This window comes from Myotis nattereri, assembly GCF_964212035.1.
Source record: "Myotis nattereri genome assembly, chromosome: 6".
NCBI classification, from domain to species: Eukaryota; Metazoa; Chordata; class Mammalia; order Chiroptera; family Vespertilionidae; genus Myotis; species Myotis nattereri.
In genome coordinates this window covers 78469493-78724363 of record NC_138081.1, presented here as the reverse complement: position 1 = coordinate 78724363, position 254871 = coordinate 78469493, and the positions used below count along the sequence as shown (strand labels likewise).

Below are 254871 nucleotides of genomic sequence, written 5' to 3'. Positions count from 1 at the left end.
CAGATGCATTAAAGTGGAAAAAAAGCAACCCTAGAATATTTTGCATTGGTACCTCCTGAGCAAATTCTAGTTTGTTTGGTGCTATATATACATATACTTAAGTACAAAAACAAGGGCAGCCACGGATAAGAAACAAGGATCTCTTGGTTTATCTTTCATTTTTTACTTTTAACAAAGAAATGGGAGCAAGAAATATTTTGTATTTCTCATCTTTATTGAAGAAAACTACAGTGCAAGTGTGATAAGAAGCAGCGACTTATTATACTCTGTCCCTGTAAAGAGGGAGCAATAGAGAGGTGGGCATTCCGCCAAGTAGAAACACACATTCCATCTAAAAGCGTAGTATGATTCAGCTATAGCTGATGCGGACTTTGAGGGACTTTGGCCTAATATAGTCAAATTATCTGCTTTGTTAAGATATAATGGAAATTCAGATTTTTATGTGAAATTTCTCCCTTTTTTCAGTATTCTTAAATTTTGATTAAACATTCTGTGGTCAGATAAAATATGGTTCAACCTCTGTAATAGACAGTAGTGTCAACCATAGAGTTTTAAAGCTGGAGAGGCCCTTATAGATGATCTGATTCTACTTCCTCATTTCACATATTAAAGAAACTGAAACTAAAAGAAAGTTCATCAAAATCACCTAAATGACTATGAGCAGCACAGGTCCAGATGACTGAATTCAGAATCTTGAGTACTTCCTACCATATAATTCATTCAGAAGTATTCATTGAAAACCTGTCCTATGTTGGCTGCTGTTCTGAGAACTGCAGATAACTAAGAGGACTAGGGTATTTTCCCTCAAGGAGTTGAAGGAGTGAGATCCTTCCTAGGACACTGTAAGAGGTGCTATGATGAAGATGTGTACCCAGCACCATGGATCCCAGAGATAAGGATGCCTCACTGTGGAGTCAGGGACCATTTCAAAGGGGGAAGTGTTAACAGAATCTTGACAGATGTCTTAAGAGTTCACCAGGAAGACAAAATGGGAAAGGCAAAAGGAAGAGCACATAAAAATGTATAAAACCATAGACAAGTGCAAACTCTTAAGTATCCTTCCTTCCTACCTAATAATAGACAAACATGGTAATTGACCATACCTTTGCTACACCTCCCATTGGCTAATCAACATGATATGCAAATTAACCACCAACAAAGATGGCAGCTAATTTGCATACTGCAGGCAGGGCGGGACAGCGCAGCCACCAGCACGAGCCACCATCCCGGCCACAGCCTGGCCCCAAAAGCCCCAGAAGCCACCCAGAAGCCGGTGATCAGGGGGAGATGGGGGCCCCCTGCCCAGGCCTGACACCTCTGTTGGAGGCGTCAGGCTTGGGCAAGGGGCCAACCCGGCGATCGGAGGGTGATGGAGGTCGATGCCTCTGGCAAAGGCATCAGGCCTGGGCGGGGGGCAGAGCCAGCAATCGGAGGGGTCTGGGGGTCCCCTGCCCAGGCCTGACGCCTGGGCCAGAGGCGTCAGGCCTTGGGGGTGGGGGGTGGCAGCAAGCTGGCGATTGGTGTGAACTACAGAGGAAACACCTTTTCTGACCGCTCATTGGCTAAGCTCCCTGTATGCCACTGGTAATATCCTTAGTAACTTGGGTAATAAGAATCCAAAAAGGTGATCTAGGGTTTTTCACCACGCTCCTGGCAAAAAAAAAAAACACGAAGGTCCGCTGCTGGAGGGCTAAGAAATGTCATATCCTGCCCTAGCCGGTTTGGCTCAATGGATAATGCCTTGGCCTGCCGATGGCAGGGTCTGAGTTCAATTCTGACCAAGGGGCATGTACCAAGGTTGCAGGCTCCTCCCAGGTCAGGGCTCATGCAGGAGGCAACCAATCAAATTGTTCCTCTCACTTTGATGTTTCTCTCTGTCTTTCCCTTTCTCTTCCACATTCTCTAAAAATCAATGGAAACATATCCTCAGGTGAGGATAAAAATAATAATAAAGAAATTATTATTATATGAAAGACACATCTTGAAAATGCCTAAAGAAAGTTGTCATTTTTTCATGGTGAAGGTAGTGGAGTCCGTGTTGATGAAAAAACCTTGCTGGCTGCAGTGACTGGCAGTGGCTACAGCAGCGGGGTGATGGGGCTGGTGCCTTCCCCTGATCAGCCTGGTCACCTCCCACAAAGGGAGGCCAGACTGCGGCTTAGGCCCTATCCCCAAGGGAAGCAGGAGCGGGCCTAAGCCGTCACTAGGACATCCCCTGAGGACTCCCAATATGTGAGAGGGGCAGGCTGGGCTGAGGGACATGCCCCCCCCCCCCCGCACAAATTTCGTGCACCGGGCCCCTAGTCACTATATAATTTTATTTAGATAAAACCTAATGAGTGTGTTAGAAGGCCATGAGACTGGAAAGGCAAGTGCCATTTATACGATGAAAAGCCCTTTTATCATGTTGAGTATCAAATAGGAGTTAAACTATTAAAGAATTCTAAGCAAGGTGTGTGTGATGTGCTCATAATTCCATGCAATGAAGAAAACTCTGGAGAAGTGGAAGAAATTAAAGGGAAATGACATTGAGATGAGAGAGAGAGAGAAAGAGTGAGAGAGATAACAACTATCATTTAGGAGGCTGTTGCAATAGAATCTCCCCAATATCAGAGATACTTTTTTAAAATATGCTTTTATTGATTTTTGAGAGGAAGGGAGAAGGAGAGATAGAAACATCGGTGGTCCATTGGCTGCTGGGCATGTGACCTGACAGGGAATTAGACTGTGATGCTCAACCACTGAGCAACACCAGCCAAGCCCAACATCAGAGATATTGAGGGACTGACCAAGGCAAATGCATTGGAGAAGAAGAGGTTAGGAATGTTTTGAGAAATATTTTGGAAGACTTGGAAATCAAGTAGATATGGAGATTACTCCTACTCTTGGGGTATGTGAAATTGAGCTGAACATAATGTAGCTGAGATCTAAGTTTGTTAATAAAGTCATTGCAGTTTGCGGATGGAGGTGATGAAATGAGGGAACAAAGTGACAGTAAGTTTAGCATTGAACATGTTATCTTTTAATATTCTGGGAAAGTGATATCCAGTTTGAGATGAGTTCAGTGACCTACAGGTACTTAAAAATGTGAGGCGGAGTTCCGGATAGAGCTGTGGTTGGAGCTATGAGAAGAGATGAGCTCACTAACTCTAAGGATGGAATGTTATGAACTTTCTATGTTTAAGGAGGGCATAGGAAAAACAACCCTGACAAGAAGTAATCAGAGAAACAGGAAATAAACCAGGAAAAGGTAAACTAAAGAATGAAGGAAAACATCTCAAAAAGAGGTAATGATCTATGATATTACATACCACAGTGAGTTCAAGTAAATTAAGAACTGAAACTTGTACATTGGACTTGAGAATTAAGAAGTGGTTGGTGTTATGGACACAGACAATAGGGTAGTGAAGACCTGGGGGTGGAGGTAGGGGTTGGGAGGAGAGGGGAATAATATATGTACATATATATAAAGAAGTGGTTGGTGAATTTAGGAAGAGGCAATCCAATCATTCAAGGAACTATCATGCAAAGAATTTACATCTACAAAAGGTCTGGTGTATTCTCCAAACATCCTTTCATGTTACATTGTTTGAGGGGAAAGCGGGGGAAGAAGCCAGAGCTTCTGTGTGGATTAAATTGGTGTAGAACTGCATGCTGGCACTGCTGTGGCCCACTCAGGGTGCATGATGGAGGCTTTGTAGAAACCCAAACTCATGGAAGAAATGCTTTGAGACCCAGGGGTATTGGAATGTCTCTGGTGGCTGGATCTCCTGCGAACAAATGGCTGAAGTCAGCTGGGATTGAGCAAATGAGGGGGGCGGGGGGGGGGGGTTATAAACTATATGAGAAAGAACAAAAATAGCCAATAATTACGCTTGAAAAGCAAATAAAAGTACACAAAAGCAAAATAAAACAAGACGTTTTATTGTTGCTGTTTTGACCTAGCAAATAAAAAACAAATCTGGATTTAATAAGGAGAGAATCTATTCAGAAGTTATTGTAATGGGGAGAAACCTTTGACCATAAGTTTTGCAGATGTTTCATGATTTAGGCAATAGTATTATATTTATATATTAAAATGTATATATATATATATATATATATATATATATACATATATATATATATATATATATATATATATATATATAGAGAGAGAGAGAGAGAGAGAGAGAGAGAGAGAGAGAGAAAGGAGTAAACAAGACTAGAAAGAATTGGGTGTGAGGACTTGGAATGAATGGACTTGACAAGATCAGAAAATGTTTCACCTTGAGGCCAGTCTAGAGGGGGCGCTGTTGAGGAGGGGCTGGCAGTTTGCTGGCCAGGCTGAGGCTGGACTGAAGTTCAGGCACCTGGGGGGGAAAGGGAGAATCTTAACCAGTTTGGCTAGCAAGCATTTTGTTCTGATTGATCTGTACTGACAGAAGCTTAGTTAATCATTTATGAGGCAAAGAATGGGAATTCGGTCTTGTCCAGCCTTGTCGTAGGTAAGTGAGCAGGAGTGGGGATTTTCAGGGAGAGGGAATTGTGTGAGTCTTATCTAAGTCATATGAGCAAGGGTGGTTGTATACAGTCAGCCCATTTCCCAGAGCGCAAATGTATGAGGATTTCTTTAACTATCACTGTTTTCATGATCACAAGGCTCATATAAGATTCAGCATCACCAGACACCTAAGAGACTGGCAATATGAGAAAGGATGAGAATACACGGTGCTGCCAAGGGTAGGTGTATGGGGAAATGGGCACTGCCTTACGGTGTGGCAGCTCTTCAAACTGACACAGCCTTTCTGCAAACGTTCAAATGTAATGTAAGCTCATCAACCTCATCTTTAGAAATTGATACTGAGAGAATGCTTGGACAAGTGTGCCGGTACAATCTATAGTATGATATTACTTTAAATACCAAACAGTTGGGAACAACATAAATACCTATCATTGAGATCCATTAAGGATATTTGCACACACATAACAATGTGGCATTAGCAAAGATAACGGAGAGTTAGAAGTGGTGTAGTGATTAAGGGTCACTCTCTGGAGTCAGGCCGCTTGGGTTCAAACCCCAGCTTCAGCATTTATTGACATGTAACCTTGGGCAACTCAATCTCTCTGTGTCTCAGTTTTTTTTCACATGGGAAATAGAAATGTATTTACATCACAGGCTTGTTAGAGGGATTACATGAGTTAATACAAGCTAGCATGTAGTGTAACATAAATATAATAGTGTAGTTAGTATTACTAGATTTATATTATTGGCAAAGGTGTCTTCCCTACATTAAATATGAAATCCAGCTACAAAATGAAATATGTGTTATTATACCATTTTTTAATGGCACCAAAAGCAAAGGCAACAAAAGAAAAAACAAACAAGTTGGACCACAAATTAAAAGGCTTCTGTACAGCAACGGAAACCATCCATAAAATGAGCCTGGCTGGTGTGGCTCAGTGGTTGAGCATCCACCCATGAATCAGGAGGCCCTGGTTGACTCAGGGTCAGGGTACATGCCTGAGATCGATCCCCAGTAGTGGGTGTACAGGAGGTCACCAGTCAATGATTCTCTCTCATCATTGATGTTTCTATCTCTTTTCCTCCCTCTCCCTTCCTCTCTAAAATCAATGAAAAAATATTTTAAAATGATGCTCAACATCACTAGTTATAAGGAAAATGAAAATCAAAACCACTTAGAGATATCACCTAACATCTGTTAGAATGGCTAGTATCAAACAGACTGGACATAATTGTTGCTGAAGATATAGACAAAGGGAGTCCTTGTGCACTGTGAGTGGAAATGTAAATTGGTACAGCTGTTACGGCAAATAGTATGGAGGTTCCACAAAAAATTAAAAATAAGACTAGGATCAGTGACGAAACTAAACAAAAACTAAACAAAAATGTATTGTAGAATTCTGTTAGGTAGATTATTATGAAATTATTAATTCGATGATCAGTTGGGATCATAGCTATTTTAGTTGGAAAAACAGCAAATTACTTTTCACAAGACATCTTCCATCACATATATGCAGGATCAGGTAAAAGTATGTTTACAGTTCATATGGAAAAGAATACAATAATCTATACTAATAAAAGGGTAATATGCTAATTAGACGAGGAGACCTTCTGGATGTCCTACCAGACAAAGCCATGGTGGCAGGGCCTAGGCCAGCCGTGGGCAAACTACGGCCCTCTGGCCGGATCCGGCCCGTTTGAAATGAATAAAACTATTGAAAAAAAGACCGTACCCTTTTATGTAATGATGTTTACTTTGAATTTATATTAGTTCACACAAACACTCCATCCATGCTTTTGTTCCGGCCCTCCGGTCCAGTTTAAGAACCCATTGTGACCCTCGAGTCAAAAAGTTTGCCCACCCCTGGCCTAGGCAGAGGCAGTTAGGAGCGATCAGGCCAGGAGGGTAGGGCAGTTGGGAGCGAGCAGGCTGGGGGGGTGGGGGGGCAGTTGGGGGAGGGCAGGACATCCCCTGAAGGGTCGCAGATTGGAAAGGATTCAGGCCGGGCTGAGGAATAAACCCCCCCAACCCATGAATTTCGTGCACCAGGCCACTAGTTAATAAATAATACAAGAATAAACTCTGCTTTTTTGTATTCACAACTGTAAACCTCCTTTTGCCCCACCTTGTATGTAAGACTGCAGGAATTCAAAACGAGCCACCCCAAGATGTGCTTCTGTGGTAGGTGGATTGTTTTGAGCTAAAGGCAATCTAGTTTCAGGCTCAAGAGAAACATCTGCCCCTCCCTTTAACTACCTAAAAGAAGGTGACTTAGGGGCTTTGCCCATAATAAGAGATTATCAGCGATAACTTTTTTGTCCCACCTGTATGACAAGGGCAAGCTTTTATTCACTCAACACCTGCTCTTCTTATCATTCTGCAGTGAAGCCCCCAAGGTGCATTGCCTCATCTCTGGCTCATGATGTCATATATACTGTACCTCAATCTTCCTATCTCTGAACCTCTAGGGCATGTGGGGTCTCTGACTAGCTCATGTGTGTGTGGGGTTCCCATACATATGTATATATTAAATTTGTTTGTTTTCTCTTGCTAATCTGCCTCATGTCTATTTGATTATTAGACCAGACAGAAGAACCTTGAGGGTGGAGGAACGTTTGTTCCTCCCCCACAGGACCACGAAACATTGGGTGGGAGTTATTTGGAGTCAGTGAATGGCATCTTGGGGTCAGTTATTTTACCTGTTACTCCTGTAACACTGTAACCCCTGCAAACTGTATGCACAATGTTAAGTGAAGGCGAAAAGCCCCAGAAACAGCCAAACAATTATAAATCCTCAAGTACACAGCCTTTCTTTTTCTTATATGATTAACAAATGGAGGCTCAGAGAGTTTGGAGATGTGTGCAGGGTCACAGAAATCAGAAACTTGAATCCTATGTGTCCTTACTCTCTTCAGAGTCTCTTTGATGAGAGAACTTTCTACAAGAGATGCCATCAACCTGGCTCTCCCCAAGCTCTTACCCCACCCCCCACCTCCACTCCCTAGGGATGGCCCTCCCTCTTTCTAGAGTTCTTATCTCAGAGCATTGACTTGTCTGCTTGCTTACCCAAAGTAGGATATGAAGCTGTTCAGGCTAGGGACTGCGACTTTCATCACGTTCTTTGCACCTAGCACTTCGCACCTAGCATGGGATGCCTGGCCAGAAGGTGCTTAGCAAGTGTGAAAGGAATGAATGGGTTTTCTGACTCCAAGTTTAGAGCACTTCCCTTTTAATAGTGCTACTTCCCCTGGAGCAGCATTTCTTAAAAAGTCTTCTGTGGAATGCCACAATCATAAGAGGTGCTTGATTTAAAAAGCATATTTCCGATTTCACTCCAGTCCTAGAGATTAGAACTTCCGGGTGTAGGGCCTGGAAACCTTAAACAAGTCCCTCCTGTGATTCTAACAAAGGCAAAAGTTCAGAAACCTTTCTTTGAGTTGTTTTTCTGGAGGGGTGCCTTGGAAGGGAGCAAGTAGATAGTTAACTGGCACGCTTTCAAAGTGTTTGTTGGGAGGCCCTCGCCCTCCCCTCTTTTTGTGTGTGTGGGTAGGGGAGGGGGGGGGGTCATGATTAAACAGTCACTTCTGAGCATTTACCTGTTTAGCTTTTGTGTCTCCTTGTTTGGTCAGCCCAGTATTGTTCAGAGTGACCACTAAGGGGCAGCAGAGTATGGGAAAATAAGAGACTCACAAAGCACAGAGGAGACATTACCTTTGAAATAGTTCAGTAATAAAGATGCTCCAATCCCCTTCCTACCTTTACCTACCATGTAAATGCCTCATTTCATCAATGTCCTCCGCTCCCCTGCAGCCAGATTTACCATTGATAGTTCTGGCCTGAATCAGTATTAATTGTGATGGCTTTAAAATAATGATGTTTTTACCCTGGCAGGTGTGTCTCATGTACTGAAATGTTGCTAGTTTGATCCCCAGTCAGGGCACATGCCCAGGTTGCCTGCTCGATCCCCAGTAGGGGGCACACAGGAAGCAGCTGATGGTTGTTTCTCTCTGGCATTGATGTCTCTCCCTCTCTCTCTCTCTCTCTCTCTCTCTCTCTCTCTCTCTCTCTCTCTCTCCTTCCCTCTCCCTTTCTTTCTAAAAAGCAATAAAAACCTTAAAAAAATAAAATTATGGTGTTTTAGCTCTAGCACTCTCTCAACATGTATCTTTTAGAAATTATTTTACTTTAAGGAAAAACCCTCCTGCATGTGCATATGTATGTACGTATGTTTGTATGTCTCTCTATTTTAGCTCATGGATTCCCATTTTCCCCCAATGGCTTATAAATTTTTACTTTCACTAATTATGTTGGTATTTAAGTTGTCCCATATTTAACCAGTGGGAGCCCATTCATACTGCAACAGTGTCCTTGTGAAATGCTCCAACTTCTTTTTACATTTCTTAGTTTCTGATATAAAAATATTGAAACAGGAATTTTAGGGGAATATAGGCAGGCTTAGGGAATTTTTAGAATTGGGGTCCCATGGAAAAACACAGGGCTGCAGACTGGGAGAAGATATATTTCCATAACACAAGGAAGCCAGGTTCAGTTATATTTCCATAAGACAAGGGAGCAGCAACAGATACATTTCCATAAGACAAGGGAACTGGAAATAGCCAAAAAGGTCTATATATAAAGAAGGAGGAAGATAGCCCAGAGGGAATAGGAGGACAATGAGGGAGGAGAGCCTCAGGAGTCACTATAGTAACCAATTCGAAAGGAAATATTGACCAATCAGAGGGATATCAGAGTACATGAACTGCAGCCTTTATAAACCATGGAAACAGGAAGTCGGTGGGACCCTTTCCCCCTCCCCACATGGAAGTCTGTACTTGTTCTTCAATAAATCTCCACCTTGGCTGTACTACCCTCTGTCTGTGGATTCATTCTTCGACTCTGATGGACAAAGAATCCAGGTTCCAGTCCAAAAATTCCTTTTCAATATGTTTCAGTTTCTTCCTGTGTCTCCTCTGTCCCATTGCTTGACTGAGTCATTTCTTTGAGAAGCCCTAGTTTCATGTACTGGTGAAAGCTATTAAACACCAAATGTGCGTCTCAGGAGTGCGCATTCCTCCTCAAGTATCTTTGCTTCTGGGGTGGGGGTGGGGGGTGGGGGCAGGGGTTGTGTTCAGACACTCTATAGCATTGAAGGCAGCTCTTTTAGGGCCTGAGTATAGAGACCTGAGGAAGCATCACTCTCCCTTAGCACAGCAGCAGCATCACTTGGGCACCAGTGAGGTGGGGAGTGCTGAAGAGACAGCATCTTTTACACAGACACTCAGACTCTCAGTCAAGGTCCCAGCCACGGTGGCAGTGGTGAAATTCCTTCAGCCGCTTGAAAGATGTGGTAGACTTGATTAGGACAGCTGAGGCAGAAGAATTCGGAGGGGTGGGGCGTGTCACATGGTGATTTTATTGGGTAGACTGTCTTGTGAGCACATGGATGCACCCATCCGAGGCCTCCCAAGAGTAACTGGAAGATACTTTGTATGGAAGAGACTTAGATTTATGCGTTCAGGCCAGTGAGGGAATATAAATATAATATAATATAAATATAAACTGGGAAGTAAAAGTAAAGATGGATGAATTCAAAATTCACAGACTGGGGAAGCCTATCCCTAGAGAATACAGGTATATAGATAAAAGGTCCACATACACAGTTGTATGTACATACGTTCTTCTAGGATACTACCCTTTCAACAGAGGCCAGGCTATGAGATAAATGGTAATAAAAATAGTCCAGTCTCTAGCTCAGAGACTAAAATTTAGATGCATGGTTAAATAAAGTAAAAATTAATTATTGCCCTGACCGGTTTGGCTCAGGGGATAGAGCATCGGCCTGCGGACTGAGAGGTCCCAGGCTCGATTCCGGTCAAGGGCATGTACCTCCCAGTAGGAGGTGTGCAGGAGGCAGCTGATCGATGTTTCTCTCTCATTGATGTTTCTAACTCTCTATCCCTCTCCCTTCCTCTCTGTAAAAAAAAAATCAATAAAATATATTTTAAAAATTAATTATTCAATATTGTTTGGTCTCTAGTTGCACCTTGGATGACTTAGCATAAATCCATTCCTTCCAGAGACATGACTAATCTACATACACCCCTCCAGATCATCCCAGGTGTTGCCTACTCCTCGGTGAAAGGTTTCAAACCATACTGTTTTGCATTTTAAGGATGGGAAGGTGAGTGACTAGGTGAGTCGCTGCTTATTTTAATCAATCTTACTGATTTTAGACATCTAAAACTGTCTATTAGCCCAGAAAACACTTACACACCAATTATATTGTATCACTTTGATGAGATTAGTTCTCCAAATCATCTCCAGCTGTCTAAACTATGAATGGCGATAAAAGTAAAAAACAAAACAAAACACAAACTCTGGGAATATAAGCAATGAAAGAAATATATTCAGCAAGTAAGTTTAGCAAGCTATTATAAGTAAATGTTTCTTCAGCCTTCACACTCTATACTATAGGGATTTTTGAGGTTACAATTTGAAGGAGATGCAATTTACTTCTTCTTGGAAAAAAAAGCGAAGAATAGTTTAATTATTGTGAAGTGGTTGCTCAGGGGAGATAACTTAGTAAATAAAACTCAGCTATTGGTCCCCTAATTATTTCTCAACTCAGGTGGCTATAGGTGAGATTTCAAAAGTAAACACAATGAAGGGATTTTCTAATGATTAGCAAGTTACATTCTATAAAATATATGATAATATATAACATTGGACTAAGTATACTGCCAGCCAATTATTTAGTAGTAAATTTGACTATAAGTTTAATGGCATTCTGCAACAAGTTTCCACTCTAAATATATTAAAAATTTGGGAATAAGTGCTTTTTGGAAAGACTAAGAGGTTATAGTTAATATGCAAAAGAAAAAAAAAAGGTAGAAAAGTTCCTAACTTTCATTTTAACTATATTTTTTTCTTTGCCACAGTGTTTCAAGTTGTCATCTCCTTGTTTTAAATTGCTGAAACAGAAAATCTGAGAACTTTGAAATAACTCCCATGAGAAGGCATGGTGAACAACTTCTCCCACGCTGAAGCAGTGGAACTCTGCTACGAGCATGTGAACGGCTCCTGTGTTAAGACGCCTTACTCGCCAGGACCTCGAGCCATTCTGTACGCCTTCCTTGGTTTGGGGGCTGTGCTGGCCGTGTTTGGGAACTTACTGGTCATTACCGCTATCCTGCACTTCAAACAGCTGCACACACCTACCAACTTTCTGATTGCATCCCTGGCCTGTGCTGACCTCCTGGTGGGAGTGACGGTGATGCCCTTCAGCACAGTGAGGTCTGTGGAGAGCTGCTGGTACTTTGGGGAGAGTTACTGTAGATTTCATACATGCTTCGATACTTCCTTCTGTTTTGCTTCTTTACTTCATGTATGCTGTATCTCCATTGATAGATACATCGCTGTTACGGATCCTCTGACCTATCCAACCAAGTTCACTGTCTCGGTGTCAGGAATATGCATTGTTCTCTCCTGGTTCTTTTCTGTCACCTATAGTTTTCCTGTTTTTTACACTGGGGCCAATGAAGAAGGAATTGAGGAACTAGTAGTTGCTCTAACCTGTACAGGAGGCTGTCGGGCTCCATTGAATCAAAATTGGGTTCTGCTTTGTTTTCTTCTATTCTGTGTACCCACAGTGGCCACGGTGATTATATATGGTAAGATATTTTTGGTAGCTAAACATCAGGCTAGGAAGATTGAAAGTACAGCCAGCCACGCTCAGTCCTCCTCAGAGAGTTACAAGGAAAGAGTAGCAAAGAGGGAGAGAAAAGCTGCTAAAACGTTGGGTATTGCTATGGCAGCATTTCTTGTCTCTTGGCTGCCATACATCATTGATGCTGTGATTGATGCTTATATGAATTTTATAACTCCTCCTTATGTGTATGAGATTTTAGTGTGGTGTGTTTATTATAATTCAGCTATGAACCCCTTGATATATGCTTTCTTTTACCCATGGTTTCGGAAGGCAATAAAACTTATTGTAAGTGGCAAAGTCTTCAGGAGTGATTCATCAACAATTAACTTATTTTCTGAGGAAGCAGATATAGATTAACAAGATTACTCCAGGGATTTCAAAATTAACATGGAATTAAGGTCAAGTGCAAAATTAAACACTTGACTCTAGAGCAGCAACTGTAATCATTTGCCAGGTAGGAGGATATTAAATTTAACAAAACCCTTGTCATCTTCAGGCATTTTCACATTAAATTTTAAAAATTTAGTGATGGGTGAATAAAATGTGATGATTACTTCCCACTTAGTGTCTGTCTATGATTTTTTAATTTTTATGGTAATTTCCAATGCCTTCTCAATTTCCTATTTGTTTTTTCAAATAATTGAAGCTTTGCAGTTTCTTCCACACTTAATACCAATGTTCAGTTTTCTAAAATACATACAGGATAAAAACAAGTCTCTACCTAACTTGCAATTTAGATTCTTTGGGGACAAAAATCTTCTTTAAAGCATATTTTGTCTGAAACTTTTTAAAATCTAAAATGAGTTTATAAAACCTGAAATATGGAACTTCCTAGTAACTGGGTTGTCTGGAAAACACCGAGACTCTGGTGTTTTCTGAACCCTGGCAACACTTCCCTTCATTTTAGAACATGTTCACAAAAATCATATACAGTGATTATGTGATTTTATGCTACACCTTACTTTGGAAAAACATAATTTATTATGGTCAAATAAGCTTGTGGACAAAAGGATGGTTTCTGTCATTTTTAAAAAGTAATTTGAAATAAAATGATTTTATAAAAAAACTAATTCAAATTCACATTATTTTTCACTTTAGAGTTCTCTCTTTGTGCCAGACACTGTATTTGGCACTGGAACTATAAAACTGAGTGATCCAAACATAACCAAGGATTATTTCAAAAATAGCAAATACTCAAACTGGTCTTATACACTCCATGGATAGCTTGCTTTCTCATCTGAGAACATTTCTTAGTCACATACATTTTAATTTAAAAAATATGTTGATAAGTTTAGTGTTTTATGATAGAGTAAAAATTTGAAAAATTAATAATAGGTTATTTGCCTTCTCAAGTCTTTGACACAGCTTTAAATTTTTGAGGTAGTTAATTTTCACAGACTATTCTGTAACAAACTTGTTTTATGACATGAAAAGAAGAGGTGACTAAATAAGTAAAGCTACATAAACATTACATTACATATGTTTTATAAATGAACCACTTTGGAAATACTTTACACAAGATTAGGATTTTTTTTTCATATTTGCCCATTAATACCTTCCAAATAGAGCTGACACTATTTAGCGGGGGGGAAGATGAAGACACCTGTGTCAGGAATTGCTAAGAATAAAAAATACATTTTATATATTACTAGAGGCCCTGTGCACGAAATTCATGCATGGGAGGAGGGTGTCCCTCAGCCCAGCCTGCACCATCAATAATCCAGGACCCCTTGGGTGATGTCTGACTGCTGGTTTAGGCCCAATCCTGCAGGACCACTGGCTCCTAACTGCCGGCCTGATCCCCCTAACTGCTCTCCCCTGTTGGCCTGATCTCCCTAACTGCTCTCCCCTGCCATCCTGATCCCCCTAAGTACTCTCCCTGCTAGCCTGAACCCTCTAACTGCTCTCCGCTGCCAGCCTGATCACCCCTAACTGCCTCTGCCTTGGCCCCGCCACCATGGCTTTGTCCGGAAGGACGTCCAGTCTAATTAGCATATTACCTTTTAATTAGTATAGATTGTCCTCAAGAAAAATAATTGTGTAGGTATTATGGACAGCACACTTTAAATTGCATTATCGAGGACTGAAAAATGTCATCATTGATGTTTTTATCCCTCTTTTCCTCTCCCTTCTTGTCTTAAATCAATAAAAATATTTTAAAAAACAGAATAAGTAGTCAAAGGTGAGACAGAATCTGAGCAGAAAAGATGGTTCATTATTAAAGGCCATGGGACAGGAAAGCAACCAAAATGAAAATTAGAAAGAATTATGAGAGGAATGATGACAAAGCAACAAAATAAACTGTAACAATTATAAAAATTATATTTCACAGGAGGGAAATATGATTTTGGCCATGATTGAATAGCTTGTTTCAAACCACTTCTCACACAGAGAACAATTATAAAACTCAATTGAACACATGGAACAACTATTCAAAACCTTGGAAAGCAACCAAGGGATAACTTGGTATAGATTGGACACAAGTATAGAGGGAAGGGGACTCTGAGGTGAGCGGGCCTTCTCCAGCAGCTGGAAGGTCAATACAAGGCAAAGGGGGGCATTGCCAGCGCCTGCACAGACTCTCAGAATAGCACCCACTCTGATGGCCATTGCCCACATCTCGACATAAGGCTTTTTTCAGTGTTTTAAAATATCAACCCAGAAAACAAGTGGTCACATTTTGAAGACCACTTCATCAAAAACAAATTTATTTTTAATCATTAAAGCTGAAATAGGGGAAGTTTAAGAATTATTTCAGAATTAGTAAATGACTAAATAAGTGGGGGGGGGGGGGGGTTCTTTCTCAGAAATAAAGGCGATTTCCCAAAATGTATGGTAGGATAGTGAGAAGTATTCTTCAAATTATTCAGGGAAAGCATGAAGGAATGAGGCTTTAGTCATTATATTCATCCTTCCCTCTAGTCTGGTAAGGAAGCCTGGTTCATCAAATACAGAGTGGAACAAGAAGGCTTACAGTTGTTCATATGGAAAATAGTACAATAACTAATAAATAATAATACAAGAATAAACTCTTTCATGTACTCATAACTGTAAACCTACTTTTGCCCAACCTGTATGTTACTAGATTTGGGGCAATTTGAGCTTGGTGCACCACAAACATAAAATGGCTCTTCCATTTTATCTACTTGTGCAGCCATACTTGCTCTATTGACTCTCCCTCTCAATCTTTTAAAATACGGTGGGCAGATGGCATAGCCCTGCACACACTTTCTGGGATTTAAAATCCCATACAAATGTCCATTCTAATTCAGATTAAAACTTTAAAATCACATCTAGTTTAGCGCTCTTACCTTTCCTATTCCAGTTAAGACTACCCAGGCCTACAGTGGGGAGGGTTATAAGTCTGCTTTTACAGTTTTTCTTCCAATCTCCTTTCCTTCTTGTTACCCTATTTGCCCTCCTAGGTAGAGCAGGAATGGGTCAAGGAGAATCTATATATATAAAACCCTAATATGCAAATAGACCAAAGACCGAATGGTGGAACAACCGAACAACTGGTCACTATGACATGCGCTGACCACCGGGGGTGTGCACGAAACATGGCAGGCGTTGGCAGCAGACGGCAGAGTGGGGAACATGGCAGGCATCGGCTGTAGTGGAATGGTGGAGCAGGTAAGCGGGGTGCCAGACCAAGGCAGGGCACTAGTCGTTGTCATCAGGGCGAGCCTCTGGTGGTTACTGAAAATTCTTTGTTCCCGTGTGCCATGGTCCTGCCCGGCACTCTCACCTGCTGCTGGCGCTGGCCCCCCTTGCACCCCCTGCTGGCGCCAAAGCCACTGCTCACACCCGCTGCCAGCACCCGGCCCCAGCCCCAATCACCCCTGAGGGCTTCTCCACCTCCCCCTGCTTCAGATGGGCAATCGGGGCAGCAGCCGCTTCTCGCACCCACTGATGGCGGCGCTGACCCTTCTCACACCCGCTGCTGGTGCCTGCCCCAATTGCTCCGCTCTGTCAGCAGGAGCGGCGGCGGTGGGAGCAGCACTGGGCTGTCAGCAGAGAGGGGACCAAGGGCCGCGGTGGGAGGGGCTGGGCGGGGGCTCAGAAGATGGGCCGAGACCACCCCTGTACCCACCGCAGCCTCATGGCCCACAGTTCTTTTCAAGGTGCATGAATTCGTGCACTGGGCCCCTCGCATTTAGTCGTGGGACAAAAGTTTTCTCATGCCTGGTAGTGGTATAGGCCTGATGGACAGTGCTCTGATGTGGCAGGTGCCCAAATGGAGCTCTGTTATGAGGTGCATGTGTGACTCACACATATGACTCATTTGGGGGGCAGCCTGTCCACTGTCAAGTTCCCTCTTGTGGGTGAGCCACTCTAGTTGACTTCTCCAAAGTCTTCCTTAGAGTCTGTCTATGAGGGGAAACTGGATGTGCTTTTGCTTCTGGGGTTTCTGTCCACAGGACCATTCCATTGAAGAAGGTATTGGCAAGATAATTCAAGCTTGGTTCCCTCTTTAGGTCTGCCCTTTGTTTATATTGAGCAGAGGCAAGTAGAATTGCAGAGAGATGGCTAGGAGGACATGGGCTAGCAGGTGGAGAAGCCTCTACACTCTTACTGATTTAAGGGGCAAAGACGTATGATTTCATGTGGGCTAATAGACACATGAAAGACGGTCAGCCTGAGCTCTTCTTGCATGTTTCCATTTCAGGGTGCACCAGGTGTCGGTGACACATCCTATAGGACGTTGGGAAAGTCAAACCAGTACCATATTATTGGAAGACTCCCTACACAGAGGTAGGCCATGACCTCTGAGCAAAGGTTACAAGGAGGCCAAATTCTGTACGTTATTATGTTCCTTTCCTTCTACTGTGGAATTGAACAGAAAAGGAGGATGAGATAAAGGATGAAAAATCAGACATGCCCCTTCCCTAAAACCAGGCTTTTAAAGCTTAGATCCCACTAGCACTGGGCACAGGGAAGACAGGGATACTCGACTAGGTATAGATTGTAGCTTTAAAATGGAGCACATTAGACTGGAGATCTTTAACACTCACAGTGACTAGACAACTCTGAGATCTGCCTGAAGGGAGGACAAAGGAAGATTTGCTATAGCACATTTGGAAGCTCTTACTGGAGAAACATTAATTTTGTGTTCTTTCTCACCCCAATAAAAGTATTCCATAAGCAGTTCACATATATTTCTAAAAAGTACTTGTTAAACACAAATGAATTATATAATAAATAAAATAGCTGATTCAGTGATGTAATCACTTGAAGATTTGCTAAGACTGTTAATTGGATTGATTGTGTGTTATCGACACAGGTTAACACTCACCCTGCTTTCTGTTTGGTTACCTCTACCCTCTAATCCTAAGAGGAAAGAGTACAAAACCTTTCTCTCCCCTTCCTCTCATTAACGAACTTCTGAGTTAGGGCACTGACAAGACCATAGAGGCCATTAATGCACCTTTCTCCCACTTACATCATAATAAGTTAGGACTGTCTCACACTTTCAGTCATTGGGGAGATGATTTATTTAATGGACTGTTATTGTAGAAAAGTTTCAAACCTGCAACTTGAAGGTTAAGTGCAGATCTGAGACTGACAGTTTAAATAATTCTAGATAACCAAAGTTTGCCTCCAAATCCTGCCCTTGGTGTTAGAAGCATAACCACTGAGAAACATGATTACTATGTAAATTTGATCTTTATTTGATGCAAATCCATTTATTCAAGATGGTATTATGAGCAAGATAGGAAGAGTTACGTATGTGCAGGAATTTTACAGGACTTAAAGAGAATCTCCAGTTTACATACCATCTCAGCATGAGGCTAAATGCTCTTTATTGACTAACCTCCAATGTGAAAATACAAAGTAACTAAGATTTCGCTAATAAGTTTGAATGCTGTAGTAAAAAATGTGAAAAAATTTCAGGACAACCCTTTTCATAGCATAGATCTGATATTCTTTTCTCTATGTGGCTGCTTTATTGGACATCTGCTTCCATGGGATCATATCAGGTTTATTATCATTTATTACTATTTCACCATCTCTAATGTTTGGAGTTGACCAAATGTTGCCCTGTTTTGTTTTGAGGGGCATAAAAGCCCTACCTACTGAAAATATCACCTTTGCTATTAAAAATACTAATGGGTCAGGACAATGGTTCCTAGACATTTGGGTTTCAGAAATAATAAAATTGGTTAAAAATTTGGTGAACAAATAGATGATAATAAAATTTTAAATATATCAGCTAAGGGCTTAAACTTTGAAACACCACCAGTGGCAACAATTGCATGTCCTTTACCAAAATTTCATTAAAGGAAGTTTTAATAGCTAATTATGGGAAAGGCATTATTTAACAATAATGCCTAATAATGCTTGCTCCATAACATCCCATTACATAGGTGAAACCTAATTTAACTTATCCCATATTGATTGAAGCTTTTTCCGGTTAATAATTAAAAGTTATACAATGAATATCCTGGTCATGTTTGCTTCCTTGCCTGGTTCTTTTCTTAGGATTAGTTGCTAGAAGTAGAAGTACAGAGTCAAGTGACATGTGTGATTTAAATTGTTATATAACTATTTTAAATTACCTCAGAAAGAAATTAAATTATATTTGTCCTAGATGTATATGAGCATGTTCAACTCTCATGAGAGCCCTCAATTTCCTGCACTCTAATTAGCATAAGGTATTATTGATCCTTTTAATATTTGCCAATGTTACATATAAAGCTCTATCATATTTTAAATTATTTGTTGGAGAAAACCAAGATGGCGGCATAGGTAAACACCGGAGTTAGCTGCCTCGAACAACCACTTCACAAATACAACTAAAAGACAGAATGGACATCGCCCAGAACCACAGGAAGACTGGCTGAGGGGAAATTCTTCAACTAGAAGGAAAGAGAACAGCATACGAGACTCAGAGGAGGCGCAGTGCGGAAAATACAAAGGTGGGGAGGTACGCGCGGAGCGGGCTGGTAGCTGAGGGTGCGGTTGTCGTTTTCAATCGGGAGGGAGTCTCAGATTCTGAGCTCCAGTTCTGGGCAAGTCTCTAGGGAACCGGACTCAGACGGGAGAAGCAGGACTGTCTGGCATCGGTCGGAACTCGAGGGCAGCTTTCTCTCCGAGGTTTGCAGCGGTTGCTGGGACTCTGAGAGGCAGAGCCTCTGGGGACAGGACTGAGAGCAGCCATAACTGCTCCCTCCACCCACTCTGTTGATCCCATGCGACCTGCCCTGCCCAAGCCCTGCGCAGAGCCATTTGCTGGATAGCCTCAGGCAAAGGCTAGATTAGCACCTCCCTAGAGGACAGAAGTTTTCCCACTGCAGACACAGCTGATTCTCACAGCCAGTTGGCCTGGAGGTCAAATCCCCCAGTATCAACTACAACAATCAAGGCTTAACTACAACAAGACTGCGCACAAAGACCACTAGGGGGTGCACCAAGAAAGCATAAAAATGCGGAGACAAAGAAACAGGACAAAACTGTCAATGGAGGATATTGAGTTCAGAACCACACTTTTAAGGTCTCTAAATTATTTGTACAACTTGCATTTTAATGTGTTTATTTGCTATTTCTTTGTTTGTTCTGTACAATTGTCTGCTCATTCCATTTGTTAGTGGAATGATTGCCTCTATCTTACTATTTTACAAAAAGCTTTTAGACTTTTAAATCTGTGAGCCCTTTCTTCATCATGTATACTGCCAATAGTTTTTCCCAAGTTTGTCTTTTTTCCCTTAACCTACCTTTGTTTTCATTTGTGTTTTATAAAATTTAAGTGGAGTACATGAATCAATATGAGTTTTCTGTAATAATTTCACCAATAAAAACTTATAAAAACTATACTTTCTCTGATTTTTTAACTTCTGGAAGAACTCAGCTTTGCTTTTGTGAAATACACGAAGCAATATGATTAACAATGTTTTTTTCAAAAAGTTATATGCCATCTTCACATTTCTTGGATAGTCCATTCTTTTTCCATAACTTCCAATACACTGTTTAAAAAATCATGGACAATGCATAAACTTTGGATAGTATTTACAGAAAAAAAAATGACAGAAAGTTGCCCTCCATCATGACTGGAAGGTAAAACAACAAAGCTCATGGAATGAGAAAATTTTCACATAAAATGACAATTATTACTGCAGAAATTGTACCATTTGCTCATGATTATTTCCACAATTGCAAAATACGCCCCAAAATATAAAATAAGTCTTGTCCTGAGTCAAAATGGCTAATGTGCATGGATGACTCAGAGACCTATAGGAGCTCCAAAAACATGGGCCCCAGAAACAAGCTGCTCAAAATGAAAGCGAAGTTAAGCAAATCCAGAGAAAGCCAGGGGATATAAGACTTTGGGAATACAAAATCAGGAAAGCTTTGAAAATGACAGAAAGGTAAGGTTGGTAAGCTAGGTAAGAAGGGTACAGGGGGCCTGAAAGAGGAAAATAATTAGCACTCAACCATTGATCTTCCTCCCTGCTTGAAATTCTGATTTCTTTAGTGCTGGTTACGAGGTATGCTGTGCTTTCAGGTTAAGCCCACACTGTTCCAAACTAGAATTAAAAATGTGTAACTGGAAGTAAAGGAACTCAGTCATTATTAAGTTAAGAACATATGAGGGTATGTGGCTCAGCAGTACAGCCTTTAATGTTATGGACAGTGAAGTCATACGATCTTGGATTAAATACAAGAGAAGGGAATCGTAGTGCCTATGGTAGTCAGAACAAGAGCCTCTCAAAAACATGTGTCCTAACCCCCAGAACCTTTGAATATATGACCTTACATGGCCAAGGGTATTTTGCTGATGCAATCTTGAGATGAGGAGATTATCCTACACTACCAACATGGGCTCCGTGCATCACAAGCATCTTGGTGAGGGAAAGAGGGAGGGAGGAGAGTCAGAGTGTCCGCGATGTGACCGTGGAGGTAGAAGTGAGAGTGATGCCACCTTCTCCTGGATGTCAGAAAAATGATCATCAGATTCACCAATACCCGTGAGCCCAGAATGAAAGAGCGTAGTGAAGTACAACCCAATACAAACAGCATACTTCACAACAGCATAGGTTGAGTGAAAAGGCTAAAAATAGTATATGAAATGTTGACGCCAGTGTCCTCTAGGAAGTGGGGATTAGAGTTTATTTTTCCTCTTCTGTGCTTCTTGGTATCTTTCAAATTTTTTGTAATAGATGATACTGTTTTTATCATTGAAAGAACTTATTTTCAAAAGAACAATAAAAATGTAAGAAGGCACATTGCCGGTATTGCCTCAAGTGCATTAAATTATCCAGTTCTGTAAGCATTCACAATGACCAACAGGTCCTTCGGATTGCGCTTCTGGGAAAGAGGCAGACTGGCTTCCCAGGAAGCTCCCTGCCACTGGTGGAGGGCAGAGGTGGTTCAAATTTCAGTCTGTTCTTTGTCAACTTTGTGACCTAGGACAGTATTCTTCACCTGTCTGAGTCCTACCCTTTCATAGAACTTTTTTGGTAAGTATTCAAGTTCTGTAAAGAGAGATTTTTTTTTAAAAAAAAAAATAGTACATATTAATTTTTATTCTGATCTTTCTAGTTCAAATGCCACTTCCTCTTTTAAGTCTCTGTGATTGCAACAATTTACGGAGCACTGCCTGAGCCAGCTACTCTGACAATTTATCCACATGGTTATCTCACCTCATCTTCACAATACTGCAGAGCAGGTATTATTATCTCAGATGAGGAAACTGAAACTTTTGGGAGGTAAATAACTAGCCCAAGATGACAGGGAAAGGAGGGGGTGCCATCCGAATTTGGTCAGGCCCCTCTGACTTCTTAGCCCTCACTTTTGAACATTGGTCCCTCCTGAAATAAGTGACTGCTCCCTCTTTAAGTTCTGTAGCTCTTTGTCGTAACTTTATTGGGAACTATTTTTTTTTTTATTCTGGCTTGTTTGTTCTTATTTTAGTTGTTTTCATGCTTTTCAGACTGAAATATTTTTTAGTGAAATGATGACATTTCAGGAATTTTGTATCTAACAGAGTTTAGCATCACACTTGGCACAGCTAATAAATATTAGTTGAGAGCTGAATGTAATGCTACAATCCCCTGAAACTTGGCCCTAAGAGAGGTAGGTCAAGGTTACATACTTTGGATTTTCGAGAACATAGATAAGGCCCTCAGAACAATCCTGGTCTTGATGTTCAGGACCCACATCCACAGTGGCATGAAACCCTAAGTCAGGGGTCCTCAAACCTTTTAAACAGGGGTCCAGTTCACTGTCCCTCAGACCATTGGAGGGACAGACTATAGTTTAAAAAAAAAAACTATGAACAAATTCTTATGCACACTGCACATATCTTATTTTGAAGTAAAAAGACAAAACGGGAACAAATACAATATTTGTATTTGCATGTGGCCCCCGGGCCGTAGTTTGAGGACCCCTGCCTAAGTTCTTCTAAGGCAGGAGAATTGAAAGTATATAAAAATTTTTAATATAGTTTTATTGATTTCAGAGAGGAAGGGAGAGAGAGAGAGAGAGAGAAACCTCAGTGATGAGAGAGAATCATTGATCAGCTGCCTCCTGAATCCCCCTACTAGGGATCGAACCCACAACCCAGGCATGTGCCCTTGACCAGAATCGAACCCAGGATCCTTCAGTCCGCCAGCCGATGCTCTATCCACTGAGCCGAACAGGCTAGGGCAAATATTTGTTTTTAAGAAAGCTTGCCCTGTGGTTCCAAACTATTCCAGGATGACTGGTGTTATATCTCATAATATACTTGCTGTGGTCAAAATGTGCAAGCAGAAAAAGATCACTTTCAAGTCTGGCAGCTACTTCCAGGCTAAGTTAAGAGTGAGACAAAATGAGGACGCCATGACACACTCACTGGAATTTTGTGTATATTAGTCAATTTTTTCAGCATAACAAACAAACTTCCAATGATTTACAATAAACATTTACTTTCTGCTCATGTTACATCAGGGCCGCGATGACAGCTGCCCTGCTCCCAGCTGTAGGTGAGCAGCAGGTCTGCCTTGCGTCTTCTCATTCTGGGACCCAGGCTGCAGGAGCAGCTGCTATGGAGACAACCTGTTCTCAGGGAGGGGGCAGAAATGTAAGACTTGGGCTGAACCCTGCAATTACATTGAAAGCTCTAGTTTGAACATGGATTGCTTTGCTCAAAGCACATCGCATGACCAAGCACAAGATCAGTGGATCGGGGACACTTGCTCTCTCCTAGGGAGGAGGGAGCAGGGAAGACTAGAGCGGGAAAGGAACATAAAATAGAGGTGAAGAGTGTGGAAGACAAAACTCCGTGGCGTCGTGTGGTAGGTGCCAAGGATCAGGACCACGAATGGCGAATTCCTTCTCTTTGATGATCAAAGTCTGTCTCTGAAATTCCAACTTTGCAGCTATTACAGTTCCAGAAAAAAAGCTATGCAAACTTAAAACTCAACATAGAAGAGGAAGCCTGATTCTCTCACGCACTTTGTGGGTCACTATTAATGTGACTTCTTGATTCTTGATGTCCCTGCAGAACTAAGTTTATGGAACAGAGCTATTCAGAAGCAATACAAAAGGGCTCTTGCTATGGAAATGGCCCTGCTCAAAACCCCTAGTCGTATAGATGACATATGGGTCACATATTTATACTGATATACATAAACATCCATAGGTGTTATATATTCATACATGCTGTAGCTGTGGTGAGATGTAACCTGGTTTGACCAAATTGTAAGAAAACAACATAATTAAATTGGGAGATGTTTAGAGAAAAAATAATGGTCAGGTTCATACTTAACGAGAAGGCTCTATCTTGGAATTTGAAATCATGCTGTTTTTGTGAAACAGGAAATTTAAAAACATACACACGACAAAACAATAATTCTAAGCAAGTACAAAATACATCAAGAAATTGTTCTGCTTGTTGAGCTACTTCCCAGTGGAGATGAACATGAGCATTTACCAGGCTGCAGGCTATCGCAGTTAATGGTGAGGTCTGATTGCCACTGACTTCTGTTCACATTTGATCACAAAGTCAGCATGCTCAGGAGAAGGACACGCTATTCACATGTGGTTTGATTCTGAGGAAGCATGTGGCATAGGTACTTGTTTTTCCAAATAAAATCATATACTGTCATAAAATCAAAAGATAGTAGTTCTAACTTGTGTGATTTAAAAAAAAAGAAAGAAATACTAAAGTGATGAGATGTGGTTCATTATCACTTTTATTTTTATTATTTTTGTGTGGGAAATATTCCACATATTTTCAAATTTCTATTTATAAAGGAAAAGGAGAAAAAATATTTCTTTAAAAATATAAATACATTTAAAAAATAATACAGTTACTCTATGGTCATGGAAATAGACAAACCTGGCGTATAAACCTGTTTAGTGATTGGATTCCAAGGAGACAGGGAGCCTAAAGGAAACATTTTGAAAAATGTTCCAAACACTTGACTATGATTATGAACAATAAGGTGAAGTTAGGACTCAAACAACGCTTCCCAAAGTTAGATTATGTGATATTTGAGCTTAAGGACTCCAAGGAAAACAAACAGTTACAAACCCTTCATTTTTAAAATGAAAAAAAAAAAAACCCAGTGATGGGGGTGAAAGTCAAAGATTGCTGAAGTGGTCACACCCGGCCCTACCACGTGGTAAGACCAGGAAATCCTGAGCTTGGTGCTTTTTTTCCTCCGCCTTCCAATCCGAGTTGTCTCAAGAAAGTAATGAATGAGGACTCAAGTATTTTCACAGTTTTAATTTATCCAATAAATAGTTAAATGATCTCTCTCTCGATCTCTCTCTCTCTCCCTCCCTCTCTCTCTCCTTCCTACATACTACTATAGGAATATTCAATGAAGGAAGAGAAGTTAATTTCTCCATCCAGTTAAACCAGGCTGCCTGGAAGCATGCCCCCAAACGCATGACACCACCCCACCCATTGCTACAGCATCACTATCTTTCCTCCAAGCCTCTACCATTTGCCTGAGTTCAGGTCAAGGAGTCATTCTCGGTACAAATCAATAGTGGGTGTCCGAGGTGAGAAGATCTCCTGACTCAGGATGAGTTTCAGAGCCTTCCTGAACCACCGGTAGGAAAAGACATAGATGATGGGGTTGCAGGCCGAGTTGAAGTAAGCCAACCAGATGAAGATGTCGAAGACCAGTGGTGGTGTGATGAAGTTAAGGAGGCTGTCCACCAGCGTGTCAACGGTGAAGGGAAGCCAGCACAAGAGGTATATGCTCACAGCGATGCCCAGGGTCTTGGCAGCTTTTCTTTCACGTTTGGCAGCCCCAGCCAGGCTTTTGTTGAAGGCGCTGATCTGCTGGGCCTGCCGGGCAGCAACCACGAAGATCTTTACATACAAGCTGATCATGATGAGGCAGGGGAAAAAAAACACAGGGAAGTTTAACCAGCCCCAAAACTTATTGAACAGCAGCTGGCAACTGCCCATGCAAGGCATCTCTTCCAGCCACTGGCTGAGCCCTCGCTCCACTACATCTGTGTAGACAAAGAAGGCAGTGTAAGCTGCTGGCATCCCCCACCCTGCCAAGATGTACCTAAGGGCCACCCTGACTGTGAACTTGGAGGGATAGAGCAGAGGCTCACAGATGGCACAGTGGCGGTCAATGGAAATGAAACAGAGATGAAAGATGGAGACGAGGCAGAAGAGGGTGTCCAAGTAGGTATGGAGGCGGCAGAGGAAGTCTCCAAAGAACCAGCAGCTCTCCACTGAGCGGATGGTGCTGAGTGGCAGTACCAGCAGACCCAGAAGCATGTCAGCCAGGGCCAGAGAAAGCAGCAGGAAGTTGGTGGGAGTGTGAAGTGCTTTGAAGTAGGACACAGTGAACACCACAAACAAATTTCCTAGGACTGTAATAATTATGCCTGCTGCACAGGCCAGGTAGATGGTCAACCGGATGCCCAGAGGATGGACAGTCCTGGGGCAAGACCCATTCACCTGGTAGCAGAACGTCATGGGGTATTCTCCAGCACCCTGGTTGAGGACAGTGCTCATTTATGGTTCCTACTTTTCCTCCTCCCTCTCTGAAAACAGGCCACCTGTCCACACACAGAAAGAATAAAATTATTTATCTGCTAAACAATTAGAAAGTGAAATCTAGAGAGGAACTAAAGGGCAATTTGGAACTTAGTATAATTTCCCTGGGTACTGAATCAAATGCACCCTGAAAGCCAAATGCAGCACAGGATTCAAGGTCTCATAAGACTTGAATCTGGCCCTGGTTTGTCTGACTGGGCACTTCTGAAGCTGGTTTAGATGTTATCCTTAAGGAAAGAGAAGAAGGATGTAAGCTAAATGTTTTCTCAAAGAAAGAATCTTGTTAACAAATCATTACTTGGGTAAAAAGTAACTTCTGGTTCCTCTTTTTGAGAATTAAATAAATTGACAATAAAATCAATAGCTTGAGTTTTTAAATAATATGTCAACTCTTCCCAAGGGGAAAAAAAATTCAGCATACAATTAATTAAAGGAATGAAATTGTCCTGTTTCAGTTTTGCATCCTGCACAATTTCTAAAGTTAACACACAATATTTACACATCTTGTGAAAACTATCTGATATGAAAAAGTATTTTATCTATCTTAACACTAGTCTATAAAACGTTTAAGCAAGTTCTAATAAGTTGAATTCAGAGTTTCCAAGCTACTTACAAAGGTAGGGATCAGAATCACTTATGGGAAAAAGTCCTTCTGGTAACAGGTAGACATAGGTATGTAGAAGCCTCTTCCATCTGCAAAGATGACAGATGTGCAATTAGTTAATGATCTTATACTCCAAATAGAAACTACGTCTCCATATGGTATGGTATGCAAATGAGCACTGAACGAGTACCAAGGGACGTAGTTTACACTATTCACAGGTCTCTAGTTTGCTTCCTTCTCAGTAGAGCACCATTATTAATCCTGCCAATTAATTAGAGATGAAAATTAAATACTGGATTTGTAAAGTCTTTGAACTTTTCAGTGAGTTTCATATATCCCTACTGCTTTAGGATTTTTTATATACATTTCTCTCAACAAGAGAAATAATTGAGAATAACTAATCCTAAATCCTTTGGTTTGTGATCCCCACCCTGAATTTATCTTGTCTTCTTTAAGCTCTATGTTTTGTACTGGTTAAGGAAATCACAATAGATGACGCAGTTCACCTGGACACAGAAGAGTTAGATTCTTGTTCTGCCATTTTTCTAGATCATCACTTATCCTCCCACCGCCCCCGCCCCCCCCCCCGCCCCCCGCTTCGCCCCATCAGTAATAGTACCTACAATTAGATTCATATGTCTGTACATCACAAAGGTATTATCTCTATTTATTTTTTTTTCTAAATATATTTTAATTGATTTCAGAGAGGAAGGGAGAGGGAAATAGAGATAGAAACATCAATGAGGAAAGAGAATCATTGATCGTCTGCCTCCTGCATGCCCCTTACTGGAAATCGAGCCCACAACCAAGACATATATCCTTGACTGGAATCGAACCAGGACCCTTCAGTCTGCAAGCCAACTCTCTATCCACTGAGCCAAACCGACGAGGGCTCATATCTATTTCTTGATACCAAACCTTCAGAAGGTGGAATGCTTCTTGGTGAAATCAGTTTACAATATAAGACAAACTGATGTTGCAAAACTGACATAATTCTAAAGGTAATAATAGGTTACATCCATCAGCAGGGCCTGTAGGATGAGGTGGGACAGGTCCAAACAAATGAAAAAGATTGGCTGATACTTTCACCTTCTCCACAAAACCCTAGCTAAACCAGTGGTGATTGTTTAAAATTGCCTTATACTAAGTCCATGTGAGTGGAAATAGATTTCTGACTCCAGAAGTTAATCAGACCAGAAAGCCTCTTACTTTACTACATACCATGACACCCCTTATATTGCAAGTCATAATCCACATGCAGTCAGCCAGGTACTCTAAGACCCATGACTCTAAGTCTAAGCTGACCAAGAATCTGTAAAAAATAGGAAAAAATATCTTACAATTGGAATAAGGCCTATAGGGGGAAACTCTCAAAAAAGGTTTTGGGCCCTAGCCAGTTTGGCTCAGTGGCTAGAGCACTGCCCAGCAGAATGAAGGGTCCTGGGTTCGATTCCAGTCAAGAACACATGCCCAGATTGTGGGCTCGATCTCCAGTAGGAGGCATGCAGGAGGCAGCCAATCAATGATTCTCTCATGTGTTTTGGAATAATGAGTAATTTCCCAATAGCAAGGGCAGATTTAAAAAAAGCAGAAAGGTTTATGAGTGCATTTAGGATGTATGTCTGTGAACATTAGAAACCTTAGGATTAGATGTCCTGCATAGAGGTGTGATATTGTTGGCCACTACAGAGAATAGACAGGGGTTGATTAACCAAATGTTCCGATATTACTATAAGGATTACTACAATAAAATATGCTTAACATTAAAATCTATGGTAATGTTAACAAATATTTTCTTTGCAACCTACCAGTTTCTTAAGGTTATTGTTATGAAAAGCAACCTACTTCCTGCAAACATAGGCAAACATTAATGAATAAATTGCTCCAGCCACATATGAACATCCTAAGTTTGTATGTTCCATTTAAAAATTTTCCAATTTGTCAATCCATAAGACAGTGAACAATATTTCTACATGACCAAACTTTTCTGCGAAGCACTTGGACTATTGACACATTAGGAAAAGAAAGGGACAACCTAATTTCTAGTCTCAGGAAATTCACCACATGAGCATGAAAGCTTCTTTCTATATGTGGCAAGCGTTTCTGAGTTGGTGAATCATTTTCCACTATCTGCCTCTGCTGGCCCTGTGCTCAAGTTCCCCAGTACAACATTGTGCACATATGACCAAATCCCATTAGAACAGGAGTTCAATTTCTTCTTTACATATAGGCTCTTTTCACCATCTTCCCTTCTAAGAAAAGAAGCCCCCACTGTCTAACATTCTTTGTTTTATAATTGTTTATTTTTCTGAATTTGAGTAACTCTTTCTCTTTCTCATTTTCCTCAAAGTTTCTATGTGTTAGTCATCCAGTGAATGTGCTCAGAGATTTTTATGGGAAGGGCTCCATGTCAAGCACTGTGGGATTCCAACATGAATAATATAAGGTTGCAAAAATGGCATAATTCTAAAGGTAATAATATATTACATTCATCAGCAGGGCCTGTAGGATGAGGTGGGACAGGTCCAAACAAATGAAAAAGCTTATAGGTTAGACTAGAGGCCCTGTGCACGAATTTATGCATGGGTGGGGTCCACTCAGCTCCATCCCTGATTGGGGTGGGGCAGGGCCAGCTAGGGGGAGGAGCTGTGGGTGGTTGGCCAGCCGGCCCCACCCCCTGGTCGAACTCCCAGTTGAACTCCCAGTCGAACTCCCGGTCAAGGGGACAATTTGCATATTAGCCTTTAATTATATCAGATGAGCAACTACATACCTGTGCACACCCAACCCTAACACAAAGCAGGATTCAGAAGAGACAGGTTTGGGGCAGTGGGGTGGACATAGAAGGAAAATGCTGGGTGTGTTTAGTTTGAAATCTTGAGGGAACATAAAAAAAGATACTTTACTGATAGTAAAAAATGAGAAACTTGGGTAAAATGATAGTGATGAAGATGAATATATTTGAAGGAAATAGAGAGGTGGTAATTGAAGCTGTGAGATTAGCACAGGGTTTCTCAACCATGGCATTATTGAAGTTTTGAACCAGGTAATTCTTTGCTATGGGGGGGCTGGTCTGTGCATTATAGGATGTTTAGCAGCATCCCTTACCTTTACCCCCTAGTTGTCAGTACTACCTCCTTGCTGGTTGTAATAAACAAAAATGTCCCCAGGCATTGCCAAATACCCTCAAGGGCATAACTCTCCCTGATTGAGAACCACTAGATTAGAGAGACAGAGAGATAGTGTGAAGAATGAAAAGAATATTATGAAAAAATTTGGTGAAATGAGTTTATGGGGTAGAAGAAGAAGAGATAGACATAATGACACAGAGAAGAGACATTCATTGAGGCATAAATATTATCCTAAAACTCTGGGACAGTGAAAGAACTTCAGTTTATGAATGAAGCTCAGGCTTGGTGAATAATTAGTATGTGCATACCCACCCACCCCAAACAAGAAAAACAGACCACCTCTATACATGCATGCAGGCCACATGTGTATATAGATAGAACATATATATCAAAAAAAAGAAAGAATATGCTTCTAAACTTTTTTTATCCATTCTTCTTATTTAATAAGACAGTTCAATTTAATCAAAGTATTGCCAACCTCACATCAACTCATTTTGAAAAGAGGTTTAAGTCAGAACCAATAAAATTGGAAGTAAATACAATTGTCTGTTTCCTTCTCCCTTTCTGTCAGTCACATGCTTCATGATTCAGGCTTCCAGTACTCTCAAACTCTCTTCCTACTCCCCTAAGATGTAACAATAACCTCAAGAAATACTTAGATAAATTGTACATGGGTGTCAGTGAGTGTGGGGACCAACTGTGTCTCCTCTTTCAAGAGAAAAAGTAAAAGACCCTTATTATTTAATTTAAGCCGAAGGAATAATTCTAAATCCCTAATTTGGAAATTCAGGAATCAGCCAGAGAGGTTCTTCTTATTGGTGGTGCCTTCCTCAGAACCCAGAAATTAGACACTTTGGTAGCTCTGGTATACCAAGAGGCTAGATTTAGTGCTCCTACTTAGATGTGTGTTGTACCATCTGGAAGAATCTTCTTATCAACCCTGTCCACGCCCATACCTTTGGGTAGAAAGAGCATCCAAGATTCCCTACTAGGAAAGAATCCCAGAGAACAGAGAGCATTGACTAAGCATGTTCAAGAAACAGGCTCAGGGTGGAAGAGTCAGGGCGGAAGATCATTCCTGTGACAATCATCCTCAATGCCTTCCGAAACCAAGGATAAAACATGCCATATATAATGGGATTGAAAGTGGAATTAAAATAACCCAGCCAGAGGAAGGTATTATACAAATCTTCAGGAGTTGTAAAATTGATGAAAGGGTCTGTAATCGTCAAGAGAAAAAAGGGCAGCCAGCACAACACAAACACTCCCATGACAATACTTAAAGTCTTGGTGGCCTTGCTTTCTTTTTTGGATGGTGCTTTCATTTTGCTTTCTGACCCAACCTGTTTCATCACAGAACCCATCCCAATTTGCTTAGCATGCTTCCTGGCCACTGTGAAAATGTGTATGTAAATCCCCACCATTACCGTCCCAGGAAGAAAAAAGGCTATAAAAGAGGCCATGACCCCCCAAAATTTGTTAAATATCAACACACACAAACCTGTGCAGTCAATGGCTGCAACAAAATCTTCTGCACCAATTGTGTTTAATTCTGAGAATACCAGGCCAAAGGCAAAAAAGATTGGAATAGACCAACTGATGAGCAGAAAGAGCTCTATGACAGGAATGGTAATTTTGGTAACATAACGCAAAGGGTCACAAACAGCATAGTAATGATCCACTGAGATGAAGCAGAGGTGGAAAATGGAGGTGGTGCAGAGCATGATGTCACAGCAGCTGTGGACTTTGCAAAAGAGATCTCCAAAGTACCAGCAGGATTCGATGGACCGGATCATACTGAAGGGCATGACCACGCAGCTCAGCAGGAAGTCAGTGGTGGCCATGGAGAGGATCAGGAAGTTGGTTGGGGTGTGGAGCTGCTTGAAGTGGGTGATGGCAACGATCACCACCAGGTTGCCCAGGATGGTCATCACTATAGCAACAATCATGACAAAGTACATGGCAGAGGCGCTCAGCACAGGCCTCACATTTCTAGGGCATGAGTTGTTAATCAGAGCAAAGCAAAATTGCACTTCTGCGGGGTTCCAAAGGTCAGGTGAATTCATTGTCTTGGTCCCTTGGGTACTATGAGTCTTTTGCAAAAGTACTGTGTGCCTCTCCTTTCTGTGAAAGACAGGAAAAACAATAAAAATCATTGGAAACTTTTCAGAGAGGCCCAGCTAGCTGTGTTTCCAATCCCTGGTTGAATTTTCTACTGTTCAGGACCACTGCTTTGGATCCTGCCACTTAATACACACAATATATTCAATTAAGGAAACATTTTTCTATGCAATGTAAACAAGACAGAATTTAGAACAATATAAGGTAAACTAAAAATTTGCTAATGTCTACAAGAATATACATGAATAATCTCAAAATAAAGGGGAAACTATCTCAAGTGATAAATTCTGTAAATCTCATCATTTATCTCCTTTCATTTAGCAGCAATTTCCTGAATTCAAATTCAGGTTGAGGTCATTTTGTCCACAGATTTCAAATTCTCATGTTGGAAACAAATTTGACATATATGCCTGCTCATTGTTGTGTGTGTGTGTGTGTGTGTGTGTGTGTGTTTTCTAAAAAATCTTAGTCTACTTAATTTTTTAACATCTTTATTTATTGAATTTATTGGGGTGACATTAGTTAATAAAATTAGATATGTACCAGGAATACAATTTGATAATACATCATTCTGTGCTCATTGTTTAAGCTGTTGCTTTATATAATTTAAGCTGTTTCTCTTAAAATGTGGAATTAATGGGACTGACTCACTCAAGAGTGTGACATAGGTTTGATTTGTTTTTCCAGTGCCGGGACTGGATGTGTAACTGATGACTGGTGGCAAGCATTAGTGAGATATAGGGCCAGGTTAAAGAAGAGGACTTTGGCCTGAGAATAGATTAAAACTCCCTGGTCCATTGGGAAAACAAATCCATAAGCACATCCTACTGGATTTACTTGGAAAAGATATTAATGAGAATAAAAGTACCTTTGAAAATAATATTTACAGTATTTGCTACTGTAACTCAGCATGCTTTCTAATGTATATTAGTTGAAATCTTGACAGTATAGCACATTTCATTTGCTCTGAATGTAGCAATTTAATTTCTCAGACTAGCATTTTTGTTTAAAGATATTTTAATGGTAGCAATCAAACATTAGGCCACTAAGTTGAACTTGACAATTCAAAACATAGAGAAGTAAAATGTAAGACGGACAAAGGCTTATTAACTTTTTTAATAAACTGTAGCTATCAATTTTGAAATACACAGAACAAATTATTTCATTACTTATCACTTTGGTTTCTAAGCCCTATGATACTAAATATAATGGAATCTTAAAAATCTAATCACCATCTTTACTTAATTAATTGATTAGCTTTATTCTGCCTCTTATTGTCTTTAGGTTGGAATTACATTTTTTATTTAATGTTCTTTTAAATGTTCTTTTAATGTTCTTTTTAAAAATTATATTTAAAGACAGCTAACAATTACCACAGCATTACTTAGGTATTTGTCACTGTATATACATAGACATAGCATTTCTAATACAAAATAGTATACTTTTAATATTTCATGGTATAATTTTTGGAGTTTAAAATTTCATTTTTGAGAACATAATTCCTAAAAGATCAACATTATTTAACTCCTATGTTTATAAGGGAAATTTTAGTTGTTTTATTTTATTTTTTGGAATATACAATGTGAAACAGCTGCTAAAAATTAATAGTATTATCTCATATTTCTGATGTATGATTATATATTAGGGAATATTTAAACCTCTAGATATTAGATTAAGACAAAAAGAAGACACACATTGATTAAAAAAGTTATCACATGGTTGAATTGTTAAGATAATGTCAAAAGTAATAATAATTCTAAGCCCCTAGCTAAGCTTTTGACCAAAAATTATAAAAAAACAAATAAGAAAATACAAATATGACTGCTGGTCTACTGCTCTGTTAAAAAAAAAAAAAAAAAGATTGTCATGAAATTAAATGCAGTTGGAGTTTGGTTTGTTATTTAAAAACTGAACAGAATAGAGATTATTTTTCTTTGAAGATTCACTTCCTCAAAAGATACAGTAGTTTTTTTAATAAAACGGAATGAAGTAAAACCCTCTTTGACATCTCACTTTTATCATGGAATGTAATATTATAACAAAGAACCAAATTAACAGCAACACTGCAAACAATTACCTAATGAAAGCATAGAAAAGTGTTAATTCTCTTTGCTGGGAGGTAAAAATAAACATTTGTTAACAATCCTGGAAAGGAGCAAAGATTGCATTGTTTTTCAGTTCAAATTTAGGTCTTTAAGGAAAAAGTTACAGAGTAAGGAAACAGACACAAAGACACTGAAATAAAGATTTTGAAAATCTGAAAGCTCCTCAGAATTTCAAGGAAAAATGTGAGAAAGGAACTATGTAATAAGTTTTCCTTAAGTATTAAATACCTAACATTTTATTAAGGTCTATGTATTTCCCTTCAATAAGAAGGAATATATTCAACAAGCTCAATAATATGCTGTAAATAAAGTGGGAAATTAAGAGAGGACACAGCATACCTGCTTTATCAGGCATGATTTTTCTTCCCTTACTGGTTGCATAGCTCAAACACCCCACCTCTGAATCTTCCTCTGAAAATGCTCTTATCTCACTTATACAACAGTTTGTTTAGGTAAGGGAGGTTACTTACGAATTAGATTTAAGAAAGGTCTGTGGTAGGTCTTTCTCTCATTGCCTCTTTAGAATTTCAGTGATTTAAAAGAATGATCCAGACTTACATTCATAGATCAATATTTTAAATATGATTCTTTTCACCATGTTAAAAAAAAAGATAAATCTATTTGATCTTTTCCCTCTCTTAATATATTCTGCTTTGGTTTAGCATAATTTGTTTGGCTAATTAGGTATTTTGGAGCTAAAACCATTGAGAGGTGACTTATCTGTTGTGCCAAAATTTCTTACCATGCAAATAAGCATTGTGCTCCGCTGCCCTCTTTCCTGCTGATTTCCCCCTAGAAAATGTACTTGGGCCCCAGAACTCATAGGTAGGCTCCTGGCAGGCTGTGCTGCCGTCAGTATTTATACACAGAATATGCCTCCTGCGGCTGTATTACCTGTGTCAACAGGACACAGGTGTGTCCTTTAACAACCTGAAGTGTGCTGCCAGCAAAGAGATCACAGCAAGTCACTAGAGAATTGGCTTTGGGAGGATGAATCTGCTATGTGCTATCATCCCTATGACTTCCAAGGGTAGCATGGACTAGCCTCACACAAGGCCAAAGTGGGAAAGAATGAAAATATGAAAGGGAGGGAGAGAGGAAGGAGAGTGGAAGGAAGGGAGGGAGGGAGGAAGCAAGGAAAAAATTTTAATTCAAATCCAACAAATGCTCACTTCACTTATTACCAAAGACTAGATGTTTTCAAACAGTGACTTCTTTAAACCCTACTGGAAATTTGACTCTATATCTATATCTTTTCATTTGACTGCATGCAATTAGGGATATTCATTCACATTGCAGTTCTTGTGTGCAATTTTCCAAATAAAGGGCTTAGTCTAAACAGAAAGCAGTAAGAGCCATGTTTCAAACCAACTGAATGAAAACGTCCATCACCGTGTGTAATGGAAAAATAGCATGCTGGCTCCAGAGGCCGATCCTGAAGCAAAGGAGTGAAGGGGAAAGGGTAACATGGGGCCTGAGGCAGGGGACACGAGGCTTCAGAAGACAGTGTCTCTTACATTAAAAGTTTGTTAGCTTCAGTTCATTTTAAAATCTTATTTCAGAAAGAGGCTACTTCAGGTTCCTGATAATGTTTGAAAGGCTCAAAATGCAATGTGAAATAGATGTTCCATTCTGTTTTGCAAATGTCAAAGTTATTATTGTCCAATTTGGTTTTAAGGAAAGTAAGGTTGGATATTTCAAAAGTTCCCCACAATGGCCATTGATGTTTTTAATGACTTTTGGAAAGATCAGTCCATTTAGTTAAGAATTCACATGAGGAGGGACTGATGTTTTTAAACATAAATTTGGGTTTTATTCCTCACCCTGTCCTTTGGGTATAAATCCGCACTTGACCTTCTTGGATTTGGTTAAGTCTAATCTCTCTCTCCTTCTACTACAAAAACTCCATTGTAGGAGCCTCCCTTGAATAAAGTCTGCCTATGGTCTTTAATAAGTGTAACAAATCATTTTTTTTTTCTAAAACACACCCCATGAAGTTTTTATAGTAGATAAATTGTTCAAAAGTAAAGAAATAAATGACGCTTCTTAAAGCAGGAACTGAGAGAAAATTACAGATGTCCTCATTTCCCCCCTTTGCCCACTTCCCTCCAGCCCCCGCCCTCCCCGTTTGGTCATCACCACACTGTTGTCTGTGTCTATGGGTTATGCATGTTCTCTGGCTAATCTCTTCACCTTCTTTCATCCAGTCTCTCCCTTCCCCCCAACCTCTGACAGCTCTAAGTCTGTTCCATGTATCTATGCCTCTGTTTCTATTTTGTCATCAGTTTATTTTGTTCATTAGATTCCATATATAAGTGAGATTATATGGTACTAGAGACCCAGTGCACGAAATTTGTGCACAGGTAGGGACCCTAGGCCTGGCTGGCAATCAGGGTCGTTCGGGGCCTTCCAGCTGCTGGCCAGGGCCTTCCTTCCCCAGCTGCCGGCTGCTGGCCATATTTGTCTTTCTCTGGCTTATTTCATTTAGCATTTTGTCATCTGTGAAGGAAGAGGCCCAATTGGGTGATGTCCAAGGTCTTTTGAGACTCTGGGGAAGAAAGAGCCTGACAGTGATTCTCATGCCCTCATATCTCTTCCTGGCACAGCCTAAAGTGTTCCCCTCAAGGCTAGCAGTTAGATTGGATTAGTAAACATTAAAATACTTAAACTGTGCATTTATTATTCACACTCTCTTTTCTTTTTTAAAAAAAGTATATTTTATTGATTTCAGAGAGGGAGAGAGAGATAGAAACATCAATGATAAGAGAGAACCATTGATTGGCTGCCTCCTGCACATCCTCTACTGGGGATCGAGCCCACAGCCCGGGCATGTGCCCCTGTCCGGAATTGAACCCAGGACCTTTCAGTCCTCAGGTCGATGTTCTATTCACTGAGCCACACCAGCTAGGGCCCACATTTGCTTTACTACTGACAAGTACAGGGAATGAAACTGCCATGGTCCTGAAGAGGAGTAGTTCTTATGGCGTCACATTGTCCTTCAAGTCACAAGCTGAGGCTGGGAAATTTTCCATAGTTGGATCTAGGACAGAGGGTGTCAGGGTATGTGATAAGAAAGGCTTAGAAGAGAGATAGGGAAAAGCCAGATTAAGTTTTTCTGTGCAAAGTTTGATCTAAAGCAGAACTTGTTTTTTCTTTATCTTCTCCACCTGGCCATTAAATGTGGAAAATCCTCAAGGCTAGTCTTAGGCCCCCATTTCCTTTCGTACATTCTCTCCCTAAGTGGGTTCAAACATGTCCTCTCTTTCAGATGTCATCTACATGCCAATACCTGCAGATCCATTTCTACCCCAGACTTCTCTGAGCTCTGACCATTAAATCCAATTATTTATTTATTATTATTACTATTCTGTGTCAAGTTCCCAACATGCCCCAGACAGAACTCAGGATCCTCCCTTTTCCCCGAAACTGGTTTCCTCCAGGATTTACTATCTTCCACACCTCCAATTGCACAAGTCAGGATCTATAAATCATTCTTGGAATTCCTCTCTTTATTACCCTCTAAAGCCTACATATTACTACGTCCCACTGGTTTTGTCTGGTGGTATTTAATGACTTTGGCAGCTCCCTCCACTTCATCAGCATCTCCCCAGTCTAAGCTACCCTCATCTCTCATCTGGGACTTGCAATATATAGTTTCCTACTTGTTCTCACATTCACTCTTGTTCTTCTCTTTTTCATTCTTTACACCAAAGGCATTTCACACCACTCATCTGGTACCACCGTGCCTCCCTGCACCACCCCTCATTCTCTATGGCCTAAAGCTGAACTTAGATTCAGGAACAGTTTCCTCTCTTCCTCCTTTTCTCCCTCCCATAACTTAATTCCAGGTATGAGGAGATGTGGACATGATTATTACATGTACTCATGTATGTCCTGATCTATCATATAAAGAAAGGTTCTGTTTGTCTCTTAATGTTTCACAGAAAAATTACTGGAAGTACTTTTGCCTAGTGTTACTGATCTGGCATAAATCATAGGCATTGTGGTGTGGATGGAATTTATTTGGTAGAACTCTAGGCAACTTTCAGAGAAAGTGGTAAAAACAAGTCCAAGCAGAGGCTTGTGATTGTTGGCCCATAGTGTAGACATACCATGCAGGTTAAGAAGCTAGAGACAGAGGAAATAGAAGTCATTTCAAAAATAAGCCACGAAGTAAAAACTCAGAGGTATAAAAGCTCAAATTGTATATGATGATTTGTAATCAACTTTCTCCTCTGAGCAGCTCCTTCTAGTGAGCTTCAGGGTGCCAGGATATAACTAAATAATTTATATAATGATTGTGAATAATTCTCCCAAGCCAAATGATAAGTAGACTTCTAGTTGATAGTAAAGACCAGTCTTGTGTTTCACTTCTATGGATTCACAAGTCATAATGATCTTCCCTTTTCTGAATTCCTAGAGTGGAAACAGAGAGGACCCAAAACCATTAGCACTTTTTAAAAATTCTTATATTGGTCTTTAATTGTTTCATATGTATACTCAAGGCCAACCTATTCTCAACTATGTTTTATATTTCTTTTGTACATTTTCCTTATCAGTCAGAGGTGAGTGTTAACAATTAATAAATGATTGATTCATTGGCTGACCAGAGATACTGAATATAGCTCTTATGCAGGTTACAGAACACGTATCTAGATCACTGAAAGTTGATAGAATAATACTTGCAGTGACCTGGGGATGTAAGGTATGTACCTCAGGTAAAAATAATAACAGCCTCATTTTCAACATTCTATTCGCTTTTCTAATGGCTTTTAAGTCAATGTGCTTCAGGAAAAAGATTTGCAGTTTCTGAATGGGAGCTAAATATTTGCCCTGACACTATGTGCTTGGGAGCTCTCCGAAACCACGGATAAAAGAAACCGTGAATGAGCGGGTTGCAAGTGGAATTGAAGTACCCAAGCCACACTAAGAGATCAAGTACTATTATGGGAGTAGAATAGTCTAAATATGGGTCGATCAAAACAGCAAGAAAACAAGGCAACCAGCAAGCTAGAAACACCCCCATCACTATACCCAGGGTCTTAGCTGCTTTCCTGTCCTTTTTCTTAGATAGATTTTTTTTCACTTCCTCCTTTGCGGTTTCAGGCATGTTACTGATAACTCGGGCATGTCGCTTGGAAACGATAAAAATTTTGCCATAAATACCAACCATGATGGAGCCAGGAGTAAAGAAACATGTAGTGAACAATATCGTCCCCCAAAATTTGTTAAAAGTAAGTGCACAGAAATTGAAGCAAGCAACAAGAATCTCATAGCTCTGCATCCCCGATACGTTGGCCTCGGAGAGAACTAAACCGAAAGAAAAAAGGGCGGGGGCCGACCAGCAAAATGCCAGCAGTCGCTTGATCATGGAGGTGGTCATGGTGGTTGTGTAGTGTAAGGGGTAGCACACAGCATAAAATCGATCGATAGCAATGGAACAGAGGTGGAAAATGGAGGTCAGGCTTAGCATCATGTCAAAGCTTGCGTGGAATTTACAAAAGCCCTCCCCGAAGTACCAGCAGCTCTCCACGGACCGCACCATGCTGTATGGCATAATGACGGAACCCAGCAGGAAGTCCGTGGTTGCCATGGAGAGGATCAGAAAATTCGTGGGGGAGTGAAGCTGTTTGAAATGTGATATGGAAATCATGATGACCAAGTTTCCAAAGATGGTGATAACCATGGCTCCAGTCATAATCGAATACATGACCATCCGGACTTGAAAAGAGCGGTTGGTGGGAGGACAGGATTTATTTGCAAGTTTTGGACAACTGGATAAGTCTTCAGGAATATAAATTAGATCCATGGTGCTTTATCTTTTCAAATTATTTTCTAGGAAGGCGAATCAGTGTTTCTTCTCTTCTTAAAATCAGTCCAGTAAATTTCAACTCCTAATAGTACAATAAAATTCAAAGTCACTTGTTATTCATTCATTTCAATTATACTTTATTTAAGTATTTCAAATTATAATAATTGTGTTTGCTTTCTGAGTCATTTGCTGCATTAGAAAATGAAAAATCTCAACTCTGTTTATCTTCCCTGTTTTATTCTGTTTAATCTCTTCCCATATATTTATTCAACATGGGTTTATCTATTGACTGCTTGACTCCTGGTAATGTATTGAAAGTTTTTCAAGAGTTTATTTCACTTATATGAGGTATCTAATATAACCAAACTCATAAAAACAGAGAATTGTGGTTACCAGAGGTTGGGGTGTGGGGAAAATAGGCAGTTTTGTTCAATGGTTATAAAATTTCATTTATGTTAGATGGGTAAGTTCTAGAGAGCTGCTATACAACATGGTGCCTATCTATATATAAAAAGCCTAATATGCAAATTGTCCCCATGGGAGTTCAGTGGGGAGACTGATCACATCCCTATGACATGCACTGACCACCAGGGGGCGGCTGGAACAAAGGAAGGCCCCAGCTGGCAGCTGGCAGCTGGGATCATTTTATTAAAACCTGCATTGTTGTTGCCCTAGCCAGTGGTAGGAAAACTGCGGCTCGAGAGCCACATGCGGCTCTTTGGCCCTTGTGTGTGGCTCTTCCACAAAATACTGACTTCTTTTTTTTTTTTTTTTTTGAAGTGGAAGTATTAAATGAACTCATGAAAATATTTTATTGATTTTTAGAGAGAGAGAGGAGGGAGAGGGAGAGAAACATGGATGTGTGAGCAGAACACTAATCAGCTGCTTCCTGCATGCCCCTGCTGGGGACTGACCCGCAACCCGGGCATGTGCCCTGCCTAGGAATGAAACCTGCAAACTTTCAGTGAATGGAATGACACCCAACCAACTGAGCCACACTGGCCAGGCCTCATGATAATATTTTATTTAAAAATAAAACTATTTTCTAGCTCTGTCCATAGAAGCAAAAAATCAGCCCAATAAAATGAGCACACATAGCCCTAGCCAGTTTGGCTCAGTGGATAGAGCGTCAGCCTGGGAACTGAAAGGTCCCAGATTCGATTCCGGTCAAGGGCACATGCCCGGGGTGTGGGCTCAATCCCCAGTGGGGGAACTTGCCGGAGGCAGCCGATCCATGATTCTCTCTCATCACGGATGTTTCAATTTCTCTCTCCCTCTTCCTTCCTCTCTGAAATCAATAAAAATATATTTTTTTAAAAAAATGAGCAAACATAGTACTCAGGTTGTGATCTTTAAATCCTATTTCCACCAAAAGGAACCAGGACTCCTTGAAGAAATGGCTGATTCCAAATCTGAGGCAGAAAATCACAAGATGAGCCTGAATTGTGTTGCCATATAGAAAGCAAGGAACCTATCAAAGACAGTAAGGTTGTGTCAGAGGACCCAGGGATCCCATTATCACTTTGTAAGTTATATAAATGTATAACCATTATGCTGTCCACCCGAAACTACTATAATATTTAATGTCAACTGTAATTTAAAAAAAAAATTAAAGAGAGGATTCCCACTAGTCAAAGATGGAACAATTTGAACATCAATAAGAATAATTACTGCAGGGGTAGGGTAGAAGAAGGTAAAAAGGCAATAAATGGTTGACTTGGGATGTTAAATACACAATACAATAAACAGATGATGTATTATAGATGATGTAAAACCTATATAATTTTATTAGCCAATGTCACCCCAATAAATTCAATTAAAAAAAAGAATAATCACCGCAATGTTTTGAAAAAAATACTGACTTCTGTGTACGGGCCACGAAGTTTCAATCGCACTGTACATGTGCACCCGCACGTGGTATTTTGTGGAAGAGCCACACTCAAGGGGCCAAAGAGCCACATGTGGCTCGCGAGCCGCAGTTTGCTGACCACTGCCCTAGCTGGTTTTGCTCAGTGGATAGAGCGTCAGCCTGTGGACCAAACGGTCCTGGGTTAGATTCAGGTGAAGGACACGTACTTCAGTTGCAGGCTTCTCCCCTGCCCAGGCCCTGGTCAAGGCACGTTCAGGAGGTAACCAGTCAATGTGTTTCTCTCACACCAATATTTCTCTCTGCCTTTTCCTCTCTCACCCATTCTCTCTAAAAATCAATAGGAAAATATCTTCGGGTGAGGTTTAAAAAAAACACACCTGCATTTTTGCAATAAAAACAATTGGTTCAATATGCTTAAAATTTTGCTATAAATGAATGGACTAGTTCAACAAGCAATGTTCAAATTATCTTTTGGTATCAAATTGCTCCTGATGCTGCTATAAAATAACCTAGAATAGCAGTTAGAGGAGCAGAGCAGAGAGATTTGCTCTGGACATGTTTTGCTGATCCCTTAGGCTAGTGAAAAGAAACTGAAGATGCCGATACCAGAAAGAGCTACAAAGGTAAAAGAAAAAAAAAGCTGCACTTGGGAGGTGGTGGCTCATGAGCCCCCTTGGTGTTTTAAGGACGTGTTAAGATGCATTTATAGGATTTTTTTCAGTTCCTGATTCAATGCTTAGCACCTTACCTACCACATGTGGGAGTTGGGGGTTTTCTTCCAGCTAAAACTCAGATACTCTCAAAAATGAAAGAAAATACTGTGGTGAAGATCACAGACTTACAATTAAATTTATACAGTATTTGGGTCCATGAACATATATGCAGTTAAAGTATATTATAACCCAGGAAACTGCCACACCTCAATTGCCCATATGATCTTAATGATCACAGCCATGCCATTGAAACAACCTTACATGGTTGTTGCATACGAGTAACTGCTCAATCTCTTTTTCGGGATCGGGAGGATCCTATGAGGTGTTTCAGCCTGAGATCAAATCTTCCACCATGCACACTTATATTTATAGAAAGGAAACTTCACATATTTTCAGAACTGGAAAAACCTCAAGTAGAATGTTTACAAAGATTTATCATGTGATGTTGTTTCCAGCCCAGTGACTAATATACATTCCACAGTATGGCTTTGAAATCAGGCAGACCTGTGTTTCATAATTAGTTCCACCACTTGGCAACCATATTAGTTTGAAAAAATGTCTCTAAGCCTCAGCTCTTTCCTTTATAAATTAAAGATAATATAGCCTACTTCTTGATTTAGAGATCAGAAAGAACATATGAAAGGCATCTCTCTGGTAAGCACTCAATGAAATCCACATTAACCAGGTTTTAAAACTATATTTTGATTTCCAAATGACTGATTTTCAAATAAACTTTGGCTTTATAACTTGCTTATAAGTCTGGAAGTTGTCTATGAAGATATTTAAAGCTGCTCACACTATTTCTATCTTCCTCCCTGCTTTTTCTTGTAAAAATTCTGGCATTTCCTTTGAATTAGCCCTTTGTTGAGACTTCCATGTTATCTAGTACTGGGAGCCCAGTGCACGAAAATTCGTGCCCTTGTGGGGGTACCTTAGCTGGCCTGCGCCCTCCCGCAGTACGGGACCTCTTGGGGGATGTCCACTTTCCGGCTTAGGCCCACTCCCCGGGGGATTGGGTCTAAGCTGGCAGTCAGACATCCCCCTGGCAGCCTGGGAGCCCTCGGGGGATGTCCGACTGTGGCTTAGGCCCGAGGTCCTGTGTGGGAGCACACTGACTCAGCACAGGAGCTGCCCCCTGGTGGTCAGTGCACATCATAGTGACTGGCCATTCCTGATTGTTCCTCCATTAGGGTCAATTTGCATATTATCCTTTTATTATATAGGATGTTGAATTGCCATTTTTGTACGTCAAAAATGTTCAAATATTAATAATTACTCATTAGGGTCTTTTCCTTTCCCCCCTCATATTTCAACTTCAAGCGCTGACTAATATAAAGGTTGGCATATCTCTACTCAAAAAATTATGAGGCAGATTTTCAATGCAAGATTATATTTGGGAGCTAAAGCTCACTGAAGAGGCATTTCAAAGAGCTGAACACATTTAGTTCCATAGGAGGAAGAGTTGTCCCAACAGAAAACTCTAGGTTCAGAATCTAATCTTTATAGCTTTGAAATATGAATGGCATATATGATGTAGTAGATAATAGTAAGTTACAATCCATGGTTCTAACAGAAGGAGGCAAATACATTCACATGTTATCTTTAAGTTGCCAACTAACACAAGTGTCACCATTTCTATAAAACATATTCCTCTCTTCTAGAACTGAGCTCTACAGAAAGTTGCCTTTGCTCACTCTATATGTATGTATGGACAGATATGTAAATTAATCCAAATTGTAATTTTTCTTATTTTTATTTTTTGAAAAACTATCAGATAAGAAAGATCAACAAAGGAAAATATGAGCAATTAGCATAATACAGTGGGGCCTTGACTTATGAGTTTAATTCATTGCGAGACTGAACTCGTTAAGGAGCTCATTAACTCAAATTACTCTATCAACTCAATGCAAAAAATCGGCCAAGAGACAGCTGGTATCTCAAAAAACTCGTTAGTCGGGACACTCATAAGTCAAGGCCCCACTGTATACTGATTCAAGTGAAGTGTAATAAGAAACAAATTTTTAAATTTTTCTATTTAGCACAAATGTGGATAATTTCCATAAATAATGTGCTTTCTTTTTCTCCTTAAATTCTGATTGCCCCATACTCCTGGAATTTAAGGCTAAAATCTAAAGAAATTTAGCTGATTACATAATTGCTTAAGAGAACCAGCCCCTCTGACCACTTCTGAAGGCCTGCTCAGGATGTGCTGTGTAGGAGGAAGAGTTTCTTACAAAACCAGCACTCATTTAAAGACCTGGAACTACCACTAACAGTGATTATTGCATCATTTCTCTTATCACAGGTCACAAGATAATGTCAAATTTTATATAATCTATTTAAAAATTGATCTTAGGCTATAGTAAATTCTTAAATACAAATTCTATTTTTAAAGCTCCAAAATCATTCTTAGCCTAAAAGCAAATTCCACCCAAAGAGAAAATTTTTATTAATTTTTTATTAAACTTGTTAAATTAAAAACAACAGGGTGGCATTACAATTTCATAAGTAATTTCAAAATTTAGACTAGTATCTTATTACACATCTGTAAGTGGTATAGGTAGTATAATAAAAAAGATAAGCAAAGGTTTGAAATTTATAAAAACTCATTATATGGTATCTTTTCTTGATTATTCTCTAATATCTAATATAGATGATAATGAATATTTAAAGACTACAATTGCAAAGCCTACTCAAAGCCATTTGAGGGATGACAATAAGTTGACTTACATTCAAGTATAGCACTAAAAACGAAAATAAACAGAAGAAAACGACTTCTTCTACAAATCTACTTTGTAACTATCTATATTAGTTTACACATCATGACATCAAATGTAAAAATAGTATCTGGCATGTAAATGACATTTATTCCAAATACTTACAGTTCACAAGTGAGCCCTAAAAACCCACATGGCAGTTGGCAGCAGGCAGAGATGCCATCTTGAAACTGTTGCCTTCGTAAAAGCAGCTGGGAGAAAGGGACAGTGACTCCACTCACAGAGCAGGCAGAGCAACCTCCATTTCAGAGAGCAGGGCCTGAAAGAGAAGTAGAAGTAAAACTGAAGCAAAGCATCATTGATGTAATTACCTGTAAACTAGCATCACTGGACAACTAGCAGAAGAGATCTTTACTAAGACTAAAGATCAGAGAATGTTAGTAGTAGGAAACCAGCAAAAAAAAAAAAAAATTGATCTAAATAAATTTTTTCCAAGACTTCATATACAGGGTAGGGCAAAAGTAGGCCTACAGTTATTCATACGAAAAATAATACAATCTATACAAATAATAGGGTCATATGCTAATTAGACCAGATGTCTTCCTGACTACCATCCGGACATCCTTCCTGACAAAGCCAGGTCTGGGTGAAGCTACCTGCCCTGTGGACCTGGGCATCAACACCTGCAGCTGCGGCCCAAGAGACAGAGAAGCCACCTATCCCATGGTCCCAGGTACCTGTGGCTGCAGCCAGCCCAGGCGAAACCGGCCCTGGTCCTGGGTGCCTGAGGCCAGCCAGAGGGAGGGAAGCCCAGGTCCCTTGTGCCTTCGGCCAGCTGGAGGAGGGAATCCTGGGTCCTGGGTGCAGGGCCAAGGTAGAGGCAGTTAGGGCGATCAGGCCATCAGGGGAGCAGTTAGGGGCAATCAGGCAGGCAGGCAGAGGTGTTTAGGGGCGATCAGGCAGACAGGAGAGCAGTTAGGAGCCAGCGGTCCTGGGTTGCGAGAGGCAGTCAGACATCCCCTGATTGGAGAGGGTGCAGGCCGGGCTGAGGGACAACCCCCCCCCCATGCACAAATTTCGTGCCCCGGGCCTCTAGTAATTAATAAGTAACAACACAAAAATAAACTATGTTTCATGTACATACAACTGTAAACCTACTTTGCCCCAACCTGTACTTTATTTTTAGTGGATACAGTGGAAAGGACATCAGAACACCGTCTTGTTTATTATAAATGTGTCTTTCAGCATTTGTTTGCACGGAAACCCTTATTGTAGCCTCTCTTCCCTTCAGTCTACAGCACTCCAGCCACTTTTGGCCACAGTGGCCTCTACATTGCCCTACAAATGTCCACTCTGTGGCTTCGGCAATTCCCTTTCCTCCACCTTATTGCCAATCCTTTCACTTGTGCCCACTTCAAGGCTCAGTTCATGTATCATTTTTTTTTCCCAGAAATTCTTTTTGACTCTCCCAGTTGGAGTTAATCTCATAATATTATAGGCTATTGGGGTGGCCAAAGATCTTAGAGATCTTTCATTTCCTCATCTTATAGCTAGCATTAGTTTAAAATGCCTTTGTTTCTTTTGTCTGACACAGCACTTTTTAAAGCTGCCTTATCTTAATCAGAAATTTCTCAAGAAACTTACTGTTACTGAGATAATATATCACTAACCATCTAACTTTTGAAACATTTACATAGAACAGTTGAAGCAGATGGAAAGAAATTAATTCCAACACACCATGTAACCTGGTTAATAGGTATCTAGTGTCATGGTATTAGAGACACCTGGTTGGGAAAGATAAAAATATTAGGAAAAGAGTAAATGCTACTTAGAAAGTAGCTAATAAATTTTCTTTCAAACATACAACATGTTAAATGACACCTAGTCAACAATAAAAATCCTTTTAAGAAGAGAATAAATTAATATTTTTCTAAAAGAATAGTGCATTTTCAATTCTTTGTATTGACCCCAGTACCTTCCCTCTCCTGGAAAGCTCGTTGTGCATCATTGCGTCTGTTCTGGTGGCTTTGCAGGCACGAGTTCAGGAAATTCCAGAAGCGCAGTGTTGAGCAGTAAGACACCTGGTTCATATAAGTTTGCCTGTGCTCTCAAGAGACCTGGAGTGAGGAACTCAGACCCAGAGCTCCAGAGAGGAACTAGCTTTAGCAGAGCCCCAGTGGAATTGCTCTTTTAACTCTCTTTCCTGGGGGGATATTGAAATACTCCTTGTGTTGTTAAGGTCCCAGATAGTTTTCAGTTTCTTTTTTCCAAATGAAGGACAACAATTTATAGTGATCTCATAGTGTCTTGGGTTCCACTCTAGGATGATAAGGTGCTGAAACTTCTACATATTAAAAATACATAGAAATATATTGGCTGAATTAAATGTTGGCTGGCATCCAAATGAGGAATAAGAGATTTCTGTTTATACTTTGATTTCCAAATATAATGTGAATATTTTGTGATGGGAGGGGAGTATTTCTTTTTGCCTCAGTGATTTGTACCAGTTTGACTAAAATCCTTAGTTTTTTAAAAAAAGTGAAACAAAAAGCCCAAGGGTCACAAATCTTAAAAATACTAGTTCAGTAAATGACACTGATTGAGACGAGAGAGCTGGGCTCTAGTCCTGCTTCCATAGTTAGCTGTATAATGCAGGACAGCTTGCTGATTTCCCCAGGTTCATTTTCATCGTCGCTAACTTCCTGTACAATTCTGGGTGTGGAGTGGAGACATGACTGACTCTGAGAGACAAAAGCAGGATGAATGATGGAAGGCAGAGAGTCTATAGGAGGCGGGATCACTCTTTCACTAGCAAACAAGGCAGGACCACTACACTCTGAAACCAAAAAGTGCCATGAAAAGGTACAGAGAAAATGAACAGAACTTCTCTGAGGGGCTGTTTGAATGACGCTTTAAAGTACAAATAGAATTCTAATAAAAGAAGAGAGAGAAAAAATAAGAAACGTTATGGTCTACATAGGACTGCCAATTTTTTATTTCATCTGCAAGCACCAGCTCAAACAATAACCACCATCACAAACATCATCATTCTATAAAAAGGACAGTCATAAACTCCTTTCCAATAAATGTCAGCAGGCAACCTTACACCAAGCTATTTAGCTTTATTTTCTAAAGTCATATATTAATGAATTGATACGTAAATTTAATAAACATTGATTCAAAATAATTCTACTTTACAGTAAGGCTAAAATCTATTTTACTAATTTATTTTTTAAAATATATTTTTATTGACTTCAGACAGGAAGGGAGAGGGTGAGAGAGATAGAAACATCAATGATGATAGAGAATCATCGATCAGCTACTTCCTGCATAGCCCCCTATCAGAGACTGAGCCTTAAATCTGGGCATGTGCCCTGACCAGGAATCAAACCATGACCTCCTAGTTCATTGGTCGATGCTCAAGCATAGAGCCACTCCAACAAAGCGATTTTACTCATTTCTTAGTAATTGGTCTCTTAAAATAAAAACAAAAAGTCTTTATGTGTATGTGCATGTTTAAATTCCAAAACATAACCATTTCATTAAGAAAATTACTAAAAAAAAGTACTCAATAGTATCCAATAAACCATATTAAATCTCATAAAAGTATCTGGCTTTAATATCTCTGTTCTTGAAAATTCTCTTTTTTCCATTTATTTTGCACTGGCAGTCTCTTTCACCACTTCAAAAAAGCTCTACTCTTCCACCTCTACCCTACAAGCTGTAGGGAAGGGACTGATGGAAGGCAGGAGACAACATATGCAGGCCCATGTGGGGGCAGCTAGGCAAGACTAGCACTTAAACTGACAGCAGAGTGATCACTGTTTAATTGTGACCAGTGCAATGGACTAAGGTCAAAGCAAATTTGGGGGCAATTATGTAAAGTTTTCCACAAAGAGAAAAAATTAATTTGTTCATTGAAGTGTTGCAAATGAAGAAATTAAACAAAAAGTATTTTGGTGAAACAGTTTACTTAGATATGCAAAAACACATACACAAAACATATCCTATATAATGAAAGCCTAATATGCTAAGTGTCCGGTTGTCCATTCAACCAATCAAAGCAAATATGCTAATGATATGCTAAGGCTGCTCAACCGCTCGCTATGATGTGCACTGCCCACCAAGAGGCAGACAGTCGACCAGTTGACCAGTCACTATGATGTGCACTGACCACCAGGGGGCAGATGCTCTGACCAGTAGGTTAGCTTGCTTCTGGGGTCTGGCTGATTGGGACTGTGCAAGATGGGCCAGACATGCCCTGGAGCCCTCCCTGGCTGGCCAACCTCCTGCATCCCTCCCCAGCCCTGATCATGCACTGGTGGGGTCCCTCGGTTTGGCCTACACCCTCTCACAACATGGGTCCCCTTGGAGGATGTCGGAGAGCCAGTTTCGGCCTGAACCTGCATCTATAATAATAAAAGTGTAATATGCTAATTAGACTGGACGTCCTTCCGGATGACCTTCCAGAAGAAGCCAGGGCTGCACGGGAAGCCCGGGTCCCAGGTGCTGAAGGGAAGCCGGTGCTGGCAGCTAGAGGATGGAAGGCCTACTCTTGCATGAATTTTGTGCATCGGACCTCTAGTCTATACTAATAAAAGGGTAATATGCTAATTAGACCGGGTCAACTGGCCATCTTCCAGACATTCGACTTCCTTCTGGACAAAGCCATAGTGGTGGGGGCCGAGGCAGAGACAGTTAGGGGCGATCAGGCTAGCAGGGGAGATCAGTTAGGGGCAAGATCAGGGTGTCAGGGGGTTAGGGGCGATCAGGCCAGCAGGAGAGGGCAGTTGAAGGCATTAGGCAGGCAGGCAGGTGAGTGGTTAGGAGCCAGTGGTCCTGGATTGTGAGAGGGATGTTCTGGATTGAAGAGGGTGCAGGCCGGGCTGAGAGACAACTGTCCTGTGCATGAATTTCGTGCACCAGGCCTCTAGTATATAAATAAAATTAAAAATTTATAAGGCAATATTTACCCTCAGTGCAAGTGATAAATTTAAGATTATCTATTTTCTTCTATTCTAGTTTGCTTTTCATTAAAAATGTTATCTGCAGTCAGTAATATGCTGGAACCACTCATGCCCACTTGTAAGAATAGGTTAACTTTTCAAAAATTTTGAGAGGCAGCTGACATTACATCAATAGCTTGAAATTAGCTAAATGAAGATTATTTTTAATATACACTAAGAAACTCATCAACTGCATACCACTTGCCGCTGACCACTAAATTTCACAAGTTATTGATGAGTTTCAACTTACAGTTAAAAAGACACTGAATAACAAATGCAATATAACTTGAGGCCTCCCCACCCTACAAATATTAATGTTCTATGTTTTCATCTCTCACTATTCTATTATTCAAACACATACACACATGTGTGCCCACACACACACAAATAGATAGCTAGATGATAGATAGATAGATAGATAGATAGATAGATAAATAATAGATAGATGATAGATAGATAGATAAATAATAGATAGATGATAGATAGATAGATAGATAGATAGATAGATAGATAGATAGATAATAAGCAAAAGGGAATAAAAGACAACTTTTATATTTACTTTTATATTAGTTATTTTAATTATTTCATGAAACAGAAAATGTAACTGCTAATCAATATGACACAATCATTTTAAAGAAAATGATACCATAAATTGCAACAAAAAGTCTTACATTCAGAAAGTTGATAATATATTTGGAACAATATATATATATATATATATATATATAATATTTATTAAAAATCAGGATAGCAATTAGTAAAACAAAATGTGGATAAGCCTGAGGAAGAAAAGAAGGCCCTGAAGAGAAGTCTCCTGCTAATAAAACAGAAATTGTTATAATTAGAATGACACATAAATGAAAACGTTGGTTGAATCTGTGGCCTCAGTTACACAGTTCCTGTTTCTTCTTTCATTTAAAAAGAACATTTAATCTCACAACAGTAAAATCTAGTCAAGGCTTAACTCTCAGCTAACCAATGACTGATTTCTGACAGAGTATGCGTTTTTGAAATTGTTAATTTGGTATTCACTTAGCTATAATTTTTAGTTGTTGATGTGTCACAATACATCTGCTCAGACACTGCAGAAGAAAAGGTAAATGGAAATACCACACAAAGTGTGTGTGGTGCTGAAAGAGGGCAGCAATCCTCAAGCTTAGCTTGTTTTTTGATCCCTTCCTCTTCATCCCATCCCTGGCTTTTCAGCAGCTTCTTCTTGCCTTTCTGACACTTTTTTCCCTCTACCTGGAAGTGGTGGGCATATAAATCATTCTGAAAAGGGGGGATTTTTAGTTAAAAGAGAAAATTCCTCTTTTTTTCTCTGCAAGCCTTAGGAGCTAAGAGCTTTCCATGATAGCCAAAATTACACACACACATACACATACATACACACACACACACACACATACATATACACATACACATACACACACGTACACACACATGCACATACACACACTTTAAGAGACTTAATTCATCTTAGTTTCATTTCTTTTTCTTTGAATCACTCATACAGAACAAGTCTATTCTGTTTCTTTTTGAGTAAATAAGTTAGTGTTATAGAAATGTGAGCTGAAAACTTTACCCAGTAAAATGTACTTAAGTGCTCTGCGAAACCAGGGATAGAAGAAACCATATATTAAGGGATTACATGTAGAATTAAAATAGCCAAACCATGTCAAGGCATCAAACAAAACTACAGGAGTAGAGAAATTCAAAAAGGGATCCAATAAAATTGTGAAGAAACAGGGAAACCAACATAATAAGAAAACACCCATCACTATGCCCAAAGTTTTGGCTGCTTTTTTATCTTTCCTCATTTGATTATTTTGATTTTCTGGTAAGTTATTGATTGCATGAGCATGTTTTCTGGATACTGCAAAGATTTTGCCATAAATCCCCACCATCACAGACCCAGGCGTGAAGAAACCCGCCACAAACATCGTGGCTCCCCATAACTTATTGAACATCACTGGGCAGGAACTGGAACAAGCCACCAAGATATCATAACCCTCTATTCCATCAGCATAGGCTTCTGAGAAGACCACCCCGAATGCAAATGCTCCTGGGACGGACCAGCAGAGAAGTAGCAACCGTTTAATGACTGGAATCGTCATTTTGGTGGAATACCGTAAAGGGTAACAGATGGCATAAAATCGATCAATGGCCACCGAGCAAAGATGGAAAATGGACGTTATGCTAAGCATCAGGTCAAAACTATAATGAATCTTGCAAAATGTAAGCCCAAAATACCAGCAGTTCTCCACGGATCTGATCATACTGTAAGGCATGATGGTGAACCCCAGGAGGAAATCAGTGACCGCCATGGAGAGGATGAGGAAGTTGGTTGGAGTGTGAAGCTGCTTGAAGTAGGAAACGGAAATGATCATGGTAAGATTGCCAAACACCGTGATGAATATGGCTCCCGCCATCAGCGCGTACATGGCGACTCGGACACCCAGCGGCCTTTTGTCTTCTGGGCAAGATCCATTTCCATATTCAGAGCAATTGAACGTTTCCTTCAGAAAAAGCAAGAACACATGGCATTTCGTCAGATAATAGATAAAATATTCTACATTTTATATAGTTTTCATAGAAAAACTCAAGAAAGACATAAAAGACTCAAGGAAGATAATTTATGCTGAAATATTAGTTATGATCTTTCTCATTTATGTATCTTAATATTTATTTGCTGTGTCATAGAATTCGAATGAGCTTAAATCATCATTGTGTATGCCAGTGATGGCGAACCTTTTGAGCTCAGCGTGTCAGCATTTTGAAAAACACTAACTTAACTCTGGTGCCGTGTCACATAGAGAAATTTTTTGATATTTGAAACCATAGTAAAACAAAGACTTATATTTTTGATATTTATTTCATATATTTAAATGCCATTTAACAAAGAAAAATCAACCAAAAAAATGAGTTTGCGTGTCACCTCTGACATGCATGTCGTAGGTTCGCCATCACTGGTGTATGCGGTCCTTTATTCAAATTATACCAGCAACATTAGTAAGCTCTTCATGTCAGGGCCTGAAAATAAAAAGAAAGAGGAGGAGGAGGAGGTAGAGAAGGAGAAGGAGGAAAAGGAGGAGGCAGAAAAAGAGGAAGAGGAGGAGATGGAACAAGTTTATTATTGAACTTATTATAATTGATCCTCCTTGTAAACTGAGGAAAAAATAGATATCTACTATCTCAGATGAGTTGGCAACATATGATCAGATTTAATTTGATTGGGATCTATTGCTTTGCAGGACCAGGAGGTTATTATTTGAAAATAGTTTTATTCCTGTGTGCCATTATTTTCACTCTGCTTGTTAGAAAGAGGAAGAATCTTTAAGGATGTCTAATGATCTGGTAGGCTCATCCTCTTCCGCCAGTCATGAAGCCTTGCTAAGCATCTCACCAGCCAGAGCAGCTAAATCAGAGGTGGGCAAAGACCAAAGCTGGACTACCCTCACTTCTTTGTGAAGAGCCAGTGCATCTCCAGACTGCCTCTCCCTGGAAGCCCGTGGACAGCAGGCAACAATGGCAGCCTGACAAGTTCCTGCATGTGGTCACACAGACAGGTAGCAGCAGACGGTTGGGGAGCTTTAGGAAAGCAAGCCATCGCCCCTACAAGGAAACAAGTGGCTTGTGCTCTCCTTGTCTTGGCATTTTGCATATAAAACTCGGCAGGTATAAAAACACTTTTAGACACAAAGCATAACTATTTTTTAATGTTTTTATTGATTTCAGAGGGGAAAGGAGAGGGAGAGAGAGAAACATCAATGATGAGAGGGAAGCATTGATCTGCTGCCTCCTGCATGCCCCACACAGGGGATTGAGCCCACAACCTAGGCATGTGCCATGACCAGGAATTGAATTGTGAACTCCTGGTTCATAGGTTAACGCTCAATCACTGAGCCACAGTGGCTGGGCCATAACTATTAATATTCCAGGAAGTGTCTGGCCATCAATGACTTCACACATATCAGACCTGACCAATTACTAATAGATAAACCAGTAAGTCCTGCTCAGCTTCTGTGATGTAAGAGCACCATCACACATAACTGTTTATTGAATGCCCACAATGCACAAGACACAGTGAAAGGAACGAGAAAGCATAAACTAGTCCATGGCTGCAAAAAGTCTACAAAACAACCGAAGAGACAAAACACATCAACACATAAAAACAAAATGATCCTGTACCACAGGTTAAAAAAGAAAAAAAGTAACAGTGATGATTAACTGACCAAAAAGAGGTCTAGGCAAAATGTGAAATCAAACATCAGAAGTGCACAAGAAAATTTTAGACTGGTGTAGACAAGCATGTTCCCAGTGAGGGTGGAACTTTTGACCTGTCTCTCAATGGGTGTGGGGGACTTGAGCAGAAGGGGGAAAAGCCTATTCCAAGCTTAAAGGAAGATGAAGAAAAGGCACGAGGAGTTTTGGAGATATTTGAAAGCCACTCTCAGGGTCTGTGAAACCCAACAGAAAAAAATGGGGGGTGGGGGTTAAAGAGAGGACAGAATGGGAGAAGAGAGGGTTTTTAGTTTTCTTGTTGTCCCCCAAGACTGTGCTTTTAGCCACAAACAGTCCAAGGAACTTTCCCACTTCGTTCTCAAATTTAAGCAGTGATTCTAAAAAGAAAGAAAGCAATTAAGTTAGCTACAGGAGAATGAATGCAGGTTGAAATTAAAAGCTGTCTCCAACCAATTCTAAGTGTTGAATTCCAGGCAATTTTATCTTTCTTCTCCTTCCTGCTCTAGAGTCACATCCCCACCTGGGCAGAACCAATGACCAAATTGTAAGACGGACCAGTTTTAGCGTTGGAACTAAAGATGGGGAAGGAGGGAGAGGGTGATACAACCACATAATAGGAATGCGACCAAAATGCACGTGGGGTCTGCCAACGAATGCCTTAGCTGCTATTTATGGAAACAGCAGACTTATTTCTGAAAAACATAAATGCTTTTGCCAAAACATTTTTATCCCAAAATTTCTAAAATGTGTACAACTGATTCTCAAATTACATTTCTTCTCAGCAGATACCATAGGGATTTTTAATATGTATATAGCATTTCTCTCCTATTCCTCCTAGCATCCTCCCAGGAAAAAAAAGTGGGAGAAAATGAGAGGCAAGGAATCCTCCCTTTCCCCCACCGCCCAATCCTGGTACAATGTTCTTCAGCTGCTTGTCATTTCCTGTTAGTCACCTGCTGACCAGTAAAAAAAATCACCACAGAAGAAAATACTGGGAGAAGATGCAATCTTATGAAAGAGAAGGAGGATTCATATCACCTTCAGTATGCTCCTTAAAAGCATAGGAGAACCAAAGAAAATTGTGTTGATTTATTTCAAAATCACCTTTACTTCTTGGAAACAACAGCTAAGAGAAATAACAAGTAATTTTATTTTAATTAAAATGGTGGACACATACACAATATTTTTGTGCGAAAGGCAACTTCACAACGACAATACCTTTTAATAGTTAATTACAAACTTCTTTGTGTGCCTGGCTTAGTGGCTGATGTTATTAATCACCCTGCCTCTCCACTTCTGGAAAGTCTTACTCAGTCCTTCAAATCATAGGGTGTGGAGCTGGACTCCCTTCCCTTTTAGCATTCGGGAACTTTAGTTAGCCAATCCACTCTAAGACCTATAATAAAATTCTTTGAAACATATAATACGATGCATACATTTGTATTCCTCATATCCTTGCTATGTAGCAGGTAGAAACACATTGATGACTATTTGGTGAGCTCATCAAACAGTGCTTTTAAGTAAATTCCATTCATCATTCTCCATTGTGATTTGGCATGTTTCTTGCATGTGACATCCGTCATCAGTTTAAACCTTTCAACAACCATCTCTTTCACACCTTTCAGACTGATTGTCTCGGAAAGCTAAATGCATAAAACAATAATTTCAGACTATATTCGTCAAGTATCATTTTCCTATTTTTTTAAACCTATGAATATAAATACATAGATACATGGATTGCAACAAAATTAAATGGAATATCTGGCCTTTTCTCCATTACTGTTATGTTTCTACAAAAAACACAAAAATTAAAGATTTGGGACATAACGAATTGCTTGTCCATTGAGCTTATGAATAAATACCATATCTAAACTTTATTCTACTAAATTATTAAAATAAAAGTGTCGCCCTAGCTGGCTTGGCTCAGTCGATAGAATGTCAGCCTGCGGACTGAAGGGTCCCTGGTTTGATTCCGGTCAAGAGCACCTGCCTGGGTTGTGGGCTCAATCCCCAGTAGGGGGCGTGCAGGAGGCAGTTGATCAATGATTCTCATCATTGATGTTTCTATTTCTCTCTCTCTCCCTCTCTCTTCCTCTCTGAAATCAATAAAAATATATTTAAATAAATAAATAAAAGTGTCCTCTGCAATCTCTAAGGAAGTAATTAATTTTCAGGACCATGATCATGGTAATAAAGCATTTTCTAATTTTTCTAATGTAATCTCATTTCTTTTTACCTTGTCATTAAATTTGGTAAGTGCTTCCATATTAAATAGTCCTCTGCTTTAGCAATCACTTTTTAAACTTCTAAGGGACTTTCAAAAGTCTTTTTTCTCCCTGCTAATCATCCTTTCTGCGGGGTTTTTTTTTTCTTACCCAAGCTGTTGATTTCTTTCAGTTGTTCAATGTCTATTAAATATTAAATGTCAATGAATCTTAATAAATTAAATAATACATATGAACAGGCTTAGCACAACGCCTGATACGTAATGAGCTCCTTCAAAGGTGATTTTCCTCTCATCCTTCTTCCTCCCTTCCTTGTTAGGGTGGACACCACATTCAATAACACATCTGAGGAGGAAAAGATTTCTCCTAAGAAAGTAAAGGCATGGGATTGTATGCAAAAAAGGCCCAGATAGCTAACTTACCCTTCTGCTTCACTTATGTAAACACCAGCAATCAATACTTCACTCAGCCACTTGGGAAGAGGTAACCCGTTCCAGGACCCTAACTCTTCTTCCCAGGAAACATGGTGCAGTGCCCAAAGGCGGCACATGATCCCGTCCACATATTTAGAAGACTCTGCCTTTTACTACAAATTCATATTAAATCCTGCACTTATAAATTTCCACACTCCTACACACTCTCTCTGCACATGAGCCAATGCAAAAAAAAAAAAAAGGAAGAAGAAGAATCAATGGACCAGCAATGCAACTGCATTATCAGGGTGACAATTTACTTAAGGAAACCTCAAGGAAGAGAAGACACAGATCTGTCCTTGTTAATCCCTTCTCCACATACCTGTTGCATTGTGGAAGATGCCATTGTTAAACTCCTTCCTGAGGGAACTTTCTAACTGCTCTGACTGCTTATATAGAACTAGAAAAGCTGAACTATGTGACGGGTACTATTCAATAACTTAACAATTAGTCTCAAGGGAATGGTTCTGAAAAGGCCTGTTGTTGTTTTTAAAGCAAAAATAAACCCTGTCTTTCTAAATTTGAACAGCTTAATGAGCCTAAACACTCCATCCTCTCAGGGGTCTCTGCTTACCTAAGATTACATCATCTGCAACACTGAAGGCTCTAAGCCTATTATATACCGACTGCAAAGCCACCCAGAACCACTGAGTTACGGGTGGCTCCAAGGAGCGTGATCCCAACCACACTGGGTGGGATCAGACGCAGCCGTGGGCAAACTACGGCCCGCGGGCCAGATCCGGCCCGTTTGAAATGAATAAAACTAAAAAAAAAAAAAAAGACCGTACCTTTTTATGTAATGATGTTTACTTTGAATTTATATTAGTTCACACAAACACTCCATCCATGCTTTTGTTCCGGCCCTCAGGTCCAGTTTAAGAACCCATTGTGGCCCTCGAGTCAAAAAGTTTGCCCACCCCTGGATCAGAGGCTCAGGTAGAAAACTGGATATGTGCCTTCCACCTCTTAGGAGAATCGGAGACTGTCACAGCCCATGTTTTGTTTTGAATTCCAGTCACTGAAAAGAGGCCTTACCACCATTGGTTTTCTTTTTTCCTTTGTAAAATCTGACTAAAAGAATAAGTTGAACCATTCCTCTTAGACCAGGAAGAAGGGGGCATGATTATTATCTCTTTAAGGAACTCACATGATGATGCCAAAATCTTCTCAGATGCTACTGGCTTAAATCTACTCATGTATTAAAGGCTCTACTTCTTGTTTGTTTTCTTTTAAAATATGAAGGTTTATTCTGCATTGATGGGACAGCCTAGGAAGGCAACATACCCCAGATGTAGATAAAGTATAATACTGCTCACTAGAAGACATCAGGGTCATGCTTGAATTATACAGTAATTACGTATACCAACTCTGTGTGACCTCAATTGGCTTGGCTCAGGGCTGCACCTTGGGTGTGCAATGTTTGCAGTCACACGGGACCTGAACGCCAAAGGGCCAGCGCTTGGTGAATGCTTTGCAGCCACCTTCTTGAAATTCTTAATAATTTTTTAACAAATGACTCTGACTTCTCTTTTCGCAATGGGCCTCACAAAGTATGTAGCTGGCCCTGGCTCAATCTTTCTTGGGAGCTCTTTTTGAAGTTCTGACAAAGAGTAACTAAAAAAGAAAAAAAAAAGCTCTTTTTATTTCAGAACATATTCATATTTGTGTTATGTTATCATGAGAAAATGAATGTGAACATATTTTCAAAGAAAGCTTTACAGCTCTAGCCGGTTTGGCTCAGTGGATAGAGCATCAGCCTGCGGACTAAAGGTCCCAGATTTGATTCAGGTCAAGGGCACATGCCCAGGTTGTGGGCTCAATCCCCAGTAGGGGGCGTGCCAATTAATGATTCTCTTTCATCATTGATGTTTTTATCTCTCCCTCTCCCTTCCTCTCTGAAATCAATACAAATATATTTTAAAAAGTAAAATAAATAAAATACAGCATTACAAATATTAGTGCAATTGTTTGCCAAGAGGTAGAACCTAATTTCTTTAGAAGCAGAAGAAGTTACTACTACTCCAAAGTTGCCAGTAATGTCTATCTCCACTAGGGGAGACAGTAAGTCATTTTGAATAAACCCTCTGGGTTCTGTGAAGAACTACTTGACATGTCTCTTTTAATTATGTAGATGATAGATACGTGTCAGGGGGAGGTTAGAACTGAAATTGTTATTTTTAAAGAGTTAAGGAGCCAGCCTGGAGCAAAGCAATCAGACTTGTCCTCTTCCCTTTGCGCTGCTATGTGAGTTCATCTGGCAAACTGATACCATTTTAGGCCAGAAAAAGCAGGAGGGCTTTCTTGACTGGGACTGACCCTGAGGGAAGGCAGAGGACTGGTGCTGCAGAGTCAAACCCAGATCCGGAAACAATATGTGGCTGAGCCTTGAAAACCGGCTGAGCTGGTCCTTCTGAACCGGCCTCTCTAACCTGAGGGCAAGATCTGGAAGTGAGAGCTCGCAGGTGGGTGCAATGAGTGCGGCTCATCCCCTTCTCCCTGAGACCTTAGGACTGCAGCTTCCCCTCCCAGGCCACTGTCCCCGCATATTGTGGGTGGAATGACATCATCTTCCAGCTTGAACAGTGACACCTTATGGCAGTTTAAGAGAAATGAATCTTTGGATTCGGTCCCCAGAGAATAAAAGTAAAAGACCCAAAGGCAAATGGGAAAGCTGCCTAACTAATTTAAATAATGTAAAGAGATGTGATCTTGCCGAAACCGGTTTGGCTCAGTGGATAGAGCGTCGGCCTGCGGACTGAAGGGTCCCGGGTTCGATTCCGGTCAAGGGCATGTACCTGGGTTGTAGGCGCTTCCCCAGTGGGGGATGTGCAGGGGGCAGCTGATCGATGTTTCTCTCTCATCGATGTTTCTAGCTCTCTATCTCTCTCTCTTCCTCTCTGTAAAAAATCAATAAAATATATTTTTTAAAAAAAGAGATGTGATCTTATTTTGTATCTCAAGCTGGAGCAAAGGGATACATCACTACACAAGTTTTCACATTTTTTAATGGGACCCAGGTGTGTAGAACTTGAATTAATCACAATCATGCCCCACATGACTTGCTTGCTTTGTTTGTTTTAACATGATCAACACCCATGGCTGTGAACTAAGCTGACGACAGTTTATGCCAATAGTTGACAATAGTTAAATCTGGAAGTGGTAATGGAGGGGAGAAGTCCTCTTCTCCCCCAGTTAGTGGGGGTGGATTTCTTGGGTTATCCCAAGAAATAGAATTTTCTGAGACTCACACGAGAGGATATCTTATAGTAGAAAGCTTTATTTCTGTGGAATTACACCCTTGGGTTTCCAAAGTCTCATTTCCCTCAGTCCAGTCATAGAAGACGTGTATCTGGAGCTTCAGTAGGGCTCAAATCAGAGTCTGTGTTGAGAGTTTCCTTTCCTTATTGGAGCTGTGCCCCATCCAGCATCCATCTAGCTTAACTTGTGTCTGCACTGCAGCCCATTAGCCCATTGCAAGTAGGGCCCACAGGGCCTCATGGCTATGAAGGAAACAAGGGTCATAAGCCAAGAGTCATAAGCCAAGAGCAACAAGAGAGAGAAACAAGAGAGAAACTCCTCTGTTTAGAAGATGATGTATTCCCAAATTTTCACATGCTTGCTATGGCCATGCCCATTCTGGCCAATCATCTCTCTCCCCAGGTTTGACTGACAGGCAAGTACCTTCCCTATGTCACCCCAACTTTACTGGGCATGCGGCTATCTTCCTTTTGTTGGATCCCTTCCCCCAGTGTTTTGCAGGCCAGTGGTTCCCTGGGGAGTGCAAGGTTGCAGCTTCCTGCTGATCCTGCCCTTGACATGCCTACAATATTTGGCCTTCCCTTTGCTCCTTTCCTATTATTAATAGCTAACTAATCACATTGCTATCAATAGAACCATGTCTGAATTGCTTCTGGGGGTCAGAGAAGGAAGCACTAATGGCCCTGAGCAGGACAAGCTTCAGAAAAGAGTGATGCTGAGGGTAAGGCTCCAAGAACAACTAAGCAAACAAATTGATGAAGGGCATTTCGAACAGCAGCCATCAGGTGTTCAAAGGCTGGGAGTTCTGAAAAGATGCAGAGTTTTCAGGAAATTTAGGTAACTTCATGTGGCTGAAAGAAAATCTATACTAATAAAAGGGTAATATGCTAATTAGACCAGGTCGACCAGACATTTTCCAGTCATCCTTCCAGACAAAGCCACGGTGGTGGGGGCCGAGGCAGAGACGGTTAGGGGTGATCAGGCCAGCAGGGGAGAGCAGTTAGGAGCTATCAGGCAGACAGGCAGAGTGGTTAGGGGTGATCAATCAGGCAGGCAGGTGAGCAGTTAGGAGCCAGTTAGGCCTAAACCAGCAGTAGGACATCACCCAAGGGGTCCCGGATTGGAGAGGGTGCAGGCTGGGCTAAGGGGAACCCCCACTCCCTCCATGCATGAATTTTGTGCACCAGGCCTCTAGTAAACTAATAAGAAAAAAGTAGGAGGTATAGATAGAAAAGTAGGCAGGACAGATCACAGAATGTCTTTAATGCTAACTAATACAAAAAGTACCACAAAACCATGTAAGGCTATTCAACAGCAGAAAGACCTTTATTTACTTATATACAATTTACTTTCAATATTGTTTTGCATTGGTTTCAGGTATACAGCTTTGTGGTTAGACAATCATATACTTTTCATGGTTTTCCCAGTACCCAACTGGCACCATACATAATTATCACAATACTATTGACTATATTCTCTGTGCTGGACTATCACTGTGGCGATTTTGTAACTACCAATTTGTGCTTCTTAAGTCCTCCAGCCAGGATATCTTTTTAATTCTATCTCTGCAATTGTGAGCAAGATTGACAATGACCAAGTGAATTGTAAAAACAACAATAATAACTCTAACTTACTGACCATGTGCTATGAACTATCTATTGTACATTATGCAAACACTTGACAAATATAATCTCATTTCACTTCCAAAAACTTCATTTCAGCCTTAGCCAGTTTTGCTCAGTGGATAGAGCATTGGCCTTTGGACTGAAGGGTCCCGGGTTCAATTCTGGCCAAGGGCATATATTAAAAACAAACAAACAAACAAACAAAAATAAAAAGAAACAAACCTCATTCCATTTCCATGAAAATTCCATGAAGGATGTAGAATGGATCTTGTTCACATCTGTATCTTTAGCATCTAGTTTAACACAACGATGATATATAATAGACATTCAATAAATATTTTATGTGAATAAATTACTTAATAAGTGAATAAACCTTCACCACAACCCTGAAAGTTACCCATTACCCATTGTACAAATAAGGAAACTGAACTTTAAAGAGGTTTAATAAACTGCTTTCAGCTTTTGAACAGTGCTAAAGAGTTAATAATCACCAGCATTTGAATATGAACTTAGGCCAATATGTTTCCCGGTACATTGCAAGCAATGATTCTCTTTTCCTTTGTTTGTGGTCTTATTTGATCAAGGTAACAGTAGTGATGAAAAAGGGATTTTAAATGACTTAATTACCCAGGTAATGACCATTATTTTTCACTCTGCTTTTTTTACATAGAACTAGCCCAGCCATCTAGCTGTACTTATTCAAATTTAGTATTGTGGTAGTCTAGTCTACCATGTAGTAGAAAAATTTACTGCGATGTTTTCTTTTTGTGTGCTTTATTTATTATTCCTTGTCCTATGAACTGCGAAAGGCAAACCAATGGATGGTCTGTGTTTTAGTTTGTTCTCCAAAATTTTGTCATTTTCCTTTCTCAGGAGAATCTATCAACCCTTAGACATTTGAAAATAAAGTTATCAACACATTTGGAGTATATGATATCACTGTTTGCAAGCTCTTCTGTTTGTTAAAAGTAAAGTCTAGTGAGAATTGCTAATAACAGTAATTAAATGTGTTGATTGGATATTTACCAACACCCACCATTCTTCATTTATAGTTTGACACTTTGAAGCTGCAATTTGAGCCATAGTCCAAAGAGACAAGTATAATCACCATTTCTCTCCCTTTGCTTTCATTTGCCTAACTCTGAGTAAATAGAAACCAGAGGGCATCATTAACACATCTGCTTTTCCTTTCCGTGTTGGTCATGATGGGAAATCATGTCACACTACAGGTCACTGGGGAAGCAGTTTTACTTAGTGGAGATAGGAAAACATTTATCACAAAACTTTATTTGAGGAACCAAATGTTTGGGGAATTCTTGGGCTATTAAGCAAAGGCAAAGTGTAAATCTAAGAAAGAAAACTTTAGCTGATGCAAGAGAAGCAAAACATATTCTACATATGTACATATTCATAAAAAATGCATGTTTATTGTCAAAATTCAACCCATATAGGCACATCTGCTTCAACATGGCTGGAGATGAAACTATAATCCCGTAGTTGGCCCCACTTCCAGAAATAGGAAGGAGGGTAGAGTTTGTAGCCAGACAGACTTGGTCTCAAGTCTCGCTTCCCCGGGACACCTTATTATTCCTTATTGATTTAATTCCTTACAAAACATCCGTCCAGTGGCTTCTCTGTGCCAGGGGTGTGCAAGCACGGGGTGCGAGGAATAAAACACAGTGCCTAACCTCTGCAGTTTACAGCCCAGTGGGACAGTGGGCACGTTAACATAACCAGAAGTGCACTGACAAGAAGTGCAGGGGATATTTGGGGAAGTCAGAGGAAGACACCTACCTGGTCTAAGGGGATTATAGAGAAATTCCTGGAGAGGTAATAACTGTCAAGATGAGTCTTTAAAACGAGTAAATGTCAGCCAGGTAAGGGCGGTAGAGTGGGGGAGGAGGCACTGCAGGGACTGGGGGCTGCAGGCGCAAAGGCCCAAAGGAGAGAAAACACAGGAACTACAGAATGCTGCGTGTGAATGGGCTGTGTGTGAGGCAGAATGCTGGGGTGTGAACGGGCTGTTTGTGAAGCAGAATGCTGGGGTGTGAACGGGCTGTGTGTGAGGCTGGAGTGACGCCGAAGCCTGCGGCCGTCCCTGGTGCCTCAGGCTCCATGCTAGCGTGCTCTAGGGCTTCCACGGCATGTTCATCAAATTCATTGACGGGCAGAGACGTCATTCTGCAGATAAATAGCAGTATTATACATGTGCATGTAAATATATAGTGATTTTATATAAATTATTTTTAAAGAAATAAAAATTCCCAGTCTCTTAAACATACTATATGCCAAACGCTGACACATGGCAGACTAACAGTGCAAAAATGTGTCATCAGGTTAACTCCCTTCTGCTTATTTATTTACTTTTTAAATGTGTTTTTATAGATTTCAGAGAAAGGGAGAGAGGGAGAGAGAGGGAGAGAGAGGGAGAGAGAGGGAGAGAGAGGGAGAGAGAGGGAGAGAGAGAAACATCAAAAGAGAGAGAATCATCGACCTGCTGCCTCCTGCACACCCCCTGCTGGGGATCAAGCCCCTGACAGGGAATGGAGCCTTGACCTCCTGGATCATAAGTTGATGCTCAACCACTGAGCCAGACGGGCCAGACAGGTTAACTCTCTTCTGTGTAGACATTGAGTAAATCTTCTGCTATTCTTTTTGCAGAATTGTGGTTGTGAAACTTACTAGGAAAGAGGATGATGTAATTCTACACTAACTTTTAAAAGAAAATGTAATGTTTGCCTATTTCAATTTCTTTGTGAATGCTACCTTAGCATATTCAGAGTGAGCATCAACATAGCACATATCAATAAAATGACAGAAAACAGCGCTAATACTGTATGTTTGCTGAGTGCTTTTATGTGCAAGGCCCCATACTAATAATCAACAGTCCAGTGAAGTAGGTACTATTATTTTCCTCATCCTAGAGGTAAGTAAATTAAGGTTTAGATTTTTTAAGTAACTGTGTTCAAATAAGAACTGATAAATATTGAAGTCAGAATTTAAACCCATTGGCATCTGGCTCCTAAGTTTGCTCTCTTCACCACAGATCATCTTCTTGACATAGGGCCTGAGTATCCACATTCTTTTTTTAATTTTTTAATTTTTTTAAATATTGATTTCAGAGAGGAAGGAGAGAGAGAGAGAGAGAGAGAGAGAGAGAGAGAGAGAGAGAGAGAGAGAAACATCAATGATGAGAGAGAATCATTGATTGGCTGCATCCTGCATGCCCTCCACTGGGGATCGAGCCTGCAACCCGGGCATGTGCCTTTGACTGGAATTGAACTCAGGACCCTTTAGTCCACAGGCCAATGCTCTATCCACTGATCCAAACTGGCTAGGACCACATTATTTATACTAATACCATAGCTCCTCAGCAGTAGCCCAGAGTTGGGAAATGCTAATTTAACACATCACAGTGTGAAAATGTTGACCAATAAACAAATTTTACAACTTATCATCTCAGTGATTACTTATCTGACTTACAGGTTAAACGAAAAGGAAAGTTTGCCATTGAGAATATTGTGAGTGGCAAAACTTTAAGCTTCTAAATCACTTTAATTAATACATTTGCTAATAAATTTAATTTGTATGAGCCAATGATTTCTTTTTCCTGGAGAAAATCAAAGACAGAAACCAATTAGATGCTGAAGTTGATCAAGACTTCACAGTAGAACCACCCCAATGAAACACTGTAACCGAATTAGAATGTTGGACCAGCCTAATTTAACTGGGAGCTTAGAAACTGGGCAAGGGGTTTTAGGAAGACGAGCTTTAGGACATGAGAAAAAAAGACCAGGACCCATCAAAAACAAATTTATTTCCTTTGAATACTTTTTACAGTCGGCCATGTACTAATGTACTCAGGCACCTATATTGAAAGACTGTGGAAAATGCATACATGCTTTAGCTTAACCTGATTATTTTATTATGTAGATTATTTTAGTGCAGCATTCAAAATATCTCTCAATAATAATTTTGTTGGTACACTTCATAGTCTACTAAATTTAAAAATACTAACCGTTCTCCGTGTATCTTTATACATTTAAGTTAAAGTTCAAGCTCTTGTTGATGATGTACAACTAAACAGAATCTGTGACTCACCAGAATCCACCATGAATTGGAGTTCACATGGTTTGCCCTACTTCCTTGACAAATATGACTACAAAGACTACATTATTGCCTTCGAAAACCAGCTTTAAAATTAGGATGGAGCTTCCAGGGTCTTATTTTTATGAACAATAAGTCAGTTCTAACTTCCTTGCTAGTACTTTTATTTTTATCTCTTCCTATGAAGTTTATATGAATGCTCCTCTTTGAGAGGAGAGTGGGAAATAATGAGGCTGTTTAGATGGGAAGTTGTCCGAACTTGGGGAAGGAATGTGATGTTGTCAAATTTACTGTCTTTAACATAATAAAGTATATCTAGCTAAGGTTCTTTCTGTGGATGCAATCAAAAGTTATTCTCAAAGGGTACTTCTGAGAAGACTATCTGGACTTCATTGGAAACTGAAGAACTAAGTTTTAAAACAGACAGACAGGCAGCTCTGGAGCCTGAGAAGCAAGAACCATGACAACACCAAGAGCAGTCTGGTCACAGTCTTAGACATGGATGGAATGGAAACCCACATGTCTTTATTGTTTCCTGCTAATTATTCTGCTAAAGATCACTGTCTCTTCCCCTCTACTAAATATTTAAATTCTAAAGAAATCTTTAGCTTGTGTTATTCACCCATCTGTTTAGCTAAGGGGAAGAGCAGGGAGCCAGTCTTCTCATTACAGTTCCAACAGACTATATCTAGTTGAAATGAGAAATTTCTCAATAGACTATGTCTAGCTGAAAAGGATCACAGATAGGAAATGAACTCTAGACAATCAAAGAACAAAAATACCTCTGCATGAGCGAATGGAAGCTAGGGTAAAGCTGGAAATATGGCAAAACAAGGTAAATCTTTCTTTTTCTTTTGCTGAAAGGTGGGTTATGGGTTATCTCTCATTATAAGCATTAAAGAAAAACAGGCTACAAAAACAGGAGGCTATAAGGGCTTCAGTGCTAAATAAAATAGGTAGAATTATCTGAGTCATGAATTTATCCCAAGAAAAAAATAAGGATTCAATATTAAAGCCTAGAGAGTAATTTAAAATAAATGTAACACAAGATGACTCCTATCACTATTGCTCTAGAAATTTCTGGCTAATAAAATACATCAAGAAATATAAATAAGAATCATAACTATTTTTTTTGTTTTGTTTTTAATTAAATCTTTATTGTTCAGATTATTACATTTGTTCCTCTTTTTCCCCCCCATAACTCCCCTCCTCCCAGTTCCCGCCCCACCCTCCGCCCTCACTCCCCACCCACTGTCCTCATCCATAGGTGCACGATTTTTGTCCAGTCTCTTCCCACATCTCCCACACCCATTTCCCCCCCAAGAATAGTCAGTCCATTCCCTTTCTATGTCCCTGATTCTATTATAATCACCAGTTCATTCTGTTCATCGGATTATTTATTCACTTGATTCTTAGATTCACTTGTTGATAGATGCATATTTGTTGTTCATAATTTGTATCTTTACCTTTTTCTTCCTCTTCCTCTTCTTAAAGGATACCTTTCAGCATTTCATATAATCCTGGTTTGGTGGTGATGAACTCCTTTAGCTTTTCCTTATCTGTGAAGCTCTTTATCTGACCTTCAATTCTGAATGATAGCTTTGCTGGATAAAGTAATCTTGGTTGTAGGTTCTTGGTATTCATCACTTTGAATATTTCTTGACACTCCCTTCTGGCCTGCAAAGTTTCTGTTGAGAAATCAGCTGACAGTCGTATGGGTATTCCCTTGTAGGTAACTGAGTTTCTTTCTCTTGCTGTTTTTAAGATTCTCTCTTTATCTTTTGCTCTTGGCATTTTAATTATGATGTGTCTTGGTGTGGTCCTCTTTGGATTCCTTTTGTTTGGGGTTCTCCGCGCTTCTTGGACCTGTAAGTACATTTCTTTCACCAGGTGAGGGAAGTTTTCTGTCATTATTTCTTCAAATAGGTTTTCAATATCTTGCTCTCTCTCATCTTCTGGCACCCCTATAATTCTGATGTTGGTACGCCTGAAACTGTCCCAGAGGCTCCTTACACTATCCTCGCATTTTTGGATTCTTTTTTCATTTTGCTTTTCCGGTTGGGTGTTTTTTGCTTCCTCGCATTTCAAATCATTGACTTGATTCTTGCGCTCCTCTGTTCTGCTGTCGGGAGTCTGTATAATATTCTTTATTTCAGTCAGTGTATGCTTAATTTCTAGTTGGTTCCCCAATATAACATCGAGGGTCTCATTAGTTTTCTTGTAGATCTCATTAAGTTTATCAGCGGCTTCTAAACAGTTCTTGAGAGACCTTAAAACTGTGGTTCTGAACTCTAGATCTTCCATTGACAATTTTGTCCTGTTTCTTTGTCTCCGCATTTTGTTATGCTTCCTTGGTGCACCCCCTAGTGGTCTTTGTTCGTGGTCTTATAGTTAAATCTTGATTGTTGTAGCTAATTCCAGGGAGGGTTTGACCTCCAGGCCAAGTGGCTATGAGAATCAGCTGTGTCAGCAGTGAGAGAATTTCTGTCCTCTAGGGAGGTGCTAATCTGGCGTTTGCCTGAGGCTATCCGGCAAATGCCTCTGTGCAGGGCTTGGGCGGGGCGGGTAGCACAGGATCAACAGGGTGGGCCAGAGAGAGCAGTTATGGCGGCTCTCAGTCCTGTCCCCAGGGGCTCTGCCTCTCTGAGTCCCAGCACCCGCTGCAAAGCTCGGAGAGAAAGCTGCACTCGCTCTGACCGAAGCCAGACAGTCCCGCTTCTCCCGTTTGAGTCTGGGTCCCTAAAGACTCGCCCGGATCTGGAGCTCAGAGTCTGCGACTCCCTCCCGATTGAAAATGCTAACCGCGCCCTCCGCCGCCAGCCTGCTCTGCGCACTCCGCACCTCAGAATTTGACTTCAGCACTGCGCCTCCTCTGAGTGTCTGTATGCGTTTCTCTTTCCTCCTAGTTGTAGGACTTCCACTCAGCCAGCGTTCCAGTGGTTCTGGGTGATGTCCGTTCCGTCTTTTAGTTTCACTTTTGAAGTAGTTGTTCAAAGCAGCAAACTCTGGCATTAACCTATGCCGCCATCTTGGTTCTCCAAGAATCATAACTATTGGAAAGGAGGTAAAGCTAAAGTTGCTTGAGGATAATATGACTGTCTCATGAAAACCCAAACAAGTCAACTGAAAAAGCTAAAATAAATTTTTACTGTATGCCAACGCTAATGGTTACATAGAAAATAAAATAGCTTAAAAAAGATTTATTCACAGTAGACAAAACACTCTCCCCAAAGGTACAAAACACCTAGCAATAATTTTAAGAAGAATGTGTGGGAACAAATGAAGACCATCACAGAAACTTGCTGTAAGGTACAGAAAAATGTCAAAATGCTTTTATTCCATCTTTAACCCTTTGAGTGCCAACCAATATCCTAGGAACTATGGTAAAATTGCCAAGGCATTTTTGCTGATTTTAGAGCAGTTTAGGAAAAAAATTATGAATCCCAAGTAAATGAAGTTACGTATTCAAAAACTTAAGGAAACCTTTACTACATTGACATATTTAGCAATATCATCATCACTAATAAAAGCAGACTTAGAACTGGACACCATTTCGAAGCTTTGATAGCGCTTCCGGCAATTTTTGGGAAAGACAGGAGGAGCGAGATCGCTCTCCCGGCACTCTAGGGGTTAAAATTTGGCAACCTTTGTCATTTTAGAAAGGGGTTGGGTTCAATAGCACCCTCACGTGGACATTCTGAGTACAGCACCCTAGTAGGCGATTAGTCTCAATAGAGCCTAACTGTGAACATTATGAGAACAGCATCCTAATAAAGGATTAGTCTCAATATCGCCCTCTACTGTACATTAGGAGAACAGCACCCTTGAAAGGGATTAGTCTCAATAGCGCCTTCAAGTGGGAATTCTTGGAACAGCTCCATAGTAGAAAATTATTCTCAACAGTAACCTCTTGTGGGCATTCTGAGAACAACATACTACTAGGGGATTAGGTTCAATAGCGCCCTCTTGTGGGGATTCTGAAAATAGCACCCTAGAAATGGGTTAGTCTCAATAGCGCCATCTAATGGACATTCTGAGCTGTGAGACAAGGATTTTTTTTCAGACTTGCAGATTTCTTACTAGGGTGCGGTTCTCCAAATGACCGCAAGATGAAGCTATTGATTTTAATCCCTTACTAGGATTCTGTTCTGATAATGCCCACATGAGGGTGCTATTGAGCCTAATCCCAAACTAGGATGCTGTTCTCACAATGCCCACCAGAAGGCATTGAGACAATTCCCTTATTAGGGTGCTGTTCCCAGAGTGTCCATTAGATGGCACTATTGTGACTAATCCCCTACTAGGGTGCTGTTCTCACAGTGTCCTCTAGAGGGTGCCATTGAGACTAGTACCCCACTAAGATGCTGTTCTCAGAATGCCCACAAGAGGGCACTATTTAGCTGAATCCCTTAAAACAATGCTGTTCTCTAGAATGCTCACAGGAGGGTGTCATTGAGCCTAAGCTTTTAGTAGGGTGCTGTTTGGACAATGCCCACAAGGGTGTGCTGTTGAGACTAATTCCCTAATAGGGTGCTCTTCTCTAGACTGCATATAAAAGGGAGCGCTATTGAACCTAATCCTTTACAAGGGTACTTTTACCTAAGTGCCCACAAGAGGGCGCTATAGAGTCTGATATCATACTAGGGTGCTGTTCTTAGAATTACCACCAGATGGCACTACTGAGTTTAAACCCTTACTAGGGTGCTGTTAGCTAAATGCCCACAAGAGGTCATTGTAGAGCCTAATCCCTTGCTAGGGTGGTGTTCTCTAAATGCCTAGAAGAGGGTGCTATTGAAACCAATCCCTTGCTAGGGTTCTGTTCTCAGACTAACAGTGCTAAAGTGTGTCATCAGGTTAACTCCGTTCTGCTTATTTATTTACTTTTAAAAATATGTTTTTATAGATTTCAGAGAGAGAGAGAGGGAGAGAGAGACATCAGTAAGAGAGAATCATCAACCAGCTGTCTCCTGCCTCCTGCATCCCCCACTCCCTATTGGGAATAGAGCCCTGATGGGGAATTGAACCCTGACCTCCTGGTTTATAAGTCAATGCTCAACCACTAAGCTAGATGGGCCAGACAGGTTAACTCTCTTCTGTGTAGACCTTGGAGTAAATCTTCTGCTAGTCTTTTGCATAATTGTAGTTGTGAAACTTATTAAGACAGAGGATAATGTAATTCTACACTACCTTTTAAAAGGAAATGTAATGACTCTTACCATTTTGGCTCAGTGGATAGAGCGTTCACCTGGTGATGAAGGGTCCCAGGTTAGATTCCAGTCAAGGGCACATGCCCTGGTTGTAGGCTTGATCCCCAGTAGAGGGTGTGCAGGAGACAGCCGATCTATGAATCTCTCTCTCATTGATGTTTCTATCTCTCTCTTCCTCTCTGAAATCAATGAAGATATATTTTTTAAAAAATACGTTCTGCATGAAGAAATGGAAGCTAGGGTAAAGCTGGGAATATGGTAACAAGGTAAGTCTTTCTTTTTGTTTTGCTGAAAGGTGGGTTATGGGTTATCTCTTATTATAAGCATTAAAGAAAAACAGGCTACAAAAACAGGCTACAAGGGCTTTAGGGCTAAGTGAAAAAGGTAGAATTATCTGAGTCATGAATTTATCCCAAGAAAAATGAGGATTCAATATTAAAGCCTAGAGAGTGATTTAAAATAAATGTAACACAGGATGACTGCTATCACTATTGCTCTAGAAATTTCTGACTAATAAAGTACATCAAGAAATATAAATAAGAATCATAATTATTAGAAAGGAGATAAAGCTAAAGTTGCTTGAGGATAATATGACTAAGTCTCATGAAAACCCAAACAAGTCAACTGAAAAAGCAAAAATAAATTTTTACTGTATGCCAACGCTAATGGTTACATAGAAAATATAATGGCTTAAAAAGATTCATTCACCGTAGACAGAACACACAACCCAAAGGTACAAAACACCTAGGAATAATCTTAAATGTGTGGGTACAAATGAAGAACACCACAGAAACTTGCTGTGAGGTACAGAAAAAAAGTCTAAATGCTTTTATTCTCTTTTTAAAATTTGGCAAAATGGTCTCACAGGTGAACAAAAGTCAAGGGAGCTTTTGAAACTGGGAATGATTAGAGGCAACTTGCCTTACTCTACACTAAATGAAAAGATGCCTCATAATGTTTTTTGAATGGACTAGAACAAAAATCTAGTCAGATCAACGAAAAAAAAAAAAAAAAAGTCCTGAAACAGACTGTAATAGATGAAAGGATTTGACAGGTTCTCAGACCATCAGGTTTGTGAACAGAAATTTACATGCAGGAACTTTCGTTTTATTCAAAATTAGCTGCCTTATTCGAACTTACTCAGCAGCATACGTCACTATTAGTAAATAGCTAACTCCAAGCCGCTGGTGCTACCAGGAAGAAAGCGACCTGAGACGTCTGAGTGAGAAACAGCTCAGTGGCAAGTCACTGCTCGTCATTTAGAACGTTTGCTCACGGCCTTTCCGGGGTCTTATTTGAAACCACCGCGGGTCCCTCTCTTTGCATAGCCACCCGGGTGGGCGTGGCCTGTCTACTCCGATGATGCCTTTGGTTGTCCCTCCGGCGTCGCTGCTCCGATGGATGACAGCCTCTCTTTTGGTGCAGCCTCGAGCCCAGCAAGTGGATGTGTTTTGCTTCATGTAGCGTACATTTTTGAGTCCTATGTACCAAGAATAATCTTGAAATATGGTTAAAATCCTTCCAGATACTTTCATGAACTTCAATAGCAGGTAACAGGCAGAAACTAATTTAGTTTTTATTTTTTAATAAAAGGACTTTTAAAAAAACTTATGTGGTCAATAAAAGGGAAATCGTTAAAAGATATCATTGTACATTCATACAATGAAATATATAATCACTCAAAAATGATGTTTTTAAGAATTTTAAATAATATAGTTATTTCAGGAAGTGAGCTATAAGTGATATTTTTCTTCCTATGTTGCTTTATTATATTTTTTCTTCATTTTGCAAATTTCCTACAAGTATGAGAATTAGGAATACCTATATTCAAAAGATGAAAATGGAGATACTTAAACATTATAATACAAACAGTAAAAAAAAAATGTAAAAAATAATTAGAATATATATTAATAAGGATTTGTGGTAAAAAGCAAAGTATATATAAATAATTATTTAATAAATAACATTTATGTGTAATTTTAGCTGATTACAAATCAGCTAAAATTAATTAATTTTACCAAAAAACAACAACAAAGTACATATAACAAGCAAAGTTATATAAATAATTACTTAAAGATAACATTTATGTATAATTTTACCAAATAACAACAACACAACCATACATATTCAAGCAAATATAGGACAAAGTACTCTAATTTGCATTTCCAATGTAGCCTATGGTTTCTACCACTGAATAACTGAGTAGAGGACCACTTTCAATTCCATGATGGTACTTGAAAAAACAGGAAAAGTTTTTTTAAATGTAGTACCTTACATTCTGGACTTGCAAAGCTTCGTATGTATGGTAAGAATGGCAAAGATCATATGTACTACATCCCAAGTAGGAAGCAAGATATAATCATCCTATCTCATTATACATTCTTTAAATCAAGTAACTGACTTAAAGACCAGGCAGTTGATGCATGAAGTTGGTTACGCCGTGTTCATAAATATCACCACCAGCTGTTTTGCAAAACAGTAAAGTATTGTAATTCTATGGATTTGATTCTAAAAATAATTGACACCTAGATGAATCTTTTTGGAAAATTTTACCAAATAGAATCATCTTCAGCGCTCTTCTGAACCAGGGATAGAAAAATGCATAAATCATTGGATTAAAAGTAGAGTTCAAGTAGCCAAACCAAATCAATGCATCATTCAAGGGGGGTGGGATAGTATAGTCCAGGAAAGGGTCCATGACTGTGCAGACAAAGAAAGGACACCAGCAGATGAGGAAAACCCCCATCACAATCCCCAAAGTCTTTGCAGCTTTTCGTTCTTTGTTCCGTGAAATTCCATTTTTCTCTTCCAATCCAATTTGAAGCTTCTGATTTGCATTGTTAATCGATCTTGCCTGCCCTTTAGCTATGAAATATATTCTATAATAGACATACAACATAATAGATCCAGGTATATAGAAAGAAGTCATAAAGGCCAGGACCCCGGGTGTTTTGCTAAAGAAGACGGAACAGCCCCCTGAACAATGAGCGTGTTTGTAATACATCTGTTCAGCGCCTTTGAAGTTTAGCCCCAGAAAGATCATTCCAAATGCGAAAAGAGCAGGGATGCTCCAGCTGATGAAGATCATCACAAAAATAACCAACGTACTGATCTTGGCTCTGTACCTCAGCGGGTCACACACAGCATAGTATCGGTCAATGGAAATGAAGGACAAGTGGAAAATGGATGCTGAGCTGAGCATGATGTCAGTGCTGGTGTGGATCTTACAGAAGACTTCCCCAAAAGGCCAGCAGTGCTCAACAGACCTCACCATGCTGTAAGGCATGACCAAGCACCCCAGCAGGAAGTCCACTGTGGCCATGGAATGAATGAGCCAATTAGTTGGGGTATGAAGTTGCTTGAAGTGTGAGATGGAAACAATAACTATCAGATTGCCAACCACTGTGGTCAGAATGATGAGCACCATTAAACTGTATAGGGAAGCACGGACATCATTTGACCAGCTGCTGTTCACACAGGAAATATTAACTATATTATGGCAAAAGGACATCGCTCCTGGAGGCTAGCCACTAGTTTATTTTTTCCTTTGTGTGTTGACTCTTCCTTTGAAATCCACAATCAGGTTACAGTTCCACTTTTTAGTCCCATATATCTATCCCAAAAACCTGGAAGGGGAAAAAAAAGAGAGTGAATCATTGGTAATTTGATTTCTCTTCTAACACATTCACCTATTACTTCTTGCTGAAAAATATTTGGAAAGAGCCTTTATTTCTAAATTTTTTACAATAGTTGAGTTTAATAATTTTTTAACATCTACTTGATGTCAGATACTGTGCTAGAAATGAAAAGGTGAATTATTAGGTTGAAATATATAAAACTACCACTTTTATAAGTCAGAGACCAAATGATGAATTTTTCATATGCTTTAATCTATGGGAGTTTTGTAAGGGAAGCTCATGTTCTAAAAGGTAGATACAAATTGCCCAAAAGCTTAGAATTGAAATGCCTTAGTAAAAAATAAAAAAATAAAAAGTGAAATATTTTAAATGTGTCTCTTATACAGAAATAATATCCACTAATGCCTGATCACATTTAAAAATTTTTTTATTTTATAATTGATTATAGTGGAAAGAAATATATATATACCTTTACTTCCACTTTGAAAGCACTTACACATATATTCCATGCATTATTTCGTTTAACATTTTGACATCGATAATAGCAACATGATTCTTTATAAGGCAGACATGACAATTTTATTAGCAAGAAACTGAGGCTTAGTTCATAAAACCATTAAAGCTGGAACATGACCTGATGTCTCGATTACTAGTACAGTTTCTTTTTCACTAACCCAGGGTTTTTTTGTGTGTGTTTTTTAACTGCAGAAAAGATCAACTCAGGTAAACTATGTTCAAGAGCATTAAGCTTTGAACTTTCATATAAGAATGCAGAATGTGTTGAGTAATGGCACCACCGGAAGTGTCGTTGTGGCCCAAATGATTAGGATGTTAAATACGCGCCCCAAGCGTGTGGTGAGCCGGCAGTGCGCAGAGAAAGGAGCTCTGAGATAGAACCCGGGGAGCCGAGCTTCAGTGTGGGCTGTGGGCCTGGAGCTGGGGCTTGTTTTTCTTTTTTAAGCTCTAAAATCCATTACAATTTTTTCTCATACAATCTCAATTCATAAAACAGATGAAAGTGAACTCTTTTAAAAACAGAGATGCATCTTTCTACTAGCCTCCTCCTCATGCCTCACCGAAGAACCTCAAAGCTTCATGGGACCCAGTTTAAAAATGTCCCTTTTGTTACTATATGATTCTGTAATTATCAGCTAAATTATGAAATTTGCAGTATATTTTACAATATATAGGTATTATAATAGATATATATTATATAATAGAGATAGATAGATGATAGATAGATAGATAGATAGATAGATAGATAGATAGATAGATTGCAGCTTGGATAAAGAATCTAAATTTATGGCAATCAATGAACAACCTGACACTATATCGTGAAACTGCTAAAAAATAAAACAAGCTGCCGAAACCGGTTTGGCTCAGTGGATAGAGCGTCGGCCTGCGGACTGAAGGGTCCCAGGTTCGATTCCGGTCAAGGGCATGTACCTGGGTTGCGGGCACATCCCCAGTGGGAGATGTGCAGGAGGCAGCTGATCGATGTTTCTCTCTCATCGATGTTTCTAACTCTCTATCTCTCTCCCTTCCTCTCTGTAAAAAATCAATAAAATATATTAAAAAAAATAATAAAATAAAATAAAACAAGCCTTAGAATTCCAGGAGTTTGCCTTCCTTTTCATCTCTTCCCGTTCGCTCTAGGCCGACAGTACAGACCAAGGCCACATAGAAATCTAAATTTATCCAAAACTAAAACTGGATGAATAGAATAATTAGGAAGTAAAATGCATATTTTAATACATTTAAAACACCTATTCCCAAACCCCTTTTCTACCTTCTGTTCCCAGGAGGAAACATATTCATACGAAATGAATCATAAAATTTATTTCAATAGCTACCCAGGCCCAGCCGGCATGGCTCAGTGGTTGAGCATCAACCTATGAACCAGGAGGCCCCGGTTTGATTCCCTGTCAGGGCACATGCCCAGGTTGTGGGCTTGATCCCTCATACAAGTTGTGCAGGAGGCAGCCAGTCAATCACTCTTATCACTGATGTTTCTACTTCTCTCCCCCTCTCCCTTCCTCCCTGACGTCAATAAAAATATATTTAAAAAAGAATAGACACCCAGACCCATTTCATAAAAGAACAAACAGTAGACTAAAACTAGGTTATTGAACTAAGCAACATTTTAATTATAATTAAAATTTACCAAAAGAGTGCTTTTTTCACTATGAAGTTTAAGTATGCACTCAACTAAACTCTATTGGTTAAGTTACTAATCTTCTACTTAGACTTTTATTTTTTCTATTTCCTCCTTTTCCTTCTTTCTTTTACTTATATTATCGACATATTAAAGGAACAAAGCAGCACACCCTAATAACTATCTACAAGTGTTGCTAATTAATAACTGGCAGTTAAGTAATCATTCCTACCTGATGTCATCTTGAGTAGGTTCACTCAATCAGGAGAAACTAGGGTCTAAAAAACAGTAAGAGAAAGTGGGGAGCGGGGGGGAAGCATGTTCAATTTTGGAAGAGTAAATTCATAGAAGATGAAAAAGTCATTTGCCAATTTTGTATGCCTTGTTCTTTGTGCATCTCAGATGTTAGGTTTCCAGATAAAAACTAAACAACTCAGAGGCTTCCCCCCTCATATTTTTACAACTGGATTTCATTCAGAGAAATAAAGCCTTAGGCATAGTATCTTAGAAATTGTTAATATTAATGACATTGCAATAGAATATTTTTTTCGGCCCAATTTAAGAATATTACACATCATTTTTGTGTGAGTTTTTTAAAAGTGTTATAATTTGTTTTTAGATGTACTTGTTTAAATAAATGTTCTATGATGATATCATGACTTGAATGGTTACCTAAGAACATGACATAACAGTGGTTTTGTTTCTTTTCTTTCAACTTTAAAAAAATGTAGATAGCTAGAAATGATTGTTATCTGTATATACAAATTATCCAAGTTGAACATACAATAGTAAGATGGAAAGTTAATAAATCTCTCGTTAATTATCTAGCTAAGCAAACACTTCTGTGCAAATGATCTAATCACCTGATGTTTGAAAATGACACGTGAATTAAAAATATATTGGCAGGAGTTATAGTTTTCAATAGATCTGTCTAGCAGGACAGGAACTCGCTGGTAGAGTGCTCACAACGTCCCAATGAAGGGCCATCCACACTAATCCCACCATGCCCTTTGTGTCTGACTTCATCAAACATCCATGTCTAATTGCCCAGTCTCTCATTTCCATACTGTTGTATACAGTGACTGAACCCATCTCTTAATGTACCATTACTCACAAAGCCCTTCCAAGTGTGCCCTTTGAAGCTCATGGTCATCACTCTACTTCCTCATCTCTTTTCTCTATGCTTTCCTCACTTGGTTCTAACGAAAACGGTCTCTCCTCTGCTAATACTTGATCCCCTGTGCTCTGCCAAAGGTAACAGATTTATCTCCTGCATCGCTAGAACCCCTTTACACTCTAGGGCCTGGAGGAAGAGTAAGTGTCCTCTCGTTCTCATTGTCATTGCGGATCATTGCTCCTCCTGCCTTTCTAAGCTCCACCATCTGCAAGCTTTGTAGTTCTGTATTCAAACTCTATCTCCTCCTGCTGTAGACATCTATGGATGCCCACGTCATTTCTCTTTATTTCTTGGCGATGTTAGCTTCTGAACACCTGTCACTTTCTCCAAGGCTACCCTTGACAAATTCTTAATGATTTTTTGTCCACATAAATGATCCAATAATAAGGTAGCCAAAAAGACTAAAATAAGATAACTTTGAATTTGACCTGAAGAAAGTGAGGAGCTAACCATGTGGGCATCTGGAGGAAGTGCCATCCAGCTAGAGCAGTGGTTCCCAATGTGGGGCACATGCCCCACAGGGGGACAATTTGATTTTTAAGGGGGGCAATTCCAGAATGAATTATTAACAGTGAATTTTTTGCATTTTTTATGGTTCTAGGGGCCTCATATATAGTATACAAATATATATTGTGACATATTTATGTATTTCATTTCTCTATTGTATGTTTTGAAACTTTATTTGCTATTTTTTTCATATTATTGTTATTATTTTAAACAATTTCTTAGTGATTTCGTCTTCAGTACTTCAACTGTCCTTTCATTTTTTTATTTTCTCTTTCATGAATGGCATGTTTTTGGAAGATTGTTTAGACCAAGTTAATGGCCTTTTAGGCTTCCTCCACGTGAATAGATCACTTTTTGAATAGTAAGAATCATGTGTCACAGGGAGCGGGCATCAGGATTTGAGAGCTGTTTAGGTGGGGCATGGCCCAAAAAAGGTTGGGAACCACTGAGCTAGAGGGTACAGAGAGCACCGGTTCTGAAGTGGGAACATGCCTAGTGTGTTTGCAAAATAGCACAGTTAGTGTGGCTGGAGCAAAGCGAGCCACACAGAGAAAAACAGATGGGGGCGCCAGAGACGCTGCACAAGGCTGCACTGAATAGGGCCTTAGAAGCCACAGTAAGAATTTTAGTTTTGCCTTTGTGTGAAAAGGGAAGGTACCAAAGCACTTTGAATCCAGCCACATGATCTGACCCATTCTAACGGATTCATTGTGTCTGCCGTGCTGAGAACAGAGGCTGAAGGCAAGGACAAAAGTGAAGCGAAGATGAGGTAGCCAAGGCACTGACCTGGGGGTGAAGATGGTGGTTTGGGCCAGGGCAGCAACTGTGACCGTGGAGCGTGGTGGTCAGGTGGGATATGTTCTGATACACAGCAGGCTGGATTTTGACGATAGATTGAGAAAGTTGTCAAGGGAAATAGCAAGGCTTTTGGTTTGAACAGCTTGTACGGTGGCGTCCCATTTACTGAGATGGGAAAGATGGTGGTTGGAGAAGGACAAGAAGCAGGAGGAAGTCAGGAGTTCAGTTTTGAACTTGCAGGTTGGAGCTGTGTGCTGAACAGTACGGCCTTTGTGCCCAGCTGCCTCTGTTCCAGTCTGAGCTGGGCCATTCACTAATTCTGCAGCCTTGGACATGCTGCCCACCTCTTGAGGCTGTAGTTTTCTCATGTGGAAAAATAATCTATTTCCTGGGCTTTTTTGAAGCTGGAATAAGTTAATATTTGTAAAATAGCACTTTATATGCGTGTTAACCAAATAAGTAAACATCCATTGGGAATGTTAAGGGCATATTAAAGGAATGTATAAGAAACATCACAAAGCTTTTTCAAGAATACACACATTTTTAAATTAATATAAAAAGATGCGTTCTTGAGTGTTACTATAGGCAGAGGGAAAGGAGAGGGGAAAGGGGAACAAGGAAAAAATCAATACGATAAAAATTAAACAGAGGTAGTAAGTTATAAGGAAATGAACTGTCTTTTATTCACTGCTATAGCCTCAGGGCCTGGAAAATGTCTAGAACATTCAAAATTGAATAAAAGATGGATTGAATGAACAAATGAACTGAGGAATTCATGAGCTCATTTCTGTTCTCCTTGGGATCAATAAAAATTTGGGTACATACACTTTGCCTGGCTCTAAATTCCAAAGATAAAGGATAAATCCTCATAGGCATCTGGATATAAATTCCTTGATTGTGGTGGTGGTGGTGTTTGCATAGGTCCAACTCATCACATTGTACATATTAAATACGGGCAGTTCTTTGCATATCAATTATGCCTCAATAAGACAATTTAAAAAGTAAAAAGGAAAGAGGGTCAGGTTAGCATAGGACTTTGCATCTGTAATTATGGAAGCCCAGGGGCTCTAAGGAGCTTAGAAACAATTAAGGGAATTGTATGGCAATTCAACAATCCTATATTTAGCCAAACAGTAACCAAATGAAGGTAAAAGAAAGACAACAAATATATATTGATGACCATCTTCTGAGAAACGCTAGGAAATACTCTAACAATAAAAAAAAAATCAAACCAAAGTTTTTTAGATAGTAAGAGGTGAATAAAAGGAATATTGATGAATTAAAATTTTAGTTTAAATTAAAAATGATTATAATAATATGACACGATGCAATGCTTGTTAAATAAGGATTTTTGAAATAAAAATAATACATTTTTGACAAAATGCTAAATTTTAACCTGGAATTTAAATTCTCAACTATCTCACTAAATCCCAGTTGTTATCAGGGTTGGTGAGGGGCTTATGAGTTCAACTTCCCAACTAGATCACATGATGCCTAGCAAAAATTTAATTTTGTAAAGTTCTCTAGCAACACACAAACACACATACACATACACACATAGAAAATAGGTATGGAATGGCATGCTCCAAATTCTCAACATTGTTTACTCAGAGATACTGAGATTAAAACAAAAAATTACAACAAAGATAATATCAAATTTTTGCAATAATTTTTCCTGGGTGGTGAAATAATGTGCGAGCTTTGCTTTCTTCTCTATCATTTCTACATCTTCCACATTTTCTACTATGAGAATGTTTCACTTTCATAATCAGAAAAAATATATTTAATAAAATCAATTGTATTGTATATGAATTGTTTCAAGTGAAACTTTTAAAAAGTATTGTTAAATAATTATTAATATACTTATATTATTTGTGCTTCTTTTGCTTATATAATTCTTTCTATGAGTTACTTTTACCTTCATATTAAAATCATACTTTTGTTAAATTTCTGAGCTAAGCCCACACAAATTTGTTCTACCCTATAAATTTGGAAACAAATTAGGACTTGGTAATAATTTTATTCCTAAAATATGTTTGTAGCTCTGAAATTTATCCAATAATTTTTATTAAAATACTAATTGTAAGAGAAAGAAAGAGACAAAAAGCAGGGAAGACAGAATGTCCAAATGTTTAGGTCGTGATTCTCGGGGTAAGACATCCCTGGAAGCAAACTGTTTCCATCCTGAAGAAACAGGAAACGTGGAAAATCCATTTGTTTGCTTATCCATCACCATAGTCCCACAGATAAGAGGGAAACAGTCTACAGCAGTATTGTGGTCAATAGACTATGCCTGAACGTGTTTCTGCTATGTGTACGTGATAAGATAATACGTATCAGATTTCAATAATCATAACTGAAAGATTCTTAAGTTAATTCATCTAATATGTGGCATGTATAGACACACGCACACTAACGTGTGAACTCATTGAGAAATGTGCCAAGATTATTACCAAATAATAGTTGTGCAAACCAGATTTTAGTTTTGTAATTTAGTATATAGTAACAACACAATACATTTTAATTTCAAAACCTACAAAAATCTCTAGGAAGACTCCTTTTATTACGCTAAAACTAGCCAAGTACACGACATGGAATTTCCTTTTTAATGTACAAGAAAAGGAGGTTTTAAAAATCATATTTCAAAAGGGGACATCTGCAATACTTACTTTCAACAATAAAGATAATTTTTTTAAAAAATCATATTTCAGCTTACCAAATTTCCCAACTTTCCATAGGTAAAGTTTTCATAAAAGTCTGACATCTTAAAAAGCATGTGTAAAACAAGCTATTTAAAATATTTAACCATTTTTTAGCTTCTCTTACTAAAGCAGGTATTAACTAACTAAACTTAAAGAACCTTCGTTAGTCTTCGCATTAAATAATCCTAAAATTAATATATGAGTAAGTACCAAACCGTTGATAAGTCTTATTCTCCGGAGCATTCTCCCTTTCTTTGCAGTTTGCGTGGCTGTCGGGCGAGTGCATGCAGACCTACCTGCTCAGGTGAGTGGACAGAGCAAGCGGATGAGCCGACAGCAGAAACGCTGCCTTTGGGAGGAGGCCGCACAGCTGCTGCTGGCCGGAGCCACTGCTGCTCTCAGATAGGCCACAGCGAACAGACAGCATGACGCAAACATTGAAATCTGAAAAAGATAAGCTGATAATAAATCTTTCTGACACAAGGTAACAGTATTATTGAGAAATATACCGGGGAGGTGCTTTTATTCTAAACCAGCATCAGGAAGCTAGCAGTGAGCAAGCTAACTGGAGAAGGTAAATACTTTAAAAATAACCTCAAGCATGGGCGACCGGTCACCACCGTCATGGGTGTTAACAGCATATAAATGGACGCACCTGTCCATTAAAACTGCCTTAATTGCTGATGGATTTGAAAAGAAACTGCTCCTGTATTAGACCTGGTACAAAGGAAGCAACTAGCACTAGAAAAATTGTTCATTTTTCAAATCAGATGACTTGTACCATTTCTAAAAAGGAATATTTCTAAAAAGGAGCATGTCCTAGACTCAAAGACATCTTATAGTTAGGAACTAATTTAAAATAGTGGCTTTCAAACTTTTTTTAACCACTAGAAAGAAATGCCTTTTATAATATGACTCAATACACATGTAGGTGCGCATCCGTAACAGGAGCAAATGTTTTCATTTAAAAATACCCTTACCTCATTCAATTAATTCACTCTGATATTTGCTATTTTTAATTAGTGGGATTCACACCCCATAATGTTACTAAACACGATTAGGAAAGTACTGCCTTACAGGTTATATGTTCACACATATTTAGTCCATCCTCTTTTTAATTCCTATATATGAAACTTCCAAAATGACCATCTTATACATGGAGCCAGGGCCTTCAATATAGCGAAATGGATAGCTGAACAAGTGCAGTTTCTCCTCTATTTCTATCTGTTTCTCATACTGACACAGGAAATCATAAGGTTGTTATGATAGATTGATTTTTGGTTTCAATTCTTCACTCTCCTAGCATCTTTACCTTTGTCTTTGCTCTATTGGGAGTGGGAGGTATTTCCTTGTTCTTTGAACTTGAGCTTTGCCATTTGAGTTGTTTTGGCCAAAAGAATGTAGACAGAACAAAAGGTGTCAGCTCCAAGCCTAGGCATTGGGAGGACTCACATGTTTATGAATGTCGTCCGTGCCATCCTTGTCCACGGAGGTTGAGAGGCATGTGAAACAGTCCAGGGGATATCGATACACAGTACATGCGAAGCTACATTAGCTGCCTCTGTAGATTCATGAGCAGAAGTTGCTGTTATTCTAAGTTACCTAATTTTGGCAATAACTACCTGGATTAACTGAATTTCTGAAAGAAACCCTTGATATCTATTACCCTGTTTTCCTGCTTTGTCGTAACACTGCCACAAGGAAAATGCTGATACCACACAACAGGTCACCTATGGTCTAAATAGCCATTAACAGCCCAGCCAGTGTGGCTCAGTGGATGATTCTCTCTCATCATTAATGTTTCTATCCCTCTCTCCCTCTCCCTTCCTCTCTCTGAAAAAAATAAAAAAATATATATTTAAAAAAGAAAAATAAATGGCCATTAACAAAAGTTGCAATAGCAAAAGCAAAAAGAAAGCATAAAATAAAAAGTACACTTTACTAAATGAAGCTGACCTTTTCCTGGGTGAATATAACTCCTGCTTCAGAAATTGCTAGATGTTAAGGTTGGTTCTAGAAATAACTCCCAAGTTCACTTCTTAACAGTAAATAGAAAATATCATTCATCTTTCTGAAAATGAGTTTCCTGTGTGCCTGAATCATATAAGTACTTTTCTTTATTAAAAATGTTTGATGTTGACACTACTGTAGGTATACCCCATTTTCCCCTCTCCCCCTCCCTTGGGCATCACCACAAAGCTGCCTGGGTCCGTGGGGTATGTATATATATTCTTTTTAAAATATATATATATTTTATTGATTTTTTACAGAGAGGAAGGGAGAGGGATAGAGAGTTAGAAAGATCAATCAGCTACCTCCTGCACACTCCCCACTGGGGATGTGCCCACAACCAAGGTACATGCCCTTGACCGGAATCGAACCTGGGACCCTTCATTCCGCAGGCTGATGCTCTATCCACTGAGCCAAACTGGCTAGGGCTGTATATATATTCTTTAGCGAATCCCTTCACTTTCTTTGTCTAGTCACCTTCTTCTTTCTCTCCTCGGGGACCTGCCCATCTGGTCTATGTTTCTGTGCTTCTGGTTCTATTTTGTTGGCCACTTTATTTTGTTCATTAGATTCCATAAATACTTTTCATTTTGTGAATGAGTTTTCTTTGCAAACAAGCATAATGCCTCATGTATGAGAGTTCTAGGAAATCAGAGTCCTTATCGGCTTTGTTCATTACTGTCTCACCATCACCTAAAATAGTGTCTGAAAACCATAAATGCTCAATACATACTTGTTGATTGAATAATGTTGAATTACTGATTAAATTAATTGCTCATTTTTTAAAGCTATATATATGTGTGTATATATATATTTATTGATTTATTTCAGAGAGGAAGGGAAAGGGAAAAGGAGATAGAAACATCAACGATGAGAGAGAATCATTGATTGGCTGCCTCCTCCATGCCCCCTACTGGGGATTGAGCCTACAACCCAGGCATGTGCCCTTGACTAGAATCGAACCTGTGACCTTTCAGTCCTTAGGCCAAGGCTCTATCCACTGAGCCAAACTGGCTAGGGCTAAAGCTTTTTAAATCAAAGTATTACATTGATATGGAATTTTCATAGTTCCATTTGTATAATTACAAAACTACAGTGCAAGTCAATTTTCCTTTCTCTTTATGATGTCATTTTTTTTTTAACCTGAAAATTTATTTAACCAAGTGAATTTAGGATGAACTGTGTGTGACAAATGGTGTTGTCAGTCCTCTTACTTTAGGACTGTTGTTTATCTTGAGAACACATAAATGTATGAGTCAGTGTTCTCCAGGAAAAACAGAACCAACAGGTTGTATATAGACACAGGATGAGATTTACTTTAGCAAAAATGACTCATGTGGTTATGGAGGCTGACAAATCTCAGACCTGCAGGGTGAACTAGGTCTCCAGGAAAGCCAATGGCATAGTTCCAGTTCAAAGGACAGCAGATTCGAGACCCAAGAAGAGCCAATGCGTCAGTTTGAATCCAAAGGCAGAACAAAGTCAATGTTCCAGTTCAAGAGCAGTCAGGCAGAAAGAACTCTCTCTTACTTGGGATGGCTAGTGTTTTTGTTCTGTTCAGTCCCTCAATAGATTGGATGTGGCCCACCCATATTAGTGAGGGCAATCTGCTTTATTCACTCTATGAGTTTCAGTGTTAATCTCAACCAAAAATATTCTCACAGAAACACCCAAAATAATGTTTGACCAAAAATTTGACCACATGGCTCAGTCAAGTTGACACCTAAAACTAGCCATCACAATGTGTGGAATGGTTTGCATCTGCTTGGTTATAGAAAAGGGTGAGGTTTCTTTTTGTCTTTGCAATATCTTAGATTACCTGTGATGTGCATCACTTTCTGGTTCAATGCTTAATTCAATAATAAAATTATCTTCTTCTTTCTCTACCTTCTTTCTCTTTCTCCACTAGCCATCCCTGAGTGGAGTGGTTTTCTGGGTTCGGAGGAGATTTTGTTTTTATTTATATTCCCCAAACAGAAGCATCTGTTAGTATGATTAGAATAACTGTGAAAGAACTTGTCAGCCACTGGGACAAACCATGGGTAAAGAAAGAGTTAACACTATGGAGAGGTATTCATGGGGACACAGGCTCAGGGAGATGGAGGGTGATGGGATCAGAAATTTTCTCTGACATCTTTTCACCTCTCCTTTTTCTCAGATGCTCTCCCACTTCATTCCATTGTCGGAATACAGAGTAAATGGTTGCCAATGGCTCCAAGATTTCAATTACAAAATAAATATGACCACATCCAGAAATATGTGCCATTAAAAAGACTTTAGTAAATCAGGTGTGCAATACATTAAAAAAATGTCTCGGCTTGTGAAATTTAACGTAGGTGGGAAAAAGGTCTTGGCAAGAAGGATATTGGTTTAAGTCCCTGAAATCATGGCTTAGCCCCTGGCATTGTGTGCAACTGAGTCTTTCCTGACATGGCACTTGCATATGGTCAGTTGGGCAGCACCATTCCTAGTGTGGAAAATGCTGATACAACTGTCATGGCCTCCTGAAAGGCACTCCTAAAAGGATAAATTATTTTATTCTCCTCCTTAAATGATTTTTAGCAAATAGAAGTATATGTATTATTTTGATTTCCCAAACAAGCTTATGTCATGAAGCTATAGCTGTTCTGAAATGAATATCCAACTATCTGAGTAATAAGCAATCAATCACTTACGGAGCACCTCCAGTACCCCAGACCCTATACTGTGCTGTCACATTTAATCTTCATGCCAACCCTGAGACTGTGGAAACATAGATTGATGCTCAAGGTAAGTAGCAAAGCCAGGAATCAAAGTCAAGCCTAACACTGAAGTTCCATCTCTCTGTTCTGCCATTTTATTTCTCCTGTTGTGTAAACTAGACTCACTCTGGTCTATAAATTGTCTCTGGCGAGTTTACTTAAAGTGGCTCATGATTAGCAGAGTATATTAGTACAGAAAATGACAATGATGCCTTTTATTGTCAGCTTTGCAAAAGACAAGAAGCTGTCCATGGGCCTGGAATATTTATTTCTTATTGAACTTGAATCTCTGACCTAGGTACTATATTTACATGGACATAGAGAGGGCAGCATTCTGCAAACTTTTGTAGGATGTGAGTTTCTTTCTAGATTCCTTCTTCCTCCTCCCAAGTGACCTAGAATGGAAAGACCCAGTAAGGAGTAACTTCCCTCTCACTATTCCCCACCTGGAAGGGAGTAGCAGGGATTTGTAATAGTGGATCTTCCACAGTGTGCTACTCAGAGCTTGTCTTGCATCTTAGGAACTCTTGAAGACAGAACCTGAATTTACTGCTCAAGTAAGCCAGGTTACTGTCAATAATAATAATAAAGGAGAATAATAAGGAAGAAAAGGAGGTGAGAGAGGAAAGATGGAGGAAAAGAAGGAAGAGGGTCAAACATGAAAGGAAGAGGAGTAAGAGGAGAACAAGGAAGAGAAGGGAGAACAGGGAAGAGGAACAACTTTTAATAAATCTGTAACCAGTCACTGGGCTGAAGGCAATACATAAAATCTCTAGTTTATTCACATAAGGACTCTAAATAACAGATGCTATTTTCATCATTGCTTTACAAAGGAGAAAACGGAGAATTGGGTGTTAAGTTACTACTGAGGGCCAGCAGTAGAATTTGATTCTAGATTTGTCTGACCCTAGAGTTCCAAGCTTCTAATGACAAAAAAGAATTTTGGTGAAAAAAGTTAAAATGAAGTGTGTTCCTTCTTTATAGCTTATTTCTGCCATAGACCCTCCAAATAGCTGGGTAGGAAAAAATGAAGTAATACATTATTGAGAACTTGACTTAATATCTATCTATGAATAGTTGACCAAGGGAACATTATTCATTACAAGCTAAGCAAATGAGATACATATTAATAGTAATTTAAAAACATTTAAAAATTAGTATTTGTAATTGTCTTAATCACTAAAAATAGTATAGTATATTTTATCAATAATCTCCAAAGATAACTTTTATTTATTTATTTTTAAAATATATTTTTATTGATTTCAGAGAGGGAGAGGGAGATAGAAACATCAATGATGAGAGAACCATTGATCGGCTGCCTCCTGCACACTCCACACTGGGGATCGAGCCTGCAGCCTGAGTGTGTGCCCTGGCTGGGAATTAAACCATGACCTCCTGGTTCATAGGTCAATGCTCAACCACTGAGCCACACCGGCTGGGCTGAAGATAACTTTTATATTCAGTTAAAAATAAATTAAATATGTACTTAGGGAAATTTTCAGGCCATCAGATTTTATTTTCTCACTACAATGCTTTTATAATCCATCTCTACAGCTAAAACTGAATACACACAATGACAGGCTTTTCAATTAATTTTCACTCATATTGTGATAGCAAATAAATCCTCAGTTAATTGTCTTTGATGGAGCAATATGAGATTTTGTCATAAAAGGAAAGAAAAAAATGAGCTGGTTCACAATCAATTTCAGTTAAATCAACACTGTAATCTGTAAAAACAGTATCTTGTGATACTCATATTTCCATAACTCAATTCAAAGTTTATCCATTCAACATGTCTACAAAGCGCATTACCCAAACATTAACTATTTATCAGGTAATCTACCACCATGCTGACAGGTGGGTCTTACTTGCTTTGGCAGGAGTTCAAAGTTTCTAGGTTTGGTGGTGAAATAGCTATTTACCCTGATAAGAGCTCTTGCTGTATTTCAGTGGCTGGACCACCATATGGAACTGATTTCAAAATAGAAAGATTAAAAGAGCTTACTCTTCTGTTGACACATTTTCATTGATTCGTCTAAATTTACCTCCTAAGTCTGGAATTTTTCCCATTTTTTATGAAGACAGTCTTCTCCCAACATCTCAAGGGAAACTTTTATTCTCTATGCCACATCAACAGATACGACCAACTAACTTCAATCTTTGTTCCAGAATGATATATATTTTAATATTGATCATTTACTTACACCTTAGCCCTCACCCTGCATTCTATCAAAGACTGTGACTATTAAAGCTACAATCTATATTAATAAAAGGCCTGTGGTCGTCACGCTGTAATGCCATCACCATCAAACGAGCAATGGCTCTAGCGGTGGGCGGGGCGGGGCGCCAGCTACTAGCAGCAGAGAGCTACTAGTGGTGGAGAGCTACGGAGTGGTGGAGGGCGGGGCAGCAAGCTACAAGTGGCGATGGGCAGGGCAGCCAGCTGAGGCAAGCTGAAGCGAGCTACTCATGCATGATTTCGTGCGCACTGGGCCTCTAGTATTGACTATAAGGGATGTGGCATATTGCTCTTACAAAGGCAAGGATGCAATTAAAATCTGGCTTTAATCATCACTGAGGGACTCAGTTGCTCTGAGCTCCAGCACTGGGGCAGCAGCTTGAAAGGTGCATACAGGGAAGAACTGAACTGTCTGATACCAGGCGGAGAGCTGGGGTGCAGCGTTCACCCATACAGAAGTGCTACCAGAAGCCATTGTTCCTTTTCTGAGCCCTTTCCCCATAGAGCAGGCAGGCAGGTGCCATGTCTGAGTTGTCCCCATCAACCTGGCTATCACTGTTTGCCCTGCCCTGGTGATTCCCTGAGACCCTGCCTCTCCCAACTTGCAGGTCCACCCAAGATGCTCCCAGTGGCTTTTCTATATGAGTGGCCTGTCTTGGCTCAAGCTTCAGACTTTACTAAAATCTCTCAAACAGCATCTGGCCTCGGCGAGCCCATACCTCTCACTCAGTGACCCCAGGCCCGACACAAGCGCCAGCTGGCATTTGTTTGCAGCGTGGCCTCTGCTAGGCACCTGCACTGGTAAGCCCAGCACAAGTACCAGTCATCTGCAGATCACTTTGTAACTCATGCTGGGTAGCCCGAGGCAAGGAATAGATGCTGACCTTGGTCTGCACCTACTAGGAAGCTCCAGATCCAGCTCACCAAGTGGACCATGTTTCAGACCGTGTCGAAGCACCACCCAAACACCTCCACAAGTGACACACTCAAAAGGCAAACTCAGCAGACACCAGAGCCCCACTGAATTCAGTCCTGCTCCCAGTGATTTGTCCCTGCACAGCTGGTCCTCCATGGTCTCAGTCAGTTTTTGCAGCTGAGTGGCCTGGGGATAAATCCCTCCCATTAACATGCCAACAGTAATCAAGTTTCAACCACAATAGGAGAGTATACACAGCCCATGCAGGGAGGGGGCACCTGGAGGGCCCAGCTCAGGTGAATAGATGTCTTGGACTCTGACATCTACTACATTCAGCCACTTTACCAAGCTTGGGAGAGGCACCAGGCCTGCATAACACATAAAAACAAACCAGGGAGGCTGCCAAAATTAGGAGAAAGAGAAACATGTCCCAAATGAAAGAACAGAGCAAGAAATTAAAAACCTATTTGAAAAAATAATGACAGAAAACTTTCCTAAACTGGTGAAGAAAATAAACATACAAACCCAGAAAGTGCAGAGTCCCAAACAAGACAAATAGTGATTAAAATGCAAAAGATTAAAGAGAAAGAGAGAATCTTTTTAAATAAAGTGATGCATTTATTTTATTCAGCAAAACCCAGGGGTTATAGTCAAACTATTTTATGTAAATTCATCAACCTAAATAAAATCCTAGACAAACTTAAAAATAAAATCTTGAAAGAAGGAAAAAAAATACACACACATAAAATTACAATATTAGGTAAAGAGCCAAGTGATTTGCAGATCTAATGTTGCTCTATACAATTACTAGTCACCAAGGAGAGGTGGGCGGGCGCAATTTCCCATTCCCACCACTATACACAATTCTCCACTTGCTGAATGCTCAGTTTTCCATATAGGGTCTCTTCCTTCAGTCTTTTGTATTTTGATTGTTATGTAAAACTTGCTTTTATTTTAATACTAGAGGCCCGGTGCACAAAAATTTGTGCACTCGGGGTAAGGGGCCCCTCAGCCCGGCCTGTGCCCTCTCGCAGTCTGGGACCCCTCGGGGGATGCCCACTTGCCAGCGGGGAGCAGACCTAAGCTGCAGTTGGACATCCTTAGTGCTGCGGAGGAGGCAGGAGAGGCTCCCACCACCACCGCTGTACTGGCAGCCATCAGCCTGGCTTGTAACTGAGCAGAACTCCCCGCTGTGAGAGCAACTGACCACCAGAGGGCAGCTCCTGCATTGAGCGTCTGCCCACTGGTGGTCAGTGTGTGTCATAGTGACCAGTCATTCCCAGTCTTTCTGTTGTTAGGGTCAGTTTGCATATTACCCTTTTACTATATAGGATAGAGGCCTGGTGCACGGGTGGGGCTGGCTGGTTTGCCCTGAAGGGTGTCCCGGATCAGGGTAGGGGTCCCACTTGGATGCCTGGCCAGCCTGGATGAGGGGATGATGGCTGTTTGCAACTGGTCACACCCCCTTCAGGGTGGGGGTCCCCACTGGGGTGCCTGGTCAGTCTGGGTGAGGGGCTGAGAGCCGTTTTCAGGCTGGCGGGCAACTGAAGCTCCCAGCCTCTTTTTTTTCTTATTCTGGGATTTATTTACCTTCTATAGCTGTCACTGGAGCTGAGAGCTGGCTCCAGCTCTGAGGCTGTGGCTGGCTGAAAGCAGGTATCTGGGTTTGTTTAGCTTCTATAATTGAAACTCTGTTGCCATCACTGGCGCTCTAAACTCTGAGCCCGCTGGCAGCTAAAAGCAGGTTTCTGGGTTTGTTTAGCTTCTATAATTGCAACATTGTTGCATCTGGAGCTCAGAGCTGGGCTGAGGCAGGCGGGGAACCTTGGCTTCCTCTGTCACTGGAGCAAACAAGCCTCCTGTTCGCTTCAGCTGCGTGGCTGCCGGCCACCATCTTGGTTGGCAGTTAATTTGCATATCTCGCTGATTAGCCAATGGGAAGGGCAGCAAAGTTACAGTTAATTACCATGTTTCTCTATTATTAGATAGTATTGAGATCAGGATTTCAACTGCTGTAAAATTATGAACTTTTATACTTCTATCAGTCCCTGAGGAACTAGTTCCCTTTGCTCATGGGTGCAGGCATGCTTCCCACTGGCAGAGCTACACATACCCTCCAGCTGGCTGTCTGAAAAAGAAACCAGCCTGTCCCCTTCCCCCACACCTCTGTCCTTCTCTCCGCAGAACCTGGGTTGTGTTGCTGTGATCCTCAGATCCAAAGTCAACCAGCCTTTTGTTTCTGCATCACTTCCTCTGTGTTTATATGGCATTTTTTCAGTGTTGCTGTTTAGAATAAACAAACTATTTACATAAAGAAAAAAAAAAGAGCCAAGTGATTGTCTTACTAGAGGCCTGGTGCATGAATTTGTGCACAGGTGGGGTCTGGCCAGACCTCCCTGATCGGGGCCAATTGGGCCGGCCGGGGGGAAGGGCTGTGGGCAGTTGGCTGGCCAGCCCTGTCCCCTGGTCAAACTCCCCGTTGAACTCCTTGTAGAGGGGACAATTTGCATATTAGCCTTTTATTACATAGGATAACAGAGCAAACAAAATCACTGAAAACGTTTAAGAAGAACTACATTAGAGATATGTGTTGTAATAAAAGTGGTAATGAATTCAGACTTATTGTAATTTACAAGGCTAATAGCAGAATATTTAAACATACTCTCGTCATGGAGCCTGGAGGTGAGGATAACTAGGGGTCATCTTGGAAGTTGGTTACCAATGCATATGCCTGTGTGTGTGTGTGTGTGTGTGTGTTACATCATCAAGAAATTGATAACAAAAGTTGTAATCTTTAAAGGTGTAAGTGGGAGAAACCAAGATGGCGGCATAGGTAAACACTGGAGTTTGCTGACTCGCACAACCACTTCAAAAATACAACTAAAAGACGGAACAGACATCACCCAGAACCACAGGAAGGCTGGCTGAGTGGAAATTCTACAACTAGAAGGAAAGAGAAAAGCATACCGAGACTCAGAGGAGGTGCAGTGGGGAAGTAAAATACTAAGGTACAGAGGCGCACGCGAAGCAGGCTGGCGGCTGAGGGCGCAGTTGTCTTTTTCAATCGGGAGGGAGTTTCAGACTCTGAGCTCCAGTTCTGGGCTAGTCTCTGGGGACCCAGACTCATACGGGAGAAGCAGGACTGTCTGGCATCGGTCGGAACTCGAGGGCAGCTTTCTCTCAGAGGTACTTGCAGCAATTTCTGGGACACTGAGAAGCGGGGCCTCTGAAGGCACGACTGAGAGCAACCATAACTGCTCGATCTGCCTGCCCTGTTGATACCCTGGGACCCGCCCCGCCCAAGCCTTGCAAGGAGGCGTTTGCTGGATAGCCTTAGGCAGAGGCTAGATTAGCACCTCCCTAGAGATCCAGGACAGAAGTTCTCCCACTGCAGACACAGCTGATTCTCACAGCCAATTGGCCTGGAGGTCAATCCCTCCCAGTTTTACCTACAACAATCAAGGCTTAACTACAACAAGACTGTGCACAAAGACCACAAGGGGGTGCACCAAGAGTGTCTTCCTCAGGTAATTGGGAAGGCTGAACCACTGGGCCCTAGAGGTCACTTAGCACAGAAAACCACTTATCAACACAGGGAAGCATAAAAAATGCAGAGACAAAGAAACAGGATATAAATGACAGAAATGGAGGAAAGAAAACTGCTGGATATAGAGTTCAAAACCACACTTTTAAGGTGTTTCAAGAACTTACTAGAAGCCACCGATAAATTTAGTAAGACCCTCGAAAAAACTGGTGAGACCGCCGATAAATGTAGTAAGGTCCTCAAGAAATCTAGTCAGACTCTCAAGGTTATGATAAAGGACTAACTGGAAATTAAGCATACAATGACTGAAATAAAGAATATTATACAGACTCCCAACAGCAGACTAGAGGATCGCAAGAATCAAGTCAATGATTTGAAATACAAAGAAGCAAAAAACACCCAACCAGAAAAGCAAAATGAAAAAAGAATCCAAAAATACGAAGATAGCGTAAGAAGTCTCTGGGACAGCTTCAAGCGTACCAACATCCGAATTATAGGGGTGCCAGAAGAAGAGAGAGAGCAAGATATTGAAAACCTATTTGAAGAAATAATGACAGAAAACTTCCCCTACCTGGTGAAAGAAATAGACTTACAAGTCCAAGAAGTGCAGAGAACCCCAAACAAAAGGAATCCAAAGAGGACCACACCAAGACACATCATCATTAAAATGCCAAGAGCAAAAGACAAAGAGAGACTCTTAAAAGCAGCAAGAGAAAGAAACTTAGTTACCTACAAGGGAGTACCCATACGACTGTCAGCTGGTTTCTCAACAGAAACTTTGCAGGCCAGAAGGGAGTGGCAAGAAATATTCAAAGTGATGAATGCCAAGAACCTACAACCAAGATTATTTTATCCAGCAAAGCTATCATTCAGAATTGAAGGTCAGATAAAGAGCTTCACAGATAAGAAAAAGCTAAAGGAGTTCATCACCACCAAACCAGTATTATATGAAATGCTGAAAGGTATCCTTTAAGAAGAGGAAGAAGAAGAAAAAAGGTAAAGATAGAAATTAGGAACAACAAGTACACATCTATCAACAAGTGAATCTGAAAATCAAGTGAATAATCTGATGAACAGAATGAACTGGTGATTATAATAGAATCAGGGGCATAGAAAGGGAGTGGACTGACTATTCTTGGGGGGGAAAGGGGTGTGGGGGATGCAAGAAGAGACTGGACAAAAATCACGCACCTATGAATGAGGACAGTGGGTGGGGAGTGAGGGTGGAGGGTGGGGTAGGAACTGGGTGGAGGGTAGTTATGGGGGGAAAAGAGAGGAACACATGTAATAATCTGAACAATAAAGATTTAATAATTAAAAAAAGAAAGGTGGAAGTGTCAAAATTGCTCTCTGGATGATTTGATTCATCAAAGTATAAAAAGATTGATTTAACAATTGCATTTGAGCATTGGTCTTTCTTTGAATTGTGTTGTTTGTATCAAATGAGCATCACAAATGATTTAAGCAGAAGAAATTAAAATTACAGTTAAAAAGCACATCAAGATTATCATAAAATACAAATATATGCATTAAAAAATCCAGACTGAGAAAGTAATCGAGCTGGGTTTGAGTGTACTAAGTGCCACTTTTTTTAAAAAAAATTTTTATTGATATCAGAGAGGAAGGGAGAAGGAGAGAAACATCAATGATGAAAGAGAATCATTGATTGGCTGCTTCCTGCACGCCCCCTACTGGGGATCAAGCCTCCAACCCAGGCATGTGCCCTTGACCGGAATGAAACCTGGGACCCTTCAGTCTGCAGGCCGACACTCTATCCACTGAGCCAAACTGACTAGGGCAGTGCCACTTTTAATAGTAAATTCACTGCTGCAATATTTAATAAAATTCACTTGAAGAAGTGAATTTTAAGTAAATTCATTCTAAGAAAAGCTAATAAGTTAGTCACAGAAAAAATATCAGGTTGTATATTCAGATGAGCAGTTCTTAGTTGATCTCCAGGAAAAAATTGAAAATAGTATGATTTAGTATGAAAATGAAAATAGTATGATTTCTCACAAGAATTTTAGAACTTACCAAATGCAACAAAAGACTTTATGAGATGACATCATGTAGGAAATAAATGCCAATTATGCTTATAAAAATTATGTTCACTTGTTTGGGGTATTAGTTTATTTAGCATATTTGTTCATATGTTCATCAAGGTAATTTTTGTGATGGTAATTCAATACAAAGCAGATAAAAATATTTTATTTCTCCTTGTGTGAACGAATTGTAAAAAAAAACACTCAAGGGCAATTTCCCACTGACTTGTATTACAGGTTTTTAATACTAAAATCCATTGTTATTTAATGCTTTAGAGCAGGAGGCAGCAAACTTTTTCTGTAAAGAACCAGGCAACAAATATTTTTAGCTTTTCTGGCTCTATGGCCTTTGTCACAATTATTCGATTCCATCATTGTAACATGAAAACAACCATCAACAACACCTAAACAAATGAACGAGACTGTCTATAATAATAAAAGCATAATATGCTAATTAGACTGGACAGCTAAATGACCTTCCAGACGACCTACAAATTTCGTGTATGGGGCCTCTAGGATTCAATAAAAGTTTAGCTGTGGAGAATAAAATTGGAATTTCACATAATTATCATGTGTCACAAAATAGTCTTCTTCTTTTGATTTTTCTTTTTCAACCATTTAGAAACATAAAAACCTTTCATAGCTCACAGGCCACACAAAAACAGGTAGCAGGTCAGATTTGGTAAGTGCACTAGCGCCACCCTATTAATATGCTTATGGGCTGACAAGATAAGCAGTAAATAGGCAGTAAGTCACCAATGAAAAACAAAAACATGAAGGCCCACTAGATGTAAGCTCAGCTGCCTTCTGGGATGCTTCAGTGCTAGATACCAGGTCAAAGACAATTAGCTGATGTTGAATTCATTAATTTTCTAATTGAAATATGCAGGTTGGCTGAACCATTGAAACAATCTCACCAGAAAAAACCTAAAAGGTCGGTATAACTGTTATCCTCATTTTATAGAATTTACCTTTCTAAAATGCTGTCATTATATATATGATCTATATGGTCTGGAATGGATTTGGGGGTGGTATCTAAATATATACATATTTAGGTATACCAGACCCATCTTTCTTTTCTATCCATCCATCCATGCATGCATCCATCCATCATTTTTTAAATTATTCAAGATAAAATAAAGAAAATGTAAAAATTCTACCAACTTAGTGAGTATAGTATAGGTGTTATAACTATGAGCATTATTGTTAGTGTGTATGCCATGAAGCCTGAGGAAGCATTGGATGTGTGGTCCTTCTCATACACCCTCCCAAACAGAGTTACTGTCAAGACAGGTCCAGATGGTGGCTTCAGGCTCCGCAAGCGTCCATCACTCAACACCTAATTAAAACACAAAGAAGTTGACTGGGTCTAACTTTAAGTTCTACAACCCACAACACACTTTTAAAATCAGTACAACTGGACAAGGGAACAATAAATATAATGGCCAGATTCTGTTCTATCAGAAATATTTGAAATGATACAGAAGAAAAGTTGGAGCCATGGGAACTGGCACTGATTCATTTATTATTGAAATGCCCGTAATCAATAACTTATCATTTATTTACCTGAGGAAACATCCCATAAGTTAGTAGACATAAAACAGTGGATTTGGGAATATATAAGAGAAATCTAGTCCTCTCAGACAAGATTAAGACTCCGTGAAGGATTAGAAGGGATTGACTGACTGAGGGATTTCAGCTGAATCTCTATCAAGCCTGTCAATCACTCACCACAGCTCCCTAACCTGCCCATTTTCCCCAGCTCCCCACGGTAGCTGTTTCTACCAGGAGAAAGGAGTGAGAACAGAACTTGCAGGAAAAGCCAGTAGAAAAATGGGGCTGGGCAGAGTGCTTGGGCAATATGGATTATTTCTAGCCTCTAAAAACACATTTAAAAAAACGACTCTACTTTCTTACCAACATCAGCCACTGACATTCTCTCTCCTTGGCTTTGCATTCTTTCCTTTTCTCCTATGATCACATGGGACCTTCGCCCACATCATGAGAGGGATTCCTTTTAACTACCCTCAGCCATCACTGCTCAGTGATGCCAAGGGGCTTTTTTCTGGTGGGATTAGTCCTGAAACTCTTCAAATCTTCTTTCTACCTTACACAGCCCAGCCTTGTCCCTGCAGTTCCCACAACAGTATGTTTCTTTAATCTTAAGAACACACTAATTCTTATATTAAGGCTTTCCAGATAAAAAATGCAGCCTGGCCGTGGTTGGAGGTTTTAAATGACGTGGTTGAAGGGGATGGCATGAGTTAATCATGCCAAATGTTGGGATCATCTGACTTTACCACAACCCCACCCCGTGAGGTCATTTCTCCCACTTGACTAAGCACTGCCAGCAAGGCATTTACCCTTCAGGAATACAGGTGCTAGACAGGAGTTCCAGTTAAATTAATTTCAGATAAGTTAAAAACAGTAAAAATAGTTTTTAACATGAGAATGTCCCAAATATCACAAGGGACATACTTACATTTTAAAAAACAGATTCCTAACCGGTTTGGCTCGGTGGATAGAGTGTCGGCCTGCGGACTGAAGAGTCCCAGGCTCGATTCCAGTCAAGGGCACGTACCTTGGTTGCAGGCACATCCCCAGTGGGATGTGCCTGCAGTGGTTGAGCATCGACTTATGAACCAGCAGGTCATGGATTGATTCCCAGTCAGGGCACATGCCCTGGTTGCGGGCTCAATCCCCAGTGTGAGGTGAGCCTATCAATGAATCTCTCTCATCATTGATGTTTCTAACTCTCTCTCCCTCTCTCTTCCTCTCTGAAATCAATAAAAAATATATATTTTTAAAAACACAGCCTGCTCAGTGTCTTTCCTTAGCCCTAAGGACAATTTTACCCTTTTCAAATAGAGATTTTTATGATTGTAAGCACTTGGATAGGTTTTGTACTCAAAAAGTGCTTCCTCTTACATGAAATGAGTTGTCAATATTAAGCAGAGATTCTTACCTGAAATTCTCCAGGTGCAAGCTGAATTTCACTCAGCAGCACCTCAGGAAAGACATACTGGGTTCCAAATGTGCCACTGAGGGAGAACATTTCAAACCTGGTAGAAGCAGTTTCAACTGCGTGACCACAAGTGTGTAAGCTCGTTGTTTTACACTTCAGCAGAGTGCAAATCTAGAACGTAAAGGCAAACCATTAATTCCTAGGCAAGCCAATAGAAACACTCTCCTGACCCTGAAAAAAAATGCCCGGGTTCCTTTGTTTGGAAAAATAATATTATTTCCTCAATTGATTAATCCAGTTCATTGCTGAATAGCTAATACAACTAGCAATGGAAAAAAAACAAAAGGATGTCTTCTTTTGAAGTTAAACAGAAAGCATTTAGGACAGTGTGTTAAGATGGGATACAAATAACTTTATGATAAAGGTAGAATACATGCTTCTTTTTGTTCCCTTGAAATCCTATTAAAACTAACATTAATGTTTTTAAGATATAAGTCTAGAAGGATAGGGGTCCAGGAGGATAGACCATGGCACAATTTTAGAAGCAGGGATGTTAATGCCAAAGTCGTAACTGAGTTAGCTGATCTAAGAACGCCAAGTCCTAAATTGGTAGTGAGGAAAGCCAAGAATCAACCCTGACTACACTGCAGAATACTCGAGAGATTCCACTCCTGCTGCCTCAGTACCTCAGCAGCTGTTAAAGATGTGGTGGCTAAAGTAAGGAAAATTGGTGGGAAGTTGTTAAAGGTGCCACAGATACTGAGTCCCCACCACGGATGGGCAACTGCCCCTCCCCTATTCCAGTGAAAGACGGGCATTTATTTTCAGAGAGGGTAACGCAGATGACCTTTAGATGGAGGTTTTAAAGGACGTGGTTGAAGGGGATTGCATGAATTAATCATGCCAAATGTTGGGATCATCTGACTTTACCACAATCCCACCCCGTGCGGTCATTTCTCCCACTTGATTAAGCACTGCCAGCAAGGCATTTACCCTTCAGGAATACAGGTGCTAGACAGGAGTTCCAGTTAAATTAATTTCAGATAAGTTAAAAACAGTAAAAATAGTTTTTAACATGAGAATGTCCCAAATATCACAAGGGACATACTTACATTTTAAAAAACAGATTCCTAACCGGTTTGGCTCGGTGGATAGAGTGTCGGCCTGCGGACTGAAGAGTCCCAGGCTCGATTCCAGTCAAGGGCATGTACTTTGGTTGCGGGCACATCCCCAGTGGGGAGTGTGCAGGAGGCAGCTGATCGGTGTTTCCCTCTCATCGATGTTTCTAACTCTCTATCCCTCTCCCTTCCTCTCTGTAAAAAATCAATAAAATACATTTTTTAAAAAAAACAAGATTCCTTGCTTACTTGAACTTTACATTTACTTGGTCATCCTGCGTTAGAAGGGTTTTAAATCTTGAAAAACCTGACCAACCCAGCAGGAAGTCTCTACAGATACTCACCTGAGGGATTCCCCTAACCAAAGGCTGAGTTAAATCACCCTACTGTGCAGCTTGGAAAGGCAAGGATTACCCACGTGCTCAGAGCTCTCAGTCAGTTTTCAGTAATCCTAAGGTGTCACCCTATATCTGAAAAAACTACTAAATTGAGAATTTTAAATTCCAAAACCTGTCAGGTACCAGTGGTTTTGTCAAGGGCACACGGCCCAGCAAAATAACAGAGGGCTTTGTTTACTTGACAGTCCTCACACCGAGAAGGGACTTACCACTTCTCTCTCCAGTGGAGCCAAGACTCTGGGGGAGACAGAAAGGCAGGACAAGGTTGAGGGGGGAAAGGAAAAGACAGACAGAGAGAGAGAGAAAGAGAGAGAGGGAGAGAGAGAGAGACAGAGAGAGAAAGCCAATAGATGGCTATCTTGTTTTATAACCAACTTAAAAAATCTATCACAAAAAAGAAAAAATTATATCTCATAAATTTTGAATTTTAAAAGTATGGCAATGTAATATCATATATGTCCCATATACATAGTGCAATTAATGTCAAAATGTCACAGAATATATGGTAATATTTATATGTCAATAAATTTCCTACAAAATAGCTTGTTTAATTTTTAATTGTTGGGCATTTTCTCAATACCATTTTCCCTCCTTTCTCCAGTACCTTGGAACACTGATGTCCTACATTTTCAAACTTTTTTGTTGCTCTTTCCTTTAGACCTAATAATAATCAAGGTTCTCTCATCTTATGGTAAAACAAAGACCAAAAACAGCGTTTGCGGCCAGTGTCTGTCTAGTTCTTGTCTCATTTCTCTTCCTCCTGTCTCAGACAAGGGTTTTGAAAAGGGCCCCACCAGCGTGGCTCAGTGGTTGAGCGTCAACCTATGAACCAGGAGGTCATGGCACATGCCTGGATTGCAGGCTTGATTCCAGTAGGGGGCATGTAGGAGGGAGCCAATCAATGTTTCTATCTCTCTCTCTTTCTCCCTTCCTCTCTGAAATCAATTAAAATATATGTACTTTAAAAAAGAGTTTTGAAGAGGAAATCAGCCACTCATTCTTGCAAAATTTTTACTTCCCTTCAACTATTCAACCTACTGTAATCTGTCTTTCACTGTGTCATTATAAGCCCAGGAAATTCTACCAAAATTGCACTTATTTATGTCAGTAATGTTAAACATATTGCATTAACACACTTCACAATTTTCTCCTCCTAGGTCTCTACTTCCTTCCTGTCCATGATTGTTCTCTTTTTAAGTTTTCCTTTATGTTTAAATCCTATTTGCAGGTACTAATTCTCTATCCATTTTCTGCTCAAACACTGGAGCTCTGAAGGTTCCACCCCTAGACCATGGTTCTTTACAGTCTATGTAGTCACCTTTTCACACCATTCAGCCTTGTGGGTTTAACCAAGACCTTTATCCTGCTGATTCTCAAAACAATAGTTCTAAATACAGTGTCTCCCATAAGCATCAGACCCATATATTCAACAACCTCATGGATGGCCCCAGCTGAATGTACCTTAAGTACTCCAAAACCAACAAGGCCCAAGCAAAACTGAGCAGTGCCCACTGCTACTCAATTTGCTCCTCCTCATGCATTCTGTTCTGTCAGAGCATCACATTCAACCAGCCACTCTTGCCAGAACCTGGCACATTCTAGACCAGTGGTTCTCAACCTTCCTAATGTTTTCTGATGGTCTTAGACGACCCCTGTGAAAGGGTCGTTCGACCCCCAAAGGGGTCACTACCCACAGGTTGAGAACCACTGCTCTAGGTTCTTCTTCCATCGGTCCTGACTTGTTAGGTTATGCCTTAGTAACACCAAACTGCTTGCTCTTCCTTGCATACCTTGTTCTCTCACAAATTCATACCCTTGATCATGCTCTCCACTCCACCTAGAGTTCCCCCCCACACTTTTTTACCTAGAAATGAACAGATAACTTCAGTACAGATTAGCATCTGATAGAACAGAGAATGCACATTTTGCTGTAGAAATACTAAGGAGCTGTACTTAGCCTGATTTGGGGATCCAGGGAAGATTCCTCATGAGGAGGGTCTAGACCAGCAGTTCTCAACCTGTGGGTCGCGACCCCTTTGGGCGTCGAACGACCCTTTCACAGGGGTCGCCTGAGACCATCGGAAAACACATATAGAATTACATATTGTTTTTTTGATTAATCACTATGCTTTAATTATCTTCAATTTGTAACAATGAAAATACATCCTGCATATCAGATATTTACATTACGATTCATAACAGTAGCAAAATTACAGTTATGAAGTAGCAATGAAAATAATTTTATGGTTGGGGGTCACCATAACATGAGGGACTGTATTAAAGGGTCACGGCATTAGGAAGGTTGAGAACCACTGGTCTAGACTTATTCATCCTATATAACAAAAGGCTAATATGCAAATTGTCCCCTCGGGAGTTCAACTGTTCACTATAATGTGCGCTGACCACCAGGGGGCATCATGGAATGAAAGAAGGCCCAGGCCAGCAATTGGTCCTGATCGCCGGCCAGGCCTAGGGACCCTACCTGTGCACGAATTTCATGCACCAGGCCTCTAGTTTTCATATAATAAACACAGAATATATACCTGGTATGTAGTAGGCACTTGATAATTTTTTGTCAAAATGAACAAACATTGTAGAGTGCCTATCACACAGCAAACAAAATGTTACACCATGGGGGCAGTTCCATCACTCAAAGGGCGTTCAGTCTCAGGATATTGCAATAATCTGGGCAAAAAAGGATTGGAGACCAGATCATGAATGATAAGACCAGAATGGGAAGAACAAAAAGTCTGATTTTTTTAGGAGTCCCATCACATAAGACTATTATAGTTCCTGCTTCATAGCTGAATCTTTTCAGCAATAAACTATTTCACTGTACATCTGAGATATCAACTTCATATGTCTCCAGGACATACTTACTGTTAAGCTGTATTCAACAAAATAGGCATTAGTGAACATATTGGGAAAATGGCTAACTTTGTTCAGGTAAGAAATATCAGACATTACTTACCCATTAAAATTGTCTCTAATGTGACTATTATATCATTTCAAACATTGGTACTGCAAAATAAATGTTCTGCCTTTTTCCAATCAGTTTAATATTAGGCTGACATTGACAATTGCAAGTTGGCAATGCTTAACTAAATTTGAATTTCAGACAAACAACAAAATTTTTAGTACACATATCCCCCAAAGTTGGACACACTTATACCAAAACCAATTCATTATTTACCTGAAATTCAAATTGAACTGGGTATCTTATATTTTATCTGGTAACTCCACTGCCACCCAGATAAACGTTACCTGTAAATGGTAGTTCCCTTCAACAGTATGTAGTCCATCAAATGCCCCTAGGGCATACACTTCATCTGCTCTCTTCTCAGACATCTTGTAGCTTAGATGACAACAGAGATCTTTCTGACAAACTGTATAATTTCCTGTGACTCCTCTGAGCTCCAAGAAGGTGTATTCATCAAAAAAGACAGTGCCCTTAAACTCCTTGTTTCTCATTGAGAATGCTTCTATTCCACTAGCATAAGAAGTCCAATTCACCATGACTGGGTGCTTTGGGTGGGAATCTAATCGTGAGAGAAGGAGTTTTCCCTTCTCTGTCTTCATATCATAATGAAATGCTCTTGGAGAATCAGGTGCATAGATGCCACTTCCTGGAAGCGATAAGTTGGAAATCACATTTGAAACAGAAAAGTGAAAATAATAACAGTTGTTACTATTTTAAACTCACACTAACATTTTACTTCCTCTAAGGTATATACTAGTATTTTTACTAACTTCAGTGAAATATGCCAAGGACAACAGATGATAAAAATCCAATAGAGTCTGACACCAAGAAGCCAAGAAGAGTTGTCACATAAGAAGTGGTGAATTTGGGGAAAAAATGAAAAAGGGTGTTATTCAAGTTGAATAAAACTAAATAAATCTGAAAACAATTTATATGAAGATTAATTCTACAGCATGTCACCAGCTAGATACACAAAAATTAGGAGTTGAAAAACACTGTGTTAAGGAGTACATATTAGTTAGAAAAGAATTTTTTCTTTTTTTTTTTTTTGCTTTTTGGATTCCATTAAGCTTGTAAATCTTAACAATTATACATTACCTGTCATTTTCTTTGAGGGGTGATGTATATTTGATGCAAGGAAATTGACCTTCATGCCCATAGCCCAGGCTGAGTGGAATTCAATAGCTGACAGATGTGGCAAAACATTCATCCACGCTGTGGGAAACAGTATGGTGTCCACATGGAAGTCTTTCACCAGGGCCACAGCAGGGTCGTGGAAGAGTATATCGAAGCATGTGAAAATGCCAAACCTTCCAAAGGTGGTGTCGAAAGTCACAACCTCAGGCTCCTTGGGTACATTGAATTGATCTTCACCCAAGAAAAGGTTTTGCTGCAATGAACAGAAGACAAAGACGGGGTAAATCTCTTTTTAGAAGTTGCTTGGATGTCACTGTGTCTGAAAAAGTACAAGTGCACATTGATTCGGCAGTGCTAATTTCATCTACGACCATCAGCTTCATAGGGAAAGAGTGCAGAACTTGAGACTCCTACGGCTAATAGGAGCCTTTGGTTCAATCTCCACATTTTTAGATATGTACAAGGGAATCCTCGCCCTAACCCATTTGGCTCAGTGGGTAGAGCGTCGGCCTGCGGACTCAAGGGTCCCAGGTTCGATTCCGATCAAGGGCATGTACCTTGGTTGTGGGCACATCCCTAGTAGGGGGCGTGCAGGAGGCAGCTGATCGATGTTTCTCTCTCATCGATGTTTCTAACTCTCTATCCCTCTCCTTTCCTCTCTGTAAAAAAATCAATAAAATATATTTAAAAAAAGGGAATCTTTATCTCTTAAGACCTTGAATCTTACAATAGGTAAAAGTGAAATAGATAATGCATATTTGCCAAGAATGCATCTATTTTCTGAGGATAAAGGACTTTCTTTGCTTCCTTCTTGTTAAAACCAAGTCTATCTGGTAAGTGTTTTTTCATTCTAGCCTTGAGCCATTGCCAAAGCATGTCGTTAAAAGGAGAAAGTCCAAAAGATGACATATATTTCAATGCAGGTAGGTCCTACTGATTCTCACACACTCCCAACAACACACTCCTGTTCCTAAATGCACACACACCTAATCTTTACTGTCTCTGCTTTGTCGCTACTCAGCTTCTAAAGTATGCTTCTTATCAATAATAAGGATTTCTCCCTATTGACCACTTTAATTTGTTACACATTTAGTAACTACTTGCATTAAATTCTACCTTATGGTAGCGTGCCACCAGTTTTCCTTGAGAGTCAAACACCACATCAGTGTTGTATTGGTAACGGCCATCAGAAGGACACTGGGGGTTGCTGGCATTGCATGGCTTCTTGTCCCCAATATTTGCCACAACATAGATAGAGTTTTCCTTGGCCAGGCAGCTGAGTCTTTCTTGCACTGGGGTGTGGCCAAATCTGGTATGTGTTATTGGAAGAGGAAAACAAAAATCAAGTTTAGCTTTTAATAAAACTCAGGATGATAGCGGCCTGAACCTACTATGCAATACACACACACACACACACACACACACACACACACACACACACACACACAAAATAAATTCTAAATGACATAGGTAGAAGGGAAAGATTAAAACAAAAAGAGACTTCAGAGGAAGTATATGCTTGTGGGAATTCATTTGTAGAAAATGATTCTAGACTAGAGTAACACTCCAGGCCATGTATTTTTTTCTTCATAGCATTTATCATCATTCATAATCATGTATGCATTCACGTGTTAATCATATATTGTATGTTACATCTTATAGCTATTACGGGGCAAATACACACACATCTCCTATTCACTGAACCCATGCCTGACAGAAAACAGGCATTAAAAAAGTATTTTGAATGAAAGAAGGTCAACTTAGAGTGAGGATTCTAGGAAGATGGCAAAGTTGGAAGCACCAAGAATCTATTTCTCTACTTAGATAACAATTGCAGAATTGGTCTGACATAATACTTGGGAACTCTGCAGTTTATTTGAAGGCTTGAAACTTCCAGGGTAAATTGCAGTTAATTTCAGTCTATTTTAACACTGGTTCAGCAGTGACTACCCATGACCCATCTTTCCCCCAGCCCCCAGGGCAGGCAGCCATGCAGGTGTTCCCGGAGCACCTTGCAGGCAGCTTGTGGGAGCAAGGTGAGCAATAAGGCCCCTTTCCTCCAAATATTGGGAATCTGTGTTCTGAGCATTGATAACTGCTTCTGATCTCAGAGATGCAGACTCGGGGGCAGGCAGCCTTTGCTGCACCCCTCATGCACTGTTGCTAGTGACTTCTAGGGAATTTATACAGTCTTTATTTTTTTCCCCCTTTTGGGCGCCAGACATTTAAGGACTAGAACATAAAAAAGCAATCGCATGTATAGGAGAATTTAAAAAGTCACCGTACATGCCCAGGGAAAGGCACAGGCTAACAAAAGACCTCAGAAGACCTTAAGTTACACCTCAAGCTATGCCCGGCACAGAAACAGCTTGTAACAATCAAAACAAACAAACAAGAGATACAAAACCCCGGGGAAGGAAGAAGCTTTGACTTCCAGTTATCACATTGTAAGATTCAAATGTCCACTTATCAAAAAAAATAATAAGGCATACAAATAACCAGAGGGAAGGCAGGGTGGGTGGGTGGCAAGAGATCAACCAAAGAACTTATATGCATATATGCATAACCCATTGACACAGACAATAGTCTGGTAAAGGCCTGGCATCGGGGGAAGGAGTGGGCTAGAAGGGTGAATGGGGGCAAAAAGGGTACATCTGTATAACTTTCAACAATAAAGATAATTTCTTTTTTTTTTTTAAACTGTCTGTTTAGACCCTTTGCCTATTTGGAATCATAAGGGATAGAACTCTGCACAAGAGGCTAAGAAACTTGTTCCAAATTTAATAGAGAAGGAGGTACCATTCAATGCTTTGAGGACAAAAGTAACAGGATCTGAATTTTCTTTAATAGGACATCACAGTATCAAATGTACTAGAATGGTTAGAGACTAAGTGTAGGGAAACCATTAGGAAGTTATTTCAATGGTTGAGATTAGAGACAACACGAGTTGGGCTAGAATGGTGCCAGCCAGTATGGAAAGATGGGAATACAAGAACATTTGTTAATGCTTAATTTCTTTACTTTTATCATATTACCAGTTGTCCCAGAAAAGGAATTAAAATGCAATTTTGAAAAGTGAGATCTCAGAATATGTAATATCTATCCATATTTATTTTGTATTGGCACCACACAAAAATAGCTTAAAAATGGTTACTACTAGGTTATTGAAGAGTAGCTAAGACTAGGAGAGCTGTTGAATGAATGAAAATGTGGTGCCATCTGCTGGCAATAGTAATGAAAACTTTCTTTGAGTATCAAATCTAGACCATTAAATTTATAAATTAGTACAAAACCATAGCAATCACCTGAAAATATATCCTTGTAAAAGATCACGGATACAAGAACACATTTAAAAACTTACTTTAATGCATTTATATAAGTGACCATTTGATAATTTTTCCCATCATTTGCTTCAATTCTATAGGAAATGCACAGAAATAAATATAACACATTGAACCACTTGAAACATATTTATCAAATCTTTCCAGGTCAATATATTTTTAATCTGTTTTGGTCACCCCATTTTTCAGAATAGTACCTGTACATGAAGCATGTCAAACTCAAGAGCTAACATGGGCCAAATAAACAAGGTTTAAGTTTATGTGGGTCGCAAAAAAACAAAAGCTTCAATTTTCATAGGAACATAGCTGTATTTCGATAGAGACATGCTGAAAACAAAGGGCTGAAATAAATGAGTAATCGTTTACATAAAATAGAACATTTTAATAAAAATTATTATTTTTTCTTGAACATTAACTTACCAAACACTGAATAACTGCACAAATTAATAAGCATAATGCAAATTAATCTATTTTTCTTGTTCTCCACAAGTGAAATATTTCCTTTTGCGGGCACCAAACAAGTTAGTCCAAGACTAATGACATGGCCACCGGCTGCTGAAATATTCGCTGCTAGTATTAGTGGAGAGAAATGGTGTGCCTGCGCATAAGGCATGTAAGGGAAACGGATGCAACACGATTATAGTAATCAGTCATTAGTGAATGTGTAGTTCATTATTAATAATTATGTGTAACAGGATATTGTAAAAAATTAAGTTATGAAATTTTTACTAAAACGTTTCTTACATACCGTTATACTGGCTGGGCTACAAAAATATTCACTGTGGGCCGCATGCAGCCCGTGGGCCGTGAGTTTGACATGCTTGCTGTAAATAATAGGTTCTCAAAAAATTTGTTCAATAACTGAATGAAGGCAAGGAACGGAGATGTAATTGGTGAAAAATATAAATAGAAAACAAGACTTTTTGAAATGGGGATTTTCTGGAGGCTCTTGGAAATTTGGTTCTAGGGAAGAGCCATTAAAAACCAAGTGAAGCCCTTGCTGGTTTGGCTTAGCCTCGCATCAGCCTGCGGACCGAAGGGTCCCGGGTTCGATTCTGGTCAAGGGCACATATCTCAGTTGCAGGCTCCTCCCCAGCCTGAGTCCTGGTCGGGGCTTGTGCAGAAGACAACCAATCAATATGTTTCTCTCACATCAATGTTTCTGTCTTTCCCTCTCTCTTCCACTCTCTCTAAAAATCAATGGAAAAAATATCCTGGGGTGAGGATTAAGAAAAAGAACCAAATAAAGTTACTTTATAATGGAAGTGATAACAGAGGGGCTTTTAGAAACTGAATTTCTAGCATGAGAAATGGAAAAATATGAAATAGTTATGATACAATGAAATGTGAGTAGATAATTATGATAAATAATATTAAACTTGGTCAAAATCAAGGTGGCTCTATAAGCAGTTACAGTAGTTTGTGTAGTTTTGAGAGCAATTCCAAAAGAGAAATTCCTAGAATTTTAGCATTTGGAAATAAGTGAGTTGACTGACATGAATCTCTTAGGTACATCAGATATTGTTTTGCTTATATTAAAAGTAACAGTGCTACTTTCATCACACTTCATATTTCTTTGGACTAGACTTGATTTAAACCACTTACACAGTTCTGCTATATCACCTACTAGATTGACAATTAGCTTAGGCTTTAAGGATTCTGTATACATTAACCACATCAACTAACTATCTGATGGATGAGAAAGAAAATTTTGAAATTCTAAACTGACACATGACTATTTTGCTATTTATTCACACATTTTTCAAATTATAGACACAACAGGGAAACAATTTTTCTGTTCACTAGTAAGAAGTCAGAAGACTAGAGTTTGGATCTGATTCTCCCACTAACCAGCTACCTACCCCATGACCAGATCCAGCCCCTCAGTGGATTTGATGGTTTCTATGTTACCTTTCAGCACTGATTTCTGTGATTTTATAATACATAGTTACTTTTCTATTAAATATTTCCAAATGAGATGAAAAATAATAAAACTGTCTTGAAACTTAGAATTGATAGTGGATCTTATGCAATGATCTTCTGCAAAATTTTCCCAAGTGAAGTAACCTCATGTTCATGATTGAATTTATTAAGTCTGTCTGTTTACCTGTTGGGATGATTACAAGGGATCCAGTTCACTTGAGGGTCTGGAATATCTTCCAGATATGGGTAGATAGATTCTCTATTGAAGTTCCAGCCATAAAGACCATCTTCTGGAGTCACAATAATATGTGCACCCTGTTAAACATGCAGCTTAATTAAAATATTTCTCAAATAAGCAAACAACCAAAAAGGGGCCTGCCTGCAAGAGGACCTGAGGAAGTGAGTGGCTGACGAACCACCTTCAGGTGTATGTTTTTCCCTTTCAATCTTATTCCTTTGTTTTCTATACTCTTATAATTTATTTTCTTTGCCCAACTACTTGCATTTTCCAATTCTGACATCATTCTTTATTTATAACTAGAGGTCCGGTGCACGAAATTTGTGCAAGAGTAGGCCTTCCTTCCCCCAGCTGCTGGCACCGGCTTTCCTCTGGCACCTGGTACCTGGGCCTCCCTCACAGCCCCAACTTCTTCTGGAAGGACATCTGGTCTAATTAGCATATTACGCTTTTATTATTATAGATGTTTTCTTTTCTTTTTTCTAAGCATGAATAGCTTTCCAGGTTACTCACAAGTTGACACCCATTGCAGTTGTTAACTATAAACCTAGCTCTTCCCCAAATCATTCCCTCCCTGAACTTAGACCAACTCTTGTACCTGAGTGTATGGAATTGATTTATAATTCAAATTCTTTTCCTCTGCTCCAGCCTTCCCTGCTGTATACCCTGCAAACATGATTCCTGCTTCTCAGGAGGGGGCCTAGAGGTACAACCTGGGCACCTTCGGGTGGGAGAGTCATCCTGGAAGCTGATTTTTGTATGTATAAGAATGTGTATTGATAGATATGTTATATGTATATATCCTTGATTTTCATGACATTTCACATATCTGTCTATACCTGAGTTATGAATATCTTATTTAAACCACATACTTAACCTTAAACCTTTCATTTAACTCAAGGACTTACTATGCATTAGCATATACTAGTATACTTTTTACAAATTGGTAGTTACAGAATAGTCTCAAAGATGCAAATTATAGCATAGAGAATATAGTCAATGATATCGTAATAACTACGTATGGGAACTTGAAATATTGTGGGGACCGCTCTGTAAAGAACATGATTTCCTAACAACTATGCTGTACACCTGAAACTAATACAGAATAAAAAATACAATAATAGAACACATATACTTTTATCTAATTAAAATGAAATATGAAGTATATAATAGATAGCTTTATATGGATTGTATACATATGTAAAACATACATTAGCATGTGTTAGTATTATGAAGTATGAAGTATCTTGTAATTAGAATGAAGTTTGAAGTATATAATACATACAGTTAAGTAGTTTGCAACTTAAGCTTGTTTTGGTGTTATAAACTCACCTAAAACCCTGCACACTCTTAAGAGAACAAAGTGCACCAAGGCCACTAATACTCTAAAACTAGCACGTGACCCCTGACCAATATCCCCCACCCTCCATCTGTAGCAGAAAAGAGCAACAAAGTTGTTGAACTTAGAGCAAGTTTCTCAAAGGAGTGCTGCCCCTGAATGATAACCAAGCTGTTCTTTTCTTAAGTTTGTCTTACTATTAGGGAACTAATAATGTCTTTTTTCTAATAATTTGGGGAAAACAAAAGTTTTTGGCTACCCTGACATATATGTCTTCACCTACTTTAATGTTAGGGGCAGTACTATTAACCATGCTCTGTTATCTGTGATTGGTCTGTTCGGACAGAGAAAGCACATTCTAACCAGGCTGAGAGTAGTAAACCCTGGGACATGGGAGTTAATTTAGAAAGGGAGCCCATTCTCCTTTTACTGAGAACTGCCTATCATCATGGAAAGATTAACAGCCTTATTGTGAAACAATGGGATCCTGGAAGCACCCCACCCCCTAGTCCACATTGCCAGTAATCTGTAATCATTTTACCCATTTTTATTCTATTTGCCTACTTCCCCACGCCTGTAATACCCAATTTTGTTCCTTTTGCATACTCATTCTTATTCCTTTTGCCCACTTCCCCATGTAATCTTTGTCCTTCTACCCCATAGAAGCAGCTGGTTTATGGAAGGGTGCAAAGCAGACTTTTGTGGGTGACCTGCTGTTCTCCCATACTGCCAGCTTGTTGTGGAATAAATGCTCATATGACTCAACCTGTTAGGGGCAAGAAAGGAATATTGGGGACTGGCTATGGTTGTGGGACATAGTGATCATGCTCTGTTAGCCATGATTGCCTTGTGTTGGTTAAAGAAAGGACATTCTGACCTGGCTGGGAGTTGTAGGCCCTTGGGATCAGGGAGTCAACCTTGGAATGCCGTCTATTCTCAGGGAAAGATTAACAACCTTGTTACCCAAACAATGGAGTCCTCCCCACCCCCACCCCACAACCCCCCAGCTTCCTACATCCCCATGCCTATAGTCCAATTTCCCTGTGTAATCTTTGTCCTACCCTATATAAGCAGCTGGCCTATGGGGGGCAGCAGAGCAGATTTTGGGGAATGACCGGCTCCTCCCCCATCTGCTGGCAGTATTGGAATGAACAGTCCTTTTTTGAATCTCCGAGTGCGTATGGTTTGTCGCTTCCCGCTCACCTGATTTCTGCCATAACAAAACCTGTGTCTGCTTAATTGGCTCAAGTAGTGACAGGCAACCGGGACCCATTAGTTGTCTGGTTTCATTAACACATATGCAAATACATACTCGGACACATATTTAATTGACCCTGGTAATTGACTCTGTCTCTTGGGACCCCACTCTCTACATAGAAGCCAGCACACTCAAGAGGAGGTACCTGTTTTGCTGCTGATGTGATCGCTCCCTCCAAAAGGTCCAGATTTCTGTTCATTAACCCCAATGCCAATTCATGGGACACTGGTGCGAGGGTGGCATTCGGCAAAATCACTGCATGCTCATAAACAGCTGCAATAAAGGTGTCCAGGGAGCTGGCTTTTAAGGCACAGAAAATTGAAATTGCCACACAAGTCAGCAGCTGAGAAGTAATCATGCTGAAGTCCAAGGACTGTTGAAAAACAGAGCAAGCCCTTGTTTATAGAGAGAAATTACAAGGAAGCACGTGGTTCTCAGAAAGTAGTGCTTTAAAGACAAATCACAACATCTAGCTGTTTGGGCCAAAGGTGATCCTGGGGCGGCGGGGGGGGGGGGGGGGGGGGGGGCGGGGTTATGAAAGGATTGAGAAAAGACAGACAAGAGAATGAAAGCTGGGTCTCGGGTGGGACGCTGCTCCCTAATGAGGAGACAGCGCCAGCTCCCACAAGCTGTGTCTTTATTTTATAGCAGATGCCAGGAGGCAGAGTAGGGGCGTGATCAAGTTGTTTACAGCATTCTCGTAAATTTCAACCCTACTCAACTACATGCACCTGAACTCTATCACAAGGCACATGGGGCCACGTGTTCAGACCATAGGTTCAAGCTCACAGCTGTAGCTGTTAGCTATAATTGTGCTGGGAGGACCCTGCCCTCCAGCTGGGACTTGCACGTGGCAATGAGAGGACCCTGTCCTTTCATTAGTCTGAGACTTGAACCTGGCCAAAACACTGTAGCCGTGCCCCATGTCTAGCATTAAAAAAACATGATGGCTTCACATCATAGACATAATGTAAACACACTCTATAAAACACTCCTTATCGCACTCCTGAGGGCTGTGAGGACAGGATTACTTGGGCTTCTCGCTGTGTAGACAGCTGGCTTCTCCCCGTGTGTGTGCACCAGAGTCCAAATTTTCTGTTTGTAAAAACTGTGGTCACCGGTTTTAGTGCCCAGCCCACTATAGAATGACTTCATCTTAACTAATTTCATCTAAAACTATCCTATGTCCAAATAAGGTCACATTCTAAAGTACAGGTGGTTAGGACTTCCACATAGGAATTCTTTTTTTTTTTTTTAATATATTTTATTGATTTTTTACAGAGAGGAAGGGAGAGGGACAGAGAGCCAGAAACATCGATGAGAGAGAAACATCGATCAGCTGCCTCCTGCACACTCCCCACTGGGGATGTGCCCACAACCCAGGCACATGCCCTCGAACCCGGGAACCCTCAATCCGCAGGCCGACGCTCCATCCACTGAGCCAAACCGGTTTCGGCATGGAATTCTTAGAATTCATGTTTTAGAACTTTATAGGTGTAAATAATTTGAAGACTAAATTACTTTGCAATTTTGATAGCAGTCTCACTAGCAGAATATGAATGCCTAAATGCTACACTTTGTTCACTTTAGTTTCCTCAAAATGGGGAAGCCAGGACAAAGAGAGATACAAAGGGGTCATTGCTATATAAAAGTGGCTTTGGACAGCAAACATGTCTGATCTCCTATTTCCTGTGGGTCCAGAATCTGGGGTGATGTAGCTGGGTGCCTCTTTCGCGAGACTGCAGTCAGGCTGGTGGCCTGGGCTGCAGTTATCTCAAAGCTCAGCTGGGAAGGATTCATTTCCTAGCTCCAGGCTCATATACGTGGCTGATGGCAAGCCTCAGGTCCCCACTGACTGTTGCCCAGAGATATGAGTTCCTTGCTTCAGGTCTTGCTCACACTCTTGTTTCTGGCTGCCCTAAGAGCCAGAGAGCAAGAGAACCCTCCCAGGATAGAAGCCGCAGTCTCTTAGTTAATCTAACGCGGACTGTCACCTCATCACTTCAGTTGTATTCTATTCATTAAAAGCAAGTCAGTAGGTGGTCCAGCCCGCACTTGACACAAGGTCATGCATGAATGAGGCAGAGATCATTGGGGACCATCTTAGAGGCGGCTGACCATAGGGTTAATAGGGAAGGAGAAACAATGACAGGGAGAATAAGAGTTAAGAACTAAAGAGAGAAATAGAAGTAGTTGGAAGAGAGCATAATAGAAAATGGGGGGGGGGAGCTTAAAGATTTTGATATAGAATAAGTAGGCAAATTTTGTTTCAGTGCAAATTAAGTATAATATTTTTATATTTACAGAACTATGTATGCTTACCCATTTTATTTTTATATTTTATTTTGGATGGTGTTATTATAGTTCAATTTGCAAATGGATATGTCTGAGTTTTTTGCTTCAGTGCTATAATAAATTTATTCTGTGGCTACCAAGGTAACCAAGAGGCTGTGACTGCTCCGCCCTCCTCAGTCTATGGCAAACCCTAGCTGACTCTACTTGCAGACCTCCTTTTGGTTTTCCATTCCCAGGTGGTGGGGGATCCACATACTTCACAGTGAGATGGAGTGTGTACATAAGAATTTATAGAAGGAAGTTCTGAAATGAAAGTTAAAACTGCCATGAGCTACAAAAAGTTTTAAAAATTATTTGTTTAATGTTAGTAAGTTAAAAATTATAGTAAGAAGCTCCCATTGGTATCCAGTCTGACATACAAAGTTGCCTCTCCCATCTTCACAACAAGAAAAAAGCAGGACTGAAAAATCAATCATTTTTCTTAGATCCAGCAGAGAACTGAGGTCACAAGACAAACCACGGCCCCAAAATTAGAGAGACAGGCTTACCTGGAGCAAAAGTCCACTTTTGGAGCCAGGACTGATGTTGACATAAAAATGTCCAAACCTGTAGGGAATTTTTTCTGCGTTTATTTGAGCCAAAACTGAGGACAATTGCCAGGAAGCAAGATCTCAAATGCTTCGATGAATGACAGCTCTGTGGTTTTCCTTTCACGCATTTGGAATTAGGAGGAACTAAAAGGAAGATTACATGAAGGCAGGAGAAAGCAAGGCAGGGATTGGATTACAGGATAGTTCATGAGATCATGTGCTCTCTGGAGGGCGGTTTTACTTATGGCCTTCTGGGCATGTACTAGCTGAGTCTGAAAGGAGGCATTTCAAAGGTATGCTAACCTAGATTCACAGAAACAGTGGGCAGGTCTTGCTTAAGGTAGGGCGTGACTACTCACCGTGACCTGCCCAGTTAGGAATTTAAGATCATCCTGGGAGGTTACTTTCCATAGAACCCCTTTCATCCACAGTGGTATGACCACTTCAACTGTCCTTGATGAATTGCTAGAGGCTCAGTGTGGATAAACTTCAGAATTAAAAAACGAGGGGAATTTAGTGTTAGGAAAACGCTCACACTTTTGTGAGTTTTACCTCCAGAACCCCAACAATTGAGGAAACAATTGAGGAAAACAAAACAAGACACCTCTGGCCTCATACCTCCTAAAGGAAGAGAAATAAACCCACTTTGAAATAAGACCATGAGGAGGAAACTGGTCTTTGCAAGGCCTGTCAGGCCATAAAAACTGTGAACAATGCACTGCCCGGGGGGGGGGGGGGGGGGGGGGGGCGGGGGCCGGGGTGGAGGTCATTATCGCTGGCCCCAGGACAGATCATCATGGGGGGGGGGGGGCCTTCCTGTAAGCCCACGAAAGGGGGAGGAACCATATGAAAGGGGGCAGAACCATATCTGCAGGACAAAGACCCCCGAAGGTTATAAAAAGCGAAGCCTCTGCTTGTTACTTCACTCTGATTTGGAAATTATTCCCGGAGTCCACTAGTGTTAATAAATAGGGTCCCTCCCTTTCTCTAGGACGCATGCTTGGTAATTCTTTGGTCTTCTGCAACACCCTGAGCATTTGTTCTCCTTATCAAAAGCCTGCCCTCAAGGGAAACTATTTACCGGAGTCTAAGCAATGGGGGGGGGGGGGGGGGGGAAGAAATAGCTTAAAATTTGAAACCTCCTGGCCTTCCTCTCTCAAGGGGAAAGTAGGACTTGTGAAGGTCACAGCCCAGGGGCACTGGCTCACTACAGAACAGCCTTAACCCTTTGAGTGCCAACCAATATCCTAGGAACTATGCTAAAATTGCTAAAATTGCTAAGGCATTTTTGCTGATTTTACAGCAGTTTAGGAAACAAATTATGAATCACAAATAAATGAAGTTACATTTTCAAAAACTTAAGGAAACCTTTACTGCATTGACATATTTAGCAATATCATCATCACTAATAAAAGCAGACTTAGAACTGGACGCCATTTCGAAGCTTTGATAGCGCTCCCGGCACTTTTGGTGTTAATCATTGGTCTATGTCCCTCCTCCCGCTTCCCCTCATCAGGAGGGGGATTCTGTGAGAAAATGGCTCTAAGCTGAGATGCTTTGACTCACTGAGTCAGAGAAAGGGGGGCCTTGGGGACAGAATCAGGGAGTTTGCTTGGGATGAAATGCCACTGTTGGTTGCTGCCCTGGTTGCAAGCCTCGTGGGGTCCCTTAGGAGATGCATGAAGGTGAGGGGGAGGGGTAAGATGCAGGTGTACTCATGGGAGGGATAGCAAACGTTGGGACCTTCATTGTGGGGGCGGGGGGGGGGTTAAAGCCTGGACGTTTAACCCAGCTGGCCTGGCTGAGTGGTGGAGCGTCGACCTATGAACTGAACCAGGAGGTCATGGTTCAATTCCCAGTCAGGGCACATGGCCCAGTTGCAGGTTCAATCCCCAGTGTGGGGTGTGCAGGAGGCAACCGATCAATGACTTGCTCTCATCATTGACATTTCTATATCTCTTCCTCTCTGAAATCAATAAAAATATATTTTAAAAAATAATAAAAAGGCTAGATGTTTAGGGGAGGATCTCAATAGAATATTCATCAGCTTTGTGCCGATGTGCCAAAGTTAGATTTATTCTCTTAACTTCATCTGTCCTTGGGTGTGGTTGGTAAATGGCACTAACTGGATTTCTGCTTTCTCCCTTGAGTAGGGTGATTTAAGTTACTTACCTTCTGGTTGGGAAGTGGGGGGAGTGCAAACCATTTACTCTTCAGTGTCCTTGGTTTAGGGGAGATAGGATTTCCTGGATGGGTGCAAACTGCTTGGCACCTAGATTTTCTACATGGCTGCAAACTGCTGTTTAACTGTCTCAGTTTCCCTATTCCATTTGCCCTGGTTTACTAGCCTATCTCGAAAGCAGCTGCCACTGGGAGACACGGACTCAGGTAGCAACCTAAATTGCATTCCCCAGGATGTAGGGGAGGACTCCTTTTCTACATTCCAGCCCATGTTGCCAATTACATCTGTTTTATGTAAATGAGATATTCAAATCGTGCAGCTTTTATTGAACAGGGCAGGTCTCAATCTGTTGATAAAAAGATAAAACCAGGGTTTCCCTGCTGTGGTTGACTCAGACCTGTAAACAGTGGGCATAATATGGGAAGCTGATAGTTCAGTCTGAGGTTCTTCTGGGTATACAGAGTATGTGAGGTGCTCCTGTCAGCAAATCACTGGCTCTTTTTTTTTTTTAATTAAATCTTTATTGTTGAAAGTATTGCATATGTCCCTCCCCCCACTGACCTCTTCTAGCCCACTCCACCCCAGGTCTTCACCACCTTATTGCCTGTGTCCATAGGTTATCATATATGCATACAAATTCTTTGGTTGATCACTTTCCACCCACCCTCCCCTGTCTTCCCTCTGGCTCTTACTATTTATAAAATTTGGACCCTCGGCCTGGTCGGTGTTGCTCAGTGATTGAGCCTCGACCCAGGAACCAGGAGGTCATGGTTGGATTCCTTGTCAGGGCACATGCCTGGGTTTCTGGCTCAATTCCTAATAGGGGGCATGCAGGAGGCAGCCAATCAATTATTCTCTCTCATCATTGATGTCTCTTTCACTCTGTCCCTCTCCCTTCCTCTCTGTCTAAAAATCAATAAAGACATATTTTTTGTAAAAAAAATTGGGGCCCTCACTTGACCAAAGGAAGTCCAATCTCAGCAAATAAATTCCTTTCCAGGGTTCACATCAAACGAACGTTAATTCTCTGGGTCCACAGTGTTAATATTTAATGGCTAGAACAGCATCAATTTTTTATTGACATTCATCTACTTGATAAAGCTGTTTACATTCTAACTGTAGGGGTTCAGAATGAGTCACCCCAAGATGTGTCACTCTGGCACACAGATTATTTCAAGCTGAAAACTATTAAAACTCGGACAGCTCAGGAAAAACTTTTGATCTTCCTGCTGTAGGCAGTTAGACAGCTAGGAGCAGAGCAAGGATGCTGGGCCAGGTACAGAAGGTCACGGGGTGGAAAGCACCATGCGACTAGCAACGGACAATCAATTGTAGGGTGGGACCTTGCCTCCAGGGTGACTTTTCCTCCCCTATCACTGGTCACGTGGTTTGGACCCCCTGACCTTTCCTCACTATGCCTCTGTATTTCTGCTCCAGGCCAAGATAAGCAACAAAATCAGCCATGGCTGACATTAGGACCAGCTGCATTGAATAATGACCCACTGCCCTGGTGAAGGCCAATCAGTCAGTGTGATAAGCAGAATGGTGAACCAAGGTGTTTTCCCGGGGTTGTGTCTTGTGACGCTGAAGAATGACCTACGAGGGCTGTGCTGGGCTGCATATCTGGCGCTCTGGCCAGACGGGTCATGCTGTACTCTCTGTCCTAGAACACATAGATAGGAAGGTACTGACATCAGGCCAGGCCTTGAGATATGGTCTCATGGCCCCTTCCCAGCACACAGGCCTTCTTTCTCAGAAGGCCCGGAAGTCTCATTCCAAAGGACTGGAAACAAAGGACTGGGAAAAGTATAAATAAAGAGAGTTTCCTCCATATTGGGGAACCAGAATTTGAAAGACACATTTTTCTCTGGGCCTCCACAGAATTTAATAATAAAATGTAACTCTTGTAGTCTGGGCTGCAGTTCAGCCTCTGCTTTAGCAGGGTGCTGTAACTGTAGTCACTGGCCAGCTCAATAAATCCTCGCTTGCTGTTTAAGACCTAATTGGAGTCTGTGGTCTTATTCTCGCGAATGTTCGTCCACAACAGGACCAGAAGATTTAAGCGTGGAAAACTTATTATAAGCAGATTCAAACTCCCCACAAGGGAAGGGGGACCCAATTATGGCTTCCCATTAAACCCTTGTAGCCCAGGGGTATATATTTGCTACAAGCCTGCTTTTATAGCCATCCGTGTCGTCACCTGATTGAGTCCCTCAATTGTTTTTGCCCAGCAATGAACCTGAACTTCCCCTGTTTCTATGTGTTCTTCCTCTGTTCCTATGCTGAACTTTCTCTGTTTCTATGCTTTCATACACCTTGTTGCTGCAGGCCCTCCCTAGTTTCACATGCCTCTCACTTTGAGTCCAGAAACATTTTATTGTTTCTGCTTGGTTGGTTCCTGTGGTTAGGCTGGCCCAAACTGCCGTGTCGGCCCCTGCCTATGTTCCACCTGCCTTTGTTTTCCACTGGACCCCGCCCTATCTGCCTGCGTTTCAAACTAACTCCTCTCAATTGGAAACCACAATCCTGAAAGGACACACCTGGGAAACTGCTGAATAGTCCATTAGGATCTTTCCCTAGGACCTCCCCAAAAATCTCTGCCTTAAAACCTTACAGTTTGGGCTGGACTTTGAAATCTTCCTTGACAAACCCAAGTACTAAGGTTGCTGAACCCAATTTGATTTGACCTCGCTGGTCAGACACTTGGTGCCTTTCCCACCGCCTACAACATTCCCCCTTATTTCCTAAAATAATTTAGTCCAAGGACTTGCTCCAGGAAGAGAGCTATCATCACAGATGACTATATCCTATATAATAAAAGCCTAATATGCTAAGTGTCTGGTCATCCAGTAGACTGTTCAACCAATCAAAGTGTAATATGCTAATGATATGCTAAGGCCACTCAACTGCTCCCTATGATGTGCACTGACCACCAGGGGGCAGAAGCTCTGACCAGTAGGTTAGCTTGCTGCTGGGGTGCGGCCGATCGGAACTGAGCAAGATGGGCTGGACATGCCCTGGAGCCCTCCCACGGTCCCGCCAACCTCCCGCATCCCTCTCTGGCCTGATTGTGCACCGGTGGGGTCCTTCAGCCTGGCCTGTGCCCTCTCGCAATCTGGGACCCCTCACAGGATGTCAGAGAGCCAGTTTTGGCCCAATCCCACAGGCCAGGCCAAGGGACCCCACTGGTGCACGAATTCATGCACCAGGCCTCTAGTTTTAATATAAACTAGATGTAATTGACAGGAGGAATCTAGCAAAGTGTCTTCTTTGTGACCCACTGTTTCAAGATGGCTCAATATCATAAACAATAACTCTTTTCATCTCCCCGTGAATTGCCTTACTTCTCCCTCCTTAGCTCTGAGTGGCATATATATCTCATTTTGCTTTATGTCTTTGAAATTTTCATACTTATGTAAATTTCCCATGTGCATTTATTAAAGCTTGATTCTTGCCCAGCCAGCATGGCTCAGTGGTTGAACGCTGACCTATGAACCAGGAGGTCATGGTTCGGTTCCTGGTCAGAGCAAATGCCTGGGTTGCAGGCATGATCCCCAGTGTAGGGCATGCAGAAGTCAGTTGATAAATGAATCGCTCTCATCATTGATGTTTCTATCTCTCCCTCTCTCTTCCTCTCTAAAGTCAATCAAAATAAATAAATAAATAAATAAATACATAAATAAATAAATAAATAACTTGATTCTCTCCTGTTAATCTACTGTGTGTCTTAAATTATTTGACCAGTATAAGGGCTCAGAAATTTCATTTCTTTAACATGATCCTTTTTCCTTTCTGTTCACATTCATTCCTTTCTTTAATCATTAAGCCCTTACAGTGGTTCTCAACCTTCTTATTGCCGTGACCCTTTAATACAGTTCCTCATGTGGTGACCCCCAGTTTCATTGTTACAAATTGAACATAATTAAAGCATAGTGATTAATCACAAAAACAATATGTAATTATATATGTGTGTTCCGATGGTCTTAGGCGAGCCCTGTGAAAGGGTCATTCGACCCCCAAAGGGGTCGCGACCCACAGGTTGGCAACCTTTGCCTTAGGACATCAGATTCTGGTCAGCATCAAACTATCTTAGGAACAAATCTGTAGATATGTTGGCTACAGAAACAGTGTTGTCACGCTAAAGATAACATCTTAACTTCAATTGTGTTTCAACCACAGGCCTATGAAAGCTAACCAACCCTGCTGATCACATATTCCCAAACCAGACAGAACCGTGCCCTGTTTGACATGTACAATGATCAACTACTCCCTACCCTGGCCCCAACCAATCAGTTGAGACTACACTACAACTCCTTTAGTCACCATGATGAATGATTTCCCCCTATATAACCCATCCTCAGGAAGCCATCAGGAAGCCAGGTTTTTGAGCACTATTTTACTTATTAGTTGAGGAAATGGCTTGGTGCCATTTCCCCGACTAATAAGCCCTTACTTTCTTGGCTGCAAACTCCTGTTCCTCTTTGATTGGTCTTTGATGCATGTAGGCAAACAGACTCCTTTGGTCTGGTAACACCAGCCAGAAAAACTAAGAGAGAAAGAGAAAAGTTTCCCCATCCCCAACATAAACAATACATATGTTTGCCATAGGACTCAATACAACTATTTTTATTTTGTTCTTTTGGTTTTTAAAATAAAGCCTCTAATTATTATATTGCAGACTGAACTGGTTCTCATGAGAAAAAATTTATTTTGCACACCAATAAAATATACTCTATTGCCTCAGAAATACTAGTTGAAGCTATAAAAATGAATGGCTTCACTTTTCAAAGAAAGAGCTTTGTTCACACATCTATTGTTTTTTAAAAATTCCTTTGTTGTTTCAGTAAATTTATGACATCTCATAAACGGACACTAAGGGGTCTCTCTTTTTTTTTCTTTTCCCTTTCTTTGCCAGGCTAATACTGAAAGGGAGCAGGTAAAAGGAGATCATTGTAATTTCCCTGGTCCCTGCCCTAAGCGTGGAGGGTCCTTCTCGAACACTCTTCCATACAGGGCCATGACTAAGATAGGCAAAGGGGCTCCACTTCTGCTCTGCAGACGTCCATCTCTTGAAACCTGATCAAAGAAAGCAAAGGATTAATCCCCAGGCAGAGCTTGGATTACAGCCCACGTGCCTTTCTGACAACACTCTAAAAGCAGCATAAAATAGCAAAGTCATGCAGGATTCGGTGTCAGAAGACACACGTTTCAGATCCAGAGGTCTAATAGCAAAGGAACCTTGGGTGAAAATGTAGCAAATAAGTCAATTGTACAGGAGTTAAATAAGATAATGTATAAAAAAGAGTTCTTTTAACTCATGAAACACTATAGAAAGTATTAATTATTACTATCATTATTACAACTTCTCAAAAGAACACGCCCATGAAGTAAGTTGTGAAATTGGAGGCAAAGAAATGTAGACTTGGAGAAGTCTGGAGCTAACTCCCTCCCTGCAGGCTCAATATCAACCATCCCACATAGGAGAAAAAAAAAAAAAAAGAAAAAGAAAGAAAGAAAGAAGTTGTGGGCGCCTTATTTAATGGACCTTCTACGCCATGAAAATAAGGAGGACATTAGTTGCCAGCCACCATCCACAATCAATATTTTTATTTCTCCTTAACCTTATGGTTGCCTTGGATCTCAAAATCATATTTATGCGGAAAAAGGAACGCCAAATTCTCCATCATAGCTTACAGACAATCTAGAACCACACTTGTTTTCCATATCATAGCTTCCACATGTTTTTAAAGCATTGCTTGTATAATGGGAACCGCAATATTGCAATACTGACCCATTATTTTAAAGATTTTCATTATGCCAGTCTACCCCATCTGTTTAAAGAAATTTATCATCCTGAAAGCCTCCTACCTCATAATGTCTTTCAGGGGCAAGCTGACTCCCACTGAGAATGAGTTGTGGGAAAACATAACTCGTTCCAAATGTGCCACTGAGAGCGAATTCCTCAAACTTGGTAAAAGCTGACCCCACGGGCTCCCCGCAAGTTCTCAGGTCAGTGGTTTGACACTTCAGTAACGTGCATATCTATGTAGGCAAAGAATAAAGAAGTGGTTAGAAATCTTGGAAGTATTTTCTCAGCAAAAAGCACAATTTCAAGGGATAGAGGAATATATGTTAGGTTTGGCTGCCTCTTATGCAGTTTTTCAAATTATAGGTCATAATCTACTAGTGAATCCTAAAATCAACTTTGTGGGTCAGAATTAGCTCTTTTTTTTTTTTTAATCAGTGAAGCTGAATGGAATAGAATAGAATTTTAAAAATCAGAGTATTTAAAATTGCACATAAGTATAGCTTTTCTAATTTGAATTATTTCATAAATGTTTGTTTCAATTAAATATTTCATATTTAGCAACAATTTCCATGTAGTCACACATCTTGATTGCACTGGGTCAGGATGTGAAATGAACATCTTACTCTGGGCTCTAGTAAAAGACAGTTTTAAAAATACTTCCCTAAAGTAACCTGACCAAAAAAGAGAATGCATGAAATTTGCACTTTTAAAACTTGAACCTGGCCTGCTGAAAACTAATTCCTCTGTTCTTGAATGCAATGATGGCCTAGAAGAAAAATGTATAAAGAAGCCATTCTAACATATTTAAGCATCTCTACCTGTAAGTAATATTGGCCTTCTACTGTATGCAGTCCATCAAAGGCTCCTAGTGCATACACCTCATCTGTTCGCTTCTCAGACATCTTGTAAGTTAAGTGACAACACAGGTCTTTCTGGCACACTGTGTAACTTCCTGCATTTCTGTTAAGTTCAGTGAAGGTGAACTCATCAAAATAAATCATCCCTGGAAAATCCAACTGCTCAGACAAGAATGGCTTGATGCCTTTGGCATAAGCACTCCAGTCAACAGGTGCAGGGAAGGTGGGATCACTTCGAGGCCTGGACTTCAATTCTGAGAGCATCAGCTGGCCACTCTCTGTTTCCATGTCATAGTGATACACCTTGACTGCTTCCGGTGCATAGATTCCACTCCCTATTGGTGACATAAAGAAACACAAATATTGTGTTCAAATTGTGCATTGTGACAAACTAATAGAATCATTCCCATAAGAAATTAAATACAAACTTACGAAAGCAAAGGATTTTCAAGATAGGCAAGGAGATAGCGATTACATTGGCATAATTTGACTCTGTGACTGCTTACACAGAAATTGTCATTTGACTTAGATGGCTTCTTTTTTTTTTTTTTTAACTTAAGCTACTTTTCTTTTTAGCCAATTTAAAAATAAACTAGAAAAATCCCCAAACACGAAGAATTAGTTCAGCTTTCCACTGGCCTATCTAATTTATTTGTTTGAAATTCTTTAGTTGGATCAATGAGTAACAAACCTACCTTACCTTGAACACAGAACTACAGCGTGGGGCAAAAGTAAGTTTACAATTGCGAGTATGTGAAACAGTTTATTCTTGTACTAGAGACCCGATGCATGAAATTCGTGCAAGAGTAAGCCTTCCTTCCCCTGGCTGCCAGCACCGGCTTTCCTCTGGCACCTGGGACCTGGGCTTCCCTTGCAGCCCCGGCTTCATCAGAAGGACATCTGGTCTAATTAGCATATTATGCTTTGATTATTATAGATTATTATGTATTAATTACTAGGGGCTCAGTGCACGAATTCATGCACCTTGAAAGGAACTGTGGGCCATGAGGCTGCAGTGGGCACAGGGGCGGGTCTCGGCCCATCCTCCATGCCCCCTCCCAGCCCCAGGTCCCCTGTCTACCGGCAGTCCCGCTCCCGTCGCTGCTGCTCCCACATGCTGATGGCTGCCGGGGTCCAACCCCAGCAGGTCCAGGGGTCCCCAAAGGTGTGGACGGAGTTGGCGAAGAAGGAATGACACGGAGACAGCGTTCAGTTGATCAGCAGCCTAGCCAGGATCTCTAGCCAGGATCTCCAGCCAAGTTCTGGTCTGGATCTCCAGCGAAGTTCTGGTTCAGATCTCCAGCCAGGTTCTGTGTCCATGTTCTCTTGCTAGGCTCTCCAGGTTCTCCAGCCAGGTTCTGTAGCCATGTTCCCTCGCTAGGTTCTCCAGCCAGGTTCTGTCCAGGTTCTCCAGCCAGGTTCAGTAGCCAGGTCCTGTCCAGGATCTTTTGCCAGGTTCAGTCACCAGGTTCTAGTCAGGTTCTCTTGCCATGTTCTATCCAGGTTCTGTAGCCAGGTTCTGTCTCTAGGTTCTTCAGCCAGGTTCTCTTGCTAGGTTCTGTCTCTAGGTTCTGTGGCCAGTTTCTGTCCAGGATCTTTTGCCATGTTCTCTCCAGCAAAGTTCTTCTGTCTCTAGGTTCTGAGTAGGTTCTGTCTTCTTGGTTCTGTCTTCTAAGTTCTGTGTTGTTACATCTGTATTTATACCAGTTGATTCCAATCCTATCAATCTCTATTCCAAAGGTTAGGACGTTTCTTATCTCCATTCCAGGGAGTAAAGATTATGTAGCTTAAGCATGATTGTTCGTAGTTAAAGTGATTAATTACCCGCCTGGCACTTAGTTAAGAGGTTTTATTCCCTCCCTAACTTCAGGGGAAAATCCCTACCTGGGGAAACAACCTTTCTCAGAGACCTTGGTTAAAACACATAGTGCCAAGAAGGTGAGCAAACATATTAAGAACAGTATGCCATATATGCCAGGTCCCTTGAAACAGCAAGGATGAACTGGCTCCTGGCAGATGGCGCCAGCCCTGCTCGCACCCACTGACAGCTCAGAGCAATTGGAGCCAGTGCCAGCAGCAGGAGCTAGTGGGGGTTGGCGCCGTCAGTGGGTGCAAGTGGCAGCTGCTGCCCCAATCGCCCCTCAGGAGCAGGGGGATGTGGAGAAGCCTTCAGGGGCAATGAGGGCCGGCAGCCGCTGCTCGCACCCACTGATGGCGCCAAGCAATCAGGACCGGTGCCAGGCGCCAGCAGCAGGTACAAGCAGAGGCTCTGGCACTGGCAGTGGGTGCAAGCGGTGGCTGCAGGCTCTGATTGCCCCTCAGGAGCAGGGGGAGGTGGAGAAGCCCTAAGGGGTGATCGGAGCCAGCGGCTGCCACTCGCACCCACTGACGGTGCTGAGAGATTGGGGCCAGCACTGGGCACCGGCAGCGGGCGTGAGCACCGGGTGGGACTGTGGTGTGTGGGTGCAAAGAATTTTCAGTAACCACCAGAGGCTCACCTCGATGACAGCGACCAGCACCCCACCTTGGTCTGGCGCCCCCGCTCACCTGCTCCACCATCCTGCCGCGGCCAATGCCCACCATGGTCTGCGTGCGCCCCTGGTGGTCAGCACACGTCATAGCGACCAGTTGTTTGGTTGTTCCACTGTTCAGTCCATTTGCATATTAACCTTTTATTATCTAGGTTTGTATTATTTTCCATGGGAGCAACTATAAACCTATTTTGCCCTGCCCTGTATAAAAAATAAACTCTAAAAGCCTGATCAAGTCTACAGTGAATTTTTTCACCTGAACAAGATTTATTTCAATATCGCTAATGGATGCTGGCTGCAACGTTCTTTAGATCTGGCTTTGGTTTTTTATGTGACTTGACTTCTCTGCAACTCCACTTTCCCCTCAAGTGAAATTGAGATATAATGTTTGCATCCTTCTTTACTCACAGACATAATTTCCATTTAAGGAATGTTGGTATAGAAAACCTGTGCAATTATTAATTTTATGACATTAGAGTTAATAAAACAATCATTAAAGAAAAGTGTGTCTTGAAAATTGCCTGAAGCCAATTCCAGACAGCAGGGATGAATCTGGAGTGGCTGAAGGGCATTTCCCCAAACCTGAAAAGAATGCAAAAATGATTGCTTGCTGCCAGACAGCTCAGGGCATCTTAATCTACATGTTTTTGCCTCCCACTGGCCAGACACCTGAACAGCTGTAGGCAAATTTCCCCAATCTGACAATGCTTGTGTATACGGAAACCTTACCCTTTGATGTGTATATCTCTACCTTGCCTTAAGACAAATTGTATTAATAAAAAGCAAGGGGTCCTGAGAGGAGGCGATCTTAGTTTCTTTAGCTAGGCTCCTCTGACTCCCTATAATGCCTTTCAAAAATTATGCTTCGTCTCTGGACTCTTTATTAAGTTACACACAGCCCTTCTCCAGATTGCTGAACCCTTCTAGATGCTGGAACAAGAACCCCGGCAAAAATCAATGAAGACCTCCTAAGCCTGTCACTGCCCCTTGGTGCATGACAGGTGTGAGTTACCTGTCATGTGCATGCTGGTGTTGTGGGTGTTTGCTGAAAGCAGGTTGACTCCCATGGCTCTGGCCCATGCCGAATGGAAGGGAACAGCCGAGAGGAGGGGCAGAGTGTTGTACCACGCCGTGGGGTAGAGGACGCTGTCAACTTGAAACTTTTTTACCATCACCACCGCCGGATCATGGGAAAAAATGTCAAAGCAAGTGAAAATGCCAAACTTCCCGAAAGGAGTGTCAAAAGTCACAACTTCGGAATCCTTCGGAAAATCAAATTGAACTTCAGGTGCAAAAAGGTTGTACTATTAACAATAAACAAACAAGGAGAAAATTAGTCAGGAAACTGCCAAATAGAGGTGATCAATATTCATAAAATCTTTCTTCCATGTATGCTGATGTACATATTTAAAACTGTTACACATAAACATGTGTAAATCATACCAAGTATACCATGTCTATGAGTTTTCTCACTGTGACATTAATAAAAAGCCCATTTTCCTGCAACCAACAAGTCAGCCAATGAAAATGTAACAATGATATTTAAAAGGTGAATGTTTCTGTCTTAAAATCATAGGCTGAATTTTAAAATCTGACAAATTCCAGACTATTGCTTTCCACTGTACTCCTTACCTAAATACCAACAGCACTGTCCATGCAAAGTCTGACGTATGCCTCCCTATGAAACTGCTAGGTTTATACACATGAAGTCGGTTTAAAATTAATTTAGACAATGTAATGTCTAACCCTCCTTAGTTATTAAGCCATTAATAATTTTTTCAGCCTGATTATTGCTCCAAAATGCCACTTCACCTGGGCTCAAGAGTGCAGCACATGTTTTGCTCAGGTTTTGATGTGGCCTGATTGTGCACATGCGTGTTCTCTCATTAAGGATCCTGTGCTCCCTCCCTGGATGTGCAGCCCACCCTCCGTCTTGCAGGGATCAGCTCAGGAAGGCATGTGGCCTAATTGGAGCCAAAGGCATGATGGAGTTTTCGCAGGGTTTCTTAGAGAAATACATTCTCCTCTGGATGTTGTTGCTATAAGGATGTGAGCCTCACATTGAGCAGGTGTGAAGCTTCTAAAAGACTGAAAAAATGAAACTGTAGCCAAGGACCAAGAGTGCTGGAGAGATGGATGACATCTTTTGTGCCTTTGCAGAACAGTCTACATCTGAAACTAGAGCTACCTTTTCTATGATTTCTGTTTTTTCAGGTACATAGCAAGGAAATTTCTTTCTTTCTTTCTTTCTTTTTTTTTTTTTTTTTTTGGAGGAATTCAGCCAATTTCAGTGAGGATTTTCTAGTAATGCAATTAAAAAAAAGTTATAATGGAATGAATGACTAAAGCTTAGTACTCAATGTTAACAAATTGGGCCCAAAAGCTAACTCTAGTATTAAATCAGGGATAAAACAGAGCATTTCTCCTTCTTTCCTCACAGAATATTAAAAACTTTGTGAAGCTAACTTAAAACCCAAACCCATATCTAAAACTAAAGTAAATTAAATATTTTTCAACTAAAATGTAATAACTAAGAAATGTTTTCTAGGCAGCTCTCTCACCTACACTGAAAAGACAAGTATACATACATTCCACAAACAAACAGAAGAAGTCAATCAAGTTTCTCTGAGACACAAATAGATCTCACCTTATGGTAGCGCGCCACCAGTTTTCCTTGAGAGTCAAACACCACATCAGTGTTGTACTGGTATCGACCGTCAGGGGGACACTGGGGGTCACTGGCATCGCACGGCTTCTTGTCCCCAATATTTGCCACGACGTAGATAGAGTTGTCCTTGGCCAGGCAGCTGAGCCTGACTTGCACCGGGGCATAGCCAAACCTAATTCAATAGATATTGCTTTAAACTTTCCATTATTTTAGCGATTTCTGAACTTTCAAAGTGATACTTTATTTGCCTGTTACATATAACACAACAGCTCTAGGTTAAGAATCAACAGAAAAGATTAAGAAACTCACATGCAATATAGATGTCATCTTTATCAAAGCTAACCTTTTTCATTGTGCCAAACTCCAGACTGCAGTGAGAGAGGGAAGCACAGAAAAGACGGTGGAGGAAAAAGAGAAGCACACTTTCTCTTATAAAGTACTCCCAGGAAGGCAAACGCAGGGCTTGAAATTTAACAGACTCTTCTAATGGGGAGGACCCTTTCTATCACTTAAGCCATAGTCACACTAGGAGACTGTAAATAGCTGGCCCTATATAAATCATCTTCTACAGAGAACGAATGCAGCAGTTAGTACTGAAATATACACTGAGTGGCCAGATTATTATGACCACCCCATCAGTACTTTGCTAGGCCACCTTTTGCCTTCACTACTGCGGTGATTTTTTTTTTTTTTAATGTAAATAACTCTGGGTTACAAATTCAATTTTTTAAATGTATTTTATCGATTTTTTTTTACAGAGAGGAAGGGAGAGAAATAGAGAGTTAGAAACATCGATGAGAGAGAAACATCGAACAGCTGCCTTCTGCACACCCCTATTGGGGATGTGCCCGAAACCTAGGTACATGCCCTTGACCAGAATCGAACCTGGGACCCTTCAGTCCGCAGGCCGATGCTCTATCCACTGAGCCAAACCGGTTAGGACTACGGCGATTCTTCTTGGCATTGATTCCATGAGATGTTGAAAGGTGATGCGAGGAATCTGGCACCATGCCTGATGAATGGCACTGCCCAGTTCTGTGAGATTTGATGGTTGTGGAACAGCTGCCTGATGGCTCTTTTAACTTCGTCCCACAGATGCTCAATTGGATTGAGATCTGGTGATTGGGGGGGCAACCTAAGCAAGGTAAAGTCTCCCTCATGTTCTTGAAACCACTCCTGCACAATACGAGCACCGTGGCATGGCGCATTGTCTTGTTGGAAGAAGCCATCTCCATTGGGATATGCCATCAACATGATAGGATGAATTTGATCAGCAACGATACTTAGGTATGTTGTGCTATTCAAACGTTTATAATGATCTGGCCCTCTAGCAACTTCAGCGTGAAATTATAGCTAATTTGCCTACAAACATCAGGTGGTCATAATAATATGGCATATATATATATATATATATATATATATATATATATATATATTTTTTTTTTTAAGAAGTAAGAAAATAAAGGACCAGGAAAAAAACAGCACTTCACTATTCTGACTCAGTTTCTTCAATCTGTCAATGCAACACACACCCTAAGATAAATACAGACTATAAAACTGCTTTTCAAAGTAATGTCAAAGCCATTCACATCAGCATTAAATATCTAGGATATTTATCCTAGAAATGAGAAGGAATTGAGATGATGAAACAGGTGGAGTGACAGCTGGCCTCATGTACTTGGAAGGCTCTAATTTGGAGATGAGTCATAGACATTAACATACTATAGAGGCGATACAAAGACCAAAAAAAGTTGTAGAGAGATTTCAGCAGAAAATAAAATACAAAATATTTAGCAACCAGAACATGCTGTCAAAGAGGTGGATTCACTCGTCACTGGAAATTTCAAATATAATATGGTGCGTTCAGGCCCTCAGAGGACATTCCGTTAGAATGGACAATGGAAATGGCTGCACTGAGTTCCAGCCATGCTAATTACCAGTGGTGAGAGTGTAAGCCCCCCTTTACCTCATATTTTAAATGGAAATAGTTATTCCTGCTACATAAATTGAATGAAATAATGTACTGTTCCTGGGGCCAATTAGGTGCTCAATAAATGAGTAATGGCCATTACAGATTTTGTAACTACAAGAAGACAAGACAGCCCAGGAAACTGAGACCTGGTTCCTTTAGAGGCCATTCAGGCTTTCTCCATGACCTCTCAGCCCTTCTGCAATTAATGTTAAGCGAATCTTTTAATGGAAAGAACAGCTTTATGACTATTGTTTTAGACCATTTATTTTATTTTCAAAAAAAATAGGGCATATTGTCAACATTCATATTTATTAAGGCCATATCTAAAAATAACGACTCTTGACTTAAAACCTCTATTTGACATTTTAAAGGGAGATTCTAACCCTAAGTCTCCCCGACAATTAACTGTAGAAGGAGAAAAGGCTATAGCAAAAATAGAACAGGCCATCAATAAACAGCAACTACAGTATCTAGATTATTCCAAATCTTGGGCCTTAATTATTCTAGCCACTAAATATACTCCTACAGGATGCTTGTGGCAGGAAGGACCATTAGAATGGATACATTTACCTGTCACTCCTAGGAAGATTGTACCACCCTATCCCTCCCTAGTGGCCACTCTCATTATCAAAGGTAGACGACGCAGTATCGAACTCTTTGGAAGAGAAGTTACTGAGATAATAATACCTTATAAAAGAGAACAATTAGACACACTATTACAATTTGAAGAAGAGTGGCAAATAGCTATAGGTAACTTCCCAGGACAAATTTTACATCATTTGCCAAGATCACCTATATTGCAATTTCTCTCCCTACATCCGTTTATATTTCCTATTAAATGTTCAAAAGAACCATTATCACCTCCTGCCTCCTTAGTATTCACAGATGGTTCCTCTAATGGTAGGGCAGTAACAATCATTGACTCAATAACCCATGTTCAACAAACTCTAGAGACGTCAGCTCAGAGAACAGAGCTTTTGGCAGTCATTTATGCTTTTGAACAATTGCAACAGGTTCCCTTTAACTTGTACACTGACTCTCAATATATAGTTAAATTATTTCCTCATATTGAGACCGCCTCTCTCCCACAAGGAAGAACAGCCATTTTCTCTTTGTTAACTCAGCTACAAACTTGCATTCACAAACGAGAAAAGGCTTTCTATATTGGACATATTAGAGCTCATTCCTGCCTACCAGGACCCGTAAGCGAAGGAAATTATCAGGCGGATTTACTAACTTGCCCAGTAGTTTGTACAGCTCTAGAAGAAGCCCGGCGGTCTCATGCCATTCACCATCAAAATGCTTCTGCTCTCCGTCTATATTATCGCATATCTAGAGAAGCTGCTCGAAGTATTGTGCGTGACTGCGGCCATTGTCCTACTCATTTTCCTAGCCCTGCTACTGGAGTTAATCCAAGAGGACTTAGACCCTGTGACTTATGGCAGATGGATATTACTCATGTCCCATCTTTTGGCAAACTTTGCTATGTGCATGTTTGTATTGATACCTTTTCTCATGTTATCCTTGCTTCTGCACGTACAGGAGAAACCTTTAAAGATGTAAGTCAACATCTATTCCAATGCTTTTCCTACCTAGGAATACCAAGGGCACTTAAAACTGACAAGGGGCCTGCCTATACCTCTAGAGCTTTTAAAAACTTATGCTCTACATTCGGCATCGCACATACTACAGTAATACCCTACAATCCTCAAGGCCAAGCAATAGTAGAAAGGGCTCACCAAACTTTAAAAACACAAATTAAAAAATTACAAGAAAATGAGTTTAAATATTCCTCTCCTCATCATGTTCTACAACATGCTCAATTTGTAATTAATATACTAAATGTAGATTCTGAGGGAAATTCCCCGATGTACAGGCATTGGAACCCTGATCTAATTAAACCTAAAGCCCTCGTCAAATGGAGAGACTTGCTTACAGGAGCCTGGAAGGGACCTGATGTACTTTTAACCCAGGGGAGAGGATATGCTTGTATATTTCCACAGGACGCAGACTCACCTGTGTGGATTCCAGACCATCTAGTCCGACCTTATGTCTCACCGCCCGCCATCTCTGCCTCATCATAGCACACCTGACCAGTGCCTGTCTGCAGCAGATGTGCAGCCCTGAGCTGGAACAATCTGTCCATTGGGAGGATCACATGTGCCTCCGTTTTGTCTTTCCACATGTCCCAGCTTTGCCCCACATCTCCTTTCCTTTTTCCTTTTTTTAAAATCTAACTACTTGTTTGCTGGTTCTTTGGCCTTTCTCCTTCTTTCCTGAACACAGCGTTTTCTAGAATCTCCCTACCCTACTGTTCCAGGAAGGGCATCTCCCTTTTATGCCGTGACTAGGGGTGTTTGGTATATGCCCCATACATGGAGTTGTCTTGTGCCAAGAGCCTGACATCTTGGGCTGAGAAAGCCCTGTTCCAGGACTCTCCTTTGTCCTGTATTGGCGCCTCTTACCCTTGTGCCAAGGGGGACCCTCTTCTTACAATCCAATTGCCCATAGCTGTTGCCTGAGCTCTCTGTTCATGCTGAGGTTGAAGCCTCATGGTGGCTGGTACCATGGATCTGTCTCTGGCCCAATGGCGTAAGCTGGGCCCTCTCTAGAGAAGAAACCTGAGTTCCCTATGATCAATGCCAGAGCCCCGCCAGCAGGCGAGGGAATCCAAAGGCAGTTGCTGGGCATGGAGGCCAGAGGGACATAGGCTATCAAGGAGACAAAACTGAACCTCACATCACCCTACTTGGCCCAGAGATGGCTGGTAGTCAACGACGGGTAAGACTCCACAGGGTGGGGCAACCTAAGACAGGCACAGTCGGGGGCCAGTAGGAGAAAACTTGGGGTGCAACAAAGGTGGGGCACAGGCCCCCCTCCCCAATGGTGCAGGGGCTTGAACACTCGCCCCTTCTGAGGAAGGTCTCCTGTCCCCATGGCTGCTTCCTGCTTCCCATGCCCAGCTCAGATCGGGACCCAGGTAAAGACAGAGACTGGCTGACAGCAGCTGCCCTCTCACTGCAACAGGACTTGTTTCCCATTTCTACCTGGGACCACAGGGAAAGGGGAAGCTGAAGGAAAGGACTCTGTCAGGATGCTGCCTTCTTCCCTTTCTTCTCCCTCTTTTTTCTAAACACTTCCATGCCTTGTAGTTCTTTTGCTTTCTCTTCTTTTTCTACTACCCTCCATTTTCCATATCAGCTGGATCCAGAGGGCACAGCTTACTCCTCCTCGGACATCGACACCACCATCAACCACGGCCCTGATGGACCCTTTGATACAGCCCTTCAACTTGCTGACGCTTCGGGAAGCCTGTCGCCAGTGACGCCGCCCGCTAGCCAGACCAACAAAGACAATCAAACCAACAACTTGAGGACAGCTGAAATCCCTTGACTGAAGAGGCTGGCAACCTTCTACAGGAATGGGACTCCTTCTGCGCTCCATCCACTATGTTTATAGCTATGCTCACTATCATTGCTTGCCACTCTTCTTCCGAGACTTAAATGGCCCAATCTGAGAGGTGGCCACTGATTTGCATGCGTGATCATTTAAAAAATAAAAAGGGGGGAATTTGCCGGAAGCCGGTCCATCCTTGCTGCTTGACACAGTTGCTGCAGGAAAGAAACATCTGCACAGCATATGTTTCAAGGGACCTGGCGTATATAGCATACTGTTCTTAATATGTTTGCTCCCCTTAGCGCTGTGTGTTTTAACCAAGGTCACCTCTCTGAGAAAGGTTGTTTCCCCAGGTAGGAATTTTTCCCTGAAGTCAGGGAGGGGATGAAACTCCTTAACTAAGTGCCAGGCGGGTAGTTAATCACTACAAACAATCATGCTTAAGCTACATAATCTTTACTCCCTGGAATGGAGATAAGAAACGCCCTAACCTTTGTAATAGAAATTGACAGGATTAAAATCAACTGGGATAAATACGGATGTAACAAGACAATAAACAGCAGAACCTCTCTGGAGATCGAGACCAGAACTTGGCTGGAGATCCTGGCTAGGCTGCTGATCAACTGAACGCTGTCTCCGTGTCATTTCTTCTTCACCGACTCCGTCTACGCCTTTGGGAACCCCTGGACCTGCTGGGGTTGGACCCCGGCATAATACAATTATTATATAACTTGTTTAATTTTTATTTTCTTGGCTAAATAATTAGGGTACTTTAATATTTCCAATTAGCTCCTCATGAGAAAAGCCCAAGGAAGCATGAGACATGTCAGTATTCTAATTGATAGTATTTCAACTTGGAAAAAACAACCACATGGTCCCTCTATTATCTCTTTTAAGCATAAATATTACTAGGGAAGAAACAACCGTTTTTTGTGTCATTTTTTTTACCAACATTACCATTATGTTAAGTACTAGATTTCTCCTTTTTACAACTCAGAGCTGCAAACTTGTCATATGAATATGTGTCTGCAAGACCAATAATGTTAAAGCTTCATCAGTCACCTACCTTCTCAACTGAAAAATAATTAGTTAGATATTAACTAGGCTTCCAGACATCTTTCCCCTGGGAAAGTTCGTTTAATCAGTTCAGGCAAAAAGGGCGTGTTTAGTATAAGTCTCTTGAATGACTGCAAATTATGAGTCCTTCCTGCTCTGGGAAAAGCTCCAAAATCAAGTAAACATTGAGTCATGGTTACTGGTTCCTGTAAACACAGACTGTGACATTCAGAGAATATTTTGCCAGAGGTAGAAATCCCAGGGCGAGATTTGGCTCACATAGTAGAGCTCCCACGTTGCGGCATTGGAGAATTCTAATCAATTTCCAATAGTCCAAATTATTTAAGTTCCTCTTTTTGTGCAATAGATATAGTTCTGAACAGATGCATGTAAATTTAAAATTAGCAAATTAAATAACTTTTTAATACATTGGTTTTGCCATTTAAAGGAATTATATATGAACTATTTTTAAAAATAAGTACACCTAACATGATCTATTTCATACATCTTTCTTATGCTTTATACCGTTTTAAAAAAGATAGTTAAGTCTAAACTACCACTATAAATAATTGCTAGAATTTCTCAAAGGACAAGAAAACAAAGACGTTTAGATTCTGTTCCTTCTGTTGGCAAGAGTAATAGTGATAGCTAAGTGGATTGGGCATGAGACTGTACAGGTTCCATGTGTATTTCTTCACTTGACACTCTTGTCTACTCTGTAAGGGAAGTAGGAGAAGAAATGTTATTATCCCTGTTTTACAGATAAAGAAACAGAGACCTCTAGCACTTAGGTGATATGCCCCACATCACTCAGCTAGAAGGTGATAGAATGTGGTCTCAGAAAAAGCACTTCCTTTTTCAAGACTGCAGTTTCCACTCACCATACTGATTACGTCTCAAATGATAACAATACCAAAGCTCTTTGAGCCCGGCCAGCATGGCTCAGTGACTGAGTGGCAACCTATGAATCAGGAGATTCCTGGTCAGGGCACATGCCCGGGTTGTGGGCTCAATCCCCAGTGTGGGGTGTGCAGGAGGCAGCTGATCAATGACTCTCTCAACATTGATGTTTCTATCTTTTTCTCCCTCTCTCTTCCTCTCTGAAATAAATAAAAATACATTTTTTAAAAAGCTCTTTGAAAACATAGCCTCTTCATCTTTTATACCATTCTTACAAAGGAGGCATGTGTTCATGGGTGAACCTATCTACTTACATTTGGAACATAAACAAATCCCAGATGTCACAATTTTCCCACTTCGTTGAAACCCAGCTAAGCTCATCTATTATAAAACCATGCATATACATACTATACTACTCATCAAAGAAAACTGCAATAAATAACCAACCAATCATCATCATTTCAAGTCATTTACCAAACAGGAGGCATGTGCCAGAAGGCACACCTTATGAAGCATTAGAGGCATCTAGGTCCAATGTCAGAGATGGATTATTTGTCAGCAAGAACATTAGGCGAGCTTACTGAATTTGCTGTTGGTATTTTACAATATCACAATGTTTTGTTCAAAAATCAAAGAGTAATGACATTACCTCTGAGGGTCTGTACATGGAATCCAGTTTACTTCCGGGCGTGGGATATCCTCCAGATAGGGGTAAATGGTCTCCCTTGTGAAGACCCAGCCGTAAATTCCATCTTCTGGGGTCACAATGATATGAGCACCCTACCCAAACCAGAGGGAACAAAGAACTTTCTCATCAATTCTGAACACTCACACCTCTTCAAGTTTCAAATTTCCTTTGCAATATCCCAGGCAGCATAAAAAGGGCAATACCTGCGTGGCCGCCAGTTTAACTGCTTTCTCAAGAACATCTATATTCTTGCTCATCAGGAGCAAAGCTTCTTCTTCTGAAACAGGTGTTTCTGTTCTGTTTGGTAATATAACCGCATGCTCATACACTGCAGCAATAAACGTGTCCAGCGCGCCAACACTCAGGACAAAGAAGGCAAAAGGTGCCACATATTTTGGAAAATAGGATGTAATCATAGCTACAATTTAGTGCTCTTGGATAAACTCAGACTCTTAGATTGTGTATCACTGGAAAAAATTTTATGTTAAAGCCCTGTCTGCTACCAGCTATTTATATTTCTCACGAATGTATTACACAATTGCACAGAACACATTGTACAGCCTTGAGAAAAGATGTTGCCCAAGAAAACTGACAGCCAGGATTACACAATTGGATTGACTCAAGTGTGCAGCGCTGCTGTTGACAATGTTCAGAGGGCGATCGAACGCCAAAGGAGGAATTAAGGAGCCAATCAGATGAGTCCACCTCAGTCTAAAGCTCTTTTCTTTTAGCAAAATATATTTTCCTGGGAGTTCAGTGTTTCCATTAATAGGGCTAATATTAGGACCATTGTAGTAGGCAAGCATCATAATAACAATATGTTGAAAACTTATGTTCATAACTGTGACAGACACTGAACAGAGTACAAAGCAAGTCCCAGTTTTAAGAGCTCACAAAATGGCAAAAGGAGGAAGAGTTCTATACGTGCTAATGTCTGGGCTCACTTGTTCTCTTTTTTAAAGATATTTTTACTGATTTTAGAGAGGAAGGGAGAGGGAGAGAGAGAAACATTGATGAGAGAGAATCATTGATGAGAATCATTCAACCCAGGCATATGCCCTGACTGGGAATTGAACCGTGACCTCCTGGATCATAGGTGGATGCTCAACCACTGAGCCACACCGGCTGGGCTGGGCTCACTTGTTCCTGATCAGAGGTCCTGAGTTTTTGCATCATAAGAGGATATCAGCAGAAACCACAGTTGCCAGTTTCTCTTGAAAAGACTGCCTAATAGTCTAGAATACTGGAATTTTATCTGAACAGTGTAAAATATAGATAGCCTATCACACGGTCAATGATGGTGAATGATCCCTGGGTTGATCTGATAAACATAGATGGCTTTTAAGTGACTAGTGGGTGGAGAATGTATACAGCATGGACACGCTGGTTAAAGGGAAGATTAATGTCTCCAGGGGGACACAGTGTGACATTTCCTCATGTTAGTCAGGACGGCACATAATTTAAAACTTTCGAATTGCTGTCCTGGCCCATGTGGTTCAGATGTTTGGAGCAACGTCCTGTGCACCAAAGGGTCACAGGTTCCATTCTTGGTCAGGGCACATACCGAGGTTGTGGATTTGATCCCTGGTCAGGGCTTGTAAGGGAGGCAACTGATTGATGTTTCTCACATCGATGTTTCTATCTCCTTCTCCCTTCCTCTTTCTCTAAAAAGGAAAAAAAAAATTTAAACTTATGAGTTGTTTATTTTTGGGAGTTTTTCATTTAATCTTTTTGGATTGTAGTTAATTGTGTGCAACTGAAACCCCAGAAAACAAAACTGTGGGTAAGGGGGGACAAGTGTATTCAAAATGCTAATTCTGAGATGTGGTCCATGCTCCATGAGGGGTAAGCAAGTTGACTTTGTAATATACAGATAACACTTGGTTTTTTAAAATATTTTTATTGATTTCAGAGAGGAAAGGAGAGAGAGAGAGAAACATCCACGATGAGAGAGAATCATGGATGGGCTGCCTCCTGCATGCCCCTTATTGGGGATTGAGCCCACAACCCAGGTATGTGCCCTGACCCGGAATTGAACCCGGGACCCTTCAGTCTGCAGGCTGACGCTCTACCCACTGAGCCACACCAGCCAGGGCAATACTTGTTATTTTAACAGTTAGAGATTAACACTTATGTTTACTAGGAAATGTATAACTCATCAAATCCAAATCATTCTTGATTTATTTCCACAACTTGCCTATTGGACATCTTTATTCAGTGATGTTGAATTATTCCCTGACCTCTGAACATTTCATGTACTGCTCTACCTAGATGATTATATGCTCATTTTTCCCTGTAATGTCCTTTTCTCCATCTGCCTAAGTTCCAGTTCCTTGAAGAGCTTTCTCAAATCTATTCCAATCCTAAGTGAGATTTCTGAATGCGCTTAGCACTTTTTTCTTGTCCTGGTGAATGTCTCTCACTGCTTGCTGTTATCTTGACCTTTAATTTAAATCTTATACTCATATTTAGCTTTGCAGATGCATGTTTTGTCTTCTTAAAGAGATTAAAAGAAATCCGGAACATTCATGTAAAATAATCTTTGAGTAATGACGCATCCCAGGGTGTGACACCTGGAGGACAAGGAAGTGTCTTACCTATTTCTAAACCTCATCACCCCAGCACATGTGTGACAGGTTGTGAGTCCAATACATGAATAAATGTTGAATGAAGGATTCAGCTACCTGAAAGTCCCATCTATTCCATGTTCGAATGTTGCCAATTTTTAGAACTTTTTCTCTTGCACTGAGACGCAGTTTATTTTGTGTATCTTCTACAGTGTAAACCGATAGATTCCAACCCTGCTCTCTGCTTCTATTAGATAATTCAAAGAGAGTTCTAAATTCTCTCTTAATTCTTATAAATGCCATCCTTATAAATTCCTTAAGTATAAAGGCCACATTATGATTCTCTGTTGCTCTTGTGGAATTTTGTACCATGCTAAGATCTGATGATATCTCAATTTTTTTGCCCAGTTTTGGAATGAATCCCTTTGTTTGAATGTGAGTTCTTTTAAAATGTAAAGTGTTTCTTTCAAGGTTAAATCCCTGATTCTAGAGTCATTATTACTCTCTCTCTCTTACTGTCTGTCTTTCATTCTCTCTCCTTTCTAATCCTCTTCTGATGTAGGGAAACTGGTAAGTTTTGGAGATTTATGTCTTTTGTTTGTTTGTCTGGTTTGGTTCAATAATTGAAAACGCTTAGATTCCAATCATCTTTTCCCACTAACTAAATGTTGTGCCTTCTCCCAGGCCTGCCGGTGAGTTCCATGTGTCCTTATATCCTACAATGATACCCATCAGTGGAAAATTCATTTTAGAAAAATATCTAAGGACAACATGGAAACTGTGTAAAACAGATGGACTGCTTTGAATATTTCAGGTTGAAATTCTCACTCTTGTCTTAATCACCTGCCTTTCTGAATAGAATCAAAAGGAAACATATGGGAATTTCCCCATATTCTCCCAGTCCCCAATACCAGGAAATGTAGCAACTTTTTATTATTTTGAAATCAATAGAAACTTAGAGTAACTATTTTATTTCCAGTGTGGTTACTAATGCCTTCGCTTCATATGTGTATCAGGAATAGGGATTGTGCATGTTATGTAAATTAGGTATTTGTACATCACTTGAATGACAGTTTGAAGTTATTGTGGGATTAAGAAGTTCAGAATCTAAAGTTTTATATTAAAATAAATACAATTCTACTTTAAAATGTATAAGGCACACATTTTCAAGAGAAGTGTTATAGCAGCAATATTCAGATGGCACTGGAGAACCAACAGTCGAGCACTCAGAGGAATCAGAAAAGAAACCTTTTTTTCAAATTTTATTATTTTTTTAATATATTTTTATTGATTTCAGAGAGAAGAAGGGAGATGGAGAGAGAGATTGAAACATCAATGATGGGAATCATTGATCAGCTGCCTCCTGCACACCCCAACTAAGGATCATTGCACGTCATAGCTACTGGGCAAACAGTTGAATGGTTGGATGGTTGCTTAGGCTTTTATATATATAAACTAGGGGCCCAGTGCACGGATTTGTGCACCTTGAAAGGAACTGTGAGCCACGAGGCTGTGGTGGGCACAGGGGCGGGTCTCAGCCCATCCTCCGTGCCCCCACCTGGCCCCGCCTGCTGTGGCCTCCTGTCCCCTTTCTGCCGGCAGTCCTGCTCCTGCTGCCACTCCCATGCACTGACAGTGCGGAGTTATTGGGGCCGGTACCAGCAGCAAGTGTGAGCCCCAAGCGCCCCTGAGGAACAGGGCGAGGTAGAGAAGCCCTCAGGGGCAATCAGGGCTGGCAGCCGCTGCTTGCACCCACTGACAGCACCAAGCGATTGGGACCTGCTGGCAGCGGGTGCGAGTGGGGCTGGTGCCGGTAGCAGGTGCGAGTGCCAGGTGGGACTGTGGCGTGCAGGAGCAAAGAATTTTCAATAACCACCAGAGGCTCACCCCGATGACAGTGACCAGCACCCTGCCTTAGTCTGGCGCCCCCACTCTCCTGCTCCACCATCCCGCCATGGCCAACGCCCGCCATGTTCCGCATGCGCTCCCTGGTGGTCAGTGAACATCTTAGCGACTGGTTGTTCGGTTGTTCAGTTGTTCTGCCATTTGTTCTATTTGCATATTAGCCTTTTATTATATAGGATATGCTTAGTACTACTCTGATCCTAGAATGATTCCTCAATATCTCCTGCCCCTCCAACTCAAATCCCCCACCTCTCCAATCCTTATTGCTGCTCTCTTCTCTGAACTCTTTAAGCACTTGTGGTCAGTAGCCACATTGCTGTTCATTGGTTTTTGTTCCTTTTCTACTGTCTCTCCTACATAATGGATCCTTTTCTACTTCATACCTTCAACTACCTTCTACGAACTAAAAACTACTGTGTCTCTCTATCTTTAGCTCAAACTTTTCTCTTGAAATCCAAGCCTGTCTATCCAACCAGATGGTTCCCACCAAGCATCAGCCTACCTGTTAGCATCCGTACCTATCAACTCTGCCTCCCCTCCTCTCATTATAATGACTGTACATGACCCTCTAAGTTCATCATCTGTCCTTATACACTGGATTCCCAAAGACATTATTCTAGCAATTCTTCTCTCCTAATCTTTACCATCAATTTATTTTTGTCTATTAGGTGATTATCATTAGCATACAATTATCTTGTTCTATCTTCTACCTTAAAAAATAAACAACTCTCTTGATCTGGCATCCCCTTCCATTTCCTGTATGATTCCTCTACTCCATTTTATACCAAAACTCCATTATAGGGCTGTGTATACTCTCTGTCTTAATTCCTTTCCTCCCATCAGGATTTTGACACCATGATTTCACCATCCTGTAAAGGCCACCAATGACCTCCACATTCTATATCCATTATTCAATTTTCAGTCTCATCTTACTTGACATGTTGACAGCATTTACATAGCCACTGCTGTCTCGTTCTTGGGGTGCTTTCTTCCTTCACAGTCTCTTAGTGTTCATCTTTCCTGCTTTGTTTTAGTGGGTTCTTTTGTGTGTGTGTGGGGGGGTTATCCCCTGGTTCCTTCTTATCACCCCTAACCTCTTAACATTGGTATATCTTGGAGCCGGGTTCTTTGAAATGTTTTCCTATCTACCTCACTCCCTAGGTGATTTCATCCATTTCATGGCTTTAAATACCACCTAGGTATTAATGACTCACAGATTTGTACCTGTAGGTCAGACTCTCCTCCTGAACTCCAGACTATTTCCAAAAACAGTCTGTTCAAAATCCCCAATTGGATAAAGACAGATCAGATCAAAATAAACAAAACTGAACTTTTGACCTTCCCCTCCCAACACTCCTGCAGTTTTTCAGATCTAAGTTAATGACTTATTTACTCTTCCAGCTTTTTATGTGAAAGCCCTTGATATTATCCTTACTTCTATCTTTGCCTTTCACTCTACACACAGTTCACTCAGGTGATCTTTAACCTGTAAGTCTTTATGGCCTGGATTATTTCAATACCTCCTTGCTTGGTTTTTGAACCACTACTTCTACTTTTGCTCAACACAGTCAGAGTGATCCTATCAAAATGTAAAATTAATGTGTCACTGCTCAAAACTTTTCAATGGCATCCTACTTCACTTAGAATAAAAAGCCAAGTTCTTGCAATACCTACAAGACTCACTATGATCCAGCCTCCTGTTACTTCTAACGTGAACCCTTGAGATCAAGGATATAAGTGGCCACAAAGCCCATGTTCTCACAGAGGTGCACCCAAAGATCATGATTTTAGCTGCCCTCATGGAGTGAAGAACCTGGCAGGTCAGAGAAAGCCAGACAATGGGACTGCTGCTTTTTTACTGATGACTGGGTGAGAGGTCATGACAACGTGCCTGGGACTGTCACTATACTACCGTTGAACGCTTCCACCTTTTGTTTATTAATTACATCATCAGGTTCACTTAAGATGATTTCAGTGCAGCAGGCTGGGCCATGCTCACCATATTCATCAATAAAAGAAAGGACAGATAAATATTGTTTCATCCATTGTATCAGGCAATGCGCAACCAGAAAAATAGAATCCACACTGGTTATTTTAAGAGAATTTAATACTGGGTTTTGGTTACACAGGTATTTGATGAATGAAAGACAAAAAAAAACACACAAAACAAAACAAAAAAAACACTGGGATAACACAGCAACTACAGAAAGCAGCTACCATTTCTGGTATTTGTAAACAAAAGGAAGAGGAGGGTGTTAGAAGCTAGCTTTCCAGAGGACCCTGGGGAGCTAAGGCTCAGCCCCCTAAGGAGAGGGCCCTCTCCAGCTGGTGCTGATGAACCAAGTCCTCAGAAGAGGACCCATGTAGCTGGGACTCAAATCTCTTGAGGAGGCACGTGCTGGTGCTGGTATGTTTGAAGGAGGGCAATGACTTTGGGTGTGAGAGTATGGGAAAAACGGAAAACTAGAACCAAGTGCTACTGGACCAAAATAGTGCTATTAGGTACAAAAACTGTTGAGGAGACAACACTGATAGGTGAGCAAACAGAAAGGAGTACGCCTTTTCTCTCTTCTTCTATTCTTCCATATTCCTCTAACGCTCCCCTATTGGAGAACTGACAGGGAGTCATCTGGCAAAGAAGTATGTTTGCCTAAACCCAGCCCCAGAATCACAAAGAATATAGAAGGGTGGGTTGGCTTCTTAATAGCTTAATAACTGACACATTCATATAATTGTACATCATATAGCAGTGAAAATGCATGAAATAGAGCAATGCTTATTTACATGGATTAAGTTTGCAGTGTTCAATATAAAAATAAGAACTATGCAGAATGTTATGTATAATTTGATACCATATATATATACACACAAAAACAAAATAGTAATAAGTAGGGCTATGTACATATGTAATAAACTACCAAGACATCCTGGGAATGATCTAGAAAAATATTAGGATGTTGATTTCCTCTGGTGGAAGAAAAAAGGGGAAAGGAGGAGAATGTGATCAGAGGACGATACAAAAGATGCCACTCTATTCATAACCTGTTATTGTACAACTGAGCAGTGGGTACACAGATGACTAATATGCAATCCTTTACACATATCTGTATGTGGGGAACATTTTCATAATAATTTAAAAATAATTTTGAATATGCATTTGTTTTTTTAATAAGTTCTGTTTCATAAGGAAACTCCATAGGGCTTTGCAATTTCTAAGCCCCAGGCAGGCTCTCTCTTTGAGCCCAGCATGGCTTGCCTCCTCTCTTTTTCCTCCACTTGACATTGTCTTCTATGGAGCAACTGCCACCCACTGTTTTTTAGGTTCATTGCCTACTGCCTTTTTTTTTAAAAAAAAAATATATTTCTTTATTGATATCAGAGAGGAAAGGAGAAGGAGAGAGAAACAGAAACATCAATGATGAGAGAGAATCATTGATCGGCTGCCTCCTGCATGCCCCCCACTGGGGATCGAGCCCGCAACCCAGGCATGTGTCCTTGGCTGGAATTGAACCTGGGACCCTTCAGTCCACAGGCTGATGCTCTATCCACTGAGCCAAGCCGGCTAGGGCTGCCTATTGCATTTTAATAGAAGATTCAAGTTTAATCTATAAGGAGTATATATACAATATATAAAAACAAAGCATAAACGCCTCAATTGTGATATTTTAATGTGCAAGTATTAGGCTTAAAATAATTTTGGAGATATGAAATCTAAAAAATTCTGAAAGTTTATTTCCTTAATTTTAAGAATATTTGCATTAAATGATCTATAACAAATACACTGTATTTGGAGTAGCAATATATATATATATATATATATATATATATATATATATATATATATAGAGAGAGAGAGAGAGAGAGAGAGAGAGAGAGAGAGAGAGAGAGAATTTTTTAAAGCAGACTACCCAATGCTGAAAACAGTGTTACTATTAACAGTCATGACCTTTGTCTTATGGGATTTGGAGCCTGTTAAATTATACCACAGCCTTCAGGTGAGATAGTTCAAGGCTATGAATGCCCTGAATCAGGTCTCCTTTGATATGAACCTGGACTAGCTCTCATTGCTTCTAGAACATCTCAAAACAACTTTCATTGTGAAGATAAACTTCAATATTACCATCTGATTGGGAAGCAAATTTCCCCCTAATCATTAGCACAGAAAAGTAGGTGAATGCAAATTGTCTTTAATGTTAAATGGAATTCAGTCATAAGACTCTCTGTCTTCAAAGGCCACAACTCTGCTTACAATGACCCTGAAGCTCTCACGCTGCCCCTCATGCACACTAGCACACACAAGGTCACAGCAAATATGGTTAGAGTTAAGATTTGATCCTCCTTTATCTGACCTAAGTACCAGGCGGCAAAATTACCATAATACTTAAAAATAATTCAAGATGAGAAATGTACATATTTGGAAATCATTGGTCTATACCAGTAATGGCAAACCTTTTGAGCTCAGCGTGTCAGCATTTTGAAAAACCCTAACTTCACTCTGGTGCCGTGTCACATATAGAATTTTTTGTATATTTGCAACCATAGTAAAACAAAGATTTATATTTTTGATACTTATTTTATACATTTAAATGCCATTTAACAAAGAAAAATCAACCAAAAAAATGAGTTCGCGTGTCACCTCTGACACGCGTGTCATAGGTTCGCCATCACTGGTCTATACCATTGAGATCGCCCTTCAAAGTTTCTTAGTAAACTTGAAAAGCCGATAAACACATTTAGCAAAATATATGCTGCAAAAATAAATGTGAAAAAGTGATGTCCTATACCATCATAATATTTGCAAAGCTATGATCATTAAAAAAGTGGCTATTAGCAAGTTAGTTGTTTCCAAATTGCTGATCCCTCCTGAGCTGGAATGTGAGTCCTTAGTGTACCATCTCCCAAAGAGTGACACTGTCAGAATAGGTTCAGAGGGTCCATTCTTGTTTACCAAACGCCCATCTTTTAGTACCTAAAGAAACAGTGGAAAAAGGATAGTCAGTTTCATGAAAATATGCATTACAAACAGAATAATATTTTTTAAATAGTCCTATTTTGATTAAGTAGTTCTAGCTTTTCTACTGGTTTCTTATGAGACACTAGACACCTGGTGCATAAAATTTGTGCAGTTGGGGGGTTCCCTCAGCCTGGCCTGCTCCCTCTCGCAGTCCAGGAGCCCTCAGGGGATGTCTGACTGACAGCTTAGGCCCACTCCCCCACCCTCGCGGGGGTCAGTCAGACATCTGTAGCGCTGCTGCGGAGATGGGAGAGGCTCCTGCCAACGCCGCTGTGCTCGCCAGCCATGAGCCTGGCTCAGGGCTTCTGGCTGAGTGGCACTCCCCCTGTGGGAGCACACTGGCCACCAGGAGACAGCTCCTGCATTGAGCATCTGCCCCCCTGGTGGTCAGTGCATGTCATAGCAACCGGTCGTTCTGCCATTCGGTCAATTTGCATATAAGCCTTTTATTATATAGGCTTTTTCCTAAAATACACTACACAATTCACTAGCCACTTAAGCACTGTATACTAAATATATTTGATTAGTCCCTTACACTGGTAGTTCTTACCCATCAAAATCACCTGTGGAAATCTGAAAAAGTACAGGTCCCACCTTCACGAGATTATGATTTACTGGATCTGAAAAGGGTCCTGGTCTCCAGCCCATTGGCACATTGATCTATTCTTCCAATCCTGTGGCTTATTTCTGGCAAGCTTTTCCTACCAGTGGTTAATGAACTTGGTTAAGATAAACCTTTAATACTAAGAACTTAAAAATGCATCCTGATATTTGTATAATGCTTCCCTGTTCACTAAATGCTTTCACATGAATTATCACATTTGAACCTCACCAAATCAGTGAGAAAGATATTCTATGCCTTTTATGGATAGGAAATTCAGGGGTTAAGTTTAACTGACTTGCATGAAGTTCCCTAAAACATTACAGCAAGATATTTCCTACATTTGTGGTTATGGTCAATGACATTTCAGATTTTTAGCATAAAACTAGGGGTGGGGAAAGACACACAGCAAATGTGTTGAAATCCCTGCAGAAGTGATCCTGTAAGATAATGTGTAAATATTTTCTGAGGAGAGTGCATCAGTCAAGGAAATAGTAGTATTCCAGCAGACATGGCCAGCGTGACTCATATAAAAAACCTGTCTTCTGCCTGGCCAGCATGGCTCAGTGGTTGAGCATCAACCTATGACCAGGAGATCACAGTTTGATTCTCAGTCAGGGCATACGCCTGGGTTGCGGGCTCAATCCCCAGTGTGGGTTGTGCAGGAGGCAGCTGATCAATGATTCTCTCTCATCATTGATGTTTCTATCTCTCTCTCCCTCTTTCTTCCTCTCTGAAATATATATATGCAAACCTATCTTCTGATCACTCTAAAAACAATGTTAACAGAAGGGCCATGGCCGAAACCAGTTTGGCTCAGTGGATAGAGCGTCGGCCTGCGGACTGAAAGGTCCTAGGTTCGATTCCGGTCAAGGGCATGTACCTGGGTTGCGGGCACATCCCCAGTAGGAGATGTGCAGGAGGCAGCTGATCGATGTTTCTCTCTCATCGATGTTTCTAACTCTCTCTCTCCCTTCCTCTCTGTAGAAAGTCAATAAAATATATATATTAAAAACAAAAACAAAAACAAATAACAACAACAACAAAAAACAGTAGGGCCATGACTTGAAAGGTCTCTAGGAAAATAATTTTTTTTTTAATCAAGATTTGATTTTAGTTTATTTGGCCTTTTTGAAGAAAGTAAGCACCCAGATTCAACGTGGTCTCAGATAACCAGCCCTGCAGAGGAGAAGCACCTTATCTTAGGCTTGCAAAGCTTTACGATAATCTGTTCCATGAATACCCAATCCCTTTTGTTTTAATCCTGTGCTCACAAAACAAACTTCTGATCCATAGCTTCAGTGTTTGAGAGGACTTGCCAATGGATAGCCTTCTTGAGGCAAAAGTTATTTTTCTCCAGGTAAGTGAATCTATTTTTAAAAGTAACAAATTGGTCCTCTCTGTTGTCATCTTGTGAGTTTGGTTAGTGTCTGCTCATTAGAATATGATGAACTTCAGGGTAAGTAATGCCATAGGGAATCTCTACTTGAGAAATGAAGACCAGTACTCTGGCCATGGAGCTCCCTCCAAGCATTGTTACACCAAAACCCTGCCTACCAGCTGGCAAGTGCATCTTTTATATCTTTTTGATGTAAACTATATCTTATTTCTTCTTTCAACAAATAAGCTGGAGAAGATGAGACATGATCCAAATGATAAATGTACCATACAGTACCCAACTTAAAGGATAGTGCAACTCCTTCCTTCCTCCCTCCCTCTCTCCTTCCCTCCCTCCCTCTCTCCTTCCCTCCCTCCCTTTCTTCCTTCCTTCTTTCCTTCCTCCCTTCCTCCCTCTCTTCCTTCCTTCCTTCCTTCCTTCCTTCCTTCCTTCCTTCCTTCCTTCCTCCCTCCCTACCTCCCTCCCTCCCTCCCTCCCTTACCCGCTTCCATGAAAGAATGAAGGGCCAGTGCCCAGGCATGGGAGACAGTGTGACAAGTTCTGAGAATTGTTGAGTTGAGACCTACAAATAATATACTGTTAAGCATTTAACTATTTGCTCTCTTGTATCACTCTCTAATTGTTGTTCCCAGCTACCTAAAACCATCTGGGGTCTTTTTTTTTTTTTTTTTTTTTTTAAAGTAAGACAAACAAAGTAAATAACTATGTCCTAGTTTCTTCATGCTCTCCACCCCCTCATCAACTACCACTATCTAACTTCTCCAAATACCAACATGGTTCAGAGTGAAAGTAAAATGGCATTTCTGGCTCAGGACTTATTTTAAAAATGATTTTTAGAGATAGGGAGGGAGGGAGGGAGGGAGGGAGGGAGGGAGGGAGGGAGGGAGGGAGGGAAGGAGGGAGGGAGGATAGATATCAATGTGAGAGAGAAACATCGATTGGTTGCCTCCCACACATGCTCTGGCTGGGGATCAAACTCACACTCTGGATACCAAATCCGCCCACCACCTTTTGGTGTACCAGACAATGCTCCAACCAATTGGACCACCAGTCAGGGCTCTGGTTCTGGACTTTTAATCTGTTCTGGAAAACTCCATAAGTTTTTTGTCTTTCTCCGTAAATGCGATGCTTTTGTGACCTAAGTGCTCAGTCTCACTCTAGGGTAATTTCTCAATGAGACAGATACATTTCTATGAGTACATGACAAGCGGGGAGGGGGATAATATCAAAGTACTACCCAGAAGACTAGAGATTAGATTGTGTGTTCAGTTTACATGGCAGGGATTATGAGAATACAGGGCCCCCATACTACCTGACCCCTGATCTGTATGAACCCTGCTCTCCTTTCTCTCACTTGAAGTGGCCTCACATATTTTCAATTCATCTATACTTATTTGTGCCAGCCTGGCCACCTTTGAACTGCTAGATTATAGTTCCAGAGCCCTCACTTCATATCTGATTATAATTTTCTGTACTTGGCATTTAAGCTTTTATTCCAGCTTCATTTGCTCATGACATTCTACCTAACCAGGTTGTAAGGCAACCAAGGATTCCCGTTCCCTGGGTTTCTCAGCTTTAAGAGAAACCATTCTGTTGGTTTCATAGAATTAAATATTTTTATAAATATGATATATCCAAATCTGATAATACAGGCAGGCATGACCATCAGCAATCTGCATTTTAAAGACTTTCTTGCTTAATGCTTTAGGTGAATTAATGTAGATCTTATTTTTCTTATAAAAAAATGCAGTGACTGTACCCTCGTTACTGTAATCCTGCCTCTGTTTGCCACAACTCAGAGAAGACATGAAGGTTCAAACTGGTTGAGTGTGTGTGGACTAGCAGATAAAAACTTAGAGTCTTAATTCTAATTTGAGACCAGCTTAATTTATAAATTAACTTGGTTATAGCCACTATAATTTGTAAAATAAATATCTGATTTTACATTTGTTTCCACATGCAACAAAAGGACATTGAAAATCTGTAAACAAATATTTTTCAACAAATGGGGCCTTGAGCTCACAGGTTCTAGGTATCTTATCATGTTATTTATTCCAACCAAGTGTCATCACTTTAGAATTACTTGCTGTAAATGTAAAAACGGCCCAGATATTTCCTCCTCCTTTATGCATGCCCTTCTGCAATGTGATTTTACAGCTCTATCCGTTGAGAGATCTGTATCATTTATTTCTCTAACCTTTGAAACTACTTTGGGCATGTGACTTGCTTTAGCTAATGAGACATTCACAAACATGGTGTAAGCAGATACTTGAGAAAAACTTGCCCATTGTGGCTTTCCCTCTTGAAGCTCTTGGACTCCTTCAAGTCCAAGCTTGCTGGAAGAGGAGAGAACACAGGGAGAGAGTGACCCCACTCATTCCAGCTGTCTAAGACAAGGCCATCACAAACCAGCCCAATCACCAGCTAGTGGCAGATGCATGAATGAGCCCAGCCAAGACCAGCGAAGCCTGTTCCAAACCAGAAGAGCCTAGCCACAGTCAGTTCACAGAGTCAGCCACAAAGTACCAGCTAAAAAATGGTTATTACCTAAAGCCATTAAGGTCTGAGGAAGTTGGCTACACAGTAAAAGTTAAGTGATACAGTTGCCATAACCTACTTTGCTTGGCTTCAGAGAACAGATAAAATAAAAATACTCTTCAAGTCCTCCTACCTCAAATTTTCCAGGTGACAGTTGAACTTTAGTAAGTAGCACTTCAGGAAAAACATACTCTGTTCTGAATGTACCACTTAGGGAGAATATGTCAAACCTTGTCAAAGCTGTTTCTACCGGTTGTCCACAAGTTGTCAGATTAGTCGTTTTGCATTTCAGCATGGTGCATACCTATGTAGAACAGATGTAGATAAAATACAATGCCTTACATCTTACTTGTACTAGAATGGTTGACTCAGTTTATAACTATAGCAAAGTAACTATTTCCTCATTTGATAGAAGATTTGGATCATGTTTCTTATTATTAACAGCTTTATTGGAAATGGCCAATGATTTGAGAACCAAGCCCACCTCCTGGGCAACAAATGGATGGAAAAAAGAACTCAGTTGAGAATTAGACCTAAACCATTAGTTTGGCGCATCAGATTATTAGTTGGCCCAAGAGAGTAGAGATCTCTCTGCAACAGTAGTACTAAAGCTAATATTATGTTTAAAATTTTGACCATCCCTTTTCCTCCATATCTTTTGTATAAGAGAGGGCAGTGGGATACAGAGTATAATGAGATACAAATGCATAGGCAACACTATATGAAAGTTTGAATTTTAAATATTTGTCATTGGAAAGAAATAAAATGAAAAAACATCTGATGACAAGAGAGACTAAGATCAAAGTGATATTCCTACTCAGTGTTGACTTTAAAAGTTAAAACAAAACTGTTTATATTCAAATACATTGGGAAAACTGCATAAGAAAGCTTTATTGAGGTTCACTATAATATGTAAACTAGTTCATTAGTCAAATAGAAAATCATCATGGTCAGGTTAATAAATATTCTCCTAAACTAGAGCAGCTGTGGGCAAACTACGGCCCACGGGCCGGATCCAGCCCGTTTGAAATGAATAAAACTAAAAAAAAAAAAAAGACCGTACCCTTTTATGTAATGATGTTTACTTTGAATTTATATTAGTTCACACAAACACTCCATCCATGCTTTTGTTCCAGCCATCCGGTCCAGTTTAAGAATCCATTGTGGCCCTCGAGTCAAAAAGTTTGCCCACCCCTGAACTAGAGGCCCGTTGCAGGAGGATTCCTGCAAGAATAGGGCTTCGCTCCCGTCTCTGCGGCTCCTACCCCGCCCATCTCTGCCGCTTCTCTCCCGCCTGTCTCTGCTACCTCAGCTCCTTTGCTTGGCTTCCTTCTATGGTGTCTTCAGTCTTTGCTTCCAGCCAGTACATGCAAATTAGCCGCCATCTTTGTTGGCGGCTAATTTGCATATCATGCTGATTAGCCAATGGGAGGTGTAGCGCAGGTACGGTCAATTACCGTGTTTGTCTATTATTAGATAGGGTGTGCTCTAAGCAAGCAATCCGATTGTAGTTAACTTCTATTGCAAATATCATCTTTACTCCTAGTGTGTGTGTGTGTGTGTGTGTGTGTGTGTGTGCACGCGCACGCACACGTGTGTAATACTGTATTGGCAATGTGTGGAGTCATGCAGAGAAAAAGCACTTGGCTCGCTGGGGCAAACATGGAAGGCGAACCCTATAACTCACTGATACCTAAGCGCTCGCTCCCTTTCACCTGAGCTGAGATTACCTGCCAGTACTCTCTTCTCCTTCGGCCGTGAAGTCCTGTGAAAGCTCCTAGAACATACACTTCATTCTCTTCTTTTCTTAACATTCTGTAGCTTAAGTGACAGCAGAGATCTTTGTGACAGACTGTAAGATTTCCTGCATTTTCAAAAAGTGCTGTGAAGTTGAATGCATCTCGGGAAATAAACCCACTGAAAGTATTTTTCTGGACTGGGAATGGTTTGATGTTTGTGGCATAGGCACTCCAGTCCACGGCTGTGGGGTAGGCAGGAGAGGTTCGGGGACGCGAATCCACTTCTGAAAGAAGGAGCCTTCCCGAGTCTGTTTCCGTATCATAATGGTATGCTCGGGGCGAATGTGGTGCATAAATACCACTGCCTGCGAATGGAAAAAGAGTGTTTTTAATACAAAACCAACACTGCCAGTTTCCCCATCAGAACTGAGCACATGGTCACATCGCCACGTTGGTCCCAACGAGGCAGCACACAGGCTTCTAGTTACAGGGAACACCCAAGCGCTTCTCCTGTTCTCTACTGAGGGAGCATAATAGACGTTTGATGTCTGGTGTCAAATAAACGTTGACTGTAACAGGAATGTTTATGAGCACTGTGGAAAATTAAAAGCAATATAAAAGTCTTTGTATTTGGGAGTACATGAAAGGTAGGGAACGGTAATACAAAATTCTCTCCCGGTCCCCACTATGCTGGTGTTTCCATATCACTCCCAAATTTTTCAACACTCTTCTCTCCAATGGGTAGGCCTAATTCCTTTCCCTTTGAGTGCAGGCTGGACTTTGCAACTCACTTCTAATGAATGGAACACGGCAGAAGTGATGGTGTGTGATTAATAAAAACAGCAGTGCAGCTCCCGCTCTCTCTCACTCACTCTTTCTCTATCTATCTATCTATCTATCTATCTATCTATCTATCTATCATCTATCTATCATCAATCTAAAGAAAGTCAGCTGCCATGTCATGAGGATACATCACAAAGCCTATGGAACGGCCCAAGTGGCAAGTAATGAAGGTCTCCTGCCCATATTCCCTGAGGAACTAAGGCAGTGGTTCTCAACCTTCTGGCCCTTTAAATACAGTTCCTCATGTTGTGACCCAACCATAAAATTATTTTCGTTGCTACTTCATAACTGTAATGTTGCTACTGTTATGAATCATAATGTAAATATCTGATATGCAGGATGGTCTTGGGAGACCCCTGTGAAAGGGTTGCTCAATCGCCAAAGGGGTCGTGACCCACAGGTTGAGAACCGCTGAACTAAGGGATCCTGCCTATACAGCCACGTGAGGCAGCCCTCCTGGAAACAGGCCTGCCAGCCCCACTCAAGGCTTCAGATGACCATTAGCCCAGCTAAGGGCTTGACGTAACCCAAGGAGATAGTCTGAGCCAAGATCCCCCAGTTAAGCTAGTCCCAAGTAGTGACCGATAGAAAAGGTGAGATAATAAATGTTTGTCGTTTTAAGCTACTTTTTACTGTGAAGGTAAATTGTTCCAAACAACATACCAATTAATATGCTCCTCTGTCCTTTGCCAATGTTTGAGCAAATCATGTTTACTTCCATGCTTTGCCACTCACTAGCTCAGGGGTCCTCAAACTTTTTAAACAGGGGGCCAGTTCACTGTCCCTCAGACCGTTGGAGGGCCGGACTATAGTTTAAAAAAAAACTATGAACCAATTCCTATGCACACTGCACATATCTTATTTTGAAGTAAAAAAACAAATGTTTTCGGCAGGCCGCATGTGTCCCACGGGCCGTAGTTTGAGGACCCCTGCACTAGCTGGTAGCCTTTGGCAAGTTACTTGCGTGCTCTGTGTCTCAGGTTTCTAATCTATAAAAGTGGATGGTAGTACTCATCTCTCAGAGTTGTGAGGATAAAGAAATAATGCACAGAAAGGTCTTAATGTAACCATAGCTGCTCAAATCAGTCACTAGGGCCCTAGCCTGTTTGGCTTAGTGGGTAGCATCAGCCTGCGGACTGAAGGGTCCCGGGTTCGATTCTAGTCAAGGGCACATGCCTGGGTTGTAGGCTTGATCTCCAGTAGGGGGTGTTGGGGGTATGCAGGAGGCAGCCAATCGGTGATTCTCTCTGATGATGTTTTTATCTCTCTGATAAAATCAATGATTCTCATTGATGTTTTTATCTCTCTCTCTCCCTTCCTTTCTGAAATAAATTAAAAAAAATATTTTTTCTTTATTGAGTAAGATATTACATATGTGTCCTTATCCCCCCATTGTCCCCCCATCCCCCCACTCATGCCTTCACTCCCCTGGTATCTGTGTCCATTGGTTAGGCTTATATGCATGCATACAAGTCCTTTGGTTGATCTCTCCCAAAAATATGTTTTTTAAAAATCAGTCACTAGGCTTTGAGTGTATGTGTGAAAAGTTGAAAAATATAGTGGTTAGTCCCTATAAAGAAGCAAAAAGTTATGACAGCTCACATCTGAGGCATTAGCTTCTCTGCATTTAGAAGTATTATCTGCAAACCTCATCTGGTCATAAATTACCTGTCATATTTTGTTGCACATGGTGTATATTTGCCGCAAGAAGATTAACTCTCATGCCCATAGCCCAAGCTGAGTGGAATTCAATAGCTGACAGATGTGGCAAAACATTCATCCATGCTGTGGGATACAGTATGGTGTCCACATGGAAGTCTTTCACCAGGGCCACAGCAGGGTCGTGGAAGAGTATATCGAAGCATGTGAAAATGCCAAACCTTCCAAAGGTGGTGTCGAAAGTCACCAGCTCTGGCTTTTCAGGGACATCAAACTGAGGCTCAGAGTAGAGGTGGTACTGTAACAAATGCATAAGACAAAACCAGGAAAAGCTTCTTTACTGAAGAGATGACTTGTTAAAAAAAAAAAAAGAAAGAAGAAAGAAAGAAAGAAAGAAAGAAAGAAAGAAAGAAAGAAAGAAAGAAAGAGAAGGGGAAAAAAAACCCCTCCAAAGTTAGTAATAGATTTGGTTATGGTCAACAACTGAGACTCTATAGGCAGTGAATGAGACTGGTTATTGGAAGTAAAAGGCCAAGGAAAAGGAATACAATATCTCCTCCCCAACCCCAGCCTGCCCAAATTAGAAGACAGATAACTTTCCATAAATTATAGGTTATGACTTTCTTAAAAGCTGAAGAAGCTTTTTTAACGTTTTTAGGTGTCAGGGATCCAAAGAAGAATGCTATTATTGGAGCCCTGACCCCTAGAAACAAAATAGATGCACAATAAGCATCTGTTCAGTGGATGAGGGATGCTACCTCCCTCTTTACAGTGTCCCATCCAAAATAATTTCAGAACTTTCAAAATTGCTGAAATTATAAATGAAAAGAAGTTGTCAAAACCCACAAAATGAAGGAAACTGTAAGGAAGCTGTTTGAAAGTATGTGATTGTTTTATTTATTTATTTATTTATTTACTTACTTACTTACTTACTTACTTATTTATTTTTGTTTTGTTTTTTTAATCCTCACCCAAGGATATTTTTCCATTGATTTTTAGGGATTATGAAAAAGAATGGGAAAGACAGAGAGAAATATCGATGTGAGAGAAACACATCAATGGGCTGCCTTCTGCAGGAGCCCCCCCGACGGCCTGCACCAGGGAGGAGCCTGCAACCGAGGGACATACCCTTGACCAGACTTGAACCTGGGACCCTTCGGTCTGCAGGCCAACGCTCTATCCACTGAGCAAAACCACTAGGACTGTGTTTTATTTAGAAATAGAAAAATAAATATACAATTTTTTTTCTGCAGCCGTATGTGATCAAAAGCATTGAAAAACAATTGGGTTAATATCACTCCTTACATTTCAACTGGGACTTCCAGCAGATTATTTCTCCACTCAAAAGATTCTGGGTGGAGAAATTGTTAAAAGATACAATTTAAGATGCTTAGAAAAAGTGTGGGTGGGTGTGGAAGAGGATGTACACACTGACATGCATATCCCATATCCACTTAGAAGGCTGGCTCTCTCCCTGCCAATTTGGTATAAAATTATGGCTAAAGGTTATTTTGCTCTTTTAATTCAGAGTTGAAAGTAAAAATTTTCTGATCTAACCTTAAATTCATAAGAGGGTAATTCAGTTAACTGGTATGAAAAATAAAGGGAAAGATAGTTTTTGTAATTTGATAGAAAACAGGGAAATTAACTTCTGTAAAACTCATTCATGCAATTTGGAAACATCTTTATATCATTTCAGTATTAAATGGTATCCAAACCGCAGTCACCTTGGTATCCTTTGAATTAATATTAAAATTACGTTTTTATACACAGAATGATTTATCTCAATCATGGACTATTGCAACATGTTTCTAATAGCTCTTTGCCTACATTTTTTTTCCCAGATTAGTTTTTTCTAAAATGTGACTTTCTTTAGTGTTTGCCTTAAAAAAAAATCTCTAATAACATCATATTTGGGGAATAAAGCTCAAAATACTAAACACAGCATTCATCCCCCTCATAACAGTCATCATTCTACATACCCACCCTCTCTTACCTTGTGGTAACGTGCCACCAACTGTCCCTTTGCATCATACACCACGTTGGTATTGTACTGATAATAGCCATTAGGAGGACATGTGGAGTCCTGAGAATTACATCGCTTTTTGTCCCCAATATTTGCCAAGACATAGATAGAGTTGTTCTTGGCCAGGCAGCTGAGTCTTGTTTGTATGGGTGTGTGACCAAATCTAAATCAAATTTTAATGAAGAGATTTTAATAAGTCAGACAGAGAAAGACAAATACTGTATAATATCACTTATTTGTGGAATCTAAAAAGACTGAATTCACAGAAACAGAGTAGAATAGTGGTTACCAGGGGCCAGAAGATAGGGGAATTGAGAATATGTGGTTTAAGAGTACAAACTTGCAACTAGTAGGTAAATAAGTCTTGAAGGTCTAATGCACAGCATACAGATAATAATATTGTATTATAGACTTTAAAGTTGCTTAGAGACTAGATCTTTTTTTAAAAACTATACATTTTATTGATTTTTTACAGAAAGGAAGGGAGAGGGATAGAGAGTTAGAAACATCGATGAGAGAGAAGCATCGATCAGCTGCCTCCTGCACACCCCCTACTGGGGATGTGCCTGCAACCAAGGTACATGCCCTTGACTGGAATCGAACCCAGGACCCTTCAGTCCACAGGCTGACGCTCTATCCACTGATCCAAACCGGTCAGGGTGAGACTAGATTTTATTGTCCTTACCACAACAAGAAATGATAGTTATATGACATAATAGAGGGATTAACTGGAGCTATGGTGGTAATCATATTGCAATATATAAACATATCAATTTAACACATGATACACCTTAAATTTACACAATGTTATATGCCAATTATATCGCAATAAAAAAGGCATTTCAACTTTAAAAAGTATTTAGTTACTTCATATATAAACAATAATAACAATAGGACAGATAGATGGTCGATAGATATATGAAAAAATGCTCAACATCACTAATCATCAGAGAATTAACACCACAATGAGATTCACTTCACACCTGCCAGAATGGCTACCATCAATAAGTCAATAAACAACAACTGCTGGCGAGCATATGGAGAAAGGGGAATCCTTGTACACTGCTGGTGGGAATGCAGACTGGGGTAGCCACTGTGGGCAACAGTATGGAGATTCCTCAAAAAATTAAAAATAAAACTTCCTTTTGATCCAGTGATCCCACTTCTGGGAATAGATCCTAAGAATCCCAAAACACCAATTCTAAAGAATACATGCACTCCTCTGTTTATAGCAGCATTATTTACAATTACCAAGATCTGGAAACAGCCCAAGTGCCCATCAGTGGATGACTGGATAAAAAAGCTAGGGTACATTTATACAATGGAATAGTACATGGCCGTAAAAAGAAGGAAATCTGTCCTAGCTGGTTTGGCTCAGTAAATAGGGTGCAGGCCTGTGGACTCAAAGGGTCCTGGGTTTGATTCCTGGGTTCAATTCCTGGGTTCAATTCTGGTCAAGGGCATGTACCCAGGTTGCGGGCTCAATCCCTGGTGGGAGCTGGGCAGGAGACAGCCAATGATCAACGATTCTCTCTCATCATTGATGTTTTCATCTCTCTCTCCCTCTCCCTTCTTCTCTGAAATCAATAAAAAAATATTTTTAAAAAATGGTTGAATGAATGAAAAGATTATTTAAATTTGACTATATCTGATGATAATGCAAGCCAATTTTCTGTCAAAATGTTTTTCTTCTACTGTATGGCTATGAAAGAGGCACTTACTAACCATATGGAAGAACCTGTCGCCCAACATTTACTAGTTCCCATAGTTACTGTGACCTTTGACTCATCCATACATTTGCATCATATGTTGTTTTTAACAGGAAATCCAGAACTCAATCATACTATGAGATTAAAAATAAATGGGCCATCCCAATTCCCAAAACTTCTATGCAGAAAGACTGTCCATCTATTGGCCTCTTTTTTACATGAAATAAAATTTCTTACAAACACCATAGAGAAATCAGCTCAGGACAGGAAGGGTGGGAAGAGGAAATTGTCCGAGGTCATGTAACCCAATATTCTCTCTCTCTCTCTCTCTCTCTCTCTCTCGCAGTTAATCTCCCTAGAGCAAAGAAAAGCCCTTTCCTGGTAGTCCTTATATAAATGTCAGAATAACCAGGAGTGCCTAAAGAAGTGTGGTAGCTATAATCCTCCAGCAAAAATATGGCCGAGGAATGTTACATAAATTTCATTTGAGATAAAAGAATGAGAGAGTATGAGAGGGCAACAGAGTGAGAGGATCTGAGAGATGAGTAAGAAGAAGTGGGATAGAGTGAGAGACCTTTCCCTGAAAGGTTTGAAGTATACAATCTGTACCTCAATAACCTCCAAGTCTTATTAGGAAGTAGGAATTGTATATTAAACATACATCCATGTCTATTAAATATGTTGCATTAGATTCCTAGATTACATTCCTAGATTACTTCTTCTCAGGAAAATTACCTTTATGAGCCTAGGAACATGCAAAGTTTCATAGCATAAGTCTTATGATTCACTAGAGCAGTGGTTCTCAACCTTCTGGCCCTTTAAATACAGTTCCTCATGTTGTGACTCAACCATAAAATTATTTTCATTGCTACTTCATAACTGTAATGTTGCTACTGTTATGAATCATAATGTAAATATCTGATATGCAGGATGGTCTTAGGCGAGCCCTGTGAAAGGGTCGTTCGACCGCCAAAGGGGTCGCGACCCACAGGTTGAGAACTGCTGCACTAGAGAGTACACAGTCAGGTCTTTCTGCCTGAGAAGCAGATTCCAATACAAATGCAACATGGTACCTTTAAATAGAGACATGGAAATATTTTCCAAACACAACCCACTGTCCACTTCATAAATTAATTTACTACTTGTATCCATGAGATCCTCTACCCCTTTATCAGCAGTCCTACTTAGAAATGTCCTAAATTTTCTCTAAATTGAATAAAGATATTAAATGGTTTCTAAGCACAATTTTTTAAATCTAACAAATGCCAAGATAAATATACCAATAACATACCACCAGATACATGATAATTCAGGATTTATCATGTTGCTGTGGTGAACATGCGCATTTTAGAGAATTGCCGCACTTTTGCACAAACAACTAGGATAGAGACAATACCTTTGGGGATCTCGACATGGAATCCAGTCCACCTGAGGGTCTGGGATATCCTCCAGATAAGGGAAAATGGTTTCCCTGGTAAATTTCCATCCATAAAGTGCATCTTCTGGAGTCACGATAATTTGAGCACCCTATTCAAAACAAGTCCAATCAGAAGTGTGTCTCCACGTGTAACACAGACAATGCAACACTGCAACCTTCCGCCAGATTTCATGTCCCTGCCATGGGTTAAGATTAGTAGAAATAAAAGAATACCTGCTCAGCTGCCTGCTTGATCGCTTTCTCCAGAATATCTATATTCTTGTTCATAAGGAGCAAGGCATCGTCCCGAGAAACAGGTGTTTCTGTGCCCTTTGGCCTTAGGACAGCATGTTCATACACGGCAGCTATAAATGTATCCCGGGCACTGACATGCAGGATAACCAGGGCAAAAACTGCCACAGAGGCTTGAAAGGAGGAAGTGAGCATGGCCAATGTCTAGAGATTTCTGAAAGTGCAAGTAAAATTCCTGTAGCATTTATAAAGGGCGGCGCACGAGTGCTTATTTTATAATCTTATGAATATTATACCCAACCCACTTTTAAGAGGAAAATATTGCCATTAAATGAATACAATAAAAAGGCATTACAAAGATTGTACAACATCTACTATTGAAAAAATTTGATGTCAAATTTCAATAAAAACAAAATTGAAATGTAGTACAATTACACCCTTTAAGAGAGAGAAAATTAAAGTAACTCTGATGTGAAAAATAATAATACAACATACCTGCGCGCTCTCTTTCCCAAGGTTAGTCTGAGAGTCCAAGATACATGAAGGTTCTCTGTAAGATTAGGATGGGATGACAATTATTAACTCAAACAGTGACAATTTAGTCATGTAATGATCCCGAATGTTTCGTGTGCTTTAGTTGTTAGGCCCACAGAACAACTCTTATTTGAGTAAACAAATCTAGTCTCTTTGGGGTCCTGGGGATGAAATGGGGGCAGAGTACCTGAGATCAACTCCTGGATCTTGCCAAGCAGGACGTGGCAGGTGCCCATCAACCACGAGGTGGAGATACAACAAAAACACCAAGGAACTCAGGATAGTGCGGAGCCGCTTCGAGCCCTGCCTCAGCCTGAAGGACGTCCTCGTCTGGCCTCTCTCCCAGAAATGAAATGACATGAAGTGAGCTGAGAAGTAAAGAGTTGGAAATAGCGTGTACAACACTGATAGCATTTTCTCATGGCAGCAAGGATGACACATCAGAATAAGAAGCAAGAAAAACCAGGTTCTTCTTTTCAAACTATTCTCTTGATAATTGTATACAAAAAAAAAAAAAAAAAAGGAAAGAAGAAAAAAGGAAAGAAAGAAAGGGAGAGAGAAAGAAAGAAAGAAAGATGATACTATATCTCCAAAAAGGACATAGTGGTAAGAAACAATGTTTTTGTCCCTGTCCCTTTTGGAGGCTTCCATATGTCTTCAAAAGCTTGTTTGAATCTGCCTTTTTGGAAGGAAATGTCTGCTTGAGCAGAACCAGCCTGAACTTTATTCTTTGGTGTCTGGTCTCATGCAAGTGAGACTTGGATGCACGTTCAACTGCTCGGACAGGACAGCTAATGCAACTAAAACCAAGAGGAAATCGGAGAGTTATGAAATGTCATGCCCCACTGAATGGAAAGGGTTGTGCCACAGGAAGTTGCCAGTAGCCAACTGTTTTTGACCTACGGCCTCTGTGATTTCACGTGGTTCAAACTACCCTCTGCTTTCAGCTCTCAGAAGTTGAGGAGCTGCAAAAGTCCCTTTGAACTGGTCGCATGCTCCCGATTCTTCAAAGGGAAAACAGTAACCAACTCTCTTGCTGACTTTGCTTGCAAACCATTAACTTTAGTTCCCATTCAACTATGCCCAAAGTTCATTGCATTCACCGAAAGGAATGTTTAAAAATTGTTTTGGTTGGTGCTACAGACTGAATGTTTGTGTGCCCCTCCACCCCACAAACTCATATGTCCAAACCTAATTCTTAGTGTGATGTACTGTGCTAGGGTGAGGGACTGTGGCATGGAAGGGTTATGGAATGTGCTAGGGGAGTGACTGAGGCATGGAAAGGTTACCGATTGTATTAGGGTCCTGGATCGTGGCAGAGAAAAATTGCTAGATTGTCTTAGAAAAACAATGTATTATGATTCAACCCAGCCAGGTGTGACTCCGTTTACCTCTCCAAATGCTTTGTAGTGTTGCAGATAAAAGGCTTTGCTGTACCCTCGGTCGGCACTACAAGCTGCGAGGCTCCCAGAGTGGGGAGGGACGCGCTGTAGTCACCTGGCCAGCTTAATAAAGGCTCTTAAATTTAAATTCCGAGTCGGTGGTCTATCTCGCTGATTGAACCCATAACAGTATCAGGAAGTGGGGCCTTTGCAAAATGTTTATGTCATGAGGGAGGAGCCCTCAAGAATGGGACTCCTCCATGATTTGACTCATGCACATAAAACCAGTGGGGAATGAAGTATGGTAGCAATCATCTCCAGTAGAAACTATAGTTTAACTTTAACCCTGCTGTTTAGCTTCTGTACTTATTTGCTTTTAAGTTATTTTGATTTTCTGAATTATATAAATCATCCCATTCGATTAAATACCCTATTGATTGTAATGTGAGTATCCCATGGGTTGTGGTCAGACTGGTCTTAGAAAGCACATTTCCCTTTACCTAGAAAGGACAGCACACTTATCCCAAGGTCAGAGGGCTCCAGTTAACTGTCCCTGTTGACTCAGTGTCCCGGGGACCCAAAACTATAATTTAGATCACATGCTTAAGTCTGACCAAGTTCCTCATTCCAGACCCGAGGGCTCCAGATAATGTGTTTCTGTCAATTCAGTGACCCCGAGACCCAAAACTGTAATTTAGATAACATGCTGCTTCTGCTTCTGTAAACTGCTTTTTGCAAATCAGGTTCCTCATTCCAAACCTTGGGATGTAATCAATACCTTTGTGATTTTTGCCTGTATAAGTCTGGTTTTGCGACCATCTTATTACTATGAGATTTGGAGAATGGCCCCTCATAGTCCCGGATTTGCAATAAATATGACTCCTAAAAACAAACAAAAAAAAGAATGGGACTCCTTCCCGGCAGGTGTGGCTCAATGGTTGAGCATTCACCAATGAACCAGGAGGTCACGGTTCAATTCCTGGTCAGGCAGGGCACATGCCTGGGTTGCAGACTTGATCCCCAGTAGGAGGCATGTAGGAGACAGCCAACCAATGATTCTCTCTCATCATTGATATTTCTATCTCTCTCCCCGTCTCCCTTCCTCTCTGAAATCAATACAAAAATATATTTAAAATAAAAAAAAAGAATGGGATTCTGCCCTTATAAAAGAATCTCTATGGAACTCCTTTGCCCCTTCTTCTGTGTGAGAACACAGTGTGAAGAAGGAATCAGGTCCTCACCAGATACTGAATCTGAACCTTGATCTTGGACATCCCAGCCTCCAGAACTATGAGAAATAAATTTCCATTGTTTATTAGATGCCCAGTTTGTAGTATTCCATTACAGCAGCCCACCTGGATTAAGACAGCTGCATTCAAAGATTGTGGCAAAATAAGGATGAGCGCCTTATTTTCAGGACAACAGGAATGAATCCAAAGGAGCAGATCAAAGCCACTTGTTCATTTGTGTTGGCAGTTACAGAAATAAGCACTTGAAAGGATAAAACAATAAAGCTGAAATCCCAGGTACTCCAGAAGGAGAAAAATGAAAAGATAGATTAAAAGTAGAAAAGTGTCAAGCTGTGGGACATTTTTGTTTTTATCAAACAATATGAGGATGTTCAAACATAAAGAAAAGTTCAAAGAGTTTGAGTCAAAGCTGAGGGCCAGACCTGCAATCAAAAATTTCAAAGGATTGAGAAAATGCTCCAAGGAGTAACAGTTTTGTGGTTTAGTTTATATATTAGTAAAATCAAAAGTCTATATGGAAGGCCCTGACCGGTTTGGCTCAGTGGATAGAGCGCCAGCCTGGGACTCAAGGGTCCCAAGTTCGATTCCAGTCAAGGGCATGTACCTTGGTTGCAGGCACATCCCCAGTGTGGGGTGTGCAGGAGGCAGCTGATCGATGTTTCTCTCTCATCGATGTTTCTAACTCTCTATCCCTCTCCCTTCCTCCCTGTAAAAAAATCAGTAAAATATATTAAAAAAAAAAAAGGACAAAATTAAAAAAAAAAAGTCTATATGGAAGGAAGGTTCTGAAATCCATTGGTGGTAGATAAGGAAGTGGGAGACCGCAAAGCAGGGAAATCTCTAGGACTGAATGAAAAATAAAAATGGAGAGATGCATACTTCTTTTACATTGATGGGTGCTGCATAGTTAACACTTAACATACAAGTAACTGTATAGAGGTATGCAGGTAAATGATAACAACAAGGCATGTTGGGGTGGTCTGGCCCCGGTACCGGGTGTTTATCTCTGGAGGTCTAGAGAAGATTTATTCTGACATTCTAAGCTTATTACCCTAGAAGCACAAAAACAATGGAAAGGGGTTGTTCAATGTAAAGATTAATCTATCATATAGGCCTTAGGACATGACTTCCCATGATAACCTATGCAGTTAGGAATTTGTATGAATGGAATATCCTGTGTGGTTACTTTCAGCTCTTGAGTGTGTTAGGTCTGCCGGATAGCCCTGTTTTCATTCATCAGAGCATCACAGTAATTCACCGATTATTCACCTTGTTCATGTTCAATGGGCAAGGATGTAAAAAAGCATGTTTAATGCCTAAGATAGGTCACTACTTACGGGTCTGTCTAGGTGAGGCCTTACATCCCTGGATCCTATCTGCTGTCCTCTTTCCAAGGCCGGTGGCTCTCCTGGCAACCCTGATTTCTGGGCTTTTCTGTCAAGCAGTCGTAGGGGCTGGGTAACACAGGCCAGGTGGAATTACATGATTGCTACTGAGCAATGTCCAAATGGCCAGGGGAAATAACAGAGCCATTTTCTAGCCCTAAGACCTACGTTGACTCTTACATTCACATTATATTCCTTCTCTTTAGCCCAGTGTTCTTTTATTGTAATGCAAATCCACTCTAGAACTTTCCCCCATGTGGACATAACTAAATTCCTGTATGGCGCTGCATCTAATTACTGATAACTCACATGGCAGGAATTTTTCTCACTTTAGTTATAAGAGTCAGGATGGTATGGAGTGATGGTTAATGGCATGGACCCCGAAGCCAGAATGCCTAGGTTTGAATCACTTCCCAGCTGGCTGGCTATGAGTAAGTAATGTGACCTCTCAGTACCACAGTTTCCCTCATCTGCCAAAGGTGGTAGTATGTGCTGAATAATTTTTGCTGTTATTATTGCCTCAAGCCCAGAAGACGGTGGTTCTATTGGAGGACAATGCCCAGGGCAGCTTTGACCCAGGGCGTTAATTCTCTCTGCCCCTGTGCCCACCTGTGCCAGGAGCCGGTCCATCCTTGCTGTTTCAAAGGACCTGGCATATATGGCATACTGTTCTTAATATGTTTGCTCACCTTCTTGGCACTATGTGTTTTAATCAAGGTCTCTGAGAAAGGTTGTTTCCCCAGGTAGGGATTTTCCCCTGAAGTTAGGGAGGGAATAAAACCTCTTAACTAAGTGCCAGGCGGGTAATTAATCACTTTAACTATGAACAATCATGCTTAAGCTACATAATCTTTACTCCCTGGAATGGAGATAAGAAACGCCCTAACCTTTGGAATAGAGATTGATAGGATTGAATCAACTGGTATAAATACAGATGTAACAAGACAGCAAGAGAAGAGAGAGAGACAGAACCTAGGCACAGAACCTACACAGAACGTTCTCTAGAGACAGAAGAACTTCGCTGGAGAGAACATGGCAAAAGATCCTGGACAGAAACTGGCCTCAGAACCTAGCGAGAGAACATAGCAAAAGATCCTGGACTGAACCTGACTACAGAAATTGGCAAGAGAACCTGACTAGAACCTGGTGACTGAACCTGGCTGGAGAACCTGGACAGAACCTGGCTGGAGAACCTAGCGAGGGAACATGGCTACAGAACCTGGCTGGAGAACCTGGAGAACCTGGCTGGAGAACCTAGCAAGAGACCATGGACACAGAACCTGGCTGGAGATCCTAAACAGAACTTCGCTGGAGATCCTGGCTAGGCTGCTGATCAACTGAACTCCGTCTCCGTGTCATTCCTTCTTCGCCGACTCCGTCCACACCTTTGGGAACCCCTGGACCTGCTGGGGTTGGACCCCGGCACACCTGTTCTTGGCTACTAATTTGTTTTAAAAAACGTCAACCAGTACATTGTCTCTGTTTTCTCATTGTTCTCTTTCCACAAAGCCTTCTGTGTCAATCTGCCCTGACTGGTTTATCCTGAAATTATTAACTGGAAGTCCATTTCTACCAGCTACTTTTGAATGTTTTCTCTCCAACTGTACCACAGGTTTTCTCTCTGATCAATAATTCGAACTCCTTAATTCATTCATTACAGATTTTTTTTTTTAAACAGATACACACGCAACACACACGTGCACACAACTTACCGAGAAACTCTATTACTCATTCATTACTGTTGGGAATGCGGAATGGCACAGCCAGCCACCCTGGAAAACAAGCGTGGCAGTTTCTGAAAAAGCTACTAATGGGCCCACCCCATCCTGGGTGGAACAGTAAACAGGGAGGTAGGGCAGAATCCCAGTGCCTCCTACATCCTGTTCCCTGTTCTGGAAGAGGACAGGACAGTGTTGGTGGAGAGTTGAGAGGCCCCAGGGCAGGAAGAATTTCTTTTTTAATATATTCTATTGATTTTTTAAAGAGAGGAAGGGAGAGGGATAGAGAGTTAGAAACATCGATGAGAGAGAAACATCAATCAGCTGCCTCCTGCACACTCCCCACTGGGGATGTGCCCGCAACCAAGGTATATGCCCTTGACGAGAATCGAACCTGGGACCCTTCAGTCTGCAGGCTGACGCTCTATCCATTGAGCCAAACCGGCCAGGGCAAGAATTTCTTTATGAGCTGTTACTTCTGATAGGCTGAGCCATTAACCAAAGTGACTACATGCAAAGACAGAGAAGAAAAGCCGACATCTTGCATTTGTCTGCTTTGAACACCCAGAATCAGAGTCACAGGCCATAGCGCTGCTAAGTGGAATTCATTTCTATAGAAGATCAATGATCAATTAATGCACAGTATATACGTGGGAGTGCTCGCTCCTCTAAATCAGCTCACCAAGGTCCTGAGAGCTGTGTTAAGACAAATTCCCCAACAACAAAAATGAAAGAAGTCATGGGCAGGTCTTTCTTCCCTATGCATTTCCCCCCAATATTGCTGCTTTTTCTTAAGATATTTTTTCTTTCAGAAGATGCAATGGCATGTATATAGTCCAATGCTGCTGCTTTCTTACTATGATTTGATAGTGCCACTTCCTAATGCATAGCCCTGTCCTCCCACTATTCATGTTCCACATCTAGAGACAGGACCTGGCTCTTGGGAATGGACTCACCAACAACTGAGTGACTGATCTTCATCAGCTAAGTAAATAAGAGGTAAAAGGACCCAGTAATAGTGATAAAACAGAAAACAATACAGGAAATGAATATAGCCCAAAGTGCTGAAAGTATATGAAGAAAAGTTATTAATACTATGTTCAAATATTTATGTACACTGGTTTTAACTTTTTTAAAGGAAAACAACTCTATCAGAATTCATCCAACAATTGATTTCATGGTGGACATTTTCAAAATCCATATATATAAAAGGCTAATATGCAAGTGTTCTCTCAGGACTTCGACCGGGAGACTTGGATCACTCGCTATGATGTGCGATGACCACCAGGGGGCGGCATGGAACATGGCGGGTGACCAGCGGCAGCAGTGGTGACGGGGCGGTGCTGAGGGAGTGAGGGAAGGAGGAGGCAGTGAGGCGGAGAACCTGATCAGCCCTGATCACCAGCCAGGCTTAGGGACTCTACCTGTGCATGAATTTCTGCACTGAGCCTCTAGTATATAATAATGTGACAACTAATTTGGTATTCAAATTTGTTTTGAATGACAAAAACTTAAAAATGAAATAATAATGTACTACTTTTTGTATTTGTAATGCTTTTTGTCAAGAAGAAACGGACTTTGAATGATATGTTGTAGTACTGATGACAAAATTGCACTAAACTCAGAAGTTGTACTGAACCCCAAGCCTTCCTAGATTGTCACCTATAACTCTCAACTACAAATAAGCTGGGAGTAGAACAGGCTGTGGATTTTCTGAGAAAACTAGTGCAAATGTTTAAGATTTGCAAGTTGTTCTTAAAAAAGGCTGAATAAGCAGGCTTTATTTAGTTCCCTTTGTTAATACTTCAGATGTGTTTTTCTTTGTCTGAATATGCTATTTGAGTCTTACACTCCTATGAGTTTTTCATAAATAGAGGACATATGATATTGATACCAAAGGAAAGATAACTATCATAGGACTAAACTTTGGGTCATTCCTTTTTTATAAGATTGTATATAAACAGAGATATGTGTTTCTTTACTTTCATTTACTAGTAATTGTACTTAGTGAAAATCAGTTAGAAAATTATGTCGGTATTTATTATCCACCTCTTTTACCAGCTAGATTTGAGGAGGTATAGTTATCATATTTAAATCCTCACAACTTAATAAATAAGTAAATAGAATATTTCATTAATGTATGATATTTAATATCTATTGTCCAAATCAAATTTCCTATGTAAAATAATGGGTTATTTGAGGGGAAAACTAATCATGCAACAACCATACCATTCAACAGCTGTATCATTCCCAGGCAGTTATCCCAAATTATGAAGACATGTTCATACAAAAATCTGAACATTAATGTTCATAGTAGCGTTATTTGTAATAAACATAAGCTGGAAATAATCCAGGTGTCCTTCAATGAATGATAAGGCAAGCTGTAGACCCGCACCATGGAATATTCCTCAGCAATATAAAGAAATGAACGATAGGTACATGCAACAATGTAGATGAATCTTAAGAGCAATGTGCTGAATGAAAAAAGCCCAATCCCCAAAGTTAATAACATACTATGTGATTCCACTTATACAACATTCTTGAAATGACAAAACTATAGAAATAGAAAACAGATTAGTGGTTTCCAGAGATTAAGGAAGGTGTGACTGTGAGAGGGAACTGGATGTTCTATAAAGAGGCAACATGAAGGATGAAGAATATTCTGTATCTTTTAAAATATATATTGATTTTAGAGAGGAAGGGAGAGAGAAAAACATCAGTGATGAGAGAGAATCATCTATCAGCTGCCTCCTGCTCACCCCTTACTGGGTATTGAGTCTACAATCCAGGCTGTGCCCTGACCAGGAATTGAACAGAGACCTCCTGGTTCATAGGTCGAGGCTCAACCACTGAGCCACGCCGATTCCATCAATATATCCTGGCTATGATTTTGTACTATAATGTTGCAAGATGTTTTCATTGGGGAAACTTGGTAAAGAGTATATATAACCTCTGTATATTAATTCCTTTTTAAAAAAATATATTTTATTGATTTCTTTTACAGAGAGGAAGGGAGAGGGATACAGAGTTAGAAACATCGATGAGATAGAAACATCGATCAGCTGCCTCCTGCACACCCTGTATTGGAGATGTGACCGCAACCAAGGTACATGCCCTTGACCAGAATCGAATCTGGGACCCTTGAGTCCTTAGGCTGATGCTCTACCCACTGAGCCAAACCAGTCATGCCTATTAATTCCTTTTTAAGAAATATTCAAAGCAATATGAATAGCAAGAACCTACAACCAAGATTACTTTATCCAGCAAAGCTATCATTCAGAATTGAAGGTCAGATAAAGAGCTTCACAGATAAGAAAAAGCTAAAGGAGTTCATCACCACCAAACCAGCATTATATGAAATGCTGAAAGGTATTCTTTAAGAAGAGGAAGAAGAAAAAGGTAAAGATAAAAATTATGAACAGCAAATACATATCTATCAACAAATGAATCTAAAAATCAAGTGAATACAAAATCTGATGAACAGAGTAAACTGGTGAATATAATAGAACCAGGGGCATGGAAAGGGAGTGGACTGACAATTCTTGGGGGGAAAAGGGTGTGGGGGTGCAGGAATAGACTGGACAAAAATCATACACCTATGGATGAGGACAGGGGGAGGGGTAAGGGCAGAGGGTGGGGTGGGAACTGGGTGGAGGAGAGCTATGGGTGGGGGGAAAAAGAGGAACAACTGTAATAATCTGAACAATAAAGATTTAATTTAAAAAAATAAAAAATAATAAAATAAAAAATAAAAATGTTTTGATTGATTTTTGAAGAGGGAGAGGGAGAGGGAGAGGGAGAAAGAGAAACATCCATCGCATGCCCCCTCCTGGCATGTACTTGCATGTGCACCAACCGGGAATCCAACCTGCCACTTTTTGGTGCATGAGACAACACTCAACCAACTGCTCAGCCAATTAAGCCACAATGGCCAGGGCTTTGTATTAATTCTTACAACTGCATGTGAATAAAAAATGATCCCCAAACTTATAAAGTTTAATTAAAAATATAATTTGTGATTTATTTGTCCTTTTTCTTTTTCCTTTGATTAACTTATATATCACATATGCAGAGGTTGCAACATGGTCTTAACACAAAAGATACATTTTCTTGATTACTATTACATGCTACATTTACCCACATAAAATAGTCTCCTTTTGTTAAAGGATTCTTTTAAGCTAGGCACCTTTGTTACATTTAGAAGAATATAAACATATAAAAAGATAAATGAACACGATTTCCTTTGATAGTTCCACCCTGTCTTTTGGTTTCATTGCTCAAAGTTCCTCTATTTTTTAACGTTTTTTCTTTTTGGCCATTTATTTTAATAAGACTTGCAAAATCATAAAATGAGGAAGCTACAAGGTTAGTTTCATACAAAGTGTCTTTAAATACACTGGTATCCGCGGCAGCATGTGTTGACAACAGCCTGTTGGGAATAGAAACAGAAAGTTCTCTCACCAGAAAGCTTGGAATCTTTGTGTTGACTTTGAACTCTCAACAGCCAATAGCGCTGGTAACGGTACTAGGCGGTCGGTCCTGGGTCCTGGGGGGGTGCCCGGACGCCGGGTGGTGGAGGTGGGAGCCCAGCCGCCGCCCCGCAGGAAGCTGCTGGCTGCTCGCTGGGTGCAATAGCGGCCCCGCGCGGCAGCGTCGGAAACTGCAGGCGCTCCGCATAGTCTAGGCCACTGGGGGGAGGAGGGGCGACCTTGCCCCAGCCTGTGCTCTGCCAAGAAAAGCAAAGTGGGACCAGGGCGATTTAAGCATTGAAGCTGGGCGAGGGTGACCGAGGCCTGCACCTGCTCTGCACCCCATACAATGCAGCGGGCCGGGGTCACACTCCTTCCGGGGGTCGTTCTGGGAAACGGGGGAATCTGTGACATCCCTCCCCCCCGGCCCCGCACCATGTACTCCGAGCACTGGACCACCCTCTGGTGGTCTTAAGGCGAAGGGAATTTGGGGGACAGGAAGAATGAAGAGTGCATAGAATTTGTGGATATCCGATTTGGGCAATTAATGTCAAAAAGTATTCCAACACTGTCGTACTTCAAGTCGCTCTCCATCATCCCCAGTCTTGGTTTTGTCATCCTTTACATTTTTTTTCTTCTTTTCGTCTTGGTGGTGTGAAAGGGCATCACATTATGGTTTAATTTGACCCTTCAGGATCTGTTTTGCTACTATTCTTCCCTCACCCTCCTGCCAAAACCTGGGGGTCATCCTAAATTCCTCTTCCCTTTCCCTCCACATCAGCAGGTGTTGTTGGTTCCACTTCCAAACACGCCCTTTCCTCTCCCTTTCTACCACCACATCCCTGATCCAAATCATTAAAATTTCTCTCAAAGCTTCCGAAGATCTCCCTCCAACTCTGCTAAATCACATCCCGCTCACATCCACATGCCCAGACAATAGCCTTCCTGAAATATGCATCGGATCTAGCATCCCCACCTAAAAGCTGGCCCCTCCACACTTCTCCAACCTCCTCTCTTTACTAGACTTCAGGTGTGCAGGCCACGGTCTCATCTCTGACCACCTCCAGCCCCTTTGCACATGCTGTCGTCTGCTTTCCTCTCATTCTCAGTTCAAAAGCCCCACCTCCACAGAGAAGCCTTGTCTAAAAATTAGGACCCCACACCCAATCAAGCCATCAATTACTCCCTCACATCACCATGTTGTTTTCCTTCCTAGCCTCTCTGTAAAATAGAGATTCTGGTATTTATCTATTATCTTCCTCTAAAATATAAGTTGGATATGGGCAGAGACTGTGTTTATCTTGATCACGGTGAAATCTCTAGCACATTATCACAGGATCCGTTCAGAAAAGGCATTCAATAAATATGTTTGTACAGCTAAATAGCTAAAGCCATTTCTTCTGTTTAAAACAGGTAAATGTGGCTGTTACACCACGGAAATGGATCAGGAGGTTTGATAGTTGCACAATAGGGACTCTCTTTCACTTCAAACAACAGCATGGATTTTACATGAAGGCGGAGGAATCCCTTCACTAACATACAAGCATTCCTGTGGAATCGCCTGCTCTAGGAATGGATATATCTACTAGAAATATGTGTTGTTGTTTTTTTAAAGATGGCAGAATTGAAACAGAGCTTATGGGAAATGAATATTATATCAAGCATTGCTTATAAATTCAGATAATAACTGAAAATACATTGCACAAATGGAAATCTTAAGTAATGCTATTCTTCTACCTTCCACACATATTTTTTAAAAGAACTAAGGGCCAGGAAATGTTACAGTTTTTGCATAATAGGCAGGAAATTTGCCTTTGAACAAAAACAGAAATCTCAGGACAAAAATCAAGCATATCTTTTTAAAACTGATTTCATCGTAACTGTTCTACAAATATTGAGTCACTTTTATTATCTTTAAGCATATCAATTCTTTCCCTTAAGCCCATCGATAATCCCTTTAACACAAAGTTACTAGTTAATGTCAATTCACATACTTTCTTTCCCTGTTAATATACAAAGGTACATTCACAGAATCAGTGCATTTTGAATAAAAAGTAAACAGAGGAAACAGGAGACCGAGGGTCAATAACATCTTCAAGTCCAAGTTTGATCATCTAGAAACACAAAGTTTTGTTGATTTTCAACTATTTTTCTCAGATGTAATGCTTTAAATATAGCTGGTTCAGCAGGCCAGCTTTTTTTTTAAAAATATATATATATATATATATCTTTATGGATTTCAGAGAGGGAGAGGGAGATAGAAACATCAATGATGAGAATCACCGATCAGCTGCCTCCTGCACATCCCCCACTGGGGATCGAGCCCACAACCCAGGCATGTGTCCTTGGCCAGACTCAAACCCGGGACCCCTCAGTCTGCACGCCGACACTCCATCCACTGAGCCAAACCGGCCAGGGCTCAGCAGGCCAGCCTTGCAGGACAACAGTATGTGTAGCCAGCCACCACGGATCATCCAAAAATATATGGACACTTCCAGGATGCTGGTGTGGGTTCATGAAGTTCTGTGCGTAAAATTAAGAACACTTTTCAAACTTTCCAACTTTAATATTCAAGGCCAGGAACATCCATCTCCCAACCCTGTGTCTCCCAAGGTTCTCAAGGCTGGTTTTCATCAGGCAAGAGAGCACGTTGTTCCTCCTCTGTACCAAGGATATTGTGAAGTTTTGATCTACATTGAAGGAAAGAAAAGAAGAATCGTAGTATTTCTCATCTTAAAAAAATTCAGTACCTATGTCTCTACCCAACTACCTTCTCAAAGGTATCTGCCAAGTCCTGAGGCTTAGAGCACCTAGCAATCTGCTGACTGTCAGAATGGAGGTAGAATGGTGTTTCTTTTTTATTTCCACAAGCCAACTTTCATTATTTATTATTTTTTTCCTTAATAATCCTTTATTGTTGAGAGCATTACATATGTCCATTTTTTCCCCCATTGACCCCCTCCAGCCTGTCCCCACCCCCCACCCCAGGTCTTCACCGCCCTATTGTCTGTGTCCATGGGTTATGCATATATGCATACACAGTCTCCACAAGCCAACTTTTATTATTATTATTATTATTATTATTATTATTATTGATTTCAGAGAGAAAGGGAGAGGGAGAGAGAGGTAGAAACATCAATGAGGAGAGAGAATCATTGATCAGCTGCCTCCTGCATGCCCCATACTGGGGATCAAGCCCACAACACGGGCATGTGCCCTTGACGAATTGAACCCAGAACCCTTCAGTCTGTAGGACAATGCTCTATCCACTGAGCCAAACCAGGTTGGGCCACAAGCCAACTTTAAAGGGAGAAAGAAGTTCAAGAGTTGACCATACCTTCTTCTTCTCCTTGAGTACTCCAATAGATAAAACAAGCCCATCGATAGTCCCTTTAACACAATCGAAGTTACTAGTTAATGTCAATTCTCAAAGTCATGTTTCTCCACACAAATAAAATGAAAATAAAAGACTGATTACTCACACTTGTCAGAGCCCACAGACCTTGTACAGCTGCTGCCCATTCAAAACCAATTTTCTCATACAGAAATCCACCCAGTGTCGGTCCCATAAAAGCACTAACAATGAAAAGAAGAAGGGGTATTAAATGAGAGAGAGAGAGAGAGAGAGAGAGAGAGAGAGAGAGAGAGAGAGAGATGGGGAGGAGGGGGCGAGAGAGATCCTTCCTAAGGTTGCATGCTCCTTCAGTTACAGGTTTTCATTAAATTGGAACTATAAGTTCTAAAGAAAAAAGGTGATTTCTGGACCTAGCATTGGGTATAAGAAAATGGTGCTACCTGAAAAATGATGATGCTTAAATCTTTTAAACAATTGTATAATTATAATTGCTTTTGAAAAGTTGATGCCTTACACGAAAATAAAATTTAAAAAAGACAGGCATTCAAAATAATTTTTATACTATTCTCTCTACTCAGTGTTTGTATTAAAGATAATTTAATTCAGTACATATTTATAGATGATATCTACATTGCCAGCATACAGTTATCCCTTTGGCATAGTATAGAGCAGGGGTGGGCAAACTTTTTTACTTGAGGGCCACAATGGGTTCTTAAACTGGACCGGAGGGCCGGAACAAAAGCATGGATGGAGTGTTTGTGTGAACTAATATAAATTCAAAGTAAACATCATTACATAAAAGGGTACGGTCTTTTTTTTGAATAGTTTTATTCATTTCAAACGGGCCGGATCCGGCCCGCGGGCCGTAGTTTGCCCACGCCTGGTATAGAGTAACAAAATAAATAAGTAAATAAATTTTAAAAATGGAGATATGGTCCTGATAAGTGAACTTAAAAATATCATTTTTATTTGGTTAGGTATATAAAACTGCTGGCATAACCAATGATCTTAGAGTCAGAGGGTACAGGTAAAACTCTGGTTCTGCCATAAATAAATTGTGTTCCCTTGGCTAACTCATCTGGTATCTCCATTTGTTCATCTGTAACTGAGGGACAGTATTTTCCATCTGCCAGGGTGACTGGAATTCAGTGGCTACTCACCCCACGGACCACATGGCACTGAAGAGACCTGACACGAGGGCCAGTGTACTTAATCCTTCTTCAAACCCATTCTCACTGCAGAGAGACAAGAGTGTGTCAGTGACCGCAAGGGATGCTGTGCCATAGACAAGAACTGTGCATAATGGACAAAGCAAGCCAGGAGGAATCTGAACAAAACCAAAAACAAAACCAGTATCTTACTCCATTTCTAAGATAAAAAGCTAATCTAAGTTGAAGGAATTTTCATACTAATGTCTACTTCCTGGTTTTCTAAAAAATAATCTTGTTGCATATATAAGATACAACATTAAGAATCACAACCCATTTGCACTAAATGCTCAGAAAAATATATAATGAAGAAATTCTTAAAATGGGATGGGCATGTAAAGGCAACTTTTAGAAAATGCAGAGAAGCTCCTTCTTCCTGTGGGAGATGTTGTTGACACAGCCTAAGGGCCAATATTTTCCCTGAAGGGACAAACTCCCCCAAGTTCACTCTGTGTTCTCCATCACCAAGCCTGCTAAATGGGAGACTGCTGACCAAGTGACAAATGCCTGGTGTGATACTGTGATTTATTGTAAGAAGTACATGTTTGGTCTTGGTTCATTTCTGGCACACACAGCTCCTAAAATCCTTGAAATGTCCTAACTGATTGAAAGCAATAAAAGTCTTTGTTATATTAATGAGGTGACTTTTGGAAAACACCTAAGGATGGTGGCCGGCTGCCAGGAGAGCTGTTCCTGTGATTAGAGGGTTGAAACTTGTAGTCCCCCCACCCTCATCCCTCCACGCCATTCACCTCTGGGCTGGAGGTTGAATCAATTGCCAGTGATCAACGATTTAATCAACCATGCCGGAGTAATAAAACTCCATAAAAAAAACAAAAGGACAGGGTTCAGAGAACTTCCTCGTTGGTGAACCGGAACCCTTACACCTGCCAATGTGCAGGGCCCAGACTCCATGAGTATAGGAGCTCCTTTGTTTAGGACCCCGCCATGTGTATCTCTTCATCTGGCTGTTGATTCCTACCCTTTATTATCCTTTGTTAATAAACATAATCTAGGGAGTAAATCGGTTTCTGGAGTTTGGTGAGCTGCTCTAGCAAATGAATCAAATCCAAGGAGGGGGTCATGGGGACATCTGATTGACAGCCAGTCAGTCAGGAGTACAGGTGATAGCCTGAGCTTGCGACTGGCATCTGAAGTGGGGACAGTCTTGTGGGACTGGGCCCTAAGCCTGTGAAATCTGATGCTGTCTGTGGGTGGTCAGTGTCAGAACTGAGCTGAACTGTAGGCCACCCCAGCTGGTGTGAGAGAATGGCTTGGCAAACCCCTCACGCATTGGACTTGGTACGAGAACCATTTTGCCTGGCCACACTATGCTCTTGGCTGGACCTCCTCTACGAGAGAGGAATAATGCCGAGGCTTTTCCATTTTGCTTTGGTTGTTCAAATGTGCATCTGTACATAAACCAAGCTACGCATCTATCCACAACCCAGTTCAACCATTACTGTATACATTATCATTTATACTACTGCATTATTGCATATACTGTTTATATCACAATAGTGTGTGACATGATATCATAAAGATATAATATTATGAAAAAAAAAACAAACACTTCCAAAATCTCACAAAATTGAGAAATTCACGAAAGCCTGTTTAAAATACAGCTCTTGCCTGGCCAGCGTGGTTCAGTGGTTGAGCGTCAACCACTGAACCAGGATGTCATAGTTCGTGGGCTTGATCCCCAGTGTGGGGTGTGCAGGAGGCAGCCGATCAATGATTCTCTCTCATCATTGATGTTTCTATTTCTCTCTCCCTCTCCCTCCCTCCCTGAAATCAATAAAAATATATTTTAAAAAAATACAGAATGAAAGTAACTTACTGGGCGCAACTGATAATCTCCGGGAAAGTTGGGATTATACTCATTCCAGAGGAAATGCCAATGATGACTAACATCAGCACCAACAGCCACAGTTGACTGCAAAAGAGTTTCGGAGAAAAACAAAAATTAGCCTTTGAAGAGACACAAAGCTTCATGATAAGGGGGGCCCAAAGAGAAGTTCCTTTCACAGATTCCAGGCCTGGTCTTGTCCTCATTCCCATCTGGTCACATTTCATTCAGTGACCGCATCCTTTAGCTCCTTATACTTGAGGGTGGGGGTCAATTCATCCTGATATCTCAGTGTCTTTTGTCACATATATCACATGTCTGGAGCCAACTTGCCTTATATCACCTGCACAATCCTTTCAAAATTGGTGAAAGCGCCAATGCTAATGTTTTTCTTTCAATTGCTTGGCTTTGAAATTCATTTGGCTAAAAAATGTCGGAAAATGGCGGAGGTATAAGCGGACGTGTCCTGTGCCTTGTCCTGGAGCAGATAAGGGTGAGCAGCTGAAACGGGTAACATTCAGCCCGAATAGGCAGAGGATTTTCAGCTGAGAGACTGTCTGCAGCTAGGAAAGACCGAGAACCCCCCAGGAAAAAAAAAGGACGGTTGGAGACTGCGGCTGAAGCCTCTCCTGGTGCGCCAGCTAAGCAGCGGAGACTGCGCCATCTTGGGTCGTCGTTGCCGGCATCCAGAGACCAGCTACTAACCTGGAAACAAGGGATCTCAAGCCGCGTGACTGCCTGAACTCAGACGAGCACTGCTTCTTCTCACGGAAAGGTTGGACATCCCCTAAAGGTGCGGTTTGCAGTTCGGGTTGGAGGGAGGACCCAGCTCACGCGAGCGCTGGGCGGAATCTGCGCCCCACAGAGTCCGCAGCCTTTGGGACCAGCGTGACCCGTGAGTGGGGAAGGGGCCCCACAGGGCTGCTGGCAGAAGGGAACGCGAAAAATGAGCCCATAGCTGGACTGGATGTAAAGGAGCAGCCTTGGACTTTGCCAATCTGCTGGCTGCTTGGTGCCAGGGGCGAGTGGGCGCGCGGAGACTGCGCGCGGAGACTGTGCGCAGACCTGGAAGGTGGAGGCTTGCGAATTCGCACAACTATCAGGCTCTTGTTACAGTCCCCCTTAGATCCGTGCATTTGATTATTAAACCCAGTGCATGGGATTCCCCAGTTGGGGTCATTCGCAGAGCCTGTAGGGGAAAGCTCTTTTTGGGGAGCCTGGGAACAGCGGACAGTGGCAAGGAACCAGCTCTGGGCAGTGGTCTTTCCCGAATCAGTTCCAAATACCATAGAGGAAAAAAAAAACAACAAACAAAACCCTACTGATAGAGAGGACTTAGAGCCTTGGAGGTAAATCCAGACACACTGCCACCCAGAGGCAGAGCCACGAACTGTCTCTTTTGCGATCACAAATAAAGGCAGTCTGGTAAAAAAAATACAACCTGCCTTAAAGTCAGGTCTGTGGTTTACTGCACGGAGGGACAGTGTATCGCAGGGAAGGTCAACACTCCCCTAAATGCCTGGCAGGACTGAGGCGTGCCAAAAAGAAGAGTGGAAGATTTGAAGCACCTTCACTTCCGAATGTTTTTATATATTTTTTTTTTAATTCTTTTTTCACCATTTCATTAAGAACATATTTTATTTTTTTATTTTTTATTTTTTTCATCACCTGATTTTACCTTTTTAATTACTACATTTTTTAACCAGTATTATTGCTATCCTTTTACCATTTTTTCAAGTGTCATTTTATTTTTTAATATTTTTTTTATTTTTCTTTATTTTATTTTGGGATTAGTGTTCTACACTCTATTTTCATCGTTCCTTTAGCATCACTTCTCTCTATCTCACATTTACCCTTAAGCCAAAACTCTCTTCCTCACTTTTCCCCTTTTGTTGTCCTGTTTCTCTTACCCTATTCTTGCTTTGGATTTTACCTATTCCTTCTTTCTACCCACTGTCTAAATTTCACCCTACTTATATATCTAATTTCTAATCCCTCGCTCTCCCCATACAAATAGCCTCTTCCCCACCTCTATTTCATTCTCTTACTTTTTTCTTTTTTTTTCTTGCCTTTTTGTTTTTTTCTTCTCTCCCTTTTCCCAATCTCATTTCAGCACTCCTTTTTGTTTTTTATTTTTCTCTTTAATCTTTTTCTCTTTTTTCTTCTTTATCCCCTAATTCTCTTCGCTCAGGGGGTCACCTTTATTTGGGGTTATTAATATCGTGAATGCATTTAGTTTGTTGCCTTGTACGTTGTGCCTTGTTGTGTTGTATTTTGTGCCTTTGAATCAGCGCAGCAGAGAGAGAACTACATAACCAAACACCTTGAGAAGAGAAATCATGGTGAAACAAAGAACCAACCCAAATATGAAAGAAAAACAGGCATCATCAGAAAAGGAAGTAAACGAAATGGAGGCAATGGAGGCAAGCAACCTGTCAGAGAAAGAATTCAGAGTAATGGCCATAAGGTGGATGAAAAGAATGGAAGACCAATTCAACAATATGTGTAGGAACCAAGAGGAAATGAAGAAGAACCAAGAGGAAATGAAGAGGAACCAAGAGGAAATGAAGAGAAACCATGAAGAATTGAAAAACGACATCACTGCCATAAAGAACTCAATAGAAAGCATCAACAGTAGACTAGAAGAAGCAGAGGACCGCATCAGCGAGCTAGAAGACAAGGTAGAAAAAAATACCCAAACAGAACAGCTTCTAGAAAAAAAAATTAAAAAGCAGGAGGAGAGCCTAAGAGAACTCTGGGACAATGCTAAACGAAACAACATCCGAATAATAGGGGTGCCAGAAGGAGAGGAAACTGAGCAAGGAATAGAAAACCTGTTTGAAAAAATAGTAACAGAAAATTTCCCTGATATAGGGAGGAAAAAACCCACACAAATCCAAGAAGCTCACAGAGTCCCAAACAAAATGAACCCGAAAAGACCGACACCAAGGCACATAATAATTAAATTGGCAAACACCAACGACAAAGCAAGAATCTTAAAAGCAGCCAGAGAGAGACAGAAAGTTACCTACAAAGGATCCCCCATCAGACTAGCGACCGATTTCTCAACAGAAACACATCAGGCAAGAAGGGAATGGAATGAAATATACAAAGTCATGCAAAGGAAGGGTCTGAATCCAAGAATACTATACCCAGCGAGGCTATCAATCAAAATTGAGGGTCAAATCAGGAGCTTCACAGACAAAAATGGTCTACGAGAGTTTATTACAACCAAACCAGCAATGCAAGAAATGCTAAAGGATCTGCTGTAAATAGAAAAAACAGGAAACAAAGAAGGAACGCAGCGGTAAAGAACAAAAATGGCGACTAACAAGTTTCTATCAATAATAACTTTAAATGTAAATGGATTAAATTCCCCAGTCAAAAGGCATAGGGTAAATGAGTGGATAAGAAAACATGACCCATATATCTGCTGTCTACAGGAAACCCACCTCAGAAAAAAAGACGCACACAGACTGATGGTGAAGGGATGGAAAAAGGTTTTTCAGGCCAATGGAAGTGAAAAAAAAGCCGGGGTAGCAATACTTATATCTGACAAATTAGATCTCAAAGTGAAGGACATAAAAAGAGATCAAGAAGGCCACTTCATAATACTAAAGGGAGCAGTCCAACAAGAAGAAATAACTCTGGTAAATATATATGCACCCAATATAGGAGCACCCAAATACGTAAGAAATCTTCTGGAGAAGATCAAGGGAGAGATTGATAGCAATACAATCATAGTAGGGGACCTAAACACCCCTTTATCGCCACTGGACAAATCCACTAAACAGAAACTCAGCAAAGAAACATCAATCCTAAATGACTCACTAGATCAGATGGAATTAATTGACATCTTCAGAACATTTCACCCCAAAGCCACAGAATATACATTCTCCTCAGGTGCACATTTGTCATCTTCAAAGATAGACCATATATTGGGTCACAGACAAAGTCTCTTCAAATTCAAGAAAATTGAAATCATATCAAGTATCTTCTCAGACCACAAAGGCATAAAACTGGAAATCAACTACAACAAAAACAATCCAAAAAAATCAAACACATGGAGACTAAATAGCATGCTATTAAACAATGACTGGGTCACCAGTGAGATCAAAGAAGAAATAAAAAACATCATGGCAACAAATGACAATGAAAACACAACAATCCAAAACCTATGGGACACAGCAAAAGCAGTCTTGAGAGGGAAGTTCATAGCTCTACAAGCCTACTGCAAGAAACAAGAAACAATGAGAATAAATGACCTAACTCTACAACTCGAAGAATTAGAAAGAGAGCAACAAAAAAAGCCCACTGTAAGCAGAAGGAAGGAAATAACAAAGATCAGAGCGGAGATAAATGACATAGAGACCAAAAAAACAATACAAAAGATCAACAAAACCAAGAGCTGGTTCTTTGAAAGGATAAACAAGATTGATACACCTCTAGCCAGGCTCACCAAGAAACAAAGAGAGAGGACCCAAATAAACAAAATCAGAAATGAAAGAGGAGAAATAACAACAGACCCCATAGAAATACAAAGGATTGTTAGAAAATACTATGAACAACTCTACTCCAACACACTAGACAACCTGGAGGAAATGGACATATTCCTAGATAAATGCAACCTTCCAAAACTTAACCAGGAAGAATCTAAAAATCTCAATAGGCCAATAACTATGGAGGAAATCGAAGCAGTAATCAAAAAGCTTCCAGCAAACAAAAGCCCGGGGCCAGATGGCTTCACAGGGGAGTTTTACCAAACATTCAAGGAAGACCTAAAACCTATCCTCCTCAGACTATGTCGAAAGATCCAAGAGGAAGGAACACTTCCCAGCTCATTCTATGAAGCCAACATCACCCTAATCCCAAAACCAGATAAAGACAATACAATGAAAGAGAATTATAGGCCAATATCCCTCATGAACATAGATGCCAAAATCCTCAACAAAATCCTAGCAAATCGGATCCAGCAGTACATCAAAAAGATCATACACCATGACCAAGTAGGATTTATCCCAGGGATGCAAGGATGGTACAATATCCGCAAATCAATAAACGTGATACATCACATAAACAAATTGAGAGAAAAAAACCACATAGTCATATCAATTGATGCGGAAAAAGCATTTGACAAAATCCAACACCCTTTCTTGATAAAAACTCTCAGCAAGATAGGAATTGAGGGATCATACCTCAACATAATAAAAGCCATATATGACAAACCCACAGCCAACATCATAATCAATGGGCAAAAACTAAAACCATTCCCCCTAAAAACAGGAACAAGACAGGGATGCCCCCTCTCACCACTCCTGTTCAACATAGTACTGGAAGTACTAGCCATTGCAATCAGACACGAAGAAGAAATAAAAGGCATCCAGATTGGAAAAGAAGAAGTAAAACTGTCCTTATTTGCAGATGACATGATACTGTACATACAGAACCCTAAAGACTCCATCAAAAAATTATTAGACTTAATAAATGAATTCGGCAATGTAGCAGGATACAAAATTAATGCTAAGAAATCCATGGCATTTCTTTACACCAATAGTGAACTTATAGAAAGTGAAACTACAGAAGCAATCCCATTTACTATTGCACCAAAAAAATTAAAATACCTAGGTATAAACTTAACTAAGGAGGTAAAAGACTTATATGCTGAAAACTACAGGACACTGAAAAAAGAGATAGAGGAAGACATAAACAGATGGAAGAATATACCGTGTTCATGGATTGGTAGAATCGACATCATCAAAATGTCCATACTACCCAAAGCAATTTATAGATTCAATGCAATCCCCATTAAATTACCAACGGCATATTTCACAAATCTAGAACGAACGTTCCAAAAATTCATCTGGAATAAAAAAAGACCCCGAATAGCTGCAGCAATCCTGAGAAAGAACAAAGTAGGTGGGATCTCAATACCAGATATCAAACTGTATTACAAAGCCACTGTTCTTAAAACAGCTTGGTACTGGCACAAGAACAGACATATAGATCAATGGAACAGAATAGAGACCCCAGAAATCGACCCAAACCACTATGGCCAATTAATATTCGACAAAGGAGGCAAGAGCATACAATGGAGTCAAGACAGTCTTTTCAATAAATGGTGTTGGGAAAATTGGACAGATACATGCAAAAGGATGAAACTAGATCACCAACTCACACCATACACAAAAATAAACTCAAAATGGATAAAAGACTTAAACGTAAGACGGGAAACCATAAAAATACTAGAGGAATCCACAGGCAGCGAAATCGCAAACATATGCCGAAGAAATTTCTTCTCTGATAATGCTCCTAGGGCAATGGAAACTAAAGAGAAAATAAACACATGGGACTACATCAAAATAAAAAGCTTTTGCACAGCAAAGGAAACCATCAACAAAACAACAAGAAGACCCACTACATGGGAGAACATATTTGCCAATGATACCACCGATAAGGGTTTAATTTCCAACATTTACAGGGATCTCATGAAACTTAACAAAAGGAAGATAAACAATCCAATAAAAAAATGGGCAACGGACCTAGATAGACACTTTTCGAAAGAGGACATACAGAAGGCAGAAAGACATATGAAAACCTGCTCAAAGTCACTAATTATACGAGAGATGCAAATCAAAACGACAATGCGTTATCATCTCACACCTGTCAGAATGGCTATCATCAACAAATCAACAAACAACAAGTGTTGGAGAGGATGTGGAGAAAAAGGAACCCTTCTGCACTGCTGGTGGGAATGCAGACTGGTGCAGCCACTGTGGAGAACAGTATGGAGCTACCTCAGAAGACTAAAAATGGAACTCCCATTTGACCCAGTGATCCCACTACTAGGAATATATCCCAAGAAACCAGAAACGCCAATTAGAAAGGATATATGCACCCCTATGTTCATAGCAGCACAATTCACCATAGCTAAGATTTGGAAAGAGCCTAAGTGCCCATCAGCAGATGAGTGGATTAGAAAACTGTGGTACATATACACAATGGAATACTATGCTGTGGTAAAAAAAAAGGAACTCTTGCCTTTTGCAACAGCTTGGATGGGACTGGAGAGCATTATGCTAAGTGAAATAAGCCAGTCAGAGAAAGATAAATACCACATGATCTCACTCATTTGTGGATTATAGAGAACAACATAGACTGATGAAAAGGGACAGACCCAAAGACTGAGAAACAGCGATCAGGCTATCAATCCCCAGAAGGAAAGTAGGGGAGGGCAGGGGTAAGGGGAAGAGATCAACCGAAGGACTTGTATACATGTATATAAGCCAAACCAATGGACATGGACAACGGGGGGATGGGAGCATGAGTTTGTGTGTGGGGGGGGAGGTTGGGGGTTAATGGGGGGGATGAGGACACATTTGTAATACCTTAACTAATAATAAAAAAAAAAAAATGTCAGAGAAGGGAGGTGGTAAAGTGACAGGAAACTAGTATTTGTACCACGCGGAGCACTACGCCAGTTACTTAGCACCCATTACCTCACTGAATGTTGCAGCATCCCTGTGATATTAGTACTATTTCCAAATGAAGACAATTTAGGTGATAAAAAACAGTCTCCTTTCTGAGAACTGCAAAATGGGACAGAAGGCCAGAAGCTTCGATAGGATAAACAATAAAAAAAAAAAAAAAAGGAAGAGAAAACTAAGAAGTACCTGATTGGGGCGGCATAGTCAACCCTATCTGGTGTTTGGGGATTGGCTGACTGGCTAGCCTGTATTTCTGGCTCCATCCCCAGTAGGGGGCATGCAGGAGGCAGCCAATTGATGATTCTGTCTCATCATTGATGTTTGTATCTCTCTCCCTCCCCCTTCTCTGAAATCAATAAAAATGTTAAAAAACAACAAAAAAACAAGCTTTACTGAGCAGCTACTACAGAGTAAGGATGACACAAACAAACAAACAAACAAACACATTTGGTCCCCGCCGTCCTTAAAAAACATTTTAAGTATCAACTAAAGACAAGTGTCAACAAAAAAGTATGATATTGAAACACAAAGGGAGAATAAGCATACTTCTCATTTGATACAGATCTTATGCATTCCTGTTTGCTTGTACCAGTGCTAGCTTCTAGTAAGATAAATACTGTCAGTCTAACAAACAATCCAATACTGTCATAAGCCAAGGTAATTATTTCAATAATAAGGCTTGAAATACGAAGAGATACTAATATCACACCAAAATAAAAAATAAAAAATTCTTAATGCTATTTGACCAAAATTACAGAGAAGAAAAAATTACCTTTGAATGTGCAAGACTGGGACTGGTCCTAACAGCATGTAGCATCCTGCTGTGATGATGTTTCCAAAAACCAGAAACCATTTCCTTAGATGCTGATAAAGAAAGGGACCAAAGAAACTCTTAAAACCTTCCATGATCAAGGAATATTTTAAAAAAATCACTGATGAGCATAAGTCACGGTATTAAAAAGTCCAAATATATTGAAGAAAACAAAATTCTACATTTAAGAGAAAATAGGTAGGCAGTAAACACAGAAGCAAGGACAACATACCCAAACACAGGGAATATGCAAAAACAAGGATTCCTGACAAAGGAAATGGATGGAGATTTTGTACATGACGAAATAGTTCAAATCTAACAATTTAAAAAGCAGTCACTACAAGGAACAAGCAGGTAAAACATCTGGAAATTTTACATTATTAAAAAAGTACCCACTAAAATTATTCCTTATATACTACTTGAATTCAGGCTATAAATTATAGGGGTAGAATAGCTGCTCAGTTATATGTAAGACTATGTCTTAAAACACTGTTTAAGACACTTGCTTTTCTTAGTAATCTCCATGTAATTTACATCTTGACAAATAAGCACTAATGCTATAGAAGCTTAAAAGTTGGCTAACAGCACTATTTCTTTATATTAGTTATCTGGACTGAATGGTTTAGACCTAGTTAAGGAGAATAGAAGGAACTTTCTGTCAGGGGAATAACTAATGCATACTGATGTGGCCAAGCTCTTCACTCCCACAGGAAAACCAAATTATCTCCTCTCTGTTGGATCAAGACCCAACACCTCTGGAATTCTGGCCTAATTATTAAAGTCAATCCATTTTTTTGTATTAAGGTAGCTTTTAATCTTTACAAAGTCTAATGCAAAGTGAACTTGCTCAGGTTGTAAGTCAGTGGAACCTCACACTGGAACCTCTCCATCAGCTCGAAAAATTGAATATGGCCGAAACCGGTTTGGCTCAGTGGATAGAGCGTCAGCCTGCGGACTGAAAGGTCCCAGGTTCGATTCCGGTCAAGGGCATGTACCTTGGTTGCGGGCATATCCCCAGTGGGCGGTGTGCAGGAGGCAGCTGATCGATGTTTCTCTCTCATCGATGTTTCTAACTCTCTATCTCTCTCCCTTCCTCTCTGTAAAAAATCAATAAAATATATTAAAAAAAAAAAATTGAATATGTTAGAATGTAAATGTTCTCACCTTCCCCAAAAAAGATAAATAGGTGAGGTGATGGATGTGCTAATTAACTAGATGGAGGAACTCCTTACACAATATACTATATATACATAATAATTCACCACGATGTAAACTTTAAATATATTATCATTTTGTCAATTACACCTTAATGAAGTGGAAATCCTATATAATAAAAAGCTAATATGCAAATTGACCAAATGGCGGAATCACTGGTTGCTATGACGCGCACTGACCACCAGGGGGAAGATGCTCAATGCAGGAGCTGCCCCCTGGTGGTCAGTGTGCTCCCACAGGGGAGTGCCATTCAGCCAGAAGCTGGGCTCACGGCTGGTGAGCGCAGTGGTGGTGGCGGGAGGCTCTCCCACCTCTGTGGCAGAGCTAAGGACCTAAGCCAATAGGCGGACATACCCCCAGGGATCCTGGGTTGTGAGAGGGTGCAGGCCAGGCTGAGGGACACCCCGCCCCCCCCCCCCCCAGTGCACAAATGCCGTGCACAGGGCCTCTAGTTTAAAAATAAAAGAATATATCAATCCTAATCAATGGACCTCTAGAGCTCTAGAGGTACAGTTGGAAAACTACTGGTCTAAACATACAAAAGCAATTCTTAAATATAAATTAAGTGTACATACTGGAATTTTATCGCTTAGTAGACCACAGAGTGGTGAAGAAATGGTGTAGGATAGTGCCAAACCCAGGAATACCAGTCCTACGTGTCCAGCTGGTAAGTTAAACTGTAAAAGAAATCTTGTATTAAAGGTACATGATTAAGTCATTTTTAAAATAAACATCTATTTTATAATTTCTTCAGCTCTTGTTATCTACCATCAGTTTATTAATAACACTCAGTATCCTTCCTAAGATTTGTCTATTGGTCAATGGATTACTTTTTCTCTATGAGGGGGAAAAAACAAACACCTAACCAGCATCCAGATGTCCTAGATTTTTGCTTTGTAGCACTTGACAATAAACATATAATTTTGCTTCTATGAATCAGTTTTTACATATAAATGAATACTTTGCAAACTTTAGGTACATAAAATTTACCTGGAGAATTTATCAAGAGAGGTTCTTAGGCCCTAAGCCTTTTTCAAAAAGTCTGGGAATTTGCATTTCTAACAAGCAATCAGGTGATGTGACTGTCCACAGACTGAGTCACTGATGTAAAAATCATTGATGATATTATCTATTCTACCCATCTCAAAGGGATAGCAATATTTAAATAAATACTTCAATGGTATGACACATTTTAAAAGGCTTTGAAACAGTAAGCTACCATGTAACTCTGATACTGTTATTATTACCAATATGATACAAATGCCTTTTTTTTTTTTTGGTTATCTGAGTAGTTCTCATTCTCCTCAATTTCCTTAACTAATTTTCTAACTTAGACCCAGGAGATTTAATTATGAGCCAGCTTATATTTTAACAATGTTTATGACAAATATTAACTCATGCTAAGAATTAGTGTTTTAAAGATAAAAGATACAAAAGCAAGATATGTAAAGTCAGATATGCCCTCTTCTGATATTACAAGCGGGAGGAGAGAGGGTGGAGCCCTCCTACCCTAAAGGCTGGGAAACCAGGATTGGCAGCAAACCACCTATTCAAACAACTGATAAGAAGTCAGGAGAAAGGTTAAAAAAAAGTCATAGAAATACATTTCTAAAGATTTCTTATAAGATAGACAATAGTGACTTAGGTTTACCAGAAAATGGTTACAAACTTTTAGACACAACTTCCTGGAACAGGAAAAAGATTCTTAAAGAACACACTGTTGATGTGAATGGGATGTGTCACCACAAACATAAAACAGTTTTCTTATGTGTTACTTCCTAGATGCTCCCTGCTTAAGTCTGGTATTCAATTCTCTAAACCTTGGGCCATGCATTATAATTATAGCCCCAGGTTTATCTTTTTGGGTAGTTTACACACCCAAAACTGGCTTTAGTGACTTCACAGGGTGGTGTTTCTGGTAACTGTGCTTTTTTAATTCTAGGGCTTCACATAAAGTTAGTGTTGACATGTTAATTCTCCAGTATTATTAACTACCAGGCTTGGTAATATACTTTATTGCATTATTAATAATCTTTTTCAAAAATATCTAAAAACAAATTTCTATGATATCAAACTTTTAGAATTCAGTATTAATCCCTCAGCACTGAAAAGATGGAGAGGCTCTGGGGTCCTCCCTCCTATCCTACATATAATATAGCCTATAGACATTCAATTCTATGTGATCGCTTGAAAAGCCAGTGGATTCAGGGAGGACATCTCACATTAAATGAGCCAATGCGTACCCCAAAGAAAGTTCCCCACTGAAATTCCAACAGACAGAGGAAAGGTGTCCTTATTAAGGAGCCAGGATGATACACAAGCCAGACCTATGATGACTCGAGCTTGGCCTCGGAAAGAAGACAAATGTTTGACCCACTTAGTGAAAGGCTTGCTTCATTTACACAGAATCAGACCCCTAGTTACAGGGACATCAAAGGTACAGGCTACCTCAGTGTGCAGTTCTCATTCTGCGTAAGCCTTGCTACAACGTGGAGCTCTCCAGCAATCAGGCTGCTTACCTTCTTCAAAACAAAGAGAGACAGAGTCGGGTCAAGGAAGCCGAAGCAGGCGCTGAGCGAGGTGATGATGAAGGTTAGGAGTGCAACCTTGGGTAAACTGATGAGTTTCCAGAATGAGTGTTGACCTGGATTAGACTCCTCTGAGTAAAATGAAAAGAGAAATTTGAGTAATTAAAATAACTTAATTGTCATTTAACCTAATATGAAAAGTAACATTGGTGAGGCCATCATCATCTGGTCATTAAAATAACTGCACCTCTGAGTTTGCCTAAAGTTGCTTATTACCTACGTTTGCAGAAGTTATTCAAACCTAGAGGCCACATAGTTTTCCTAAAAATAATGTCTCAGATTCAAAAGGAATCAGAGTGTGTGAGGAGAAGAAGGGGTTATAGGTTATAATCTAGAGGTAAGTGTGGCCTTTCCCAGGTGGAATAAAGAATCTGTAAGGTTTAACTTTGTTCATGGGAAAATGCAAATCCTTCATCAAGGAACAATGTGTGTGTGCTGAGGAGGAATTGGAGTTCATCAAAGAATGCAGCACTTTATTTTCTGCTGGCAAAGAAAACACTGGATTGAATGCAGTGCTACTGAATCATGTGTAAAGTACATTTGACTTTCAAGGTCAGTTGACTGCCAACCTTCCTTTTCCCACCATTCCCTACACTATTTACCAGTTCTTAGTACCAGGCACAGTTGTTCCCAAGCCTCCATTCATATTCTATGACTCCTTTCTTTTTTCCCTTACCAATTTTTCAAATCTATTCACTTTGCAAGGTCTGGCAATGGCCCTGATTATTCCACAAATTTTACCTTTCTCTAGTTTCCTGCTGCACTACAAGTCGATGCCATTATCTTTTAACACTTAAGCTATAATTCATGTTCATCATTGTTTTGTATTGTGTGATGGCTTTCCTATCTTCCCATTAATTTACTAAAGAAAATCTTTGCTGAGCCAGGTTCCATGCAAAATGCTGGGCAGACAAAAGCAAAGAGGACAAACTCTATCCTGAGAGAAAAGTGAAGAAAGGTAGGATGGAGTTAAGAGGGTATCTATTGGAGCACATACGAGCATTTCCTTAAAACACCACATACGAGCATTTCCTTAAAACACACACACACACACACACACACACACACACACAGCACCAGGGAACAATATATATATAGAAAAGGACTGCCAAAAGTAATACCTAAGTTGGTGCCTAAAGGATGAGTTTGAGATGATCAAGCAAAGAGGAGGAAAGACTAATCCGGGCATATTAGAGTCAGGGATACCTATGCAATGGGGAGAGATCATACTGCAGAAGAATGTGGAGATAAGATTATGCAGAACTTTGTAAAATATGCTAAGAACCCTAAGAAATCTCTATGGATTTCAAACAAGGATGAGACTCAGATCTGTGTTGGAAAGAGGCCTCTCCATGGCCTCGAGGAGAATGGAGACAGGGGCACCAGTTAGAGCCTTTTTCAGTGATCCGGGCCACAGGTGATCCTGGCTGAGGTTGGATGAGCATGGTCTTTGAGAGCCAGGATCAGCACTTATATATCCTCATTTCTCCAACAGCACCCACCATGGTTCATTACTCAATACATTCTTGTTGAATAATGATCCAGTATAGAACAAAGTACGAAAAAAGCAGAGAGTGGTTCAGCTATTTTAAGTGCTACATTTAGACTTTGCCAGAATATGAGAGATAAAGTTAAATCGTGGTGTTAGTATCTTAATTATTAGCCAAATATTCACCATAAACCAAATCTGAGCACAGCCCAGGCCACTCAACTAAGGGAGCCTGCAGTCAGTCTAGATTAGAAAGAGGTTGAGCACCACCCTGTGGCTCCGTGTGGTAGTGCCAGCAGGCAGACTACTTGGTGTGGACTTTGAATTGTGTATTAAAGGTATTTTGGTCACCTTAAGATATAAATGGTAAAATACCAACTTCAATCGGTTAAATTTATGGTGCATATAAAAGGTATAATGAAGTTATGTTATAAGACAAACTGTTATGGCATAATTGGTCCCTTCTCTAAATCCAAATTGTGAAACGGGTTACCAAAATACTAAGAATGTCTGTGAAAACAGACATGTAAAGAATTTAATTAAGCTGTTGAAGAAGCTCAAATAATGAAAACTTAGAGTGATAACTGCTTCAAAAGGCACATGGCAGAATTACCTGGGGAGCTCTGCCAAGCTGCTCGGCACTCTCTCTACTCTCCCCAATTCTGATATATTCTTCTTAAAGGGGTGTGACTCCCTGCTTGGCAACACCTGCCGCAGCAAGCTACCTGTAGAGATCGGGAGGTGGGGTACCCCTCAGGTGTGAGGGAGCAGAAAAAATATTGAGCACTGTGGCAGTACTTACTCAGCATTAATCCAGTAATTGAGAAGGTTCAGAAAAACTTGCCAAAAGAGGTAACAAATTGAGTTTTGAAGGATAAATAAGGGTAGGTAGCATGGGAGGGAGAGATAGTCCAGCGCATGTGACTCCCCTGCTGAAATCTAACAACAGCTCTTAATGGCTTTCAGGGTAAAGCTCACATTTTATAGATTTATGAATTTTTAATAGGAAGATTGACATGTCCATGACTGTGTTAGAAATATTTCTTTAGAGCAGTACAGAAGAGAGGACTTGATGAACAGATATAAAAGATGAGGGAGAGGTTAGGAACCATAGCTGACACTTAGGTATCCAAAACTAAAGCCACATTGTCCAGGGGTCTAGAAGGAGATAAATGAGTAGAGTAGAACACAAAAGTCTGCCAATGTCAACAAAATAAAAAAAAGAGTTAATTTTCTAGCTTCCATCTTTAAGCTCTCCTAAAGCAATAGTTCTAAAAAGCACTCAATGGCAATACTTACAGCCTTAATGTTACCAGTCTTAGAAATTGTTATATCATTTCCCCCCATTCAATCTAACTAAAAGGTCCTTCTGTAGATAAAGAGAAAGTTTGTCAAGCCAATTTGTTCATAAAGATACAGCTAGCTGGGGCTTTGTAAAGTTCAATGAAGATGCAGGGAAATTTTAATTGAGGAATGACAAAAAATGAGAGAAACAAGTACCAACCAACTAGGCTGGTGGCGGTTAGAGGGGGCTGCAAAGGATACCAAGATTGGGCGTGGGGGGAGGAAATGAGAGCAGGCTGGGACTCAAGGAGTAACAGATGTTGGGGCCAGTCCAGCACCTAATCACAGAAGTTCTCAATGCCATGTCCTACCTTTAACTAGTAAGCAAGGTCTTTTTTTCCCCTTATACAGTGTGATAAAGGGTCAATAAGACTCTTTCCCTGCTGCGTGAGAATCTGACTTGGTGTCAGTTGCTCAGTTATCAGTTGAGTGTTCATCTGACACCCAAGTGGGAGCACAACTAGACGCTGGTCTATAGATACCACCCTGGCTGCCGTGTTACTGGTGTTAGAAAGAGGACAGACCCCACCATATGCTTCAGGGTGAATGATGGTGCCTCTCTAGCAATGGTCTCTAGCTCTGTCTCTCCAGCTCCCACGTGAACTCTTGCTCTGTTCCCCTAGTAATCTGACAAAGGTAAAATGACAACTGTGTTACGGGGCAATCTTGCTCACAATACAAATTACCCTGGCCTGGCAAATTTCATTTGAACGGAAGGAATTCTAAACAAACTAATAAGTACCTGGTGAGGTATCTGTGCCTCCCTGAGTGTGATTGTGGAGACCCTGGAGGTGGTGCCATGGAGTTGCTACAGGATATGCTAACTCCTATGGGCACGAAGCTCTGAAGCCAGGATGACTCCCATTCCTGCCTGCTGTGGCCTGGTGTCCTCGCACCTGGCTGTGCTGCACAGATAGCTGCAAGGACCGCTGGGAAGGAAGGTGTGGGCTTGCCCTTCTATCTCTGTGGCCTTCTAAGAAGATGGTGCCATGTGTGGTGCATGTAACGTGTCATTCTGAATCTTTAATTAAGTCCAAGATGACCTTTGGTGGGCATTGCATATGGCTCTATTTTATGATCAGAAATTAAATATCTGCTAGTTCTAAAGGTCAGAAAAATTGCTGATGTATAGACATTTATATCAACTGATTGCCTACAGGATTTTTCTGAAAAGCAGAATTAGTTACTTCAGGGTACTCTAAAAATCTACCATTGATTACATAAAATAAAAGTGAGTATACATTAAATTGATCTACAAAGGCATGCAAATACTGAAAGATTCTTAAAGTGAGTAACAAATATAGTCTTACCATAACTAGGTAAAATGTACATGGTGAGTGGTACCATCAGCAAAATTATGCATCCAAGCAAAATAAAAGGCACCTCATAGCCAAAGGATTGATACAAGAAGCCACCTAAAGGAGGCCCTAAAACTAGTCCCAGTCCAGAAAAAACCTCAAGACTTCCCTAAAATTGAGGAAAAAAAATAAGTTAATATATTTTGATTGAAAAGTTAACAAATAAAGGTTTAGTGGGCACTATCTGAAAAAATTCCATCCACTTCACAATTTACACACACATACACACAAACTCAAGATGGACCAAAATTTAAATATATATTTTGAAATCATAAAAGCACTAAAAAATAAAATATGGGAGTTTTTTGTTCTTTAGTCTTTATGGTAGGGAAGGTTTTCTAATTTGGCACAAAAGCTCAGAAAACACAAAAGAAAAGATTAATAAATCTGATTATATGAAAACAGGAAAAACTATGTATGGAAAAACACAACAAAAGACAAAGAATAGAGAAAAAATACTGACAAAGGACTAATTTCCCAAATATATCAAGAGAGTTACTTCAATTCAAAGAGGGAAAAGAAAGAAAAAAACCTAATAGGAAAATGGGAAAAGGCTATAAAGAGACTGTTGACACAAATGATATGCAAAGCTCTTAGGCATGTAAAAAGAAGCTCACCTTCACTTTTTAAAGACATGAACATTTAAAGATGCCAATGTTTCCCTATCGCCTGTCAAGCTCTCCATACTTCCAAGAATTTGAGGAAAGAGCATCTTTGGACATTGCTGGTGAGTGTACACCGCAGGGCAACTTGGCAAATCAACCATTACAAATACACACATTCTCTGACCAAGAATGCCACTTCTGGGAATCAAACTTACAGATATAGCCATAAAGATGTGATAAGGTGTATGTGCAAGCTTATATTTGTAGCACTATTTACAACAGCAAAAGATGTAAACAATGAAATTTTCATCAATTTAAATAAACTAGGTTATACATACAGTGAAGTACTACACAGTCATTAAAGAGAAGCAAAGAATGAGGAACTTTTCATATATAGATATAGAAAGATCTACAAGCTAATTTCTATTTTTTTATTTATTGATTTCAGAGAGGAAAGGAGAGGGAGAGAGAGATAGAAACAGCAATGATGAGAGAGAATCATTGATCGGCTGCCTCCTGCATACCCCACACTGGGGATCAAGCCCGCAACCCAGGCTTGTGCCCTGACCGGGAATCGAACCTGTGACCTCCTGGGTGGACGCTCAACCACTGAGCCATGCCAGCCAGGCTCCAAGCTAATTTCAATGCCTGTGTAATAAGTAAGATAGAGTATGTTACCATAGTGCAAAGAAAATGGAGGGAATCATGCTCTCTCGGGGTGTGTGTGTGTGTGTGTACATGAATACATGAAATTGCTTGGGAAGAAACCTGTAGTATCTGTTGCCTTCTGGGGGAGTGATGTTGGGCTGCGTGCCCAGACAACAGGAGTGTCTATGGGAACTGAGCAATAGTAATATATAGAATATATTCACCAGAGCTGAAATAAATGACCAAAAAGAATATATTCACTATATGCTATATTTCCCTTTGTAACTTTTGAATTTTGTACCATGTAAAATTATTTTGCTTTGTTAAAGTTAAACAAAACAGTGCTATGGGAAAAATAGTTCGCTATCACAGAACTCTTACAGAAATTGCACCATTTTAAATCAATCTAATTTAGGGACTTTAAACAGAGACCTGTGGCTTGCAACCTAAAATCCTCAGACCTCACAGAAGACTCAAAATAGTCCACTAATAACCTTCAACTTCTCATAACAAATACAGAAATCCTACATTTTCTCGCAATAATGTTATCCAGATCAACTACCATGTTAGGCCATTACCTTTTGGCTTCAATTTTACATAGAAACTTGGCATGCCCTGCTGATCAAAAAATCCAAAGGACTGTGGCATCATAGGAATTTCTTGGGCAACACTTTCCAGAGTGTTCCACAAAGCGCCAGTTCTTTAAGAGTCAAAAGTGGTTCCATAGTTAAATCGAGTTGTGGAACATTAAATAAACTATCTCTACTATAGAATTTCTCAGAGTCTTAACACACTAATGTGAACTGGACAGCATATGCACACTCCAAACATGTTTAGCCACAAAACCCTGTTTTGCAGAGTATGCCAACAGACTAGTCTTCCGAATCCCTTTTGAGAAATATATTCCTGGGAGATGTAAACAGTGTACCTGCCACAATGGCCAGCACTGTGTGGCAATGACTATAGAATGAGCCCAACCTAAAATAAGCCTATCCAGACATATTATTTTATATGGGTAAATGAAGGAGTCCTTGGTACTAAATTATAGGCTCTGTGGTGACATTTGGTCTCTGTACACACCGGGTCCTTCAGAGATGCATGAGTCCAAGGAGAGACCTATGGGAAAGCCCGTCTGGGGTCAGGGAGGCAGCAGCCAACAGGAATCTGGTGTCACTAATACTAGATGTCCAGGTACCTAGGCAATCTATGAGACATACCTCAATATGATGCTACCAGGGTCTGGGTTCTTATGGCAAAATAAGAGGGTACTCCTCAGACAGCACAGAAGCACTTACAAACTTATTGCTAACATCTCTCCCATGAATCTTGGAAAAGCGGAGGAAGGACTCTACAGATTGAGTCTTTTCTAACCCAGAGGAACGCTTCAGGCAGCCGAGCTCAGCTACAGAGAGAGAGCAAAATACTACTAGGAAGGCATTTAAAAAATAATAATATAAAACTTGCAAAAAGAATATTTGGCTTGGACCACATTTACCTGTCAAACTGCCCATTCAGAGGATTCTAAGGCCAGGAAGAGACCTAAGTAAGATTGATGATACATTTATTGACAGCCTGCTGCTGGAAGTACAAACTAAGGTAAAAGGTAACACACACAGATTGTTAAAAAAAAAAAAAAAAAAAAGCATGTTTAGTAGAATGGACCCCAGCTTTAATTTGGAAGGTGAAACAAATATTTTAGCCTACACTAAAGGTAAAATAGGAAAAAAATATAAAATACATACCAAGACTGTGGCCACATGATGTGGGAAAGCCTTTGCGAGGATAGAAAAAGATGCAGTTATTGCTGCAGCAAAGCTTATGGCATCTGTTATTCTCACTAGAAAACACAGAGCAATAAATACCGGCCCGTCGGGAACTTGGTCCAATAAACTAAAAGAGAATAAAACAAGTCTCAAATGCCAAGCTGGTTTCTTTCTTTTTAAAAAAATATATTTTTATTGATTTCAGAGAGGAAGGGAGAGGGGAGACATAGAAACATCAATGATGTGAAACAATCATTGATCAGCTGCCTCCTGCACACCCCCCTATTGGGGGTCAAGCATGCAACCCGGGAATGTGCCCTTGACTGGAATAGAACCTGGGACGCTTCAGTCTGAAGGCTGATGCTCTATCTACTGAGCCAAACCAGCCAGGGCCAAGCTGGTTTCTATTCATTTCCTTCTTAACTGTACTCACTGAAAAGAGCAGTAGCTCACCTAGAGTTATTAGAATAAATCTCTTTAGAACATAAACTTTTTAAAAAGTTGCTTTGTTATACTTTGAGTAAAAGAATTACCTTCTTTTGGGGGGTACCAATTGGAAGCACAATGAGAATTTAGTTGCCCTCTTCTGCTGACATAATTGGCTCCCTAAATAATACTAAATAGGCCTTTTAAAATATAAAGCATCACTCTGACAACCAATATAGAAGATTCTTAGTTTCAGGTTTGAGCCATAGTGGGGCTCAAACCTTCAAATACAGTGAATACAGAAAACAGAAGACCACCCCACATAAAAAGAACAATTTAAAAAACACTTAATTTAATATGGTTTTCTTTAGCTTATTTCATTTCAATCTCACCAAACTCTTATCACTCATCTATGTTCCCCAAGAACTTGTTTAAACTCCTCCATATTATTTGCCACTATGGTTGTATAAACTTAAGAACTTTCAAAGTTTTGCCTCTGGATTTATTTTCCCTTTTCTCCAAATAGCAATAGGTGAAACCATTCTGCTCCCATGTTCAGAAGTGAGCACAGGACTAGGCCCGGCTAATCAGTGCATTCTCTTCCCTGGCTACAGTGACCTTGATGCAGTGATGGGTCATTAACAAAGATCAGGCCAGTGGAACTCCATTCTGTAACTCTACTAGAAGCTATTAGGAAAGTGGCTGCTGGGGCCATCTTGCCATCACAAGGGTAGAGTCTATCCAACAACAAAGCACAAGAAGAGGAACACAAAACAAGGAATTTAAGAAAGATGCTTGATAAAATTATTTTAGCATATGGATTCTGATTTTCTTTAGCTGATTTTCTAGGTAAGAAACTCATTCTCTTGCTGGAGCCAAAAATTTTCAGTGACTCAGAAAAGTGAGCTAAGTTTCTGTCACTCACAGTCACAGGAGTCCTAATGAATACATTCAATAGTCAGTTTATGGGCGATCCATCCCCTAGAGCAGTGGTTCTCAACCTTCCTAATGCCGCGACCCTTTAATACAGTTCCTCATGTTGTGGTGACCCCCAATTTCATTGTTACAAATTGAACATAATTAAAGCATAGTGATTAATCACAAAAACAATATCTAATTATATATGGTCTTAGGTGATGGTCTTCGGCGACCACTGTCAAAGGGTCGTTTAACCCCCAAAAGGGGTCGCGACCGACAGGTTGAGAACTGCTGCCCTAGATGATTCTTTTCTTAAGACCAATGTCACTCATCCTGTTTTCTATATCACCCAACTCCCTTCACCATTAGTCACATGCAGAGCACTCAACAATCAGTGGTACTGAGTGATGTAAAGGATCCATTAACATTTTAAACTGAAGATAGATTATGAAACATGTTCAAGCTCCCAAACATATCAAAACATGACTTACCCAAAGAGAATTGTGACTCCTCCTGAGACAAACATTCCTGATACAAACATAAATTTTGCTCCAATCTGTACAAGCTATAATAAATGTCAAAGAAAGTGGTAAATTGATGACTACTACAAGTCTATATTGACATAAACAAATATACTTTATCAGAAAATATACCATTTGGGAAAGATAAAAGCAGTTACTATAATAATTCTTTAATAGAATAAAAACATACATTTCTTAAACCATGAAAGAAGTTAAAAATCAATCAACTCTAAGAATGGAACTGTCAACAGTGGCACAATTCATAAAGTATAATGGTGGTTATTTCTGCATCAATGGAAATTGTAGACTGATAAATTAGAGTAACTCATTGTACAATTTTTAAAACTGAAATGTTCCTATGAACTTCAATACTTACATATTTTCCAAAGAACAAAGAGGCCAGCAGTTCAAACAAAGCATAGCATCCGAAGATCATCCCAATAACTGTACTGCTGGCTCCTTTCTTTTCAGCCTTTAAAAAAAATTGAAAAGGAAACAAGTTTGAAAGACCAATTCGCATCAGTGTAAAAAAATGGAGCTATTAGATATGAGCATCATCTTGTAATCTTTTTCTGTACAGCAATTTTAAAAATTATTATTATAAAATAAACAGGATGGAGAAGTAAGGGAAACTATACTAAAACCTAGTCTGACATGAAAATAATTCACTCATCATGCTCAAACATTAAAATAGAACTATCATATAATTCAGCAATCTGTCTTCTGAGTTTATAGCAAAAGAATTGAAAGTGGTGTCTGAAAGAGATATTTACAGCATTTTTCACAATAGCTAAGATATAGAAACAACCCAAAAGTCTATCAACAAATGAATGGATAAAAAAAATGTGGTATATACATTCAGTGGAATATTTATTCAGCCTTAAAAAATAAGAAAATCCTGGCATTTGCAACAACATGGATAAACGTTGAGGAAATTATGCTAAGTGAAAAAAAGCCAGACACAGGCGAACAAATACTGCATGATTCCACTTATCTGAGGAATCTAAAATAGTCAGAAGCAGAAAATAAAATGGTTGTCAGGGGCTTCAGGAAGGGGAAAGTGAGAAGTTATTATTCATTGGGTATAAAGTTTCTGTTAAGCAAGATAAGCTCATATTGTATGGTTATCACATAAAAAAAAAACAAGAAAAATAAACATAAAAAATCTCACAAAAGAACACAAGGGAATATTTGTATGTGATAAATATATTTAGTATCTTGATTGTGGTGATGACATCACAGACATATGCATATGTCCAAACTCATCAAGATAGATATATTAAATGTGTGCAATTTTTTGTATATTGATTATACCTCAATAATAAAGCCTCTCCCCCCTGAAAAAAGATTTGTTTGCTTTAGCTGACAAAAAAAAATCAGAATTAGAAAGGATAAAAAAGTATAAACTAAAACAAAACATCTTCGCTGAGGAAATGTGGGCTCTACTTCATCCATGGAACTGAGTGAATAGCTAATCTTGACATACTTCCTTTATGTTATCTGTAATGAATATATATATATATATATATATATATATATATATATATATATTCGCCTTTGCCCCTGTTCCTGGTACAGAACTTCTAAAACCCTTGTAATTTTCCAAGTGATAAAAGCACTAGAAGCATCTTTTGTTCTAATATTTGGTTTTTTTCACCCTGGTCCCTAGTACCTGGTGGCAGGAGAGAGTGGAGAGGTTGAATCTAAAGCAGTGGTTCTCAACCTTCCTAATGCCGCGACCCTTTAATACAGTTCCTCATGTTGTGGTGACCGCCAATTTCATTGTTACAAATTGAACATAATTAAAGCATAGTGATTAATCACAAAAACAATATGTAATTATATATGTGTTTTCCGATGGTCTTAGGCGACCCCTGTGAAAGGGTCGTTCGACCCACAGAGGGGTCGCGACCCACAGGTTGAGAACCGCTGATCTAAAGCATCAGAATCAGCCATTCCTCTTCCATTACTAATAACTACATGAGATAATGGTGTGGAGACAAGCGAGATATCATTGTAAAAGATACCACTGATGACATCCTAGCAAAAGGTTGTGCTCTATGTAGACTGGAACATGAAGTCGACATGTCTACTACACAAAGGTCAGGTAGTATATGAGTTGAATTGTGTTCCTCAAACTTCATATATTTTGAAGTCCGAACTCCCAATACCTCAGAAGTGACCTTATTTGGAAATAGAGCCTTTACAGAGGTAATCAAGTTAAAACTAGGTCAGTGGGTTGGCTGTAATACAAAAACACTTGTATCATTATAAAAAGGGGAAATTTGGGCACAGGGACACCCATAGAGGGAAGACTATGTGAAGAGACACAGCCAAGGAGAGAGACCTGGAATAGGCCCTTCCCTCACAGCCATCAGAAGGACCCAACCCTGCCAGCCCCTTGATCCTGGACTCCTCATCTCTAGAACTGTGAGACAATAAATTCCTGATGTTTAAGTTACCCACTTTGTGGTACTTTATTATGACAACCCTAGTGAACTAAAAAAGCTACCTCATAAGAGCCAAAACCGGTTTGGCTCAGTGGATAGAGCGTCGGCCTGTGGACTGAGAGGTCCCAGGTTCGATTCCGGTCAAGGGCATGTACCTGGGTTGCAGGCACATCCCCAGTAGGAGATGTGCAGGAGGCAGCTGATCGATGTTTCTCTCTCATCGATGTTTCTAACTCTCTATCTCTCTCCCTTCCTCTCTGTAAAAGATCAATAAAATATATTAAAAAAAAAAAAAAGAAGCTATCTCATAAGGAAGGTATTACCAAAGGAGTCAATGAAGATGTAGAAAGAACATTCATGGGCCAAGTTACAGTATCATGTTTTTTTGCTTAATAGTTCTAAGTATTTAGTTCTGGAGTCTGGAAGAAAATATGTAATGGTTATGGCAACTAAAATTTATTGGACCCTTACTATGAGCCAGAATCCTATTAAGGGCTGTTTTACATGATATCTAAGAAAAATTAAATAAGGGATGTATTCTTAGCCCCATTTACTAGATGAGGATACAGACTTGCAAAGTTTCCGGTCACTGCAATCATGACAGTTTCTACCATGTGCATGTTTCCACATTCCCTGTGGAAACAGGACGGTGGTGACAGGATGTCCTAGAACCACCACAGCAGCAGCTGAGTACCACTTTTAGAGCATGGGTCCTGCTTCACATTAGGAAAGCAAGAACAGCTATTCAAAGCAATTTTTGGTTCACATGTAATCCTCAGACAAAGGAGGAGGGTGCCAGAAAAAGGAGTAGAAGCAGGAATCCTGTACCAGAATTTAAGAAGGGCCTGCTTTCCCTTTGCCTAATTAACTCTGGCTCATAGGAGAGATGACAGACCCTACAGGAGGAAGGGTAAGTTTGGGCAGGGTACAAGACTTCAGTATGAAACGAAAAGGAAGAGCTCACTCTTCATATCTACACCTTTTTAAGTTATAATGCTCTCTCTCCTACCTCTGTCTTTGTTTCTTCAGCCTTCCCTTCTGCAAGCAAGAAACTAAATAAAAAATGTCACACACACACACACACACACACACACACACACACACACACACAGCTCCTGGTTTTCCTTTGTCTGTATTCCATTAAGAAGATATTAACATTAATTTCACTGAGTTCCACCTGATCCAGGAAATGCCCTTCTAACTTGTTGGTCCACTTACTTCAGTTCTTCTGCATCTTAATTCCACGGGCTCTGGTCAGAGCAGATGGCTCTGGGTTTTTTCCAGAACCCAAATTTGGCCAGGCTACTCTGTGTTGCTCAAATGCCTCTAATGACATCTCACTGACTAAATTTTAGGCATGCATGTGAGAACCCTTGCATTCTACTTCCAACCTGCCTCCTCAGATCCTCTGCCTCCAATCAGACCTCGCTCCGCTCCAGGCCCCAGCTACACCAGGTTGTCTGCTGTTCCCCAAGAACAGGCGATTTACTTTGCTAATCCTATGACTCTCTCAAGCTGTTTCCCAGGACACCACATCTCTGTTTTTTACCTGGGGAACTAACATTTCTCAAGACCCGCCTTAGATTTATCCTGTGAAGTCACTTTCAGTGCCAACCCTTCTTGACCCTCCCTCTCCAGCCCCCACCCTCACCCATGGTAAAATTAACCAATTCTTCTTCTAAAGTCTCATAACATTTTGTACACCCTTTTCTTAAAAGATGTCCAAATACCCTGCAACTTTTTAAAAAATACACCCTAACTGGTTTGGCTCAGTGGATAGAGCGTGGGCCTGCAGACAGAAGGGTCCCAGGTTCGATTCTGGTCAAGGGCATGTATCTTGGTTGAGGGCACATCCCCAGTGGGGAGTGTGCAGGAGGCAGCTGATGGATGTTTCTCTCTCATTGACGTTTCTAACTCTCTATCCCTCTCCCTTACTCTCTGTAAAAAATCAATAAAATATATTTTAAAAAATAAAAAATATGTTTTCACTCCCAATGGACAGAAAAGAGTTTTCCTGATCTTTTTCCTGTCCTCGCATCGAAAGCCTAGCACACTTTAGAGTGGGAAGTCCTGAAGCCTTCCACTCCCATTCGGGGAACAGAAGCAGACTGAGTCAAACACTTAACTTCTGAGTCTGTTTCTTCATTTACAACATGATGAGATTCTCACTCCTCTGCCCACCTCACGGAGCAGCTGTGGAGAGCAACTGGGCTAAATGTGTGGGACAGTACACTGGACATGAAACAGCACTGGCTGGGCACAAAGTGTTACTGTTCTTTAGCAGAGAAGCCATTTTTATCCCCTTTTGTGATACACAGAATGAAGTTATCATTCTACGTGTTATCAAGGCAGTTGGAGGGCTGAGAGGGGCCAGAGCACTGAGGCTTGGGCAAAGAACAGCAAGTCAAACACGTGGACATGTGATCTCCACCCAGCCAAGCCAGGGCCACTCCTGTCACACTCTGTCCAATCAACCTCCAGATTCCAGGTGGGTCCTCTAGGGCAGCGGTTCTCAACCTGTGGGTCGCGACCCCTTTGGGGGTCAAACGACCCTTTCACAGGGGTCGCCTAAGACCATTGGAAAACACATATATAATTACATATGTTTTTGTGATTAATCACTATACTTTAATTATGTTCAATTTGTAACAATGAAATTGGGGGTCACCACAACATGAGGAACTGTATTAAAGGGTCGTGGCAATAGGAAGGTTGAGGACTACTGCTGTAGGGGTTTTTCATTTTGAGTCTGTGCCATTATCTATGCAGCAGTTGCTAACCGGTGGTCCCTGAGGTCCGAAAAGTTGGCGACCGCTGATCTATTGACTCTAACACCATGGAACAGGCTATGATTAGAAGGACCTAGTCAAGATTAATCAGAATTTTTCCATGGCGCAAATACTGCCTCTAGATGCCACAAGAAATTCAAGTCAGAAAAGGGAATTTAAATGGTCCACGGTTTCCTTTACTGTCTTAACAAGGACCTTTTACAGTAACATTAAAATCTCAGTTATGCAGTGCAGCCTTTTTTTTCAACTGCAGAAACCAAATAAAGGTTAATCAAACTACCTAGTAAGCAAAGAAGGTCAATTATATTTAGGTGAGTTACCTCCCAAGATGATGTTCTTTTTGACTGGATCTTCTTTTTCTGGCATCAAATAGTCTATAAGAAGTCTTCTGTTGGCTAAAGTTCTCTACTTCATCTTTGCTATATGCAAATCTTTACATTTTATATATTGTAAAATTAAACAATTCAAAAGGCTTTTTAAAATGAAGAATTCATAAGGATATAAAAATGTCTCACCTCCTTAGGGAAAAAGGGTCCAAGGATGGAATAGGACATCATACAGCCGAAGTTCATGGAAGCTGCCGATATCAGGACAAAAAGCTGTTCTCTAGAAAGCCGGCTGGATGTCTCTCTTGCACTTGCTGCAGGGTCATCACCTTAAATGCAAACACACTGCAATTACAGGCATGTACTACTGATTAACGTACACAAATGTCACTTCCATGCACAGACTATGTACTCTGAAGATAATAGTTACTGAGCTAAGGGCTATTTTCAATATAGCCCATGTGACCACATGTAACACAATCCTTGTACATTACTGCAATTTTGAAAACATATCACTTTCATTGACACAGTATTCCCTGTTAGAATTTCAGTATAGAATTTATCAAACCATCTGCTCTGTTTTGCCTTCACCATAAGGCCTATTTCTTTCACCTCAAATAAATTCAAGAAGGATCAGGGAACAAGGTACTCTTCAAAGGGTACTGCTCTCAAGTATAATGTGATTTCTCTAGCTTCTAGCTTTACTTGTTACACGAACTCAATGTTCCAGGCGTGTCAAGTTAGCTGTTTATTAAGCATTCATTGTAGGGCAGTACTGACGTTAAGTGAAGAGTAAGGAGAAAACAAACGAAAAAATTCAATTGGCAAATTACAATGGGACATTCCTGGATAAGCCAAATCCCACAGATCTGTAACTCACGACTGTTTTTTCACACCAATTACTGACCTTTCACAGTGATTAATTTAATACTTACTCCAAGGACTAAATTTTCATTCGACTTAAAGACACCAGGTCAATTACTCAGTTTCAAACACCCACCCAGCAAATCTAGCAGCCATTTTTAAATTAAATGGTTTGGAGGAAAAAAGGAAAAAGAAACTTAAGTAAGAAAAACATGTTTGGCTTGCTCAGTTTTTCAGTGTGTCTTTGCGGCGCAGGAGGAAAAAATCTGTGCCGCATGAGGAAGTCTTAGGAAACTTTGTAAAATGTTAGTAGTGGCTGAGAAAGGGAACTGAGAGAAAGTTAAGAAGTTGGGAACAACAGTGGGGCCTCCACACGTAATGCTTTCTTAGCAGAAGGCATCGTGAACGCGGCCGGTAAACGCAGAGCTGGAGAAGAAAGCAGAGACCACACCAGCTCCAGTGCCCGAACTGGAACCCCTTCCAAGTGGGCTAAAGTTCGCTGTCCGAACCCTACAGCCAGGTCCCAGCTTTCCCCACCGTCTCAGCAACAAACGCAGCTAATTCAAGGGAAAGACACAAGCCCCAAGCCTCCGAGGCGCGTCCGGGCCGCGCTGCTCTCCGTCACCTGCTGGGGGCGGTGGGCCCTCCGGGTCCCCCGGCGCGTCCATGGGCGGTGCGCGGACTCCGGCGCCGCCGCTCCCGGGTCCCAGCGCTGCGACTCCGGCTCCCGGGAGAGGACCAGCGGACGCCCGGGAGGCGGGCGGAGACTGCTCGGCGGTGCCGGGCATCCCGATCGCCAGCCCGCAGCCTCGCCCGCAGCTCCTAGCAGCCTCTCCTGGAGGCGGGGCAGGGCCTTTCTTTTTATTTAAAGGCACAGGCTATTACCATACTCCACCATCTGGGATATGCTGCACTTTCTCGTTCTGTGTAAGAAAAAATACAAATAAAAATAAGACGAGGAGGACGAGTCTATAGTCCATATAGCAGAACCCCCTACTTGACAATCAGTAAAATGTATTCCTACTAAAAGTAAGAAAGGACGCTTATGTGGACACAGAAGACGGAGTTCCTCAACTGAAAGACACAAATGTGAATTAGAAAATTGGGCTCATGCGGACTCTTTTTATTTATTATTTTAAAAAATATATTTTTATTGACTTTAGAGAGGAAGGGAGAGAGAGAGAGAAGCATCAATGATGAGAGATAAGCATTAATCCTCTGCCTCCTGCAGTCCCCCTACTGGGGATCAGGGCCCCCACCCAGGCATGCGCCCTGACCAGGAATCCAATGGTTACCTCCTTCATAGGTGCACGCTCAACCACTGAACCATGCAGGCCATGCCGGACTCTTTTTAAAAGTAGTGGGTTATTTTACACAATGGGTAAATGGTGTAGTGATATAATCACGAAAGCCAGAGATTAGTAAACTGGAAATGAATGAACTGATGTGAAGTACAAAGAGTGGAAAAAATGTTTGCAAAAGCCGAAATGAATGTCGAGGAATCAGGGTGGAGTGCCTGGGAATAGGAACTTGGGCCCAAATGCCCGTTTCAATCCAGGGCACTTACTAGCTGTTTGCGACTGGGTGGCAAGGTCAGTTTCTCCACCTGTACAGTTGGGATTCTAATGCTTATCTTGTGGGGCGGCTGTGAGCACTGGTGATAAGGTGTGGAGTGTTTGCTACATGAATGTGATGGTTGTTACCTTATACTCGCCCTCAACTTTCTGGCACAAAAATAGAGGTGTCCAATGTTTTCACTTTACCCACTGTTCCAAGATAAAACAAAAGACTATTGAGTTACCACCACTGTGACTTTAAAGATGAATGAGCCCCAGCTGGCTTCTGCCCTCAAATAGCATCCCTCCTTCTAGGACAGTGGTTCTCAACCTTCTGGCCCTTTAAATACAGTTCCTCATGTTGTGACACCAACTATAAAATTATTTCTGTTGCTACTTCATAACTGTAATTTTGCTACTGTTATGAATCGTAATGTAAATATCTGAAATGCAGGATGGTCTTAGGTGACCCCTGTGAAAGGGTCATTCGACCGTCAAAGGGGTCGAGACCCACAGGTTGAGAACCGCTGTTCTAGGAGATAAAACAGACACTAATTAATAATTTATTCTAATGCAATGAGTTCTATGATGTATGTTGGAAGAACTGTTTACTTTGGTTAAATGAGTCCAGGATGGCTTCCTGAAGCTGTGATGATACCTTGGGTCTTGAAGATTATGTAAAAACTAGAGGCCCGGTGTTGTGCACTGGGGGGAAGGGGCCAAGTCCCTCAGCCCGGGTTTCGAGAGGGCACAGGCCAGGCCAAGGGACCCCACTGGTGCATGACTGGGGCCGGGAAGGGACATGGGAGGTTGGCCAGCCAGGGAGGGACCGCAGGAGGGCTCCTGAGCGTGTCCAGCCCCTCTCATAACCTAACGGTCAGAGCATCTGCCCCTTGGTGGTCAGTGCACATCATAGTGAGCAGTTGAGCTGCCTTAGCATATCATTAGCATATTACATTTTGATTGGTTGAATGGACGACCAATGACGGGACACTTAGCATATTAGGCTTTTATTATATAGGATTCCTGGGCTGGTCAAAAGAGCCTTTACAGCCATTCTAAACAGAAGGATTAGCTCTAGCAAATGTGACCTTCCAGAATCTTTATCTAAAAAGAAGGATTAGCTCTAGCAAATGTGACCTTCCAGAATCTTTATGTAAAGTTCTCCATTTTCATTTTACTCTACCTTCTCTCTCCAATCTAAAATCAAACTGTACAGGAGAATTTCCTTGAATAATTTCTTTGATGTCTAGATTCCCTTTTTTTTTCTCTTGTTCTGGACTGTTTCTTATGTGGTGTTGGGGTCACCTAGACTGGCCCTCTAATTTATTACTCTTTTTCTAGTCTACTTTTCATCTCTTTCTCATTTAGCTCTATCTTATAGGAAGTTTCCCCAACTTTATCATCCAAATTTTCAATTGAATTTTTCATTTCCATTGTCATCTCTTCCCCTCTACCTCCATTCTCATCAGCAATCATTCTTGCATGTTTAATACAAATCTTTTTGTTTGTATATATTTTCATAAAATTTACATTCTTGTTTTCTGTCCATTTATTTTTAATTTACATAAAGAATATTGACATATATATACATATCCCTATCTCTCTCTCCACTTCTAATCTCTACTTCCGTCCCTCCCTCCAGATGATGAGGGTTATAGTTGAATATATTATTGCATTAGTTTTCTGTGGCTGCTGTAATAATTTACCACAAACTTTGTAGATTAAAATAATACAGAACTGAAGGCTAGAAGTTCAATATTAATTTCACTGAGCCAAAATCCAAAATGAAGTTCTCATCTCAATATCTCTAATTTAATCACATTTGCATGGATCCTTTTTCTAAAAAAGCTAACATTTGCATGTTCCAGAGATTGGGATGTGGACGTATCTTTGGGAGCTATGATCATCCTGACATGATGATCTATTCACATTGTTCTATCATCATCTAGACATATATACACATATGGAACACTTTTCTTTTTCCAAACTAAAATGGAATAATATGGTCTCTGTTTAAATGACACTTCCTCAGAGAAGTTCATTCTTTTCCCTTTATCCAAAATATAGCCTCAGTCACCCTTTGTCTCTTCATCCTTCTTTATTTTCTTCCTAGTATTTGTATCAGCCTGTTGCTAATAAAATTCCTGTTGCTAATAAAAGAAACAACTTTTGCCAATTTTAAGCAGAAAATAAATTTATCATTGATTATTTGGTAGCACATAGAATCATCAGGAGGACTATACACACCACAAAGAGGCTACATGCCTAAAATCACACCGCAGAGGTGGTCCAGTACTCATACCTGGGCCCCATCACTGGACATCCATCTGCAGCCTGTGAGGCCAGTGGAGTTAAGCACAAGATATTGTAGTTAGAACCTTTTTCCCACTTCACTGGAATGCTGCCCCCCTCACCAGAGGGATTTTAATTAGTACCAGCTTCTTCCATTCACTTGCATTCATCACATCAGTCAGGTAGCGAACATTCTCCAACTTTGTTCTTTTTTCAAAAGCAGTTTGAATATTCTGGGTCCTTTGAATTTCTGTAGAAATGCTGGAATCATCTCTCAATTTATCCAAGATACCTGGTGGGATTCTTATTGCGATTTCGTTGACTCTATAGATCAACTGAGGGAGAACTGACATCCAGTCAATATTGAGTTTTTAAATCAATGAACATGATCTATCTCTCCATGTATGTTGATATTCTTTAATTTCTTTCAGAAATGTTTTACAGTTTTCATTGTAGATGTATTACATGCTTCATGTCAAATTTATTCCTAAATATCTTGGTTTTAGAATCCATTAAAATGGAATTTTGACATTTAAATTTTTAAATCACTTGCTGATCCTATATAATAAAAGCCTAATATGTATATCAACTGAATAGCAGAACGACCGGTCACTATGATGCACACTGACCACCAGGGGGGATATCCTCAATGCAGGCCCCCTGGTGGTCAGTGCACTCCCATGGGGGAGCGCCGCTCAGCCAGAAGCCCTGAGCCAGGCTCACGGCTGGCAAGCGCAATGGTGGTGGTGGGAGCCTCTTCTGCCTCTGCAGCAGTGCTAAGGATGTCCTGCCCAGGGGGAGTGGGCCTAAGTCAGTGATGGCACACCTTTTGAGCTTGGCGTGTCAGGATTTTGAAAAACCCTAACTTAACTCTGGTGCTGTGTCACATATAGAAATTTTTTGATATTTGCAACCATAGTAAAACAAAGACATATTTTTGGTATTTATTTTATATATTTAAATGCCATTTAACAAAGAAAAAGCAACCAAAAAAATGAGTTCGTGTGTCACCTCTGACACGTGTGTCATAGGTTCGCCATCACTGGCCTAAGCCGTCAGTCAGACATCCCCTGAGGGCTCCCGGACTGCAAGAGGGTGCGGGCCAGGCTGAGGGCTCCCTCAAGTGCACAAATTTCGTTCATCGGGCCTCTAGTTGTATATAAAAGTAAACTAATTTTATATTCATCTTGTATCCTCTTTTATAGTTTCTATTTTTCCTATTCATTCACTGAGAATTTTTAAAAATATTCTTGGGTAATCCTGCTGACACCTTAATGATAGGTTTCTTGCCTTCAGAACTGAGAGACAATACATCTCTGTTGTTTAATCCACCCAATTTTTGATCCTTATGGCAAGCCCAGCAAACTAATACAACATGCATACTTAGATGAGAAAACCAAATTTCAACTGTTCCCTCTTTTTCTGCTTAACACTGCAATATTCTCTTTCTCCACCTATACAACTTTTTTTTAGCACAATAAGGTAGAACCAGATGTACTGACCAACATCAGATGTTGAGTTTTCCTTGAATTCTCAGTGCTCTCTTTCCAACATTTGGGTAATCATATATATACACACACACACACAGACACATACACACACTGAGTGGCCAGATTACTATGACCACCTGATGTTTGTAGGCAAATTAGCTATAATTTCGCGCTGAAGTTGCTAGAGGGCCAGATCATTATAAACATCTGAATAGCACAACATACCTAAGTATGGTTGCTGATCAAGTTCATCTATGATGTTGATGGCATATCCCAGAGGTCCTCAAACTTTTTAAACCGGGGGCCAGTTCACTGTCCCTCAGACATTCCACACATGCGCACTGCAGGCCCGGGATGAGTTGGCTGCTAAGCAGGACAGGCAGCAGCGGCAAAAACACCCCGCGGGCCGGATAAATGTTTTCGGCGAGCCACATGTGACCCGCGGGCCGTAGTTTGAGGACCTCTGGCATATCCCAATGGAGATGGCTTCTTCCAACAACACAATGCGCCATGCCATGGTGCTCATATTGGGCAGGAGTGCTTTCAAGAACATAAGGGAGACTTTGCCTTGCTTAGGTGGCCCCCACAATCACCAGATCTCAATCCAATTGAGCATTTGTGGGACGAAGTTAAAAGAGCCATCAGGCAGCTGGTTCCACAACCATCAAATCTCACAGAACTGGACAGTGCTATTCATCAGGCATGGTGTCAGATTCCTCGCATCACCTTTCAACATCTCATGGAATCAATGCCAAGAAGAATCGCCGCAGTATTGAAGGCAAAAGGTGGCCCAACGAAGTACTGATGGGGTGGTCATAATAATCTGGCCAGTCATAATGATCTGGCGACTCAGTGTACACACACACACACACACACACACACACACACACACACACACGGCTAATATGCAAAGTGTCCCTCGGGAGTTCGACAGGGAGACCAGGAATGTGATTGCTCGCTATAATGTGTGCTGACCACCAGGCGGTGGTGTGGAATGAAGGAAGGCCCGGATTGGCCCTGATCTCCGGCCAGGCCTAGGGCCCCTACCCGTGCACGAATTTCTTGCACTGGGCCTCTAGTCCAAATATATGAAGGGTTAGAAGCATGATCTTTGATGGCCACTGGGCTCAAATACCAGCTTCCACATTTACTGGCTATGAGACTTTGGGCAACTCTCTAGGCCTTGGTTTCTTTACTTGTTAAAGGGGACTAATACCAACACTACCACATAAGGTCTCAAAGATGATCAAGGAAGAAAAGCTATGACAATAATTTAGCACATTAACTGGTGCATAGAAAGTGCTACACAACATTATTTACTATGATTTATTGTTCCTAAAACAAACCTTAGAATTTATTTTTTCACATGTATTTCAGATGCACATTTGTGCACATTATGTAGGTATTATAATCGGCTGGTATAAGACTGACCAGTCATTAGTTTCTATTTAGTAGTGTTCTGCCGGGAGCCGGTCCATGCTTGCTGTTTCAAAGGACCTGGCATATATGGCATACTGTTCTTAAAATGTTTGCTCACCATCTTGGCACTATGTGTTTTTAACCAAGGTCTCTGAGAAAGGTTGTTTCCCCAGGTAGGGATTTTCCCCTGAAGTTAGGGAGGGAATAAAACCTCTTAACTAAGTGCCAGGTGGGTAATTAATCACTTTAACTACGAACAATCATGCTTAAGCTACATAATCTTTACTCCCTGGAATGGAGATAAGAAACGCCCTAACCTTTGGAATAGAGGTTGATAGGATTGGAATCAACTGGTATAAATACAGAACTAAGAAGACAGAACCAGGAGGCACAGAACCTACACAGAACGTTCTCTAGAGACAGAAGAACTTCGCTGGAGAGAACATGGCAAAAGATCCTGGACAGAAACTGACCTCAGAACCTAGAGACAGAACCTAGCGAGAGAACATGGCAAAAGATCCTGGACTGAACCTGACTACAGAAATTGGCAAGAGAACCTGACTAGAACCTGGTGACTGAACCTGGCTGGAGAACCTGGACAGAACCTGGCTGGAGAACCTAGCGAGGGAACATGGCTACAGAACCTGGCTGGAGAACCTGGAGAACCTAGCAAGAGAACATGGACACAGAACCTGGCTGGAGATCCTAGGCAGAACCTCTCTGGAGATCCAGACCAGAACTTGGCTGGAGATCCTGGCTAGGCTGCTGATCAACTGAACGCTGTCTCCGTGTCCTTCCTTCTTCGCCGACTCCGTCCACACCTTTGGGGACCCCTGGACCTGCTGGGGTTGGACCCCGGCAGTGTTACACCTTTGGCTATATCTAAAATTGAGAAGAGGTAACCTTAAACATGAACTAGGAGAATCTATATTAAAGAAGCCTCAAACCACCAGAGTGCCCTTTATCTTCATTTCTGGGAATAGAACCCATTTTATAACTAGGATTTAAAAAAAGAAAGAAGAAAGGAAGGAAGGAAGGAAAGTGTAGCTCCAGTTCTAAGAAGAGAGGTTTACAACTGATAGAAAAGATATTTATAAGGTGAAATGTCAAGGCATAGGCCTATGATACCTGAGTTTCAGTAGATTACGAGCTGCCAGAAGATAGAACCCAACCACAGAATGAGCTGAAAGGTACTTATTCCTTTCCCCCCTATATAAATATGTTCTTTGGCAATGGCTGCTTTCCTCGTTTATGTTTCCCGAGTCTTTACCAAATTGCCCGCCTCCTCCATAATATGTTTTAGGGGCAGGGTGGTGATGCGGGGGAGAAGTCTACTAATATGTTTAGCATATTCACTTGTATGAGCTTTAGATAATGGAAAACTTGTTGGCAGACTCCTTACCACATCCACTTTCAAAAACACAAATGTGTTCGGGTAACTTACAAACAGGCCGAGGCGGCCTCAGCGCTTCTGCCCTGTCCCTCCTCCACTTGGAATACCGTCCTTTCTCTCATCCTCCCGTGGGGATCCTCTCAGGTTGCTGTTTTTTGGGCCTATTTTCAAATGTTGCCGCAAGTCAAAAGTCTTTCTTTCTCCTACCTTTCCCCATCACCCCCTCTCCCCAACCCCCATGCTACTCTGTGCCTCCCCTGTGGCCTTTACATAGACTAATATCTGGCTCAAATCTTAATCCTACCCCAAGCATCACAGTTTATACAGTTTATCATCTGTATAAACTCTGCAGCTTTAAAAAAAAATGAACAACGAATTAAGTGGACACCTCTTTAGGATGAGTTATGAATGGGAAGCAGGTGCAATACTTTTTTTGTTGTTGTTAATCCTCACCCCAGAATATTTTTTCCATCGACTTTTTTTTTTTTTTAGAGAGAATGGAGGGGAGGGAGAGAGTCAGACAGAGAGAGAAACATGGATGGGAAAGAGACACATGGACTGGCTGCCTCCAGCATGAGCCCTGGACCCGCCAGGATCAAGGCTGAGCCTGAAACCAAGGTCAGAGCCCTTGAGTGGAACCTAACGCCACCCTTCCGCCCGCAGGCAGAGGCTCTAACCACTGCGCCACCGGCCAGAGCCGATTCAACACCTACAATAGGGAGACAGGAGAACCACTGGCCGGCTGCCTCCTGCACGCCCCCTGCTGGGGATCGAGCCCACAACCCAGGCCACGCCGGCTGGGCGACACTTTGCAAAATGAACATCTGAGCGCTTTTAAAAAGCTAAAAATGAGTTATAACAACTTATTAAAATGCTCTATTCTGGTTAACTCGACCTGGCACTCTTATCCTGTTACCATTGTCCCTGCCGGGGACTCGGCCCGACGGGAACTGCACGCTGCTCAGTGTCAGCGGTGCTGGCACCTACCGGTCGCGGAACAGCTGCTGACTGGCTTGGCGACGGGTCAGGAGAGGACGTTAAAACAAAAGGAAAAAAAAAAAAAAAGACTGTACTGATTAAATTAGCCTGTATTTCAGGTATTTGCATGGAAAATGTGGGTGGGAGAACGGCCTGTCTTTGCAAAATTCCAACTGCTGCCTCCGGGGAAAGTCGGAGTTGAGGGACCTGGGAGTCCCCTCCCGACGGCGCCGGTCCCTCCGGCCGGGAAACGGATGCCCGGCTCTCCGGCTGCGCTTTCCGCGCCATCACAGGCCCTGCCCCCGGCTGCCACATTGGAGGTGTTTGCAAGGCACCTACTCAATCCCTGTCTGCGCGGGACAACGGGTTCCGGGGACAATTCAGCGTTAAAAAAGTGAATGAAGAAAAGAACTTCACGGAGGACCAGCTACACTGAGAAACCTTTCCTTTTCTCTCATCCTCCCGTGTAACCTTCCGCCAGAAGCGGCCTCCTGGCGGAAGGTTGCACTTCACTAACGATCGCGGGGAGCGTGCAATCTGCCATGTGTTTAGAAGTCGCGAAAACGTGTTGGCTCGTGTCACGCACACGCACGCACACGGATGGCGATCGCCCACGGAACGGCACGCTCACGGACGTTCAGAGGGACTGCCGGGCGAACAGAGAGCGTTCCCACTAAGGAAGGCACAGCTGCGCGGGCGGGCAGGAGTCACCATACGACGAGGTAAGGGTTAAAACGGGTGTTCTGAGCGAGCCAGGGAACCGGGGGTCTTGGTCTCACAAGGCCGAGCCCACATGCGCGCTTGGCCCTCCTCGCGCTCCGTAGAATGTGCTCCCTGGGCCTCCGCAGGCCCCGCCCCGGCGGGGGAAGATCGATGTGAGGCTGCCCGCGTTGCTGCCTGTCTCGCGTTCCAGTGATGGGCAGAGCAGCAGCGACCTAGCCTCAGATCTCATCAATCCGGAAACAGAAATTCTCAAGGCCCGGCACCACCAGAGTCACCTCTTTCAAAAACCGCAGTGCGCATGCGCACAGGGGTCCTGGGCAGCCCTTAAATACCGCCAAGCGGGCGCACACGGTCTCTTTCCCTGCCGCCGCGGAGTTGCGCGGAGGCGGAGGCTTGGGGTGAGTTGAGCGAGGCGAGGGTGGTGATTATGGTGCACGATTAGGCATTTTTTTTTTTTTTTTTTTTTTTTTTTTTTTTTTGCTGGGTTTGGCGAGAAGTAGCAGGGCCCAAACTTAATCCTTTAGTTAACCGATGTCCTTATTTTCTGTCTTGTGTTACAGTGCGTTCAAGATTCGGCTCCACCCATAACCCACCGCCATGGCCGAGGAAGGGTGAGCCCGGGCCGGGATGGTGGTGCGGGAAGGCGCAGGTCGCGGGCCCGCGGCGCGGGCTCTGGGTCCGTCCTGGCGCCTTACGCGTGCCTGGCCGGTGACTGCTGAGTCCCAGGCGTTAGGCGGTGTGCGGGGAATTGACTGACCGTCTTGGTTTGTTGCATTGCAGCATTGCTGCTGGAGGTGTAATGGACGTTAACACTGCTTTGCAAGAGGTGCTGAAGACCGCCCTCATCCACGATGGCCTCGCGCGTGGAATTCGCGAAGCTGCCAAAGCCTTAGACAAGTACGTGTCTCAGTCTCAATACTGTGGGTTGGAACGAACAAAACTGCAGCCGAGGGAAGAAAGCGTGGAGTTCACGGTGTTAGCACAAAAGTTCTGAATGGCATCCGTTCCACAGGAAACCTAGGAAAAGGTACCAAACTCACGTTTACATGGCCCACTTAGTGTGGGTTTCTGTGTGGAGTGGGGGTGAACACTTGGTTCGTAAAGTGAAACTACAGTTTTGAATGATGACTTAAATTGTCGGATACCCCTTCACTCCTTTCATGAGTGAAACGTAACAGTCTGACAAACCTGTAGTTGGGGGGCTCATTTCACGTTACAGGACAGGTAAACTTTCACTTGGTTTCTTGCAAAGTTAAACCAACCCACCCTAATGAGATGGCAAATAAGTTGCAGAAGCCTCTGGACTTGTACGTGAATGTAGTAAGTGAAGTAGCTGTTTCAGAAACGTGAATATAGAATTGTTCATATACAGCTTAGTTTCAGGGCTGGTTACACTGGAAAAACTGCATGTGTTAACTATTGGAAAATATAAGGGTCTAAGACAGGTATATTTAAACCTGTCAAATAACAGGTGGAAACACTTCTCTGGTCTTGGTGTGAATCCCTGCACTGCTCGTGTCTTGGCGGAGCTGCAGGACTCTGGGCCAGTAACAGCAGACAACAGCGCTGATCTAGTAGTTTGTTGCATGTAACAGTCTTTGTGTATCTGTTGTTTAATTTTATTGAATTTATTAGGGTGACATTGGTTAAAGTCATAGATTTCAGGTGTACAACACTATACAGCATCTGTATTGTATGTATTGTGTCCCGTTGTTAACCCCTCCCCCCAGTCTCCTTCCATCGACATTTATCCCCCCCCTTTACACTTTACCTCCCTCCTTCCCTCTGGTAATCACCGTACTGTTTTCTGGATTTTTTTGTGTTTTTGCTTAATCCCTTCATCTTTGCTCTCCTGTCAGTTTCATGTATCCGTGCTGGTTTCTTTGTTAGTTTATTTTTTATTCATTAGATTTCACATATGCATGGCATTTGTCTTTGGCTTACACAGTCTTGATGGGTAAGATTTCCCCTTTTATGGCCAAGTAGGAGTGTGTAAATGTATCTCAGCTTTTTTATTCACTCAATCTACTGACGGGCACCTGGGCTGCTTCCAAATCTTGGCTATTGTGAATAACTCTGCAGTGAACATAGGGGTGCATACATTCTTTGGAATGAAGTGTTTTGAATTTTTTCAGATATACCCCCAGAAGTGGAAAACTTGGGTCATAAGGTTCCATTTTTAATGTTTTGAGGTACCTCCATACTGTTTTCCACAGCGCCTACACCAATCTGCATTCCCACCAAAAGTGCAGGAGAGTTCCCATTTCTCCACATCCTGGCCAGCACTTGCTTGTCTGTTTGCTGATAGCCATTCTGACAGGTGTAAGGTGATAACCTCATTGTGGTTTTAATTTGCATCTCTGATGATTACTGACTTTGAGCATCTTTGCATATGTCTGTATGCTTCTGTTTTCACCACAGATTAGTAAACAGTTCCCCTGCATAAATTTGTTCGTTTTCGGGGTTACTGAACACTTGAGGTTTCTGTAGGTGAATTGAATGAATAATGTATAACCTATAACAGGCTCATCAAACTAAAGCAGTTATCACCAATGCATATGCTGCTTTTGTTTTGCCATTGTAGCCAGTGCAGACAACTCCCTTATAAAGTGCAATTGTAGTGGATGTAGATCTGAATTTTAGCTGTAATTGTTGTATTTTGCATTTCAGGCGCCAAGCCCACCTTTGTGTACTTGCATCCAACTGTGATGAGCCTATGTACGTCAAGTTGGTGGAGGCTCTTTGTGCTGAACACCAAATCAACCTAATTAAGGTACATTACCTATCTAATTTGATTTACCTCAACTGTTAAGAGATACTTTTGCTCAAAGAAAGTTGGACCAACATGTTAGGAATAATGCTATCTGTAGTGGTTTTTGTCACACCACAGCAAATTTTGTGGTGTCCAGCTTAATGCTTCCTGCAGATATGAAAATCATCCCATACACTTGATGTTGACTATGTCAAAGGTGGTTATAGAAGCAACTATTATTCCTGCAGTACTAAATGCTAATTTTGATGTTGGTATGGAACAAAACAATGCTTGTAGTGATCTTGGTGCTGTACATGATGACAACTGGCTCCCTCTACTGAATTGGTGTGAGGAAACTGCCTGTCACCCTATCTGACTACAGTACCTTTTGGGTTTGATTTGTTGTAGGTACAGCAGCATTAATGCCCACTAATATTGTGATATTTAAAATTCCCCCCAAATAGGTTGACGACAACAAGAAACTAGGGGAATGGGTAGGCCTCTGTAAAATCGACAGAGAGGGAAAACCCCGTAAAGTGGTTGGTTGCAGTTGCGTGGTGGTTAAGGTAAGTCTGTATCTATGGGATGAAGGTTGTGCTGGTTTACAGTATGTTTTCTGCCTTTTACAAAAAAAGTAAAAATAGTCCATAATGCAAGCCAGCCAATAAGTCTGCTTACCTGAATGTGTTCTGCAGAAATTTAGAGAAAGCTGGCAATAGTAAAGCCATGTTACGAGCCTTAAAGACATTGAAGTCGTTAAGGTCCCTGAAAATGGCTATAAGAAGTTTTAATAAAAAATTTTCATAGGACACAAGCTAATTTTAAAGCTTTACTGTAACTAGTATTGATGGCTTGCTGGAATTTCTAAGTGTTACTAAAATGAAAATCCCATATGACTTTTTTTAGGACTATGGCAAAGAGTCTCAGGCAAAGGATGTCATCGAGGAATACTTCAAATGCAAGAAATGAACAAATAAACTTGGCTTTTGTTTATCATGTCTGGTTTGTGTGTGTGTGTGTGTGGAGGGGGGAGGGCAGGCAGTAAAATAGGTCCCTATTAGTGAAGGACAAAAGATAAAGGTAATTGTTGCAAAATAACTGGAAGCTTGCTATTGGTTTCCTCGGGTTTCTAAATGAAAGCCTACTTTCCTAACCAGTAAGTAACTTCAAGGTTGGCAGTTGAAGGGAAACAGTCTAAGCAAAGACTGTTGTGTTGATGTATTGATTCTCACTAGGGTACCTTGGGGTGGGGGTGTCATTTATCATGACTGATTTGGCCAGCCTAGAGCCTGGAGAAACGGTCTGAAGCCAGTCAAAATGTGATGGTTAATGAATTAGAGTCTTGCAGCTGGACAGTGAGTGTACTAAGACAAAAGGTGGGCAGGGTTGTATTTAGGCCATGGGACACCAGAAAGTATATTTTGTCCAGAGGTGCTTATGGGCATTCCCATGAGGAGCGGTCAGGTTGTCCATTGTTTTCATTGACTTAAATGATAATGCTTCAATGGACTCGAGTCCCTAAGAATCATAAGTGATGACCTGTATATTTCAAAATCGAGTTGGGTGGGTTGCTATGAGTAAACTGTTGAACCAAGTAAGGCTAATGGACATCTGGTTAATTGGAATTTCTGATAAGTCACTAGTATTTGTGATTTCCCCTGGTTGGCTAATCTTGCTAGACAGCACATTGTAAAGCTGAACTTGAGCCAGCCTAGGTTTTGAATGCGCATCTTGGGAATTTACAGGTTTAAGACCCTTTTCCAAAGTCTGACTTGAATACATAGTGACCTGTAATATCACTAATAGCTGATTGTCCTTGCATGATACCCACTGGTGGGGAGGCCTCAGATGTAAGGTCTAGAGTTAATGTTTCTAAACCAAGAAGAGGTCCTTTAGGTGGCATAGTTTGGGTTTAGCTGCTACCATTAAATGTTTAAGGAAAATGATAAATTCAAGTTTCCTTCAGCATCTGTGCAAACATTTGAGTCTATCTGGGACGGAGATGTTGATTTAGTAACAAAAGAACCATATATGTTTTAAAACAGTTTCTTTTACCTTTTATAGGACATAATTTAGGCTGGGTAGGGAAAACTATTTTTATTGGTACTTAGAGTATATTTCCATTTTTTTCACTTGCTCCTTTTTGAGATTGGGACAAAAGGCTGAGTAGTAAGTATTCTTCCAAATGATTTTCAGTTACACATTTTTGGCATGTCAAAGGAATTTTCCACCTTTGACTCCCTAAGTGCTACTTGCTGTGTTTATGCCTCAATGTCAGTCTGCATGAGCCCAGTCAGCTTGGCTCAGTGGTGGAGTGTCTACATATTAACCAGGAGGTCGGTTTGATTTCTGATTAGGGCACATGCCTGGGTTTTGGGCTCAATTCCCAGTGGGGCATGCAGGAGGCAGCCAATCAATGATTTTAATCATTGCTGTTTCTACTCTTCCTCTTTGAAGTTAATAAATTATATTTAAAAATCAGTCTGCTATATAGTCTTCCTCTCACTTTTAATTTGGCTTTTGTCCTCTGCCAAAATATGGCCACCAAGATCTTCATGGTCAAAATGCAATAGATAGTAAACAGCCTTTTCCTTTTGATCTCTATCAGCATTTTAAATTTTTTTCTTCACACTGGTCTCTGCTACATTCATCTTCATTCCCCTGTCCTTTTCCATTGTAATAGTTCAGAGTTCAGGCTGTTCTGTTTCTCTACAGCAGTTCTCAACCTGTGGGTCGCGACCCCTTTGGGTGTCAAACGACCCTTTCACAGGGGTCGCCTAAGACCATCCTGCATATCAGATAGTTACATTACGATTCATAATTGTAGCAACATTACAGTTATGAAGTAGCAACGAAAGTAATTTTATGGTTGGGTCACAACATGAGGAACTGTATTTAAAGGGCCAGAAGGTTGAGAACCACTGCTCTACAGCCTTCGTGGGACATTGTTCTGTAGCTTCCACTCGAGATGGCTCTGTAAACATCCACTTGCACCTCAAATTTTATATGTCTCAAAGGAAAGGTTATCTTCCCCTTAAAAACGTTTTTAGTTCAAGGAAAGAGCTGTTGAACATAGTGTACACATAGTGTTTGCACCAAGTGCTTACATCCAATATGTGTTACTTATAATTTCCCAAGCCAGAGGCCTTGGCCACCCTCAACTCTTCCTTAATCTTACCTGACATGTTGTAATCCAGATAACTACAACAGCTTCCCAAGTGATTTTCATGCTGAGTCGCTGCTCTATCCACACTTCCATTGTAGTAAATAAAGTCACACCTGTCTCTGACTTAACCTGTTAGCTCCTGCTTCCCCTTAAAGAACCTTTTTTAAAATTACTTATTTATTTTTAAACATATTTTATTGATTTTTTACAGAGAGGAAGGGAGAGGGATAGAGAGTTAGAAACATCGATCAGCTACCTCCTGCACCCCCCACTGGGGATGTGCCCACAAGCAAGGTACATGCCCTTGACTGGAATCGAACTTGGGACTTCAGTCCGCAGGTGGACGCTCTATCCACTGAGCCAAACTGGTTAGGGCTAAAGAATCTTTTTATCTGGCAGTCTCCCCATCCTTCAAAGTCCAGCTGAAATATATAGTCAGGATTTCTATAGTTTAGGTAGGGTTCACAAAGAAACCCATCCAAGCTAAAGCACCAGGGCAGAAACAAATGTTTTCATCTTTTATTAGGGAAAACAGTTTTATGAAACCAGTTGCTCTGTGCACTGAGAATCTTGTTGAGGACATCCCCATGTGCCCAAAATTAGATAAAACAGCCAAAAACTTGATAATGCTCTTCTTACTCCCATGGATAAGGAAACTTGTGCTCCAAGCCAAATACTCCATTTTCTGTTGGTTAACTTTTTTTTTTTTTGGCCCTGTCGTGAGATTTCTATTATATGTACTACTGATAAACCACTTAAATGCTTTAAAATGAGCTAGGGCACCCATAGAAAAATTACAAACCAGCGGTTAATAGTGGTGTCTTAAAACAAGACTTGTCTGTCTTCAACTAGCTTGTTGAGGCAGCTGAAGCATTAAGTGTTCAGAGGTTATAAACTAGAAGAGTGTAGAAGTAAGTATTAGTCTTACTAATCTAACCTTTAAAATGGAGCTTGATTTCTCCCCTTACTCCCTTTTAGATGAATACATAGAGTTGGGCTCAAGGAATATGTTGAGCACTAGCAAGCTTGTGATGCCTCTTGATCCTCAAAAAGGAAGGATATTTAGCCAAAGAGGAAAAATAAGATCACAACTTTGCTTCTGGGCTAAGGATGGGGCAGGCTGATGGCTGAGAGGGGTAGGCATTGTCTTCCCAGCCAAGATCCTCTGCTCAATCACAAGCCAGAAGACCAGAACTTTGCAGTAATAACTTCCTGCAAGAGCAATGGCGGCATCATGGCTGGTCTAAGATACCCAAGAGAAAGGCTGCTAGGCTTTCCCATTCTTCCATTGAGAACCCATTGGGTGAAGTCTGACTTGTTGGTGGCCAAGTGCTGGGGGCAGAAGGGTCATCGAAGTCGAAGTTGAAGATTAATCTTACAGAGGGTGATCGCTTTATAGTACTTGCACCACATAAGTACAGGCGTATCTCAGACAGCGGTTTGGTTCCAGACAACTTCAGTAAAGCAAATCACATGAATATTTGCTTTCCCAGTGCATATAGTTGTTATGTTTACACAATACTGTGTATTAAGTGTGCAGTAAGTACCATTGTCTAAAAAAAAAACAAAACCCAAAACACCATTGTACATGCCTTAATTAAAAATAATTTATAGCTTTGGGGTGCTGGGTGAGAAAGGTGAGGGATTAAGTACAAATTGATAGTCACAAAATAGTCATGGAGATGTACAGCATAGGGAACATAGTCAATAATGTAACTCTGGTACCAGGTGAGTACTTGAAATATCAGGGTACCACTTTGTAAACTTGAAACTAATACAAAATAATATTGAATGTAAACTGTAATTGAAAAAACTGCTAAAAAATGTCATCTGAGCCTGTTGGAAAAATGGCTCCTTTAGGCTTGCCTGTATTGACACATCAGAAGGACCAGGACTTGAGCTCTGCAGGCAAAATTAATCATTAATACTTAATAAAAACATGGGTTACACTTCAAATAGCATAAGCATACCTAAAATGAAACTTATTACAAGCAACTAAAATGTTTTTATTGATTTTTAGAGAGAGGAAGAAGGGAAAGAGAAACATTGATGACAGAGAAACATTGGTCAGTGCCTCCTGCATGCATATACTGGGGACTGAGCTGGCAACCGAGGCATGTGCCCTGACTCTTGGTGCATGGGCAGACACTCATCCACACCAGCTGTGCACAAGCCAGATGTTTTGATCAGCTTTTATCTAAACCTTTAAAGCCTAATCACAATCTGACTGGTTCAAGTTGCATTACAATTTGGCTTTTGTTTGGAAAGGCTTGGAAACCAGGGGGGAGAGTGACCTTAGGGATTCTTTACCTACACTAAAGGGGCAATTTTCCAAATTCTGGCCTAGTTAGCATGAAGCATCCTTAAGAGTATTCCTCTACTTTTTTTTCCCTTTGCTCCACATTCGCTGACCATCTTCATTACCCCATTTGCACTCCTATTTTGGTTTCTGCAGCAAATTGGCTTTGGAAAGAGAATGTGCCAGAGAAGTGCTTTTATGGGTAGAAACTCAGTCTCTTTCAAGTTTTGTCTTTCTGTATGAACTAAACTGACTTGTGGAACAAAGATGGAGGCCCTGGTGATCATTCTGTCCTGCCAACCCAGGAGGTTCTGTTACCTTGCATTTTTTTGGTAAAGGAGAGGAAAATTGAAAAGCATCAATTCAGGATGCCTTTACTTAAGAGAACACATTTATTACTAATTACAGGTGAAAGATTGGTTATAGCTTAAGTGTACTTATCACAGAACTGTTAGTGGAACTTTTGTTTGTTGAAGGAGAATATGTAAAATGTAGTACAAGTACATAATGGGATATTATGGCGCCATAAAAATGGACAGTATACAAGGACATTTGTTAATATAAATCTTTTTAAAGCAATATTCATAACATGTACAATAGGACCATAGTTTATTTAAAAAATAAAGGAACATAAAGGTTCATGCTGGCAGAGGAGAATAGGGGAAGGATATGCATCTGATTTTGTTTTTTTTTTAACTATTTTTATTGGTTTTTAGAGGAAGGGAGAGGGAGAGCAACATCGATGTGAGAACTTACATCAATCGCTGCTTCCTGCCTGCCTCCTACCAGAGATCGAGCTGCAACCCCAGCATGTGCCCTGACTAGGAATCAAACCAGTAACCTTTTGGTGCACAGGACAACACCCAACTAACTGAGCCACACTGGCCAGGGGCACATCAGATTTTAATGGTTGTTTCTGGAAAGGTGGGTATTTTGCTTGTTTTTCTCCTTTAATCAACATGTATTTTCTTTTGTCATAAGAAAATATTTTAAATTAAATGAAATTATGCTACAGGATATCATCAAAGTTCATTTTTAGTACCATTAATATAAAAGTTTTTAAAAATTTTATGTTGTGTGAACAAGTGAATTTACTTGTCTAGTAAAATTAAATTGTAAAAAACAAAACAGCTGAATTCAGACCTAACCAGCAGAGGGCAGTAAGAAGCTGGTCCCTGTGAGGGACTTATCAGTGGAAAATGAGCTGAGATAAGCAGCAGTGGAGGTAGTAAAAAAATCTCACAGATATACACGATTGTACTGACATTTCTTAGCTCCACTTATGCCCAAAGAACAAAAATAAATGCTTTTAACCTTTAAAAAAATATATACTCAGATAACAAAACAGGTTGTACAACATGATTTGATTTTGAAAGAGCATGTATAGAATGGTGTACACCAAGGTAATAATGGTATGTATTACTCAGTGACAGTTATGTATTTTAATTTTTTCTTTATCAGTATTTTCTAATTTTCCATCTTATGCATGTATTGCGTTGTAATAATGAAACACAATATTCTGAATTCTGCTTCTCTCTCTGTCTCACAGTCTTACATTTTTCTCTCCCTGAAAAATAATTCAGAACACTGTGCTTCTACTCTTTTACTGGATAAAAAGGTGAAAACCCATTCTAGTTCTCCAGCATGTCTTCCAAGCAGAACATTGTTTTTCTTTTTCTTATTTATTTATTTTTAATTTAAATTCTTTATCGTTTAAAGTATTACAGATGTCTCCTTTTTTCCCCATTGATCTCTCCCCAGCCACTCCCCCTTCCTCACCTCCCCCCCCCCCCCCCCCAGCACATGCCCTCACTCCCCATGTTGAATGCTTCTGTAGCTATGGATCTATTTTTAGAACATTGTTTTTCCATCAAACTATCCCCTGTTTAAAAACTCCCTTATTGCCCTTGCCGGTTTGGCTCAGTGCGTAGAATGTCGGCCTGCAGACCAAAGGGTCCCGGGTTTGATTCTAGTCAAGGGAAGGTACCTTGATTGCAGGCTCCTCCCCAGCCCGGTCCCTGGTCAGACTCGTGCAGGAGGCAACCAATTGATGTATTTCTATCACATTGATGTTCCTCTCTGTCTTTCCCTCTCTCTTTCACTCTCCCTAAAAATCAATGAAAAAATCTCCTCGGGTGAGGGTTAACAACAAAAAATAAAATAAATCTGACCATATCAATAATCATAAAAAATAAAAACTCCCTTATTGAGATGTCCTAAGGTCACTGTCCTTGATTGTGACTGTTTCTCATAAAAAAGCAAGATAGGGTCAGCCTGTCCTTAAAAAGAGTTGGAAAAAAGAAGAGGCTGACCCTATCTGCCCTTAGGAAAAGATTCTTCTCCCACTCTTTAAAGATAGCTGGGCTTTAGTTTACTATTTCAGGTTGCATTTGCTTTATGCCTTGATACTGCAGAATCCACCGTCTCTCGCGGGTGAGGTCCTTTCATCATGTGCTTTGGGAGGTTGGCAGCTGAGGTAATGCAGCTACTGTATATACAACTAGGAAACGGAAACTGACATATTCCTAGAAGATAAGGTTTTCGTCTGTAACAGCGGATTGTATGTTTTTGTTGGGCCTCTTTCTCTTCCACTGTATTGAAAATTTGTCTGGAGCTACCTGAGGACCAAAAGGTGTCAGAGCAGGCCTATTCTGGAAAAGGAGCATAATTGGGAGAATATCAGGGCAACAGATGTGCTTTGGAGATTATCATGTCCACGGGGTAGCTCCATGATGCCTAGCTTGGTGTGGTAGGCGCTCGAATATTTGGTTGGATGAATAAATTTGATCTATCATCTATCTATCTATCTATCTATCTATCTATCTATCTATCTGTCTATCTATCTATATCTGGTTAATTTGCAGGCTTTCTTCTGGCATATACTCCCCAGCCTCTTTTGACACTTTAATTTCTCATGTTCCTTTTTTTTCTGGCAGCAAAAGTGAACTTCTCAAGTTGGGCCTCTTTCAGACTAGAATGGTGCCAAGCTGTCTTAACTTCCCTGCACTCCACCACCACTCTGGGGAGCAGGGCAGAGAAACATATCCTATCACAATATGGGGTACATAGCTCTAAAAGTCTGAAAAAATAACATTAAAAGCCACTTTGAGACCTGGGAATAGTAAAAAGCACGTGAGTTCAGGGAAACTATTTTTACACTGCAATAATTTCTTTTTGAAGCCTATTTATCGAGACACATGCCAACAGCACAGCATTGTACGAGTGATGTGAATTAAAGCTTACACAAATGTAGTATTTGTCTTTTTATTTTTCCTTCTTTCAACTGCCCTCAACAAAAATTTACAAACGAATATAAAAATCCCGTTTGTACCTGGTTGGCTTGTTAGAGAAAAATACTGAGTAAAAGGCCTGTGATATTTCACAGTGCTGCCACCAGGTTAAAGGGAGCAAAATGCACATAAAAAAATAAATATGAGATCCATCAGGGAAAAATAAAATATTAACATAAAATGCTACAAATTTAAAACCCTGTCTTTTAGATTCAATGCTGGATATACTTGTTGACTTTCAGGGGTCAGCAGATGTTTTGCTAAATGGGTGCATGTTGTGTCTTACTGGGAGATATTTACCCACATGGGATCATAAAGTGATTCAGTTATGCCATTATTTCAGAATGGAGTACATGTATAATTTTAAAGAAGAAATTAAACCCTTTTCTATCTGCACCCATAACCTGGATTTTGAAAAAAATCATCCAGTTCAAAAATTTATGTTCCAAATTTCAGTCACATAAAAAGTCTAGAAATTTTACTGTAAAATAAACATGAGAATGATAACAATGCTAAAGTTCAGAAGTGGAATTCAGAGCCCTATGTGGAAAGAAAATGATATTAAATCGTGGATTTTTAACTAACTGTGATCAAGGCATGAAAAGCATACTCCTTATTACCTTTATTTTTGCCTGGTGTTGTCAGTTGAAGTGAGTCTTATTCAAAGCATTCCGGGTTGCATTGCTGCCATCTGGAGTGCTAGGTAATAGAATGCAGGACAGATGTGAGTTTAGCTAACGTTCAGTTACACTTTGAAACTATCCTGTTGGGTGGCAGTAAAAATGAAGAAAGGGAATGAGCTGGTCTTCAAAGAAACTTCTATGCTGCAGTCAGAGCAGCGGCCAACAACAGGACCTTTGATGAAGCAGAAACCTGCCTGGCCAGTGGTCCCAGTGCCCTCTAGCATAATGACAATTTGAAAGTAAGTGTTATTTGTGGCAAATGGAGGTAACATTTTAAAAGCAAGCTGTATTTCTGGGGAGAAGGGAAGAGAGAAGAGAGGGAAAGGAGACAGAAAAAGGGAGAAAGAGGGAGACACAGGGAACAAGAAAGAAGAAGAAAGGGAGAGAAATATGTGTTCCAGTTATTGTAAATGAGCATAAAGGATTTTTTACTTGTTTATTCCATATTGGTTATTTTCTTCAGTCAAAACAAAAAGAAAATATCAGCATTCACCTTTAATTTTGGAAGGTCAGCATCATGTAACATTATAAATCCTTAGTTGAAGATAAGTATAAATAAGCCGAATATTGGCTGAATGGTTCTACTTTTATTGCATTGGGTAGGAACTCCAGGAGTTGTTTTCCCAGGTGATCACAGACAGCAGTCTCAACTGAAATAGTATTTATTGAAGTGAAAGTGTTCACAATCATTGCCAGTCCCCATACTTGTACTTATGTGATGAAAAATTTTCTCAGCAGCAAAATAAATTTCAATCTACCTGTACTATTTAACAGTGTCTTCCTGGCAAGGCACTCAAATTTGGAAATGAACAGCCAGTTTGGATGATAGATGCAAACTCTTATTTAAGAAAAAACAAAAACAACATTTAATAACACTCATAGTGCTTTATCTAAACTGGAAAACAAACAACCAAGCAAAAATTCTCCAAAATATAGTCACATGTAAGCAAAAACAAATCCCCTAGGTAGAGTTGAGTGGAAGAGCACGTGAAATCTTCCTTTTAGCACTGTTCAATTCTATGATTCCTTCATTTCTGCCCTATACCTTGATCATGAGAGTTCAACCATTGTGCAAAGAAATAATAGATGTTTCTTGTATCCTAACATTTTACTATCTTAAGCAATTTCCATATTACTTCATGTTTGATTTTAGTGCTTTCTTTGAAGAAGGTCCACCAAGAAGTAAATCTGGGCTCTATTTGTGGCTGACTATTGCCCTGGCCCGTGTGGCTCAGTTGGTTGGGTGTTGTCCTGTGCACCGAAAGGTTGCCAATTCAATTCCTGGTCAGGGCACATGCCTAGGTTATGGGTAGGAGGCAGCTGATTGATGTTTTTTTCTTTCTCCCTTCCTCTGTCTCCAACAATCTTTTTTTTTTTTTTTAAAGAGTATTTAGTATAAAAAAAGGAGTATCTTTCTATAATAGTTATCACAAGCAACTCCCAAAATTAGCTTATTGCTAAATGATACAAAATTTAGGGAACTAAAACTATTACAGCATTCTACATAATGACACAGGTTAATACTCTCACCTAAAATAATCATTAATGGCAGTTGTGGTACATTATTTTCAGAGACTCAGTGCCTGACCTCTATTATCATTACTGGTTGTATCATTTTCAAGAAGTAACTATGTGGGCTGGTCAAAATGTGATCTTCCTGCTTTCTTCTTATATTTCTGGAGAAGATGCTCTTTTTTTTTTAATGTCTAGAAAGAATTTGGCCAGGAGTTTATGCCAAGATTTTCCCATTGCAGACTCTACTTGCAGTTAGAATCTGAATTTTTCAGATGGAAGGATCCGAGAAATTATCTCATTTGATTCCCACATTTTCCAACTGAGAAGACTGAGCCCCAAATCCCAGGACATGCTCAAGAAACCTTTGCACATGTGGGTAAACGGACTGATTATAGGATTCTGATGAGGATTAAAATATTCCATATTTTACATGTAGTGGGAGTATATTTTATAAATTGATGCGGGCATATTGATGAAGATGCTCTATTAGTGATGAGGACCATATAGAAATTATGAACCTCTAAATACTTCTTTGTGCCTGAAAAACAAGCTAGCAATGGCAATTTAGTTGGCTTCCACAAGAGGCATGTACAGATATGGAAGAATGTTTACACAAAATTAAAATTGTACGAACATAATTTTCCATAGGCCATCCTTTGCAATGCTGTGCACTTTGCGTTTGTACAATGTTTTCCTCATCTGCACTTATTTCATACAAGAGGCCCGATGCACGAAAATCATGCAAGAGTAGGCCTGCCTTCCCCCCGGCTGCCGGCACCGGCTTCCCTCTGGCACCTGGGACCTGGGCTTCCCTTGTTGCCCTGGCTTCTTCGGGAAGGTCGTCAGGTCTAATTAGCATATTACGCTTTTATTATATAGGATTATCCAGGCCAAACACAATGATGCAGTGTGATGAATTTGTCAGAACTAGGGACCTATAACAGGTGAACCCTTGTTGGGTCCTCAGTACACAGGTGAACAATCAGGTCTAAGGATGTCTGTCATTAAAGAAAAGGGAAGACAAGGGGAGCTACTAGTCCAGAAAGGAGTCATTTGAAGAAAACCTGTCTCGAAGTATATAATGCGGGTGTATTTTACAAAAGATTGCAACTAGCTGCTTTGCCTTGCCATTAAATAAAGTAAATAACCCTAGCTGGATTGGTTCAGTGGATAGAGCATTGGCCTGAGGACTGAAGGGTCCCAGGTTTGATTCTGGTCAAGGGCACATACGTGGGTTGTGGGCTCAATCTCCAGTAGGGGGCGTGCAGGAGGCAGCTAATCTATGATTCTCATCATTGATGTTTCTATCCCTCTCTCCCTCTCTGAAATTAAATTTAAAAAATGGTGCAATAATTCTGCATGGTTTTTTTTAAGTATATAATTCTTTATTGTTGAAAGTATTGCATATGTCCCTTTTTCCCCCCATTGGTCCCCTCCAGCCCTTCCACATTCCCTGCCCCTGGCCTTCAGCACCCTATTGTCTGTGTCAATAAAAATATATTTAAAAAATTAAAAAATAAAGTAAAAAATTAGTTGTAATTTTCAGAAGCAGTTATAAATAACTTTGAGGGAGGAGTGTTGCCATCTATAATTGATTGGTAGGATAATTGGGCTTGTCTTCTTTAAAATAATCCTGGATTAGCTACTCATTCTTCGGGGATCCAGTTGACAGAATGTTGCAAATGTTTGCAGAAAAAGCCTGCCTCCTAAAATCTCTTTAAGGCTAATGAGCATAAGTCTTGGATTCTCATCCTAGACTAGAATGCAATTCCTATCCACAAATATCTGAGAGATAATTGCAGTAACACATCAGTGTTATTGATTTATAGCAATAACAAGAGCAAAGGGAAAGCTATTTTTTGAAGATACAGAACTTTCTGGGTTTTGAATTTTGCAATTTAGAGATAAAAAGATACTTTAAAAATGTTTCTTTTTTTAAAAAAAAATATATATTTTATTGATTTTTTACAGAGAGGAAGAGAAAGAGCTAGAGAGTCAGAAACATCGATGAGAGAGAAACATCGATCAGCTGCCTCCTGCGCATCTCCTACTGGGGATTGTGCCCGCAACCCAGGTACATGCCCTTGACTGGAATCGAACTTGGGACCTTTCAGTCCGCAGGCCGACGCTTTATCCACTGAGCCAAACCGGTTTTGGCTAAAAATGTTTCTTATTTCTTTTTTGTACCTGTACTTCGGTAAAATTCCAAAGGAAGACTAATTTCTGTCTTTTGTTAGCTTTTGTTTCTCATGTATGCTCTTCTCTGTGTTTCTAAATTTAGAATTGTTGGAGGGAGATCAATTTCCAGAGAACACTTTAGCTAATATTAAAATTCAATTTTTAAATTTCTGTTATGTTTAATATTTTAAAGTGTTTCATTTACATTTACACTGTACAAAATAGATATTGAGATTTAAGTCATATGAAAACAATCATCCTAAATATCATAACTATCAATCTGATGTTTAGGTAAAGACTCCAAAACTTCCCTAAAATAACTGCTTTCTAAAACACCTCAAATTTAAAACAAAATTATTATGGTATTGCCATTTGGGATAAAATTGGTTTTAATCTACTGGCTAAAACAATTTATAAAAGCCAACAGTCTGTAGTTTGTAGTTTTATATAATTCCACTTTGCATTCCTTCAGAGGGTGATTTCATTACCATCTATGCAGTGGGCAGGAGATGGCAGCATTACTTCAGCTGTTCCAAAGAAGCTTCCACTAATCCCTTCTAAAAAGAGAACATTGGGAGCTGATGGAGAGTAGAGTTATAGCAGCAGGTGCTACAGTGTGTGTCTATCAAGCAGGATACATAGGAAACAAATGTGAAATAAAACTGTTTAATGCCTCTGAATGCTGCAGATTTCTACGCATATTTTCCAGTGTAATAGCCCCTTCCCTTGTAAAAATGAAATGGGTCAGATGCTGAGATTTTTATGGGATTTAGAAAGCTGTACATGCCTAACAAAAAACTTGACTCTACAGCTGTAGGTTTTTAATCCCCCCTCCTCTCTCTCTCTCGATGGAGTAGTGCTTTTCTAAGAACACTAGTCACTCATCTTCCTTATTTCTTCTCTAATTTCTTTTAAAAAATATATTTTTATTGATTTCAGAGAGGAAGGGAGAGGGAGAGAGCGATAGAAACACTAATGATGAGAATCATTTGTCGGCTGCCTCCTACAATCCCCCCCTACTGGGGAACAAGCCCGCAACCCAGGCATATGCCCTTTACCGGAATTGAACCCAGGACCCTTCAGTCTGCAGGCCGAAGCTCTATCCATGAGCCAAACCAGCGAGGGCTCTTCTCTAAGTTCTAAGCAGATTTTAATAATGATGAATAATAAAGCTGGATCTCAGGTCAATAAAAAAAAATATAATATGCACCTGAACTACTACTATTTGTTTTGTTACAATGTTAGTGCAGAAGAGAAAAGGTTAGATTGGTAAACACCTGGGCCTCAAGGTTTCAAGGACTCCGCTTCGTTTTAGTATCCAATTTGGCACCTCTCCTTGAGGAGGCACCTCCAAAAAAATACCAACCGTTCATAATGCGCAACCTGGATATATCTTGCTGAAATGCCTTAAAAAATACATATCTGCAAATAAATTTATATATGTTATTTGTGTAAAGAACTTATTCTTTCTTAGCTTTCTTTAGGAAATTTAACCAGCTATTGGAAGAGTACCTGGAGAATCAAAATGTATTGGTTTAAGAAAAAAGAGGAGAAAATGAAGGCCAACCTAGAAAGTTTTCTTGTTACCTATGTTTAGGTCTTTACCCTAACTAAGAAAGAAAAATTCAAAGGTTTATTTTGAGTTGGAAAGTTGTATTTCAGCCTTTCCCTTCATTTTAAGATTCTGTATTCTTAGAAGTATTGTTTAGGAGATATTTCCCCAAATTCTACCTTTACAGTATGAATTTCTGTTGTTCATTTTTAATAAACTTTGAGCTTTAATTTCTTTTTTTAAAAATATATTTTTATTGATTTCAAAGAGGAAGGGAGAGGGAGAAAGGGATAGAAACAATGATGAGAGAAAATCATTGATAGGCTGCCTCCTGCACTCCCCACACTGGGGATTGAGCTCACAACCTGGGCATGTGCCCTGACTAGGAACCAAACTATGGCCTCCTGGTTCATAGGTCAACACTCAACCACTGAACCACACTGGCCAGGCATGCTTTAATTTCTTTAGGTCTGCATATAATCTGCTTTGGACAATGTTTGCTTTTTTCTCTCCCTTTTCTCCTATTTTGAGAAAACAATCTTCCATAATGAAATAAATTTGACAGAACATTTTATAAATATTCAAACTTTTTTTTCTCATTAAAATCCTGGGTTAACAAATACATAAATATAGCTTTTAAGGGTTCACCAGACACCCAAAGGTGAACCTGAAATTTAGTCTACCAGTTGGCAGCTTATATCACTGGCAGGGTTACTATATCAGAAGTAATGACTTGAGTGTGAGTTTGAATAAATGAAAATCATAGTCGTGTAATCATAATGCAGTCAAAGGCTTATCCTGGCCTCCATAAACAGTAGAAAGGGAATATCTGATCTTAAAACCCATTTCACCTTTTGTTTTTAATATGCTGGGTCTCTTCATTAATAATTGTGAATGCAGACACCAGAACTAATTTTCATCCTTTTTAACATACTAAGGACTTTGTAATGGGATGTGAGAGAGATCTTTGGTGTGTTTGTAGCACCAAACACTGGGTATCAGATTGGTTAATAGAGGTTGTTATAATATTCATACTAATAAATATGTATGTATATGTGTATGTGCAATGACTTAAATATATATGTATATGTGTTTGTGTGTGTGTGTGTGTGTGTGTGTGTGAGAGAGAGAGAGAGAGAGAGAGAGAGAGAGAGAGAGAGAGAGAGGGATTGTTCAATCCACATAGGTTTTATTGTCAGAGGGACTTGGCATGAATCCTGGCTTTGCCAGTTACAGTTAGTGATGCTGAGATGCTAGAGAAGTAATTTAGCTTATATAAACCCCAATTTGTTTTCTGCAAAATAGGAATACTAATACTGTCTTATAGTCTTTTTGTGAAGAATAACTGATATAGTATGTGTAAAGTGCTTAGCCCAGTGTTCAGAACATAAATGGTGGTGGTTATTATTATGACAACACAGAATGATCACAGCAGAATTTTATATATATATTAGAGGCTCAATGCACGAAATTTGTGCAAGGGGCTCGGCCCTCACAGCCCCGGCTTTGTCCAGAAGGTCGTCTGGAAGGTCGTTTGGCTGTCTGGTCTAATTAGCGTATTATGCTATATATATATATATATATATATATATATATATATATATATATAGTCATATTTGCAAGGCCCTAACCTACATAAAGATAGTTTTAAAATCTGTAAAAAAAATAACACCCTAGGATATCCTCTAAGGAATAGGTTATAACTTTTAGTTACATTGTGCTTAAGACAATATATTTATGTAACCTTTTCAGAAAAGTTTTATAAATAGCTTTCACAGCCATGAACTTTATTAGTGTCTCAGTCCTAAGGGTTTCATAGAAGCTGGTCTAAAGATTATTTAGAAAGATTATAGAAAACTCTTCTGCCCGATGGGAGTATATGTCTGTCGAGACTCCTGCTCTTGGCTTCAGCTCTCAGCTGTGGCTTTGTGCCTCCATAGGTAGCTGCCTATTACGAGCATTGGTTGTGGCCATTTAGAGCTGTTTCTCTGAACATTTCCAAACGGGACATTCATTTTTGCTTAGTACTTACATACTAGATGTTTAACACACATTTTACTATTTATTTCTGTGGAAGAGTTTTTGTTACCTAAGAAACAAAATATTTCCAAAATCTAGGCCTTTTGCCTTGAAAGCTCTTTGATATTGGGTCCTTTGGTGTTTTCTTTCCATTACAATTTAGGTCTTTGAGCAATGAGGTCAGAAAATTTTGTCCCTTATTCTGTGTTCTCCTCCCCCTGCTCTCTCTTTTTCTTCTCCTTTTTTCCATCACCATTTATTCCCCTATACTCTCTTCCTCCCCCCACCCTCCCACCCCCTGCAATCACACACTGTTGTCAGTGCACTGTCCTTTCTCACCTTCTTATATGCTTTCCACAGTGTTTGATATGTTTTGTTCAAACAATGCTTAAAAATTAATGACATTAATGTGATCTACAGTCACATGTTGTATATTGGGGAGACAAGCACTGCCAAATATGATGAAGCTGAAAAAGAGGCTTTTTATTCTGGAAAAAATGACAATTGAAATTTATGACAGGAATCATATATGCTACAGATTGAACAAATGCAGTATTTTCCCCCATTATAATTTAGGCTATACTATGAAAAAATTAAACAAAGTTATTTTACTTATTGAGTAGATAGCATGTTACTCCAATAGGCTGAAAAGAGCAAGTTTGGATTCATGTAGAGAAAAAATGTACAATGAATGAATAGTTAGGGAAGCTGCAGTATATCTCTGAACCTTAGAACTAATATGAGTTGCCACCATCTTGGAATCTTTGCCAAAACTGAGCCATTCTGTTGGACTGCCAGGACCCAGGCTTTGACAATAGGGCAGTTCCTGTGCTGTCAGGAGTCAGAAAGAATGGAATGTGTCACAGTTTAATTTTATATATTTTTTTTCTTTATTCTCGGAATCTTTTATCATTCTCACCTAGCAAACTCCCAACCCTAGTTAATATAATATTTCCCCTGGCCCATTCCTGCACCCACACAGCCAAAAACCATTGCAGAAAAGCCCATAACAAAACCCTCTATTTCATGTTAATATACGAGGGGGAAGATATGAGGTTAGAAGTCTTGGTGGCAACTTGGAGATGCTCTTTTCTGATTGTCTCTATTTTCTTTCAGTGCAATAAGAAAGCAAGGTCACCAGCCAGAATCAGGATGAGGGAGGTGATAATGTTGAAATCTGAGGATAGAGGAGGCATCCAGGGGAGTAATAGAGTGAATGGGTAAAGCATGTGATCCCACATCCCCTTTAGCTACTGTCCTCATTTCTCAGTTTCTATTTATAGCAAAACTCCCCAAAAGAGTTCTTTTTTTTTAAAGTTTTTTTTTTTGCTGCTTTTTTTTTCTTTTCCTCTTTCTTTTTTTATAGACCTTATTGAGTTTTTTTTTTTAAAATATATTTTATTGATTTTTCACAGAGAGGAAGGGAGAGAGATAGAGAGAGTTAGAAACATCGATGAGAGAGAAACATCGATCAGCTGCCTCTTGCACATCCCCCACCGGGGATGTGCCCGCAACCCAGGTACATGCCCTTGACCGGAATCGAACCCGGGACCTCTCAGTCCGCAGGCTGACGCTCTATCCACTGAGCCAAACCGGTTTCGGCAGAGTTTTTTTTTTTTTTTTACAGAGAGGAAGGGAGAGAGACAGAGAGCCAGAAACATCGATGAGAGAGAAACATCAATCAGCCGCCTCCTGCACATCTCCCACTGGGAATGTGCCCGAAACCCAGGCACACGCCCCTGACCGGAACCGAACCCGGAACCCCTCAGTCCGCAGGCCGACGCTCTATCCACTGAGCCAAACCGGTTTTGGCCCCAAAAGAGTTCTTTATACCCCCCCATCTTAAATTCTGCTTTCAGTTCATCTCAAAACCACTCCAGCCAGGTGTTCACACACAAAATTCCTCTGAAAAGTCTTTTGTCAAGGTTACTGGTGAATTACATGTTGTTAACTATAATGGCCCGTTCTCAATCCTTAACATTATTGACTGCTCAGTAGCATTTGACAATTGATCACTCCCCATCTGCGAAATACTTTCTTCACTGTCTTCTAGCACACTCTACCCTTCTGTTGTTTGGCTGCTTCATTGGCTCCTCCGTCTTCGTGTACATTCCTAATTCTTCAGCCTGTCTCGCAATTAAATATTGGAGAACTCAGGTTTTATTGCTGGATCTCTTCTCCATTCATACTTTCTTGGAGGTCTCATCCATATGTACTAGTATGTGGAGGGCTTCCAAATTTATCTCTCTATTACAGACCTTTCCCCTAAAATCCAAGTGCATATACCCAACTGCTCACTTGACATCTCTATTTGTACGTCTAACAGGCTTTTCTTACCAAATTTCTGATCTTTCCTCAAAAAACTTACTCCAGTCCTGATTCCTCCTGGTTGTGGTAAGTGACAACTCTATCCTTTTAATAGTTTAGGTCAAAAACTTGGGAGTCCTTGCATCCTGTCTTTTTCTTAATAAACTCACATTCAACTCTGTCAGCAGATGCTTGTATTTCTACCTTCACAAGGAAATAGTCACCTTGTGGTGATTTCTCTCCACCTCCATTCTGGTTTAAGTCACTCTGACCTCCCATTTAGATAACTGCCGTTGCTTTCTAACCAGTGTCCTTATTGTCACCATTGATTCTCATTAGTCTTTATCCCAAACAGCAGCCACGGTGACCCTTTAAAACTTAAATTAGATCATTTTACTACTCTGCTCAAATTCCCTAATGGATTTCCATCTCACTCAGAGTAAAAGCCATTCTTTCAATCACATACAGGCCCTACATGATCTGATTCTGCTGCCTCTTCAGATGGAGAATCACTACCGTCATCTTTATGAATTTGCATATTAAAGAATTCTGTTCTAAGTTGAATTACTAGAATTTTATCAATTTGCTATAGTTGTTTCACAAGCTTATTTTGCCATCTGTGGTTATTACGTAACAGGAAAATGAGAAAATGTTTTTCATATGTTACAGTCATATGTAAATTTTAGGTGCAGCTTTAGGCTTGAGATGAAACACTGGGCTCCTATAGAATTTTTAAAACACTGTATAATAAAAGTCTGCAATCTGATATGTCACACATCTCCATTAACCTCTGACATTGAATTTGTTCTACTCTGATTGTTTTTTCATTGATACAAGTGTTTGGTGAAGAATTAAGGGGCTTTCCTTCACAAATATTTTGTTTGATTTACAGCATCTTGGGCTGTGATATTCCTGGTTAGAATATTTTACTGTTGAAATATTTTAAAAAAACATTCATTGAATTCCCGAAGGATAATGTGCATCAGTTCTATGTTAAGCTCTTTGTTCATACTTATTATTTCAGCCTCCAAAATGTGTTTTTGCTAACATAATAGTGTGATAAATGCAAAAAGTGTGTGCACAGCTTTAAGACATTTGGAAATGCTTCTACAAGTTGCCTTTATAGTGGTCGGCTTACTTTTTCTATAATGGTATTTATATTCCATACTCTGTGGTCCCACAGGCTTCTGAAAGGTAAGCACGACCCATGTGGGCATTCTAGTTGTGAACTTAAAAACTGCATTGCATGGCAGATTGTCTAACTGAGTTTCTAAACTTCTCCCTTCTTGTGTATGTGGACATCCATTTCAATTGTTTTTCTTTGAATATTTATGTGCATTTCCTTACCTTACAGAACATAAATTTTCCAGTTAGCCAAGAGTTAAGAAGAAGCTTAATGAATAAGGATGTTTGCATAATGTTATAGGAACCTTTTTATCTGATTCAGCTGAGCCTAGCAATCTCACTTACTTTTTTAAAAAAGAACTTTTACATTAATTTTTAAAGAACAGTTTTAGGTTCACAGCAAAATTGAGAGGAAGGAACAGAGATTTCTCACATACCTTCTGCCCAGGAAATGCATAGCCTCCCCCAACCAGGTTGGCACATTTGTTATAATAGCTGAACCTACACTGACACAGCAGCATCACCCAAAGTCCATAGTTTATTTTAGGGTTCACTCTAGTTTTTGTAGTGTTTATTTTTTAAAACACCATTTGGATCCAGCTGGTGTGGCTCAGTGGTTGAACATCCATTTATGAGCCAGGAGGTCATGGTTTGATTCCCAGTCTGGGCACATACCCAGGTTGTGGGCTTGATCCCCAGTGTGGGACTTGCAGGAGGCAGCTGATCAATGATTCTCTCTCATCATTGATGTTTCTATTTCTCTCTCCTTCTCCCTTCCTCTCAGAAATAAATAAATAAAATATAAAATAAACACCATTTGGGAGAGCATGATATATATCAAACATTTTATTTTAAGTTAAAAAATATGTACAGGCATTCCATTATCAATCTTGTAAAAAATATATTTTTTATTGATTTCAGAGAGGAAGGGAGAGGGAGAGAGATAGAAACATCAATGATGAGAAAGAGTCATTGCTTGGCTGCCTCCTGCAGGTCTCCTACCGAGGATGGAGCCTGCAACCCGGGCATGTGCCCTGACCTGGAATCAAACCGTGACCTCCTGGTTCATAGTTTGACATTCAACCACTGAGCCATGCCAGCCGGGCCATTATCAGTCTTTTGATGTAGGGCTAAAGTGTCTTCAAGTCATACTGGTCTGCTGATTAGAGCTCTCTAGTACCTTTCTTCCATAAGAGACATCCAAAACACCTTTACAATTTCCACTTCCATTTCTTTAAAATGCAGAAAAATCTTAAATATACTTCTACATGCATACCTCTGTAGTTTTGTCACTTAATTTGGCAGAAATCATTTTTCTACTTATCTTTCCAAAGCATTTAACTTAATTTCCACAAAGATAACAACTTTTTGTTTTTGCTCTTATGTGTCATAAGTTTACATAATATTTATTATATTACTAAATTCCAATAACAATTACAACAATCAGGTTTGGAAATAAACTTATTTGACTTTTGTCAACCATAAAACTCAAACGTCAGGAGCAGTATTGTCCAGGCCTTCTCAGATGTAGTCTGCTGTTGAGAGCATTTAGGATGTCGTGGGCTTCAGTTTCCATGCTTAACAGAAGGAATGGAGAGCATGGTGAATTAATCTGGCAAATCAGTTAATCGAAGGTCATTAAGAGAGGCTCCATTATAAAAAATAATATAATAGCAATAGTAACTGATATTTAACACTATGTGCCAGACCTAGACACATATATACAACAGCTCACACTTGGCTCACAAACAGCCTTTGAGGCATGATGTATAATTAGCTTCATTTTATGCATGTAGAAGTCAAGGCTTCCAGAGGTTAAGTCACTTAAGGTCATACAACTTCAAGTTTGCAGATAGAATTCAAACTCAGGTCAGTCTGAGCCCAGAATCTGGGACCAACTTTTAGCTTCAGAAGCCTAACCCCGACGAGTGGGTTCATGCTGTCCCATGTTGGAGACCTCACTTGGTCTGACATTGATCTATGGGACTGGGTCAAGGGCAGAGACTCTGCAAAGCAAGCCATCACCATAACAAATAACTTTCATGTGTGTCCTAGATCAGAGAACAACTCTATAAACCTTTTTAGAATATGATGAAGCATCGTGTCATTAATATATCTAAGTCTTAAACCAATGAACAGATTGGGTGTTTTGAAGCTAACTTTGCTGAGAATATTAGTTGAGCTAGAGCCCAGGCTTCAAGGAGATAAATAAATTCTTATCGTCATTTCTGGACACTCTATCCTGGGATCCTGAAACCAGGTATTTATCATGCTGTCTCCTTTGTGGTACTTTTCCTTGGTGTGATGAATGTGGCTTCCTGGAAAGGCTGCTTTCCGCCAGCCTTGAGGCAGTCCTTTTAGCTCAAAGAAAAATAAATTGGCTTCAGAAAAAATAAAAAATCACTGTCAAACTTTTAATCCTTTCTTTTCCATCTTCTTTTTTCCTGACTATGGTGCCATGCATATTTCAGTCTTCAGGGATCCATCATTCATTTCTAGAAGAGCACCAGGTGACTCAGATGTGCACTTTTGAGTGTATTTATATGCTTTGTCACAGCCATATTTGTATGTGATAATGAACCACCTTTGGATCAATCACCTAAACTACTGCCCCAGGCTACCTCTGCCCCCACTAACATTTTTTTCCCCTCATAGGAAACCTGGGTGGATCCCTTTGCCAAAGTGTCATTTGGTAATAAAATATTTTACCAAGAAGTTTTTTTTGTGTTTTTGTTTTTTGTGAGCTATGAAGCCCTTATAGAGATTTACACCTGTTTTTTTTGTCTTTGCAAATGCATAATGGCATTTAATTTCTTAAAGTATAATTATAACCAAGGAAGTCATTCTATGCATTTGTTGAGAGTTTACTTTTGAAACTGCCACATGAAAAAAAGTTTTTTTTTCTTCCACTAATGATATTTTGGTCTGAATCTTTAGTTTCTTTTTTGAACTGGTAAATGCAATCAAAATTATCTTGTGAAGTTTTCAGTTCATAAAAACTTGCCGCCAGGGAAGTGAGCAACTTTGTTAGAGCCTTAAACTTGGTTGGCTGTGTTGTGTCATTGGAAATTAAAGAGCTCTGGCTGCCAGGAAATAAGCAGCCGCCACAAGTAGGTCCACAGGGAACAGGAATGCTGAAGTTTCTCTTCTGTCAGGCCTGTGTCTGGGTGTCTGGGAGACAATATTAAACATGAGTTTTATTTCATTTCAACAGTTAGCTTCATGGTGAGAAGAGATTCTATCATTTGCATTTCCGGATTGGAAATAAATTTGAATATCGAGTAGATTGGACATGGAAAGGTTGGACATGTCTTAAAAGATGGACAAACTCAAATAATTTACAGACGCCACTGGAATTTGGATAACGGCTCACATGTGTCTTGTAAGAGAAATATTGCTGATGATGTAGTAGATTGGTGGTTCTCAAACTGGTCCCCAGACCAGCAACGTCAGTGTCACTTTCATCTTAGAAAGGCAAATTCTCAAGCACCATCCATGTCTTCTGAAATCAAAAACTCTGGGGGTGGGGGTGGTCCAGTGCTCTGAGCTTAACGCCTCCATGAGAGTTTGAATACTAATGTTTGGGGATCACCACCATACACAATTATTTTAGTTGGCAGGAAATTTAGGCACCATTATCTTCAGATTCATCCTTTAATTTCTGAAGATTTGAGGCTTAGAGAAGTCGTATGGTTGATCTAAGGTGTTGTTTCAAGTTGCAAGGATCAAAGTCAAACAATGACCATTTAGTTAATGGAAATTTATTGTAGGAATTTGTATGGTATCATTGATACCAAGTCTTAAGATTATCATTCTGTGGACTCCAGCATCCCTCTTTCACTTCTGTTATTTCTAATACCTCTAGTGACCTTTTTCTCACTCCTTGTACCTCGTGGCTTCTTCTTACATCTTTTGTTGCTTCATTGCTTTAGCTTAATGCTTTCTCTCTCAATTGGTATATATATATTTTGTTCTTGTTTTTCAGTTTCTGCATTACTCCATAGCCTGTATCCCACTCTTTCTATTACTTAAGTCCCTAGGGGAGAGGTTCTGGTGTACTAGTAGATTATGATAGAGATCTAGTGCCAGACCACCTCTTCCTTCCTCCCTCCCTTCCTTCCTTCCTTCCTTCCTTCCTTCCTTCCTTCCTTCCTTCCTTCCTTCCTTCCTCCCTCCCTCCCTCCCTCCCTCCCTCCCTCCCTCCCTCCCTCCCTTCCTTCCTTCCTTCCTTCCTTCCTTCCTTCCTTCCTTCCTTCTTCTTTTCTTCCTACTATTTATACTATTTATTCAGATTCTGTGTCTTTCATTACTTTAGATTTTTGAGACAGTGAAAAACTAAACAAAATATTCAGGTCTCCACAGCTCTTAAATCCTAGTTAAGAGGATGAACATAAAATAGACAGAGAGTAAATATTTACAGGTCCACGATCTTTTATCTGCAATTCTGAAATTCAAAAAGCTCTTCAAGCTGAAAGGTATTTCCTAACTGAGTTGGCAGCAAAACCTGACCTGACTTGAACTTCTCTGGCAGCAGAACATGACCTGGAGAAAGGTGAAGCTATTTGTAGTCTTTGTTTATCACTCTCCTTATGAATCTTCATGTACTGCATTGAAGAAACACTAATGTTTGAGTACAGGGAGCTGTCACAGACCCTGATGGAAATACGCCATAAAGCCTACATAAAAATTATTTTAAAAAATTGGATTCTGAAACACAACTGGCTCCAAGGGTTTTGGGCTAAGGGTTGCAGACTTGTAATATGGGTTGCTAAGTCCTATGAAGAAAAATTAAATCAGGTAAGAAAATAGATAAGGGAAATGCTATATGTTTTATGTATACATAACATATAATATATATCCTAAACATTAATGACTGTTATGGTTCTCAGCAAGTCTTCAACTCTAGGAGCAGTCACTAATGTGGGGATGAGGAAATGTAATTACTGGTAGAAGATAAAGGGGCTCTTGCAAACAAATCATTAAAAAAGAACTTAATTTTAAAACTTCTAATTAATTCCCACCAACTAATTCATTAAACACAATGGAAAATATTATTAAAATTATGGGCTGATGTAGTAGGACATTAATGCTCCTGATGCATGTAAAGTTCAAGGTAATAGATTTAAATTATATCATACAATAAGGACATAAATAAATGTTTAGATAAATGATGGCTAAGTGGATTAGTTAGTGACATGGAATAGAGAGTATGAGGAGCAAAGGAATATGAATTATCTCTCTATGTGTGTGGTCCAACCTAAGCAAATTTGTAGTCTTCTTTTTACACGAAGAAATGGTATATAGAAATCTTCTATGCAATGTTAGTTGAGATATCAGTTTTGCCAACTTTAAATTTTGTGGCACTATTTATATGTAAGACTTTTCTCACGTTATACTGCATTCAATATAGTTTTCACCTGCTAGGAAATATTATTACTAAACTGTTAGCAGGATATTTAAAAATACAAGTGGCTTCTGAATCCATTGACTTTCCTTATTATTTTAATTATATAATTTGTAACACCATTTAATGTATGTTGAATTGTGTCATAAGCCCAGGATAAATGTAGTGAATATCAAAGGATGAATATTTATCTTGTCATATGTTGGACTTCAGCTTTTGAGTGATTTCTGGCTTTTTTTATCTTTACAATTTTTAAATGAAAATTATATCTGGCAGCCGAAACCGGTTTGGCTCAGTGGATAGAGCGTCGGCCTGCGGACTGAAAGGTCCCAGGTTCGATTCCGGTCAAGGGCATGTACCTGGGTTGCGGGCATATCCCCAGTAAGAGATGTGCAGGAGGCAGCTGATCGATGTTTCTCTCTCATCGATGTTTCTAACTTTCTATCTCTCTCCCTTCCTCTCTGTAAAAAATCAATAAATATATTTTTTAAAAAAATTATATCTGGCAAAGGATCATGCATGGAGATCTGAGAATGTTGAGTGAAAATCTTCATCCTCCCTTTTGGCATATGATCACACAATCTCTGCTTGGATGTTTGAAGTAATACTCAACCACCTCTAGTTCTTTTTATCACTCTATTTTTGCTTCATATAGAGTAAAATATTATATGAGCAAAACTGCCTGGTTGTGTTTTTGAAGTTTCAGAGATTTGTCTATTCTTCCAGTCTTTGATTTATACTATTGTATGCCACTCTCATCTTTTCTTTTCCAAGTTGTCGCAAAAGTTAGTTTTTGCAATTTTTCTTCCCAGTTCAGGGTTTCTAAACCAACTGATCTCCCGTAGACATTCTTATTTTGTGAATTTGTTTGGAGGTTCTAGGAGGGGAGTGCAGCTACTTGTATATCTTTGACCGAAGACTGGTCCTCTCCTCTGGGGGAAGGTCCTCTTTGACCCAAAGTGCTACTTCGCAGCTTTGGGAAGGACACATGTGGATCCGTGAGGGAGGAGGGGGACACCTGCCTAGCCAGCCAGATCAGTCGAATAAAATCAACCCTGGCCATCAATGGGGTGACAGATATCGCAGCCAGATCACCCTCACATCAGACACTCTTATTTTGTATTGTCCATTTAAAAATGTGACACCCAGATACAGTCACAATAACTAGCAGCGTTTTTATCAATCTAGAATGTAATGACACTAAAAGTTTCCTAAATCCAGGATGATACAGTTATTGTGCAACCTTTCATTTATTTCCTTATTTATTTATTTATTTTTACTCAGTGCTGCTGTCTTTGTCACTTTTCTGGCACCTCACGTTAGCTATTCTGAATCTTAAATTTTTTCGTGCTGTCCTACAGATTCATGTTTGGTTCTATGAGTGCTATGCAGAAATCATATTATTATTTACTAGTAAGATGGTAGGTTGATGAGAAGGCTACATACAGAAATAGTTCAAGATAATTGGAAAAACTCTGATTACACTAATTGGAATTTTAAAAGCAGAATTCTCATTCTGTTTTAAATTTTGAGGTGGTAACCCAGTTGTTAACCCTACTGGTAACAAGAATCTCATTACTTTGTGACCTACATTAATTGATTTTAGAAAATGTCAGTCAGGATTCCTGTTTAAGATACTGAGCCCTGAATGAACAAATAATAATTTCAAGTAGTGTTGATGTATATAAACTTTTCTGAGAAAAAAATACAATGTCTTGGTAATTGTTTTCTAGAATTGACCATAAGGATGTTAGAGATTCTTTGAAAAAGCAAGAACTGTGGTTAGAAGAGTGAGTTACAGTATTTATTACAAATCTTCAATGCAGACCTTCAGCTTATGAGGTTAGGAGAGTGATTTATAATGTTGACTATAGGTCAGATTGTCTTTGAGAAAGCTGGGCTTTCAACACCACAGGATTAAAAGGAAAAACTGAAAGAAAAAACACTATATTAAAAACAAGCCCTCCTCCCAGCTCCTATTCTCAACCCCCACTCTCCCCAATATCCTGCTTTATAAACCTGGGCAAAATTGATGCTGGTGACGGATCGTCTTTGCCTTCCTGTGTCGACTTCCTTCCCTACTGTTTTGCTTTTCCCCAGCCTCTCTGTCTGTGCTCATTACATTTACTCACTCTGGTTCTATATAATTATTAAACTGGTTGGTTCTTGTTTTGTTGTGTCCTCGGAAGGAAATTCCTGGCTACAGCTAAAGACAATGGAGGGAATTTCACTTTCCTGGTTTTAACACCATATTGCTAAGGGAGTTATTACACTGTCATGAAAAAACTGGTTGGTTATCAGATTTCTAAAACTGCACCCATGGATATAACCATTATGAAATATCAATAAAGGCAAGAATCCAAGAAACTTCCCAGAGGGAATTATGTTTTCGAGATAGTAAACTTCTAAATGTATTATGTATGACCCTTTAAAATGTTGTAACTTATTTCCTGATTATAGAGAGCAAAGTGGCCAAAAACACAAGTAAAAAATATAGGAAATAATAGTTTTGAAAACCTGCCATGTCAGTATGCACACTAGATGTGGCAATATGTATACTGCATATTTGTCATAAATTAATTTGACATTTATTTTAGATTTAAGTGGTCTTACTTTTTATTCCATCTTCTCTCTAGAGTTTTCAAATTGGCAAAAACTTTCTTAATTGCACCTCTAACATAAATAACATAGAACATAGAAATTCTAATTCATCTGATATCTTAATAGAACCAAATTACCAACATAAATGTGTGATATTATTTTCCGTAAAGATTACTCTCTTGAGAAAAACTTACTGACAATGATAAACTGCCTTGATTTTACTTTTATAGTGGGAAATATAACCAGAAAGACCGTGGAGTCAAGTCCTTAATAAATGTAAAATATTTCTTGGAGGAATCTAATTATTGACAAATTACAAGAGTCTTCAAATGTGCCCCAGTGCACATATAGACTGTAGTTCAGTGAACATGCCTAATGACTTCGTAAACTAAAAGAGCAAAAGGTGAGTGGTTTATCATTGTCAACAACTCTAGCTGAATGAACTTTGAGTCACCTTGAATGTATATATGTTTTTCATTATAATAATTTGCTTTTTAGAAAGCATATCTATGTACATGTGAAATAGACTGTCTTTTACAGAGAGATAACCAAATATTTAAGTGTAGGCTGGTGCAAAATTGAAGTGTGGACTCTGGATGGTAGAGGGCATTATAGGAAAGGCCAGTTACCAGAGAGCTGAAGTAGCATTTGGAATTATTGTTGAATGTCCCTCTAACAAGTTTTATAGTTTCTGTGGTTTCCCTGGGTAATAGACTAAAAGTTTTAAATTTAGACCAGGGACAGAAAATCTGTGGCAATTCAAACGTGGGCTAAATTTCACTTAATCTTTGCTTTACCTATGAGAAATTAACTCATTAAAAACACCGACTAGGATTAGAATGGAAATGTGTATTTTCCAATCAGACTAAAAAGGGTATAGCAAAGTGAATCTTTCCAGTTAGTCACTATAAGTCTTCCCCAGTCTTTTAATCTAATTAAAATTATTCACTTGGAACGCTACACATTCTCTCGTCCTAGTTCTAAAAACATCACACCTCTTTCTTAAAAGCAAAAACAAGCCTAGCTGGTGTGGCTCAGTGTTTGAGTGTCTACTCATGAATCAGGAAGTCATGGTTGGATTCCGGTTAGGGCACATGCCTGGGTTGGGGGTTCCATCCCTGGTAGGGGGCATGCAGGAGGCAGCTGATCAATGTTTCTTTCTCATTGTTGTTTCTATCTCTCAATCCTCTCTCTTCTTCTCTGAAATCAATAAAAATACATTTTCCAAAAAAGCAACACACATTCACATGGACAGTATGGGAAGATTAAGAAGTAGGATCACTGGATCCTAACCCTATGGAGAAATGATCACTTAAAAAAAAGAAAGCAAACAAAAACAAATCTTCTATAATTTTGATATTTGCTTATGCCAGTTTATTGTACTGATTTCAGTTATTCCTAACAAATTCTCTATTTAAATTGGCTATGCTCCTTTCCATCGCTGACTTAGATCTCAGTTTGGGTGGCATGGCATTAAAGCTTGGTAAGAGCAAGTGGTGGGAATTTGGGGTGGGCACTGGTGGTGGGAGAGGGAGGCTCAGATGTGGGTTAGCCAGAAATTAATATGGTCAAAGTAAACGCTTTAACATTTATTTCCTAAACCTCCCCTCTTCCTACTTGTTTCCCCACCCTGGGAAAGGGTCAGTTGTGAGACCAAGTTCAAACAAGGACAAGACAATATAGTCCTGAAGTGGAAAACAATGGAAGAGCTCACAGGACTAGTGTGGGAGCTGTCCAGGGTTACGGCAAAGAGCAGAATCAGCCTGTCAGAGACAGAGCTGGATCCTTCAAACATTTCTTTAGGAAACAGGGGAAAAAGAGGACAGGCCTAATCCCAATAATTTTCAGCTTGGATAATGAAGTGGGAACCATGGAGCGTTTGGACTGAAAGGAAAGGAATGTGGCTTCCCTTGGAGTTGGAAGAATGTACAATAACTTCAAACATTAGAAAGACTGTCAATGCTGGTCTACGGTTAGTACTTCTTGCACGTCTCACTGCAACTCGGAAGTCTACCAGAGAATTATTATGGGTGCTGAATTCTGAAATTCTTCCTCGAGATAAAAGCCAAGATGCCGATTTTTATTAAAAGGGTTATAGTAGATAAATATTGTGAGATTTTCCTCCAAATATCTGAATACTCCTTAAGGTAGCAAGAGACCACTAAGAGAATGGTTTTAAACTCATTACAAGTTAAATTACACCCACCAAGTGTTATGTCCCTGAGCAATGCCTGGCTGAGTGCTGTGGGCTGTGTGTGGGTGGTTCAATTGCAAATCCATGCAGAATACAATCAATGTCAAAATGGGCTTGATTCAAAAGATGAGTGTTATGGAAGTTCAGAAAAGAGGAAGAACTACATGGACTTGAGTAACCAAGGGGCCTGCATGTTAGAAGTGTCACTAGGGTATCACTAGGCATTATTAGAGCATTCAGAGAGAAGAGACAGGGATGTTTTTATGTTCCTGATGGCAAGGAAGTTATGTTAAGGGAGATGATAAAGAACTTTGGCTAAAACAGGGATAAAAATTATATAGGACTTTGAAAGTCAGTCTGAGGAGTATAAATTTTATGCTGAGGGTGATGGTAAACTGCTGATTTAAGGACTGATGTTTATAGTATTGTATCTTGTTGAGGGTTTTAGGGAGATTATTTGTCCAGCACAAATACAGTTTGGTTTGGAGATTAGCAAAACTGGAGTTAGGGAAGACATTGAGGAGAAATGCAGGTGGCTGACCAAGGCCTAGGGAAGGTAAGAAGGGTGAGAGGAGGAGTGAGGTGGTGCTCTCTCCTGCTGCAGCAGGTAAGAAAAGTGAAGACGGAGAACAACAGGAAGGCTGGCTGAGTGTAATTTCTACAACTAGAAGAAAAGAAAAGCACGCTGAGAGCCAGAGGAGCTGCGGAGGCTGAGTGCAGAGGTACGGCGGCGGCTCGCGCGCGCAGAAAGGGGGTGGCACCTGAGGACACGGCTGTCTTTTTGAATCACAAGCTCCCGACTGCTCTGATCTCCAGTTCTGGGAAGTCTCTGGGGACCTAGGACACATACGGGGAGAGGCTGCTCTGTCAGGCGGCAGCGGGTGAACTTGAGGGCGGATTTCCCTCAGAGGTGCTTGCAGCCGTTACTGGGACACTGAGATGCGCGACTCCGGGCGCGGAGAATCAGCCATTGCTTCTTTCTCCGCCTTTTGACTCCCTGAGACCCCGCCCCACCCAGGCTGCGGCAGAGGCTTTTGCATATGAATGTACCTAACTACAGCCCAGCCAAGCAGACCCGGAACTTCCAAGAGAAGGCCCAAGGCCCCGCAGCTGCGTGCATTGCTTCACAGCTGAGCCTCTTCATGGCGGCTCCGGCTGTGTGGCCTCAGGCAGGGGCTGAATTAGCACATCCTTAGATCCAGGAGCCACTGTACCCAGTGGTCAGAGGGGGACCATTCTCCCACTTCAGACACAGCTGCTTCCCACAGCCAATTGGCCTGGAGGTCAATTCCTCCCAGTGATCCTACAACAACCAAGGCACCAAGAGTGCACCAAGAGTGTCCACCCCAGGTAACTGGGGAGGCTGAGCCACTGGGCCCTACAGGACACCTGGCGCGCAGGGCCACTCTATCAACACAGGGAAGCAGCCAAAATGCGGAGACAAAGAAACAGGTCACAATTGGCAGAAACGGAGGAGGACAGACGACTGGATATAGAGTTCAAGGCCACGTTTATAAGGTTTGTCAAGAATTTTATGGAAACCGCCGATAAATTTAATGAATCCCTCAAGGAGTATAGTGAGACCATGGAGGACATGAAAAAGGACCAACTAGAAATTGAGCATACACTGACTGAAATAAAGAATAATTTACAGAGATCCAACAGCAGACAAGAGGATCCCAAGAATCAAGTCAAAGATTTGAAATACAAAGAAACAAAAAATACCCAACCGAAAAAGAAAAAAGAAAAGAGATTCAAGAAATATGAAGATAGTGTAAGGAACCTCTGGGACAACTTCAAGCGTACCAACATCAGAATTATAGGGGTACCAGAAGGAGAGAGAGGGCAAGATATTGAAAACCTTTTTGAAGAAATAATGACAGAAAACTTCCCCCACCTGGTGAAAGAAATGGACTTACAAGTCCAGGAAGCGCAGAGAACCCCAAACAAAAGGAATCCAAAGAAGACCACACCAAGACACATCATCATTAAAATGCCAACAGCAAAAGATAAAGAGAGAATCTTAAAAGCAGCAAGAGAAAGACAGTCAGTTACCTACAAGGGAGTACCCATACGACTGTCAGCTGATTTCTCAACAGAAACCATGCAGGCCAGAAGAGAGTGGCAAGAAATATTCAAAGAGATGAATAGCAAGAACCTGCAACCAAGATTACTTTATCCAGCAAAGCTATCATTCAGAATGGAAGGTCAGATAAAGAGCTTCACGGATAAGAAAAAGCTAAAGGAGTTCATCACCACCAAACCAGCATTATATGAAATGCTGAAAGGTATTCTTTAAGAAGAGGAAGAAGAAAAAGGAACTCTTACCATTTGCCACAGCATCGATGGAACTGGAGAGCGGATAAATACCACAAGATCTCACTTATTTGTGGAATATAATGAACAACATAAACTGATGAACAAGGACTGATCCAGAGACGGAGAGGCTTTGATTGGACTGTCAGGCCTTGGAGGGAAGGTAGGGGAGGGTGGGGGCAAGGGGGAAGGATCAACCAAAGGACTTATATGCAAGCATATAGGCCTAACCAATGGACATGGACAACGGGGGGGTGAGGGGATGAGGGGGGGCGGTAGAGGGTACACATATGTAATATCTTAATCAATAAAAAAAATATTAAAAAAAAGAAAAAAGAAAAGTGAAGATGGGCCCACAGCTAAGGACTATCATGGCTGTGGGAAATGACAATCACAGTGCTCCAACCCGAGGCAAGAAACCAACTTTATGCCTTTTGGAGAAAGAGATTGAGTGGGTCTACATGACACGACTAGTTTCAATACCATGGCTATGGGTGCTAAGTGGCTGCACTAATACGCGTTCTGGAAAGGTTTTTCTAAGAAATTTACTCCATGGAATTCGGAGGCCCGTGGCCCCTCTGTTGGTTCTCATCTGTCTGACAGTTTTACTTGTCGGAATGAGGCATGTCCGTGCGGTCTTCATCACTCTGGATGAAAGCACTTGGAGCGGGAAGCCAACTCTATGGCCAGTGCTTCCTGGGTACATGGATCTCAGGGGCCTCAGATGGTTGCTGCACCTTAATTCCTGCAAACTCTCAGCTCCTTGAAGTTCTTCAAAAGGAAATCTCAAAACCCTAGGAGATAGTTCAAGCAATTGCTCAGCCTACTGGTCCACTCCTCTTGAGCCTAAACTGAATTAGCATGTTATTATTTATCTTCCAAATGTTTACTAACAGGCTATTTTGTATCAGGTTTGCCTGACATAATGAGGAAGCCAAATAACCAGACAGGCAATTGAATAAAGCCTCAAACATACCCTGATAGGCACGTTATAATTTAGAGCTCTGTAGTCAGACTATTTTTGACTTCTAGCTCTGCTTTCTTCATGGCCGTGTGACACTGGGCAAGTGACTTAACATCTCTGTGTCTCAGTTCTGCCATCTGTAAATAAAAATAATAAAAGCACCTAATTTATAGCAGTATCTTGAAAGTTAATTGAGGTGATATAAGAAAGCTATTTAGAACAATACCTGGCACAAAAGAAATGCTCAATAAATATCAGCCAGTATATTTCAGCCTCGAGGAAGGGTGGGGTGCAATGAAACAGTCTAGGGTCAGCTGATTGTAGTTAGTAGTATGAGAGATTGATAGCCAGAGTCTACTTCGATGGATCATAATCTGTCCTGATTGGGCACTATGTCCATCTTGATTGATTGGTTACTGTACTCTATGGGTTGTTTATTATTTTTATATTATCTCAGAATCTAAGTCATTGGTCCTGAAAGATTATTTACATTAGAATAAGTGGAATTCTTACTAAAAAATACAGTTTCTTGGGCCCTGGCCCAGAGAATTTGATTCCGTTAATATGAAGTGAACCCAGAAATATTTTTACAAGCCCTGCAGGTCTGCCCTCTCAGACACTAAGGAGCAGTGGTTCTCAATCTTCCTAATGCCGTGACCCTTTAATACAGTTCCTCATGTTGTGGTGACCCCCAACCATAAAATTATTTTCGTTGCTACTTCATAACTGTAATTTTGCTACTGTTATGAATCGTAATGTAAATGTCTGATATGCAGGATGTATTTTCATTGTTCGCGACCCACAGGTTGAGAACTGCTGCTCAGGGAGATCACCAGGAGGAAGTAACATTGGAAGCGAGACTAAAACTCTAGCCCAGCGGTTCCCAACCTGTGGGTTGTGAACCCCTTTGGGGGTCGAACGACCCTTTCACAGGGGTCGCCTAAGACCATCCTGCATATCAGATATTTACATTACGATTCATAACTGTAGGAGCATTACAGTTATGAAGTAGCAACGAAAATAATTTTATGGTTGGGTCACAACATGAGAAACTGTATTTAAAGGACCAAAGGTTGAGAACCACTGCCTCCAGCCGTGGGCAAACTACGGCCCGCAGGCCGATCCGGCCCGTTTGAAATGAATAAACCTATTGAAAAAAAAGACCGTACCCTTTTATGTAATGATGTTTACTTTGAATTTATATTAGTTCACACAAACACTCCATCCATGCTTTTGTTCTGGCCCTCCGGTCCAGTTTAAGAACCCATTGTGGCCCTCGAGTCAAAAAGTTTGCCCACCCCTGGTAGCCCCTTGAAGTGGGAAGGTGGGAGGGCAGGATAAATAAGGAGATCATTCTTCTCAGAAGGAGCAGTGTGGGCAAGCACAGAAGTTAAGGGAGGGCGGTTCAGAATGGAGTATTGAGGTCAAGGATGGAAGGCAGTGAGCACTGGCAAAGGCTCAGATCATAATGGTGTTGTAAGCCATGGTTTTTAAATTTTATCTTCAACACAATGCGTGGGAAATCATTCAGAATATTCTAAGGATGGGTGACAGGATCAGATGCACGCACTAGAAGAGCTCTGGTTTTACATAAAGGGAAGAAGGACAGGCAAGTCAGAGGCAGGAGGCCAGCCAGTGGGTTCTGTGGTGAGAACTGCTTGCTTGGTGGCCTGTTAGCTGTCCTCACTCTTGCACTTGGCACTCTTCCTGGCTCCTTCCCTCACTACTTAACATCTGGAACTCTCTTGGCTCAGTCACTCAGGCCTATTGTCTTTCTTCACCTCAGGTTTGGTCCCCCCGGCTCCACTTTCTGGGAAGACAAGAATAGCAACCATGCTCAGGCCTCAGCTCTTAACCACACGGGACCTGAGAAAGGAGGACAAGGTGGAGGTGACTGGAATGTAAGACTCTAACTGCCTTGTCTATCTCTCTGTGACTACAAAAGTGGCAGCAAAGATAGCACTAGTGTCTGAGGGAGCAGTATACAGTAACTGCTCGGTAAACATTTGCCAAAAGAGTGAGAATTCTGTCTATAAATACCAGAAGGTAATTCTAACTTCTACGGATACTATGGAATGAGCTTTGATGACCCACCTTGTCACTGTTGATTGGGAGTCATCTTAATTCGTCCTTTTGATCACACTTTCTTTTCTTTTTCCCGCCTAATTCTTTGCATCCTTTCTAGCAGGAAAGGGGGATATCATCTTTTTATTAGTTAGTCCACCTCAAAATATTGCATTTTTGCTGTACAAACTGTCCTGTTGTTGCTTCTTTGGCTTATTAGGAATTACTTTGCCAAAGCAGAGAAAGTACAAATCCTAGAAACCTGTTACTCAGTAAACTCACTCCGTAAACCCATCCAGAGTCATTTTCCACAATGGGATTGAAAGAGGAAGAACAGGCAGGAATAAACTGTAGCACTTGTCAGCTTACCCTTCACATCTCCCTCTTCTGACAGCACTGTGGTGCAGGATCCCAGGAGGGCAAGAAGTAGAGAAGGGAGGTTAAATAAACATCTAAAACTCTTAAAATTTTCCATCTTTGAAAATCCTGAAATTAGGCCCCAGAAAACCATTTATTCAATTACTAAAACAGAGTTATAGATAATGCTCTTTCCTCCACTAGCTGACTGGATGTTTGTTAAAACTGAGTTGTACCCATTGATAATAAGGATTAGC

General features: G+C 40.5%; 9 protein-coding genes across 10 annotated transcripts; 2 read left to right on the top strand and 7 right to left on the bottom strand.

Moving 5' to 3' along the window:
- Window positions 1-11523: 11523 nt before the first annotated feature.
- On the top strand, window positions 11524-12570 carry LOC308521636 (trace amine-associated receptor 9; the record flags this gene model as incomplete). Its single annotated transcript, XM_081094692.1, has 1 exon — window positions 11524-12570. One exon carries the CDS (start codon window positions 11524-11526, stop codon window positions 12568-12570), a length of 1047 nt encoding a protein of 348 aa, XP_080950818.1.
- A 12601-nt stretch (window positions 12571-25171) lies between these two features.
- TAAR5 (trace amine associated receptor 5) lies at window positions 25172-26185 on the bottom strand (the record flags this gene model as incomplete). Its single annotated transcript, XM_081094449.1, has 1 exon — window positions 25172-26185. The coding sequence occupies one exon, from the start codon at window positions 26183-26185 to the stop codon at window positions 25172-25174; it is 1014 nt and encodes a 337-aa protein (XP_080950575.1).
- Window positions 26186-30984: 4799 nt separating this feature from the next.
- LOC308520865 (trace amine-associated receptor 4-like) lies at window positions 30985-39898 on the bottom strand (the record flags this gene model as incomplete). Its single annotated transcript, XM_081093570.1, has 3 exons — window positions 30985-32086; window positions 34161-34195; window positions 38993-39898. 3 exons carry the CDS (start codon window positions 39896-39898, stop codon window positions 30985-30987), a joined length of 2043 nt encoding a protein of 680 aa, XP_080949696.1.
- Window positions 39899-51829: 11931 nt separating this feature from the next.
- On the bottom strand, window positions 51830-52750 carry LOC308521129 (trace amine-associated receptor 2; the record flags this gene model as incomplete). The annotated part of the gene is made up of 1 exon (XM_081093970.1): window positions 51830-52750. The coding sequence occupies one exon, from the start codon at window positions 52748-52750 to the stop codon at window positions 51830-51832; it is 921 nt and encodes a 306-aa protein (XP_080950096.1).
- A 21190-nt stretch (window positions 52751-73940) lies between these two features.
- On the bottom strand, window positions 73941-74957 carry LOC308521864 (trace amine-associated receptor 1; the record flags this gene model as incomplete). Its single annotated transcript, XM_081094993.1, has 1 exon — window positions 73941-74957. The coding sequence occupies one exon, from the start codon at window positions 74955-74957 to the stop codon at window positions 73941-73943; it is 1017 nt and encodes a 338-aa protein (XP_080951119.1).
- A 21175-nt stretch (window positions 74958-96132) lies between these two features.
- LOC308520864 (uncharacterized protein) lies at window positions 96133-137972 on the bottom strand (the record flags this gene model as incomplete). The annotated part of the gene is made up of 15 exons (XM_081093569.1): window positions 96133-97254; window positions 98881-99051; window positions 103661-104022; window positions 104475-104766; window positions 105630-105822; window positions 109962-110092; window positions 112758-113007; window positions 115456-115513; window positions 122638-122755; window positions 123548-123721; window positions 124307-124680; window positions 127889-128180; window positions 129524-129716; window positions 137518-137648; window positions 137760-137972. 15 exons carry the CDS (start codon window positions 137970-137972, stop codon window positions 97072-97074), a joined length of 3135 nt encoding a protein of 1044 aa, XP_080949695.1. The 3' UTR covers window positions 96133-97071.
- An 8224-nt stretch (window positions 137973-146196) lies between these two features.
- LOC308521407 (pantetheine hydrolase VNN2-like) lies at window positions 146197-161439 on the bottom strand. The gene is made up of 7 exons (XM_081094427.1): window positions 161208-161439; window positions 160953-161083; window positions 157818-158010; window positions 155831-156119; window positions 153311-153684; window positions 151714-151884; window positions 146197-146997 (listed from the first exon to the last, which is right to left on the bottom strand). Exons 1-7 carry the CDS (start codon window positions 161418-161420, stop codon window positions 146815-146817), a joined length of 1554 nt encoding a protein of 517 aa, XP_080950553.1. The 5' UTR covers window positions 161421-161439; the 3' UTR covers window positions 146197-146814.
- A 13018-nt stretch (window positions 161440-174457) lies between these two features.
- Window positions 174458-206785, bottom strand: SLC18B1 (solute carrier family 18 member B1). Its single transcript, XM_081094426.1, has 14 exons — window positions 206600-206785; window positions 205300-205439; window positions 199922-200017; window positions 199516-199589; window positions 197660-197807; window positions 194617-194773; window positions 190405-190544; window positions 188461-188562; window positions 186632-186723; window positions 178367-178462; window positions 176479-176553; window positions 175446-175539; window positions 175301-175353; window positions 174458-174653 (listed from the first exon to the last, which is right to left on the bottom strand). Exons 1-14 carry the CDS (start codon window positions 206760-206762, stop codon window positions 174581-174583), a joined length of 1503 nt encoding a protein of 500 aa, XP_080950552.1. The 5' UTR covers window positions 206763-206785; the 3' UTR covers window positions 174458-174580.
- Window positions 206786-215058: 8273 nt separating this feature from the next.
- Window positions 215059-219578, top strand: RPS12 (ribosomal protein S12). 2 transcript variants are annotated; one of them, XM_081094884.1, is made up of 6 exons: window positions 215059-215827; window positions 216389-216439; window positions 216609-216725; window positions 218499-218601; window positions 219045-219146; window positions 219487-219578. In XM_081094884.1, exons 2-6 carry the CDS (start codon window positions 216426-216428, stop codon window positions 219547-219549), a joined length of 399 nt encoding a protein of 132 aa, XP_080951010.1. In that variant the 5' UTR covers window positions 215059-215827; window positions 216389-216425; the 3' UTR covers window positions 219550-219578. The 2 variants fall into 2 exon arrangements, with proteins under 2 accessions (XP_080951010.1, XP_080951009.1); XM_081094883.1 differs by lacking the exon at window positions 215059-215827 and adding an exon at window positions 215959-216226.
- The last annotated feature ends 35293 nt before the right edge of the window (window positions 219579-254871 follow it).

What these genes read in the sequence shown, in the direction of transcription:
- LOC308521407 (XM_081094427.1), bottom strand. Translation starts at nt 161,420, where the DNA reads ATGCTCACTTCCTCCTTTCAAGCCTCTGTGGCAGTTTTTGCCCTGGTT. An exon ending in CCATGTCGAGATCCCCAAAG is followed by an intron (nt 158,011 to 160,952) that starts GTATTGTCTCTA and finishes AATTTGATTTAG; the next exon opens with ATTTGGTCACACACCCATAC. An exon ending in TGGTGGCACGTTACCACAAG is followed by an intron (nt 156,120 to 157,817) that starts GTAAGAGAGGGT and finishes CATTTGTTACAG; the next exon opens with TACCACCTCTACTCTGAGCC.
- SLC18B1 (XM_081094426.1), bottom strand. Translation starts at nt 206,762, where the DNA reads ATGCCCGGCACCGCCGAGCAGTCTCCGCCCGCCTCCCGGGCGTCCGCT. An exon ending in GACCCTTTTTCCCTAAGGAG is followed by an intron (nt 200,018 to 205,299) that starts GTGAGACATTTT and finishes TTTTTTTTAAAG; the next exon opens with GCTGAAAAGAAAGGAGCCAG. An exon ending in ATCATGTGGCCACAGTCTTG is followed by an intron (nt 194,774 to 197,659) that starts GTATGTATTTTA and finishes CCTCAATTTTAG; the next exon opens with GGAAGTCTTGAGGTTTTTTC.
- RPS12 (XM_081094884.1), top strand. An exon ending in GCTGCCAAAGCCTTAGACAA is followed by an intron (nt 216,726 to 218,498) that starts GTACGTGTCTCA and finishes TTTGCATTTCAG; the next exon opens with GCGCCAAGCCCACCTTTGTG. An exon ending in GCAGTTGCGTGGTGGTTAAG is followed by an intron (nt 219,147 to 219,486) that starts GTAAGTCTGTAT and finishes GACTTTTTTTAG; the next exon opens with GACTATGGCAAAGAGTCTCA.